Source organism: Plecotus auritus (genome assembly GCF_963455305.1).
Source record: "Plecotus auritus genome assembly, chromosome: 8".
Lineage (NCBI taxonomy): Eukaryota > Metazoa > Chordata > Mammalia > Chiroptera > Vespertilionidae > Plecotus > Plecotus auritus.
This window is the reverse complement of record NC_137782.1, coordinates 5,956,063-6,208,562: the sequence shown is the minus strand read 5'-3', so window position 1 is coordinate 6,208,562 and position 252,500 is coordinate 5,956,063. Positions and strand designations below refer to the sequence as shown.

General features: G+C 46.1%; 1 protein-coding gene across 2 annotated transcripts; it reads left to right on the top strand.

Annotated features, from left to right (window-relative positions):
* Window positions 1-44,177: 44,177 nt before the first annotated feature.
* Window positions 44,178-147,912, top strand: KLHL14 (kelch like family member 14). 2 transcript variants are annotated; one of them, XM_080684212.1, is made up of 9 exons: window positions 44,178-44,287; window positions 46,304-47,293; window positions 75,704-75,825; window positions 124,077-124,166; window positions 130,414-130,492; window positions 139,524-139,714; window positions 139,796-139,954; window positions 143,187-143,344; window positions 145,830-147,912. In XM_080684212.1, the coding sequence occupies exons 2-9, from the start codon at window positions 46,347-46,349 to the stop codon at window positions 145,968-145,970; spliced, it is 1,887 nt and encodes a 628-aa protein (XP_080540338.1). In that variant the 5' UTR covers window positions 44,178-44,287; window positions 46,304-46,346; the 3' UTR covers window positions 145,971-147,912. The 2 variants fall into 2 exon arrangements, with proteins under 2 accessions (XP_080540338.1, XP_080540339.1); XM_080684213.1 differs by having other exon boundaries at window positions 143,187-143,378; window positions 145,830-145,945.
* Window positions 147,913-252,500: the final 104,588 nt, after the last annotated feature.

The window sequence follows — 252,500 nt, the reverse complement described above, 5'->3', positions numbered from 1 at the left end:
TGGAGCTGCCATTCAGGCTGGCTGTGGGGAGTGGATCCCTGTCCCTGAGGGAAGCTGGGTCCGAGGTCACTGCACGAGAAGCAGCATCTCTGGACGCCCCCTCTGGTGTGCGAACCCCTCGCGTTGGGGTGACGGCATGGGCCTCATTCCAGGGGCACCGATTTGACAGCTTGACTCTCAGGGTGAGACCCGACTTCCTTCAGGTCCAAGTTCCTCCCGCTGTTCGGGGTACTGAGGCCGTGTCCTTAAACACCGTCCACTGGAGCCCGGATCTACAGGGACCGCGAAATGACAGCATTTACTGAAACGGTGACTTCTCACGCCTGCTCATGTCCACCCTCGCTCCTCCTCGGTCCCGTCTGCCCACCGCACACAGCTCCACGCAGGGCAGAGGTGAGCGTTATTTTACCCCCGACGGTCCTCCTGTGCCCTCTGCGCACGGTGGGGTCCCCCTCCTCCCTCTGCGCACGGGGGGTCCTCCTCCTCCTCCCTCTGCACACGGGGGTCCTCCTCCTCCTCCCTCTGCACACGGGGGTCCTCCTCCTCCTCCCTCTGCACACGGGGGTCCTCCTCCTCCCTCTGTGCACGTGGGTCCTCCTCCTCCGCCCTCTGCACACAGGGGTCCTCCTCCTCAGCCCTCTGCACACAGGGGTCCTCCTCCTCCTCCCTCTGCACACGGTGGGGTCCTCCTCCTCCCTCTGTGCACGTGGGTCCTCCTCCTCCCTCTGTGCACGTGGGTCCTCCTCCTCCGCCCTCTGCACACAGGGGTCCTCCTCCTCCCTCCCTCTGCACACAGGGGTCCTCCTCCTCCTCCCTCTGCACACAGGGGTCCTCCTCCTCCTCCCTCTGCACACAGGGGTCCTCCTCCTCCCTCTGTGCACGTGGGTCCTCCTCCTCCGCCCTCTGCACACAGGGGTCCTCCTCCTCCCTCCCTCTGCACACAGGGGTCCTCCTCCTCCTCCCTCTGCACACAGGGGTCCTCCTCCTCCTCCCTCTGCACACAGGGGTCCTCCTCCTCCGCCCTCTGCGCACAGGGGTCCTCCTCCTCCCTCCCTCTGCACACAGGGGTCCTCCTCCTCCTCCCTCTGCACACAGGGGTCCTCCTCCTCAGCCCTCTGCACACGGGGGTCCTCCTCCTCCCTCTGTGCACGTGGGTCCTCCTCCTCCGCCCTCTGCGCACGGTGGGGTCCTCCTCCTCCGCCCTCTGCGCACGGTGGGGTCCTCCTCCTCCTCCCTCTGCACACAGGGGTCCTCCTCCTCCTCCCTCTGCACACGGAGGTCCTCCTCCGCCCTCTGCACACAGGGGTCCTCCTCCTCAGCCCTCTGCACACAGGGGTCCTCCTCCTCCTCCCTCTGCACACGGGGGTCCTCCTCCTCCGCCCTCTGCACACAGGGGTCCTCCTCCTCCCTCTGCACACAGGGGTCCTCCTCCTCCGCCCTCTGCACACGGGGGTCCTCCTCCTCCGCCCTCTGCACACGAGGTCCGTCCTCCTCTACACACGGGGGTCCTCCTCCTCCTCCCTCTGCACATGGCGGCGACCACTGCGGCAGGACTTGGTGGAAACAAGCGTCATGGCCAGGCAGGAGCTTCTGGAAGGCTCGCTCAGGGCCCGGGGCCTCTGGAGGCCCTCTCCTCCTAGGATCACTTGTTGACACGCTGCTGCGCCTCCGAAAGGCCCCGCTTATTCTCAAGTAGACCTGAAGTGAGGACTTGAATTTGTAGAATAGTTTTGAAAGCTGACTCTGAGCCTCTGGGTAACTGGAGCAGACCCTGCTGACCCTAAGGGTTGCTGGGCAACAGTTTAGGAAGCTGCTTAGAATTGAGTTGGAGTGCATTGTAAGGGTTGGTTGGTAGCTTCGTTCATTTCAAAATACTCGATTCTCTTCAGGAATAAGTTCCTTTCGTGAATGTGGCACATTGTGAAATAATGTGAGTGGTGTGTGAAAGAAGGGAACCAAATACAATAACAATTCTCAATAAACAGGTTACAGATTTAACAGCAAATTTGCTTTCTGGAGGTCACATAGATGTGCACTGATGAAAAACATTATTAGCGAGAACTGTGTATATTGGAAGTCAGCTATTGCCAGGCACCCCGCAATGACTGGCAGATGTCACGCAGCGGTCCTGGGAAATGGGAATGGGGCTTCCCGGGCCGCTCAGGTGTGTAATACCCCAGCGCAGCCACCGTGTCTACCCACCCTCTCTCAGGGAAAACACAGGGAAAGGTGAGCGGCCTCTCAAGACTGTGGTTCAAAGGCTGTGACTCAGCCCTGAGGGCAAAGTGCAAGAAGGAGGGGAAGGCCCACAATCATATTTTATAAAATAAACTAGAGGCCCAGTACACGAAATTCGTGCACGGGGGTGTGTGTCCCTCAGCCCAGCCTGCACCCTCTCCAATCTGGGATCCCTCGAGGGATGTCCGACTGCCCGTTTAGGCCCGATCCCGGTAGGATTGCCCCTAACCGCTTCTGCCTGCTAGCCTGATCACCCCCTAACCACTCCCCTGCCAGCCTGATTGATTCCTAACTGCTCCCCTGCCAGCCTGTTTGCCCCTAACTGCCCTTCCCTGCAGGCCCGGTCACCCCCAACTTCCCTCCTCTGCCAGCCTGGTCACCCCTAACTGCCCTCCCCGGCAGGCTTGATCGCCCCCAACTGCCCTCCCTTGCAGGCCTGGTCTCTCCCAACTGCCCTCCCCTGCTGGCCTGATTGTTCACAACTGCCCTCCCTTGCAGGCCTGGTCCCTCCCAACTGCCCTCCCCTGCTGGCCATCTTGTGGCGGCCATCTTGTGTCTACATGGGGGCAGTCATCTTTGACCACATGGGAGCAGCCATCTTGTGTGTTGGAGTGATGGTCAACTTGCATATTACTCTTTTATTAGATAGGATAAATGATAGATAGATAGATAGATAGATAGATAGATAGATAGATAGATAGATAAAACTAGGGAAATCTGGTAAGAAAGAAACACCTAAAAGTTTGTGCCAACTTATTTTATGATGAGAGAATTGGGGGGAAACTCAGGATAATTCTCTAGGATTGCATATAGGAAATTAACATCAGCGTTCTTTATCTGGAGAGTTCATATGCTAACCTGCTTTTTTTAAAAGTATATTTTGTTTATTTCTGCATCAACTCCTCCTCCCCTACCCCTCTCATACATTTTAGTAAACATTTTTGTCAATACACAAATAAGAAAAGTACACAGATCGTAAGTGTGCAGTGCAATGAATTTTCACACAATGAGCACACTGCCAGACAGAGAAATAAATACCCCCCCAGCCCAGAGGCCTCCCATGACCTCGCATCCCATCGCCATTCCTCCTCCGAAGGTGACAGTTCTCGCTGGTAGCACAATTGTTAGTTTTGCCTAATTGTTAATTATATATATATTAGAAGCCCGGTGCATGAATTCGTGCACAGGTGGGTCCCTTGACCTGGCTGGATGGGGGCCGATCGGGGCCAGCTGGGGGAAGGGACTGTGGGAGATTGGCCAGCCACAGGAGGTTGGCTGTGGGAGCGCACTGACCACCAGGGGGCAGCTCCCGTGTTGAGTGTCTGCCCCTGGTGGTCAGTGCATCATCATAGCGACCAGTCAATCAGTTATTCGGTTGACCGGTCATAACGGTCGCTTATATATCTACACTAATAAAAGAGAAACATGCAAATTGACCATCCCCCCACTATGCCCACCAGCCAATCAGGAGCGAATATGCAAATTAACCCAACAAAGATGGTGGCAGCCATGGAGCTGGAGCAAGCGGGAGGCTTGGGTTGCCCCCGGTGATGGAGGAAACCAAGCTTCCAGCTGGCCCTGGCCTCCGCTCAAGGAGTGGCTGGGGAAAAAAAAAAAAAAAAAAAAGGAGGGGCTGGGAGCCCTGGCCTCCACTCAGGGAGTGGCTGGGGACCTGGGTCGCCGGGGGGTGTGGCCAGCCTGAAAATGGCCCTCAGCCCCTTACCCAAGCTGGCCACACCCCCATGGGGTGAAGGTCCCTGCTGGGGGGCTTGGCCAGCCTGCAAACAGCCATCAGCCCCTCACCCAGGCTTTCCAGGCACCCCAGCAGGACCCCTCCACCCTGAAGGGGCTGTGGCTAGCCTGAAAAGAGCCCTCAGCCCCTTACCCAGGCTGGCCAGGCACCTCAGTGGGAACCTCCACCCTGAAGGGGGTGAGCCAGCTTGAAAACAGCCCTCAGCCCCTCACCCAGGCCGGCCACACACCCCCAGCAGGGACCCTCACCCCATGGGGGCATGGCCGGCCTACAAACTACCACAGGCCCCTTGCCCAGACCGCCCCACGCCCCACGGGAACCCCCACCCTGATCCAGGATACCCTTCAGGACAAACCAGCCGGCCCCCACCTGTGCACCAGGCCTCTATCTACTAATAAAAAGGGTATTATGCTAATTAGACTGGGAGACCTTCCAGGAGACCTTCTGAACGTTCTTCTGGACAAAGCCATGGTGGCGGGGCTGAGGTAGAGGCGGTTAGAGGCCAAGAGGGGAGGGCAGTTGTGGGTGATTAGGCCAGGATGGGACGGCAGTCGTGGGTGATCAGGCCGGTGGGGGGGGGGGGGGCGCCATTGGGGGTGATCAGGCCGGCGGGGGTGGGGCAGTTGGGGGTGAGCAGACCAGCAGGAGGGCCAATTGGGGGCGAGCGAGCAGGCCGTCAGTGAGGGTGAGGTGGGGGTGATCAGGACAGCGACAGGGGGGCAGTTTGGAGTGAGCAGGCCAGCAGGGGGGCAGTTGGGGGTGAGTAGGCCAGTGGGGAGGGAAGGTGGGGGCAAGTAGGCCAGCAGGGGGGGCAGTTGGGGGCGAGCACACTGGCATGGGGGGCAGTTGGGGGTAATCAGGCTGGCGGGGGGGGCATTTGGGGGCAAGCAGGCCGGCGGTGGGGGGCAATTGGGGGCGAGTAGGCCAGCAGGCAGAGTGGTTAGGGGCAATCAGGCAGGCAGGCAGGTGAGCGGTTAGGAGCCAGCAATCCCGGATTGTGAGAGGGATGTCTGACTGCCAGTTTAGGCCCGATCCCTGTAAACCGGCAGTACGACATCCTTCGAGGGGTCCCAGATTGGAGAGGGTGCAGGCCAGGCTGAGGGACACACACCCCCCCATGCACAAATTTCGTGCACCGGGCCACTAATATAGATTTATAAAATGATAGTAGGTACCCCTTTGTGTCTGACTTCTTTCACTCAACATTTTTTTCTGAGGTTTATTCATGTTATTGCTCAGAGCAGTGGTTTGTTCATTTTCATTAACTGAGGAATTCCATTGTGTGAATGTAGTAGAATCTATCCATCCTATTGTTGACAGACAATTGGGTTGTTACCAGTTTTGAACTGTTGTGGATAATGCTGCTATAAACATACATAGATGTATACATGTATATTTTGGTGAAACTGTGTATGCATTTCTGCTAGCATGGAATTGCTGAGTCACAGGGGTATGCATCTAGTGTTCTGTTTTAGTAGGTACAGTGGTTTTCCAAAGAGGTTGTCCCAATTTACAACCCCATCAGCAGGTTGTGAAAATCCCAGTTGCTCCACCTTTTAATCAGCATTTGGTTTCTCAGTCTTTTCCATTTTAGCCTTTCTAATGAGTAAGTAGTGTTATTCCATAGTAGTTTTAATTTTAATTTTCTTGGTGACTAATGATGCCAGGCACTTTCTCACCTATGTACTGTATTGTCAAAATGGGTACTCACTATTATGAAGTACTTGTTAAAGTTCTTTGCCCATTTGTTTTCTATTGGGTTACCTGTCTTTTTTATTATTGATTCTTAGACTTCACTTATTTATTTTGCATGTAAGTACTTTATTGGTTATATTGCAAATATCTCCTCCATGGCTTAACATTTTACTATGTCAGCGATATGTTTCGATAAATTATAATCTCATGGTTCAGAAATTTTGGAGGGGGAGACAAAATGGCGGCAGAATAGACGGACGTGTCCTGAGCCTTGTCCCAGAGCAAATAGAGGGAGCAGGTGAAATGAGTGGAATCCAGCCCGAATTGGCAAAGGAGGCGCAGCTGGTGAGACAATTTGCAGCCAGAGATCCCCCCGATAAAGGTAAAATCAAAGATCTAGGCAGTAGAGTCTGCCAGACCTCTGTGCCCAGAAGGTCAGGGAGAAACTACACGGCACCAAACTGCGTCCCTGAGGACAGGCAAAGCATCTGACTGAAAGAAAAAAAAAAAAAGGGTCCACGGGACTGCGGGAGGGAGGGGATTTTAGACCTTGGAGTCTGGATTTGGGATCTGAGCTCAAAGGCAGCCCTGAAGAGCTGCCGGACCGCGCAGTGCTGGCAAGAGAGGAACTTGCAGAGCACCCTCTCCAATCCAGGACCCCTTGGGGGAATGTCCTATAAATATTTCTTCTCCGCGTCCTACGTGGCTAGAGAGTGGTACGGTTCCTGAGTAGGGGCGACGGGGGATTGAGAAAATGAAAGAGACAGACACAAATGCAGTAGGGAAAGCTGGGACTGGGTGGGACCACTGTCCTCTGATGGAGAGATGACCCAGAGCCAATACATCGCATCCCCCCGATAAAGGTAAAATCAAAGATCTAGGCAGTAGAATCTGCCAGACCTCTGTGCCCAGAAGGTCAGGGAGAAACTACATGGCGCCAAGCTGCGTCCCTGAGGACAGGCAAAGCATCTGACTGAAAGAAAAAAGAAAAGGGTCCACGGGACTGCGGGAGGTAGTGGATTTTAGACCTTGGAGTCTGGATTTGGGATCTGAGCTCAAAGGCAGCCCTGAAGAGCTGCCGGACCACGCAGTGCCGGCAAGAGAGGAACTTGCAGAGGCGTGGTCCCTCCTCACACTGGGGCCTGCACCTTTCTCCACTGAACCTAGTTCGTAGGACCTTTCAGATACAGACACTTACATGTGGCTCAGGTGCAGAAGAAGGGGTGGGGTTGTGGAATCTGGGGAGAATAGGCAGTGGATGGTCCAGGAGAGGTGGAAGCGAGTCTGGTGCTGAGTCATATCTAAGCTCCGGTCGCCATTTTCTCCTGAGAGATAGCCCCTCCCTCCAGTCTCCAGGCAACCAATATAGCCACACCCAGATCCCACTCTGAATAACACCATGGAATCTGAATACTCCCTGAGGCCATAGGATCTGCCCTAAAGAGAAATCTTTAGAAGCTAGGCACCTCAATTACACAGCTACACTGCCAGGGCCCTTCAGAGTGCTTCACTGTGCCTCGCTGGCAAACTTACTTCCTGTGAGCCGCCACTGGGAGTAAGCACCTATCCACCACAGGTGCAGCAGCGAAAGCTGAGTCTGCCCACCCCATAACTACAGAACTCTGGGCATCACAGTCACACCTTTCCAGAGTGCAGGCCCCCTGAGCCACATCACGCTGAAACACAGTTCCTTGGTGCCACTGTGAGTCCCCACTGGGCATGCATGATTTCAATTAAGGGTGCAAGACAGCAAAAATTGGGATACTCCCCTCCACGGCTGCTGACTTCTAGACACCGCAGTTGTGCCTCTCAAGCTCGCAGGCCTACATCAAGAGAACCCAAATAGCTCAAGTAGGGAGCTACACTAGGTTACCAAGCCCAGGAGAACTGAGAGATTACACCAGTAGCACCATCCCCAAAAGAACCTAGGTAGCAAAGCAATTGGATCTACAATTAAAACATTACAGGAAAACATAGAGAGACAAAAAAGCAACTCCCAAAGGAAAGGAAAAGAAGAATCACCAGAAAGGGAGTTAAGAGAAATTGAGGCTAGCAGCTTAACAGAGAAAGAATTCAGAGTAATGGTTATAAGGATGTTTAAAAGGATGGATGACACACACAACTCAATGACAAATACACACAACTCAATGAGAACTATAAGGAGCTGGATGAGAATGTCACCAACATGAAAAGAAACCAAGAGGCGATGAAGAACAACATAGCTGCAATAAAGAACACATTGGAAGGCTTAAACAGTAGACTAGAAGAGGCTGAGGACCGCATCAGCGAATTAGAAGACAAGGTAGGAAAAAACACACAAACACAGCAGCAACTGGAAAGAAGACTTAAAAAGCAAGAGAAGAGCCTAAGGGAGCTTTGGGACAACACAAAATGAAACAATATTCGAATAATAAGGATACCAGAAGGAGAGGAAGAGAAGCAAGGAATAGAAAACCTGTTTGAAGAAATAATGACAGAAAACTTCCCTGATATTGGCAAGGAAAAAACTATGCAAGTCCAAGAAGCACACAGAGTCCCAAACAAGTATAATCTCATGGTTCAATATTTTGCTTAATGCTTACTGCTTTTTGTATCATGTTTAAGAAATATTTACCATCCCCAATCATGACTATCTTATTTCTGGTTACCTTCAAGAAACTTTGAGAGTCTAGCTTTCCTACTTAAGCCTGCAATCATGCTGAGACTGATTTTTGTTTATAACAAGTTTCTCAGTCTTGACACTCTTGCCATTTTGGACAGATAATTCTTTGTTGTGTGTAACTATCCTGTGCATTGCAGGACGTTTAGCAGTCCCTAACCTGTACCCACTGGATGCCAGTAGCATACACATCCTCAGTCATGACAATAATGTCTCCAGACATTCCTGGATGTCCCCGGGGGTAAGGGACCCAACATCACCCCTATTGAGAACCACTGATTTGGGGTATTAAATGGGGATTAAGATATACCTAGTTGGCCCAGCATTTTTATAGGAAAAGCATGCTTCTCCCACAATCTTCAATGTCACCAATGTCACCAAACCAGAGACCCATATGTTGTCAAGAGAATGTGGAATCCTTTCTAGAGTCTGTTCTGTTGGTTTAAGAGTCTATCTTATGTCAATTCCTCTGTCTCATCATAAAGCTCTGGTAATGAGCTCTTGATGTCTAGCACCATGTGCATTCCAATTCTGTCCTTCATGATTTTTGTTTATTCCTGCATTTTGCATTTTCATATACATTTTAGAATCAACTTATTGATTTCCATACTTCCCCACCCCACCCCCTCAAAAAATCTACTGGAATTTTGACTGAGATTACATAAAATAATAAATCAATTTGGAGAAAATTGACAATTTATTGAGTTTTAATTCTTAACTATAATTTGTCTACCCATTTGAATAAAACTTTCATTTCAATGTTTTATGGTTTTCAGTATGTATTTCTTTCATCTTTCTTTAGATTTAGTTTAAGGTATTTGACTCTGATGATGCTACTGTAAATAATATCTTTTCTTGTATATATCCTTTAAAATTGTTTTTTAACAGTTAGTGTCTATTATATAGGAATACAGCTGATGTTTTATAATGAGCTTGTACTAGTTACCTAGCTAAATTTATTTATTTATTCAAATACTAGATCCTTGAAATATTTTACTTTATGGCACAATATATGTTCAATTTTGGTAGATGTTGTAAATGCACTTAAAAGCATGTACATTTTGCAGTTGTGTTGAGTAGTGTTCTACAGAGGTCAGCCAGGTGAAGAGCATGAAGTGTGTTAGTCAAACTTCACATTTCTTCATGAGGTTTTCTTCATGCTTGCTGTCTTAGTTATTAAAAGAAATGTGTTTTCATCTATTACTATGACTATGGACATGCCAACTCCTTTTAATTCTGTTGAATTGGCTTTATACAGTTTGAGGCTTGCTCTCTGGGGCATTCAAATTTGGAATTCCTATTTCTGCCCGATGAAGTGACCCTCTTTCATGATGACATCTTAGTCCTTTTATCTGAAAGCCCACTTCCTCTGAAGTTAGTGTAATCACTCCAGCTCGCTTTTCTCTTTGGTTGCCAGAGTGTTACAATCACAGTTATTTCAAAGTCCACGTCCTGTGTCCCCATTATCCGACTCACCTGTCAGCCTCCGTTTTGTGTATTGATTTCTCTCGGCTTTCTTGCAACTTGGTGTTGTGTCCTGTTATTTTCCTTCCTGATAATTTGTTGTTGTCGAACAGCAGATGTTGTGAGCGATGGTTTGAAGCTCTGAGTGATGACATTCTCTTGGAGAGATGCTATACATTGGCTTCTGGCAAGCAGTAAGAGCAGGAAGTTTATACTAATCTGAGTTCGGATGGATTTTGAAATGAAGCTGCATTTCTGTTTCGTGGGCTCCTCCCCTTCCCCCACTCATCTCTCCTGATGGAGGGTAGACTTTGGGTCTCAGTGGAAAACTGGCACATTTCCTAGGTCCTGCTTTCTAGTGGGCCCTGCCTGTAACTGTGTTTCCCGGGACCGCAGGACTGCTGACAGTTAACGCAGCTTCCCATCCTCTTAGCGGAAGGTTTCCTCTTGGCTGTTCTACCTCTGAGTTGATACCAGTAAATTAGCCAATGCCACTGCTCTGCGGGACTTTGACTTCTCAAGTTCTGGCTGCCCTCAGAGCCCTGAGCTCTAATTTTCATCTTCCCAGCATCACAAAGCAAAAACTCCACTCAGTTTTCTAGCTCTTAGGCTACCCCGCCTAGGAGTCGGCATATGCATGGAGGGAGAACGTTGCAAGAGATACTGGGACAACCTCCATGCACTTCCTTTCCCTGGATCCATGACCCTTCAGTACTGGCAGCCTTAGTAGCGCTCCCTAACCCTAACCCTAAGCCTAACCCTATCCCTAACCCTGACCCTGACCCTAACCCTAACCCTAACCCTAAGCCTAACCCTAACCCTAACCCTATCCCTGACCCTGACCCTGACCCTGACCCTAACCCTAACCCTAACCCTAACCCTAACCCTATCCCTGACTCTGACCCTGACCCTAACCCTAACCCTGACCCTGCCCCTAATCCTAACCCTAACCCTAACCCTAATTCTAAGCCTAACCCTAACCCTAACCCTATCCCTAACCCTAACCCTAACCCTAAGCCTAACCCTAACCCTAACCTCACACCTCCAATCAGGGGGTTAATACCTCCAGTCAGAGACTTTTGATCTTCTTCCGGTTTCTCTACTGGTACTGACAGAAGGGCTGTTCTAATACAGGATAGTGTCTGAGACAGAAGCACCACTCACACACTTCTAAGTAATATTACTTTAGAAAATTTCACTCTCCCTTAGCTGTGCTATGGTGAGTGGCAATTACAAAAGGATTGTTTGGGATTTTTTTTTTTTTTTTAAAGACTATTGCAGCATACTCCCAAGTCTGGCTAAAGGATGAAGATTTGATTCAAGTGAGAAAACCCTGGAAGGAAACGGCTAAGGGAAACTTAATTGGCAGTGTTTCCGCCATCCCTTTCCATGCAGAGATTTTATTTCTAGAGTGGAACGAGATAGAAAACGTAACGCACACGTGATGCCGCTAATGTGGCAGGTGTGGTTGCTGAGGACTGAAATAGGTAATGCCGTGACAACCCACCTCAGGCAGATCTCCTAAGTCAGAAATGTGAGGCTGGGGGACGGGGGTGGGGGGCGGTACACAGACATGGCATTGTGATGGTGGTGCACAGGGAGACTTTACAGCAAAGAAAAGCAGTTGTGATTTCCAGGATGGTTCTGTAGCTGACCATTTCCCACGCCTGGCCTCTGCCCACCCTCCTTTCACAACGCCTGCCTGTGCAGCCTGCCGCCCTCGGAGGACCCAGCTCCACGCAAGCGCTCAGCCCCCCGGCTCCCCTGGACGCCTGATGCACCTCCCGGTGCTGCCTTTCTGGCACATTGGTCGTCTGACTAACATTGCATTGGGAAGGAATGCTTCTCCCACTCAGAATGAAGTCCCATTGCCGTCGGGGACTGAAATGCTCTCATCGGTGTTTCCCTGACGTGCTTTGTGTGTGTATATATAGCTGTTGGCCAAATGATTATCTTGAAAAGCCCAACTCCAATGAAGGTCTGCATGGCCTTCAGTGTAAATCCAAGTACAAAAATAATTCTCCCCTTGTAGTTGTGGCTAGTTCACTAAACCAGAATGTGAGAGGTATGGAATGAAAATAAAGTGAAGTATAATTGCGCTACAACTGCAGCGTGTGTGTGAGTGCGCGCGTGTGTTGGGAGAAACATCCTTTCCAGCTAACAGTGGACAGCCAATTGTTGGTCATTCGCGCTGACAAATTCATGCTTCATTGGTCATTACCTATGTTTATTTGCATAAAAACAATTCAAGCAAAATCAACAATCATATTGTTTGAGTTCCTACAAGGCAAGACACTGTGTTGTCTATTCTGAGAACATGCAGGGTGGGGCTAAAATAGGTTTACAGTTGTTCGTATGGAAAACAATACAAGTATCAATGAGTAAATAATAACAGAAGAATAAACTCTGTGTTTGCCCAGACTCACACCCGAAAACCGACTTTGGCCCCACCCTGTAGAGTACACCCTGCCTTCGAGAGGGAACGTTCCGAGGTATCAAGACACTGAAAATAAAAATATTGATACAAGAATTTAAAAAAATCGCCATTGAAGGGATGTCACCAAGCGATACATGATTAATCGCCTAATGAATTGTAGAGGCAGCCATCGCTTTAGGAATTGGCCGCGGGGCGAGCGTGTCCTGAGGAGGCGGTGGACGGGGCTGCCCCTTGGGGAAGAACATTTGTGTTCTGCATGGAAAGCCCTGGTGGGCTGGGGGCGGGGCAGCTGCGATCCAACCCCAGCTCCAGTAACCAAGCCCTCTGCCCTGATGCCGCCTGCTTCAAGCTGGAGGAGAGGCCTTTGTCCTAGGCCCACAGAGATTTAGGCTGTGCCGGGGGACTCTGAGTGGGATTTTATGGAAGGTGCGAGATTTTAACAACTTTGAGTACTAGTGTAACTTGCTGGAATTCCAGATGAAAAGTACCACAGGTATGTTTGGGGGCCACTAGGGTGGGGAGACTAAAGTGTTTAGAAGGGGCATAGAAAAAGAAGACCAAGTGAAAATAAAATGAGCAATTTCTGCACCTCTGAGGGTGAAGATATAAGCAGCATTCCCATTGGGGGCCAAGTGTTTGGCCAAAGTACAAGGTCAGCAGCGGATTTGTTTTTTTCAGTGTATGATGGAGCCAGTGCAGACATTGGACTCGGGTTCATGTCCAGTCACTAGCCTACTGGAATTCACAGGATAGGCACCATGCCACACTGAGACTCTCCCTGAGGACTTGAAATCACCTTTTGCCCTTGAACCACCTTAGGAGAAGGTCTTTCCTGAGAGATCACCTTATCCTCCACGGCAGTGGCCCACTTCGGGCAGCTCTACCTCCAGAAGCATGTCAACCTCTTGGTAAATACACCATGGGCTCAAGGCGGCATTCTTTGTCTAGTTGGTTCACAGAGAAAGATTTTGATTCTTTTCTGGAAAGAATCAAATTTATAAAAACAAATATCAATGTGAGGAGATATGTTTTTCTATAAAAAGAAAGCTAGGCAATGAACAGGAAAAAAAAAAGTGGAGGCATTAGAGAAATCAAAGTCGTCCATGTGACGCAATTTCAACCCCCTGACAATGACTGATAGGCCACAGGAATGGAGTCAGATGGAGGCTTGTCACCGAGCGCATTGCAAAAATGTTCCCTCACACAGCTTGTGAAGCAATCAACAGGACCAGGGGCTATTCTGGACTTAGTCCAAGGAAATGAAAGTAGGTGAAATGAATACTGTAACGTGGAAGCTAATAAACCCCTAGGGGAAAGTTATCATAATATCACCAGATTGGAACACACTTCTGAGAATATTTGTGAATGGTAATAGAAGTAGAAAAATATTGGAAATGTGGAATGAGTTAAAAAAAAAAAAGTTGATTGGAATGAACCAGTGTGCACTATAATGGAAAGGTATACAGTGCTGAGAAAGAACATGTCATTTGCTATCCTGAAATTCAATTCTAATAACAGAAGTCAATGTAGTCTCATAAAAATGTAGTAATGGAAATCAAAAACAATGTCCTTATTTAAAAACACTATCAGTTTCGATATAGGATTAGATTCTGAAAATTTAAATGAAGGGGAAAGTCACAAGCAAACTTTAAACATGTATTTAAAGTGTATTTTCAAAGGAAGCTGAATGGAAGAGCAAGGACTGTGCAGTCCGACTGGCCCAACTTCATGACGTTGAGCAAGTCCCTTCTCTCATCCCCTCTATACAAAGGACACAGGAATACCTGCTCTCATGGGACCATTGCCCACAGGAAGTCAGGTCAGTCATGTGAAAGAATTGAGTAGGTGCTTAGTAAACACTGCCTCCACTCCCTTTATCCCCCTTCTGTCCTTGGCCAACAGTGTACCCGAAGTTAGCTCTCCCTTCTCGTGTTCTTCTTCCTTCCACCAAGGTAGTAGTGTCTGCATTGTCTGATGGTCCAGTGGGATGATGGAAGAGTAGAAAGACCTTGAGAAATCACGAGGGAATAAAATATATAAATGAACCACATTATAGGAAGTGCTTTTCCCCATCTGGCAAGCATTGATTAGGGTAGCTGTAAAATATGAAATACATCAGCAGTGGATTGCTTTTTTTTTTCAGTGTATAATGGAGACAACGCATACATTAGATGGGTGAGACCAAATCATTTCTAATTCTCTTTCAACTCCTTTCTTCTGATTCGAGCATGACTAACATGTTCTTACAAATCTGGCTTTTGGCAGTAGGGTTGATGAACCATGGCAGCCTCCTCAGATCTGTGGCCCCTAAAAGGTAGGCAGCACAGCCTTTGGAACATAGAGATGGTCTTCAAAAGCTACCAAAATTGTACATTTTTAACGTGAGAGCTCGGTTCAAGGTTACCAAAGGACATACACAATAAAATCAGGAGGCATCTCTCTAACTGCTGTTTTTACCAAGTTCAGCTTATGCGGTATATTCAAAATATTACTGTATTTCGGTCTTCCCTCTCCCTTTAAAATGTACTCAATGGGGGAAATTGTCCCCTGCCGTTGAATACCCTCTTCAATATCTCCCTTTAGTTGTTTTTACTGTTTAGTAATAGATGATTCTCAATTCACTTGAGGTTCAATAGTCAGATGTCCATTGCTGGTAATTAGTCAAATTCTGAACTTGATTTTGAGTGAAATCCTCTCCTGTCCACTAGCTGGGCCAGTTGGAGACCTGCCTCGCCTATAGGGTAGGCCACGCCGTTGTCTAGTCTGACTCTTCCGCCCCTCCTATTCTACCCATTGGCTGTGGTTTCTTATCACTCCCAGGTAGCAACAAGGGGAGCTAGCAGCAGAAAGGTACGCAGGAAGCTTCTTCATGAGTTGGTGTTGCTATAAGCTGACTTTCTGCTTTCTGCTCTGGGAAGAGGTTTAAGCTGACTCTTTCTCTCATGGAGGCAATAGTAGCTAACTTGGCAAGGCCCCTGCTGGTCACCTCTAGTTTATGCTCCACACTCCCCCCCACCCCCATGCCCACCCCAGCACTGGCCCTGATTCTCAAATTGTCCATCCTATGGAGATTTTTCTCTGCTGGAACCTCGTTGCCTCTTCCACACAAGCTTCTGTGCCAGGACATAAAAGGGCTTCAGGCCATTCCTACATCAGCTCTCTTTCCGGCCCCTGGGTTTTACCGGATTGAACTTGTGGCAAGAGAAGTCACTTTCTGGATGCAGCAGAGACTCACCTCTGCTCAGCTGCTGAACTAGCTCTCCAGCACTTCCGGCTGCTCTTCAATTTCCTGAGCTGAAGGCAGACCCGGTCCATCGGGGCTCAAACCCAGAGGAGGGAGAAGAAGCAGTCCTCGGAGCTGTCCCTTACTCTGAGTGAGGGCAGGTATGTGCCCGGCCCTCCTCCCATAGGGAAAGAGGATGCTGTCACTGCAGCTTTCCTGAGAAATGTCCTCAAATGCTGTCTCTTTCTGTCAACATTTACTCCTCCTCCACTCAGGTCAGTCCTCCCTTATTGTCAAGCTCCACATCTGTGAAGCCTCCTCTTCGTCTGCTTTGAATATGTGCATTTTGATCTAGCTCCTCACGTTGGTGTGCAACATCTATTGCATCATCAAACTTTGCTCAAAACAAATTTTAGCTTCCTATTCCATAAAGCTTCTATGTTGATAAATGAAAATACCCACCATTTTAGTGTTAGAGGAATATTGCACCAAAGTATGGGAAGCTACTCAACTACAACTGAGATACTGAGGCTTCCCTGTATTCATTCATTCATTCATTCATTCATTTTAGTCAATATTTAATTGAACATATATCATATGTAGGTGCCATGCTAGGCTCTGCCACCACAATGGTGATTAAAAAAAGTCATGGTCCCTGATAATGGACTGCACAGTCTGCAAGGAAGGCATCTGTCCCCATATTCATTCTCCCCCCACCCATCTTATTTTTCAAATAGGGACTTTATTAAGCTCTTGTCCTCTCAGTTCAACTTTGAAAACACACAACTTTCTTCAATGTCGGCCTGTATGAGGCAATTCAGTTAACATCTATATGTAAGATAACCAGCTCTTGCCAAAAGAAACTGGAGTATATGATAGGAGGTTGTTGCCTTAAGTCCTTGCCAAGGTTTTGTGTTATTGAAACCTGAAAGTTCACTTAATCAGAAGTACTTCTTGGTGGAGCACCATGGGTCAGTAGGTGAAGCACTGGCATGGAAAGGACTCTGCGAACATGAATTTTAATTTGGTTCTGCCTCTGACTGTGACCTTGATCAAGTCTCCAAACTGGTATCTCAGTTTCCCTGCTGTAAGAGCAGGAGGGGCTTAGAATAAAATTGGTTGAGTCTTGTGCTCTGTTTTCTTAAAAAAACATGTTTTTATTGATTGTTTTTTTTGAGGGATAAGGAGAGAGAGGGAGAGAGAGAGATAGAAACATCAATGAGAGAGAAACATCAACATCAATCGGCTGCCTCCTGCATGTCCCCTACTGGGGACTGAGCCCACAACCTAGACATGTGCCCTAACCAGGAAGTGAACCGGTGACCTCTCGGTGCATGGGTTGACTCTCAACCACGGAGGCACACCGGCTTGGCAGTGCTGTTTTCTTTCCATTTAGAGAAGGCAGGTTAACACCAGAACATCTGCTTTGTGTATATTGAAACTGAGCTACCAAAAAATAAATAAATAAAAGGATTTTCTGGATGCATACCGTGACTAAGAAGCCATTCAAAAGTTGGAACCGAGAGTCTGTAACTCCCCAATCTCTTATCTTGGTAATATTCTTGGCAGTGTTAAACATGAGTTCAGCTTTAGTATTTCTGTTTTTGTTTCTTTCTACTGTCTTTCACAGAAAGGCTCTATCTTCACACCTTCCCATCCTTCAGTGTACAAACTATGATCAGTCAGGGCTTATGGCTGTTGAGAGCTTACTACATGCTGAGTGCTTTAAGCAGATTGTTCTTTTAATTATCAAAACAACCCCTGTAGGGTAATAAACGACTGTTTTACAGATGATAAAACCAAGGCTTAGAGTGGTCAAACATCTCTTCCAAGATCATACAACTAGCAAGTGGAGAAAGCGGAAGTTTTCCCCAAAGCGTCTAACTCCAGAGTCCATATTCTTAGCCACTAACATACTCTGCCTTCCAAAGATGAATAAGATTAGATAGGACCTCCTGTGAAGCAATTCACGGATGAATGGAGGAGAAAGAGTCATAAATAACTGCTATGGCAGTACAGAGAAATATGCAATTAAACTTGTTTAGGGCTGGAGCAAATGGGTATGTGAGAAAGCATTTTAAGGGAGACAATATATGACCTTGAAGGGCAAAGGAGGGGTTACAGAGAGGCATTCCAGAGGCAACCGCATGGGCTAAGATACTGTGCATCTCTAAGATTGATTGGGGGAGGAACTCTGAGCAGTTGATTGTAGCTTGTCGGTGTAGAATTGGCTATGCGTCTACTCTTAGGCCTTTCAATGACTGTACCAAACCTGAATGTGGACATAATAAGACTTCTCAGTACTCTGCCCTCATGCCCAGCTCTGATAGGGTAAGAAGAATCTACAACTGCAAAGATATTGCCAACTTCACCTCAAGCACCAAGTAACTAGCCACACAACCAGTTCCATTGCCCCCCAAGTAAAAGCATAAAATTCGGCGATAACTTTAATTAATCTATAAATGAATGAAATTTGTCTGATTGTGGAGCCAGCAACAGACCAATGGTAGCTTTTAGGACAATGGCCTTCTTGTCCCCAACTTTCAAGTTGACCCCACAATGCATGTGACACCAACATATAGGCAACACAAATGAGTTAGGGTTCAGAAAAGTGTGCAAATAATGCAATTGAAGGTCAGGCAATGGGAAGGAATAAGTAGTAAAAAGGAGAATGCAAGCAGATATAATGGAAAAAGAGAAAATTCCATTAAAAAACTTATCAGCCCTAGCATATTTGACTCAGTGGATAGAGTGTCAGCCCATGGACTGAAGGGTCCCGGGTTCAATTCCAGTCAAGGGCCGTACGCAGTTGCAAGATAGAGAAGGAGTTAGGTTTGCCATCCCTAGACGTCCAGTTTACCTGGTGTTTCAATTCATGTGACTAGATGACCATCTCTGAGCGTAGGTTTCAAAGCATTTTGTGTAGGGGTTTTAAATACATTTCCTTATGAGCTTGTGTTATTGTTACTTGTTAAGCTTAATATAAGCAAAGACTTTTGAAAGCATTTGGGGGAGGAAAATCAATGGAAATAACCAAACTGTTAACTTTGTGGAAATTAATATTTGCATTCTGAAAGGGAAAAGGATAAAATTCCTGAACTTAAAAAATCCAGGTTTGTAGTAATGAGGATCATGATAATAATAATAACATCCACAACTAATAATTTTGCATCTACTATTTTTATTTGCTTTAATTTCTTTATTAAGGTATTACATATTTGTCCTCATCTCCCCCCATTACCTTCCCAACCCCCCCCCACTCATGCCCCCACCCCACTGTTATCCGTGACCACTGGTTAGGCTTATATGCGTGCATACAAGTCCTTTGGTTGATCTCTCCCCCTTACCCCTACCCTCCCCTACCTTCCCTCTGAGGTTTGATGGTCTGATCGTGCATCTACTATTTTTAGATGTTGAATATTTTGCATGCTGAGATGGGTGTCATCCTTATGTTACACTTGAAGAAGCCATGCCTGTTAAGAGGTTAAGTAACGTACACAAGTTCACATAGAGAGTTCACTGTAAGTGCTAAGACTGAATTTCAATACTATATTTACTGCCTAAAATTTAAATGACAGACTTAATCCCTAAGGGATATGTAAACTCAGAAATCCAGATTCACAGACAGCTTCCAAATTCTATATTTTATTGTTCTCACAAAATACTTAATTATTTGCCCTCTCCTTCATCTATTCAAAAAACTGCCTGCTTGTGGTCTCAGGCAGACATGCCCAGCCCTGTAACCACTTCTGGCCCTTCTTCAGAGCATGTGAGGGGCTGAGAGTCACAGGGTCACTCAGCATCAAACTCATGCCTTCCGGTTACATCGTGTGCCTATTATTCAGACCTTTTGAATGGCTCCTAATCCCTTGTTGTTGAGGGGTTTTGACCTGGACTCATGACCCCATGTTGCCAAGCACTTCTTTTTCGCCCCCTGACATTGTGTGTTCGAAATCTTAACCTCAACGTCTGATCCCTATTGCCCATCTCCCTGGATTCTGGTCCTTGTACTTGCTAATCTCTCCCTCCGTTGACCTCTCTGGCATTAATCAATGACCCACCTGCCGGTACCTTTGGTGTCTAACCAAACTCCCCGTCCTGGGCCTCCTGGCTCTATCTCTGGCCCATTGTCCCCCAAACCTTGTTAGGACATGCTTTGATTTTCCAAGAAGCAAAATCAGATTGAAGCTTTCCAAAACACGAGCCTTAGAAATAAACAGATCTGCAAAACCCCAAAACTGAAGATATTGGCATGCTTATCACAAGTCAATTCACAATGATGGCAGTCATGAGTCTGAAGGTGAGCAAGAAGGCAAATAGAAGAAATCAAGCAACTTGAATGGTGTGTATTTACAAACACATAATTGTCCATCTCTAGCTTATCTCCCTTAAATCACAGTCTCTTTGAGAGCAAAGAGTTGAACTTCATTCCATTTTAAACCCTATCTAATGTCCAGTATAATGGCTGGCACTAGTTAACCCTCATAAATATACATTGAATTCATTAATTGATTGACTAGTGCTTAATGAGTTCACCACAAACCTCCAGTTGATCTCTTGGTCCTTAAAGACTATATTTAGCATCTTGATAAGCAAGTAAATAGCATATGTCTACACCCTTTTTGTCAGTTTACTTTCCCTATGCTGTGAGGATTTTAGAAGGCAAGAAAGGACTAAAACGATCTGTCTATGGTCTGGCATTCATCTGCTCTTCCGGAAAAGAAAGGAGAATTAAATAATAAATTAAAGACAGGCAAAGAGAAGAACACTAACCCATATTGTTCAGGCCTATTCACACACACACACACACACACACACACACACACACACACACACATGAACTTTCAAGGTATATCTCTATATGGATAGATTAAAGTGAAGTACAACTCCAGGCAAAATGAAAAGAGAATAAAACATTCTACTCCCAACATCCACCTGGGCACCAATGGAAAATAACGCCAGGACTTTGAAAAGGATGGGAGCAGTCCTGTGGATTTCAAGATGGAAGACTGCCTTCCCTCTGCCTGCACGAGGCCCCGGAACAAAGGAACAAAGAGCTGAGGCCCCCTTCCAGCCAGGAGCCACGTGTGTGTCTGCAGCAGGAAGGTGAGGGGCTGCGAGGAGGGGCTTGGAGAGGCGTGTGTATTGTTCACGGGGCCTTTCAGGCGTGGCCAGGGTGGAATTCCATCTGCTCAGCTCAGCTCAGCTCAGCTCAGTGAGCCGGCTCACTTGCAATGGTTCACTGAGCCATGACACCTGGTAGAAATTAAAGCCAGTGTTTAAAAAAAAACCCCGCTCCATGATCATTTACGAAACGGTGGCATTTATCAGTTTACTTTGTGAAATCCTTGGGTTTCTGCTGTTGCCAGAGCCTCTCTCCCTTGGCAGAAAAACTGTGTCTGTGGCGTTAAAAATGCCACTGAGAAAGAGGACTACCTTTGTGGAGCTCTGTTTTGAACACTGGCTGAATTGGTGCCTGATCTCAGACAAACACAGGAAGTCACAAAGCTTTCGCTCAAGGTTTGCGTCCACCTGACCATGAGCTCTCTCCCCGCAGCAGCTGCGCATGCCCGGCAGGCAGGCTTTGCAGGAGCTTAGCAGATACGCTACCTGAAGGACAGGTAGAATTCCACTCCACTCGCGTGAATGACTTGCTGAGCAATACGGAGCGATTAAGTCTTTCAGGAGCGAGGTGACGGGGAGGGTGCCCCATCTGCCAGCGGCTCAGCGGGGGCGTCTTACAAGTCCGAGTGCTTGCAGAGGCCTTTGCGGGAGGCCCTGTGCTGATCAGCAGTGGTTGCCATCTTAGAGCATCATTTCCGCTCACCCAGAGGAGAAGGAGCGGTGAAATGATACCGTGACGTAGTGATGGATGGTTATTCGCAGTCTATTTTGCATGTTGGGCATGATGAAGGCGAGCCCTTGTAAGACATTCAACCAATGACAGAAGACATTCTCTCTACTTGGAGAAACCCGTCTCAGAGCTGCCTGACCTTTGTCACGGGGTGAAGCAAGCATGCAACCTTTGGGAAGGAAAAAGAGAGAGAGGGAGAGAGAGAGAGATTCCAGAAGGATTTCCACTGCATGCACTGGAGATCTAAGAGAAATGGAAGTAAATCTCCAAGCCAGAAACCTAAGGTAGCAGAAGGGGCAAAAAGGTCCCCTTGATCATGTCTTCATCAGATGCCCCTTGATTTTGTCTTATCCCGCACCATATGCTTCATTTACTCCAAAAAAAAGTAGTCCCAGCATTTTCATCTGCTCAGTCTCAGGAAAGGAAGGGGTTTATAACACAAAACAGATGAGCTACCCCTGAGTCTAAACAATAGCGAGCTCCCCAGTGGAAATAGCGTTTCAGTAAATAAAAAGATTCTGATTTTTTTTTATTTTTATTTTTTTTCCAACAAAGGGAAGAAAACAATTAAAAATTAAGGAGCTGGTTAGTGATACGTTGGCTGTTGTTTTACTTCCTACACATCCCCAGGATCGCCGGCTTCCTTTGCAGCTCAGTTACCACATTACTCATCCCGGGATGCCCTTTTGCACTGTGCTCCTGGCTCTCTCCACTTCTAATCCATATTAGTATCACCGCCACAGGTGGGCAGAGAGACAGTCACCGCAAGGAACCCATCCGATGTGAGCTTTGCTCTCCCGAGCCCACGCAGATTTCTGACAAAATGTCTTCCTCTAGACATTTTGGCTGTTGATTGTTTCTGTCTTGGCCATGACCATCTGCATTTGTCTCGGACTCTAACTCTCTTTAACTGTCCTCATCTTCCATCAGAGAGACTGGACGGCTACTTCTCAGCACACAGTGAGAGAGGACAACAGCATGAGCTGTTCATCTTTAGAGCCCTTGGTATTCTTGGTCTAAGCGCCTTTGAGCCTCGTTTCTCTTTAGTAATCTCCCTCCTTCCCAAGCCGTCTCCTTTCAAACAGTGAACTCTGTTAAGCAAATGAGTTTTTATCAGGTGAAAACCAAGTGATTTAGGAAGCAGGGAATTAGGTTAACTCTGTTCACTTTGCCTAGTCACTTTTTTTTTTTGGGGGGGGGGGGGGAAGGGGGGAGAAAAAAACAATATAAAATGCTTTGCATATTAATCAACCCAATAAAGAATAAACACACAAGAATCTCTGTAGTTAGGCCTGAATTTTTATTAAAATCTATATCAAAAAGACGTACTTCTCTCTAGAAATGAATACGGAAATAAAAAGAGAAAACAAACAAATATACTTTTTTAAAAAAAGTAAGATGCTTCTGTGTACTCTCTATAAAGTACAGATCAGCTATTTGTTTGTGGGTTCGATCTTTGTTTGAAACTGTTTCAGAAGCTAACGTGGGTGGCATTTAGAAAGTCACACCATGATTAAAGATTGCTGGCGTGCTTGATAAAACGAAAAGAAGAAAGAGAGGAAGGTCAGGCCTCACTGACTGCTTGGAATTTCTGGAAGACACACTGACCGTGACCACCGGGAGAATAGAATGGACATTCTATTCTTCCCACTTTTTTAGAAGAAAGCTTTTGATGGTGGGCTGTGTGAGATGCTATGAACAGTTTCAAAACAGGTGAACTCATTCGGGTATGGGGAAGAAGTTAGAAAATGTCCAGTTGCTCCCTGAAAAATGGGTCCATCTGCCCATTCAAAAGGTAACAACTGTCAAAATGTGTGTGCGAATTTCTGAAACAGAACAAGAAAAGAGGCATATATTGGACACCTCCTGTGCTCCAGGAATGTCACATGCTCTCACTGCATCTTCCCTCCACCCTCCCAGGGGGATACAAGTGTCCTCATTTGCTGCCTGAGAAGGTCGATGCTGCATGAGATTAAGTAGATGCCCTCAAGTCACCCGCCCGTAAGTGCGTGGGCGAGAGAGACTCAAACTCAGGCCTCGCTGGCACCCACCCTCCCACCCCACAGACTCCAGGGGCAACTCATGTTGGTGTCACTGACCCCTGCACCCTTCAGCTCGCAGCCCTCCTTTCCCACGGGCTCTCCTTCCAGATCCCAAAGGAATGGATCCTGGGTTTCTTCATTCACAGGAAGGGCCAAATGCTCCAAACCAGCGTCTGGAGGTCCCCCCGTTTCAGCCTGAACCTGAAGGGGTTTTGTGCTAAGAGGAAGCGCTGGCATCTGCAGGGAAAGACGGGAGAGGCTTTCCGACTCCTGGACCCGCTCCTGGTCTGCACAGAGCCTCCGTGCGCGTGTACACCTTTAACCAGGAGTGTGTGCAGTGCGCCGTGCAGAGTTCAGCAGCGTCTTCTGGCTAACTAGCTGACATTTGGGTGCTTAATAAAAATGGACAGAGCCTGGGGGAGTCAATTACAATAGGGGTACTGAGCTAGAACCTCGCTGCGAAGGGAGAGGCAAAACAAAAGAATAAAGTTGGCTGGTGTTGAAGGAAAACGGTAACAGGTGAGCTTCGGCAATGGTCATATTAGTTCACATCATCAGCATTGTCCCTACATGGGGTGCCTCTTCATATTTTAATGTCCATGACCCCACAGCTAGTACATTTTAGACACCACATTTAGTACACACACACACACACACACATATACAACTCTAAAAAAAATCATAAATTCAATATTTATACACCTTTCAAAATTAAAGCAAATTAACCTGATTTGACACTGAAGGGGTATTTTTCATCATCATCTCTCAAGGTCACTTTTTACATCCTGGGGTACCACCGAATCAAAGCACCTCATGCTCCAGTGCTAGGAGAACAAATGTTCTGAGGCGTTTGCCAGAGGGACTTACTTGTAAGAGAGAATCGCTCTCTGTGGATCTTCAGGAAGTCCTCTCAGCACCCCCACCACACCCACAGGGATCCCCATGACCTCCAACACAGCAGTTTTAACCTTGGCCTTCGTGCCCCAGGTGCCAAGATTGTTGAGACTTCCTAAGAGAATGCGAGGGAAATATCAAGATGTTGCCAACAGTAATTTTCACATACTCCACGCCAGTGATTCTCACACCTTTTGATTCAGGAACCTTTTACGCTTTTAAAAAATATTGAGTGCTCCAAAGAGATGTAGTTACATGGATTATACCTACGATATAATGAAAAGGCAGGTATATATTTCACAAAGATATGGATTAGTTTATTTTAAAATGACAAGCATGTTACAAGTTAAAATAAATCACAATATTATGAAAAGTAACTATATTATCCAAAACAAACAAAAATTAGAATTGTGGCATTTTAAAAAATGTGTTTGCAAGGCACTTCAATGTCTGGCTTAGAACTGGATTCTCCTGTCTGCTTCTGCCTTCAGTTTCTTAGGATATGTTGCGCTGGTAGCAGCATTTGAAGAAAATCCACACACAGACATGTAATGAGAAAGAGAGAGTATTTTTGCAGCCATTTTAGATAATGTTGGATTTTTTTATATTATATTAAAATTGGACAAGTGGTCGTTTCCTTTGGATCAGTTATAGAATGGAATATGAAATTTTACTAATTAACGTTCTGTACTCTACTCTGTACACTAAAATCCATTGGTCTACCTTGCATTTTTTATAAATTCTTTACCCATGTATGATTTTGTATCATCAAGCATTAGTATTTAGAAAATATTGCTACACAGAATTATGCAAAGCTTCTATATTGACACATATCATCCTGTATAATAAAAGCCTAATATGCAAATTGACCATCACTCCAACACACAAGATGGCTGCCCCCATGTGGACACAAGATGGCCACCACAAGATGGCCGGCAGGGGAGGGCAGTTGGGGGCGACCAGGCCTGCAGGGGAGGGGAGTTGGGAGGGAACAGGCCTGCAGGGGAGGGCAGTTAGGGGTGACCAGGCCTGCAGGAAAGAGCAGTTGGGGGTGACCAGGCCTGCAGGGGAGTACAGTTGGGAAGGACCAGGCCTGCAGAAGAGGGCAGTTAGGGGTGACCAGGCCTGCAGGGGAGGGTAGTTGGGGGTGACCAGGCTGGCAAGGGAGAGAAGTTAGGAGTGACCAGGCCAGCAGGGGAGGGCAGTTGGGGACAACTAGGCCTGCAAGGGAGGACAGTTAGGGGCGACCAGGCTGGCAGGGGAGGGCAGTTAGGGGTGATTGGGCTGGCAGGGGAGCAGTTAGGCATCGATCAGTCTGGCAGGGGAGTGATTAAGGGGTGATCAGGCTGGCATTCAAAAATGGTTAGGGGCAATCAGGCAGGCAGGCAGGGGAGCGGTTGGGAGCCAGCAGTCCTGGATTGTGAGAGGGCAGTCGGACATCCCTCGAACGGTCCCAGATTGGAGAGGGTGCAGGCTGGGCTGAGGGACACCCCCCATGCAGGAATTTTGTGCACCGGGCCTCTAGTTATGCAATATTTTTTAAAAATCATCTGTTAATAGTACCACCAAGTGTTTACATCATGTTCATGGTGCTAAATGCTAGTTTTCCAAAATTCTGTTTTTCACCAGAAAGTTCAAAGTTTATCCTTGACAGTAAATATCAGATGTTTTTCTTAAAGTTACAAGTTCATCTTGTTCGTTGTCAAGAAAATCTCTGCCACATATCTTAGATATCTCTCCGTCATTCTTTCAGGTCAAGTCATTTTTCACGAAAAAGCAGCTAGTGTAGCTTGCAGCTCGAGCAGTTGTACAAGAACTTTTCCGTGGGACAGCTATTATACTTCGGTGCACTGGACAACGTCCCATTTGTCACCCACAATATTAAACAGAAATGTATTCGAGGTAAAGGGCATCTTTGCTTCATCAAAGATGCCCTAAGTGAAACTGACAATCTTTTTAAACTACAAGTGCACAGCGTTTAGGAATACAATGACTACTCGTTCAGTTTGGTACCACTGCCTTGATTCTTACTAAGGCACCAGCAGTTTTACACCATTGCTTCTCCACCATCAGTGCAAATGTCAACATGGCAAAAAAAAGAAATGCAGGTAATGTCTTTGCTTAGCATAAAAATAGTTTTTACCTCATGGACCCTCAAAGAATTTTAGGCACCCCCAAGGGTCTATGGACCACACTTTAAGTATGACTATTCTATATAAATAATTCCTTCTGCTTGTAACTATAAGAAACTTGGGGAAACTTAGAGCTGCTAGAAGTTCTACATCCTTGCCTTCAGCCTTCTCTGACCAGTTTATCGGTGGTATTGTTTATTAAGTGTGGAAATGATAGTGTGAAGCTTCCTCACAGCGGATGAGTGTGTTTTAGTTAGTGCTTTGTCTGCTGGCTACTTTCACTGGCCTGACTTTAGCCCCATATCCAACAATTATTCAGGTTCTTATAGCTATCTGACTGTCTCTTATGTCCTGCGGAATTGGGTGGCTTAATTGTTCCAGAGCAGATATTGTGTCTTAATTTGTCTTCAAGTTCCTAGCACATGACTCTTTGGAAGTGCTCAGGAAAGACTGAGGACCCATGAATTAGAGGATCCAGGGTGATATTGGTTCTATCATTATTTTATTGCTGCTCGTTCAGGGAAAGTGGTTGATGGTGATGTGGAAATTACCTAAAAACCTAAGGCAGGTCGTTTGGGGCACTGTCACTACCTTCCTTTGTCATCTTTATTTTTTATTTTTCTCTTTAAAAAGTAATTTCCACAGCCATGTTGCTAAGCAGACACGCAGGCTCTCCGACTGTGCCTGCCTAGCTCCTTGTCTTTTAGCATCTGAGAATTTAAGAGCGGCTTCATTTTGAATTGGTAAGAAATTGTATATGGCTTTTCCTCAAACAAATTGATAGAACACCTTGATATGTCCTCAGATTTTGTATGAATCTTTAGTGCACTAACTGAAGAAAACCTTGTAATCAAGCAGGTATAAACTTTCCAATATATGCTTAAAAAGAACATGTCCCCCCTCCCAACTGTCATTATTTCACTTTGTCTTTGGCAAAGAGTAATAGATCAACCAACATTTATATATCCTTTTATGTTTTAAAAATTATGTCATGCACATTCAAAGTAACAAGAACTAGTACATATCAGGGACCTTTTATTTGACAGTTTCTAGTCTGGGAAATCAACACACATACTAGTAGTTCTGTTTGATGGGAACAAAGGTTCTATGAGGCAGGCATTATTATCATGCCCAATTTACAGATGAGGAAGCTGAGGCTCAGTGGCATAAATAAGTTGGTGTTCTAGCTAGTAAATTACAGAGCTGGAATTTGACCTGGTTTTCTAACTCCAAAGCTTGAATCTTTTCCACTAAAGCGTGCTCCTGGAAATTTAATTTTAAGCTATTATTGAAAATACTCCAAATTCCTTATCAGAAGTTTGCTTGAAAATACTGCGGTTTGGGATTTGCTGGTTTGGGAACGCTTGTGAAAAGATTTAGAGTCTTGGGTTTGATGCTATTTTTTTGAGTCTTAGAGCTAAGAAAAAGCATAATCAAACCCTGAAGTATTTGGTTGGGATGACAATCCTGAAATATTAATAAAGGTACTTGATTAATACTTTTAATAAACTGAGCACTTAACTAGGTGCCAGCTTTTTAAGAGGTTTTTTTGCTTTATTTCCCTCATTTTCTAAGACTAGTTTTAATATTTAAGAATATTATTTAAGTCATATTTAATAAACTAACATAGCATAATATTCCAATTTGTATTATTGGTATAATAAAAATGGTTTTAAGAATCATTTAAATCAATTCCTAAATATTATAAATATGTTCTGGAAAAATTCTATTCTCCCACCTAATAGTATTTCACAATGACACAAAAATAATATTGGCCTCATGAGTGGACACAGTAGCTATCTTGGGTTTATGTTTTCTACTCAAATTAAGACAATAAGTTGGTCTCTACAGTGTGTCTGTAAGTCAGTGAGTGTTAACCTTTGTCAAATGTCTTAGTGTCAAACATATAGTTAGGAAATGGAAATGTTTTTCATAAAGTTCTCTCTTCATCTACATGGATTTGGTCTAAAACTCTGTAGATTCATTAGCAAAGAATACTTCAATATTATTCATCTAGGTGTTCATTCACTTAATATGTATCTTATCAAGTATAGTTTCTACTGCCAGAGAACCAGAGATATAACGACAAAGAAAAGAATCCAGCCTGGGCCTGCAACAGTTTGTGTGTATTCTTTTCTCCTGCAATTAAACTGCACTGGCTCAGATGGTGTATTTGAATCCATTGCATCATCAAATGAAATTTTAAATGTGTCAGCACTTTGAAGACTGAAAAAATACCATACAGTGTTGGCTGTTACTATTATTAGTGCTGTTTTAGCACAAATTGAGTCTTCTTATTGCCTGGCCCAGTTATCTGTAGGCTAAATATAGAGGAGATATAAGTAACATAATTAAATGTTCATCAGCCAACATGCAGGAGTCTCTAAGATTTCACGTGAGTGGAAACATGAAGAAATATGAGCCCTTAAGCATTTTTGGTGACTTGATTTGAAGATACTAGACTCACTCTGAAACACTGGTTCTCACACTGGAACCATCACAATCACCCACAAGGCTTGTACAATCACACATTGTTGGGCCCCGGCTCCAGAGTTTCTGATTTAGTGGATCTCAGGTAGGGGCCAAGAACTTGCAACTTTAACAAGTTCTCGGGTGATGCTGATGCTGCTGGTCTGGGGGCCATTCGTGAGGAACCCCTGTTATAACCTAAGATGTTGGAATGTGGCCCTAGCCAGTTTGGCCCAGTGGATAGAGCGTCAACCTGGGGACTGCAGGCTCTGAGTTTCCATTCCAGTCAGGGGCACCTACCAGGTTTTCGGCTCCATCCCAGTAGGGGGAGTGCAGGAGGCAGCCGATCAATGATTCTCTCTCATCATTGATGTTTCTATCTCTCTCCCTCTCCCTTCCTCTCTCTGAAATCGATAAAAATATATTTTTAAAAGATGTTGGAATGTCAAATTTAGTAACAAATTCTTGGTGCAAGTGGAATCTGCAGCCATCCCGTGAATCAACGTATCCATAAAGGCAATCACGTTAAAGGCTCTAACCATGTTGACAGCAGAATGAGGGAGAAGAGGAAAATGGAGGCAAGTCTCTAACAAAGGATGTCCATAACCGAGCCAACGTCAGGGAAGCAAACAGAGAACCTTGCTTTGCCGACTGAAGCTGGCCATCCCCTTATGGGTCATGACAGTGAGGGCTGGAAGTGCTACAAAGCTCACGACTTGATAGCATCAGATCTGGAAACAGAAGAAGTCAAAGCATCAACAGGAGGAAAGAAATGCCACCTTTTCTTCCTCAGGGTAAAAGGAACACTTTAAGGAAGCGTCGCGTCTCTTTACGACGCTGCGCTGCATCCACATGTAACAGTCCTGGCCTTACGTCGGAGAGAGGTGAACTTCATGGAGCGGGGAGGGCACCACTAAGTGATCGACTGCTTTCCCAGATGATCTAGATTCGTGCATGCGCCCCTGTCCTGGGGCTGCTGCTCTCCCTGGGACCCTGTGGCCACTCAGCCACTGCACACCTGTCCCCTCCTATAGACAACAGCTAGGAGCACACATAACCTTTCTGAAATCCTGAGCAGGACCAGGCTCCCCGCCGACTCTTGAACCCACAGAAACACAACGCGGTGGCTGTGAATAGTCTGTCATTGGGCCTGGGGACAGCCGGGTCATCTCACGGGGGAGGCTTTTGCCTGGAGCTAACGCATAAGCCTGAATGGGGTCTGCAGCAGTTGGTGTGGCCGCTCCGCTATGAATCACAGCCACTCCTGTCCCCGTTAAGGGGTTGAACGTGCGGGCTCCGTTGTCTCAGATAAAAGAGATCCGCTCACAGGCAGCCCAGGACCCGTGTGGCGGTTTCATGAAACCATCAGGGACCGGGCCCCCCAGGGTCTCACCCCCCAAGCCCAGGTACCCGCGCGTCCTCCTGGTCCAGGATGCGCCGCTGCGGCTCCAGCGGGTGTAGACACATTCCTGGCGGCAGACTGGGTGAAGGAAGAAGAGGGCTTGCTTCCCCCTCCAGGGGCACATTTCCATGCTCCACACAAAAGCCCCTCTTGAGTCTAGTCATCAGAGGCCTGGGATTGCTAAATGGACAGCAGGGGCTCAGGGGAAAATTAAGGTTTTATTATTAAAGAGAAAGAAAAAGGTGGATATTGAGTGAGCTAATAGTAACTGGCATGAGGTCCAAGACAATTACAATTCTTGTTTTCCACCACAGGAAGCAGTGGGGTGGGGGTGGGGGGGTAACACGCCAACGTTCCCGGTGCGGCTCTGACACGTTGGAGGACAGGAGAGCTCCTCATGTGCTTGTTGAGGTTCAGAATGTTGGCTCCCCAGAGAGTCTAAGTGGGTGCTCTAATGTGGTTACCATGATGTGGGAGGTACCAGAGTTTGAGAAACACTGCTTTACGGGTTCATTACCGTTAGTTAGCCTCTGTCTGCGGCCTCCGGGAATACCATCACTCATCCCTCCCTAACGAACTCTGTCCCGTTCCTCTCTTACTCTCCTGTTCTCTGTGATGAGATCTTGCACACGCTCCCCGAAGAGTTGTCCCGTCAGTGCAGCAAAGCTGGGATGATAATGACAGGTGAGTCACCGCCATGCCACAGCCCCTCCATGGGGCACGGGGTGAAGGTCCTCCCGGGGAGTTCACTTGGGCCCCTGAGTGGAAGAGCGCCAGGCCGGGTCCTGTCCTTCGGTGGCTCCGACGGCCAGAGCAGCCGGATCGGGCGCAGCAGTCAATCTAACCGAGTGACGAACGGCCAAGCAGAGTCCCCGGGGCCTCGTTCCCCAGGCCCTGGCCTGCTTCCTCTTTGACACTCAGGTCGATGTCAGGAGCGGCCCAGGGATTACAGCCGCCCAGGGGTAAATGCCTTTCCGTCGTCCTGCGAAGGTGAAGGTGTCCCAGGCTCGGTGGGAAGCCCCAATTTCCAGCAGCCATCAATCCACCCTGCAGGGTAGCAGCAGGCATATTTATGGCTGCAGTCACTAAAGGGTGAAATAAAGATTCGTTTTCAGTTAGGAACGCAAAGCTTTGGCGATCAATACGAACTCACTGCAGAAATCAATCTAAAAGTTTGGAATTTTTAAGTAAAGATTTACGGGGCTTCCTGGTACAGTTAATTTTCCAAAGGGAGAATAAGCTCAGACGTGCAACATGGTGATCAAATTGAGTCAGCACTAGTTTGTAAACCGACCTTGGTTTATGCACATATCAATTAAGTGCGTAAAGCAATAAAAATGTCCACGATATAGATTGTAAATTTGCCAATAACCAGGTAGAACCAAAACACGCATATAGATTTGCTTGATAAAATTACTGGCGGCTACATTTGCCTATTTGAAATGTAAATAATCAATAGATATTAATAATGAAGTCGTTCGTGCGTTTCCCTCTTCCTGTGCATGTTAAGTGTTTCAGTTATTTCTAGTTAGTTTTGATAGATAAATGCATAGCCCTGTCTTATGAAAGTCTTCGAGAAGGGTATGGAATTGTTCTTGAAAACAGCAGCCACTGTTCGGATGAAAGAGCAAGTGAACTGGAAATACATAGCTTGTTCTGCTCCTCTCGTGTTCATGTCTGATGCATGTATACAATTTATTATGCAATTTCTTGAGATTTGACAGAGTAATTGTCTGGCAAACCATAGCTTTGAAGATTTTCTTCTGTTCCTCTGAAAAGACGGTAGGTATTTTAGGAAGACGGTTTAGTAGATCAGTGTCTCCAAGCTCTCTTTCGCTTGTTATGTGTCTGTAAGTTGTGGGTATTTCAGGAGGAGTGTGAGCCCACGTAGTAAATTCATTTTCTTCAGCAGAGTCAGTGCATGGAAGCCGACAGTACGCTCTAACCTGGGAGATTGCTCAGCTCCCCGTGGGCCCTCCGAGTGGAACTGCGCGGCGTCTTCTCAGCAGAGTCTGTGGGAGAGGAATCAGGAGAGCCTCCAACAGGAAGGGATGCTGGGAGGCAGGCCCGGCCTCCAGGCAGCTCCTGCCCAGGCCGCTGTGATGGGTGATGGACTGGTGTCTCTACACATCTGTTAATGTCACCCATGCATAGTTGTTAGGAGGTAGAACCATCAACCACATCTAAGTGATCTGCAGCTCAGATTCGTTTGCCTCCTGTGGCTGCCAGGAGGTCAGAGATGGACTCTGACCGCCTATTTGCCTTTTCCTTCCATGCACTGCACGCTGCAGAAGAATTTGAATCCTGGGGACTTACGTTGCCCCCCTCTGAAGTATTTATAAAGTAGAGCAAAAATTTTTAGTTGCTTAATGTTGGCATCTGCCAGCTGGTGCCCCGCTCTTGGGAAATGTACATAGCCATCGAGCAAACACGTGTATCTATTTTTAAACAGTAGAATCCACGTGGGTCATAGGAGACAGGCAATAGTTCTTACCCCACTAAAGCTAGTACGTAGGTCCTAAAGCATATACACTCTAAGGATGGGCAAAGTAATTCTTAAGTTTTACAAAGGGCACATAGAATAATTAGATGTGTGTATATCTATATCTGTATGTAAATATGTAATTAGATATGTAATTCATATTTAGGGTGCTGTACAAACAGAAAAAAAAAGCTCTAAGACTCTTACCTCTTTGTTTCAAAGGAGAAGATTCCTGAAATATAAAGGATCTCAGAGGAAATTTATAGTCAGTGCTGCATCTTTGTGCATCAGAAAAATCCACCCACTTTCATGGCTACTTGTTCCAGACTTGATAGGACTCTCAAAGGAGCAACTATGAGGTACGTACAGGGGACAGATACTCCTTCTCTTGTGCCTAAAATTACCAATTTTTAAAAACTAGCAATACCTCACCATTACAAAATCCACACAAAAACACATAATTTTAACTAAATAACTGCCTAAGACACCCCTGTATATTCTATTTTCCCTGAAATGTTGGCCTCATAGTCTTCAATTGTAGAGTGGCAGATTTTGCAATATCATTTTCTAGAGAAAAAAATAGACCACTTAGTCCTTCTAATCTTTCTTCTACCATGATGAATCAAAATGTATTTTTTTATCATTAATGGCTAGAAAATGTCTTTCAACTTCCCAACTTGTATGTGTCTGTAATATAATGTATTTTGGGGAAACTCTCTAAGTTTATTTCATATGCGAGTTATAAGACTTCAAATTTTCTTGTTCAGGGAACCTTCTTAAATTCCCGCATACTCTTCAAGGGCTATTGCAATAGTGTATATGCATGTCAAAATACAACATTCGCTCCAACATTTTCTTATCTTGGTGCCATATGAGTCAGCGTGGGGGGGGGGGCGAGAATCAGAATAGCCTGGTAGTCATTATTTCATTGGGTAGTCACTCTTTCGTTAAGGAACAACTTAATTCTACATGGAAGTAATTGTGAGCACATAAACACATCCTACTGCATCCTACTAACTCAATTCACACCAAATCCTCAATTTCAACTTCCCTTTTGCCATATCGCAGAAATGTTATGGCCCCTCCAACACCATCTTCCATGAGGAATAAGTCAAAGTGGAAACAGAAAGCAATCTGAATTGATGGCAATTAAAATGTCGTATTTGGGGAAATGGTATGCGTTGCTAGTTCGCTTCCCAGAACTCGCGCGAGCCTTCCCAGGGTACTGCACTGGGGTGTGGTTCATCTCTGGTTTCTCGTTCCTAAGTTGGGAGGCCCAACCCCTCTACTTACTTCAAGAGAACTTCAAGCTCTGCATTTATGAACCGGGAGCTCATACCCCATGCCTCAGTCAACATTTTAAAGAAATAGAGATTCAGAATTTGAGAGAGTTAGAGCTAAAAAATACATTACAACCACACAGCTCCCCTCCCCGACTCCATACAATACTTTTGCATTGATTTATTAGTTCATACATTATTTCCACATGTGTGAGCTTTCTTGGCTGTTACATTGCCCCTAAAAAGATAAGCTTTTAAGAATTACTATTAGCCCATTGTGCAGATGAGAAAACTAAGGTTTAGAGACACGGGGCCACTTGTGACAATTTTCTCCAACAAATGATAGAGGTGATCCTCAAATCCACGTTTTTCTATTCCAAATCCCATGTTCTTTCTTCGTATCCTCACTGGACATTGAACTATGAGGTGAACTGTAGCTACAATCATCGCTGGTATAGGAACCTCCGTTGGTCATCAGGATCCGTGACCTATAGGAGGAAGGTCAGGCTAGCGTGGATGCTTTTTCTTACAGCTGCCTCCCACAGGCCTGTGTCTGAGAGCTCCCACTAAGGTTACAGACTCCTGACATCTCTCCTATTGAAAAGATGTTGGCCTTTGAAAAGTCCAATTGAAAAGATGTTGGATTTCAGTAGCGCGTATTCATTTTTCACATATCACACGGGAGCATTTGAAGTATAACCCTATTCAATAGTAAATCTGAAAATCTTTACTAAAGAATGTACTATTCCTCCATTAGAACACCATTTTACATCCTCTGGGTGCGTGGTATATGGGATTTCTCTGTACTGTCTTCTCAATTTTCCTGTAAATCCAAATCCATTCTAAGATAAACAGTTTATTTTAAAAGTACCTCTGTATCTTAGAAAAAGACTCAATAAAATATTATATGAATAATAGTTTCAAAAGAAAATAAACTTGGAAATACTGACCATTACCCATACTGAGGAATACTAACTTTAGAAAACAACAAATACACACATACACACATAAGATTTCGCCTTCAAAATGAAATACTGTACATATTACCTAAAATCATTATACTTGAGTTGCCCCACCCCCAACATCTATAACACACGTTCATTAAATGGGTAAATAGGCATTTACATATATGATTCAACTGACACATTTTATCCACTTTAGAGATGCTATAGAATTTTGTGTTGATAGTAAATACATTTCAGGTTTATGCCAGCAGTTACAATGGAAAACCTTTCTTAAAGGGAAGAATGCTGAAGATGTCCTTCTTACATAGTAGGAATGTTCTTGACATTTTCTCTAGAAAGATTTGGTTTCCTTTGACCACTGTTAAGCTGAGAAAATTAATAAGATAAAACTGGTCAAATATCCTTGCAGATGGGATTTAAGTCTCCACAGAGACCTTAAATCAGTCCTTCTCTTGACCCAGGTTTTTATTCTTTGTTGAGTTCAATAAGATGTTAAGACAAAATACAAAGATTCCAATTCAGATTTATCATATTATGCTAGCAATGGCTGCATGGTACTATTGGATTTTGAGGAAATATATCCATTAGTTAGTCCGTTTACTTTAAAAAAATAAATAAATAACAGCCCTAGCTGGTTTGGCCCAGTGGACAGAGTGTCGGCCTGTGGACTGAAGAATCCCAGGTTCGATTCCAGTCAAGGGCACATGCCCGGGTTGCGGGCTCGATCCCCAGTAGGGGGCGTGCAGAAGGCAGCCAATCAATGATTCTCTCTCATCATTGATGTTTCTATCTCCCTCTCCCTTCCTCTCTGAAATCAGTAAAAAAAATATTTTTAAAAAAATTTTTTAATGACCAACAGAATTTTAAAAGTATTGCTCACCTCGGTCAATCAACACCTAAAATTTATCCAAATTGTCAGACAATACTTCAATAATATCACCATATTAACTCATAGACTTTGAACAACTTGGACAACTTTACTGAAATACCATGAAATATTATAAAACAAATACAAGTAGAAATAGGATTGGGTATACTGGGGTGGAATGGAGAAATAAGGAAGATATGGAAAAGAAAGATTATTATGAAACTTGAAAAATTAGCACTAGTACAAAAAAGCTGGGAGCAAGAATAAATAGATATTTCAAGGTATTAATATCATCTGTAAGGGAAACTGGACCTCAGTCAAGTTGGGGTATCCTTGTAATAATGCCACAACATTTAATGCCTAAGCGTATAGGTATTTGACTAAGAAATTTAGGTCCTTTTTCTCTACTAACTCTAAAGAATTCAATGAGCTATGAATATTCCAACACAACAATACATACCTTCATTTTAAGAATTAGTAAGAGGAAAGAAAAAATATTTCCACAAATTTAAAAAAAAATGAGGGTGGAGATGATCAGAATAATTTGCAAATTGGGATGGTAACTCTTTATGATAAAGATGCATTGTCTTGCTTATAGGGGAATAATTCCATGCCTTTTTTAAATGAACATTCAGAATATGGCATTTCTAACATAAAACAAATACTTTTCCATAAACTTAAACTTTGTGAAAACTTTTGATGCGTATGAAATAATTTATTAATGTAGCTAATGTAATTTCCGCCATACACTCAAAATACTTTCAATTTTTGACTTGTTGTTTGTATCTAACTGCTTTTACAACGATGACTGGGTAATTACTTCTGGCCTCAAGCCCCTGAGCATATTTCAGGAGGAGAAGAATTTTTTTTCTTCTTCTGTTATTGTCTAAACATTCATCTTATTCCACGAGTCACTAGGAAAGTTCCCAATTGTTCTTTGGGGAATATTCATTCTAGTCACTTCTCCTCAATGCAACCCTACACAGCAGTGAAATAAAAGAAATTGCATCTCTCTCAGATTATGGGAAAATTGAGACCTGAAGAAGAAAAATGATTTGTCCAGAGTCACAGATAATGTCAAAGACCGATGCTGAATCACAGCCTCCTCTCTTACCTCCGTCATCGGCATGAAGGCCTACTGCCTAACAGCCAGTTTTCAGAGTCAGACTATATTCTGCAACTTATCGTGAAACTATCATTAGTAACAAAGACCCTTACGTTTTTACAATATCCATTACCTAAGAATGTACCCCAAGATAAAAGAATGATGGTTTTTAAAACTATAGTTAATTTTTTTAAACTATAGGTAAATAAACAACAGAAAATTCCAAAAGAGAAAGTCAAAAATAGTGATATTTTTGTTAAAGTGACCAGTTGCCTCTTGAATAGCATCCTGAATCATTGCAACTCTGAGAAAAGTGATTTCTTTCTTTGTTTTCTCTTTTTTGTTGTTGTCGTTTTGTTAGCCCTCACTTGAGGATATTTTGATTTTTAGAGAGAATGGAAGGGAGAGAGCGAGCAACATTGATGTGAGAGAGAGACATCAATTGGTTGCCTTCACAATGTCCCTGACCAGGGCTGGGAATAGAGCCTGCAATGGTAGTACATGCCCTTGACCCGAATTGAACCTGGGACCCTTCAATCTGCACGCCAGTGCTCTTTCCACTGAGCCAAACTGGCTAGGGTGAAAAGCGATTTCTTTATTCCTGCCTTCCTCCAATATTTATTGAGAACTCTCCAGCTACATATGTTTATTTAATTTTTATTTAACAAATATTTACATGGCACTTGCTATGCATCTGACATTGTCCGAAGCACTTTTACAAATATTTACAAAAATGTAAGCATCATAAAGCCCTGGGAAGTGGGTTCTGTAATTATCTCCATTCTCAGATGAGGAACCTGGGGGGAGAGGGCGCTTGCCCAAGGTCACAGAGCTGAGATTCAAGCACAGGTAGTTCTGCTTCCAGAACCTGTGCTTAGAACCAGGACACTGTGCTACCCTCGTTTAATAGTTTAACTAATATTTCCATAAAAGTAACTGCTCTCTTCAAGTGTTCACAGCACTTTGCTGAATGATGGATGCCATCGGTGAAGGATTTGAGGGAAGCACTCGCTAAGGTCCCATCAAGCTCTTATCTATGTATTGTGAACAATAGTTTATTTCCCAATATAATAAAGATTTATTCCATTTTAGACAGTAGATCAGCATAATCAAGGGACTGAGTAACAGCACTTTGGTCAAATGCCCAATACAGTCTCTTATTGTTAAATACCCACTTGTTCTTTCTGCTGTTATCCTAATAAATTTGAAAATTCACCTTTAATCATCCATCTACATATTTATCTAATAGCAACTATGGGCAAGGTACAGAGTTATGTACCATGGGAGGCTTTACCTCACACAAGGCTCTTTCTCTCCAGAAGCTTATTATCTAGTTAAAATCATAAAATATACTGTATTTCCCTAAATAAGCAACTAATGATGTAAAGCAGTAAGTAATAAGTGTCAAAAGTATTACAGATAATAAGTGCTATAGAGAAGTCAGGGGCCTACATCTTCCTGCTCAAGTAGTTCATGATATAAACCCTTATTAGAACCATGATCACATTGTAGTTATCCAATCACTGGGTCGAATTTACCTGCCTGTCTCTCCTCTGAGAACGTTAGCCCCTTGAGGGCAAGGATGCAGTGTTATTCATAATTGTATCTACAAGGTTTGGCAATTTGTCTGTTATATAATAAATGCTGAGTGAATGAATGAAGTTCACCGACGGCAGGCATTTCTTTTGTGAGCAGCATAGCAGAATACTAGTAGTTAATCTCTGGAGCCAGGCTACATTGGTTTAAATCTCAGTTCTACCTTTGAAAATCTGTGTGGCCCTGAACATTTTAGTAGACTTCTCTGCACTTCATTTTGCTCTTTGGTAAAATTACACAAGCACCGTTCTTTGTCAGCTTATTTTACTATGGAACAACTCACCCTCAAAACAAATGGCTTGAAACAGCAGGCATCTATTTAGCTCAGAGTTCTGTGGGTCAGTAATTCGAACTATGTTGGTTCTCCTGTCGGGGCCGGGCTTATTCAGACATCTGAGTACAGCTATGAGGTCAGCTGGGGAAGGGCTAGTCCGTGTGACATCTCATCTGCCACCAGGCTAACCTGGGCTTCCTCACACAGCAGCTGGCAGGGTTCAAGGAGGGATAGTTGAAGTCGTCACGACCTCTTGAGGCTCAGACTTGGAGTTGACACAAAGCCACTATTGGTACATTCTATTGGTCCAAGCAAGTCACGGACTAGCTCACACAGGTAGGTTGGGGAACTAGACTTTTGATGGGGAACAGCAGCAAAACCATGTTACACTGGGGTGTTTTTCCCAAGAAGGATCATTGACCATACCCTCACATAAGATTAGCAAGAGGACTAAGAAAATAAAACATCTAAAGGCTTTAGACCAGTGTCCACCACACAAGTAAGGAGCTCAGAAAGTATTAACTAGTATTGTTCTGCTCGAGGCTGCCAGGGAAAGTTTCTCAACGGAAACGGAAAGAAATCTTGAGAGATGGGTGGGATTTCTATCTGCAGAGAACCCAGGCCTCTCGTAAAAACACAACAGAAGCACAGGCACTTGGGCGTGAAAGTGGGGTGTGGTTAGAAAACAGCTAACAACAGACTCCCCAGAAGAGCCAGAACCAGATCCCGCGAACCCAGACGTTTGCCATGAAATCAGCGTTGACCTTGGGCAACAGTAAATCACTGGCTTTTGACAAAATGCTAGTCGATAGCACCACTTCTTCTCTTTTATTGTTATTTCAGATTTGTTTGTTCTTCAGTAAGCTCCTTGATGCTGACGGCTTTGTGAGCGCTCTGGTCATGCCCCCCCAAGATTTAAAATAAAACACTAGAAATTAGGAGTTTTGTCTGGTTGGGCCACTCCCTGGATGTGAGGATGCTGTGAGGGCCTTCTTTACTTAAGTTTATTCCATCAGTAAAATGGGATCATGTCTCTCTTTATTCACCCATTTTATTTTATTTTAAAATATATTTTTATTGAATTCAGAGAGGAAGGGAGAGGAAGAGAGAGATAGAAACATCAATGATGAGAGAAATCATTGATTGGCTGCCTCCTGCACGCCCCCTACTGGGGATCGAGCCCGCAACCCGGGTATGTGCCCTTGGCCGGAATCGAACCTGGGATCCTTCAGTCCGCAGGCCGACGCTCTATCCACTGAGCCAAACCAGTTAGGGCAGTGGTCCGCAAACTCATTAGTCAACAGAGCCAAATATCAACAGTACAACGATTGAAATTTCTTTTGAGAGCCAAATTTTTTAAACTTAAACTCCTTCTAACGCCACTTCTTCAAAACAGACTTGCCCAGGCCGTGGTATTTTGTGGAAGAGCCACACTCCAGGGGCCAAAGAGCCGCATGTGGCTCGCGAGCCGCAGTTTGCCGACCACGGAGATAGGGCACATTCACCCATTTTTCACTGTTAACGATCCTAAGGGTGGGGCCACAAAGAGTAGGATTTACTCATGAAAAGAAACCCAGAGGAGGCCAGGCCCTGATGTCTATGCTCCAGTCCCGAGTGGGGAAAAGAAATGTTAAGGTGGCTGCCCTTCCATGGCAGGTAGCAAAACACTGTCGAGCTGCCCTGACGACCATCTCGAGTCCATCCAGGCCAGTGGGATGGTCCTGAGCTCCTGGAGCCACTGACCCGCCTGGGTCCCTGCCACCCCGAAGGCAGAGCAAGCTGCTCAGCAGGTGGCAGCCCTACGTAGACTGCTCAGTGGCAACTGTTTCAGCACCTTGCCACTGTCCACCGTTCAGAGGCAGATTCACCGGTGCGTAATCCTGATCACCCTGCCCACGGAGGAAGGCTGCATGAGTTAGAGGACTACACGGATGTATTTAATTTTTTGTGAGACAATCCTGGCTTCTCTTTGCCACGTGAGAGCCATTCTGCTGCGGGCTCCGGACTAGTTCACGTCCTTCCTGCCATTTTAAAAACGATCGTGGCAGAGAGGCGAGCTGCTTGCCGGCAGTGCTCAGCAGGACAGAGCAAACGCGCAGATGCAATTTCCGTAGACGTGAAACAGCCAAGTAGGATAAAATTCAGACACTTACAATCGCTTGGGCACTAGCATCTGATTCCTGCAAACGGAATCTTCGTAATGGGATTTATTATTGTCAGTAGCGTCAGGTCATGTGTAAGTTCTGCAGTAATTTCGGTCAAAACCAGTGCGAGATGTTGGAGGTGTGAGATTTACGTGACATATATGCTTGTTTACGCACCGATTATGAAGGGATTTTTTTTTTTTTTTTTACTATCAATTTTTGTTTCCATTGCTTTCAACATGGCCATAGCTGTAATTTTTTCCTCCGGAATTTTAAACATCCTCAAATAGTGCAACTTTAGAGTCCAGAACAAACAGACCAGACACTTCATTTCAGCAGCTGTTGGAATTGCAAGGCCCTGGCCCCCTCTCATGCCCTTGAGGTTGTTACATAAGCATTAAAATGATAGGTAGTCAAAGTTTTTGAAATGCGGCTTTTTTATATTACTTGGAAGCAACAAAGATCCTAGTAGTCATAATTAGTGTTCGATAGATCCTACCAGAAAAAAAAAAAGAAATTCAAAACTGAGACATTTTGAAGTCTACAAAACATTCCTAAATTCCTTTACTATAAAATGGAAAGATGGCAATAATTTAAGAGATCAATACTCTCATCCCCCTTTGGATTTACTTCCAATACTTCATTGGAAGCTCATAAAAGATCAACCTCAAAGCATACAATACAAATTGTGCTTTGCATGTGCAAGAATTTGGTGACATTCCTTCCACATACTTGGTAGCTTCAATTACTGATGAACCGGAACCCCCAAAAGGTGCTATATTATAGTTACACGATCTTCCTATTCAAGACCTAAATAAGGGAATTTCAAAAAAGAAAAACAAATCAAAACAAAGAGTGGGGCCCGTAGACTTGGTCCAAACAAAACAAAACAAAAATCCTTTTTTTTTATTTCACCGTATACCCTGAGTGGCCAGATTATGATGATCTCTGAATGCATGATAATCTGGCCACTCAGTGTACATCCTATATAATAAAAGGCTAATATGCAAATTGTCCTCTCGACCAGGAGTTCGACCAGAAGGCAGGCAGGCCAACCGCCCATGTCCCCTCCCCCTGGCCAGGCTGGCCAGACCCCACCCATGCACGAATTCATGCACCGGGCCTCTAATACACACACACACACACACACACACACACACACACACACACACACTGAGTGGCCAGATCATTATGCGTTCAGAGATCATCATAATCTGGCCACTCAGTGTATTGGAGCCTTTCTACTGTCAATATGAATATGAGGATGTAGCATCTCAGCAAGATCTGAATAAAAAAGTCTGACTCTCAGATAATCTAGGACTTCACAGAAAAAGGCCTTTGTGATGGGGAAATACTTCAGAAGGATCGTTTCTGTAAGAGGAAATATCCTATATGCATGTTAAGGTCTACCATTCTCAATGGGGGAATTCCCTATTTCTGAACCAAAGAATCTCAGTTTTCCCCGCCCCTAAGCAGGTGACTTTCCATCGCTCACAAACCAAAGGGGACGGTGAAAAGCCAGCCTTTTGGGGGTGCCCTGATGAGTATTTCAGTAAGTTTACTAATCAGAGCACAGATGAATTAGAAGGAGTTATGCTTATATATTTAATAGCCAACAAAACTCCACTTAACTCATGTCTAGCTGTCTTCCATGTTCACTTTGTTCAAGGGCGGACCTTCCTGTTTCTGCTTTTCTTTCTTTCTTTCTTTTTTGGACCCTCCAACCCCCACTGACAACCAAAATGCAGGGTCATAAATGGAAGGGCGCAATCCATCATGCGGTAAGTCTAGGGAACGTGTCCTCTGCCAAAATGCACATGACTCTCTGGTACAGCCGAGATTCTGGACTCCCCCTGGGGTTCGTTTGGCATGCTAAGCAGGGTCAGAAATGTGAGCTCTCTGTGGTCGACCTTATTTATCAGATGAACTCCAAAGTTGAAAGGTTACCTTTGTGAAATTGCAGCTGAGTTTCCTAGTGCTTGATTCTAGCCCCTGTAAATCAAAGACTCCTAATGGGAAGACAAATCTGACACTAAGATAATCTTCCAACAACAACAACAAAAAAAATGTGCCTTCTGAACCCTTATGTGGGGAACTGACAGCGAAGTTTAGAGATGGTTGTTTAATCACACACAATGATAGAGAAAATATGTTTCCCAACAGTGCAGGGAAACAAATGTGAAGCAAAGGGCTGTCCTCTGTTCTACCAGTTCTGCTTCCCCATCCCCCACCCCCCTTAGGCAAGGGCGAGTGTCTTCAGACTCACACCCCAAATGCGGAGACATTGTCAAGTGGCACCTTGGCACACTTTGAGTCAGGCAGTTTCTGCATTTCATGGTGTGTGTGTGTGGGGGGGGGGGGGGGCGCGAGCAGCTATACCACTATAATGAAATCTGGAGACAACAGCTTACATACAGATACACAAAAAAAGTTTGCATATTGCACAGAGCGCTTGAAGATCATAAATCTATGCATGAGAAAGATGTGGTGGAAATTTTTGGGGGGATTAGAGTTTATTTTTGTCATCTCTGTGAGACAGCTACTCATTCATCCAGATCACAGCTAAGAAAAAAGCTGGTCACAGAAATTAGCAGTTTCAGCTCAGCAGCGAAGTCGCCAGCCTGTGAAGGCAGAGAGAAATTGACTAATTAGCAATGCGCACTAAAACTTGACGGTTCTTTATAGAGAGAGAGAGAGAGAAGAGAGAGGGAGAGGGAGGGAGGGGGGGGGCCCTGCTTTTTCCCCTTCTTTCTTCCAAAGATGTTTGAAATCGCAGTCATTTACGCTCGACAATTTTTACAATAGCCTTGAGCCATAATTTTGCGAGTCTCTCCAGCATCCATCCCCCTGTATGGTCTCTCTCCACCGGCCATGCACGACCGTTTCTCTCCCCAACCGTGGATTTCCTATTACTCTCGTTACGACTCACTGAGCCCCAGGCCCAAGGATAATGATGTGTTGTTTCTTGGTAGCATAATTTGTCACACGTACATTTTTTCTTCTTCTTCTCTTGCAGAAAGCTCTGCACCCTCTCTCTCTCTCCCCCTCTCTCTCTCTCTCTCCCTCTCTCTCTCTCTCCCCCTCTCTCTTTCTCTCTTTTCTCCCTCTCCTACATTTTCTTGCTGTTGCTAATTCATGGTGATCAAATGATGTACGACAAAATAAATTGTAAAGAGTGACGGCCTGGAGTTGGGAGGCAGCCGGGTTTATCCCCTCCCAAGGAGAGAGCAAACCTTTAAAAAGGAAGGACAATTGATTTTTTTTGGGGGGAAGCTTAAGTGAGCCTTGACTTTGCAGCTGGTTGAAAGCAGGTAAGTTCTGGCCTTGTGTCTGCCTGCCTTATGTGTATGTTGTTGTCTTTGGGGTTGTTGGCGGGGGAAGGGGTGGGGAGGGAGTTTTGGGGAGGGGGGTGGGTAGTAGTGTGGCCAACGCTCCTAAAGATGAAAACTATTGCAAGAAATAAGCAGACGAGGGGGGGAGGCGAGGGAGAAGCAGAAGGAAGGGGAACAGGAAAAGATGGGGGGCGGGGGGGGGGGAGACGACGAAGCGGAGAGAGAAGAGAGGTCTGACCGGGTCCACTTAAACACGGAGGTTCTGGGGGACGGTCCAGGGAAGCCAGCGCTTTGGGGGCGAGTGTGAGGGGGGTGCCGCGGGGGGGAGCGAGCTCCAGGGGCTGGGGTCCACCTGGAACGGGATGGCGAAGTGCGTGCCGAGGAGCCCAGTCCGGTTTAAACGGGAAGCCGGCGATCCGGGACCGCGCCAGGCGGGCGCCCTGAGCCGCAGTGGAAGGGGCCGGTCCGGCGGGTCCCGCGGAGCCGGGGCGGAGGCGGCGGAGGCCGATGTCCCCCGCAGGCGGCGCGGGCGGAGGTGGGGAGAGGGTCCCCTTCCGCTCAGCCCTAGAAGGTGCAATTACAGGTTAAGGACCTGGCGTATCGATCCGCCTAGCCTCCCCCCCACCCCCGCCCGCCTCCGCCTGGCTGTGGGAGGCTCAGACTTTTTGCAGAAGTAGTCCCAGGGCCGGGGAAGTGGGGGTCCCCGAGTGTGTGTGTGTGTTGGGGGGGGCGCTGGGGCTGCACCGGGGGGCTCGAAGGGGAGCCGAGGCTGTGGCGCCGAGGGGGGTGGGAGGCAGAGACCCCGCGATAGCAACTGCGCCCCCCGCCCCCCCCTCTTTGCACAGCCCCCGCCCCTCCCCCACACCTGCCTGTTAACTTGAACTTCGCACAGTTGCTGGAGTTAAAGCCCTCGCGCCTGGGGTCCCGGAAGGGGGCCATCGCCCCATGCCTCCCGGTTCTGTCTCTACACCCACCCCAGTCGCCCCGCTTCCTTCCTCCTCCTCCTCCCCCTCCTCCTCCTTCTCCTCCTCCTCCTCCCCCTCCTCCTCCTCCTCCTCCTCGGTGCTGCCCCGCTGGGAAGGGGGACACCCGTCGGAACTTCCGAGCCTTGAACTGCGGGGGGCGGAGGAGGGGAAGGGGTGGGGGGCTGGCGGGGGTCTCCTGCCAGGTGGGGAGGCATCTCTGGGAAATCAGTACAGACGAGCGGCGCCGGGGGAGCCCAGGGTGCGGGGCGGGGAGGCGGCAGGCCGGGAGGGAAGGAGCCGGAATTGAGAGGGCAGCCCCCGCCACTGCGCGTCCGCGAGGAGCCGGTCCCGCCGCGCCGTCCCCGCGCTCCGCTGCACTTTCCCGGGAGAAGAAAGGGCTGGATCTGCGCCCCGGACTATGAGCCCCGGAGTTTCTCGGGGCGGCACGGATCGCCGAAAGGGCTCCCAGCTTTCGGAAGGCGAAGACTCGCCCACCCGCACGCTGGTCGGAGCCCCTTCCCTCCTCCCCCTCCCCCTCCCCCCCTAAACAAAAACAAAAACCGGGGGACCAACTGCGAAACACAGTGCGTCGGGCACACGTTGACCTGGAACCTCCGTCGGTGGCCCCTGCGCCCTGGGGGCACCCTCGGCCCCCACTCCCGGCCTTTCCCCGCGCCCGGCCCGGCATGGACACCAGCCCACGAGGCGTCTCGGCCTCAGCCGCCACTTGGCCGTCGCTGCTGCTGCCGCTGCCCGGAGCCCAGCCGGGGCGGTTGTAGGAAAGTGAGCGGCGAAGTGAGTGGGCGGCGGCCAGGGGAGTGGCAGAGAGCCGACGGGCACCCGGACCCCGGACCGGGACCTTGGGGTGGCGCTCACGGATCCCCCGGGGTCGGGGTCCGAGGCGCACAGGGCAGGAGCCAGGCGGAGCACTGATCGTTGTTTTTCGCCCTCCCCTCCCCTCCCCACCCCGCCACTCTCCACCTCCTCCCCTCCCCGCGCCTCTCCTCCCTCCCCCACCCCTGTCTGCCAGGCTGGAGGAGGGTTTAAAGCCAGGTGCGCCCAGCCCGCTCGCCATGTCCAGATCCGGGGACCGGACCTCCACCTTCGACCCCAGCCACAGCGACAACCTGCTGCACGGCCTCAACCTGCTGTGGAGGAAGCAGCTGTTTTGCGACGTGACCCTGACGGCCCAGGGCCAGCAGTTCCACTGCCACAAGGCCGTGCTGGCCTCCTGCTCGCAGTACTTCCGCTCGCTCTTCTCCAGCCCCCCGCCTCTCGGGGGAGGGGGAGTCGGCCAGGACGGCCTGGGGGCCCCCAAGGACCCGCCGCAGCCGCCGCAGCCGCAGCCGCCACAGCAGCAGCCGCCGCCGCCGCAGGAGGAGCCCGGGACGCCCGCCTCCTCCCCCGACGACAAGCTGCTGACCAGCCCCCGGGCCATCAACAACCTGGTGCTGCAGGGCTGCTCGTCCATCGGGCTGCGCCTGGTGCTCGAGTACCTCTACACGGCCAACGTGACCCTGTCCCTGGACACGGCGGAGGAGGTGCTGTCGGTCAGCAAGATCCTGCACATCCCCCAGGTCACCAAGCTCTGCGTGCAGTTCCTCAACGACCAGATCTCGGTGCAGAACTACAAGCAGGTGTGCCGGATCGCCGCGCTGCACGGCCTGGAGGAGACCAAGAAGCTGGCCAACAAGTACCTGGTGGAGGATGTGCTGCTGCTCAACTTCGAGGAGCTGCGCGCCCTGCTGGACGCGCTGCCGCCGCCCGTGGAGTCGGAGCTGGCGCTCTTCCAGATGTCCGTGCTGTGGCTGGAGCACGACCGCGAGGCCCGCATGCCGCACGCGCCCGACCTCATGAAGCGCCTCCGCTTCGCGCTCATCCCGGCCCCGGAGCTGGTGGAGCGCGTGCAGTCAGTGGACTTCATGCGCAGCGACCCCGTCTGCCAGAAACTGCTGCTCGACGCCATGAACTACCACCTGATGCCCTTCCGGCAGCACTGCCGGCAGAGCCTGGCCAGCAGGTAGGCGACGGCGAAGGGGAGAGCTAAGGGGGGGCGGGGGGGGGACGGGAGAGAGGCGAGAGGCCGCGGGGAGGGGAGGGAAGGGGATAAAGAGGAGGGGAAGCGGGGTGCGCCGGGGCCGGGGGCTCTGGCAGGCTGCAAACAAACGTAAACAAACAATCCAGACGATGGGGAAAGTTGAATGTGGGGTCCCTGGAAGGTCAACAGGGGCGGGCCTGGAACAGCCTCCCCAGGCTCTGGGTGGCCAGGTTCTCAGCACCCCCAGGGCGGGAAAGGTGGGGACTCAGGGACCGAAATTGGCAGGCAGGTGGGGCCCAAGGCCAGGGCAGTTAAAGCGCAGCCTTGGAGCCCTCTCCATCCATCGGGAGGCACTTGAACTCAAATCAAAGTGAGTGGATTCTGCCTTGAGGAGTGCCCTCCCCGGCTTCACCTGCCCTGAGCCACGGGAAGCACCTGCAGCTGGGAGAGGAAGGCTCGCATTCTTCCATCAGACTCTCAAGTGGGTTCCTGGTTTTTAGCGCCCTGGGGTCTGCTCCTTTAGGGGGTGAGAGCCCCCAAGCGCTTGGTCTGTGAGGGTGGCTCCTGGAAATGCAGGCATCACTTGCCCAGGCAAACTTTTCTGTCTTGTGGGAAGCCTTTCCTTGTCACTGTCAAAGGAGAGCAACGCCAGAGGTTTCAGGGTGTCGGTGGATCATGCCCGAGTGGCCCGCATCTCAAAGGGGAGGTAGTTGGAAATGGGGAGGAAGGGGATCATATGGCCCCCGCCAGGTCTGTGTGCCTGCACAGGAGCCACAGAGAGCCTGGGGAGCTATCTGCAATCTGTCCCTGGCGTGTATTGCAAATCGGATTTCACGTCCAAGGGGAGAGAGAAAGGATGCCTTTTTACAGTGCTGCTGAGATTAAAACAAAAAATACTGTAGGATCTGACAGTCGTGTTTTCCTGGCTCCTATTTTAAACCCTTTTTAATGAGCCCAAGACTAGGGATGCTGTCTCTTTTCTCGAAAAGCAGCAGCGGTATCTGTTCAGTTTCCCATGATGAAACATCACGCTCCCAGATGCCAGGCCACCCCAGTCTAATCCTCTGACGTGGTACATCAGGGAACGCGGGCTTCAGACGTCCATCATGGCACTTTCCCATTCACAAGGATGTCCGGAGGAAGGCCTGGGTCCACTCTGTGCAGCCTTGTGGAACTCAGTGTTTTTTCTTCCTGGCCTGGTGTTCTGCCAGACCCAGGTGACTGAAGTTTTAAGAAATGGAAGGTATTCCCTGCGGTTGCGTAGGCAGCCCTGCTGCTCAGGGGAGGCCCGCGGGAGGCATGGGGAACCTTGAAGTTAGGAACCTTGTACGTTGATTTTTCTAGTATTTGTGAGAGATGCGTATATCATCTGGGGTAGCGAGAGATGACAGACAATAACACAAGCAAGAATCCAAACCGCTGTGTGCTTAAGTAGCGAACACAGCATCCACGTGAGAATAAGACGATGAAATAGCCATTTATTTCGTAGGAGTTTTTCACGTGTTTAAAGATCAAAATGGGAAGCTTAGTGTGATGGGCAAGGGTCATCGCACAATGGGCACTGGTGATTAACATTCTATTATTTACGCTTATAACTTCCTGCAGTATACTTAATTTAGCATACATCGCACAGCACAGTTGTAGTCCTGAATATACATGTACCCATGTTTTTAAAAATACGTACTATCTAGTATACATTCAGAAAGCCAGGAGGATAATAAAATTAAGAGTTAACTTGTCCGAAGAGTAATTTTTGGACATGAGCTTTATACATTTGACCCAATAAATAATTTCTCAGGCCCTCCATGCACTTGTACCGAATAAGTATGTCCCAGGAGTCAGTGTTACAAGGGCTGACTTTCAAAATGCAAAATCCATTTCCCACCTTAGTCTGCCTGCAGCACGCCAGCCGGGCCTGCCGGCTCTGTCCTGGTGGATGGCTGAGAGACCAGGCTGCCGGCTCCATGGTGACACGTCCCAGGTTCACTGGGTCATGTCATTGGAAGGATATGTAGTGGTGTCTGACCACCGAATGCTTACAAGTGTCATGGATGCTGCAAGAATCTAATACTTCTGCATAGTGAGAAACTGTATTTTCCTTTCAAAGAGAAAGATACAGAAAATAGTTCATGGGAATCTGTTGTTGATCTCAAAGAAACGTAATTGAGATTCTGTTAACATTATTGCTAACTATAGCATTTTAATTTTAGGGACTAATGGCATTATTCTCATTTTAATTCACACAAAAAAAGAATGCAAGAATAAGCATCAAGTTACTAACTTTAATGTAGAAAATGCTGTGAGTTGCAGCCAATAGCATTATATCAGCCCATTTATTATAGTATCAACATAATATAAAAATGTTCTTTCAGCCTGACGTGTGGGTTAACAGGGAGATAAATGCGTTAAACCATTGTTTTTGCAATGGCATCACTTTTATTGAAGACGGTTGAATGGAAGGGCATCCATTGTATTTATTAGTCTTTGTCCACCTGTAGTTCTTGAAGTCTAAATAGTTCCCCAAATTCAGAGGAGGTGGAAAATGAAAACTGACCAGTCTGTTGGAATAAGAACAAAATAGAATAACTTCAAAGAGAATTTACTTGTTAAGAATATGTTATCTATAGAAAATAGGCCTATTAATATAACAAAATTTAAACATGTTTGTAAATATTAAGTAATTTTGCGTTTTTATTAAGTCTAGAAAAATAAAGCAACCCAAGCATAAAGACTTCATAAATAACCAAATTAACTTTTAATTTTTGCTCTAGAGTCTAGTTGCTTTGTTTTTTGAGTATGTCATTTATGGTCATATTCATATTTTATTTTAGTAAACTAAGCATTTAGGGTAATAAATTCAAAAATAAGAGATTTACTTTCTTATATTCAAATATATACATAACTCATTTAAGACAAGACGTGAGTAGACAAAAATTAAAATTCTTTGAAGTCTTCTTTCTTCATTATTTTGTTTTGTTTTCTTGCAAGGAATCTAAAACTTAAGAAATAAGTTCTTGAAAAGTTTTGGAAAAGTCATTATTAAAGATTTCTAAAGCATAAAAATTTAAGTATAGGGACATGACATGCAATTTTTAGAACATTAAGAAGTAAACAACAGGAGACTTGTAATCTAAGTTTATCTTAAGCAGCCCAAAGTTTCTTTTTTATTTTTTATATTTTAATGCAGAATTTAGTCATTGTCCCAAATAAATCAAATTGGACTGGATTAATTACTTTCTCTCTTGCATTTTCATTGCACCTCCCACAATGGAAGAGTTAAATAAATGCTAACTGAAAGGTGAAGGAATAAGGTTATAGAATTAAAAAGCCTCAGCATCGCACTTCACCAATATCATTCTCAGTGGATGTTACTATTGTACGTGACAGAGGCCATTGAACCTCCTCCAGAAACACCTGTAGTGGAAATGCATTCATGGCAATGATCACATTTTTTAAACATTTGACCACCAGGTGTTACAGTCCCGTGTAGAGTTCTGCATTAGTGTATAGTTTTTAAGATACTATATTTTATAGAAGATAGAAGACCACCCTATAAAGACTTCACTTTCTCCAAAACATAGTTTATTTAAAGATTTCACATAAATCAACGTAAAGATCTAAACATCAGACATACTAATGACCCATTTGCTACAACGACCTGCAATTATTAAAAAGCTGTGAGATTGTCTAACCCACAGTCTGGATTCCTGGCTTGGTGTCCAGGAGGTGCTTCTCTAAACGTGAGACACTGTTTTCTGTTGGCTCTCTTTCTGAGAACTGATCACACCCCTAACAAAACAAGCTAAGCTCGTAACCACGCATTCCCCAAATGGTTCCTCCCCTTTCTACCAATTTGATATGCCCAGATTAGGAGTTGTTAAGTAGTTAGATTTTGTATCAGAATTTACTCAACCATTCAGAATACAATTTGTTTATTATCTGAAACAGGACCATTGATTGCAAAATTATGCCACTGGTTTGGGAGACAAATAGTTACATCCTCCAATCAAAAAGCAATTAGAGGAGATATTAATGCATGTTATTGGCTTAGAGAGTGCATACTGACCAAAGTGGACATGTTCACGTTTTAATTCTTGCTTATATTTTTCCCCACATTTAGAAACATGATGAGGTTTACTTAGGAGCTTAGCTAATTTCTAAGTATCTCCATTTTCTTGGCATAAAAATGCAGTAAAAAAATATGTTTATTTATAGCAGCTATTTCCTACCAGGTTACATGTTAATTTATCTAATGCTCATAATAGCCGTAAGTGATGGGTACCATCATGAGCCTCATTTTATAGATGGGAGACTGATGCACAGAGAAGTTAAGCATTTTGCTGATGGTTGCACAGCTGGTGGGTGGCAGAGCCCACCTGAGTCCAGGTAGTGTGGCCTTGGCGTCTGTGTCTCTTCCTGGGTGTCCTGCTTCTGCCGTGAGCCTCTCTGTGCTAGGATATGATCTGGTGATTGTTCTTAGAGTTTTACATAGACGAGACTTCCTTTTTAAAAAGAAACTTGTGAGGGTTAAATATGAATGTATCTGACTTTAAAAGAAGTTGAGGTATTGTTCTAGGCCTGGGACCTGCATTATTTTTCCCCTGTAAAAGGCCAAATAGTAATTATTTTTGGCTTGTGGGGTCGGGGATGAGGCAAGTTGAAACTACTCCACGCTTCCTTTGTGGCACAAAAACAGCCATGGACAACCCATTAATGAATGGGCGTGGCTGTGTGACAATAACACGTCAGTTGTAGACACGAAATTTCATGTCTCACATGTCATGCACTCTTATTCTCCTTTTGATTTTTTCAACCATTTGTGAGTGTAAAACCATGCTGTGCGTGGGCTGCACGGAAACAGGAGGTAGGCCGGAGGTTCTGTGAGTCACCGCTGGCCAACCCCCGCTCTGGGCCCCTGGGAGCCATCACTGAACAAAGTGGACACAAAATGCTGTCCTTACTCTGGTGGGAAGAGTGGAAAGAGTTCCATTGGTCTTCCTCCCTCCACTCGGAGATAATTCGAGTCTAAATTAATCTACCATGCTAAGTTAAAATTCCACCTTTCCGTACTAAGGCTTAAGAATTTCAATAGTGATTCCAGGGAGGTAAATAGTAATTAATTAAAACAGTGAATGAGGTGCTCATTTTTTTTTTTTTCAAACATAGATGCTTAGATATTGAACCAACTACCATAGATTGGTCACTATTCAGAAGAGGGTTACATGTCATTTCTATGGTATTTTAATAACTTCTAGTTGGAAATTCAGGGACGTTTAACCCACTGCTTCCTGAGATTGACATGCGTATATTCAGCCAACTAATCTAGGCACAGAAGTGAGCACGTGAGCAATTATTTTTCCAAACGCCAACCTGTACGTCCCGCTGCTTGGACCGGAGGGCACGTGTGGTCAGCGCTCCTGACTCTGCGTGAAGGAGCTGTATCCAGTACCGTGTGTCCGTGGCAGCTCCGGCCTCGTCCAAAGTGGGCAGCCTCTGGAGGGACACTTGTGTCGGGGGTTCGGCCTCTGTGTTTATCTCCCCCATTAGGAGACGGTTCTGAGTATTTGTAATCAAAGCACTTCACTCATCTGACCTCAATCCAAACATAGGAGTTCCAGATGAAACGGCGTTGGTCTTAAACACAACTGAGGTCCGCATTTAGGGTCTCGCTCGGTCTAGTGTGAGAGAAGAGCCGACTTCTTCCCCACGGATCCACCCTACTGAGCCAGCAGGTCCACCACACTGAGCCAGCAGGTCCACCCTACTGAGCCAGCAGTTCCCAGGTGAAGGGGCTAAATGAGGAGCTTGCTGAGATTTGTCCCTGTGATACGGACTTACTGGAAAATAGGGTGGGCCAACATATTTTACACAAATCTATAAGAATGAGAACTTTTCGTTTAACCACGAGAACATGGCTGTGGAAGCAACACAAACTAAAACAAAGCCTTGATGCTTGGATTTGAACCCAGAAGCCCCCCGCCCCAGACTTCTATGCACTGAAGTACCAGTGACATCAGCCTTGTTTCCATGGGGACCAGGGAAAGCTATGCACGTGAGGGATCCGTACAGGTGATGAATACAACAGGTAGCAGCCAGAAGGTAGCAACCTGTATGTTTTAATAACATAAAGCAAGATTGTTCTAATTGGAAATTTATGCTGTTCACATTTTGTTTCAAGAAAATCATTTGAACAATTGTTATGCCATACATGTTTATGCCTCCTGTTGTTCATTTAGGATTTCAGAAAATATATGTATTGCAATGTCCTTTCCATTCACTCCCCAGATGGTGCATGATGCATGAATTAGTGCTGTTGAGTGCTTTAAAGCAAACAAACAAACAGAAGCAACAAACACGGTCTGAAATGGGCAGGAGAGTGAGTTAACAGGGAAAGGACGCTCAGCTGTAACAGATGATACAGCGAATATGTCCGTTTTACTGTAAGCAGCAGAAGGGCTTCCACAGTCACCGTTAATATTAGGGACAATAGGTTTAGGACTATTTGCAACATTAAAAGCAGAAAGGTACTAGAGGCGCCTACAATAGGAAAAAAAAAAAACACAATGAAAATAGCAACTATTTGTGATGTGAAGAAAGAAAATAAATCACCGGGAAGTGAAAGAGAAGAAAAACAAGGAGTAAGGAAAATGCAAGAAAACAGGGGAAATCTAACTGTGAAGAGATGTGTCAATGTAGATTCATCAACTGTAGCAGAAGTCCCACTCCCGTGGGCGTGTTGAGGTTATGCCTGGGTGGGAGCAGGGGGTAGATGAGAAATCTCTGTGCTGTGAATCTAAAACTGCTCTAAAAAAATAAAAGCCTTTTAAAAAATAAATTAATATCGTTATAAAAGGAGAGAGAGAGAGAGAGAGAGAGAGAGAGAAGCCATCTGAAAAAGAAAGGAAAAGAAACCAGCAGCAGAAAAGGATGAACAAGGAAATTCTAGAATGTGGAGAGCAGCTGTTCAATATTTGTTGGACAAATAATTACAAATTCAGAAGCATTTAAATCACTGCATTCCCAGCTTATATAACTTACCGAGTTAAGCATGGAGTTCCATTAAAAAGCTAAAAAGTCTGTCCTCAAAAAAAAAAAAAAAAAGTGTTTCCCAAAGAAAAAAGGTCAGTTGTGGTAACTTTACTCCCATAATCTGATTGGGTACAATAATTATATATTTGTAATCTAGGTTCGTCAAGGTGTGTAATAAAAAGCTCTTCGCTGCTGTGCGAAATGCAGGATTTTCAGAAGTGTCAGGGTTCAAAGGGCACAGCCTGTTGTGCCCATGGAGGAGACGGAGGAGATGAAATATTACTGCATTCTTTGTAACAATCTGAATTCCCAGTGGCACTGGAACTGACAGCAGACTGGGAGGCCAGGGGCCCCCCGCCACCTGGGCCAGCTTTGCTGGGCCCGTGACGCCGCCACACCCACCCATTTACCACGGACAGGAAGTTCTGCTATGGAATAGCCCCCAGATTTGTACTGAGCATATGTTACGCCCCAAGCCCCGTGCCAGGTTGTGAGATCCAGAGTTGAATAAGACGGACACATTCCCGACTCCATGCGGTGTACAGTATAAGGAGGAAGAGGAAATAATCACACAGGTGCCAGGTGCTGGGAGACCGGTATGCGGGCTGCAGCCTTGTCCCGTGGCCCAAGAAGACGTTGTCTCCCGAAGAGGGTAAGATGAGTCTTGGAAGATTCCATCTCCAGGGAGGGGGCCCGGGGGGAGACAGAAAGCGTCGCTGAGGGGCCAGCACCTGCGTGAGCATCTACAGGGGTGGGCAAACTTTTTGACTCGAGGGCCACAATGGGTTCTTAAACTGGACCGGAGGCCGGAACAAAAGCATGGATGGAGTGTTTGTGTGAACTAATATAAATTCAAAGTAAAGGAGCGGAGGGGAGAGCAAGAGAACCCCCGCTCTTTCGGCTCCGCGGGCCGGATAGAACAGCCGAACGGGCCGGATCCGGCCCGCGGGCCGTAGTTTGCCCACGGCTGAATTCTAGCAGAAGAGCTCGGTGCCTTCCAGGAGCCCGGAGAAGGTGCCCGTGGCTAGAGATCGCACAGGAAGTGGTGTCCAGATGGCGGAGTAAGCCGTGGGCTCTGCTCAGGATTAGCCAAGCCAGGGGTGCCTTCCCTAGCGTGACCCCAGCGTGTGTCCCACCTGAACTGAGAAAACAGGCAGTGCTGTGGTGGGCACACGGCTGCCTTCGAACCCGTAACCCCACAGGTGTGTTCTCCCTCCACTGTAGCTGAGTCCCACATCAGCAAAATGGGGTCATGATTACAGTTACACACGCCAGCGTCTTGGTAACAGTCAGCTGAGATGAGGAAAAAGCTACGTAAACAGAAAATGCTCTTTGGAACTCAGCGATTATCGGTCCGAGGAGATACGTTAAGCAGCATGTACCTGGATGCATGTCTGCCTATCAGGAAAACTCTTGGACATGTCTGTGGTCCCACAGACGGCACAGAATTCACTGGTCAGGGACCATGAACACAAGGAGAGGTCAAAGGGGCCCCGAAGGTGAGCACAAGGGCATCAGAAGGAAGTGGGGAAATGAGCATTTCCGATGGCTCTCTGCCCTGTATCCCATTTCATCCCTGAGCGGGGAAACGGGGGACTTTTTAGCTACAGAAGTCTTTCAGTGCTTTCTTTCCCTCTTCCTTTTCATCTCATGAACTCGAGCTCAGAGGCCTCCCTTCCTGCCGCTCCCAGAGCCGCCCTCCCGCCCTCCAGGGCCCGGCTCTCCGCTCCCAGGGCGCTGCCTGCCTGCCAGGGCCGGTCCATTGCACCTGCGCAGGGACTGGAACTTCCAGCTCAGCTGGGCCACCGTATGGAGCCTGGCTCACTGGAGGCCGCAGGGAAGTGAACTGGAGAATTACAGGCGGTTTCACTTCCCCGCCTTATGTGCCTTCAGGTGCCTCTGAGACAGGCGAGGCCAGGGAGATGGAGAGGAGGAGGAGGAAGGGAGAAAGCGCCAGCTGAGAGAATGAAAGAAGGAAGAGTCCTTTACAATGGAGAGGCTTTGTTGGAACGTGTGGGTAGATGCGTGTGTGTGTGTCTGCAGTCAGCATGCATAGCGTTGGGTTCTAGCTTGAAATTTTCTGTCCAGTGACTCCTGAGATGTGTGTTTTTTTGTTTGTTTGTTTGTTTTTTTATCAGATAAAGGTCTATTTTGTATGTGAAGATGGGGGTGGGACAGTCAATTTTATGTTCTGGCACTTGCGTGAGGAATCATTGGGTTTGGAAGGGCAATGTTTTGCCCAAAGAGAACATAGTCACATTTATAAATCCTGCTTAGAACAAAGCAGCAGGCCAGGGTCTGCTCCTGGATTTTAGCACCCCTCCAGCTGACCTCACCAGAACATCACGGGCAAAGGAAGAGGGTGAGGAGGGGGGGTGTACGATTGGTGAGGCAGAGAGGGAGACTCGGAAGGGAAAGTGTAATGCTTTACCGATGCACAGTAGGCCCGCAGCACTTTCCATCTCATATGCATCAACAAGGGTTCAGCGAGACTATCAGGGATCCCAGCCAACGCTGGTGTATCATAGAGGCGGAAGTGTGTGCCTCGGAGCACAGACCAATTTGGTGGATTGGTTACTATGACAACTGTACCACTACTGTCAGTGGCAATTCCTGTAGTCTCCCTGCCGTAAGGTTTTCACAAGTGTTCACTCCAAAATGATGTTTGTAGGTAGGCCCTGCAAAGAAAAGCTAGGAAATATAGATATGGATGAGGATAGATGTAGATGTAGATGTAGATGTAGATGTAGATGTAGAGATAGAGGTAGAGATAGAGGTAGAGATAGAGATAGAGATAGAGATAGAGATAGAGATAGAGATATGAATGAGAGATAATATGGCATAACAGGAGGTACAAATAAAAAGATTATGTTATAATGCAAATATCTTAAATAGGTCTATTGCATAGTAGTTAAGACCTAAAAGTCAGACAGATGCAGGTCAAACCCCACCTTGACCACTTATGAACTGGCTTTCGCTTGGTAATTCTCCTGACTTATTTTCAGATTGCTTATCTATAAAACGTACATAATAATACCCACTTCGTTAGGGCACTTCGGACTATTGGGAGAATATGTGTATAACAGAACGTAGTGTCTGGCTGTGAATACTTAATAGCTTTTATTTTTATAGGCGTAGTTCTATTTATATCTAATTGCCTTCCTATTTGCCTGTTAAGACTTCTAATTCCATAGCGTGCGTTCCTCCCGGAGCTGGATTCTCACAGCCTGAGTTCCCTGTGCTGCTCTGAATAGACAGTGTTTCTGCTGACCGTGTCCCTTTTACCACCTTTGTCCGAGCTCCGGAGCTGGGACCAGCCCCACAGCCTGGTCCATCTGCTTGACCTGTCCATGTCAGCAAACGGAAAGGTTAGAGAGACTGTGGTGGATTCATATGAAACATTTCATTGAGATGTAATGTACATATCATTCAGTTCACCCACTTAAAGACTAAAATCCGAGGTTTTAATATATTCACAGAGTTGTGCAGCCATCACCACAATTAATTTTAGACCATTTTACCACCCCCCAAAGGACCCCATACCTGTTAGCAATCAGCCTCCATTCCTCCCACCCCCACTCCCACAGCCTAGGCAATCACTAGTCTACTCTCTGTCTCCATAGACCCATAGATTTGCTTATTCTGGACATTTTATATAAATGGAATCATACAACATGTGGTATTCTGACTGGCTTCTTTCATGTAGCATAATGTTTTCAAAGTCCATCCATGTTGTAGCATGTAGTACGTCATTCCTTTTTATGGCTAAACAGTATTCCATTGTATGGATAGACCACATTTTATTTATTCATCGGTTGATGGACATTTGGGTTGTTTCCACTTTTTGCTATCTACACTAATAAAACAGAAAGATGCAAATTGACTGTACCTTCTCAACGCCCACCAGCCAATCAGGAGTGAGTATGCAAATTAACACCACAAAGATTGTGGGTTAATTTGCATACGCAGGCACAAGCGGCCAGGGGTGGGACACTTGCATCATCATGTACCTCCATCATGTTTGGAGGTTGATGGTGTTTTTATTTGTACCTCCTGTTATGCCATATTATTTCTCATTCATATCTCTGTCTCTATCTCTATCTCTACATCTACATCTACATCTACATCTACATCTACATCTATCATTCACAGCCAGACACTATGTTCTGTTATACACATATTCTCCCAATAGTCCGAAGTGCCCTAACGAAATGGATATTATTATGTACATTTTATAGATAAGCAATCTGAGAATAAGTCAGGAGAATTACCAAGCGCAAGCCAGTTAATAAGTGGTCAAGGTGGGGTTTGACCTGCATCTGTCTGACTTTTAGGTCTTAATTCCACACTGCCCCAGGTGCTCAGGGCCTCTGGGCAGCGTGGGAAGGCGGAAAGGCGGCTCAGGCCGGAGCAAAGGTGGTGCCGGCAGCCAGGGGAAGGAAGGCCCATTCTTGCACGAATCTTCGTGCATCGGGCCTCTAGTTGTAAATAATGCTGCCATGAGCATTCATGAATGTACAAGTTTTTGCATGGACATATGCTTTCATTTCTCTTGGGTATAGACCTAGGAGAGGAGTTGCTGAGTCATGTAGTGTTCGGTTAACACTGAACACAGGTTTGACCTTTTGAGGAACTGACAGGCTATTTTCCAAAGCAGCCACACCATTTGGCATTCTCACCAGCAGTATAAAATGGCTCTCATTTCACCACATCCTCACCAACACTTGCTGTCAGTCTTTTTGACCATAGCCATTCTGATGGGTATGAAGTTAACTCTCATTGTGGTTGGCATTCACTAATGGCTAATGTTGTTGAGAGCATCTCTTCATGTGCTAATTGGCCACTTGTACTTTTTTTAAATGTCTAGTCAAATTCTTTGGTCATTTTTTTTTTTTCTTATTGGGTGGTGAGAGTCGTAAAGCATGTTTAGGAGGGCTTCTTGCGGTTCCCAGATCACAGCTGGCCCATCTTCTGTAGGAATTAGGGATTCTGTTTGACAAAAGTGAAAAGAAAATGCACCCAGATGGACAGTGGAAAACTCTCGGATACTTCTAATTGACACATGTGTCTAGACTTTAAAATCTTGGTGTTCGGTGGTTGATTTTGCTGTTGTGTGTTTTCTTCGTGTGACTGTGTGGGCCTTATGTTGACTTGGGCATGATATTTCTTAAGTGATAGTCTGAACTTGGTTTAGCAAATATTTTACTCAAAGAAAAAATAATCATTACTAAATTTATTTGCTTACATTTTCTCATAGGCACTAAAGGAATTTCTTATTCAAACTATATTTATACAACAATGTTTTTAGGGATATGGGTTAAAATTCTTTGACTGCCAAGAAAGTGATAACTCATAAGATCCACTGCAGAAGAAGAATATGTGTGTGTGTGTGTGTTTTAAAAAGGCAAACCTACAAACCAGACATCCTCAGTTGAAAGAGAATGACAGTTCCTTATGGATCAGCAGGAAACAGCCAGCCTGGGATTGTCAGTGGTGGCTGAGATTCAGCTGAGGGCTTCATTCCTATATCGCCCAGGGGTTCCTGACATGGAAAAGTTAATCACGATAATAACTCGTTCAGTTTCATCTTCCTTTGTTACAGTTTCCTTGCAATTCTTCTTAGCAACAAAAAAATATGCGCAGCTCTTGCTAAGAAATTCCTTTTACCAATCTTAGAAATGGGGCAGGTACCATTACTTTGCTAACAGTTGCTTCGAGTGTGTGGAAATGGAAGAATATTTAGCAAACTTTTTTCCAAGCTTAATGTTTATGTTTCTGGATGGAACAATTTCTATTTTGATTATGACCCTCTTTGAACAATCAAAGTCTGGATTTCCGTTAAAAGATTTATTTTTCTGTTATATAACAAAGATGACTTCAGGCCGCCATCATAGATCTGAGTGAAAAAACGGTAGGAATTTGAACATGGATTTCTTTATCTGGATATTCAAGGGGTCAAAGTGTTATCAAAGGTATCTGATAATTTTATGCCCGGGCGGCGTGGCTCAGTGGTTGAGCATTGACCTATGAACCAGGAGGTCACAGTTTGATTCCCGGTCAGGGCACATGATCAGGTTGTGGGCTCCATCCCCAGTGTGGGGTGTGCAGGAGGCAGCCAATCAATGATTCTCTCTCATCATTGATGGTTTTATCTCTCCCTCTCCCTTGCTCTCTGAAATCAATAAAAATAAGGTATCTGATAATTTTATAGTTTTTAGTATGTACTACCAGTAGAGCCCAAGAAAGCAGATAACCTCTCGAAATTGTGTGTGTGTGTGTGTGTGTGTGTGTGTGTAGAAGGCAAGCATCTTCCTCTTTTGGCGGAAGTCTCGGTCCCATAGAGAAGGTACCTCATTATAGGCAGAATCTCTGGAAGCTAACAAACTTCAACTGTCATTCTTATGTTCAAAATTTGGAAAGCGAGAAAGCAGACAAAGCAAAACTGAAATATTAACCACCACTCACATGCACTCAAATAAATTCAAGGCTTGCACTTTCTCCAGCTGGGAAGCAGCCGCCCTCGCCAGCAGCAAGTGGTACCGTAGAATCCATCCCACAGGGAGTGCACAGAGGTGCCAGGACGGGAGGGGGCCCTCCCAGCCCTCCCCCAACCTCGTCCCACTGCGCCCAGGTACCAGGAAGCAATAGTCTTGTTGACCTGGAAAGAATAACCTCGCCCCAGAAAGATGTTTCTGGAGAATGCTTCACACTTTCTATGACAAGCAAACTTTAGCATCTCGGAGCATAAGAAACACTGAAAATTTCCGGAAGCAGGAAGAGATTTATGGCTGTAGCTTTAGAGACACTAATTAAAGTCTGCCACACAAGCTTATGCAAAACGCTTCTCTCCACGTAGCCGTGTCTGTGCTGACCCCTCCGCTGCCCTTCCTCCACTGGACCATCGCTATCATTAGCGTGTCCCGCAGGTGGACGGTAGCTGGCACCCCACAGCAGGTCCGGAGCCTGCTCCCATAGTCCACGTTCTCATGCCAGCGGCAGCTGGCAGGCTGCTTTAACGTGTAACTGTGTGTAGCGGAAATCAGGCGTCCTGCACGTCCCACCAGAGCAGGCTCCTTCTCAAGGGGCAGTTCCCGAAAGTGGGTGTGAGACTCATTGGCCTTTTTCTGCCCTCCGTCCTCGTCATTTCTGCCCTGTGTTTGTTGTCGGCGGGATCGTTTGGGGAAGGAGGGCTATATCCGTCCGCTGGAGCTGCCATGATGGAATAGCACAGACTGGGAGGCCTGAACCACAGAAACGGGTTTTGTCATCATTCTGGAAGCTAGAAGTCAGAGTGCCACCAGAGTTGGTTTCTCGTGATGCCTTTCTTCCTGGCTTGCAGACAGCCACCTTCCCCCGCTGTCCTCACATGGCCTCGCCTCTGTGTGTTCAGGGAGGGAGGGAGGGAGGAAGAGAGAAAGAGTGACAGAGACAGAGAGAGAGATCCGGTGTCTCTTCCTCTTCTTATTAGGGCTCTATAAATTGGTTTCCGCCTTATAAGACCCCATCCTTATAACCTCATTTAACCTTGATAACCTCCTAGTGGCCCTATCTCCAAACATAGTCAGGGCGGGGGGCTTAAGGCTCCAACATGTGAACTGGGGGGAGACCCAATTCAGTTCATAACAAGGGTCAAGAATAGGACACACGGAATTAGAAAATAAGTAAGGGCAATTAACTGAGACACAAGGAATTAGAAACTAAGTTAGGGAAATTAACTGAGATGTTACTTTTCAACTGGATTTATACAGGCAAACTTATACAGGCAGTTGAGCAATTATCCAAGTCAGCAACATATCAATAGCTCCTCCGGTAACACACAGCTGGAAGAGAAAGAAAGCATAGGGCCTGCTTCCTGGCCCCAGAGAATCGGGCCTAACTCAATTATTCTCTTGAGGATCAACCGTAGAGCTGGTGTGTGTGTGTGTGTGTGTGTGTGTGTGTGTGTGTTAAATAAAATAGATCTTCCCCAGCTCTCCCCCAGAGATTCTATGACCTGTAATGTGTGCCCAGGACCCTGCATATTTAGCTACGTCCCAGGAGGTTTTGCTACCAGTGGTTTTTAAACCACACTTTGAAAATCCTGGGAGTGAACAAACAATGGCTTGTTTCCCAATTTGCTATATCAATAGACGATGGGGGAAAACACTGATAGTGACTTACGGAAAGGTAAGTTTGAAGAAAATGTGTTATAAAATTAAAAGAAATCTGGTTAACTGACATGAAGGAAAAAAAAAAAAAGAGACGTAGGGAAAGTGATTGGAATTTCCAGACTCTAGAGATTTACTTCACGATGATGGAATTTGGGTACCTAGAGAATTTTCAGGACGATTCAAGCCACGCAATATTGGGGTCACAATTCAGCTTCAGAGAATGCAGTAAATTTCCTCCCAATGATGGGTTTCCGCCTGTCAAGGAGCTGATCATGGAAAGGATGCTGTCACGGACTGGCTGAGTGTGTGGGGCTTGGAGGCCTCCGCACGTGTCCTTTGGGGTGGTGGGTATTGGAGGTTATCCGAGACCCTGCAGAGCCCTGGAGCCCAGGTTTCCTTCAGCACTTAGCCCCTCAGGGGTGGTGAAGCAGCAAGGAACAGAGAGAACTAGCTCCCCCCACCCCGCTCCCCGGGAGGGAGAGGAAAAGGGGAGGAGGAGAGCTTCTCATTCCTCCCACAGCAGCAGGGTGTCCCTGAGCAGGATCCCACAAGCCACACCTCATTGTCTCCACCACACGCCCCCCAGCCCTGCCTCAGTCCCTCGTTGCTTATCTACCCCAAGTAAGTAATCTTCCTCATTGATCCTAATCCCAGGATGATGCCATAGACTCCTTCGTCCCCTAAAAACAAACCCTGGCCCATTTAGAAGCTGTCGGCTGAAACGCCCTTTTCTTAAAGGGCACCTATTCCTATTCATTGCTATGAATATTCCCAGAGAAGCCAGGGGTCATAGATCCGGTTACTAACTACCTTTTCTCGCTGTGTCCCTGCACAGCCCCTCCTGCAGTGACTCTCCAACGGGAAACAGCCTGCCTGGCAGGGGCCGGCTGAGTTCCTCAGGACCTGCCTCCCGGTTTCCCCACCAGAATCTCTCCCCGGAGCTAGAGTAATGGATAGATCCGGTCTCTAGGTCATCGGGATGGGAGCTGGCCTGGGTTCCCGTCAGCACAGTCATCCCGAATGGCTGAACTGCTTTCCTGGGAATGTGGCTTTGTAAACATGCATTTTTACTGTTACATCCTAGACACAAGGCAAGTCATTTTGGGGGGATGTGCTCTCCCAGTGGTCGGCAAACTCATTCGTCAACAGAGCCAAATATCAACAGGACAACGATTGAAATTTCTTCTGAGAGCCACATTTTTTAAACTTAAACTTCTTCTAACGACACTTCTTCAAAATAGACTCGCCCAGGCCGTGGTATTTTATGGAAGAGCCACACTCCAGGGGCCAAAGAGCCGCATGTGGCTCGCGAGCCGCAGTTTGCCGACCATGGTGCTATCCTAAACTTGAACTTTCAACATCATCCTGTATTCCTGTCTTTCAGCGTCTTTTCTTGTGCTGCAGGGACCAAGGTTTCCTTAGGTCAGGAAGTCACTCCTCTCTTCCAAGAGCCAGCCAGATGGGAGGCAGAGAGAGAGGAGCCTCGGTAATGAGGCTGGTTCTCAGGGGGCAGCACAGTCTAATAATCGGGCTTTATTGGGAGTTGACATGCAGACATCACTTATGAGTTCATCACTAACATGAGAGGGATGCTGTGTCTCCTCTTGTCACGAGGCGACACGGCTGGGATGGCTCCTTCCGACAGGCTGCGCAGAACCCCTTGACCCTCTTGACCAGGAGAAGGGCGTGCTCCCATCACACAAACAGGACTGGTCCCCGCCAGCTGGGCGGGCAGCGGGCTTACGTGCTCCTGCGCAGGGAGAGCCTGCGTCCCACTTGCAGGAGGATTAGTCCAAGAAGTAATACTCGCCACGCAACTTCCTCCCAGGGACGTGGGGAGGGTTAGAGAGATGCTATTTCCGCTGCAATCTATGCTCATCAGAAGAAAGGCACTGAGTACTAGGTATTAGAATCAGGGATTGTATAGGCAATCAAGCAAAGAAGATATCCAACTGCTGTGTAGTTACTAAAGGAAGTTTTAACCTGGGAGGTGGGGGAGGATAATGCAGTGAGTGTGACGTTGGCTGGATGCCATTGCCCCTCATGAAGCAAAGGACCAGGAATGAAATGTGCAGGGCTTTGTCCAACATAAAGATAGTCCCGTTCTGGCCCTTGAGATTTAGGAGCTAAGTCTTGGGAAAACTTACATGTCATAGATGAAGGCTATTGTGTCATTTCTGTCTCTGCCATCGTTAGCCAGTCTACAGGTTCGGCGTCCAGAGGAATGTAGCAAAAGTGTAGGTGAACTCCATACGTGTGCTGGAGGACACAGTAATACCCAGGAATTAGTACATGTCAGGGGAGACCCTGGTGTGCTATGGGGGTTGGGGCGAAGAGCGAAGGGGTGGGAAGATGGTTAATTACAATTACAACGTGCAAAGCTGCAGTCAATAAAGATGTGGATCTCGTAGTCAAACATGTAAGTGGCAGAGGTGGAATTAACGAGGTTTCCAGAGGTTCAGATTTTAAAATCCTGGTGTATTACAGGGAGCCCTGCACTGTGGTTTACCTCCCACTGGTAGGTTGTGAAACAATTTCAGATGGTACACGAGAAACCATTTTTAAAATTTATTTTAATAGTTAGGTATTACTATATTTTACTGTATTACTAGACTTTAACATGCATTAGAAATAAAACACAATTAACCCAGGAGGCCCACGATTCATAAATAAAATTGCTCAGAACAGTGATTCTCAGGGCAGTTGCCCATGAGAACCACACAGAAAGCTTTTTGCAAAACCCACCAATGATCAGACTCCCCCGACATCGTTAAATCAGGACCTCTGACAGCTGTCCTTATCCTCGATACATTTCATAAAGGTTCTCCCAGGTGACTCTAAAGAGCAGCCAGCAGTGGGAACCACAAGGATGGACTGGGATTAATCTTTTCTAAAGTGAGCAATTTTAAATAAAATATTAAGTAAGTAATATAATACTAGATATGGCAAATACCATGAAGGCCCTCTATCGTGCTAATAACTGAAATGCGGTAAACTTCCCTCTATCAGGGGTAGCTCCCTTTCATCCTCGGGAACAACTCTGAACCTGAAGAACAGAGAGAAAAACAGAGAGATCCGATAAAAACAAGGGGTGTGGTGGTATGGCAACAGCAAGGCTGATTGTTTGGGCTGCTCATGTAGGGATGGAAGACAGAGGGCTTGGGGCAGAGGAAGGGGAGCAGGTTAGATGGGGGTGAGTCAATAGGACTGTCCATTCCCAATATATTGCCCTCTGACTTCTCCACCCTCTAGTTCAGAAATGGACCTTTAAACAGATGGGGCGGTCAGGGGGGAGAGAAGGATGATAACAATCTCCAGTGACATGTTCCTGAATAGTTCCTGGGATGACCAGTGACTTTGACTCTTTTCACCCATTCATTTTTTTATTTTTAATTTATCATTTCTCCGTTCACACAGAAAGCGTTCTCTGAGCACCTATCATGCTGCTTTTAAGTATAGGCAGAATATTTCTCCATGAACATGCCTTGTCCTTATAATATGATCAAACCAATCTTAAAGTTACTTCCATTTTAGAAAAACTAAGTAGTGTATGTGGCTGACCATTCTCCAGTCACAACACAGCCAGACTCAAAGCGGGAGAAGGGATGACTCCGATGTCAGAAGACAAGCAGCCGAGGCTCTCCGTCACTCCCGGGAATCACAGAAGGTTGCGTGGAAAGGCCCCAGGGGGAGTTCCTCTGTGACACGGAGGAAACAAACCCTGTCCTGAGACACGGTAATGGGTGCCCGAGCCCCCTTCCCCCTCTTCTCTCACCTGTTAAATGGGGGTAATGATGCTCTGTGCTTCCCTACCTCAGAGAGGCACTTCAGGGCTGTTTAAAGACTTCCCAGGAAAGCCACTGTGTAATTACCAAGAACAGCTATGATAAAGAAACTCAAACACAACAGCGAGTCAGCTGCAACGGATTCTCAAGGGAGTTTGCTTCTCTGGAAAGTTTTAAGAAAAGGGGAGCGGCTCTCCTCCGGAGCCTTTGGGTACCATTCTGGCTGGGAGTTCAGGGAAGGTTGCCAGCTCTTCATAGTCTCCTCCTGGCTGATCACTCGGGATCTTCTCTGCTTACCTTCCCCCTGGTCGAGGTCAAGGTCGTTTCCATCTGAAGTTCCTCTCTCACGTTTTTTCAGACCTTAGCTCAGAAGCTCTTAAACCTGAAAAGAATCTCAAGTAAGGCATCTATCTATGAAAGAGCAAGAGAGAGAGACAGAGGCAGAGAGAAAACGGAGATTATAAATTGTGGGAACCCCTTTCATGACCCGCGTGGTTCAGGGCCCACTCAGGGTCCGGTTTCTGGAGGAGGCCGCACACTAAAATGAAGAGAGAGACTAGAAAAGAGTTAATTTGGGAAAATGGGGGGCCAGGCGGGAGTCAACCTCTAGTGGGAAGACTACCGCTAGGCTCTGGCCTTGCTATCCCTTTTATTGAGGCTGTGGGATACACCCATTACCCTTAAGCAGCTTTGGGAAACACCCATAGACCTTAAGCAGGTAATAAGCAGATTATCATATCAGTAAGGATTTACATGATTACAAGATGGGGAAGTTGCCTCAGTTACCATTGTCTCAATTAGATAGGGAGTGGTTGGCTCTGACCTTTCAGAGCTTCAAGGTTGACCAGCCTCTTTCTATTAGTGAGACAATGATTGGTTTCCAGCAATAAATGTACATTTTATAAATGGTAGGAGATAGGGAATTCTTTAATCATCTTGAAAAAGGGGATTGAACTCATGGATCACTAATGTTTTGCTGAGATTCATTAGACAAGGTCGGTAGGTAGGTTAGAGGGAGCAGGCGCCCAGATGGCCAGGACAGCCCCTCTAGGACAGCTGGGAGAGCCACCCCCTGAATGGGGCTAATGGAGTTTGGTTGGGATGAAGAGATAGATCAATAAATAGATCAAAGACACATCACAGCGCCAGAATCCACAGGACTGGGCAAAACATGGACTATAGCAAGAAAATGGGAGAAGAGTCGAGATTACCACCATAACACTCGGTGGCTTGGACAGCATAAGGTCCGATGACTTCCGTAACAGAGAGAGATGGCAGTCAAGAGAGGGAATAAGTTGAATTTGTGAATGCGATCTGGGTCAGTACCACTGTAGGAAGTCTAGTGGTTTTATACTTTTGTGAAGCATGTTTATGCAGGGAATAGAGGGTGGGGCAAAAATAGGTTTACCGTTGTTCCCATGGGAAATAATACAATAGTTAATAAGTAATCATACAAGACTAAACTCTGTGTTTTGAGTACTCGCAAGGTAAACCTTTTGCCCCACCCTGTGTCCTGGCTGTTTATAAACGGTGCGACCTATGGGACCTGCAAGGCTGCCGAGCAAAAAAAGAAAATGCCAAAATTCCACAGATTGGTCTTCACATGAGCGATTTGTAAGGTTTATAGTTATCATGTGTCAATTGATTACTATGGTTGACTACCTAAATGGCCCAGATCTGGTAAAGCTCTGATAAATTTGTTACAGAACTCTACAACCGCATGGCCTATGCCCTATGGCAGTGGTCGGCAAACCGGGGCTCACGAGCCACGTGCGGCTCTTTGGCCCCTTGAGTGTGGCTCTTCCACAAAATACCACGTGCGGGCACGCATGTACAGTGCGATTGAAACTTCGTGGCCCATGCGTGGAAGTCGGTTTTCAGCTCTCAAAAGAAATTTCAGTCGTTGTCCTGTTGGTATTTGGCTCTGTTGACTCATGAGTTTGCCGACCCCTGGCCAATGGGAATCCCAGTCCCATCCCCGTTTCTGGGCATCCCTGGGGTTTGCATCTTCCTGGCGGTTCCTGCCTCCCACGTCACTCCTGTACCTCACTGCTGTCCCACCGCATGTGAACTCGCCCATCCCCTCGCTGCTTGTATGAAACACGGAGCCTTCACAGGTTGAGTCAAGTGCACTGGAGTTGGAAAGTCGTGGGGAAGAATCATCACTTCTTCCAGGCTTCGGCCTCTCCCTGCTGGTTACATTGGCAGCCTCGCTTTGTACCTCCCTTCATTATGCAGGGAGGAACCAGCAGCACAATGTGGCTTTTATTTGTTGAAGAAGGTGGTTTTGTTTACAAGTAGCCCATGTATTTTCCCATTACACTTAGATGACTTCATTGAACCCTCAGAACATTCCCACTTTACGGATGAGGCAGCCGAGGCTTCATGAGGTTGAATGCCAGCCCGAAGATATAAATGTCTGAAGCTGCCAAAACCGGTTTGGCTCAGTGGATAGAGCGTCGGCCTGTGGACTGAAAGGTCCCAGGTTCGATTCCGGTCAAGGGCATGTACCTTGGTTGCGGGCACATCCATCCCCAGTAGGAGGTGTGCAGGAGGCAGCTGATCGATGTTTCTCTCTCATCGATGTTTCTAACTCTCTATCCCTCTCCCTTCCTCTCTGTAAAAAATCAATAAAATAAAAAAAAATGTCTAAAGCGGTAGGAAGAGAATTTAAATCCAGGTCTGGCTGACTCTTAACATGAACGTGGCCTTGGAAGGATGGGATGACGATTATCCACCCCGGTTTTCTTGGCCACTTGAAAACTGCTTAGTTTCTTCATCAAATCTTTATAAAGTTTCAAAAAAAGGCCATACGCTCCTGAAGACCAGGTATGGGGGATTTAGAGTAAAAATCTTGGTGTTTGAAGATCATTTCAGAGAGAAAGGGCTAGGATAATTAAACTATCCGAACAATAGAAATACAGTTCTGTTATTTTTAAGTCATAAAACTTGGGTGGGGACAGAGGCCACCTGATTGTCAAACCTGCAATTACACAAATGAATAATGTTGATGGTGGCAGGACCAGGAGGAGGATAGTGGTAACTTAGCCCTGTTATAAATGCTTTACATATATTTTTTCCTTTTATCCTGAAAGTTAAAAAAAAAAAAAAAAAAAAAAAGTATGCCTTAAGTCTGTTGTTATTCCTATTTTACAAATGAGGTCAAAGAGGCTATGTCAAGGTCACTCGGTTCAGAAAAGATGAAGCCAGGCCTCTCCTGGTGTGCGGACAGCCAGGTTATCCTGCTTCAAGGATCGTGGTGTTCTCAGTAGATTTCCCCACCAGGATGGACGTGCCACCACGAACAAGGAGTTTATTTCTCTTGTTCCCACCAATACCTCTGGCGCTTAGCACAGTGCCGGGAATACAGTGGGAGCTTAATAATTGCTAAGGAATAAATGAATGAAAACAAAGTGTCTAAATCAGTAGAGAACGTCAAACATTAAAAATAGTCATGCATTTGATGTCTGAAATTTTTAGGAGAAAGATAGGAAAACCTGGCTTGAAAATACTTGGTTTATAAAAAGAAACGGTATTTGTCGTGAGCTGGAAGAACAGAACCCAGCTCTGCGCTGTGACTGATAAAAGACGATTGGATTTAAAAAAAAAAAAAAAAAAAACCCTTTAAAAATCACATACGTCATATCACATGTCACATTTGTTATATTGTGTGCAGTTCTGTCTGACCTTCGCATGTGTAGAGGGACAGTGATAGTGTAGAGAAACTCAAAGGAGGTGAACTGTATGGTAAGGAAAGCGGAAAGGTTTTCAGAAAAGAAGTGGGGATTTGCAACATGGGAAAGAGAAGGCATATGGCAGCTCCCTCCAGTGTTTGAAGAGCTCCCGTGACACAGGATGGGGACCTGCTCTTTTTCTCTAGCAGTCTTTGGTACATTTTCAGCTCAGCGTAAGGAGAAAAAAAAATCTAACACAATCGTCCAACAGCTTTCTTCAGTGGAGTGGATTTAAAAAAACGAAGGTGTATCTCATTATAAATCTTTAACCGATAAGAATAATTACTTTTGAAAAAAAAAAAAACTTTTAAAAGGATTTTTACATTAAATAGAAAACCAGACCGAGTCTGGCTGTGTGTTAGAATCAACTGGGAGGCTGTGCAACTGTTGATTTTTTTTTTTAATATATTTTATTGATATTTTTTACAGAGGGGAAGGGAGAGGGATAGAGAGTAGAAACATCGATGAGAAAGAAACATCGATCAGCTGCCTCCTGCACACCCCCTACTGGGGATGTGCCCGCAACCAAGGTACATGCCCTTGACCGGAATTGAACCCGGGACCCTTCAGTCCGCAGGCCGACGCTCTATCCACTGAGCCAAACCAGTTTCGGCACAACTGTTGATTTTTAAGGCCCCCATCCCCTTGGATCACAATCTCTGGGAATGGGCCTGAGAATTTCCACTAAGAATCTAAAGGTTGTGATTCCCTCAGGGACCCTGGTGACCAGACTTGGGGGTCACTGAACGAGGTACTACCAAGTTCTCTTCTAAGTCACTGATTCCATGATGCTTAGAACATGGCAGGGTATTTTCTTTAATAAATAAGTGAGAATTGTATAGAGTTTGTGCAATGAATTTAGTCCAAATGTGTATTAGTAGCTCTGAAGTGCCAGCAGGCCACCTGACTTCTTAAATAGCTTGACCCTTTCCTTTCAACCTAGTCAGTGAAAACTTACTTATGTATCACGGAAAGAAAAACTTTACCTGGCTGTTTCCCAATTATTAAGGTTCCAAATCACTGAAATAAAAATAAATGAGACTTTGCTGCATTTAGAAAACCAGTATGATGAAAAATTTGTTTACACCAGGAGGTTTTAGGTCATCCTTCAGTCACTCATCCAGGGAACCGAAGTGCGTGTGCGCACGGGTACGCACACATACATATGCACGCACACACGCGCAGATGTGACACATGGTAAATGTTGGGCAGTTACTGAGCTGGAACAAAGGAAGCCTCAGGCTCCATCTCCTTTTTAACCTTATATTTATCTCTGCAAGAACGCAAATCAAAGGCATCCGAATATTATTATTCATCATGACATACTCAGCTATTTAATTTTATCTAATTCCTTACCTTTTCAATACATTACTTTAGTCAAAGTGGTGCTAAGATGATGAGCAAAAAGAATTATTTTAAAAATATTAATATAGTTGATGAGAACATACTGATTTTGGCTAAATTCTTCCCTATGTGAAGAACTTCTGAAAAGCATGCCGTGTTGCCACATGAAGGAACCCTATTGCAGTGGCCCTATGTTCGTAGATTTTGCCGAGTCTAAAATTAAACCTGCAAGGCTCTGCTGGGATTATTTAGGAAAGAATAATTGAAACCCACTTTAGCAAGTTAATTCAGATGCTTCTAATTTTACTTTTCTAGTTCACGAGGTACCTTTTTTTCATGGTGTTTTCAGACTGAAGTTCACATACATCAAACAAATAGCATGATAATTAGAGTTTTCAGTGTCCAATACACATCATTATTATCTGTCATTATTGTCATTGTCACTTTTATAATTGCGATTGTAAAAAGAATGGTAGCTTCTCTAAAGGAGTTATTCACATGTGTTACCTTCTAGGAGTAATTGAATGGTTGACGTTGCACTTACATCAATGTAAAATAGGTGATGGTTTTCCTCATTTGTTTTGTTCTTAAGAAATGTGGAGTAATCTTTATTAGGTTCCTTTATTTGGATCCAGAAAGGTTCATAGTTTTATGTAATGTCCAAATGCATACTTTCTTGTAACAAGGTTCAAAAGATAGCCAATATAATTAAAGTAATAATTTTCTAAGAACATAATCTAAGAATATAATTATAAGATAACAACTGGGTAATGAAGTCCTCTTAATTAGCTTGTATTTATACACATAAACTCAATAAGAATCTCAGTGAAAAATATTACTTTTCTTTTTTAACTGTTTAATAAGATTCGGCATGTTGAAATAAAGCCCACATTATATTGTCAATAAAAAGACTGGTTAATAATAATTTACTTTAGAGTTTACACAGAATTTTTCAGTTCATTGTTTCATACAGTCTTCATGACAATCCTTTGAGCAGGAAGGCTAGATGTTATTCGTCTACTTAAAGCTAAGAAAACATAGTCTCTAAGAAGCCAAGTAATTTATATGGAGTCCCTCTGATAAATAGCAAAATTAACACAGGAAGTTGGGTCTAAATTAGAAGCTATAGTAAAATAAATTTTAAAGAATAAATTTGAATTTTTAAAAAATGTTTTTATTGATTTTTAGAGAGGAAGAGAGAGGGATAAGGAAATAGAAACATTGATGAGAGAGAAATATTGATCGGCTGCCTCCTGCATGCCCCCCACTAGGGATCAAGCCTGCAAGGGGGGCATTTGCCCTGACTGGGAATCGAACTGGTGACCTCTTAGTTCATGGGTCAACGCTCAACCACTGAACTACACTGGCCGGGCATAAATTTGAATTTTAAAAAGACCTTGGCCCGGTAAAGGGTCTGGACATCGTTTCTGCCTCTTGGTTTGACTATGGGAACTTTCTCACCTCTCTGCAGAATGGAGTTTTAATACCTACCACACCGGGCTGTTTTGAGAGTCTACAGAGAAAACAGTGAGAAAAACACTCAAATGTGTTTTGTCATTTTATGTGTTCCTTCTTCTGAACTATGCTGCTTCTCACATGCTATCCTGTTTTTGGTTTCTATGTGATCACCTTCACAAGGTAGAGTTTTAAACATTAGGGTTAAATAACATCAATATTGGGCGACAAGCTTTAGAACAAAATTCTCCTAGTAAAATGCCATAAGAGAGTGAACGCATGCCGATAGGAAAACAATGCAAAAGACATAGAGTGTGTCTTCCCTCACGAAGAAGGCCACACATAATGCGCTCACAGTCCTGGTTCTCCGCAGACAACACAGCCAGAGGGCAGGTGGGACTTCCCTCACTTACTCCATGCAATTCGCCATCAGCTCCCTGCGGGGCCTGGATGGTTGAGAGATTTATCCCGGTTTGTATAGAGCGTTCCTTGCTGCTAGGCTAGCTAACCCTGCGAATCATGTCATTATTGGTGGGATAGGAGTTAGATGTGCCAACTGTTTGGTGGCTCTCATAATGGTAGTCTCAGTCCAGTTCTTAGAGGACAGATGGTAATGACTTTGGGCAGAGAAGACAAAGACTCTAGATTCTGTCTTCATCTGCAGAGACGGTCCATTGAAGTCAGTGTTGGAAATCGCCAGGGGATTGGTCCAGGGAAGTTGGCCCGATCAATGAATAAAACGACCTTACACACACACTTGAGCCACGCAGTTATCTCCCTTTGTCACTCGTGAGCCACATTTTAAAAGCAGCATGTTAATTTAAATACTAAGATAAGGATTAAATTATATCGCTCTGGTGGCACCACCACTTCATTGAGCCCTTTCCTCCACGTCTAACTGGCAGATATTGGTCCATCTGCCCCCACCTGTGTCTGGCAGCACATACATGTGTCCTGTCACAGTGGCCACAGAATCGTGACTTCCAGTTGAACAGGTCTGTCTACACATGGCAACTGACAGCAACCTAAAAACAATATTTCTTACCATCTTGACTTGTACTCACAGTATAAGCTTATTTGAGCTAAAACTACAATAATAAAAAAAAAGTCTTATTTTAGTTCTGTAACCAGGCATTTAGGAGATTATATGATACATCAGTTATGCATGTATCACTACAAAGTAAATGAGATACTTACTACACTGAGTTTCCTTAACCCCTCTTGACAAACTACCCTAATCGTTGAAACCCTCAAAATATGGAGCTCTTTGCTGTTGAATTCTGTTTTCATCTCCCAACTACCAGTCTCTAAGGGCACAAATCCAAAGCACTTTAAATTCAAAGAAGTTGAGGTATTTTTTGTTTGTGGCAAAATTAACATTGCAGGCTGGTCCTGTGTTAGGCATTCTTCTAGAAGTGTGGCCCCTCCTACCCATGAGTTCCTAATAGGAGTTTCTTCAGAGGTATTTTTCCTACCGAGGCATACGCGATGCATTCGATGGCACCAGAGTTTCACTAAAGGAATTCTCCTGTTCCCTTCCTTCCCTTGGAAACAGCATTAACTGTTTTAAGTTAACTCTCCGAATGTTAGGTTCTTAACCAACAAACAGTGCTTCTCCACAAGGGCATACTTCTCCAAGCGTCCTTGAATCTGAATGACCTGCCAAATACGTAACAATAGAATCAGAGCCACCCTGCGGGTTGGGATCTTATTTAAGAGGAACCCTTTTTTATTTGTTGACTTTTTCCTTCCATCATGGTTGTTCTGTTTCTTTCACAAACACCTGCAGCCTTTCAGGTGAATGCAAAGGTCAATTATATGTAAAGCGCCCGGTAAACCAGCAGGCCCCTTGTAGGGGTCTGAATCCCGTCCCTGCTCCACTGACAAGCGTGCTCAGCCCATTCCTGCTCCCGAGGATGTACATCCATCCATCAGGCCGCGTCCGCCGGCCAGGGTGCCTCTTACGGCTTTTACTGCATATGAGACGTTGGCAGGCCTGCTCTCAGGAACTGCCGGGCAGCCTGGGAATCACAGTCACGGTTAATAGCAGCGAATTGCCAGCTCTTGATGGGTGGGTAGTCACTCCTTTCGGTGGTTGCCCCCTGGGGGAGAAGGTAGAAAAACAGAGGGAGGGAATTAGAGTGACTTTGCACAGCTGAGCAGGTTCATGCCGCTGGAGCAGTGGCAAGCACTGGCAGGGCTCCGCTCTGGGGAGGCCCCAAACAACCTTGCAGTCTCATTTCTACCAATTGGTGCTGCTGTGTCGCCGGCAGTGCCCGGGGATGGGGTGGCAGGCGGGGCAGAGAGGGGAGGGGGAGCTCGGAAGGGGTAAAGGCTCAGCTAAGTTAAACAAATAAGAAGTCCCAATCCTACTGGTTAACCCACCCCCGCAGTGAGCCCTATGCTACTAATTGTACCAAACTTGTATTTTAAGTTCCCCGGGTGATTAAAGAGTTGGCTCACAAACTCTCTGCATAACCTTAATTTTTTCAAGGTTCTTTGAGTGGAGAATGGCTTATAATAATGATTTTGACTAATACGATTTTTGACATGCAACTTTAATGCTTAACCTTAGTACAACTCCAGAGCATTTCATGTGTACTCAGCTGTAAAGAGTGATGATTTAAAGGGATAATATAAGAAAAAGGTCGTTCTAGAATGAACTTCTAACAAATTGCATAAAGGGAGCTTATTATTCCGTGAGTACGGGGATATGCCTCTCTCCTGATCATTTTTCTGCTTGGTTCAAAAAAAAAAAAAAAAATCGTGGAGACACGAATGGGAGAAGAAACAGGAAAAAATGAAATAGATTCTTCTGATGGTTATGATTCCGTTGCCACTCAAAAGGCTGTACAATAATGGGGTTCTTCATCTCCTCTTTTGTTTTGGGTGAAGAATTCGCTCTAACAAGAAAATGCTGCTATTGGTTGGAGGCTTGCCTCCCGGGCCGGACCGCCTTCCCAGCAACCTGGTTCAGTACTACGACGACGAAAAGAAGACTTGGAAAATTCTCACAAGTGAGTGCCCTTCTCTATTTACTTACCCGCCTGTTTATTTCACGTTAGAGCTGTCTGGAGAATTGGAAACCCTGGCTAATCACATTAGACACGTTATTGATTTGTTACCCTTCGGACGTCTGTTTATGTAGCACTGGGGGTTTGGAGTCAAAGACTAAGTTAACACTGCACAGGTGGCCACAGAGGTGGTCGAGGGGGCCTAGGTTAAAACTGGCCTGACACCACCACGAGCATTTGTGTCCCTGTCTGTGCTGAGGCGCAGGGGGAGGTGACCCCGATCTTCCAAAAGAAATTCTTCAGTGACTTTTTGTTCGTCGGGAAGTGAAAGGTTGGCGAATAGCACTAGGAAATTTTCTCACATCGAATTGGTCGTTTTGTCTCAGTCACTGGCATTCCTTTCGCTTTTTAGGCATTTTGCTCATTAATCTTCAGTTTGGGGCCCTGGGTCTTTAGAAAAACACCCGCCTCTGTCGCTCCCCAGTTTCGATGGACAGATATGGTCGCAGCTCAGAGCCAATTACATTGCGGCTTCAAACTTCCACCCACGGTCCTACCCCTCCCCCCTCAAAGGGCGCTTGTGCTTTACAGCAAACCTCTTGCCTTGGGCACTGGGATCTGGAACTTATTGTTAAATCGGTTACGATTCCCAATCTGACTCAGTCATGGAATCAAACTCATCACTTCCGCGTGCAGCAGGCTGTGGGCACAGTCCCTCGTGGGCACAGCGGCCGCACTGGTCAATAAAACCACATTCGAGCTGTCAGCATTGCCCGGAGCTGGGGAGATAAAATAATGAAGGGGCAATTCCGATCCATAAATCAAAGCCGCACATTGAAAACCAACCAAAGGGAAAGGTCGGCTTTGTAGCTGCACGTATCTTTGAAGCAGCTGTATAGTCTATCAGGTTTTTAAAAATCATTTCCTTTTACTGAAAGTTCTTTAAAATGGTAGAAACAGGACAGCGATTTGCCCCCGTAGCAGATGAGGATCAAAGACACACGTGAGGCGGGGCTTGAAATAATGCGTTTCGGAGCCGGCCTCCCCCTCGAGCCTGCAGTGGCCTTGTCCGGGGTCTTCGACGACGGAAGGCTCCCCGACACCCAGCCGCACGATTGCGGTCAAGAAGTGGCGGAATAGCAGCAGCGAGATTAAGGGGAAGAAAGAAAACCAAGAGATGCCTTAAAATGGTGTTTAATCTCTTTTTAAGTCACAAAAACAGTGACTTAACTATGTATAAATGCATGGCCGAAGTCAAGCTAAAGTAAAACTGAATTCATTTTCTAACACTTTGTCAATAGAGAAAGCCACACACAAGGAGACGCGAATACTAGGAGGAGGGGCGAGGAAGGGCTAAGGGGTCTCAAGGAGAGCTGGTAGAGAGACAGGCTGAGGGATGGGGAGGATTCGGCCCTAGCAGTAAATGGCATCTGTTTCCCCATACGTGCCAGGCCAGGTCCAATATGCTATTTGTTTGAAGGCCTTCACTAAAGGCAAAAAGATTCATTAACGTGGTATGAACGGCACCTAAGGAAAGTCTTATGTCCGTTTTGAACCATGTTCTGAGATGGGTGATCACCCAGCTTATTGTCCAAACCGGAACACTTTAGAGCAGGGTGGGGAAACTTCTCCTGCCAAGGGCCATCTGGATATTGATAACATCCCTCGCGGGCCATACAAAACTGTCACCTTAAAAATTAGCCTGCTGCCGAAACCGGTTTGGCTCAGTGGATAGAGTGTCGGCCTGCGGACTGAAAGTTCCCGGGTTCGATTCTGGTCGAGGGCATGTACCTTGGTTGCGGGCACATCCCCAGTGGGAGGTGTGCAGGAGGCAGCTGATCGATGTTTCTCTCTCATCGATGTTTCTAGCTCTCTATCCCTCTTCCTTCCTCTCTGTAAAATATCAATAAAATATATTTTTTAAAAAAAATTAGCCTGCTGTATTTGGTCCAACATTTAATTCACTCACCCCTTGTGCCTTGGTAGGGCCAGACCAAATATAGCCTGCAGGCCGGCCATTCCCCACCCCTGCTTGGAGCATGAAATGGGGCTCTAGTCATTACACTGGGGGAACAGGTATGGACTGGAACACGTAGTCACCCTAATTCAGATATTTTACATTGCCCGACATAACTCTCAACTTAGAGGGATGCACGAAGAAAGTATGAACTTGAATCAGTCACGCCTGGGTTCAAACTCACATCTGTGACCTTTCAGCAAGTCATACCCACATCTTGAGTCATGGGTGTTTCATTAGATCAGGGGTGGGCAAACTTTTTGACTCGAGGGCCACAATGGGTTCTTAAACTGGACCGGAGGGCCGGAACAAAAGCATGGATGGAGTGTTTGTGTGAACTAATATAAATTCAAAGTAAACATCATTACATAAAAGGGTACGGTCTTTTTTTTTTTTATTTCAATAGTTTTATTCATTTCAAACATTTTAACAAGAAGTATGTAAACACTAATTATTTTAATTTGAAACTTCAAAAAATGGAGGAATCATAGCACAATAACATACCTTATATTGAAGATGGCAAAGGCAAAATAAAATTGCCTAACAAAGGAAAGGTACAAAAGCCTTTCAAATTAAACTTAAATATAATAAAATAATTTAAAACTAAAACAAATAGAAAAGAACAAAATGTGTAAACAGTAAATTAAAAATTTTCTTTAGTGCAACTTCCAAATTATGCCCGGGACGTAGATGTAGATGGCAATGTAGACTGGGTTGAAAGGTTTTTGGTCTTTAAAACATCCACTTCAGTGGGAACAGTGTTGTTGGTCTCCTTTTTAGCTAATGCTCTGATCCTGTGCTCTCCAGGGGCGTGTCTCCCTACATCACCCCGATAATGTGTCTCCGCATTCCCAGGGTGATGTCGGGGGCCGCGTCTGCGGGCTTTACAAGGAGCCTCTGGAAGATGGAGAGGTTGTTCCTTCTACTGAATGGGCGGGTATAAATCGGCCCACTCAGAAGAAGGAGCTGCGGCCGTGTTTCCGGACGTTGCCATGTTAACACTGCTGCTGGTGAAGGAGCGGAGGGGAGAGCAAGAGAACCGCTCTTGCGGCTCCGCGGGCTGGATAGAACAGCCGAACGGCCGGATCCGGCCCGCGGGCCGTAGTTTGCCCAGGGCTGCATTAGATCATCACAAGTTGAGTGTTTGTTCCAATAAAACTGTGAGTTTGTAAATCACCCAGCACATAGCAGAACTCGGTGCACTGCAGGAATGTTGCTATTGTTGTAACAGCACCAGCAATATCAGCACGAGGACCCACAGACCCTTCTGCCGTAGAGGCACCACTCGAGCTCCACAGAGAGAGGAGGACACCACACACACACACTCACACACACACACACACACACACACACACACACGCACACGGGCTTCCCTGCTCCAGGGCAGGGAGCGTGTTCTCTATGGTTTTCCTGTGTTGCCTGTAATAACCCGCTAAGGAGTAAAGAGAGCTGAGTACCTGTTGGCTCCACGCGCCAATCTGAAATGGAAGGACACAGACATTCACGTGTGGGGAAGTTCTTCTCATGTGGACAGATTCAAAGATCTTGAACGTTTTCCTAGACTCAGGCACAACCACAGCTTTGAAATAAATGTCTACTCTAGTTAGACTCTTTACTGCCCTGTGACTTCTACTTGAAAAAATAGAGTTTATTGCCTGCTGGGCTGTGACTGCGGGGCCCACGCGAGGGCATATTTTTCAGGTTTGTTGGAGAAATATAGACAGTTTATCTGGGTGATTTCTGCTGTGGGCTCGAGGTTTTTTAAAATTAAGGCATTGTATTTGGCCACGTTGACTACATAGTGAAAGATTTCCACACTCTTTGGACCATCTAGTGATAAATGAAGAAAGGTCTCTCATTGGAATAAGAAAATAGCCCAATTCTCCCCAAATCCAGAGAAGCACTATGTTGGCAGAGCTTCCCGCTGCCTCACCTTTGACCCGGAACAACGGCTTCGCCAGTTGGCAGGGAAGGGAGGGTGGCAACTCATGCCGGAGCCAGTTCCCGGTTTGGGGTCAGCTGAGTGATTGAATGACCGGCTCCATATAAACTAACAAATACGCCAACAAGCAAAACCCCAAATCCCGAGGTGAGCTGCAGCCTCGGAATCTTCGGGTCCTCTGCCCACTTGGCCGGAGCAAGCGTTTCGCAGCCTGTCGCACAGACATGCTCCCTTAGAAAGAGGGGGGGCCCGGCCCCCTGCGGGCGCTGTGCTGTCCACACGCAGCACAGAATGCAAAGGAAGGAAGGCCAGCCATCATTCCTGTCCCTTACGTCTGATCCCATTATGTTACTTACATTCTAGAAACACGATGGTCATAATAAACAGTTAGGTAACCATCAAGAATGGAGTAGAGGGGAATAGAAATGGGAAAAAAAATAGGTCTATATAATATAAAGAAAACAAAACTCAACAGTCAGCTAGCCAGTGGTGTGATCCACCGAACAGCGAGAGAGGGGAGCAATTGCTCACACGGAAAAGACTGCTTTGGTAACGTGCTGGCCCGACTGCCTTTTTGTCCTCCTCTTTGGAAACATCATTTTTAAAAAAATATATATTTTATTGATATTTCACAGAGAGGAAGGGAGAGGGACAGAGAGCTAGAAACATCGATGAGAGAGAAACATCGATCAGCTGCCTCCTTCCCACCTCCCACTGGGGATGTGCCCGCAACCCAGGTACATGCCCTTGACCGGAATCGAACCCGGGACCTTTCAGTCTGCAGGCCGACGCTCTATCCACTGAGCCAAACCGGTTTCGGCAGGAAACATCATTTAATGAAACATTATAAAATTAATCTCAAGAAGAGTGACAGAGCTCCCCAGTCCCTGCCAGAAGAAGCATTGAAAAATAACATGGACAAGGGACTGCGAAGTCCTTTTGTAAGTGAAGGGCTCAGCGGTAACAATGAAATGGGCATTGTTGTCCTCTTGCCTGTTGAGAACAGACGGGAAGTGGAGATGCACTTTCATTCCTTTCTGTTTCACAGGGTGCTTTTCCTGCATTTCTCACTCCTGCACGCAGTCTCCCGTTGCATTCGTAACTTATTAGGAAGCAGTGCAGGAGACATGAATACTAAAACGGCCAGTGCAGAAAGCGCGCCTCCTGCACGTCGCAGGCCCTACCTTCTTGGTGCCAATATCAGGCACAGCCTCCCCGGCTCCTGTGCTCTTTCTGTCCTGTGTTTCTCACGTGGCGAAGTTTCTAGGAAGCCCGAGTGTGGGGGCAGCTTACCTTCCTCCCCAGGAGAACACCGAGGGGCCGTCATTTCGATTTGCTTTCTAAGTGTTTCCCAGGATCTGGCTTCCTTTGTCCTACGTTTCAGACCAGAGACCTTACTTAGTAGGTGCTTCTTGCTTTCTGTGAGCCATGACAGGAAAAGGGATTTCAAAATACAGGTTTACCCTTCCTCGTGCCCAGGATGACTTCCCACTAATAACGTCGGAATGAAAATCGGGAGAGCTGTTAGAAAGGCGTGTCCCTCCCTTTGGCCACTGAAGTTCCCTCCGCTAGAGGTAGGGGAAGTGCCTTTTTTTTTTTTTTTTTTTAAATATATTTCATTGGTTTTTTACAAAGAGGAAGGGAGAGGGATAGAGAGCCAGAAACATTGATGAGAGAGAAACATCAATCAGCTGCCTCCTGCACACCCCCACGGGGGATGTGCCCGCAACCAAGGTACGTGCCCTTGACCGGAATCAAACCCAGGACCCCTGAGTCCACAGGCCGACGCTCTATCCACTGAGCCAAACCGGTCAGGGCGGGAAGTGCCTTTTTTCCCCTCTTCCTTTCCTTTGGTTTGTAACTCTGTCTTCCATGGATGTGCAAGGACTTGGGAACTAGTATTTTTAAGTCATAGAAAATAAAGGGGCCCAGCTGGTGTGACTCAGTGGTTGAGCATCAACTTATGAATTAAGAGGTCACGGGTTCAATTCCTGGTTAGGGCACATGCCCGAGCTGCGAGCTCGATCCCCAGTAGGGGACAGCCAATCAATGATGTCTCTCGCATCGTGGTTTCTATCTCTCTATCCCTCTTCCTTCCTCTCTCTCTAAAAGAATTCAGTAAAAACATTTTTAAGAAGAAAATAAAGGAAACTATTGTTTGGAAGTTCTCTGGGTTGTCTCCTCTAGCCCATGGAGGACCTTTAACTTGATACCTCCATTTAGGAATGGTCCTGGAGCTGGGGGGTCATTGATTGGTTGTAGGAGAGTCACGAAGATCAGAGGCTGGCCCTAGCTGGTTTGGCTCAGAGGATAGAGCATCGGCCTGCAGACAGAAGGGTCCCAGGTTCGATTCTGGCCAAGGGCACATGCCTGGGTTGCGGGCTCGATACCCAGTAGGGGGTGTGCAAGAGGTAGCTGATCAATGATTTTCTGTCATCATTGATGTTTTCATCTCTCTCTCCCTTTCTCTCTGAAATCAATATATATATATGTATATATATGTATATATATCAGAGGCTGGTGCACTCTTCACACTTTTTAAAAAATATACTGTCCATACGTTTTAAAGAAAAAGTACAGGGAAAACAAATCTTACATAAGAGATTGAGCTTCAGTTCCAAAAGCTAAGTATAAGTTTGATTGTATCCAATATCTGAGCAATGGAGAATGTTTTGATTGCTGCTTACTCGGGGAATAATAAACCTACACACTGATACATTCAACTGGACTTCTTTCCTTGGCCCTTCTGTTTCTTGATTTCAGTTCATTTGCTGTTCTTTGAGGATGTATTAGGGGACAAGTCAAGTTCATCAAAAATTAATAATCGTTTCTTAGGATTATTTGTTTAGAAGGAAATAAAAAGTAAGGTTCAATAGAGGTTTTTTATACTTGTGGGTTTCCTTTGCTCATATTATCTTAATTAACAAGAACCAGAACCCACAAATCATTTGATTTCATTTAATTTCTAGGCAGGTGGGTAGAGCCCATAAGTAGTGTATTTCTCATTGCAGGAGAACCTCAGGAAATAGTGAGGAGCTTCCAGAATGACTCTGAACATGCCTGGGCAGGATTCCAACTTATTGACAGACCGCATTCCTTCACATAGCAAACAGTCACTGAATACCCCGTTGTGCTGGAGGGTAGAGCATGCATATGATCATCTCTCTTCTTAGGAACCTATGGAGTCAATTGCCATGCAGTGTGCTAAGGGATAGATGTGGGGGTGGGGGTCATACTATAGGAATACGTAAAAGGGCACCTTACCTGGGAGGGCAGGGAGCTTTCCTAGCAGTGACTTCTGTAAAGCTAAAAGAAATGGCTAGGAATTGTCGAGGCGAAGAAGTGGATGAGAAAGTATTTTAGTAACAGAGACTGATACTAGGAATGCCAAAAGGCAAGAGAGAATTGGTGCCTTCTAGAAACTGAAGTGAAAGTGTACTTCGATAGTCAGAGGTTGGGGAAGTATGTGGTGGGGCTGGAGAGTTAACCAAGAACCATGCATTATGGGACTTTTTAAAGGAAATGTTAGGATCGGTTCAAGGATTAAGAGCGGAGCGCAGAGATTACCCCTCTGCTAGTGAAAACACAGCGATCTAAAGAACTGTGCACAACAGCATGGTAGCTGCTCTCTCTTGGCTCGGACCTTTTTATTTTAGTTTCTGGAGTAATTGTTTCCATGGCTTTGGACAAAGGAAAAGGAGAGAGAATTGTGTTTGGACTTTTTAAGCATGTTAGCATCTAATTTTACCTTCAATGAGCTCAATTCTAATTTGAGATACATGGCTACACACTGCTATATTTCTTGAATTATTTGCCGCTGTGTATTCATGCACCAGTGCTTTAGTGGATTCTTCATAGATTTTTTTTTTTAAATATGTGTGCTGGTCATTCCAAATGCTGTATTTTAAATAAGTTGGTACCTAGAAAAGCCAGTTGACTTTATTTCTGATTTTCATCTCCCTTGAACATAGCAATTTCCCTTTCTCCAAAGGAAAGCATGTGTACAAATAATTGTGATGCCTCCTTTACACACAAGCTGTGGTATTTGCTACTGAGTCTGGTGTGAAGGAGATATGAGTTATATGGGCTGCTTAAATTTGCTTCGTGTCATTCCTAGGCAAATTGCAGACTAAGTCTGGCAAATCATTGAATGTGAGTACTGAAAGATTAAGTGATCTCCTTGCCCAACCCTCTCACTTTACACATTTCATTCATTCAACAAATATAATTGATATATTCTAGGTAGCAGGCATTGTTCTAATTATAGATAATTTAGTGCTGAGTCAAAGCAAATATTATCATACCTCTAATAAGCTCAAAGTTTAGGAGGGAACCAGCATTAATAAACAATCCCAGATAGCAATCCTATATAATAGAGGGCTAATATGCAAATCAGCCAAACGGTGGAATGACCAGTCACTATAACGCGCACTGACCACCAGGGTTTGCCCCCGCTATGGGCCTAAGCCATCAGTCAGACATCCCCCGAGGGCTCCCGGACTGTGAGAGGGTGCCCGCTGAGTGCATGAATTTTGTGTACTGGGCGTCTAGTATATAATAACAAGATGCAATAGTACTCTGAAGAAAGGATACAGAATATACAAGATATTGAAATGGAGGAACCTGCCCTAGTTTAGGAGTCATGGAGAATATCACCAATGACATGCATTTAAGCTGAGAACTTAAGGTTGAGAAGGAGTTAGCCAGGTGCATGTGTCCTGCCTGGGAATTGAACTGTGGATCTCTTGGTTCATGGGTCGCCACTCAACCACGGAGTCGCACCAGCTGGGCAGAAGATTGAATCTTATCATCAGTAGTTTGAGAAAGAAGACATACTTTTGATTCAGCATGAAATTTCTATTTCTGGCATGGAGTTTATGTGTATTAGGATGCGTTAGGTTATGCTATGGTAACAAACAACTCCAAAATCTCAGGGGCTTAAACCAACAAAATATGTATTTCTCCTTCATGTTACATGTCCCAGGCAGGTTGTCAGAGGGCGTCTGTTTGTCAGAGTCATTCAGGGATCCAGGCCTATGGGGCTCCATCTTCACCTGTACTTCACCCATCATGTAACTGGGATAAGGCTGTGTGGCAGCATCTTGCACTGGCAATTAAAAGTGACATTTATCAGTTCTGCTCAGTTACAGGACCACACCCCATTTCAAGGGGGCTGGGAACTATACACTTACCAGGTTCAGGAGGAAGAGAATGCGAGTATTTGGTGGACAACACGACGCGCCTGCCGTAATCTGTCCCACTGGCGGTCAGATGTTCCCTGTCCTCTCCATGCCATGCTCAAAGGACACTCGCTCCTCCTCCAGAGGGGAGCTCATCCCTAATCATTAGGCTCAGTGGCCATCTCGGTTGATGGACCATTATCCCAGTATCAGGTTCATTTGATCTAGAAACAAACTAAAACACATATTACCTCGTCCCCTCACACGTGCTGCACAGTGGCGGGTTGAGGGCAGGATCAGCACAATAAACACTTTAATTTGGAAAGAACATAGCACTTTAGCAATCCCTCCAAATAGACACCTTGAAGAGTGCCCGTGCAAGTTTGATTGGGGCCCTCCGTAGTTCTGTTCATTGTCCTTGGTTCGCCATGGTCCCTGGTTGCACCTTGCAGGAGATCCTTCTTCTGCCATTATCCTCCTTGGCTGTATCTGGAGTGAGCCTGAAACTGTGTTCTTCCTGGGAGTAGAAGGGTTTTTCTAAGAACGTGTCATGTCTGTAGACACTTAGGGGACAATGGTTAAGTCTAATAGTCCAGGCTAGGGAGTCTTTTGGCAGTTAAACCTCTTGCCAAATATATTTCTTAGACTGCTTTTTCCTTTGCTTTCTTGTCCCCATTTTTCTCCCCTCACCCCCTGACATTCTATCTATATATTCACACATCTACCAGGCTTTAGTGAAACAGTTCCCTTTGTACGCTTTTCCCTGAGTTACAAGAGTTTACTGGGCATCTCACCCTTCATTGGAACTTACTTCTAAGATACTCAACACAGTGAAATTACTCTAGCCTGGCCGGTTTGGCTCAGTGGGTAGAGCGTCAGCCTGCGGACTGAGAGGTCCCGGGTTCCATTCCGGTCAAGGGCATGTACCTTGATTGCAGGCACATACCCAGTAGGGGGCGTGCAGGAGGCAGCTGATCGATGTTTCTCTCTCATCGATGTTTCTAACTCTCTATCCCTCTCCCTTCCTCTCTGTACACGATCAATAAAATACATATTAAAAAAAAAAAGAAATTACTCTGAACGCCACCTCTTTAATTTTGTTATTGTCAGTAAGCCGAGTTTTAATTAACCTGTTTTTCTCAAAATTCTTCTCCTTTTGCATATGATACATACAACCAAAATCCTTCCCCCGCTGAGGCTGAAGAACATTGCTTCTCCCAGTGCTGCACACTGCTAGACTTTGGACTCAGTTTCCTTGCAGTCCAGCTTATAAATGAGCCAGTTTTTTGTTGTTGTTTTGTGAGATCATTTTGTTTTTAAGATCTTGCCAAGTGCCGCCAACAGCAGACAATGCACATCACCGTTGTTCTGTTTTGCACCCTCTTCCCTTGGAGGTGGAAGTTCACTAAATAGCTGATTAGCCACCCAAGGAAGAGCACGTCACAGGCCACCAAGTGTTCTCGGTGCCATAATGCGCATCACCATCTTTCCACCCTTGGAATCAGTGTCCTGTCGTCAGCCCCTGGGCTCTCTTGGTACCAGTGCCCGAATGAGTCAGATTAGGCAAAGCTAGGTTACGTTGGCATAGAACAATCACCAAATCTTAGTGGCTTCTATAAGTAAAGATTTATTTCTTACGTATATATATATTTTATTGATTTCAGAGAGGAAGGGAGAGGGAGAGAGAGATAGAAACATCAATGATGAGAGAGAATCATTGATTGGCTGCCTCCTGCGTGCCCCCACTGGGGATTGAGCCTACAACCTGGGCGCATGCCCTGACTGGGAATCGAACCGGTGACCTCTTGGTTCCTGGGTCAACGCTCAACCGCTGAGCTACACCCGGCTGGGCAAAGATGTATTTCTTTTAACGTCACACGTCCATGGTGGGTTAGCTGGGGTCTCTGTTGCACATCTTCTCCTTCCAGTCCTCAGGTTCATGGAAACTCCAGGATCTGGCATGTCATTGTTGCCATGTCATGGGAAAGGGCAATTTCACACTTGCTTGTTGAGCTTCTCCCCTGAATTAACATGCTTCACTGTCAAAAACAAATCCCTTGGCCACACCTCACCGCAAAATGGGTAGAGAAATGCAATCTGCCCCAACTCTCAGAAGGGAGGGCCATCAGAATATTTGTTTAATAGCCCTAATCATTGCATTGCACCCTTATGTTCTGACAAATGTTTGGTTCACTTTTCTTGTCACATGTAAAATATGCTCACTCCTCCAAAGAGCAGTTATTCGTGGAGGAGAGGGCTGGTCCTTACTCGTGGAGAAGGTGAGATGCCTCTACATTAAAGGAAAAGTTTAAAAATGCATTTCAAATATTACTATCATGCATTTGGGGTGGAATTTTTCAAGTTTTGTCTCTCCTCAAATAGTTTAAATATGTCTGAGTTTATGTAATTTCACTGTTTGTTATCCATAAACTATTATACAGCTATAATATGGTTGTGCACATATGTATGTAGATGTAAATTATATAATACACGTAACTCCCATAGAACAGAATACATTTTAACATTTAGAGTCACCTCATTGAAAAGAAATGCAATGACTTTCAAGATGACAGCCAGAAAGTGAACATGTAATGGGGGTAAGTGACTGTGATATGCGAACACCTTCTTCACAATAAAGGCGTGGTGAAGGCCCAGGGCGAACAGGCCCGCTGGGCGTGTTCCCAGGTCCGCGGCGTGCCTGCGGTGGAGTTAGGAACCAACTCTGCTTTTGGGGACACTCTGGCCAGTAGAAATGGTGGCTTGGTTCATCACACACAAAAGTGAGTCCACTCCTGGGGAACGGCCGCTCTCTGACTACACCTTCCTATGTACTAAGTATCTTGCTCTGGATGGACCAAACAGCTATGCTTCCTAGAAGATGCCTTAAGAGCTGGCCCCGTCAGCTGGCCTTGAGGAGGCTTTGGGAAAGGGCAGTGCTGAGCAGACACTTTCTTACTCTCCGTCCGGGTGTCAAGGCAAACCACCGCTTCTTACAGTGTGTGCTAATTATTAATCCTCCCGACACGCTTTCTTTGCTCATTAAGTCCTCATTTCTTTTTTTTAGAACATTACATTGAATTCCAGTTATTTAGCCAGAACAATAACCATTGTGAGCTTCAAAGACCGAAATCTTCCCACATTTTTATGTGGAGAAGGCAAAGCGCTTTCCGAAAACCCCACTGCTAAGGCAATGATGTATCCCTTTCACTTTCATTATATGTTTTTAATCAGAGCGTGACTTCACACTAGACAAAGCGATGCTTTATGCATGGTCTCCCTTGTTTTTGCTAAAATCCTTTGACATGATTAATTTTACTTTAATGCTTTTGTCTTGTTGTAATGGTAAGGATGATGGGTATAAACCAGGCAAAAATACATGCTTTTCTATTATAATGCCTCTGAGCATTAAAAATATCTCAGATGAAAAGGGAAAAAAATCACAGGAGACTGGTCCGACTGGAATTAAATTTCTTGCTACCTGAACACAGAGTACATGAGATTAAGAAAAAATGATTCAGTCATTGTTTTTAGTTTTATTTTTGGTATTTTTTATAGCAATTTATTCATCTGTATGATTAGATCTGAAGAGGAGGAGAGACTGTAGCTCACGGATTTCTTGATCTCATTTGTCGCTTTGTAGCGTTTACCTCCTTCTCTGTATTAAGGGACCAAAGCATTAACCAATTCAATCCGGGGTGTATCTCAACCAGATCAGGGTAAAGCCAGCCACACCTCTCCATGGCGATGCCTGGCATTGGATATAGGTTAGTTTTCAGCTGTTCTCATTTTCAGTCTACAAGGATTGAATGCAATAGCCTTTGTTCAACGGACAGAAAAGCAGTGATGGAGGTGACATGGAGAAGAAAATAATGACCGCTCCACAAGTGAGACCCGCCTTGGGAGCAACTGTCTGCGAGTCAGTTCTCCTCTATCCGCTCTTTCTTTCTCTTTAAATAAATGATGGAGTTGCTTGCCCATATCACCAGAGTAGAAGACCTTCCTTTTGTCTACACAACCTGTCTGTCTGTTTCACTTGCCTCCTAAATAAACCCTATTACCATCAGAAGGTCCCCTAGCACCGCCCAATAGAACCGCGTGCACTGATGGGATGTTCTGTATCTGCACAGCGCCGTGGGCCAGCTGTGGCTTGTAGGGGAGAAGCTGAATTCCTAATTTCATTTCATTTCAATAAATTTACATGTCCATAACCCCCTCTGACAAGTGGCTTCTGATTTAACAGCACAGCTCTACACAGCACAAAGCTGTGTGATGTGTTCACGTTCACTTAGGAGAACTGTCTGCCACCCCAACCCTGCTGCCCTGACCCGGTCCCACGTCAGCCAGGAAGAAAACAGATATAACTAAACCCAGAGAACACGCCATGAGCCCCTCGGAAGGCCTCTCCTAGGTACTAGGGTTTCTCCTTTTGCTTTCTCATTCTCTCCTTCCACAAATCCCCATAGTTTACCTGACGTGTGCATTTTCTGTGGCTGCCCTAACCAAGTAGCAAATGCTTGGTGGCTTAAAACAACAAAAATTTATTCTCTCCCAGCTCTGGAGGCTGGATGTTCAAAACCAACGCGTCAGCAGGGCCACGAGCCCTCCCAAGACCCCGAGGGAGAATGCCTCCTTCATCTCCCTCGCTTCTGTGGACCTCTGGCCACCCTGGGGCTTCCGTGGCTCGGATCTTCATCACTCTCATCCCTGACTTGTCTTCAATGTGTCTGTTTCCAAACCTTCCTCTCGTTTCTGTTACAAAGACATCTGCCATTGGCGTTAGAGCCCACCCTAACCCAACAGGATGTCATCTTAACTTGAGTACATCTGCAAAGATCCTATTTCCAAATAGATTCCCCTTCACGGGTCCTGGGGGTGAGGATTTACACCTATGTCTTTGGGGGACACAATTCAGCTCACTACACCTAGCACACGGGACACACAAAGGGAAGGAACATAATAAAACCAACAGCTATGAGACACTGTGTGAGGCACACATTTGAGGCACTTCCCTTGCGTTTGTTCATTTAATTATTATAACAACCCTCTGTGGTATTGGGGACTATGGTTATTTCTACTCCAGCTGAAGAAACGGAGACACAGAGACATTAAGTAATTTGCTCAAGGTCACACAGATGGTAAACGACAGAGCCAAAATGTGTGCCCAAATGAAGCGCCAGAGCCTGCCACCCTATCTGTGTCTCATGACCGCATTAACAGCGCGCGTATTGTAAGCGGAGTGAAAAGTAGAACAGGACGAGGCAGTCTCCTTCAGCGTTAGATGCAGAACAAATGGAATATTCTCTACACAGATGGAATGTGTTAAGATCTTGCTACGCATGGTTCTTGGTTGGACCTTCAGCTAGCCCCTTTGTTATTCATTGCAGATGAAAGGAAGCGTATTGTATTGGGTTATACGTAGGTGACAATTATTTTAGAATGGGTGTTCTCTCAAATCCTGCCCCTGCTTTCTGTGTGTGCCTCCTCGCTCGCAAAAATCGCAATTGTAAAGTCTGTGGGCCAAGACACGACGTTTTCAAGAGGGGAAAGCTGAGTGTTTACGTCCTCCTGGTCGCCTGTTCTCTCTTGTACTGATGCTGCCAAGGTAACTCCTCTGTCTGTGGTATCCGGGTGAACCTCACACCTCTGTTTCCTGTTCATTCATAAATTCACCTGCCGCTTCTCATTACCATAATCATTGACTTTACCAAACATCACTGGCTGCTCTTGTGTGTGCTTAAACATTTCCTGGGATTCAATTATTTCTTCCACTTTACAGCTTTCATTTTTAAAGTGATGAAGCGTTCTTTTTTTGTCCTTTTTTCTTGTCAAACACCCATCATTTTCCCACCTGAGTGATAATCAAAACAACGTATGTGCAGAGGAATTAAGGAGAAGTCAGTGGTTATCTGCTTTCAGTCTTAGTACTAAATTTGCAGGGTTTGATAGCCTATATTGCGTTTTCCACAAAGACACATAAATAGGTTTCTCCGTGTAATCCAGAAAACAACCCAGGGCGGTTCTCATAATTTATATGTATCTCTAATGTTGGGGTTTCTGCTTTCACGCCTGACCCCAGTGTCTGCCTTAGATTCAAAGCTGAGGAGACACGGGTGCGAGAAGAAACCAGAGGGTGGTGCTAGCGAGCGCTTTAAGAAGATGGAATGACCTTTCTTGACCTTTGGAAAATGTTTAAGTCCCCCACTCTCTATTTTAAAAAGGAAGAAAACAGGAACATAAAGTACATCTCTCTTTAAGAGCAGCTTTTGTTTCTTTAACCCAGTGAAGTTTGGTTGTTTACAGAACGACAGCCAAGGCCTGACTCTATCCAGAGTGAGGGAGGTGAGGGTGAGAGTTCAGAGCCTCTCACAGCTCAGCTAGCTTCATAGAGAGAACCCTTCTCCCAGGCCCCACACAGGTGCACCCCAGCCGGTGCCGTTTAAGCACATGTGACTGTGGATGATGGAAGCCCATTGAAAAGGAGGACGGAACAGTGCAAATCCATGAACGCTGCTGGAAAATAAATAATAGGACGTTTCTTTTTCCTAGAAGCAGCTTAGCACCACCGTCCTCATGCACGTTGCTTCCTTCAGCAGAACTGCCGGGGCAGGGCGTGCACAGAGCAGCCCTCCAAGGTCTCCCGCGCTGGCTCGTTTGCAGAGCGCACTCCGTCCCTCCACAGGGTGCAAGCACAGGAGAATCAGCGTATTTCCCAGCGCAGATAAACTAACAGCACAGGAAAGACCTTTCTCTTGAGAAACATGTGTTAGCGGTAGTTGTCTTCCCAGGAGTCAGCAAACGTTTTTTTGTTAAGAGCCAAGTAGTCAACACTTAGGGCTTTGCGTCCAGGCGGTCCCCATGACAACTCAACTCTACTCTACCACTGTAGCGTGGACAAGAATGGCTTTATTTATTTAAAAAACTTGTTAAAGCTTCATTTCTGGAAGGAGGTGGAGGGCTGGGTCGACCTGTGGTTTTAGGCTGTGGTTTGCCAACCCTTGCACTCTAATCTCAGGGCACATCCATTTTCTTCACAAATCGCACCCTCTGGTAGTAAAACACCACTTACGTTGGTCATCATCCTAACACTTACGACACTGGCTAAGCCCTGTGCAGGTGTTAGCTCATCTAATCCTCACAGCAATCACCAGCTGCAAGTTCTCCGGGAACCCCCGTTTTCGAGAAGAAGGACCGAGGCATAAAGAGCTAAAACAATGCATCCAAGGCCCGGAGGCAGAAGCAAAGCCAAGATTCCAACTCGGGTAGTCTCGCTCCAGGGATCACACACTTCAGTGACGAGCCATACTGATCTCGGGGGTGCTTTGTGACCTGTCCTCTCTGACATGAGACGGGCTCTGTTCTAACGTCAACGCACGCTTTCTCTGCCAGCAGCAAGGAGCAGGCTTCATCCTATCTCCCTTGCTGACTCCCCGCACCCGCCTGCCTGACTCACAGGACACACCCCACAGACACTGTCCACATGGCAGAGCAGGGGTTTGCTGACACGCCTGTCAGGGCCAACAGGCAAGTACGCAAAGGAGCTACCCTTAGCCATGGGGTCCTGCAGGAGGCTAACACTGCTTGTGCTGAGACGGTGTCATCCTTGCAAAGACAGGCCCAGCCCTTAAATGGACGTAGCCCGATTTTTCTGCTTATCCTACTTTTCTGTCTTTGAACTTGGCAGATATCTTTACCATAACCCAGCCTCTCTGCAGACTACGCGTTGCAAAAGAAGTGAGGGAGAAAAAGACAAAGAAGGGGGCTTTTGAGTTTAGCAACACCAAATGGTAATGACGTCTTAAGTGAGTGGTCATTATGTGACCAGCATTGTGTTGAACATGTTACATGCGTCTTATTTAGTGCTTAACAATATCCTATATTGTATTTTAACGCACGTGTAACTACACTGATTTTTAAAACTAAGGCTTAGGGCCCATCTGGTGTGGCTCAGTGGTTGAGCATGGACCTATGAACCAGGAGGTCACGGTTCAATTCCCCATGGGGGCACATGCCCAGGTTGTGGGCTCAATCCCCAGTAGGGGGCATGCAGGAGGCAGCTGATCAACGATTCTCTCTCATCATTAATGTTACTATCTCTCTCTCCCTCTCCCTTCCTCTCTGAAATCAATAAAAATATATTTTTTTTAAACCAAAAACGAAGACTTAGGAAAACTTACAGTTAGTAAATATGTGAGTAAATATTCCAAGGCGTGAGTCTTTGACTCCGAAAGCTAAATGCCGAACCACTGCATGCCCTTGTCTTTATTGAGGTGCTCTCTCCACCTCCGGGGCTTGAGGCTAACACAGATGGAGAACTTCTAGGTAGAGACACTGTCTGTGAACCTTACCGGGCTGATCTCATTAAGGACTCAGAGTCGCAGTGTGAGGTTGAGATCAGTATTATCCCCATTCTGTCGTTAACCAAGGTCAGGAAGTGTTTCCAAACTAGTTTGTGGTGGAGCCAGATGGTAAACCCAAGCAGTTGGCTTCAGCGCCTACCTCTTAAACTTGACATTGTACTGCTTGTATTTGTCACTGCGATTTTCAGGATAAGAGTGGGTGAGCATGGAGGGCTCTCCAGGATAACGGAACCTTACATGTTTGTTTATTGGGTAAATTTTAGCCTCATGACCACACTGGGTAACATCCTTATCTACTCCTTGCAACTTTCCAGTCCATCCTTCACTGGGTCCCCCCGAATAGCCCCGTGAGATAAATAGGTCAGCTATTATGATCTCTTTGACATATGAGGACACTAAAGTTCAGAGCGGTTAAGTGACTTGTCAAGGTCATGCAATAATGGATGAATTTGTGACTCAACGCCGGTGCCTTCGGACCTAATGTAGCTCCGTGTTCTTTCTATTAAGCCGTTGTTCTATGGAACCTTATTAGGAATTCTTTGACCTGTAACTGACGTTATTTGATCTCTTTCTAATATGGTATTTTTTCCCCAACTGGATTATTTAGACGAGTATGCATTAGAAGCTTCCAATTCACCTGAGCCATTTGGAGGCGGGAATAATCAGCTCTTTGTTTCCCTACCACACAGAGGTGAGCACTCACGAGGTGCCACATAAAAGCTGAAGCATATTCAGTGAGCAGCACAGGATTGCTACAGGGACCAGATGACCCTCTTTAATAAGAAAGCGACGTACAGAGATGCGGGCACGGGCTGAGGACACCCCCGGAGCAGTGCACCGCCCTTCCCCATTCCCCAGGGCTGATCACAGTGGCGCTGTTACCACCCCCAGGCCTGGAAGGGGAGGGAGAAGATCCCAGAACCAAAGACAGAGAAGGCGGTTAGGGAGCGAGCCATTTAGTAGGACCTCATTCAAGCAGGAAAGGCGGCCCACACTGACGCAGGAGCGGGAAGCCAGGCCAGGAAATACCTTGACTTTCCTCTCCTTCTGAAACCAGACTCAGCCAGAAGCCCAAGAAAGGGAGCCCCTCGATGTTGTGATTAGTGACACTGGTACCCAGAGAACCGAGCGGGGTCACTGAGGGTAGAGAGTGGATCTGTGGGGCCATCAGCAGATGCCCAGCATTCACCGTTCATGCAGCTGCCTTTTATTAGACACCTCAAATCTATGACTAATGTCAAAATACAGGTACCTCTTCAGTTCTTTGGGAGTGTAGGATCTAGTTTGGCTTACCCGAGCTCCTTGATACCTGACCTATTTTCTATTTTCTATTTTCTGTTTTCTGTTGGGTCCAACTGGCCCACTACCAAGTAAACAAATTGGAGGGGAGGCAGGTAGGAAGGGGACAGTGGCATGATGCCATCAAGCCTGCCCACCAGTTACAAGTCAAGCCTGTATTCAGTCTTATCCTGGACCCACCCCCTCAGTAAGGAATGACCCTGAGTGAATATTGGTTTGACTTTTAAGAATGAATTAACTTTTCTTCTTCCCCATGATTCCCTTGCCAACTGAAGTCCATCTCCATGGCGCAGCATTGTGCTTTGCACGCATTACTGTTACAAAGTGAAAACTAGTAGTCTGGCTTCCCTTTCTCAGAAAACACCAGGGGTTTGTGGTGAGAAGTGAGACCACTGCCTTCCATAGTGTAGATCCATGTCGGTCTCTGGAAGTCCCTTCTCCCCATTTTCCCAGGTTCCTTTTGAGTCGCTCTTTCTCTCTCTCTCTCTTTCTCTCTCTCTCTCTCTCTCTCTCTCTCTCTCTCTCTCTCTCTCTCTCTCTCCCCCTCTCTCTCTGACATTGCTCATTGTACTGCTCCTCATTCCTTCTCTGAATTTCCTACTCAGATTTCCATCTAGTAAATAATCTTAAGTCTCTCTCTCTCTCTCTCTCTCTCTCTCTCTCTCTCTCTCTCTTCTCTCTCTCTCTCTCTCTCTCTCTCTCTCTCTCTCTCTCTCTCTTATCGTCGTTGTTCAGATCACATTAGACTTGAGGCTCTATTTTTGATAAAGAAGAGGCACCAATATCTGAGAGATGGTGTGCTGGTAGTTGGGCTGGGGGTCTCCAGTAAATGCTGAAGGAAAAGCCATTGCTGTGAGGGTCCTATGGGAGAGTCAGCCTGTCTTTTCTTCAAGGTCAGATGGGTATTTGTGGATTTAAATGGGTTGACTTGAGCAAGTGGATTCACTGTGCTTGAGACTATTGGAGAAGGCTTCCTAAAGTTGTGTATGTGTGAGAATTAATTTTTCTAACATTTTTTACCACATAGAGGTCTTCAGATTGGTAACTGAGGAAGGCCAGTCATGTGCAAATGAAGTTTGACTAATTAGCCTTTTAAAAGGAATGTGTCAATGTTGGGGTAAAGCAGGGGTGGGAACCTTTTCCTGCCAAGGGCCATTTGGATATTTATAACATCACTCACAGGCCATACAAAATTATCAACTTAAAAATTAGCCTGCTGTATTTGGTCAAACATTTAATTAACTCAACCCTAACGCCTTGGCAGGGCCAGACGGAATGATTTCTCGGGCCTTAAATGGCCCGCGGGTTGAACGTTCCCCACCCCTGGGGTAGAGGAACCCTTCCCTTGAGGGAACAGAATGCAGGTAAACACGTAAATTTCATGGGAATCAAGCCTGAACAAATGCTCCATGAATGTAGATGTCCATAGCGAATCTTTTTTAATGAGTATTATTCATGTCAATAGAAATCTAGCTTGAACGTCATTTTTTTCTTTTGCTCATTAAAAAAAAAATTATTCCCATTCGGAGGAGCTTACGTCTTATCTCCATAAGCTCTTGTGACATGTGGTGCCCGGGCAGCAGGCTGGCAGACGCCCGCCCCACCCCTCTGCCTCTCCAAGCCGCCCAAGGTGTGTCACTGCAAACTACGAAGAAGCGCCCAGGTCTCCTCTCAGCAGGGTTTGAAAAGTGCGCTTTGCCACTTGTTGTCCCATGCCTGTGAAGGTGATCCAAAGGCCCAGAGGCATGGAGTTGAGGGGAGAACTGTTAGAGTGGCTTAAAAATTGCCAGCCTCGGAGCACTAGCCCACTCCTGGCCCACATGCGAGTCAAGAGCCTTCTCTTTGGAGAACATATTTGGTTCTCAACCGCACTTTTCATCTGGCCACTGTGCCATCTCACCTTTTTCTCCAATGTTCATTTGAGAAGAGCAGTGGGAAGAGGATGATCTTCAAATACTTGTGCTTTCAAGGCAGGAAAACTTGAGGAAGAGGAGAGGGATGATGATGCTGCCCATCTGTGAGGCAGCTTGGTGGGTCTGGTCGTGAAATTATGTGGAACGCATAGTTTTATTTGGCAGTGGTTTCTGATCCAGAGAGAATCCGTTCTGTATATCTAGTATTTCTTATATATCCTTCATCTCAATAAAAGTTGTATTTATCTGGCTAAGTCATCTTCTTACTACAAAATTGTAGCAATGCAGAAACATACTCTCTTGGGTACCCTCCTGGACACCTCATTGGGTACCAGCATCTGGCAGAAGGTTATCCATGGCCCTTGCCTCATCCTGTACACCCTGCAGCATCCATGCAGTTGATGATGGACCACTGATCGGTGCTTCCCTCCCTGACCTCTCTCTTGAAACCTACTACTCTGTATTTCTAATTATCTCCTGATCATCTCCGTTTGGCCTTAAATTTCTTATCTTGCCTTCAAACCCATTGCCTTTGCTCTCTATTCCAGCAAATGGCATCTTCATCCCCCCAGCCTGAGAACCTGAGTGTCATCCCAGACTTGCTCCTGTCCTCTAGGCCCTCTGCATCCTGTCAGCAGTGCTGTCATGATTACCTTCCGTATCCATGTCAATCATTTCTTCATCTCCACTCACACTGTTGATCCCTAGCATAAAATCTCCAGTGAGTCCCCAAACCACACAAGATGAAATCCAGCTTCTCCACACGCTTCTAACGTTGCCTCCCCACGTTCGCTTTTTGCTGTTTCCTTAATTCCACTCCCTTCCCCCATCTTTTCCAAACTACATACATGCAGATCTCTGAAATGTGGTCCCGAAACCTAGGCCATTGCGCATGTACTTTCTTCTGCATGGAATGCTCTTCAATTCTGCCTAATTCCACACTCCATTGTGTAACACTTGCTGGATTCCAAGCTTTGTGCTAGGAAATTGAGATACAAGTAACACGTGGCCCATATTATTAAGGTCTACACACTTTTCCCAGGAAACAGAAATGAATCAGTTCTGTAGAAAGGGACAGGCCAAGATAAAGGTAGGTGCAGGTTGCTAAGGGAGCATGTGGCGTTACACCCACCTGGCCATGAACCTCCTCCTGACCCAGCTCTAACAAAGGCTGGCTGCCTCCCCTGTGTTGTCAGGGTGCCCTCCCCACACTTACTTGGGACGTCTGTCTTTTTGTACTGTAGTTGTGTAAAAGTCTGCCGTCCTATGCTGAAAGCAAGAACAATGTGCCTTAGTTATCTTTATAGCCACTGTGCCAAACGCACGTAATAATTATTGAAGAACTGAATGAGCAGTACCTAAACAACAATAGCAGCTTTGGGAATCTCGGCAATCAATAAACTAACACATCACAGCCAGTTTACCTTCCCATTTCATTTATACAGTGATCAGTGTGGATGAGCGTTACATCAAATTGTTTGATATCTATAATAATGAAAGCATAATATGTTAATTAGACTGGACATCCTTCCAGACGTCCTTCCAGACAAAGCCGGGACTGTGAGGGAAGCCTGGGTCCCAGGTGCCGAAGGGAAGCTGGTGCCGGCAGCTGGGGGAAGGAAGGCCTACTCTTGCACGAATTTCATGCATCGGGCCTCTAGCATGCATATAAAAGGTTATGTACTGAGGTCTCAAAGTTGTTAATGATGAGAAAAATGTCCAATTCATCTTGATCTTTGAATCATGGATTTATGGGATATGGACATACCTTATTTAGAGTCCAAGTTAAAATATTGTGGGCAAGCTTTGAAAATGTATTCTCTCCCATGGACTTTTATGAAATACCTAATATAGTTGCACAAAATAGGTACTAGCTAAATGTCTGTTGAAATAGTGTATTTCCATCAAATTGTAGCATAGCATATTATAAATTTTGATGACACTAGCAGGTTTTATTTTTACAAAATGTTCATGAAATCTCAACTACCAACATTGTGAGTATATCTATATTACTAAAGATACATAAAGATTAAAAACAGGGTGGAGCTTATCATAGTGACTATAAAATATTGAAATTATTTTCAAACTATGATTAGTGCTATAAATTCAAAGACATATGGAATTTAAGATTTGCCTTTCTGAATACTGATAAATTGTGAATACTGATAGAAACCTACCTTCCAAATTCATTTTATGCTCTAAAAATGCTACCCCTCAATCTAATTGGGTTTTTCATTTGTTTGTGGGGGGGGTTTTGGTGCTAGTGCCCATTGATGTTTAGTATCTCCAGGGGTCCTCAAACTTTTTAAACAGGGGGTCAGTTCACTGTCCCTCAGACCGTTGGAGGGCCGGACTATAGTTTAAAAAAAAACTATGAACAAATTCCTATGCGCACTGCGGGCCCGGGATGAGTCGGCTGCTAAGCAGGACAGGCAGCGGCACCCGGCGGGCCGGATAAATGTCCTCGGCGGGCCGCATGTGGCCCGCGGGCCGTAGTTTGAGGACCCCTGATCTAGACCCTCTGTAAATCATTTACATGTTCAGAGCCTTGGTTCTTTTTATTTTCATTCTGGGGAATAATCCTTGCCCGCCTCACAGAAGGTGCATGGGAAAGTCCCTTGTAACCTGGTAAATAACGTACAAACGTGATGAGTTCTTATTATTCCAGGCAGAGAGAGAACAACGTGAACAAAAGTAGAGTGTGACATTGCATCTTAAATTTAGGAAATTGCAACGAGTTGGGGACTGCCAAAAGGTGGGTTGAGATTTATATTTGATTCTATAGCCAGTGGGGAGTCACCAAAAATCTTTGAGCAGGGAAACAACATAATTAAATCTGGGGCTTACAAGCTAATTTAGGGTGAACTGGTAAAGGAGATACTGGCGACAGGGTGACCATGTATTACGTAATCCAGGCAGGGGATAATAGGACCTGATTTACAGCCATGGCTATGAAAATGAGGAAGGAATGGCAAAATGAAAACTCATTTGATAAACGGAATTAAACATCTGGATAGCAGGAGGTAAGGAATAGTCGGGCTTGTTGGCCAACCTGAGCTGATGCCTTTGCTCAAAAGCGGAAACCAAGAAGAAGATGCAAATGTAGAAAAGGATGAGATACATTTAATCTTAAAGATGCCAAGTTGTGGTGTCTATAGGCATTATGTCCTGCCTTGTGCCTGGTCCACTATAGGTGTTCAATAAATATTTGGTGAATGCATCAGTGCGGAATGGAGAATGAAAGACTGGGAGACATTTAAGGGGAATTATTCAGAAAGGATTGGAAAAATATCGGTCTAGAGGAGAAGACGCTAGAAATAGAAATTCTGAAGTCAGCAGGCAAGCAAACAGAGGTCTGTAGAAAGATTAAATGAGAGAGAACTGATTCAACTCTAAGAGAATAAGGTTATGTATACGGCACAGAGTAGGGCTCAATAAATAAATATTTGTTGAATACATGACTGAAGGAATACCATTTTCAGGAGTAGACAAAGAACAGCTGGGCATCTTGTAATAGCCCTTTGTTTTGTCTGAAGTGTTTTATCTGAATCACAGACTAAGTCTGCAATTCATCATCTGGCTCCCAGGAGAAAAGTGAATTATGTGGCCTAAATGTAAGGCAACCACGAGGATTTCTTCTCCTTGTCACTTTCACTTCCATGTGTTTCTTTGTCCAGTTCAATTTACTTACTTAACCCTATCATAAAACTGCAGTTATAACAAATCATTCTTTAAGACAGCCTATACTATGCCCGGATAACATTGCTCAGTGGTTGAGCATCGACCTATGAACCAGGAGGTCACAGTTTGCTTCCTGGTCAGGGCACATGCCCGGGTTGCGGGCTTGATCCCCAGTAGAGGGCGTGCAGGAGGCAGCCAATCAATGATTCTCTCTCATCATTAATGTTTCTATCTCTCTCTCCCTCTCCCTTCCTCTCTAAAATGATATATATATGACTGCCTATACCAGCCGTGGGCAAACTACGGCCCGCGGGCCGGATCCGGCCCGTTCGGCTGTTCTATCCGGCCCGCGGAGCCGAAAGAGCGGAGGGTTCTCTTGCTCTCCCCTCCGCTCCTTTACTTTGAATTTATATTAGTTCACACAAACACTCCATCCATGCTTTTGTTCCGGCCCTCCGGTCCAGTTTAAGAACCCATTGTGGCCCTCGAGTCAAAAAGTTTGCCCACCCCTGGTAAGGACAGGAGCTGATCACACTTTTTCATGTACTCAAAGTGGGCCAAATAGAATAAAAATACTCAGTCCATTCACTTCACTTACTGTCACCCTCAGATACATGTTGCAGGAAAGGTTGGACCACTGCGCAGGCCAATTTGGAGAGAGGACATTTCAACCCCAATCTGATTGGCTCTGCTCTTACAGGCCCACCCTAGATGGACAGATGAGGACATCAGGAAAAATAAGAAAATGTAAATATTATGAAATTAAGGAAAGCTTTCAGGAAACCTAATGTACAAGGTTTATATCTTACAAAGGTAATATTTTGAGAACAAATTTAAAATATATCCTAGGTATAAAACATAATGTGATAAAAACAGCCAATTTTTAAATATTAATTATACAAAGTAAAGGGGTGAGATTGATTGTTAAAATCCAAGGATACTAAGAACTTCACATTTCATAAAATTTTTACCTCATCATTCCGTTCTCTCACAACACACATGCACACAAAGCATTTTTTTCTTTTTCTTCTTCTTTTTTATTTTTTTAGAATTTTTTTCATAGCTGATACTTGATCAGTTTATTTCCACTTACCATTGCCCTTTGACTGTACCCACTCCCTGAAGAATTAAATAACCGAAGGACGGGATGAAGAGAGGTAACAAAGGAAATAATAATCCCAGAATATGTGTGAATGAGACCATTGGTCATTTGCATAATCATGAGTTGATTAGACTTTTAAAATATAGTCATCGTTTATCACTGTAGTCCAAGCAATCTTGTTTCTCAGTTAATAAAAATTTTCCATTAAAATTACTTCTAAATGTCAGTTGAATACAATTCAAAAATTGAGAACATAAAATCAGTGTCTTGTTTTCAGAAGTACTATTAAAGTCTTTTAGTAATTTCACTGACTTTAGATTTTCCAACTAATGATCCACCTATAGACATTTTTTCATCTCATCTTGCATCGCGGACATGAACTTCGGGCAGCTCTTGTTAACTCAAAGGCCCTGACTGGTTTCAATACTATTTTCACCACAAAGGATAATCATATTGATTTGCTACCATCATCTTTGACCAGTAAGAATTCAGAATATTAAACTGCTACTTCAAATGAAGATTTATAATTTATACTAGTGGTCCAGTGCACGAAATTCATGCACGGGAAGGGGGGGGGTCCCTCAGCCCAGCCTGCACCCTCTCCAATCGGGGACCCCTTGGGGGATGTCTGACTGCCGGTTTAGGCCTGATCCCTGTGTGGGATCGGGCTTAAACCGGCATTTGGACATCCCTCTAGCAATCTGGGTCCGCTGGCTCCTAACTTCTCACCTGCCTGCCTGCCTGATCGCCCCTAACTGCCTCTGCCTGCCTGCCTGATCTTGCCCCTAACTGTTCTCCCCTGCTGGCCTGATTGCCCCTAACTGCCTCTGCCTGCCTGATTGCCCCCAACTGCCCTCTCCTGCCAGCCTGATCTCACCCCCAACTGCCCTCCCCTGCTGCCCTGATTGCCCCTAACTGCCTCTGCCTTGGCCCCCATGACTTTGTCTGGAAGGAAGTCAGATGTCTGGAAGATGGCCGGTTGACCTGGCCTAATTAGCATATTACCCTTTTATTAGTATAGATAGGATCTAGGTTAATATGACAAGAAAAAGTAAAAGAAATTGTTGGAACGGCTTAATAAAAAAAGGATCATCCATAGTTTAAATGCATTTGTTATTTATTTGCAAAAATCTGGGAGGGAGGTAAGGAAGAGGACTCTTTATTCTCTCAACTTCTTCAGTAAAACGTTTGCTTCTTCAATGAAAGCAGTTTACCGTTTTAAAAGTGAATTCAATAAAGAGTGAAAGATGTGTTGAAGCTTCTCAATAAAATATCACCCATAGTGAAGTGCCTTTGTATTTGTAAAAACCTAAGAGAGAACCTTAAGGAAAGGAAGAGAACTTTATTTTTCAACTTTTCTAAAATCTTTGCTTCTTAATGCAACTTTCAGTTTAGAAATGTTTGGAATAATTGTTGTGTGGAATTATTCCCTAAAAAGCAAAGAAAACTGGGCATACATGGTATATGGAAATACAGTTTACATTGATGCGTGGATCAAAGTTGCATATAGATAAAAAGAAGCAGTAAATTCTAGTTCATTACATCTCTGCCACAGATAATGTAGATCTTCAAGTTTGTAGAAAATCTGGCCTATTGTAAAACTCTGTCTTTAACAATATTAGCACATCGCTGATCAGTATTTGTCCATCTGAGTTTCTAAAAGAGGAAATAAACTATTGATGTTGCCTTCTGCACTGAAGTATGAAATTCAGAAGAGGGTACCATGGATAACTAAGAATCAGAGATAGATTTTGGTCCAGCTCAAATATTAGGAATTCCTTAGGAATTGAGTAAAGAACATAGTATTGATATTATTCTCCAACTCAGCATTATCTGCATCCAAAAAAAAAAATGAACATCAGAGTTTTAAAGAGGGCCCCCCCCACCCCCCGCAATGTGTGTCTTACTGTTGCAGTTTTCCTCTTTGCTTTTGTTGGCCTTCCTTAGGCGGGAGCCCCATCTCTAAGCCTAGTTCTTGATGCTTTTTTCTGGGGGGCCAGCAAAGGACAGTGTACACCATCTAGTGGCTCAGCTCAGAACTGCAGCTGCCCCAGCAAGGCGCCTTGGAGTAGGATGTGGCCTGGGCCTCTGCAGCCCCAGCAATGAACAGACTCGGTTCTCCCTTCAGCCCTTCTCCACGTGCCTGAGCTGCGCTGAAGTGGTTGCCACGCATTCCAGAGGGAAGGCCTCACAGCACATCGGAGATTCCATCTAGGAGGCTGATTTAAATAGCCCACAGTTAGAACCCCACTTTATCCTGACTACGTGTCTATAATCACTCAGCTTTGATGAGAAGGGTTTAGGTGCCTGCTTCGTACCAGAAGTAATATGACTGCTGTGACAGTTATGCCATGAAGCGAGCAACTACGATGGAAGAGGAAGTAGGTTCCATGTGTGATCATATGGTAAGGGCATTGCTTCTCTACATCGTCATGGACCAGGTCTCTGCCGGGCTGAGAACGCGAGGAGAGCCAGGGGGCTGTCGCTAAGGGTCCCTGAATCCCCCGTTGCTAGGCTCGTCCTCTATAAACTGAATATATGATGTCTTCTATATACATCAGATTCCTAACTACCATTCAGGTGTCATCAGTAAAAGAAAATTACTAAATTATTGGTAGTTTACTTGTTGTATAATGTTCAACTAACAAATATTAGTATATCCCTGTCATCTTGGAATCTGGGAAAATGTATTTATATTATAGATTTGTATGTGAATTATATAAAAAATAGATTTATAAGAAACATAAGGGTCCTGATTTCAGCAGTCCTCTCTTCTAGAAATTTGCTGCAAGATGGTAATCTTTCATATGTTTAAAGATATTTATCTTGGTATTGTTTATCACAGCAATTAATTGGAACCAAACTTGTGTTTGACAATTAGGGATTGTTGAACAAGTTTTAGTTTACCCATAGTAAAAAAAAAAAAAAAAAAAATGGCATACCACTATTTTAAAAAACTAATGAAGATCTGTATTTATTGAAATGAAAGTAGGTTATCACAGCCAAAACCGGTTTGGCTCAGTGGATAGAGCGTCAGCCTGCAGACTGAAAGGTCCCAGGTTCAATTCCGGTCAAGGGCACGTAACTTGGTTGCGGGCACATCCCCAGTAGGAGGTGTGCAGGAGGCAGCTGATCGATGTTTCTCTCTCATCGATGTTTCTAACTCTCTATCCCTCTTCCTTCCTCTCTGTAAAAAATCAATAAAATATTTTTTTTAAAAAAGTAGGTTATCACATATTTACAGGTAAAAAGAACAGGTTAGAAAAGCATATATATTATAATCCATTTTTATATATGTATGTGTGTAGACACAGGAAAAGTCTAAAAGCATATCTTTTATCCTGAGAGGGATAAATAATGTATGTTATCAAGCACACTATAAGAGGGATAAATAATGTATATAATCAAGCACACTATAAGAGGGATAAATAATGTATGTTATCAAGCACACTATAAGAGGGATAAATACTGTATGTTATCAAGCACACTATAAGAGGGATAAATACTGTATGTTATCAAGCACACTATAAGAGGGATAAATACTGTATGTTATCAAGCACACTATAAGAGGGATAAATAATGTATGTTATCAAGCACACTATAGAGAAAGGTGCCTTGTCCCGAGCGAGTGCAAGGATAGAGAGCACTGGCATTGACTTAGGTGGAACGGTGTTTGGAGGGGAAAGCGGGGCTCTGTCTGGGGGCACATGGAGCTGGGGAGCCCACCTGATGCCCAAGTGGACCTGGCAAGTCATGTGGCTGGAAGATCACCCAGGAGGAAGTGTGGGGAGAGGTGAAAAGGGGCAAGCACTTGGGACATGCTGGGTTTACAGACTGAGGAGATGGCTAGCCACCAGCAAGATTGCAGACCAGGGGACAGCCGGGCAGGTGGGAGGAGGGCCCAGGGAGCATGGCCCCCGGAAGGACGCCGGTGAAGGGGAGAGCCCTGGGCGGTGTCAGTGATGGACCCGTGAGTGCACACCGAGAAGTGACATCCTGTTGGGCAACGTGGCCGCCAGCAACAGCTGTGTCAGCGGAAGGAGGAGCTAAAATCCAATTCGAAAGGGTTTAAGTGAAAACGGAGGGGAAATTAGGAATTTTGAGTGGAGACAACTTGTTCAAGGATTATTTATGTGAAAAGAAACAAAGAAACGGGATAGGTAGAAAGAAGAGTATATTGATCCAAGATTTTTTTTTTTAAGGTGGCAATGTAACAGCTTGTTTCTCGGCTGATGGGAGAGATCTGACATGGAGGGGGAAATTAATGATGCAAGATGTTATAACATTTCTGGAAAAAATACCCTTGAGTAGTTGAGAGGAAATGGGACCCAGTACACAAATGGAGGTCTTGACTTTAGAAATAAGCATGGACAGTCATCTGTCCTTGATAACAAAAGGAAACGGAGAAAGGCCAGAATGGCTAGGTATGCCGATGCAGGTAGTCTGGTATGTACATTCGGGGAGCCTGGAGGAGTTCTTTTTTAAAGGTTTCTATTTTCTTCGTGAAATAGGAAACAAGGTTATAAGGTGAAAGTACACCAGAAGAGCAGGTGTTAGAGAGTGGAGAAGAGGATGTAAATGGTCATTTAGCACAGGTAGGAAACTTTCTGTAAAGGTCAAGATAGTGCATATTCTGTCCTTCGCAGGCAGGCCATTGCGTCGGTCACAACCATTCAACTCTGCCCTTGCAGCAAGAAAGCAGCCACGTAGCTCATCCAGCGTGGCTCTGTGGTTGAGCATTGACGTATGGACCAGGAGGTCACGGTTTGATTCCCAGTCAGGGCACATGCCCGGGTCGTGGTCTCGATCCCCAGTGTGGGGCAGGCAGGAGGCAGCCAATCGATGATTCTCTCTCATCATTGACGTTTCTGTCTCCCTCTCCCTCTCCCTTCCTCTCTGAAATCAATAAAAATATATTTTTAAAAAAAGACAGCAGCCACGTAGATGGTGCATACGCTGACGGATGTGACTGTGTGTGTGTGACTATGTTTCAATGGAACTTTATTTACAAAAACAGATGGTGGGCCAGATCTAGTCCACGGGCCATGGTGTGTGAACCCTTGATTTAGAAAAATAGGATAATGAGTGGTGTAGGGAAACACAGTAGTAATTTCAGACAACAATAACATGAATTTCATTCACACGCTATAGCCACATTCCGTTGCATTGGTGCTGACATGGGGCTGGATACAACCAAGATGTGGTTTTGTTGTGCAAGGAGGAAGAATAGAGAAAAGAGCAGGAGAGATGAAGGTGTATGCCAGGAAATTGTTGCAAAGATGGGCACTGAAATCTAAGCTGAGTCACGAGGGGAGTAAGAGCATGAGGGGTGTGGGTATAAGGGAGAGTGAAAGGAGGTTCTAATGGATTCGGACCTTGTTACTAGCCTTTGATGCTCAGATACTTTTTCGGAGGAAAGAGGACTATTCATTAGCTAATTTATTGAAGAGTAAGAGCCAAATAGTGACTGCAATGATGCCACTTCGTTGAGTGACAATGTATAGAGTGGCCGTCCTTGTGTGGGAGAGATGTGATGGGACTCCCCATTTTGTCACCATGAAGGGAAGGAGAATCCAAATTCCAGTAGAAATGGTGTTTGAATGATAGTCTTGTTCACAACAATATCTAGTTTCTGGCTTAGGGGGATGAAACTTACTCCCTCTCTTCTTCCCCTCTATTACATTTTAAATTTTTTTCTTGTCTACTCTCGCTCCTCAAATAATACATATACACATGGGCATTTTTAGTTCATGGTCTTTCTGTTTTTCTTTTGATATCTCCCTCTACCCACCCCACCCCCCACCTTTTTTTTTTTTTTTTTTTTTTCCTCTTAGCCTTTACATGCGTCTATGCTTTTCTGGGGTTGACACTTGATGGTGTTTATATTTTTCACGTTTTCCCCATATGGATCTTTCCTCTTTTGTTGGATTATTGATCTGTAAGATGATGGCTTTTAATTTTAGCCTAAACATGCCCAGGTGATGAAAGAATGTTAGCAAGATCAAAGGACAGGATCTATGCCCTGTTCAGACCATTCATGCTCTACTCCGCTCCTTAAATCTTCAAGGCCTCTCTACCGAGAGCGATAGACTCTTTCGTATTCAGGGACCTCCATGACCTCGTCTCTTGCTATTTTTCCAGCTTTACATCCCATTGCTCCTTAAGCCTTACTTTACTCTCCAGCCCCACAAAGCTGCTAAAGTTTCCCAGCCATCGAGCCTTTGTGCACACAGATGCATTGATGAGAACTCCCTGAGCCCCTCTCCAGCAGTCCATTTCCCACCCTCCCTTCAAGGACCAACACAAATCTACCTGGAGCTATTATTTTCCGAGACAACTAAAAAAAAATTACTCTTCATTTGCCTCATCTTTCTCTGCCCTTTGGACTCCTCTATCACATCATAACCTTCCATCTGCTTTGCATTTTATTTTTGTGTGCATGTAAAATTTCCCCCTTGCTCTGGCTGGTGTGGCTCAGTTGGTTGAGCATTGCCCCATGCACTGAAAGGTTGCCAATTCGATTCCAGGTGAGGGCACATACCTGGATTATGGCTGGATCCCTGGTAGGGGGCATGCAGGAGGCAGTGGATCAGTGTTTCTCTCACATACCAATGTTTCTCTCTCTCTCCCTCTCCTTTCCTCTCCCTCTAAAAAAATTAATAAAAATATATTTTTAGTTTCCTCTATTGGATGTGAGCCACATAGTCAGGCACTATGCTTGTGGTCACCTCTGTTTCATACACAGCACATAGTAGACGTCTAATATATATGAGCTAAAAATGAAATGAAATAACATCCTTCTCATGCAACGTGCATTGTAAGAATCTGAGTTTACACCACTTAAGCATCACCAGTATAACTCTTGAAAATTTTGGGACCTGTGTCACTTCATTCTATCCACATATCCAGATGTGATCATCTTTTGAGAACCGTAAATTCCTACCCCACTAAGCAAAAACTGTGCTTTAAGTTAGTTCTATATCAAATCCATGCCTTAACAATGTCATGCTTTTATTAGTTACTTAGTAATTCACGTGAAGGAAATTGACTTGCTTGGAGATGTTTTGTCCTTTGTAAAATTAAATAATGTAAGAATATTTGGTGGAGGAACTAAAGGGGACAGTGAAAGAATTAACTTTTATAGTTTGTCTGTAATAAGCCTGGTGTTTTGTGTAAGTTATCCAATTTAATTAAATTCTCACAACAAGCCTGTGAGGTGGATATTATAATCCACATCTTACTGATGAAGGAAATCGAGACTTCTAAACTCACACAGTTAACTGATATAAAACGTAGACCTGTATGACACTACACTATCTTCCATTTTAAATGGCAAATTGCACGTAAGTCTCCAATATTGAACCAAGTAGCTAAAACCACATACTTTTTATATTATTGCTTCATTTTAACCAAATTATTTTCTCCATCTGAAATTTCCAAGTATTGGTTACAAGTTACAGAAATCTAACTCAATATTACAAACTATTTTGCCATTAATTTAACAGATATTTATCAGGTGCCTACTGTGTGCAAGACATTTTTCTGAGCACTCGGAGCTCATTGGCGAGCAAGACCATCAATCATACATCTACACAGCTGATATATTAGTACATTGCCTACCTATGTAGCTAATATACTAATATAGAAATAGTTTATAAACAATAGCGACCTGTATAATGATAGGCATCATTAAGTGCCATTTAGAACACCAAAGTGGGGTACAGGAGTGGTGAATGACAGGGGAGGCCTTTTTAAGCAGGATTGCCAGACAGAGTCTCTCTTTCTAGCAGACACCTGAATAAAGTGATGGAGCGAGCCGTGAGCATGCACAAAGGAAGAACGAATGCCGATGGGAATGTGTTGGTGATGTTGGGGAGATGGCGAGGAAGCCCGTGTGGCTGGAGCACCATTGGTGAAGGGACCGTGATGGCAGAGGGGGTGGAGAAGGTGGCCAGCAGCCAGGCCACATGGGCCTTGGAGACGGTTCTGCAAACTCCAGAGTTTATCCGGAGGGTGCCGAGAAGTAAGGAAAGGACAGAAAAGTGGGTGTCGTCATCTGACTTGGGTTTTAGAAGGGTCATTCTGAGCACTCTGTGCAGATTAAGCCCCGGGGGACAAAAGAAAAGCAGAGAGGCTGGCTGTTCAAAGGCTCTTGTAGACATCTGGGACAGAAATGGCATTGATGGGGCCACATAACCAGGGGGCAGGCCATGGCTCAGCAACAAAACGTCAAAGTCCCATCAAGATTCATTCTCCGTAAATCTCCTTGCTCCTTGCTGTGAGCGCCATCTGTGCTCGGACCTGCCTCTCGGGGCCACCAGCAGCTCCGGGCCTGTGCTCCCAAGGGAAGGGGCTGGCTGGGTCATGGCACCATCCTAGGCCAGTCACTGTCGCGTCCAGCACTGGATTGTGGGCCCAGCTTTGTGGGCCAGGAATGGGGTGCTCTAATGACAACAGAATGAGCTTGCACCTTCTGTGTGTTGTTGTTTCAAAGGCAGGCAAAGCCCCCTGGAAGGCAGGGGAAGCCTGTGATGGCTGGGAGACATTGAAGAGGGCAGCTCACTACCTGAACGAGCCAAGCCCCAGTGGCTTCCGCCTCTAGATCTTTGGCACAAAGTTCCTACACCCCATGTTCCGCCTTCCAAATGGTCTCACAAGTGTCTGTATTCGTTTCAACGTGACTGCGCATTTTCTAAGAACGTAAGAAGGGCCATAGCTGCAAGTGCTCTGACCAATGTTCCAGCACCTGCGACAGGACAGTGTTAACCACAGGTGGGGTCCCAGGAGGTTTTCACGTTCCAAGCAGAGGAGGTCTGGAGGCATGCTTCCCAGCTAGAGGTACTCCTCGGGAGTCCAGGGGGAGTCCTGTCATACCTACATACACCCCTACCCTGTCATACCTACACACACCCTACCCTGTCGTACCTACACACACCCTACCCTGTCATACCTACATACACCCCTAACCTGGCATACCTACACATACCCTACCCTGTCGTACCTACACACACCCTACCTGTCATACCTACACACACCCTAACCTGTCATACCTACACACACCCTACCCTGTCATACCTACACACACCCTAACCTGTCATACCTACATACACCCTAACCTGTCATACCTACACACACCCTAACCTGCCATACCTACACACACCCTACCCTGTCATACCTACACACACCCTACCCTGTCATACCTACACACACCCTACCCTGTCATACCTACATACACACTACCCTGTCATACCTACGAACACCCTAACCTGTCATACCTACGTACACCCTACCCTGTCGTACCTACACACACCCTACCCTGTCGTACCTACACACACCCTACCCTGTCGTACCTACACACACCCTACCCTGTCATACCTACACACACCCTACCCTGTCATACCTACACACACCCTACCCTGTCGTACCTATACACACCCCTAACCTGTCGTACCTACACACCCCTACCCTGTCGTACCTACACACACCCCTACCCTGTCGTACCTACACACACCCTACCCTGTCGTACCTACACACACCCTACCCTGTCGTACCTACACACACCTACCCTGTCGTACCTACACACCCTACCCTGTCGTACCTACACACACCCTACCCTGTCGTACCTACACACACCATACCCTGTCGTACCTACACACACCATACCCTGTCGTACCTACACACACCATAACCTGTCGTACCTACACACACCCTATCCTGTCGTACCTACACACACCCTATCCTGTCGTACCTACACACACCCTACCCTGTCATGCCTACACACACCCTGTCATGCCTACATACACCCTACCCTGTCATGCCTACATACACCCTATCCTGTCATGCCTACATACACCCTACCCTGTCATGCCTACATACACCCTACCCTGTCGTACCTACACACACCCTACCCTGTCATACCTACACACACCCTAACCATTTACGGGACGAGCTTCCCGTACGAGCCCATGGCCAGCAGCTTGATTTCCTCCCAGCTCTGACTTTCCAGAACGTGTCTCTGGGTGCCGCAGCTCTCCCTGTGGGCTGTGCCTCGGGAAGTATGTGAAGCAGCCCCACGGTGTCACGTCAAAGTCGTGTTCTCTGAGTACATTGAAGTTTGTGTGTCTCCTGTTGTCCCTGTGAGCACCCCCAGGTTCAGTGATTCGCCAGGAGGACTAAGAGGATCGCATAAAGTGATCCTCACAGCTATGGCTTCTTACAGCAGAACAGGCAAAGGAAACGGGTGGGGAGGGGCCAGATCCCGCAGGAAAGCAGGTGTCTTCTCCCAGGGGAGCCCCACGGGCGCCCCTGTGCCCTCCAGCAGGCACTGGCAACGCCTGTGCATATTGTCACCAGGGAGGCTCATCAGAGGCTCCGGGCCCCAGGTCTCTGCCGAGGCTGGTCAGATAGACACCCTCTGCCATCACATGCCCGAATCCCCCACTCGCATACGGAGAGCAGGGCGGTAACATCCGTCCATTGTGTGTCTCAGCTGGGCACAGACGGCCACGCTTGGATAAGGCGCTGGGAGCGCCCCTGAAACCCGCCTTCCCAGCCTTCAGCAGGGGCCAGCCTGGCCACAGGCCTCTGTGGGGGCGGCAGTCCGGGCCGCTGTGTCCCTCCCCGCACACCATGCGGACCTGAGGGCCGGGGCTGGCCCGCCCCGAGGGGACCAGCCAACGGAGTCTGCCCACCAGGCCAAGGGCGGGAGGAGGGACGGCCAAGGGAGACAGCTCCGGTGGGCTTGGTTGCCTTTCAGGAGGCAGGTGCCCTAGAGCTGACTTGGGGTTCCGAATGGCTTGTTTAGGGCTCCCCGGCGAGCCTCTGGGAAGCCGGCCCGCTGTGCCGTGGGTACCCGCCACGCAGCTTCTGTCGGGGCCAGCTTGACCGGTGCTTAGTCTTCTTGGTGGAGGACCCTTTCATGACAGTCCAGTCAAGCAAGCTTCCCGAGCACCAGCTCAGCCCCAGGCAGGTGCTGGGTGCCCTACCGAACCCCCACACAGCGGCCCGGCTGCCCCAGCCCCAGCCCCAGCCCCCCACACTCCCACTCAGCGCCTGCAGCCTCTTGCTCAGACCTCACGTGCTGCCAAGCCCCAGGAGGCGTGGGAACGTCCACCCGTGTCTGCCTGTCCCCCTCCCCCACCCCCCACCCCCCTCTCTGCCCACCCCTCTCTGCTTTGTCTCTGGGGTGCAGGGTGGAAGGAGGGTTCCTTCTTCTGTGGATAAAAAAAATACCCAGGGCTCCCCCAGTCTCCCACAAACACTCTTTTAAAAGGACCCTACTCACTAATAGTGTTCCATATCATTGTTTATATAGGCTAAACATGTGCACATGTGTGCGTGCATGCGTGTGTGTGTGTGCGCGTGTGTGTGTGTGTCTGTGCGCACGCGCACATACAAATGTCCAATCAATCAGAACCATCTAAGAGCCACTGTCAGCAAGTCGGGCCTGTATGGCCTGGCAGGTACCTTCAGTCTCAGGGTCCCAGCCTAATGTCTAAGACAGGAGAAGTGCCAAATGCTCCTGTGCGTTCATAAATATATTCATAAGTAAGCATCACTTAGCGTTCGACGACCGTCTGTTCTTGCCAGTAAATGACGGCGCCAAGAAAGGAGGGAAGGGACCGTCAGCAGCCATCACACTGCCCTCCGAGTTTCTCCCTCCAGATGTGCACATCGCCCGTTCTCCACGTTTTCCCAGCAACACGGCTCTCAGAACTTCCCCAAGAGGCGGTTGTAGGTGCCCCTTCCCGGCCAGGGCCACTGCCCTGGGCTCCTCTCCTGGGATCACGGGCTGCACTTCCATTTCCCGGGTGTGCTAAAGCCATCGACTCGGATACTCTGCATTGCCCGGCCCGGCTAGTGCTTCCCGGATGAAGCACACACACAGGTACATGTGAACCTACACATGCACACACCATGACATGGCTATGGGAGGAACATGTGACCAATCTTTCTGAACCTTGGCAGTGAAATATCCTTTCAAATTAAGCAAGGGCAGTAGGAGGACAGCAGTGAAGCAACTGCTTCTGGAACCAAGAGGTGGCTGCAGGTGCCGGGAGAGATGGAATTCGAATGGAGGCCCTGGCTTCTGGACTGTCTGAGGGGAGCGAGCTCCCAAGGGAATTTGAGTTGGGGAGTGGGCCAGCCGTAGAAAACAGCCCCTCCCTTTTCCCTGCTCCCACGTTGCTCAAACACATTTTCTCTGGCTTCCACAAAATGGTTAATATCGCAGTGATCTAATTATAAGGTGGAGAATGTTCTGGAAAGGAATCTAATTTGAATCATCAATGTTTATAAAATAATTAAGATAGACACTATCACGAGGGCCTAGCCAGCCTTGGGCAAACTACGGCCCACGGGCCGGATCCGGCTGTTCTATCCGGTTCTCTTGCTCTTCCCTCCGCTCCTTTACTTTGAATTTATATGAGTTCACACAAACACTCCATCCGTGCTTTTGTTCCGGCCCTCCGGTCCAGTTTAAGAACCCATTGCGGCCCTCGAGTCAAAAAGTTTGCCCACCGCCCTGACCAGTGTGGCTCAGTGGATAGAGCGTCGGCCTGGGGACTGAGGGGTCCCGGGTTCGATTCTGGTCAAGGGCATGTACCTTGGTTGCGGGCACATCCCCAGTGGGGATGTGCAGGAGGCAGCTGATCGATGTTTCTCTCTCATCGATGTTTCTAGCTCTCTGTCTCTCTCCCTTCCTCTCTGTAAAAAACCAATAAAATATATTAAAAAAAAAAAAAAAAAGTTTGCCCACCCCTGGTAGCCCAAGCTCTGGCACATAGTAGGAACTCAGTATTCGTTAAGTCCGTGTTTCTTTTACCGACCATGACTTTCGCTGCTGACCTGGAACACACGTTTTTAATCTTATGATTTAGCTTAAGCCTCTCTTTCTCTCGGAAGTTTTAGGGACTCCCCGTCTGGTGCTTCTGGTGCTTGCCCCTATAGCATTGCCTATCCTGCCTGCCGTTCACGGGTCCTCTGTGTTTCTGTGCTGTGAGCTTTGGACTGCAAGAACAGCGCCCAAGTAATCTTTATAGGCTCAGAGCTTAGCACAATAACTAGTAGTTCCTCAAATGCATATTTTTGAATGGAATGAATGAATGAAGAATGAATGAGTTGGTAGACAGATGGTTCTTCAATGTACCTTTTGCTATCTCCTGGGTTATAAAGTGAATAACTAGAGCTTACATTCCCATACCGAGTGTGTGTGATCTATATCAGAATCCACTTCCTAATAAATTCCCATGATGTAGACCTCACCCATTTCCTTCCTCCTTCCCTCAATCAGTTGGAACAACTGTGGGGCCAGCCTCTAAGGGAGTGGAAGCGATTTCACAATCGTTTGTGCTGTCCTTTTGCTCGTTCACCCACAGTTTCCATAGCACTGCCTCCCTGACCTTTGTCAAGGATTTTTATATTCACGAGTTTAGATAACATGTGTTGCTTTACTAGTTTAATCCATTTACAGAGTTGAGTGTTTTTCTAATGAGCCTTGTTAGGTGCAGAACAATGACTAGTACAATCTCTCACTCCCCGCAAAGATGCAACTGGGAAGACGTTGTGTTGGCCCTTAAGCAAGGGAGCATGGAAGCACCCATTAGCATGTTTCATCCGGGTGTCTGCAAACACAACACTTCATAAAACGGGGGAAATGTTTGGAATAGATGGTAGCTTTCATTCCCAGAGACGGTTTTACTTTCCAAAAGTGAAAGTAAAACTATTTTTAATGTCTAAACTAACATTCCAGGAAGTATCCAAAATAAAATAGTTGATATTATAATGACAATCACAATTTAGGGATAGATCAGTGAAAATATCCTAATTAAGATAAAAATAAGTCAGTTTTGCTTTAATAGCGAATAGAAGGGCTAATTTTAAGTCTCCAGAGCCTCACTGGTTGTTAGCTCCCCACCCCATGTAAAGTGCTCAGACTCTACCTGTAAATCAACAAGGACCTATTAAAAAGCTTGACACAAGCAGGCCTCGGATAGTTCCTAATGAAGTATGTCTCAGTCTTTGGAGAACTCACAAATCCCCCTTTGTTTAAAGCTAACATATGTCCTGCATATCGGGTGACATCTACCCTAGAAGCTGAAGAATCCTGATCTAAGGCACACCTTCCTCCCTCTCTCCCCTTTTCTTCCTTCAGTTCCTCCCTCCTGCATATTTCCGGTACCCATCACATGTTCTGCAAATTCCAGAGAAGTGAATTCCAGTCTCCCTTAGCTGGCTAGCATTCACTCATTTGTGCTACTAACACTTACTGTTTCCCTAATATTTCTAATTACTGTGTTGGGTATAAAAGCTAGAGCAGTACATGGGTGTGACCCAGCCGTAGGCCCTGAGCACCATGCTGGGCAGAAAGCTATAGAGATGACACGGTCTGGCCTCAAGGAGCTCACAGATCCTGTAGGGATGCCACCCAGAGACACTGGTTGTTAGCTGTGTCATGACTTGGCAAGTGAATAGTAAAGGCATGCCTCCCGTCCCGTGCTGGACAGAGGGGGGTGACAAAGCAACACGGGCTGTCGGGACACTCTCCCAGAGGCACAGTGTTGAACGAGGACAGAGAGAAGGCTCTCTTGCTTTTCGCACAGCCTGCAAAACATAGCACGTGTGCACGTGTTTGGTTTTTTCAGATTTATGCATCTTGAATTCACGTCCAAGACTTTGTCTCCAGTGGGACTATGGGAACCCGGCCCGTTGTGTGCAGAGCAAGATGGGGACGAGGGAGGAAGTGTTGACAACCTTCGGGTGAATTCAGAGCCTCCCCCAGCTCAGCACTGGAGTCAGACCATGTGAATTTCCTGCGGGATTTAATTTTCCAGATGAACTGTCCATGCTGATCAAGTCATCCCCAATGCACAGCACATTCCCACTTATTAGTAGTTTGCAGAGATCGTACAATCCAAATACGGCAGGAAAAGAGGGACGGAGCCTTTGCTGTAGACGATCAATAATCTCCATCAGGCACTGCCTGCTGCCAGACGTTGGATCGTTTGTCTGTTTCTGTCCGAGCGGCACTGGCCACATCGCTAGACCTTTGCAGGTGGCGGGATTAAACTAATGAGAGCATTTTAAACACTTTTGTTTCTCAATTACACTGACTGTAAAACTGAAAGAAAGTAGTAAAGCAAACAAACAAAGCCTCTCCAATCCCATGGCAAGGAATGCTCATGGAATATTGTTAAAGTGAGGCATCTTTCTTTCAGGTTTCTGTATTTTTTTCAACAGCATGTAATTGCTGTTTAAATTTGCTTCAATGAGTAAATATTTTCACAACTAGGTATTCTAGCAATGCCATGCTTTCAAAAGATCATTTATTTTGCCAGTTAAGATAACTCCACAGGCCGAAACCGGTTTGGCTCAGTGGATAGAGCGTCGGCCTGCGGACTGAGAGGTCCCGGGTTCGATTCCGGTCAAGGGCATGTACCTTGGTTGCGGGCACATCCCCAGTGGGAGGTGTGCAGGAGGCAGCTGATCGATGTTTCTCTCTCATCGATGTTTCTAGCTCTCTATCCCTCTCCTTTCCTCTCTGTAAAATATCAATAAAATATATATTTAAAAAAATAAATAAAAAAAATAAAAAGCTTATAACATTTAAAAAAAAAAAAAAAAGATAACTCCACAGAAAAGCACTTTACAGACAGAAATAATAAAAGGTAGCATAAACTATGATATCAAAGAATAAAAATCCAGCAGAAAAGCAATCTATAAAACGCAGGTGGATTTTATACATATGAAAGGATGCTGGGCCTGTATCATAATTAAATCAACGCCGATTGGAATGTTAACTAGATCCCAGTTGTTCACCTGCCGTATGGGCAAAAAGAGAAGTGTGAAAAGGGGTACAGTGTGATGATATCCATGAAAATGTACCCATCCTTTAGCCCTGATGCTTCACGTGGAGAGATCAATTCTACAGATAAACTCCTGGGGCGGGGTGGGGGTGGGGGGGCGCTATGTAACCAGAACAGCTGTCAGCACGTGTCCCCTTCTCTCCATCCCTAGGCCCCTTCCTGATTCAGCATCCATCGTCTCTCACCCAGACGCCCCCCCTCTGGTCCCCCTCTTTTCCCTCTTCTACCCACAACATCTACATCAGCCAGAGTAATCTTTTTAAACATGAACCAGATGATGTCATTCTACTGCTTCAACCCCCTCCAGTGTCCCCATCAAGCTAAGAATAAGACCCACACGCCTCCCCTGGTTTGTCCACATCCACCTCGCCAGCCTCCGCCCTCCTCCCCACTTCCCCTCCCCGCCTTTGGCCCTCGCCTCTGCCCCAGGCATGGAGGCTTCTCAGGCACACCCAGCTCATTCCCGCTTCAGGATCTCTGCATGGATTCCTTCCCCTTATTTTCTAACGCTGGCTCCTTCTCACCCCTCAAATTCTCCCTTAAGTACCATTCCCCAGTGAGGCCTTCCTGACCACCCCAGCCAGAGTCATATCCAGGCACTCCCTCTCTAACGCCGTGTCCCGTTTTATTTCTTTGTAGATCACGTCACGGCCTGGCTGTGTTCCCATGCGTCCCGTATCTATTTGATTATGTTCTGTCCCCTGTCATGTAAGCACTGTGAGAGTAGGGACACCATCAGCGTAGTTCCGGTATATTCTCAGCAACCACCTAATGAATGTTTGTAAGGTTTGTTGAATGAGTTGATACATGGCATCAGAAGGCATGGAACACACTGCAGGACAGCCGTCACATGGAAGGAACACTGGGGGGCTGTTACAAGAATGTGGTGTGGGTAAGCCAACGTTGTGCTGTGGCCAGGACTGCTCCATTGCACCTGGTCGGCCCTGGGTGTCCCCTGGACCTCATCTCAGACCCCGCTGCTCCTGGTCTTCCTGCTGCTCTTGATTCTCCCTGCACCGGGGCCTCCCGGCCTTTGCATTTCCTGTTCCTGCATCTCCATCCTCCACGGCTCGGTCCCCTCAGTCTTCTACTCAAAAGCCACCCACTCAGAAAGGCCTTCCCTGACCGCTCTCAAAGCCCCTCGCCCTGTCCTTCCCCGCCCTCTGACCCTGCTTTACTTTGCCTGGTACTTGTCCTTTCAAACAGAAGTGCCTGTCCAGTTGTGAACATGTTGCCTATGTGCTTCCCCGGACCGGAACATTCCTTGTTGCTGTTCCTCACAACCTCCCCAGCAGGTAGAACACTGCCTGGCGTAGGGTAAGCCGCTGAAAACAATAGCTGATTGGCGGGGAGAAAATAAATGGATGAATTCTTGAGTGCAAAAAAGCGAGGCCCTAAACATTGTGCCCATTGGACATTGCTGCCATTTGTGTGAAAGGGAATGACTCCTCTGTATACTCTCTCTGGGAGGGAAACCAAGAACACAGTGCCAGCGATGGCCTCGGGGGAAGGATCCGAAAGGCTGCGGCTCAGGAAGGGGGGGGGGGAGACTAATGGGCCCTCCATACCTTATTTCTTATTTTTTTTAATGTATTTTATTGATACTTTACAGAGAGGAAGGGAGAAGGATAGAGAGCTAGAAACATCGATGAGAGACAAACATCGATCAGCTGCCTCCTGCACACCCCCCACTGGGGATGTGCCCGCAACCAAGGTACATGCCCTTGACCGGAATCGAACCCGGGACCCTTCAGTCCGCAGGCCGACGCTCTATCCACTGAGCCAAACCGGTTTCGGCCATACCTTATTTCTTATAAGATTGTATTTTTACCATGAACACTGATTACCTTTTCAAAACAAGGTAGAAGGATGTCACATTTGACAGTTTTGCAAGTTTATGTATGTAAGGCCAAGAGGAAATCAAGGCCCTCGTAAGTGTGACATCGAAGTGATAAATACCCAATCATCCTTTATTTAGCGACTTTATGAAGTTGGCACAGCCAGATGCCCCGCAGTTTGGGTGTTCGTGGACACTCTGTGGTTGTGGAGGGTTCCTGTGACTTTCTTAGGGAGAGGAATGCCTTCCTCAGCTATGACACAGGGAGGGAGTGGGAGTGTCGCTGTCCAGCAGGATAAGGCCTTCAAACACACAAGCCCCTGCCCATTGCAGATGCCAGGCAAAGCTTTGCCTCTGTGCCCGAGTCACGGTGAACCTGCTCACGAGGTTGAAATAGGTGCTCGTGGCTTAAAAATCTGCCGGTGGGCTCTACCCTCCCTTCCCTGGCTTATTTGCTCCCTGTTTTCCTTGCTCCTTCAAGCAAAGGTATCCTACTCTAAGAAAACCCACTATTTGAATACTGGATTTCTAGAAGAACAACAACAAAAAAACAACAAACACTTTAAAGGAGTGCCCACTTGCTTTAATTAGGATTCCTCTAAATATGAAAATAATAGACATTTAAAATATGATCTAACACAAAAAAACGATACGGGAATTTCAGGAACGCCGTCACTGAAGGCACAGGTGCTCGTAATGACTTGCTGGTTGGGCGCACGCACCTATTGAGAGTCGGCGGAGTGAAATGGATAGGAGCGCGGGTTGGGATCCGGATAGCCCTGCGTTTGGGGCCTCCCTGCCATTCGTTAAGCTGAGTGTGACCTTCAACAAGTGTCGTGACCTCTTAAAACCTCCGTATTTCTTAAAGAAGTAAAATGAGTGCGCGATGCCTCCCTTGTAGCTAGCTGTAGTAAATGAAAGATACAGGTAAATACAGGTAAATCAAGTAGAGGTATATTTTATCCTGTATTATATTTTATCATACGTTATAACATCATATGTTATTTCCTTCATTTCTTTTCTGCTTGCCTGAATGGGAGCAAATGAGTGGCAAGAACAAAACATGTTATTATATTTTCAGCAACATAATATAGGTACCTACATATAAACATAAGTGTGTGTGTGTGTGTGTGTGTGTGTGTGTAGATATAGCACCAGCATCGTACCTGTCACGTGGTAAACATTTGGTCAGTGGTGGTCACTGTTGTGAAAAGTAACACAAAATGCTCTCCACAAAGACTAACTTTATGCATGACATTCCGGGCTGTTTTATCGCACTGGTACAAGGAGGAGTAAAAACCTGCGGAACTGATGTTTTCATGGCCTTAAAGTGACGGGGAAACAATTAGCAGGCATATACGTGAACTGTGGCCGAGGTTCAGCTTGGAACAGTTGCTGACATCTGCTGAGTGTGCGGTGACTGGGACTCCACAGAGTAAATGCTGGGACTCAATAGCCTTTCCACGTTTGCTTTAGAGTACCACCTGTTCTTGCTTCCTTCATTCAAAATATCCAATGCAGCCAAAACCGGTTTGGCTCAATGGATAGAGCGTCGGCCTGCGGACTGAAGGGTCCCAGGTTCGATTCCGGTCAAGGGCATGTACCTTGGTTGCGGGCACATCCCCAGTAGGAGGTGTGCAGGAGGCAGCTGATGGTTGTTTCTCTTTCATCGATGTTTCTAGCTCTCTATCCCTCTCCCTTCCTCTCTGTGAAATATCAATAAAATATATTTAAAAATATATATATCCAATGCAAACGTCTCATTTCACTTCCCAGGCTAGAATGGAATTTCCCTCAGAGTGAGAAGAGCAAAAATGATACAAATGGCTCCACATTTAGAGACTAAATGAGTGTATTCCCACAGGTGACCACAGGTTTCTTCTTTTTTCGTTTTCTGGCCTCCCCCCCTCCCCCTTTTCCTTTCAGCACTTGTGGTTTGTTTAATAAAAGTTGAGAATTCTCACAAAGGGCCCCACAGACACGTGTGAGGAGATGCTGAGTCTGATTTGAAAGCGCCTCTCTCCTGCTCCCTTGAGTAAAGTGACCTTTTTAAATGGAGGGAAGTGGGTTTCGATGACAGTCATGATAAATGCGGTCATGTTCACTCAATAAAATAAGGCCCAGTGCATTTGAGGATAAATCAGTGGAATGTACAGCCCCACCTGTCTGTCTCCATCATTCATTTCCACTGTCACTTTCACAGCGGCTGATGGATCACAGTTGCTGTAAAATTAGACAGCCTTTAATCTCATTTCATCCTGATTAGCTTCTCTTTACCCTTTCCCTCTGACTCACTGACTGACACGCTAAAAACGCACACGGGGCCGCCTGTGAGCATGGAGCACAGACTTCTCCTCCAGCACCTGCGCGGGAGGGCGCGGCGAGTGTCCACCTCCAGGGAAGCCGGGGGAGGGTCAGGCCGGTCTTCTTCGTCATTTAAAAGGTGATCAGTAAGTTCAGGGCCTCCTGCCGCTTTGAACAGATGTTTGCCCTTGCTCGCTGCCCTGTGAATTTTCCTTCCCTTCAGCTTCAGTCAGAAACCAGAGAAAGTAGGTCTTTTGCAGAACACCAACATCGGTTTAATACAGATTCCTCTTCTAATGAATTCGGAGCCGTTTACATTCAGAAGAATTTCAAAGAGCTCGTGTGTATTTATAGCCTCGCGATTCATGGTAATAATTCAAAAGAGACAATAATTCAGGAATGGGAATACTGAAATGTTCTGCCAAGAAAGACAGCATACGAGGTTTAAAAACAAGAGTAAAAAAATGTGTCGATAAAGAGGAATACCTTCAAGTAGCCTTTCCATTAGAACTTCAGAGACCTCCTCCCTCCTTTTGAAGGTTTCAGTGGTTAGCCCAGTGCAATTGTTTCATTTGTTTGCATGAAGCATAACAGTAGGGGCTTCAGAATACGTCATCTATTATTTCCTTCACTTAATTTCTGCCTGCCTGAGTGGGAGCAACTGAATGGCAAGAACAGAATACAAGTACGGTTGTATTTTCAGAGACAGTGCTGTCTTATAAAGCTGGCCTTCCGGTTACAAAGAAGAGAACGCCATTTGTATTGCTCATAAGATGTGGTCGTTGAACGGGCCAAAAATTTTAAGTAAATATTGGAAGAGGGGCTGCCATCGGCAAGTTGGTTGTAGCCGGTGGCCTCTGTTTTTCCGCTCATTTCTCCCACGAGCAGATGGCCGTCAAGGCTAGGAGTCTGCGCTGACCGGCTGACACGATGATGAACTGGGGACCATCAGGCTGTTCATGAGACACATAACGCAGGGGTAGCGTCGTTCGTTGTTGGTGTTTTGGAACCATCCTCATAATCCAAACAATGACGAGTTCATTTGAAAAAGAAAAAGGCAAGGATGTTCAAAACCTATCCAATCTTAGTTGCTCAATGAACCCAGCATACACTCTGCTCCAAATGGATTCTAAGAAGCGAAGCTGCAGAGTCTATCTATCTGGTTGAAAGCGTTTCCCAAAGAGATAACCGGGGGTTGAGGGGGGAGGGGAAGGACATTCCCAAGATGACCCCCTGTGTCCTTCGACCTAATGAATGGACCTCCCAAACCAATGGCACACCCAGTCCCTCCCTACATTATCCCCGAAATCAGGGGTTTACATAGCAATGCCTTCTCCCTCGTGGCTGTCAGTTCAAAGAACGACGAATAGTCACAGTAAAAATAAAAACGTGATAAGATAATCAGAACTAGAATCGTGGAGTGAAATGCTTCAACAATCTGGTTTGCTCTTTCAGAAGCTGCATGATAGATTTCAAGGCTTTGCCTAGGAATCCTTTTCACTTGCATACCTTAGCCTGCCTAAGCACATTCTTAAAATAATAATAATAAGAAGAAAAACAAAATAAGATGAGAGAGGTGTGTCCTCCAGAACGGGTAGGGTGTCAGACAGGCACGCTCTCTCTTCCCCTCTCCCCCCCCCCCCCCCCACCCATTGGAGGGAGTGCCAGAGGCAGAGCTGGCCTTGACTCATATTGATTTCCCAGTGCACTGGTTCCTTAAGTGCTCTGCTGATCCGTGTCAGGCAATACGTTCCCTGCCCGAGCGTGCACATCGCCTCCGTCTCTCCTCACCTAGATTTAAGGTGCCCATATGATGAGCCGGACAAGGACATCATTTTACGCCGGGTGTCGCTGGGCCGCACCACCGCGCGTGTCATAACTGATGCTGCGGGCGGTCACATTTACCATGGGAGATGACACCGGCGGAGGTCAACGCCGCGCTGCTGGGGGGGGGGGGGGGGGGAAGGGGCGGGGGGGGGAGCACAGGTGTCCTGTTCTGGTTGCGTGTGTCTCCCAAATGAAAATGTAAATGAGAACCAACCCCGAGGAACCTGGCTTTCACGGGCTCCTGACTACCACCCGCTCCTCGCAGCCCGCACACCGGGGCAGGGAGCCGGGGCGGTGAGCGGGATGAATATTCGCGATGTTCTCACGGGTTTTATCTTTGTTCCAGAAGAGCTCCTAAGCAGAGAGATAGGCAGTGTGCGATTGTGCTGCTAATGACATTGTACAGGAAACTGAGCGTCTGCCTTTGGAGGAGGCATTAAATCAGCAGGACCTTAATTTAAAAACTGAACACTGGATGGAAAGCCGGCCTGCTGGGTGCTGGGGAACAGACAGCCACCCAGCACCCCGAGTGTGTTTACGGGGGGGACCGCCAGCAAACGGAGGGGGGCGGGGCCTCTGCATGGCCCCACGTGTGTGTGCAGGGTTAGCTCCTCCGGGAGGGAGCCCGCCCTGGCCCTGGGGAGCCCCAGTCCCCGCTTCAGAGCCAGAGCCCCACCCGCAGGCAGGGAGGGCTGAAGGGCTGCAAGCAGCGTGACAGGCTGTTCTCGACTCATTTGTGGCCGAACTTTACGTAAAACTCACCCAGAGGGGCCGGGCTTGCCGGCTGGGCGCCCTGCCCAGCTGCTGGCTCTCTCCTTCCCAGGGACTTGGTCTCAGGTTGTCTGCCCTTCGGTGAAAGCACAGACCTAGCGGGCCACGGGCAGGGGTTAGGATGGCACAGGTGACGCACCGTGTTTTCTTCTTCGTTGCAGTCATGCCCTACAACAGCGCCCACCACTGCGTCGTGGAGGTAGAGAACTTCCTGTTCGTGCTGGGCGGAGAGGACCAGTGGAACCCTAACGGTAACTATATGTGTTTTCTATGTTTTTCATATGTTTACTGATGTCAGAGAGGAAGGGAGACGGGGAGAGAGAGAAACATCCATGAGGAGAGAGGATCATGGCTCGGCTGCCTCCTGCAGGCCCCCCGCTGGGGATGGAGCCTGAAACCCCGGCATGTGCCCTGACCGGGAATCGAACCGTGACCTCCTGGTTCAGGGGTCCTCAAACTACGACCCGCGGGCCACATATGGCCCGCCGAGGACATGTATCCGGCCCGCCAGGTGCCGCTGCCTGTCCTGCTTAGCAGCCGACGCGTCCCGGGCCCGCAGTGCGCATAGGAATTTGTTCATAGTTTTTTTTAAAACTATAGTCCGGCCCTCCAACGGTCTGAGGGACAGGGAACTGGCCCCCTGTTTAAAAAGTTTGAGGACCCCTGTCTGGTTCCTGGGTCGGCCACGGAGCCGCACCGGCGGGGCCTGATGGTAACGACTGAACAACGAACGCAGTAGCCGTTGGCCCGCGAGTACGTGCGCCCGGAAGGGCCCTGGGGGCTGCAGCATCCTGACCGTGGGAAGTGAGTGTCTGTGCCGGGGCCGTGCAGGAGCCAGCGAGGTGGGCTGCGGGGAAGGAAGGTCAGGCCTGAGCTGGCAGAGGATGGCCAGCAGGGCACCCCTCGCGGGCTGCCTGGGGGCTCAGCTCTGAGCTGGCGCCGGCCCTCGAGGGATGGGTGCCACGGCCACCGGGCCTCCCCAGAGCAGGGGCCAGCGGCAGCGCTGAGAATCCCCCCACCTCCGCCACGGGCTCCCGTCTCGCAGCGTCATCATGCAGTTTCAGTCACAGCGACGCGAGATCCACTGCACAAAGCCTTCGCTGAGCTTCTTTGCGGCTTCTCTTACTGGAGGCCCGTGGGAGGTGGCCCGCCTTTCGGGGGCTCCCACCACAGCTCGCCCGCCACCCCGCCTGTGGATGTGGGTGCTTCGGACATTCACCGCAGAGAAGTGAAGCCCTTTGACACACTGCCCGAGCCGAACACGAGGGGAACCCCGGGCCTGGCAGAACACGCAACGTCACCCGGGTCTCGGGGAGGGGGAGCTTGCACGCGGAGGAGGAGCTGCGGTGGTACCTTCCGTGTAATAGGGATGCTTATGGCCGAGAAACCACAGAACAGCTTGCAGGTACACATTTTCACTTTAAAACGCCGAACATCCCGATGAAACGACAGAGGCCGCGTATATTTTAGCGCGAATGCTCTTTCAGCATCTGCACCAGGCAGCGTATGGAGAATCGGCACATCTGTTCACGCTGGAATATCTTAAAGGAGCCCCACCGGCCCCCCTCCGGCAGCGTTTCTCTGAAGCGAGGGCCCCTTCTTCCGGAGACCTGCCGTCCTGGTGGCTCGCGGCTTTCCTTGCTGGAAAGGGGACGTTCCTGAGCCTTGAGAGAACAGGAGCAAAAACGATAGGTCACCTCTCCCCTCCAACTTTTCTTTGAAGTGACGGCTTTGATGTTACAAAGGCCCCGCATGCACACAACCCCCTGCAAACGCCCCAATTGCTGCTGAACCCGTCCTTCCTCGCCGGTGATTTCCGCTGAACGGAGCATCTGCAAGGGAACGTGCCTCGCTGTCATCAAGCGTATCTGAGCAAAGATTCTGCGGGACCTTTTCCTTCAAGGCCAGATTAAAGCTGACCGCTGACCAAAGGCATGGCTGCAGGGCCCTGCTTCCGATGGCCGCCCTCTCGGCCCACCCCTTCCCAGGTGAATGGGCCGCTGTCACGACACCAGTCCCCGCGCCACACCTCCGTGTTCACAGAACCCTGTGACCTGCCATTCCTCTGAGACGGACCTTCATCAGCCACACGGGAAACCTGCCCCCGGCTTATCTCCCCCCAGAATGACCCGCAGCAGCTTTCTGTTCCACTTCCACCAAACACACAGCTCAGAGGGTCAGGTGGGCGATGAGGGCAGAGTTTAATGGACATATTCCTGCCTCTGCCTCAGAGAAGCACGGTTTTATCTTTGACTAATTCGGACTCCCACGAGACTGTGCGCGTGGGCCTCACTGACTTGCCTCCCCCGCCCCCGAGAAGAACAGCAGTTTTCTTGGAAGCCCTCCATGAAGATGCTGGGAGCAAAGACTCCAGAAGCATAGCACGGCTTGCCTGTGGGGGCGCCTGTCACCACCCAGCCAGCTCTGTGTGAAGACCCACGTGACATGTTCTTGTCAGACCAAAGTCTTGAGTCACTTTTGAAAGTTATAACTAATGCTATTCGTATGCTTTAAGGTATATCTTTTCTTTCGCTTTAGCTACTCAGAATTGAACTTTAGTGAACCCTTAAGTACTGTATTGTAATTTTACTTTTTAGTCTCGATATGGCAGCTCACTCTCTCTTTTTTAAACCTTGGGGGTCCCTCCTGCAATGCTGGGGCATCCTGTCCCTGACCTGTTTGGCATGTGACGTCATTTGGTGTAGGTCTGGGGAAATGCAGAGGAACCACCGATTGGCTCTCCCATGTAGAGGAGAATCGTTACCCTATGAAGCAAACAGCCCCGTCTCCTGTACCGTTAGGTCAACCTAAATCATTGGCTGAGGCCTTCTCCCAGGTGGGGGCTCAGGACGAGCAGGGAGGGGGCCTGTTCTGCTGAGAGCAGTTCTGCAGAGTGGAAGCAACTGTGGCCATGAGCACCCCACACTCACAGCAGGTGGGAAATGGGTGCACCAGTCTGGTACAGGGATCTGGGCTAGGAACCGAGACATACACTCACCACAATCCCTTCAGTGTTTTCCACGGAGCTCCACGTACCGTCCATCTGGTAAACCACAGCTGACCTTGTTGGCATTGAGAGTCGTATTTATTGAGTACTCATTTTTTGCCAGGAGCTTGGCCAAGCACTCACCTCATCATTTCAAGTAATGCTCCCAACCATGATTGTGGTTCTTCTGGAAGGAGACCTAGCCTGGAGAGGCTGAATAACTTGCACAGACACACCGCTCGCGAGAAGCTGAGCTGATTCAGTGTAGGCCTGTCTGACTCCAGGGCCTCAGTCTTGAAACCACTTCTTTTCTAGTCAACACCTGACTCTTCTCCCAGCCACCCTCTCTAATGGGGACTGGGTTTCTCAACCTTCTCACTCTTCATAGGGTTGGAGGCAGGTAGCAGTTTTTACTTCCTCTTCATTGCCAGTCCCACACCCCGAAGATTCATCCCTTCAAAGGATGTCTTCAGATTATACCACCTGCTGCCTCTTTCTGTGGCAGCTCTGCACTGTTTTCCGGATAATGCCATCTCCTTCACTCAACCCAACCGCTTTTTCACGGTTCGTCATCCCCTTGTGTCTTTATTTCCCTCCGTACTGAGTTTATATTCTATTGTCCATCCCTGTAATCAGGCACACTGGTGCACATACCCGCAACCCTCGTGTCTGCCTCCTTGCTTTATACTTACCCAGTAAAGCCTGGGTCCCAGTTACATCCATTCTGTCCCACCTCTCCCCTGCCCCTGAGCAACTCCATGGGGATATAGACAACCACACAGCCACTCTGGCTCCTAATGCACCGTGCTGACTACTAGCCAGCTCCCCTTTAAATTGTCCTGATCAGTACACTCTCCCACCCTCCAGCTTAACTATTCCACACCTTCTCTCTCAAATGCCTTTCTCCAAAACCTCCCTCCTCACTCAGTGCATAGCTTCTCTTCTTAGTTCAATTGCAATAGAAGCAATCGAGGATAAACATCTGTATCTTGCTCCTGCCAAATCTATGCACATGTCTCTGTGGCTACCCATATATTCTATCTTTTCTCCTATGGTTGTTTCTGCCCCTATCTAAGGCCTGTTCTTCATTCCCTCTTGCTTGCTCAAGAATACTTCCAAACTTAAAAGCACACATAACCAAATAGAAGCTTCTTTAGGCAGTCTATCCTCCAGCTGTAATCATCTTCTTTTTATGGCAGAAATTCTAAAAAGTATTCCCATACCCTCTTCTCCCTGATTTCTCATATTTTAGTCTCCTGGAGGAGTGCCCACTCGGGCTTCCATTCCCACCCGTCCACGGAAGCAGTACTGTGCAGGCCACAACCAGCCTCCCTGTTGTCAAATCGAATGGTTAGTTCTCAGACGCTAACTCCTCATTTTGAAACACTATTTGACATGGCTTCCAAAATACCACACTTTTCCTCCTATCTCTGACAATGTCTTTCCTTTGCTAGTTTTCCTTCTTCTGTCCCAGGGCTAATTCCCAGGATTTGTATTACCTTCCTGTTATACCCTCTGCCTAAAGGCGTTTCCTTCTGTTCGATGACTTTAAATAATATTTCTGGAATAATAATCCCAAAATTTGCACCTACCGCCTCATTTAGCCAGTGGTCTACCAGGTACTTCCACTTTGAGATCCTCTAGGCCTCTCAAGGTCAAGTCCAAAGCAGAACCCATGATTTCTCTCCTCAACCCCCAAACTACTCCTGCTTGTTTTCCCCACCTCAGCAAATCGCATGGCCTTCTGTCCAGTTATTCAGGCTAAAAACCTGACAACCTTCCTTCATTATCTCCTCTTCATCTCAAACTAATAATCAGAAAATTTTATTGGCCATTTCCATACAATAGATCCTAAACCTGACCACACCTCACTGCCTGAACCTTCCTTCAATGGCCTCCTGATGGCTCCGCTGCTTCGAGAGTGGGGCCTCTATAGTCTGTTCTTCATGCAGCAGCCAGAGTCATCTTTGTAAGAGACAAATTAGGCCCTGTTCTTTTTTTTTTTTTTTTTTTTATATATTTTATTGATTTTTTTACAGAGAGGAAGAGAGAGGGATAGAGAGTTAGAAACATCGATGGGAGAGAAACATCGATCAGCTGCCTCCTGCACACCTCCCACTGGGGATGTGCCCGCAACCAAGGTACATGCCCTTGACCGGAATCGAACCTGGGACCTTTCAGTCCGCAGGCCGACGCTCTATCCACTGAGCCAAACCGGTTTCGGCAGGCCCTGTTCTTTGATTGCTCAGCACCCGCCACATGCCTGCCTTTGTTCGTATAACAAAAGGTGCAATCCTACCCTAGTCCATAAAGCTCACTGCTCTGGGCCTTGACACCTCTCCGGCTTCTGTCCCAGTCGCTCCAGCATTCCTGCTGGGTTTGCATTCATGAGCAGCCCAGGAGTTTCTGCTCCATACCCCACGGCCTGAGAGGCTCACGCTGCACATATGTGCATGGCTTGCAAAAGGCATCTGTGACATTCTGTCTAAGCTGGCCTCCCCTCTACCAATCCCTGCCTTCATCTACTTGATAATATAGTCTATATTGGTTTATTCATTTACCAAAACAGGAACTTGGCCTTTTTCCCCCCAATATATCCTCAGAATCTAGAACACATAAGACACATGATAAGTGCTCAATAGATAATTGTGCAATTAGTAATTGGGTTTTGCATACATGCCTATGTGGAAACACATGCATGTACATGCACACGCACACACAGGCACACAGGCACACACATGCACACACATCTCAGATGATTGTCATTTCAGGTGCTACACAGAAAATGGAATACACTCTTTTGCTTCCATCTCTTAGTGACAATCTGTGTGTAAAATAAGAATAATTTTAATACCTCAGAGGCAATGCTGTGCTTCTGAGGCTCAGCAGAGGGGATAAGCTGGTTAACCGGCTCCAAGGACTCATGTTCCCCATTCAGCACGTGTACCTGCGTGAGGTCACAGCAACTGTGCTTCCCTCAAACACACACACACAACGTACACGACACGCATAGATTAAAACTGATTTCCTTAAACCTCCTATTGTGGTGATTGCTACTGTTTCCACAGGGAGAGAGTGGGCTCTCCCACTCCTGGAATTCTGGGGTCACTTTAAAAAAAAAGCTCTAGCCAGAGATATCACACAGGGTAGTCTTGCAACTGATGCTTTATAGGCAATTACTCCATGTTTTTAAAGCATAAAAACACCAAAACCTAGAGTGTTTTACCCTAACTTTGGGATAAAACTGGTTTGACAAACATATTTGCTCTTAGTATGATGGTTGATGTATTTTTATCAGAACTCATTAAAGGGGGGCAGAGAAGGGAGGAAAAGGGAAAAACATTGGTGGTGGCTCGTTTATTCTCCTACTGACTTCACTTCCCAAACCCTGTTAGATGGCCCCTCTAACAGGCATCTATTTGGTAAGCCCGAGAACAGAGCTGGCTTATAAAATACTGTTAAATGTGGAAAACAGCAATGGAATGAATCTAAGTTTCATATGTATTTTACAGGAAAACACAGTACAAATTTTGTCAGTCGCTACGACCCCCGCTTCAATAGCTGGATACAGCTTCCACCCATGCAGGAAAGGTAAGTGATCATTTCTCGTGCTGGAATCCCTGTGCGGCTGCACAGGAAGCCTGGGTGCTGGGAGGTCTGCCCTGAGGAGGCATGCTCCGGGGAACCGGTGAGAGGCAGATGGGGCAACATGCAAACCATGGGCTGGCCGGTGTGGATGAGCTGCCTTGGTAGCTGAAAGGAGGAAAAGAATCAGGGAAGTCAATGACTGACCCTCAATAGGAAGAAAACAATTGTACGGCTGTTCTTCCTTCCCACATTGTACGGCTGTTCTTCCTTCCCACATTGTATGGCTGTTCTTCCTTCCCACATTGTATGGCTGTTCTTCCTTCCCACATTGTATGGCTGTTCTTACTTTCCCACATTGTACGGCTGTTCTTCCTTCCCACATTGTACGGCTGTTCTTCCTTCCCACATTGTACGGCTGTTTTTCCTTCCCATATTGTATGGCTGTTCTTACTTTCCCACATTGTACGGCTGTTCTTCCTTCCCACATTGTACGGCTGTTCTTCCTTCCCACATTGTACGGCTGTTCTTCCTTCCCACATTGTACGGCTGTTCTTCCTTCCCACATTGTACGGCTGTTCTTCCTTCCCACATTGTACGGCTGTTCTCCCTTCCCACATTGTATGGCTGTTCTCCCTTTCCCACATTGTATGGCTGTTCTTCCTTCCCACGTTGTATGGCTGTTCTCCCTTTCCCACGTTGTATGGCTGTTCTTCCTTCCCACATTGTACGGCTGTTCTCCCTTTCCCACATTATATGTCACCATTGGCTTTAGGGCAAGCAGAGCTCCACGCTCACTGGCTATCCCACTCTCCTTGGCTGTGACATATTTAAATCCTAATTGAAATATAAAACATCGTGTTCACAGTGATGTGCGTTTTGATGCTCAGATTTCAGTATTAAACTTTTCAAGTCTCTCTGATTCAAATCCTTCCCATTTGCCTCCTCAGCTATCTTTCCATCCTACATTCAAGAACAGGTCCCTTGTTAGCTTTGAAATAACGAGTTTTGTAAGGCGTCCTCTCATTTTTCCTAGACCGTGTTCATTTCACCCAGGTCTCCTAGTGCCAAAGGTCATGGTGACAGCTACACTTACACCTCCTGGGCTCTCCTGGCTGTTCCTTAGGCATGAGGCCATGTCTCAGTGCGCTGTGCAAGTTCACATGCTAAATTTTCCGCACTTCGTTCTTGTCAAACAGTATCTCCACATCCTCCTGAGCAGATTCCTCAGTCTAACTGTAACCATAATCGACCACCTATTTTCTGGATTGAATTAGTTAAGAAATAATTTCTTATTTTTTTCATGACCCTTCACCTTAACGGTTCCTTTTTTTTAAAAGCATGCAATCAGATTGCACTGAGATCAAATTAGATCCTTAATCATATATTCTCAGTTAAAAAGAAATTTTCAGACCTAGCCGGTTTGGCTCAGTGGATAGAGCATTGGCCTGAGGACCAAAGGATCCCGGGTTCAATTCCGGTCGAGGGCGTGAACCTGGGTTGCAGGCTCCTCCCCAGCCCGGGCCCGGTCAGGGCTCGTGCAGGAGGCAACCCATCGATGTGTTTCTCTCACATCGATATTTCTCTCAGTCATTCCCTCTCTCTTCCACTCTCTCTAAAAATCAATGAACAAATATCCTCGGGTGAGGATTTAAAAAAAAATAAAAGGAATTTTCAGATCGTACCATTCATTCAAAAACGGACATTACTACAGGAAGACGATGAATCTCTGCTATAAAGAAACTTACCCTGTATTCCATGTACACAGAGTAAGACTTTCTTATAGGACACTAAGGGCTGCACACCGAAAATAATGAGGCACGTTATGTTGAAAGGATCGCAGACACGTTTAGGGATGTCTAGTCGAAAGGTACGTCAACCGATGACTCTGAGCCGGTTAACGCCCTGCCATACCGCTCAGCCTGCCCGTCCCTGTGCCGGGGCACATGCTAGTGAAAGCCTCCGGGGGTCTTTCTTCCCGTGTCTCACGTGTGGGGCTTCTCTCCTGGTTGATGTTATCATGGCCACATCACTTCACCCTTTCATCCACACCATTCAAAAAAGTTTCACTGAAGCCACAGTTGAAAAGTGACCATCAGTAACGTATTTGAAATGTCAGCATCTCCCCACCCCGGTCCCCCTCGCTGGGGGCCGTGCACCACGATCGTTAACCTTCACGCCTGGGTTTGGGAGGCATAACTCACGTCGCGGTCAATTATCTCACTGGAGAGCCCCTCGGGATGAGACGTGCGGCTGCAAAAACCTAATTAGTAATTTTTTCAAATGTGCATTGTTTACTTGATCCTCGATAATGACTTCCTCGGAGGCACTCTGGCCTCTCCTGGTGGGGTCCGACTTAGACGATTCTGAGCAGCTCATTGACCTGATAAAAAGGCCCGCCATGGTCCGTCGGCGCCCGGCAGCCGCCGATGACAGGATGGACTGTCTAACGTTTCTCCCCGAGTCATTATGGTACATCATGTCAGGTCCCTGGTAAGAGGGGTTGTTTTTTTTTTTACATTGAGAACAATCAACTCGATAGAGCAAATAAAGAGCTCCTGGCCGAGCGGAGGGGCAAAGGCAGCGCTCACGGATGCCCCGTCAATCTTCCAGCTCCGCGTCTCCTATGGGTTGGCTGACCCAGGCGGCAACCCATAACTGAAAGGGAGACGTTTCTGTCTTCGCTGCCATTCAAAATAGCAAGAATGGGCACTATTCACATGGTCTAATTGGTGATTAAACAAAGAAGGAGAAAACCAGGACGTAGGAGACACAGGCTATAGATCAGAAGAGAATTTCCTTAAACGTTTAAGTGAGTTTATTCGCATTGTACAGATCATGAATCAAACTCACCAGAAGTTTCCCAGGCCACCCCACTCTGTTAGCTGCTACCAAACTGCTAATTATGTTACCAAGCGGGTTGAGAAGAATAGAAACAAGTTGGCAACCACTCCGGGGTAACCCACTCTCTGCCTCACAGAGCTGGCGGGACAGATGCCTAGGCCAGCGTACCTCAGTAGCGCATCCGGTAGAGTATGGTCAAGTGCAGAATACCACCCCAGGTCACCCGGGGCATGTGCACACGGCCTCAGGCTTCCTCCACCACAGGTCCGCTCCTCAACTGCCTGCCTGCCGCCTATGAATTTACTGACGGAAATGATTAAACGAAAATATAAATGTCAATGTCATGCAGATGGGTTGTTTTGATCGCGGATTTAGGATTTGGTTCTCCAGAAAGAAGATGAGGGCAAAAATGAAAACTTGACTCAATAGAAACGCTTTGATGACTTTAAATTTTTTTTATTAAAAATAGGCATTTTAGGTACTATTCTTATGGAGATCTTATTCCCTAGCTAGTGAGGGGAGAGGGGCCAGTTCCACTACCAAAGCTTGAGTAGAGGGTTTGCATACTTGTCATGATTGATGGGAAGAAGAAGAAAAAGCAGTTTGGAGCACAGAAACAAAGCATACGTTTCACCGAGTAAGTGAAATCTAGAAGCAAATACATCAGAAATTTCCCAAATTTAACTATTTGTTTCTGGAAGCCTTACAAGAGACAATATTCTGTTTGAAAATCTATTGTTGCTTTAAGCTGATGATGAAATTCAAAACTGCAAGCTGAGATGAGGTGGTGATTATTCAATCTCAGGCTGTAGATATAAACTGACCGTCCCAAGGGTCAGAAGGACAGGGGAAAAACCAGTATAATATTCAGGATTTGATGCATGTTTATAGACGTTACCGTCGTCCTTTGTAACTTATCTCAACCCTTTGAGCATTAGCTGTGGCGGTGGAGTAAGGGGGATCTTGTAGGGGGGAGAGATGAACAATTTAAAATACACTGTAATCCCATTAAGGAATCTTGAATCATCCTAACTTACTTTTCCAAAAAGAGTCTAAATAGCCCTGACCGGTTTGGCTCAGTGGATAGAGCGTCGGCCTGCGGACTGAAGGGTCCCGGGTTCGATTCCGGTCAAGGGCATGTACCTTGGTTGCGGGCACATCCCCAGTGGGAGGTGTGCAGAAGGCAGCTGATCGATGTTTCTCTCTCATCGATGTTTCTAACTCTCTATCCCTCTCCCTTCCTCTCTGTAAAAAAACAATAAAATATATTTAAAAAAAAAAAAAAAGAGTCTAAATAGCCTCCACAGGTGTGCCCCTAGGTGCAGAGGCAGGGCAGGGAACACGCCCAGGAGACCTGGCCGGGGCAGATTTGCGCCTGGAGCAAACGCTCCGAGTGGCTGACAGGCCCTGACCCGGTGTGTCTGTGACGCGTGTCGTGAAGGCTGACTCTGGCCACGCAAGGGATGGAGTCAGCGACTCGGCGTCTTCGCTGCCAGAAATGCTACAGGAATAGGCACTTTTCGTCAGGAAGGGAAACCTCCTGGGCTGTCTTTTCCCAGTTAGATCCTAACAGTGGCACTGTGTGGATAAAGCCCGGAGTACACATGGAGCATCCAATGAGGAACACGTCGGCTAGAAGAGAGCCGTCCTGGCAGGCTGCTCAGGGCCACAGTGGGGACGGAAGGGGAAGTGTGAACATTGAAATGTAGACGTAGACGATGAAAGGAGATCACGCTCCCAAAGAGGGATCCTCTTCGCATGCTCCACTACCAACGCTTGCATGGAGGGTTTGCATGCTTGTCATGATGGATGGGCATTTTTTCATAGACCAATATACTAGTATAGTGCGTAGAAGAACTCACCACCTTACTGCCCACATAGTCCAAATTACTTTTAAATGGCATCGTAGTGAAATTCCTAATTATTTCAGAGGCTCCAAGACCTGCCACAGGCTCACATGGGAAAGGGACCCTGATCTATCCTGTTTCAATGGTGCAAAGAAATATATCAATGTCTACATTTTTATAGACATGTGTCAGTCTTCTCAATGAATCGTTCTACATGAGGAGGTAAAATCACCGGTAAAATCATCCTGACTTATCCTATTTCGTAAGAGAGCAGTAGAAATCTGGCTAGAGAAATGAAAAGATTCATCTTACAACTAAAACTGTGTACCCTTTGACCAACCACTTCCCCATCTACATGCACTGAATTCTGTAATTGTTTTTAAACCTAATTTTATACTTCAATGGGTTTTTACTCCTCTATCCCAGAAACCCCAATTTTTTTAGGTTTGTGTGCCTGTGAAAATACGATTAAATCTTCCTCCAAAACCTTTCTCCATATTCTTCCCCCAAAATGCACATATGCAAAACACATTTTAGTGCAATTTCGAAAGAGCTTCCTGGACTCCTCAGAAAACACAGCCCAGGTTAACCACTCTTACTTTGTGAAACCTGTCCCGCCTGCTCTTCATTCTCCTTCCCACAGGTTCCTGCCTCCTTTTTGCATCATTGTTGTTTATCCTCCTCCTGAATTTTCCCCAGCACGTATGTGTTTCAAAAGCATCAAGAAAAATATAGAAAAAAAACCAAATATAGCCAAAATACTACTTCGGGACTGTGAGAAATAACCGATCCATATGATCCCACAATCCCACTTCTGCATGTCCGAAGGAACCCAAGTCAGTATCTTGAAGAGCTTTCTGTACTCCCGTGTCATTGTAGCATTATTCACTATAGCCAAGATGTGAGAACAGCCTTGTCTGTCCACAGATACGTGGGTAAAGAAAACATGGTGTATGCATAAAATAGAATATTACTCAGCCATAGAATTGAAGGAAATCCTGCCATTTGAAACGGAAAGTCATTATGCTGAGTGAAAGAAGCCAGATGGAGAAAGACAAACACTGTATGATGTCACTTATATGTGGAATCTTAAAAATGTTGAGCTTAACGGAAACAGACTAGAATGGTGATTGCCCGGGACTAGGGGCAGGGGTGAGGGGGAGTGGTCGGTCAAAGGGTACACAATTTTAGTGGTAAGATGAGTAAGTTCTGAGGATCTGATGTCTGGTGACTATAGTTAATAGTGGGTTATACGCTTGAAATTTGCTAAGAGAGTAGATCTTAAGTGTTCTCATAAAAAAAATGGGGGGTAACTATGTCAGGTGATGGATGTGTTAATTAACTTCATAGTGGAAATCCTTTTACAATGCATGCATGTATTAAACCATCACATTCTACACTTTACATATATTATAATTTTATTTGTCAATTATACTTCAATAAAGCTGGAAATAAAATAAAACTGAATACATCACCATATATAGCATTTATCATACCTATATGATAATAAGTCATCTACACAAATAAAAAATTTAGTTGTCACTTAAAATGTAAGGGTGGGCAAAAGAAGGTTTACAGTTGTGAGAAAGCAAAACAGGATTTATTATATTATTATTTATTTATTAATTATTGTATTGTTTACTTGTATTATCTCTTTTATTATTATTATTTCATATCCTTACTTATGATTTGTCTTTTAGGTAATGATGGCTGGTAATTTAACCAATGAGCAACAAAAGTGGATACTTAAACAATACTGTAAACCTACTTTGGCCCCACCCTTGTGTAATTGAGAAAAATGTATATGCAAATATTTTTAAATTTTATTTTTCAATTACATTTAACATTATTTTGTATTGGTTTCAGGTGTACAGGATAGCAGTTAGGCAATCATATACGTTACAAAGTGTTATCCCCAATATTTCAAGTAACCACCTGCCACCCTACATAGTTATTACAATATTGTTGAGCATATTCCTTATGCTTTACTTTACATCTCGGTGACTATTTTATAACTACCAATTAATACTTCTTAATCCCTTCACCTTTTTCACCCAGTCCCTCAACCCCCCTCACCTCTTACAGCTGTCAGTCTGTTCTCTGAATCTATGAGTGTGTTTCTATTTTGTTTGCTTGATTATTTTGTTCTTTAGATTCCACATATAACTGAATTCACTTGGTATTTGTCTTCCTCTGCCTGACTTATTTCACTTAGCATAATACCTTCTAGGTCCATCCATGCTGCTGCAAATGGTAAGATTTTATTATTTTTTATGGCCAAATAATATTCCATGGTATGTGTACCACAGCTTTTTTATCCACTCATCTATTGATGGGCACTTACTTGGATTGCTTCCAAATCTTGGCTATTGTAAATAATGCTGCAGTAAACATAGGGGTGCATACATCCTTTTAAATTCGTGTTTGGGGTTCCTTCAGACATATACCCAGAGATGGAATCACTGGGTCATAAGGCAGTTCCATTTTTAATTTTTTGAGGAACCTCCACACATCTTGATGGCTGATGTTTAAAAACATATTCAGGTAATATTGACTGATGGGTCCTGAGCATGAACCAAACACTGCGCACTGTAACAAGCATTTTACATGTGTATTTGCAAATAACCCTGTAAGGAAGGCACCATCATCAACTCCATGTTACAGATGAGCAATCTGAGTCTAAGAGGGGTTAAGGAATGTGTCAAAGGCCACACACCCAGTAAATCATAGAGCCAGGCAATCTTATTCCAGAGACCAAACAGCTCATCAAGATGCTACAAAGAGGTTTGGGCTCTTTGTAAACACAACTTGGAAAATCTCCAAACCATATAGGTGTACCTGATAAAAACTTCCTGGGACTTCTCATCTTGCTGTTGACATTGTCCAAGAGGCTTAGCATCAATTTTTATGAAGATCATAATTCATCAAACATAAGTTATACTCTCTGTAAGAGGCTCGGCATTTAACAATTGTACTTTGTCAATATGGGACCACATGTTACCCTTATGAAGATACTAGAGGCCCAGTGCACGAATTTGTGCAAGAGCAGGCCTTCCTTCCCCTGGCTGCCAGCGCCCGCTTCCCTCTGGCACCCGGGACCTGGGCTTCCCTTGCAGCCCCGGCTTCAGAAGGTCATCTGAAAGGACTTCCAGTCTAATTAGCATATTATGCTTTTATTATTATAGATAATTCTAGTAGCATCAATGAGAAAAAGAAGCAAAGGGTCACAGATTTGCATAAGGTTTCAATCTAGTTTTCCTAACCTTTATTCTCCCTCAGCCCTCATATCTTTTTTTTTTAAATATATTTGTATTTATTTCAGAGAGGAAGGGAGAGGAAGAGAAAGGTAGAAGCATCAATGATGAGAGAATCATGGATTGGCTGCCTCCTGCACACCCCTACTGAGGAATGGAGCCCACAGCCCTGGCATGTGCCCTATCTGGGAATCGAACTGTAACCTCCTGGTTCATAGGTTGATGCTCAACCACTGAGCCACACCAAGTGGGCGGTTCTCATAACTTATTAGTTACCAAGTCGTGCATCTTCCTTTAAAATACCTTTTTTGTCACCCCTTTCCATGTCTTCTACTAAAATTCCAATTTACGCCTTTAACACCTCACTCCTGGATTATGGTCTACCTCACATTGGTCTTCTTGTCTCCAATCCTTTTGACACAGCTTGCATCTTATGCTTTTGGTGACATAGTGAGATAATATAATAAAGAGCCTCTCTTGAAAAGAGACTAAAACATATCCCATAGCTTTGTAAGAATCAACACCAAATATTACATAGATGAAATTCCTGCAATGGGTTATATAACAGCAACTTTTCAACACTATATTCAGTTCACAAAAGTTTCTCTATTTGCCGTAGTACTGGATGGGGGGAGAAAAAAAATGATAATTGAAGAAAAATTTTGATGATGTAGTTCTCTTATAAATTGGGAACAATGACCCTTGAAGGACCATAAAGAAAGTGAATGTCAAGATAATTTATTATTGTTATATTATCTACCTCATTTTTCACTTTATCTTACTGAGCTATGATATCCTTCCAGGGTACCAAATACCCCAAACATCAGTGAACACTTTTCCAGTGTATGAAGTAAGATAAAAAGAGCTCAAACAAAGAGTTAGTGAATTGCCCCTCTGCTGTTACTTTAATATCAGAAATGTTAACCGGAATGGGCCATGCATGTGATCACTGGAGAAGGTCTCAGATCTAGAAGGTAGCCGTCTGTGTGATTTCCAAAGGGTGGCAACCCTTTCGGAAGCTGAATACACCTCCTTTCCCCGGCCCACTGGGCTCCTTTTGTGATTTACGGTGGATTGTTGTTTTCATTCCAGAAGAGCCAGTTTCTACGCATGTCGGTTGGACAAACATTTATACGTTATTGGTGGAAGGAATGAAACCGGCTATTTGTCCAGCGTGGAGTGCTATAACCTAGAAACAAACGAATGGCGTTATGTGTCCTCTTTGCCACAGCCTCTGGCAGCTCACGCAGGAGCGGTGCACAATGGGAAAATATACATTTCAGGCGAGTCATTCCCCCACTGTCTGCTACAAGGTTCAGTTCCAAGGCACTTTCTTGACTTGTATGTATATGTTTAATTCACAGGGGGTGTACACAATGGAGAATATGTCCCGTGGCTATATTGCTATGACCCTGTGATGGACGTCTGGGCTCGCAAACAAGATATGAACACAAAACGCGCCATCCACACCTTGGCTGTCATGAATGACCGCTTGTATGCAATTGGAGGAAATCATTTGAAAGGTCTTTTTTAAGAAATCACAATAGCATTTGCATGTCACGTTTCTCGCTAAGGGGGTGTCTCGTTAGATAATCATAGTTAATTTACCAGTACCGTTGGGCAAACATCTATTTTGGCTCCCCTACAGGATAGGATTATTTTTAATTTACCACACATATTAAGGAAATGAATAATAATGTCTACAGAAAATTTAAAAATGAAAGCATTAATAACTGAAAAAGGCACAAACAATTTGTTGTAACAATGAATTCAGTAAAAATAAATTATTCCTTATCAACAAAGTTATAGTAATGGATTTTGACCACAAAATTGTTTTCTCTAGTAATCATAAAAACTTTAGTCAGAGCTGTGCAAAGTAGCTAATATGTGATTTTTCTTAAGGAAAACACGTAGAATTTCATGTCTACATTTAGAATTATCTCTTTTAAGGCCCATCATGATTCTCAAAGTTTTTCTATTTGCGTTTTTTTAAATAAAAGCACCTGCTTAAAGCACAGCATCTTTAGAGCCATGTCTTGGTTCCTCTCTTTCTCCACATGTGTGCATGACTACATATTTTTGTAGTGTATGCGCATATATGTAACTGTATGTGCAGTTATATGACATTGAGCTTGATAGGAAAGCAGAGAGATGAATGCTCTTGAGATTGTTATTAGCTGCTTTGGGCCTCAGTTTCCTCATCTGAAAATGAAGAAACTGGTCTAGTTGGTCTCTAACAACTCCTGAAGCTCTGACCTTCCAGGATCCGTGAAATTGAACTCAATGAGAACGAGGCCATCTGGGTATGGTAGATAAGGCCCATCTGAGCACTTACGTTTCAATTAGATAAACAGCTTTTAAAAAATGCCTTAGACATAGACTTTTTCTATTTTTCTTGATACATATTTGCCCCTAAAGATAATAAAGACCAGACAAGTATAACTTTAATGTAAATATATCCAAGTTCATATTGAATCAGAGTGTCATTTCCTGGTCTCTGCCGCTCATCTTAGAGCTCTCCCAGTGGAGGAGGGTTATATTTACTGCTGCTACTCTCCCCCTTTATTTTTCTCCTTCGCTGGCGCTCCTTCATGTCAGCACATACTCCATGGCCTTTACCTCCACATGTTTTACATTAACTTTGTAGTTGCCTGCATTGAAACATGATTTCTACTAATTTCTTTGCACAAGAATGCCTCTTTTAGGAACTTTTCATATTTATGGTTATACTTGGACAGGAAAGATTTGAGTAATGACAACCTAAGTGAAAAATAGCGCACACACACATCAAATTAGGCTGGCTCAGGGAGGCCTTGTGGCTTAGAGGAAAGGGTGTGGGCGTTGCATCTAAGCTTAGATTTGAATCCCAGTTGTGCACTTACAGCTGTGTAAGTCACTTACCCTTACATCTGTACATGGGATAATAGTGATCCTTTCCTTGGTAGTTGTGAGGATTACAGTCCATGAATTTACTTGGTACAGAGAAGACACACATATTCTCATACGATGCCTCTAGGACCTTAGAACCAGGAATTTGCCCAAATCTTCATTCCCAGTATGTATGCTTCAGAAACTGTCACCAGTTATCTTAATGGTAAAGGAAAGAAAATATACCACAGAGTTGCGGTAAGCACATTACTCTGTTGTTCCCGAATCTATGTGATTTCTTTTATGTAAAAAGTTGGTGGCTTGAAATACTCCGTCAGCCTCTTCAAGAATGAAAACTATTCTACTTTTTGGCCTACCTTGTCAATTAATTTGAAGAGTCCAGTATGTCAGTTTATTTATATTATGTGCATTATAATGGTCAGCTAGCAAATATCCATGCCATACATTTAACTAGGAAAAAAAATCATTAAAGACGTAGTTTTTCAATGACCGTGAAACTTTCACTAGGGATTTGTTGACCGCCTAAATTAAAGGCAGGGATCCAATAGAGTCCCGTAACCTAAGTTGTTCTCTGTGACCTAGTGGTGCCCCAGCCACTGAGAAACTTTTTCAGAAGTGTGGGGAGAAGCCCTTCAGTGGAAGTTAGCCCCCTACTCGAAACCTTGATCCTTAGTAGATATGGAACCGGTTCACATCGTCATGGCTGTTTATAAACATAGGGAGGCTGCCAAAAAGGTAAAATATGCTGAACAACCAATTTTAATTAATTAAACATTTTGAGAAGTTTAAAGATTCATTTAAGAAAAGCAAAATAGCCCAGCCTGTGTGGCTCAGTGGTTGAGCATCAACCTATGAACCAGGAGGTCATGGTTCAATTCCCAGTCAGGGCATATTCCTGGCTTGCAGGCTAGATTCCCAGTAGGGGGCATGCAGGAGGTGGCTGATAAATGGTTCTCTTTCATCATTGATGTCTCTCTCTCTCTCTCTCTCTCTCTCTCTCTCCTCTTCCTTCCTCTCTGAAATCAATAAAAAAATTTTTTAAAAAAAGCAATATAGTTTAGTCTATAAAAGTGAGGGAGTTTAGTCTACAAAACTTTAAAGCCTGTTCACTTAGATTCAAATATCAGTCTGTCTACTTGTGGGTCATGTGACTTACTCAAGTCATTAACTCTGTCCCTCAGTTTCCGCATCTATAAAATGAATATAATGGTATCACTATCTCATAGGATGACTGATGGGATTCATTGAGTTCACTTATAGAAAGTGTATTAATAAGCTAGTTGTTTAGCTTATTAAAGCACTCTATAAAATGCTTACTTTAACTGTTATTATTTTAAGCCTTTTAAAAAAGTTTTAATAAACCATTTCGAATAAAAGCTACCCCCCATATAATCAACCAAGGATATCTAGTCAGGTATTCTTGCTTTCAATTAATCTGGAACACCCAGAGTCGGGTTGTTTGTTTGCTGTCTGTTGGTTTTAGGTCTTTCTGACACTTCTAATTTCACCGGTAAGTGTAAGCATGCATGCCTTCAAGACGCATTATCTGCTTCTGGCTCTAGACCAGTGGTCGGCAAACTCATAAGTCAACAGAGCCAAATATCAACAGTACAACGATTGAAATTTCTTTTGAGAGCCAACTTTTTTAAACTTAAACTTCTTCTAACGCCACTTCTTCAAAATAGACTCGCCCGGGCCGTGGTATTTTGTGGAAGAGCCACACTCAAGGGGCCAAAGAGCCACATGTGGCTCGCGAGCCGCAGTTTGCCGACCACTGCTCTAGACCCTTTCTAAAAAGAAGCCCTGGCCTTCAGGTTGGACCGTGAGCGTCTGTCTTTCGTAATTCCATTCTGCTATGTCCCTCAGGCTTTTCCCACCTCGATGTCATGCTCGTGGAATGCTATGACCCCAAAGGCGACCAGTGGAACATTCTCCAGACCCCTATCTTGGAGGGTCGCAGCGGCCCCGGCTGTGCGGTGCTTGACGACAGCATTTACCTCGTGGGAGGCTACAGCTGGAGCATGGTACGTCCGCACTGAGCTGCTCCTCCTCCTCCTGGTTTGTGTTTACTTACTTGTTTTGCTTTCGCATTCATTTCAGCTTTTTTTAAAAATCTTTATCGTTGAAAGTATTACCCATGTCCCCCTTCTCCCCGCACTGACCTCTTTTAGCCCTTCCTCCCCCACCCCCACCTTCACCACTCTATTGTCTGTGTCCTTGGGTAATGGATATAGTTATGCATAAATGCATACAAGTTCTTTGGTTGTTTCCCTCAAAATGTGTTACCACCCATGCATGTACCTCTTAAGAGTATCATGCTCAAAAAAAAAAAAAACAAAAGAAAAGAAATAATAATAATAATAAAGGGTATCGCGCTTAGATGCAAACAGTAAATTACTTCAGTCATGGAGTCAGTGTGGTTGCGGTAGGGCTGGCTTGCTCTCTGATCAGCTGTGTCATAAATGGGTTAGGTCTCTGGTTCTCCCCTTCCCCATGCTGTTGCATTTCTGTCTTTCCAAGGAAAAGTCAGACTAAAGTGGCTTCATAAATGTTCTGTTGAAATGGTTCGGATAGGAGAGTCTGAAAAGTTCCTGCCCACTAAGGCATGAAAGTGGAAATCAGTTGTTTAATATCCACAGATTCTGGTTAGGATATGTAATTTGCCATTGTGCTCCACTTTCCCCCCTTTATCATTAAGTCTCCAAACGCACCCCAACATTCAGAGTACAGTGGACCCTCATTTAACACACCATCCAACTTCAACATCCATCAACATTTTGCCATACTTACCCCAATTATCCTTCAAAATTGTTTTACTGAAGCAATTTGAAGCAAATTCTAGACATCATATTATTTTATTCTAAATGTGTCAGTATTTATCTTTTTAAAAGTATTCATTTATGTAAACACAGTCCCTATCACACCCAACAAAATCAACAATAATTGCTTTATATCCAAAATAATATTCTCCTATTCATTTTTTAAAAATGTGTTTTTCAAATTGATGAGTTAAAACGAGTCTCACGTGCAGTAGTTGTCAGCTCTTACACATCTCCTACGAAGTGCGACATTGCCTCTCCCCCACTCTTGTTCGATGCCTCTGGCCACTGAAAAAGCCGGGTACATTACATAGGACATCCCGCGTTCTACAGTTGGCTAACGACTGCCTTGTGGCGTCATTTAAAAATCATCTTGTGTCCATATTTCCTATAAACTGGAGGTTAGAGATAAAGGCTTAATGAAATTCAGCTCTTCTTTTAAAAAAAAAATCTGTTATTTATTTTTGGCAAAAACATGTGAGGCTCTATAATTCAACCAACATCACATCAGGTGACACCTAGGGTCTGTGTCTACCATTACTTTTTAAAAGATGACTTTGTATCTTTTTCTATTTATATGTGTTGGTTTTGTAAGATTAATTCGGGGTTGTAGTCATATGAGTTTACTTTTGTTTGCAGCTAACAAGGGAGTTATGTAAAGTTTTGGGGGGAGCCTTAAGAATATATTAGTTATATGGAGGCACGTATGCATTGCCACACATAACTAGAGATCAGTACCTGTGTCTGTTTGCTGGTGCGAATTGCTAGGTGCTGGAGTAGCCAGTTTTGGAACCAGGAGTCACTCTCAGGAAGTGACAGTTAGGTTGGTGGGGAATTTTGTTTGTTGGTTCCCTGCGATACAAAGAAAGCTGCTTCTTTGCCAAAACCGGTTTGGCTCAGTGGATAGAGCGTCAGCCTGTGGACTTAAAGGTCCCAGGTTCGATTCCGGTCAAGGGCACGTAATTTGGTTGCGGGCACATCCCCAGTAGGAGGTGTGCAGGAGGCAGCTGATCGATGTTTCTAACTCTCTATCCCTCTTCTTTCCTCTCTGTAAAAAATCAATAAAATATATTTTTTTTAAAAAAAAAAAAAAGAAAGCTGCTTCGGTCTGGGAATGGAAATGTTATACAAGCACTAACCCCAGAGGCTGACAAAGGGAACAAGCTTTTTGTTTGTTTCCCACGTGGCCTCTTGAAAATAAACCAGTCAGTGTGCGGAGAGATCAGCACACTTTCGCTTGCAGTTCATTTTAACCCGGTTCTGAATCCCAGCGCTAATCCCTTCTACAGCAGTGACATAAAAATGGAAATGTGAGCAACGATCTAAAATCCAATTTACTGTAATCATTTGACTATTTCAGGTGAAATTTTTTAAACTTAACTCAGCAGGATAATTCCTTTTTTTTTTTTTTTTTTTTGGTCAATTATTTTAAGGGATTTGTTGATTATCCAGGATGTTCTAGGTACTTAACTTTTCTTATTAGTTACACACGCATAAAAACCGATTTTAAAAATTTGTCCATCTCCCATTTCCCATTGGATTCAAACAGTGTCAAACCTGCTGCTTTCATGCCGAGGGTTTTAAACGAGAGCAGAGAACTGGTCTTTTCTTGGCGGGGTGGCCGTGACCAGTGAGCTGCCCTGCCAGGTCTCCGAACCCGCGCCCTGAGTGCTCTGTTCTGCCGTTGCAGGGGGCCTACAAGTCGTCCACAATCTGCTACTGTCCAGAGAAAGGCAGCTGGACGGAGCTGGAGGGAGACGTGGCGGAGCCCCTGGCAGGCCCCGCCTGCGCCCCGGTCATCCTGCCCGCCTGCGTCCCTTACAACAAATGACGCCAGGAAGCCCTGGAGTGACAGCGTCCCGCTCTGGGAAACAGCGACAGGTGACCTCTACGACTAGCCGAGGAACAATGCATTCGAACGGTTGCCGATGCTGTACGCGCACCTGCAAGAGAAAAAGACCTCCTGAGCAGATACTGTGTCTGTAACTCGGATCACAACCAACTCCCGGTGGTGACAGACTCTTCCATTTCAGACTGGTTTGAACTTGTCCCAGCTTGACAAACACGCGCCACCCCCCCCCCCCCCGCCACCCCCCGCCGCCCCGTGGATCTGAACTTTCAAAAGGAGAAAGGAAACACACAGACGAGCGCCCGAGAGACCGGCGATCAGTATTGTGCGTTGTAGTCTACCTGCATGTGGTCTTTGTTGACGTTTTGGGGATGTCGTGTTCATGAATGACTCAGAATTGGACCCACTGAAACCCGCGCCCTGCATTACGGGAGTTGCCATTTGATTCCGCATTCCTAACCTGTGGCTCCGTCACAGACTCCATGGCAACACGGTTGTAGAAACTCATGGCAGGTTAAAGAGCAGCACTCCTGTCGCTATAGAACCTGATTTCACATACCTTCTGCCCCTTCCAACCTCGGGGGCGAGAGAGGAGGAGGAGGCTGGCTCTTGTAGCCATTGCTTTCCGCCCTGGAGGCTCCATGCCAGCCAGAGTCATCGTTTCTGTGTCCTCGATTTTGTCTGAAAGATTAAAAGAAAATACACTATGTCACTATTCGGTCCATGGAGTCTTGCTCTTTTTTTTTTTTTTTTTTTTGCAGAATATAAGCAAGTGGTGAACACCCGATATTTGCTCCACATGGTAGGCTTGGCAGGCAAGTCATACAGCATTGTGTTTTCTGTTGGGTAACATATCTGACCCAAGCTTAACCCACGAGGAAAACTGGGAGATAGCTTCCAGGAATTCAGGAGCAAAAAGAAAGAGTAATTTCTGTTATGACAGTCCCAGTTGTCTCTCTGTCCCTAAAACACATGACCTACGAGAGCCACGGGAGCAAACGATCGCTCCTAACAAACCCGTCCCCCTCGTCCGCGCCGTGGCTCTAGAAAGGGCTGTAGATTTGGCTCTAGGAAAGCCCGTGACTCACCCTGGTCATTCCCCCAACCCATCCTACACGTTTGTTACCAGCAGAGGCCCCGAGCTCGGCGAGGTGGGCAGTTGTTCGGTGTGTTCTGGAGCCGGGGAGTTCAGGCCCAGGAGGGCAGGAGGCCAGGAGATGGTCTCAGTGGGGCCAGTCAAACCAACAAAACTGGCAGCAACGTGAGTTTGATGTTCAGTCCCTTCGGATCTGGAAAACATCCGATAGGAGTGAATAAAACCTAAAATATTTTTTGAGTCACCCAGAGATGTCTGTGAGTCCCTCAGCAAATGTGGCATTCGGAACAGCAGCCTGGGAAGCCACGGTGAGCTCTCACTGCGGACACGCCAAGGCGGACAGGTGTCCCGGAATCCGCTGCGTCTCCACGGTCAAGTGCAATCTTCGTTGTTTTTGTATTTATTTGTATGTTCAGATCCAAAGGATCCGTTGTAAAATACATATAAATATATACCCAGTGCAATCAGCCTTCGTTTCCTTTTCCTTGAAAGCATATGAGTATATAGAAAGCAAGAAAAGGTACAGTAATCTGTGGGAAAGTCCCCGCTGACATCCTGAAGAGAACTAGGTCTGCTCCGAACCTTTCGCCGTCACCTGTCACCACCCAGTCTGAATGTCGCAGTTTATACGCGGATATTTGCTTTGCTTACACTTGTTCTTCCTTTATTTTTTATTTCTAACTAAAATAAATAAAAAGCATTTACGAGGACAATAAATAAAGCTTTCTGTACTTCAGAAGGACACAAACTATTAGTGGGAAATGAATAAATAAGTCACAGAGGATGTAAATTTTGTACAGTATTAGAATGTGTAAATTAAGCTTGCTTGGAAGGGGGGAACTTGAAATAAAAACTTTATGTACTAATTCAATTGTCTCTATCTTCCTACTTAGAAAGCCTCTGTATAAATCTCTGCGTTGACTTGTTTAAATGTTTGTAACATCTAAATGCCTACATGTTTTTATTCTGCAGTACACTTTACAAGTTGATTTAGCTTCCCGGCAGTATATTGTCCATACAGTATGGACAATGCTAAAAAAATATGGAATGTGTCAGGAAAATGTTGAGTTAAAAATAATGAGTTGAATCAGATTTTTCCACTGTTCGAGTGTTACAATGAGGCATGACTTACCCAAGATCTAATAACTAAATATTTATAGAAAGTAGTAGAAGCACCATATGTATTAAACAGTACTTGCACACTTTCTGAAAAACAAGGGAACCACACATTCAATTAGCTACATCCTCTAAATATATAGTATTTCATTTTATTTTTTTTTAAATCTGAAGAAGAGGTTGTGCAGGGCAAGGAAAGAGGCTGTGGCAGGCCACAGGGGAAACTGAGGCATGTATCTGCAGGTAGCAGGTGGGCAACCTTCCAGGTAAAGAGTTATGAAGGGTCGGAAGCTACCTCCTGAAGCTTGCAAGCTAGAAAGAATTTACTGCCATGGTGCCCAACCGAATCTACCATTCTTGGGGATCAAACTCCCAGTTCAAGGGTTATTTGATCCTCCAGGTATTCCATGAAAGCAAGCATAGTGGGTTCTGTCTTCTTCCACTGGCCCTTCCCCTCTGCACACTGGCGTACCAGACCCAAAAGAGCCTCTCTCTACGGTAGCCTCCGTTACCATCTCCTTTAGACCCAGTGGTTCCTTTAGGCAGGGCTTCTTCCAAAGGCCCCGAACCCCCCAAAGCTCTAGTGCGGGCCAGATATCAGGAGCAATTAAGTAAATATAATGGTCTTTTTCCTAATCCCAAGCAAACATCTACTTTGAGTTCATAACTAGACTAAACCTGGGAGAGGGTTTAGGCCAGGGGTGGGCAAACTTTTTGACTCGAGGGCCACAATGGGTTCTTAAACTGGACCGGAGGGCCGGAACAAAAGCATGGATGGAGTGTTTGTGTGAACTAATATAAATTCAAAGTAAAGGAGCGGAGGGGAGAGCAAGAGAACCCTCCGCTCTTTCCGCTCCGCGGGCCGGATAGAACAGCCGAACGGGCTGGATCCGGCCCGCGGGCCGTAGTTTGCCCACGGCTGGTTTAGGCAGTCCCTGAGCATAGGGACCCAGGTTTTTTATTAATTAACGAGAGGCCCGATGCACGAAATTCGTGCAAGGGGCTCGACCCTCGCAGCCCCAGCTTCGTCCAGGTCATCTGGCTGTCCGGTCTCATTAGCATATTACACTTTTATTATTATAGATTGTGTCTGTAGACTTAAAGTTATCACCTGCATTTGTTCTCCCCTCTTGGAGCCAAATTTATATTTTCCCAGCTGCTTGGCACATCACTTAAATTGTCAGAATTACCAACATTGTCAGTATCAAGTATTTATTAAACATATCCCAAAGGGCAGCCCATATGCCAGAGTTCTCATTAAACCAGGTTCTCTAGGTCAAAATATTTTTAAAATAAATGAGGAAATGGGCCAAAATAGGATTGCGTTCCCGCAGATAGGGGAGCAGGAAGATCGCGACTAACCAAGTCTGGCTTCCCAGCAGCACCTGACCTAGAGGACGGTGAACTGATAGAAAATAAAATGGCCACAAGCAGCAAAAAGGCCCCCCAAGGACATACCCCAGGAGGATGTTTGCTTTGTGTAGCTTGGCTTGGTAGGGGTGCTCTGGCTAGTGCAATACGCATGGACCAAGTACTAGATGGGGCTTTAGCATCCGTTAAGTCTACAGGCTTGATGCAGTAATGAAAGGTTCAGTTCGAGAGACCCATATAAAAACTGTGCTTCAACACAGGGGTTTAGGAATAAGAAAAAAATATCTACAAACTGAAGCTTGAGTGGCTTATACTATTCTATTTTATTTTATTCTATTCTAGGCTATTGCCTAGCACCTATTAAGGACTCGGCAAATCTCAGTTCTTCATGTTAGCAGGAGTAGTAGTACCTTAGTGTTTTTAACCCACTAATGGTGCTAAAAACAACACCGGGAACTAAAAACACTAAGGTGGTGAGTTGACCTGTAGGACTGTGCACTGCTTGGGCTCTGAAGAATCAGGTCACTTCAGTAAGTGATCCTTCATTGTAATCCCCACTCGTTGTTTACATCTGAAGTCGACCCCTCCTCTGTGACCTTCTAAATCCTCTATCTACAACAAGGATGAGCAGGGGGGCAGGTAAACATTTGGCTGTAGGACAAGGTCATCCTACACTGCTCAAATCTGGAACATTTGGGAACCAATTGAACTAAATTAGGCAAAAGGAATGAAAAGAACAGCATTTAGTTACTAATTCAAAGCTATTATATCAACAACTAGAGGCCCGATGCATGAAGATTCGTGCAAGAAGGGGTCTTCCTTCCCCTGGCTGTGGGCACCACCTTTGCTCTGGCCGGAGCTGCCTTTCCGCTCCAGCCTGGAGCCGCCTTTCCACCTTCCCATGCTGCCCAGAGGCCCAGAGCGGCTGGGGTGGTGCAGAACGCCTGCGTTGTCACCATGGAGATGACGCAAGTGTCCCCGCCCCTGGCCGCTCGGCGCCTGCACATGCAAATTAACCCACCATCTTCGTTGGGTTAACTTGCATACTCACTCCTGATTGGCTGGTGGGCGTCACGAAGGTACGGTCAATTAGCATGTTACTCTTTTATTAGGTAGATATTATATAACACTACGGTAGTAGCCCTGCGCATGAATCCATGCACCAGTAGCTCTCTGCTGGGCCTGGCCGTTGCGTGCCTGCTGCCCAGAGGCTCTCCATGGCCCAGAGGCCCATCCACGGCAGGGCGCGGAACGCTACGGCGATGAAGCAAGCATTTCGCCAGGTCACTCATGCTGCCCACTCTCAGCAGCCACCCCCCACCCGGGACTGGGGGACTCCAGCGGGGCTGAGAGAGGACTGGGCGCCTCCATCTCGTGGCTATGGGTGACGCCATCTTTGTGATGGAGTGATGGTTAATTTGCATATTACCCTTTTATTAGCTAGGATTTCCACTAATGGAATGCTTACTGAGTCAGGCACTATGCTGGGCATTTTATTCATGTTTTCTGTTTACTCTGAATGGCTCTGGAAGTTAAATATTATTCATATTAAAGGTAAGGGCACATGCTCAGAATAGGTAAGCTATTTAGTAAAGTGTAACAGCTGAGAAGTAGCAGATTCATGCCAAGGTGTTAGCCTAAGGTCCTCCTCCAATCACCATACTCCCTCCTGCCCACAAAGAAATTTCTTAAACCAAACACTTGAAATCGTGTAGGAATTCCTAGTAGATTGGCTGCTTTCCCCACATAGGAATAGAATGTGCTGGAGGGAAAAGTGCACACTTAATGCTGATGTGCTCTGGTTAGTGCTATATTGCTGGTGAGGATGAACTGGGAAGCACAGGCGTGGGCAGAACCAGCGGGAGCCTGCTCTGTGACCTTGAGAGGTCCTTTAGTTCCTCTGACGTTAGTTTTGTTGTCTGTATTTGGAGTGATCATCTTTTCTTCAAATGACTATTGTGAAAATCGCATGTAAAGACACTATACCACATAAGCTCTGAAGTAAAATACACATCAGCTATTAGGATGCGATGACCAAGTTCAAGTGTTAGCCTGGCGTGCGAGAGACCTTCAAGTCTGGCCTCAGCCTCACTTTTAAGTCACATTTTCCTTTACTGCTCTGTTCATTAAGCAACGTGCATCCCTGCTTTTCCACATGCACAGCTATGCTTTTCCACTGTGCCCTTTTGCTTGTGCGTATTCTCCACCGGGAATGCCATTTCAGGATCCACATTACCTATTAAGACCCTGCCCTTCAAGGTCCCCGTTCGGACTCCACTGCCTTCATTAAGGCTTCACGATGGCATGTCTCCTGGGATATGTTTCGTCTGACTTCCTATGGCTCACTTCTTTTATCCATTCAATGCTATTTGTCAGATTTTGTGTCTTACCCTCTTACTAGACCCAGGGTTCTTTGAGGGTAGGAATAATGTGCAATATGTCTTGAATAAACCATAAAGCCATGGAATATTTGTTGAATAAAATACTTCATTTAATGTGTAATGTAATCAAATTATAAACATTTTGGGAAATACAGCGGGGGGTGGGGGGCAGGGAGAAAATTACCTTGACTTCACCAACAACACAATAACTTTTACTTTTGTGGGGGTATTTGCACTTTTTGCGTTGTATACAACTGAGTTTATATCTTGGCATCTTCACTTTTTAGCATTTCACAAGTATGTTTCCATGGGACTAGGTGGTCTTTCCAGGAACTGTTAATAATTTCACAGGATGCTGATGCACATTCCAACATTGGCCACTTTAGACTGATGTCCTGGTGTCACTCACAGTCCTCAGAAAGAATTCTTTTATATATTTTTAATTGATTTTTTACAGAGAGGAAGGGAGAGGGATAGAGAGTTAGAAACATCGATGAGAGAGAAACATCAATCAGCTGCCTCCTGCACACCCCCTACTGGGGATGTGCCCACAACCAAGATACATGCCCTTGACCAAAATCGAATCCGGGACCCTTCAGTCCACAGGCTGACGCTCTATCCACTGAGCCAAACCGGTTAGGACTGGACAGCATTCCTATGTGTCCTTTCTGGAAAAAAAAAAGGGAAAAAAAATTCCCTCCCAGCAATTTCCCTCCACAGATCATGTTCTGCCCAACTGCCACTATTGTTTCACCATAACAAACACGTCGAAATACATAAAGAATACATAAAGCTCCTGGCTCTCCAGAATTATGGCGTATTCAGTTCATCTCTGGCCATTTTCCTCATCTCACATTTCTGACGAGAAATGCTCCAACTCCAGGCCCTTCCCGGATAGTTGTGGTGAGTTGTACTTTCCTTGTGAATGGACTTGGACCACCAAGACTCCACTTCGGGCCACATGGTGCTCATAGACTTTGGCAGGAAGTTCTTTCCTTGTCTTACAGTCTTGTCTTAAAAGCAACGCAGACAATTAAAAGCAGCTGGGATGGAATGCCACACTGTCTTCATTTCTTTCCCAACATGATTCGCCAGCGTTAATCCAACTTGCAGGAAAGAAGGAAAAGAAAGAGCTTTAAAGCCAAACAGCCCTGGGGGCTACACGTCTGAGGAGAACATGTAACCCAAATCTCTAGGTAGCCATCCTTAGGGTGGTCATCTCCTCCTCTAAATTCTTAGAATGTTGCCTGTCTATCCTGTTCATATAACACCTCTCATGTTTTATTATATAGACGGTGTTTTACTGTATTTTTATGCCTTGTTTTCACTGATCCCCTTGCTGTAGGATGGACAATGCCTGAAATGTGCTTTTCCCACAATGCTTTGCCCGTTGTGGAACTCAACAAGTGGATATTGGGTTCTAGAGGCATACACAACTACTAGAGTAGCACAGGCATTTCGGACTCAGAATTTTATGCTCAGAACCTTGAAAATGTAAGTTGTACATGGATATTCTCAAAGACAAATCTGACTGCTGCCAATATGACAAACCCTGTCTCTGTGTGCAAGTTAGTTGCCTTTGTTAAATTAACCATGTTTTTCCTATTTAGTGACTGTGAAAACCAGAATTTTAATACAAAAACCCTTGTTCAGTTGTATAAAAGCCCTACTATTATGAAAATCTTGGCCCAGTACATAAATGGGATAGTTGTGAAATCCTGGCCTCCAGCTCAGAAAACATAAATGATGAGGATGAGAATGTAATAAATCTCTTGGTATCCCCAAACAATATCTTCAGTATTATACTGTCAGTCTTTCATTCATTTATTCCTTCCACCTTGGGCAAAGCTATATGATATGCCCTGTTGAGAATATAAATATCCATAAGTCACTGTAATGCAAGGTACAAGGCATAAAGAAATACAAATAAGGTGACGTGGGAGTTCCTGAAATGATGAATTTATGTCTAACTAGGGAATCTGGGAAGGCAGGGCCAGAGAGAGTATACAAGGTCAGTCTTGAAAAATAGGTAGAAAAAAAAATCTACTAATGTTTGTAAGGTAATCTTTGAAAACAAATAACAAACCAGTTTCATATGGAAAACTACTAGGTAAGATATTCTAATCATCTCCAGTTTAGCATATTACATGGTGGTTTAATTGATGAAGAAAATGAAAAAGTGTGAGGGCAAGGACTTTCCATGTTTAGATAGAACAAGGTAAATCTGCAGTAGGACACGGGCATGTCAAAGCTATTGAAGTAATTAGGGTTCGATGAACTAAAGTTCCACAGAGAGAGACAGTGTTTGGAGGTGAGCTGATGATGGCCAGTAACTTTTTTCTCGGGGATATTTCTAAGTCCCGGCCACAAGTTGTCCAACCTTGGCCCATACAGAGGACCTACGCTGTGGGAACCAGAAATTGGCCAACTCTTAGCTGTCACACAGCACTGGAGTGACAAAATGAAAACCTGAGGGGGCCCTACACATGCAGCCACTTTTCCCTGAAGGAAATCTCTGGAGTTCTGGTGTTTTACAGAAAGATGGGGAGCTAGGCCCAAAACTTCTAGAAGGCAAGAAAGCGTTTCCACAATTTCACAGTGCTTCGGAAATTGCCAAGTGGGGAGATCCACTTCAAACACATGGCTGCTCATTTGCAGATTGTAAAGTTGTATGAGTTAGGAGGACAAAGAGTTAACCTGGAAACCACAGAAGGGAAGAAGAGCTGAATCTTCAGACTGGAAGACTGAGAAGACAAAGGCCAGACTCTCAGCCAAAAGCCCAAGAGAACCTGCCCTAGGATGAAGGACAGACCAACAAACGACTGAGAAATACTGAAATGAGCCCCAGCCAGCTCAGTCCCTGGGAATTCAGATAAGCAACGCTCCATCTGCATAACAGAGAAAGGCAGAAACCTCTGATAGCAGATAAGATTATATGGAGCCACTACAGTTCTTTTATACATAAACAGTATATTCAGTCAAAAATTACCAGACAAGAAAAATAACAGAATAAAACAGAGTCGAAATAGGCCCACTGCTGACCCAGAGTTTTGAGTTAGCAAACAAATAACTATGATTGACATGTTAAACTGAAGAAAAAGTAAACAAATAAGTGAAAGATGGAGAGTTGCACCAAAGAATTAGACCTTTGAAAGGTCAAATGGTTATTTTAAAATTTAAAAAGAAAGAATAGGTTAAATTAAGAACTCAATGAATGGAGTTAATAGTAAATTAGACACAGCCAAACACAGGATTGGTAAACTGGAAGAGAAGTTAATAGAAAATAACTAAAAATGAAGCCCAGAGAGAAAGCAAAGTAGAAAAGTGTATACATTAAAGTAAAAGAGACTTCCGGGACATGCTCCAAATGTCTACCATTTGCATCATTATCGTTCCAGAAAGAAAGAAGAGAGATGATGGTAAAGCCATATTCTAAACCAGTGGTCGGCAAACTCATTAGTCAACAGAGCCAAATATCAACAGTACAACGATTGAAGTTTCTTTTGAGAGCCAAATTTTTTAAACTTAAACTTCTTCTAATGCCACTTCTTCAAAATAGACTCGCCCAGGCCGTGGTATTTTGTGGAAGAGCCACACTCAAGGGGTCAAAGAGCCGCATGTCGCTCATGAGCTGCAGTTTGCTGACCACAGTTCTAAACATTATTGGCCAAGAATTTTCCAAAATTGTTAAAGGATATCAACCCACAAATTCAAGAAGCTAAGCAACCCCAAGCTGGATAAAGATAAAATCACGGTATATCATAGTAAAATTCATAAAAACCAAAGACAAAGAATAAAAAGTCTAATTAATTTTAAAGGAACAATTAAACTTTCAACTTAATTTTCAACAGAAATGATGGAAGCCAAAAGACATTATTATAACATTTTAAAGTGCTGAAAGAAAATAAAAGTCAACTCAGAATTTATGTCTAGTGAAAAAATTCTCTGAAATCTGAGAGGTTTTCAAAAAAAAGGATCATAAATAGAAACATTAAAAAAAAAGAAACAGGAGGGAATTAAGAACACAGGAAAAGAATAATATTTAGGTAATGATAAATGAGGAGTATTGACCATACAAGAGGTAATTATGGATTCTTGTACAATTTTAACAATGATATAGCAGAACAATTCAAAAGACAGGAGGGCGGGGTAGAGTTTAAGTGTTCTAAATTTCTATCACTAGTAGGAAAGAGATAAAAGTAAGAATTTGTAATAAGTTAAGGAGGCATATAGTGATCTCTAGGTTAATCATTAAATGGATAATACAAATGTAAAATTAACAAATGAATAAGAAGAAAATAGAATAATAAAAACATTTAATTAATTCAAGAAAAAGCAAGAAAGGAGAGAAAAAGAATACAAAACAGACAAAATAAAAAACAAATAGTAAAATGAGAAATATGAAACAAAATATTCGTAATTTTATTAAAGATAAATGGACTAAATACTCAGAGTCAAAAAATAAGATTGTCAGACTGGTTTGAAAAAAAATCATATGCTTAAAGGAGACAAAATTTAAATATAAGAATAGACATAAAGAAAGCTAACATGCCCTAACCAGTTTGGCTCAGTGGATAGAGCATCAGCCTGTGGACTGAAGGGTCCCATGTTCGAATCTGGTCAAGGGCATGTACCTTGGTTGCGGGCACATCCCTAGTGGGGAGTGTGGAGGAGGCAGCTGATCGATGTTTCTCTCTCATCGATGTTCCTAGCTCTCTATCCCTCTCCCTCTCCTTCTCCCTTCCTCTCTGTAAAAAAATCAGTAAAATATATTTTTAAAAAAGAAGAAAGCTAACATGCTATAATACCATTTGATACAGTACAGAGACAGAATACAGTTCACCAAAATGGGCATGGTTTCTTTCTACATTAAAAGCCTAGCAACTCTGAGTTAGTAGTATTTTGGCATATTAGATGCTGTTTTGCATGTTATATGTTAGTTGTAGATAGTCAATGTTTTAAGAAATAATTTTTTAGAAAAGTTTATTTGACATGAAAGAAAAAAGAGAAAAAAAAGATGATAAATAGGTTAGGTAGATGATAAGTGATTAGATAGATGGATAGATAGATAAATGGAAAATAGATGACAGATAATAGATGATAGATAGATAGTAGATAGATACATAGAAAAATAATCTTGCATATTTATTATAAACTCTCCTAGAATTTATATCTATTGCTTATATTACCTCAGATATCAATTAAACACTCAGATTCAGATCTGACTCTTTAAAATGCCAGCTAAGGCAGACCAGATAGATTGTGTGAGAAGGGAGTAGTTAATGGGAGAGGCAGATAGTGTTAATCAGTTTCAAAGGGCTTGTTCCGTCAAAAAAGATTCCGCTAATCTGCAGGAGCCGAAGTCACAGGCCCTCAGAGCCACATTCTGTGAGCATCAGCGTTCCACACCAGTTACACGTTTCTGAAGGGCCATCAGAGCAAAACTCTGCCCTTAATGTGTAAGCCGACACTGCTGTGACTAAGGCTGCAATTGGACTGGGACAAATCTCTATGATCTTGATATATGAAAATCCAAATGGCTGGTTTCCATAGAAATGAATAAAAACCTCTCCCAATTACTTTATTTGGGATTAATCCACCGCAGCTCCACAAAGCAAATACCTTTGATTAGGCTCAGGAAAGCAACCAATGAAAAATAAACTAAAATTAGCCAATAAGGTGCCGTCACGAACAGAAAATCTTCAGCTAAAACAGGGATTTCGTTAAGGAAACGCCACAGTCCGGAGCAGGAGCTCAGGGATCACACAGGCTGCGTTCAAATCCTGACCAAGCCGCTGCCGACCCCATGACCTGAGGCCGGGCCTGTGGTTTGAATGCTCTTCTACCAAGTTTCCTGCCAGGACGGGAGGTGAGGGGCACAGCGGCCAGGTAGGTCAGGGATCTGCACAGGAGCCCCAGAAACGCTCGCCCCTGCCGGGTGCCGCGGGTGGCCAGGGTGGCCTCGGGACAGTCGCCTGACTCCAGGCCTCACCGAGACGCTGGGGAGGTCGCCAGAGGAGGTGGGCCACGTCCAGGCGGGATCTGGGTGGGCCCGGCATCGGCTTGGAGCAGGCTCTGGCCTCTGGGTCCCTGGCCCCCAGGGCACCCAGGGGAGTGAGCCCTGGCAGCTGGAGCCTCCATCCCGCATGGTGGCCCACCTGGTGCCAAAGACCTGCAACCCCCCCCCCACCCACCGCTACTTCGTCCCCCCCCAGGAGGTCCCAGGTGCTAGGAAGTCAAGAAGGGGTTGACCAGCTGGTCGTTGAGGCCTCCCCCTGTTCTCTTTGACTTCATGTTGGACTTACACGCCCCCACGCGTGACCACCACACCCTCCCACCCCACACCTTTCTCTGCGACACGTCGGTGACATCCCAAATGCCTGGCCGAAGTTAGCTCAGTGCGCACTGGACAGTGAGGGGCGGGCGCTCAGGAGCAGCTCTCCCAGTTTCTGCTCCATCCTCAGGTGTCTGGCTCACGGCTGGCTCTAGATGGCCCACCTGTGAGTTCTGTGTCTCACCCCACTGCTGTCCCTTGCCCGGTGGCCGGCACCCAGTGGTTTTCCCCATCAACCGAGAAGATGCCCAGTCTGGGCAACTGGCCGCCTGGCCGGGGCCACTCCGCCACTGCCCCGTCTGCCCTCAGTCCCGGTCACAGGCTGTCCCACCGCAATCGCATGCTGCTGCCCACTTCAGCCCTGCTGGGACACCAAGGGGGGCGTTTTCCATCCTCTCTGTCTGTCTCCAGGGAGAACCACTCCCCATGGTACATGGCACTTCCTAGTTCTGAGAACTTATCTCCCAGGGGCCACCTTCCCTCGGCTGCTGTCTCCACCCATTTACCTGAAACATTAGTCAGCGGAGGAACCAAGTTTCCCACCTTCCCTTGGACCCAGGAACCACTGCTTGGCCCACATCGGGGGCCAGTGAGGGCAGCGGCCTCAAGCTCTTTACTGTCGGGAAGAGTGGTGGCCTCAGCCCAGCCCGGGGCGGGAAACTGGGTAAAGCCCGCACAGGATCTCTGCGTTATTTCTGACAACCGCGTGCACATCTACAATCACCTTACCCTAAAACACTGAATCTCAAAATCTTAAAGTTTAAGAAAGCCTAAAGTGATGAAGTTTGCCTGGAGTTGACTACATTATGTTTTCTACCATTACATGGAATGAAAGGTAGAAAGATTAGGATGATTTGAACAGAAGAGTCAATTAAAGGCGGGGATGGGGAAGGAGGGGGAGGCGAGAGAGAGAGAGAGAGAGAGAGAGAGAGAGAGAGAGAGAGAGAGAGAGAGGGAGAGAGAGAAGTACCGTAAAGATGTATTGTAATTTAAGGTATTTGCAGGTACATTCATTTGCTCATCTGCCCCGACAGAGCCACGGGCTGTTCTTTGAGTGTCGAGTGCGCCTAGAACTGCGCTGGCCGCACCCCCCGACTGTGCGCTGTCTACTATTCCCGTTTGGTTCTTTAAAGGAAAAAAGCCTGAAGAACTTGGGGCATGGCCAGAGTACTCCATGTCTAAGATTTTACAGGTGTTTTCAGTTTTTGTTTTTTCTTCTTTTTTCAAATTCTTTACAGTTATCTCCCACTCGGGTCTAATTCAACAGTATTTTTTAAAGCAACTCTCTGGTTCTCTCCTAAGGAATCATAAAAATGAAATTACTGCCCCCGCCATCCCTGCCCAGGGGTATTCTCTTACTGCGTTCCAGACCCGCTAGTGCAGGGCTAATCCCAATGGATTTGTAAACTGAGGTGAATATTTAGGTGAGATTATTTGCATTTTTCCTATAAAGTTTGTGTTACTTTGTAATAAAAAAATACGTTGTTGAAAAATAAGTTGTTAATCTCCCTATAATTCAAAAATCAGGTAAATAAGTTCCTGTTTTGTGATAAAAAAAATAAGTTATCAATGTTTCAGTGTTTCTTAGTCCCCTTTCTACCACCACAAAAAAATAAACATCTTGACCAAGGCAATTTTTTTATTCCCCTCATTTCCCACTGCACTCAGTACAATCCTGGACCAACTTCCTCCAGTTTCAGGTAGTATTTAGGCTCAGGAAATACAAATCTTCACCATCAGTAAAAATAAAGTATAACTGGAATTGGGAAATTTGCTGTATACGTTTTACAAAGTAAGTACACTTTTGGAGAACATTCTAAATCCAGCTCTGAGGGTGTGAGATCATTTTGGGCTCTGCTGTCCTGGTGCATATTCCGCTGGTGGAGTCAGTTCATTCATGAAACAACTAACCTGCCAGGTGAGAACATGCCGGCGTTCTCTCTCACTTGGGGAGGGAACCCAGTAGTTGAGGAATTGCTGTCGGTCCTGTTTCATGGTAAGCGGGTTGCCTGTGTTTTGAGAATAGTATTTATGATTACCTTGGACCTTCTGTCCTGCCAAATTCAATCACACCCCTGCACAGCTGTAGAGAGATCTGGTAAGAGAAGTGTGTGTGTGTGTGTGTGTGTGTGTGTGTGTGTGTGTGTGTGAAAGAAACAGAAATATTTTTAAAATGTGTACAACCTGAAGTAAAAACATTGTGCGTTTGTATATGAAAGACTGCTCTCCATGTACATGCTTGCATGCTCACCCTTGTGGAGACGCCTACAGCTTTTGATTGTATTCCAAGCCAAGGAGATAGTAAGTAGATATCACAGACCACGTGATGTACCGGAAAGGACACTGGAGGGGAACTTGGGAGACCACCCACAGGCTCCATCACTGACAATCCAATTTCTACACTTGACTTTGGCTCCCTGCTTAGAGCGCCAGTGGCTGTGCTAGCAAACTACCTGGAGACATTGATTTCTCAGAGGATACTGCACCGGAAAGAGAAACCCGCTGGAAGGGAAACAAGTGCACTCAGGATGAACCCCTCAAGGGAAATTTTTCTGGTAATGGCGCCATTCTGCTCTCAAGTGAGTCACTCTTTGCTTCACTTTATTTTGTACGTGTAATCTCCAAGACGTGATTTTTTAATCTATAATTATCTCACGACGTAATTTAGACCTTCGTATATAGCAGCGAGATATGCCCTACATCAACAGTCTGGTGCTACATTGTTTAGCCGGGGTAGGTCTTCTCATTCCCACTTTTCCAGATCTCTGTTCAGAGCCCAACTTGGCGAGGCAGTGGGGGAAGCAGCCTGCGTGATAACGGTTGTTTCCAATATCCCAGCAAGCCCCCAAGCAGCTGCTGCGTCAGAGGGCTGGAAATACTCATCAGGACTACACTTCTTTCTACCAGAAGAAGTTTAAAGTATCTCATCCTATTTCCCCACGTAAAAGCTAACAGGTAGAAAGAGTGCGATGGTAGGTGTCAGGCAGAGCCGCACGGGGAGGGAGGAGAAGGGGGAAAGGGACCGGAAGAGGTGGAAGAGAAACAGGAAGTAATAAGTGCAGGAAAATGACAGGACCAGGAAGAAGCAAATGTGGACAGAATCAGGACATCCCGTTCTTTAGACATCATGACTATGAGATATAACCCATTGCTTTTCTGTTTGGTCATCTCAATATTTATCCCCACGGTTTATTTCCGGTGTTTAACCATGTGACAGGTGCTCAAAAAGAAAGGAAGGAGAGGAGGGAAGGAAGAAGAAAGCAAAGGAAAGAGGGAGGGAGGGAGGGAGGGATGGAGGGAAAGAGAGAGGGGAAGAGGAAGGGAGGGAGGGAGGGAGGGTGAGAGGGAGGGAGGGGAAGAAAGAAAGAAAATTGGTGATCCATCTTTTCTGTGTTTGGTGGGAGGAGGGCTCTTCTATAGGAAAAAAAAAATCTTATAATCTCCTACCCTCTTCCTCTGGGTCTCCAGATAAACACACTCCAAAAAAGACTGCTCCCCTTATCATTTGTAAATTTCATAATAAACAGAATCTCATGGGAAAGTTTGCCCTTGTTTGAGGTCAGCCTCTTATCAGAGACGTCCAGTCTACTGATGATGTCGTTGCACCTGAATCTTTATTAACCTGTTCCTACTTTGCCTGTGAATCACTTTGGGAAACAAAACCAGCAGCAGGTTCTAAGCCAGCCGTGGGCAAACTACGGCCCGCGGGCCAGATCTGGCCCGTTCGGCTGTTCTATCTGGCCCGCGGAACCAAAAGAGCAGAGGGTTCTCTTGCTCTCCCCTCTGCTCCTTTACTTTGAATTTATATTAGTTCACACAAACACTCCATCCATGCTTTTGTTCCGGCCCTCTGGTCCAGTTTAAGAACCCATTGTGGCCCTCGAGTCAAAAGTTTGCCCACCCCTGTAACTGGCCCAAATATGCAAGTTTGGGGACAACCTTCTCACACCATCCAAAAGTGTCTAACATTGAAATTCCAGCTTCAGTGAAGTGTACGAATGCATATTTTAATTAATGCAAACCATGAGGTCTAGCTATGTGGTGGAAACATTCCCTTTAAAGAGAAAAATAATTGCAGAAGGATACAGGGATTTAACCACACCTACAATTTTCAAAAAATTTATTCCTAATAAATAATGACACTTTACCTGCAAATTAAATTTAATTAGTGACTATGGGAAAACTGTGAATGTATTATGCCAATAAAAAGGAAAAAGTCAAAACATTGAAGGCAATATAATATTAAGGATGTCTTGCAGAATACTACCCATATAAGATTTTAATAGAAGGATTTCTTCTATTTTTAACTCAAACTCTCATCTGAAATTCAGCATAATATTTGTACATAATAGGATGCTGTTTCAAAAGGCATTTGAGTCCAGCAGAAATGTGGATGCCATTAAAAACCCATAGACAATACTTTATAGTAAAAGTAACTCAAAAGATAGAAAAATAAAAGATGCAAATCTGAAGACCAAAAAAAAAGGTTTTCAACAGAAATAAAGACAAACAGATAATGTTATATTGCAGCTATAAGTACCACTCCCCCAAATTTTAGTGACTTAACAGAACAAAAATTTATGTCTCACCCAAACTCCGCTGTGGGTCAAGGTGACCCCCAGGAGTCTCCCTCAGACACTGAGGGAAGACACTGTGAAGCAGTCCACTGATCCAGGTTGACAGGGGCCCCACCCTCCTGCAGCTGAGTCATCCGGAGCATATGATCTCCTGGTTCAATAGAACGAAAAAGAGGATGGAGAATAGCACACCAACATTTACATGCCACCGCCCAATATCCGTCTGTTCACATGTCATTGGCCAAAGCAGATTCCATGGCTCTGTCTTTGGGGATAAGGAAATTTCATCTTTCCTGGGAATGGAGAGGGGATCCAATATATTGGCGAACAAGAACAGTGTCTACCGCAGAGCGTAAGAGCAGGTTGTGGAGAAGAACTCAAGCTTTCTGACTATTTTTAGGATGACTTCAAGCCAGGGATTGCTTCAGGCGTAACCTGACGAGTGGGACTAATGTCTGGAGACAAGGAAATCATCTGCATCTTTTTACCATTCTGCTGTGCCACCTGAATGCTCTCCTCTCTCCATGCGGAACCCTCTCGTACTTCTGTTTCACCTCCACTCTTATTTAAAACATTCACCTGCTCCTGGAAACCAGAATCAATCCTCCTAGACTGGGTAGAGAGCCCTCTTATGTGATTTCATACCATCCTGCAGTCACTCCTCTCTACCAGTGTGTACACATAAAGACAAAATGTTTTGATGCATGTAAAATGCCATGTACTTGACACCTGGTAAATGCTCCCACCTGAAATGCCATCATCATCATCATCATCATCATCATCATCATCATCATGGCACCTGGCACTTGGCATTTATTAATTTAACAGTCTCTCTCACAAGCCTGCGATCCCAAACCCCTGCCTCTTAACTGAGGACACTAACTACACCGGGTCACTCTGCTCCCACTCAGCCCATACCAGCCGTGTCTGCTGACCTGGAACTGAGCCCCTCACAGCCTCTGCTTTTCAATGGTTCCATGCACCCCGTTTTCCACTAACCCCCATGTTTCTTTGTGTTCGCCTTCTTCCGTAGTTCTTCTTGGACTGTTACAGTATGCAGAAGCACTCCGCCTTTTAGTAACACAGACACACATTAGTAAGTGGTTTCGTTTAGATAAATTAAGGAAGAAAATGTTCAGAAATGGTCACTGTCCACTTCCATGTCCATTAGTAAAGTACCGGCTCCTCCCTTCCATCCCAGATAACCTTTTCTCCAACACCCCACATAGCCATCATGTGGTGTGGGTGGTTACACTTCAAATCTGATTTATCTAACATCTTTGCACTTTTATTTTCTACTAATTCCACAAAACTGATTCACTGACAGACATCGGAAATTATTCCATCATTAAATAAGAATTTACGTATATAATATGAATATGCATATGCACTTCTGTACATGTATTATCTCATTCAGCCAGCAATATACCATTTTAAATGTCCTCTTTTAAGAGCTATATTCAAATTAGTGCATCATATGATAAATAACCAACGCCAACTATTAGCTTTACCGGAGAGTGGCGTAAATTCGCCCATTGTTATTATGTACATTTGTATATGCCTTCTTAACATTCATTCCAGAAATAGGTTTATTGAAATATTCTATACATCTGGTTTTCCTGAGAATCGCTTCTGGCTTCTCTGGGGGTCAGGGTGTCTTCTCCCTGTAGGATAAAAACTCTGACCTTCTCATCAGTGCCAGCCATGAATAATTTTACAGCCTCTCCTGTGGGTTATGTGCTTTGGAATTTGCCGTTGGCCTGTGGAAAATTTATTATATTCTGTGAACTTATTACGCATGCTGTAAAACGTGGGAAAGCTATGGTCCCTATCCGGTACCCTCTTCATCCCAACAGCACAAGCAAGCAAATAAAAATCGTGCGTCACAAAGCTCGCTTTCAATTTCCTTCATTTCTTTGGAGGATTATGATGTCATTTTTCAAAAACCATGTCCTGGAGCTCCGGTCTAAGGAGAGCCTGTGGTCATATGAGATTAGAGGATGGTTCACCAAAGAAATGAGTTTTGAGCAAGACCCACTGGAGCAGAATTGGGGCCATACATCAGAAGAAAGGCTGAAATGGAGCTTAGCATAAAAGAACTGTAACACCAGCTTTTTAGGCAGAAGCATTCACTAGATAAAACTCTAATTTTGGAGTAAAGAAATGGTTAAGTGCCTGGTCCTTGCTCTTAGCAGTGATGAAGTCTGTGACCTCGGGCAAATGACTTCACCCCTGCAAACTTCTGTTTCCCAGGGTGTGAAAAGGGTGAACTCTCTGTTCTGTGCTGCTTGCAGGGATGCTGGGAGTGCCTGGAATAAGATACACAGTGAGCATCTGAGATCTCAGTTGTAGGATCCTGAGCACTTTGCTGACACCGCCTGGCAGAGCTGCCAGGATCTTGCACAGGTCCAAGTACTGGGCTTTCCTTGTTCAGCACATGGAGGAGAGCAATGCTCCCTTTGCATCTCACCTACATCCTCTTCCATTCCAGGGAGAGGGCGAACATCCCTGACGCCAATGCAGGGGGTCTGGAAAGAGATGATGAATTCCAGGCATTTGGTGTTGAAATAAAGCATGAAAGTTGGCCTCGCAGGAGAGGGTTAGGCATGGACAAGCAACCCAAGTTTTCAGTCTTTGTACCCAGCATCAAGTCATTCTATCCCAGACTCAGCAACAAAGGCCCCACAAGGAGAGGAAATATCCACACTACAGAAGGTTTGCACTTGCCGTGAGAAGGAAACAGACCATCTTCGCGGGCAGACTCTCCAGGTAGCAGCACTGCCCCCAAGCTCCAGAGCTGTGCTATCTGGCATGGTAGCCACTAGCTATGTGTGTCTATTTAAGTATAAATCAATAAAAATTTAATAAAATTCCATTTTAATTTCTCAATCTTACTAGCAATCTCCACATTTCAATTGCCCAATAGCACTTGTGGTTTGTGGCTACCATTTTGAACAGAAGAGATTCACAGAACATGTCAATCATCATAGAACGTTCTAATGGACAGATGGCTAAGATGTAGTTAAAATTAAGAAATAATTAAAGCACATAATATATTTCCTAAAGGAATAATATTTGTTATTTCTTGCTCTATGGACTATACACAAGTAATGTGGCTGAGGGTATATTTGCTATGCAAGTAAGAAGGAGTAAAACTGTGTAATGGGGATAAATATTGGAAGATCAGGTACTGTATAAAGACAAGTGAGTAGGAAATTAAGAGTGCTGGTATAAGAATCATTTCATTGCCCAATCTAAGGGACCGAGGCCAGGCAAGATCTTAATTGAAGCCAAAATGAGAACAAATGGATTTTGAGAAGTAGGAGTGGTAGAGGGATTTGAGATCTGGATGTTGGTCAGCAATGAATACAGTAGGGGGATAGGGTAGTAGTAAGTAGGGTGGAAAGTGAGTCCAGATCTTGAGTCAGGGGATCTCGAGTGATGTTGAAGTCCAGAATGTCGCCTTGCCCATGGCAGCTGAAATGGAGCTGAAGACCACATTCAGAAACTACAAGACCAGGATTTTGTAAGGGCCATCAACATGGATTGTTCTAACTTTTTGTTATAAATATTTTCAAGCTTATATGAAAGTAGAAAAATAGTACAATGAGCCCTGGCATACTTTTAACCACCCATTGACAATTAATTACTCATGGTCAATTGTATTGATGTGGATTTTAATGTCACCAAGACATTGGAAGGTCTTTGTGTAGACCTTTGTGTAGAAAAGGGAAAGTGAGGTTGGGTAGTAAAAAATGAAAAAGGATGGGACACTCTCCTCCTCATGGTCAACAGTGGCAACTAAGAAGAAGAGGTTAAGATTCGAAAGAGGAGCAGTGAGATGTTCGCTCCTGCAAACGATGGAACGCAGCTAGCACAGCATCTGGCATGTAGTAGAGACTCAATAAATAAGAAGGCAGAGAGACATGGACAGCAGGGGGAGCCAGGAATACCCTATCCTCATGTCCCTGCATCTGCGGGGGATTTAAGCAGCAGGAGACAGACACAATGAAAGAATAACCCCTTTGGGGAAAACTTCAAATTTTAAAATATTTAGGTTGCTGTAATGGATACACTTCTCATCCTATCTAATAAAAGAGTAATATGCAAATTAACCATCACTCCACTACACCCACAAACCATGCCCACAAGCCATGCCCACCAGCCAATCAGGAGAAGTATGCAAATTAACCCAACCAAGATGGCTGCGGCCACAGAGAGAGCAGGAGAGAGGCTTGGGTTTCCCCGGCAATGGAGGAAGCCAAGCTTTCCGCACACTCTGGCCAGCCCAGGCCTGCACTCCAGGCTACAAAGTTTCAATGATAGAAGATACATAAATCCCAACAAAAATGGCGGCAGCCATGGAGCTGGAGAGAGCAGGAGGCTTGAGTTGCCCCTGGTGATGGAGGAAGCCAAACTTCTGAAGCCCTGGCCTGCCTTGGCCTCCGCTTAAAGCTACAAAGTTTCAATTATAGAAGATAAATAAATCCCAACAAAAATGGCGGCAGCCACGGAGCTAGAGAGAGCAGGAGGCTAGGGTTGCCCCCGGCGATGGAGGAAGCCAAGCTTCTGAAGCCCTGGCCTGCCTTGGCCTCTGCTCAATGCTACAAAGTTTCAATTATAGAAGATAAATAAATCCCAACAGAAATGGCTGCTGCCACTGAGCAAGCAGAAGGCTTGGCTCCGCTCCAGGCTACAAAGTTTCAATTGTAGAAGATAAATATACCCCAGATACCAGGGCCTCCGCTTGGGTCGCTGGAGGGTGTGGCCGGCCTGCAAACCACCACAGGCCCCTCACCCAGGCCGCCCCACACCCCAAGAGAACCCCCACCCTGATCCGGAACACCCTTCAGGGCAAACCAGCTGGCCCCCACCTGTGCACCAGGCCTCTATCTTATCTAATAAAAGAGTAATATGCAGATTGACCAACACTCCAACACACAAGATGGCTGCCCCCATGTGGTCAAAGATCCTGCCCCCATGTGGACACAAGATGGCCACCACAAGATGGCCAGCAGGGGAGGGCAGTTGGGGGCGATCAAGCCTGCAGGGGAGGGCAGTTAGGGGTGACCAGGCCGGCAGAGGAGGGAAGTTGGGGGTGACCGGGCCTGCAGGGAAGGGCAGTTGGGGGGGACCCAGGCCTGCAGGGGAGGGCAGTTAGGGGTGACCAGGCCTGTAGGGGAGGGCAGTTAGGGGCAAACAGGCTGGCAGGGGAGTGGTTAGGGGGTGATCAGGCTGGCAGGCAGAAGCGGTTAGGGGCAATCAGGAAGGCAGGCAGGTGAGCAGTTGGGAGCCAGCAGTCCTGGATTGTGAGAGGGATGTCTGAGGGGTCCCAGATTGGAGAGGGTGCAGGCTGGGCTGAGGGACACCCCCCCCCCCGCACGAATTTCCTGCACCAGGCCTCTAGTAGATTATAATCCTAATAACCCAGCCAAGCCACATCACCTTCATAAAATGTTGAGCAAAAACAACTCAGCAGAAAAGTTAGCTCCCTGCTGGTATTTGAAAATAAGATGCAGCTACAAGGACCGGTCTGTGTTCATGTGACTCCAGCTGGCTCCCATCACCCTTTGCGGCCTGTCCTGATGGGACCTTGTCAGCCTCACCTCTGCACTGTGCCCTCGATAAGCACAGGAGCTCTGCCCGGGCCAGGCCCCGCTGCACGCAAGGCCCTGCAAAGCCTCACACCCTCCCACGCTGCCCCCGGTGTGCACTGCAGTGGAATCTGCAAGTGACAGGAGCCCACGGTCTCGTCCACCGCTGCCTTCAAGGTTGGCCTCTTGGGGTGTTCTTTGTCCTGAACATCTAAACGCCCCGCGCAAAAGCACAGCGTTCGTATTCCTGGGTGTTTAGAGCCCAGATCCTAAATGCGTCTTCCTTTTCCCAGAGGAAAGCACACCCAAGCCTCCTGGCACACAGAAGTTCAATGTGTAGGTTTTGTCAGACATTTTCCTGCTGCATTTTCAGTCTGCGAGTCTGTGGAGCCGGTCGGGTGGGTCCCGCTAATACATGTGGTTTACATTAATGCTATTCATGATGCTCATCCCGGCTCCGCGGGAGGCAGCTCGCCATATGGTATTCATGTTCGCGTGTTGCTGAAAAACACTCAGAATCCCCATTTTTAAGAAGAATGCTTCGATTGCGACGTAAATAAGACACATGCCTCTGCATTTGTTCTGGAAAAGGCCGTTTTGAACCGGGGCAAGGCGACAGCAGTGCCCTCAGCATCAGAGGCTGAAATCAAACGCCTTCTGCTGTGATGGGGGGTCGGCTGCGACCTGCAGACCAGGCAGGCGCCTGGGAAGGGGAATCTCTGGTGGGTGAGAGTGTGGCGGCTTCTAGGAGGAGAGCGAGAGATTGAGTGCAAAAAAGGGTGAATTTCCCCAGCACCTTCCTAGCTGAGGACATTGTGCTCATCTCGGGCGGATACCAAGCGATGCGGTAAAGCAGCAAATTAGAAGAATGTAAATTCTTCAGTAGGAATTGCACGCAGGGGAGACATGCCTCCTAATGCTCATATTTGTTTTCATGTAAATAATGTACACTCTTCCTAAAATCAGGCCGGGACAGGCTTGAGTAAGACATCAAAGTCCAAGATGGATCATGTGCTGGACTCCCAGCCAGCAAGGCCCGGTCAGCCTCCCGGCCGGTGTGATTCTTGCAGGCCGAGGCCGGCCTCTGCTCCGCGCTGGGACCCGGCAGGCTCATCTCTTGCTTCCTCTCCTGTTGTTGGTCGGCACGTGTGTTCGTGTGCTCATTCTCTCTTCCTCCCTCTCCCTGACTTCTTATTACACCAAATTGTGTGCTAATTGCTTGAGCGATCCCAGATGATATCATTTCTATTTTAATTGGTGTGACTGCTATTGTTATTCTTTCCCTGTCCCCCCGTTTGTCACCCATTTGTCGCCTGTGCAGGGACCTGGAGATGCCCAGAGCTCTCTCCGAGGTGAATGGGGGTCCCACTTTCCTGCAGACCAGGGCCCATCAGATCATCGGGGTGCATCTTAGTGGCCTGGGTTCTCCCCCACATTCTCTTAAGATCCAGAGACTTAGGACCAGGGCACATATCCCCATCTCCCAGATGTCCTTAATGGGCTTTCCGTGAGCCTCCTCTTCCTTCTCTTACCCCTAAAGGCTTACGGCACATAGGGCCCAGCTCAACAGTTAGCGCCTGCTTGTAACAGGCCTGGCGGTCCCCACTGGAGACGCTGTTCTCTCGGTTGCCTCCTAAGGAAACTAAGGCTACACACTGTGGAGCGCAGTGCACTCACTGTGTGCTGCCTGCTGCTGTGTCCTGGCAATTGGGAAGGCCCCGCCCCAGCTCTTGGGGAGCTCACGGCCGACCGAGGGGCCAGACAAAGGGGTTAGCAGCCGTGGGCAAACTACGGCCCGTGGGCCAGATCCAGCTGTTCTATCTGGTTCTCTTGCTCTCCCCTCCGCTCCTTTACTTTGAATTTATTTTAGTTCACACAAACACTCCATCCATGCTTTTGTTCCGGCCCTCCGGTCCAGTTTAAGAACCCATGGTGGCCCTCGAGTCAAAAAGTTTGCCCACCCCTGCGTTAGAGGGTTTATAGTCCAGTGCTCAGAGGCAGTCAGCACAGGATGGGTTAGATGTCCCAGGAGGTCCCTGGATCACTGATGTCTAAGACAGGATGGATGGGACGAGGAGTAGGTCACAGGAAGAGCTGGGACAGAGCCCCTCGAGCCCAGAAGAAAGGGCAGTGTGTGCGTGCGGGGAGATGCGGGAGAGCCGCCGGGGAGGCCAGCAGAGATGGGACAAAGGAAGCAATGTACTCAGAGACGCTCCAGGACTGTGTTTTTAGGTTGAAGCCTGTGACATCACCTGAACCAGAAATTCCTGACCTAAAAACAGCACTTTCATATGTTACAAGAATAATATTACATTCCTTTGTATTTCCCAGGCGTACTCCCAATACTGCCTTTAAAACTAGGGACTCCCCCATAGACGGGGTTTGTCCGGTAGTTTCATGTGCTGGAGGGAGGGAGGTCAGGTCCTCGCTGAGACCACTCCTCCCCGGCGGTTAAAAATTGAAAGCTCTAATGGAAACTTCCCACCACACGAGGCTCTCGAAACACTTGAGCTGTCTTTATGGCCGATCGACTCCGGAGACTTCCTTTGTTAGAGGAAGGAAGTCAGGAGTGATTTTTCACTGGTGAGATGAGTGGTGATCGAGATGTGGGTATCGACCTGAGCACTGTGCCGCTGAGATGGAGTGAGGACACGCGGTGAGGACCAGCAAGCCGCAGGCCGTGCAGTGAGGGGTGGCGCCTGAGGCTCGCTGCGGACATTGTCCTGGGCCCGGCTGCTGAGTCGGGGTTCTCCTCGTCTGCATCTGGCGAGATGCTGGCTGGATCCTGCAGCTCCATTACTGCCTCTTTGCCTCTAGTGAACCGCTCAGGCGAGGCGCTGGGGAGCACTCGGAGGGGCCCGGGGCCAGGATGCCATCAAGCTTACAGAACAGGTCATATGACTCCTGTGTGTCTCCTGGCTTACTACATACAATCTGCATGTGTATGCCCCAGTCTAAGAGATCTACCTATCCCCTTACCAGCTTTCAGCTGTTGGAAGTTACCAATACTTTCCCCAGAAAGCTTCATGAGACCCATCAGGCCGGCACAGGTCAGTTCCCATCGTTCCTCTAGTACAGCGCCTTGCACAGCCATAGGCACAAAATGGGAAGGCAACGGAACCATTCGTTAAATTAAGGTTTGGGCACAGGCGGAGATGGGTAGGAATACGGTTGCATGTAGGCTAACAAGAGGAAGTGAGAGAGATTTGAGGGAAGGTACTTTCCTTCTCCTACACATTGGAGAGAACAGCCACTGGCTTCTCTGAGGCCCCTGGTGCCATGTCAGAATGAATGCCGGCCCTGAGCAGGCGCACACTGTGGAATTAGAGTCTGGCTTTCATGTTTAAGAATGTTCCATGAATGAGCCGAAACCGGTTTGCTCAGTGGATAGAGCGTCGGCCTGCGGACTGAAGGGTCCCAGGTTTGATTCCGGTCAAGGGCATGTACCTTGGTTGCGGGCACATCCCCAGTGGCGGGTGTGCAGGAGGCAGCTGATCGATGTTTCTCTCTCATCGATGTTTCTAACTCTCTATCCCTCCCCCTTCCTCTCTGTAAAAAAATCAATAAAATATATTTTAAAAATAAATAAATAAATTTTTAAAAAAGAATGTTCCATGAATGGGCCCTCGGGTTCTTATGGTGAAAGAGTTTCCATCGAGAGAAGGACGGTTCAGAGATCTTCCCTTCTAATCCCCTTGGTTAATAGACAGGGAATCAGAGGCCTCGCCGTCTCTCTGATCATCTGACAGTTGGCGCTACCATCGAGGTTTTCTCATTCCTACCGTGTTCATTTCACCAGACGGTGGCCCTCAGACTTGTGTGTGTGCGCATCACAGTCCCCCGGATGGCTTGTTAAAATACAGATGCTGGACTGTCAAATTACAGCGGGAAGGTTGGGGAGAGGTGGGGGAAATAAGAGATCAACCGAAGGACTTATATGCATGCATATAAGTATAACCAACGGATGCAAAACATTGGGGGGTGAGGGCATGAATGGGAGTGGGGTGGCGGGGGGGCAATGGTAAGATATGTACACATATAATACCTTAATAAAAAAAATCAAAAAAATTAATTGTGAAAAAGTAAAATAAAATAAAATACAGATGCTGGGAGCACCCCGAGAATGTCTACAGGTCTGGGTGGGGCCTGAGAACTCGCATTTCAGGTGAGGCTGATGTGGCTGGCCCAAGAACCACACTTTGAGAACCCCTGTACGACTATAGATTCCCTTCTTGCTTTGTGACCATTCCACACGCCACCTTCCAAATATACCGGCTTCTTACAGTCTGGGTCAGCTCCACTTACCTGACCTCCAGCTTCAAGCTGAACGGATGCAGCCGCAGCAGCCCCCCATCTTCTCATGACGCGCAGCTCGAGGCCCTGCATTCTCCTTATAGGTTTAGCAACGTCCCCCTTCAGGGAACTTCCAGGATATGTTTTGTTTTCTTTTCTTCTTGAAACGCAGGGCTTCTGTGAGGAAGAAAAGCAGGTTGAGTTGGGTTCAGATCTGACTGGGTCTGGAAGAGCAGGTCAAGGCTGAAGGCAACCAGTTTGACACAGTTTCGAGGCTTCGACTTCTGCATCCTGAGAAACCACGTGATCCTGGGAAGACCAGGAGGGCTTTCCTCCCTGGAAAGCATGGGGTCCGACTGGAGACTTCAGATCACAGAACGCAGTGATTGCCTCGCCATACGTGTGCTCCCATGTCACTCCCAGGGCCAGGCAGACAAAATAACACCGTCTCCCAGACCCTCCTGATCTACTGAAGGGGAAAGAGAGGGAGACAATCAATTATCTCATGGCGGCAGGTCCTCCAATAACACGGGTTCATTCAACATCGTTTCGTTGTGTTATAGTTGAGATGTCGTAAGAAATGAAGTCTCGTTCATATCCATCAGTCGATTGTGAAATTGGTTGTATCCTATGCATTTCGCTTAAAGTCACAGAAACCATAGACAACAGTAAGTGACATGCACTTCAATCAAAGGTGTTTCTGCACTGGAGTGAGAGGAGCCGAGTTGTGCTTGAGAAGTATTGGGGGGAAGGGAGCGGGGGAAGGAGCTTGAGGGAAGGAGAAGCATGTGGGTTTCATCGCAAGATAGGGATGTTACGTATGCCCACAGGCAAAGGGTCAGGAAGAAACACGGGAGAGAGAACAGTTCCCACCTGGGGAGGGTGTGGCTTGCTGTTACTTCCACATCTCATGCCCTCTGCGGCCCCTCCTTGTGGTCACAGGTGCAGCAGGAGACACCAGGGGTGAAGGAGACAGGGGCTGCTTGAGAGAGATGGTCCCAGGAGAGGCAGGAGGAGGAAGCATCAAGGCATAAGGAGGGGTTACCCGTGGATAAGGGGGGGTGCTCGTCTTTCTCAGAGACCTGAAGACGGAAAGTGTCTCTTTGACATCCCTCATCTCCCTGTTTGACGCCTTGAAAGTCAAGTGCTCAGTGCTCTCCCTCCTTGAATCCCAGATCCACCCCATTCCTGCTGAGTGAACTTGAAGAAATCATCTAACTTCCCTATTTATAAGAGAGAAAGCAACGCCTACTTCAGTAAGACGCGTGAAAATCAAATGAGAGAAGGTAAGTCAGAAACAGTACCTAATGTATACTAGGTGCTCATTAAATAATTTCATTTCTTTCATTCCTGTCTTTTTCCCCCTAGCCCATGAACAGTCTTACCTGTAGGTCCTTCTTTCTCTTCCCTGTGCTTACAGAACACCTTCGGAGTTTAAAAGCCCTCTAAGAAAGCTACATTTTTCTCCAGAAAAGTGCTTTTCAATTTCGCCTACATTTCAGGGAGCTGACTGGCCATTTGAGCCCATCTTTGCGTTTCCTCGGGTGTGGAAGTTCAGTGTTAGAGGAGGAATCTATGAAGCAGCATTTGCCACCCAATCCATTGGGGGCTGGGGGGATGTGTAATTTATATACATTGATGTTTTCATTGTTAGCTTTGCATTGGTCCAATGTATATAATGTTGGTACTGTAGTGCACATATATTTTAAGATAAATATATACTTATTTGGGGTTCTCAAATTGACTAAAGGTCACTCTTCAATTACAACCCACTCCGAGGGACATCAATATTTTAAGCAACCAAAGTAAAAATAATAGAAGACAGTAAGGACATTTCAGAGTGACCGGGACAAGGGAACTGGGGCAGACAGGAAGGAGTCGGGCCTTCCTGGAGGTCTTGGCGGTCATCCCTGAATCACCCCACCCCTGCTTTTGTCTGCGAGGCGAGCCCTAAGAGCAAGGAAGGGAGAGAATGACTGCTATTCTCCGAGCCCACAAAGACAAAGACAGAGGATTTATTGCTGCTCAACACTTCAGGCCTCCCTCGCCCGCCATCACCCACTCCCCCTTGAACAAATGCTACTTGTCCTCGCGATGATGATGACTGCAATGCAGACCAGATCCTCTGATGAATCGAAGCTGATGAAGCACTCCTCTCAAGTCGAGAGACTGCACGATTCCCAGGCGGCCTGATTTATTCCCAGGAAGTGGTGACTTTCCAAGTGGAACTCTGATCCCCGCCAAGCATCCCCTTGGCGCAGGGGTGGAAAGTTAACCCTCAGAGGACAGGTCCCTGGAGCAGGAGCGCAGGGATGGACCCAGGTGCGCACGCAGGTGGCCAAAGGTGCGCACGCAGCAGCTCCCACGGCATCTTCTACACGGCAGCATGTCCCCAGACTCGAATGTGCCTACGAATGTGCTGGAGAGCCTGGGACCAGTTTCCCGGACCCATCTCCAGAGATTGACACGCCCTGGTCAGGGCGGGCCCATGGAAGTGCATTCTGACAGGGTCCCCAGTGATGTGACAGCTGGGCTGTGCGAGGCGGCCATCACCTTCGCCCTCCCAGGGACAGCAGGCACCCTGGTCAGAGTCCCGGACTCCAGACCCCCTCCCTCCCCGCGGGCCTCCCTCCCTCTCTCCCTGTGCTTCCTCCTGCAGCCTCTTTGCCCTGCTGGCTGCTAGAATGAGCTTTGCAAAACCTGAGTAGATCTGTCATCCCTTCCCTCCAATCAAGGTTGGCTGGGAACTGCAGTATCTCTGTGACTAGAACCCAAATGGCTTCACGTGGCGCAGGAAAGCACAGTTAGCAGGCCCCGTTGGTTTTGTGTTCACCCCCAGTCACACCAGTGTGGGGAGCACACACCTTCTCCCCTGACACTGTGAGCGTAGGTAGCTGGACATGAATAAAGGCACGGGAGCCTAATAAGCTGGGAAGCTGAATCCAATACTGGGCCTGCTTCACGAGGACGCTCTACGCCCCGGGTCAGGCAGGAAGGATTGCTAGCCAATCACTGCCAAGGGCAGATGAGAAACAGCAGGGGAATTCTCCACTGGGCACGTGCCCAGGAAAGGCCCAGATGGCACAGGGGGAGGTGCTGCTACTATGAGGCATGTGCGGTAGGAATTAAAGTGGTCACCTTGGGCGGGGGGGGGGGGGTGTCTAGCCTTGGGAGAGGACCGGATTGGATAAGGGACACAAAACCCCCAGATCTAGGAAGTAGATTGCTTAGGGGTGAACCCATCAGAAGCCGGAGAAAGACTGGGAAGTTGATTGGTTAGTGGGAAGGACGCCTGGCCTTCCCCAGCCCGAGATAACATTGCCCAGACTTAACGAACGCCCTCTCTCAGCATCGCTCCCAGGTTCTCTCAGAGCCATGCGGGCCTCGCAGCCACCGGGGGCCCCAGGAGACGCGCTGGCCTGGGCACAGCGCCAGCGGGGTGCCCCCGGGAGCAGCGGTAAGCCAGCGGATGGGCACAGAGACATGGACTGAGCCGAAGGCGCCGAACCTCTGGCCCTGGCCCTATTTCTGGGTCTGGGAGACAAGGCCGAACTTTTCCCGCCGTGGCCGGAAGGAGATGGGGCCTTGGAAACCTGGGGACGGCCTCCCCTTCCACCCAAGTACACCTCCCAGCACGCCGCATCCTCCCTCGCGTGGGTCTCCGCATGCTTTCCGTGGACTCCGTGGAGGGGCTCCGTTTCCACCAGGCACCGGGCTCCCCTCCTTCCTGTGGGGAAACCTGAAGGCGCGCAGGGCCAGGCCAGGTCCCCGCAAGAGGTCAGCTCGGGGACACTCACCCCAAGTGACTCCTGTTCCCCTCCCCTCTGCCCACCACCATGGCACTCACTTAATTCTTTTTCTTCTCTTACTTGCTTTTGATGAAAGGAAAGTACTCCCTTTCCTAATAACAGTGTGGAACAGGCGTCCTCAAACTACGGCCCGCGGGCCACATGCGGCCCGCCGAGGACATGGATCCGGCCCGCCGGGTGCCGCTGCCTGTCCTGCTTAGCAGCCAACTCGTCCCAGGCCCGCAGTGCGCATAGGAATTTGTTCATAGTTGTTTTTTTTTAACTATAGTCCGGCCCTCCCACGGTCTGAGGGACAGTGAACTGGCCCCCTGTTTAAAAAGTCTGAGGACCCCTGGTGTGGAAGATGTGGAGGGAGGAAGAAGGAAAGCATTTCTTAGTCACGCCCTTCGTGGAAGCGAAGCCCTGTGTTTCTCAGGGTGGCTTGTGCTGAGAAGTCCCCGTGCGTGGTGACTTGGTGCTGCTGTCAGAGCCACCCATGCACAGCTTCTCTTGGGTGTTTCCGGTCAGGAGGCATCAGTGACCCCGAATTGGTTATCACCATCCTCTGCGCTGGGGATGGGAGAAGCAGACACTGGGTCTCCGCTGTGAAGAACAAAGACCACTCTGGGCTGCTCCCCGAGTCCCGGCTGCAGACTTCTCTCTGGGTAAGCGCCGCTGAGGGCAGGCCTGGGGGGAGGCTGCAAAAGGCAAACACGCAGCTGGGACAGGGACTCTCCTGGGAAAGCCTGAGGGGGCCTTGCTAGGACATCCTTCTCCAGAAAGCGGGCCAGACCCCTGACATGTCCCTAACTGAGCCCCAGTCCTGCCTCAGAACCTGCCTCCACCATGCTGGGCCCTCTACGGATAACCCCAAACCACAACTTGCAAAAAAAGTTATTCAATTCTTGAGTTTTAGAATTTTCATTTCAAATAAAAATTGTCAATGGGCTTTCTTTAAAAAACACATTTATCTGATTCAGTATCTCAAAAACCTAAGTTTATTGCAGGATTTATTTACGTGTTATTAGAGAAGGCCTGAGATATGAAAACTGGACCTTCCATACACATATGTCTATATATATACACACACACACACACACACACACACACAACACACACAAAACTTAATTTGCTTGGGATGCTAACAGCCTCATGGGTACTGTTACCTTTCAAGAATGGGATGGTTGGCTGCCTTTATGGCCTCATTTAGCATCTCAGAATGGGCACTTCTTTGGTGAGAGGGTTGCTGCATGACTCAGCCCCTTAGTCAATCTGACTAATTAGCATTCTGCCGCCTATTAACAGCATTAAAAACAACAACCAGGACTCTGCCTACTTCTCTGATTTCCAAACAGACCTTTTCAGTGTCAAGGACATTTGTTGCTCCCTGACCTTGATGAACTTTTGGCCTCCTTCATACCCCGAAGAAGCCCTCCTACTACCTTTATTAGAGAAGGCATCGTTTTCAATGGCCTCCTGAATTGTCAGCCTCCCAAATTGTATTTTCAGAAATACAATCCCAAATTAAAATTCTGTGTCAGGAGGAACACATTAACCGAATTGCAACCGTTCTTATGAGCCTCATTTAACTCAGGTGCATAAAGTTGAGAAGGCAAATTTGCATAAAGCTTGTTTTGAGTTTTAATGTTTCTCTTTTCTTGGGGGGTGGGGAGTTTATATATATTCATAACTGTGTAAGGGCTACTGCTAAAAATTAGATAAAAACCACAAAATTGAAATTCAGCATTTGCTCCAGGACAGTGCCGAGAAAGAAGGAGAAAGCCAGCTAAATATTGAGAAAACATAACTGTGTGGATTGCGTGCCATGCAAACTTATCAGGTTTTCTCTTATTCAAAGGAAGAGACTTCAACAGCAAGTGCCTTGAATAAAAGTGGATTCACATTGCCCAGCAATCAAAGCAATGTTTTCAATCTTCTTAAGTCGTTTATTTTCTGTTCTCTTTTGCTGTAAAAATGTGGGGAGAAGTGAGTCACTGCATTATCTCAGGAAAATGTTGACAGTCATGTAGTCATTTGATAAGTATGTTTGTGCCGTTTGTCCTGCTTCTGTGCTGATGATATCACCAAGGTAGACATGCTCTCTGACAATGACCACCATCGGGGGTAGACAGCTACAAAAAGAGTGACAGAATGGAAGTTACTAGATAGGACCAGAGCGAAGAGGAGACCTGTGTGTAGGCAAAAGGGTTGGTCAGGGAATGTGTTCCAGAAGAAATCACTCAGAACGTGGGCCATGGGCCTGACCAGTGTGGCTCAGTGGTTGAGCATTGACCTATGAACTAGGAGGTCATCGTTTGATTCCTGGTCTGGGCATATGCCTGGGTTGTGGGCTCCATCCCAGTGTGGGGTGTACAGGAGGCAGTTGATCATTGATTCTCTCTCATCATTGATGTTTCTATCTCTCTCTCCCTCTCCCTTCCTCTCTGAAATCAATTATTCTATATAATAAAAGCCCAGCGACCGAATGGCAGAACAACTGGAACAACCGCGACAGGCCAACTAGACCCCACCAGTGCATGAATTCGTGCACCGGGCCTCTAGTATATATATATATAAAATAAATTTAAAAAAAAGAAATCAGGCCTGGGTTTTTCCCTCTACTTCCTTTGAGAGCCAGGCAAGCACTTCCTTTATAGGTCTGCAGATTTCCTTCTCCTCTAAGTTACTGAGTAGTGGCTAGGTCTCAGATACTGAACTAAGTATGGTCTATGTGTTTTCTCAATTCTTCTTCCAAGACCGATGTGCAATAGGTTTCAATATTATCCTCTTTGTTATGAGCCGAATTGTGTCACCACAAAATGTGTAAGTGAAGGCCCCCATCCCAGTACCTCACATGGTGACTATTTTTAGAGATGGGGCCTTTAAAGAGGTAATTAAGTTAAAATGGAGTCATTAGTGTGGGCCCTAATTCAATATTTCCGGTGTGTTTATAAGAAGAGGTGACTAGAACACACAGACAGAGGGACGAGCGTGTGAGGACACAGTGAGAAGTGGTCTGCGAGCAAAGGAGCGAGGCCTCAGAAGAAACCAACCCTGCTGATGCCCTGATCTTGGACCTCTAGTCTCCAGAACTGTGAGAACGTACATCGTCTGTGGCATTGTGTCATGGCAGCCCTAGCAATCTAAGACACCATTGTTGTTGTTTTGCAAATAAGGAAATGGAGACTTAGAATTGTTACTGAGTTACACAGAACGTGCCAGAGACAGGATTTGAGATGGGGACTATCTGACTCAGGGCTCCCTTTAAACTCCCAAGCATGACTGCATCCTGGGAGCCCCTGCCTGAACCCCATGGGAATGACCCCCTTTGTGATCACAGCTGCCCATCCCTCCACAATCCCCTTCCTCAGCTTCCCTACCTCATTCAATACGAACTTCCACCTGTGGTGTACTCATTTCTGAGTGGGACCCAGGATCAGAGCCAGTCCCATGGGAGATGAAAAGTAGATACCAAGGCAGTTAAAATAGCAATCCCAGGACCACGTGAATGAGAAATGATAGTGCGGATGACAAAGAAAGCGCTGTCTGCCTCTCCACGCCACACCCCTCTCTCCCTTGCCACTCCGGCCCCTGCAGCCTGGCTTCTATACCCATGGCTAATCTGGAACTGCTCTTGCCAAAGACTCTTAGTACCCAAATCCAATGGACACTATTAGTGTTTATCTCATGTGACATATTTGTACATTTGACATCATCGGCCATGCCCTTCCTTCTTAAAACATGCCTTTTCCCTGGTGTTCTTGGCATGACTCTCTGGTTTTCCTCCTTCTTGCTATTCTTTTTTCAGTCTTCTTTGCTGGTTCCTTTTCTTTATTTGAAATTCCATATTGGCGAAACCTGGATTCTGTTCTCAGTCCATCTCCTTTCTCCCTACATACTCAACCTTGATGATGGTATTCATTCCAGGGATGTAAACCCCCACCTATCACTCCTAAATCTTTATCTCCAGCCCACACCTAGTTTTGAAGCTCTAGGCTCATAGATACAACTCAACAATTTCCCCCAAATCTATTCCTTCTCGATTGCTATTCTTGGTGAATTGTACCCAGTTGCCCAAGCCAAACGCATAGGGTGCATTAGTTTAAGGAGTTTAGGGTTGTGGCATGGGAATCATGGACATCTTCATTTACATTCAAGTTTCATTATCTCTTACTTCATTTCTTTGAGCTTCAGTGTCTTCATCCATAAAAATGAAAGTAATAATAATAACTACCTGAAGAGGCTTTTATGAATATGCAATTCAAGTATCCCCCAAGACCACCCTTGGGTCCCATGGTGAGCTAGAAAAACTCAATCAGTAAATGCACAGTTACCGTGGAAGATACAGGCTGAAGTCAACACACGGAAAAGGACGCAGGGCAGAGTCCAGGGAAGACCAGGCGTGGCGCTTCCAGTAGCCACTCCAGGAGAGTCATGCAGATAGCAAGCACTTCCTTCTCAGCAACAGTGCGTGGGAAACGCAGGCAGTACTGCCAGCAGCCCCCGAGCCTTGGCATCCAGAGTTTTCAATGGGATTTGGTCGCATAGACATGGCTGGCCACTCACATGGCTGACCTTCCTCTCCAGCCTCTTCAGAGGTCAAGTTGATACTGTGTGGCCCAAAGCCCAATAAATCCTATTGTTAGCATATAGACTGTTTGCATGACCCAGGGCCTTTCAGTAAACAAAGCTGTTCTTATCAGGATAGAGGTTACCCACCACCCCCCCCCCCCCCACCCTCGCCGCCACCAAACTGTCCAGGGCCAAATCTTTTACTACACGAAGGATGAAAGAGTTCATGCAGGGAACATGTCTAGCACAGTGCCAAACACATGCCAAGCGCACAGTAAATGTTAGTTGTTGTTAATAGTTTCATTCTGTGTTCTTTCTTCTTTACTTCCCATGTTCAGTCAGTTAACAAGTCCTGCTAACACTACGTCTTCTTTTTCTTAATTATCTTCTCTCCTTTTCATACCACCGACTTTATGTAGAGTGGAGGAAATATCGAAATGATATAATAGGAAAACATGTTTTCACAAAAAGGTGAATTTGGGAAAAAATGCCAAATAAAACATCTCAAAAAGTACTTTTGAAATTAAAAATTCAATGGATGTCATAAACATCATATTAGGGGTTAAACACAGGAAAATTCCATTTTTAATTATATCCTAAATTTTTGCACATTTTAATAAGGAAACATGCAAATGGATCTATTCAGCACTATTTGAAGTAATGAAAAATTAGAATCAATATGAAAGTGTATGAGAAATAATGATGTATTTTTACAATGGAATGCTATTCAGAAGTTAAAATGAATGAACCAGCAGTACAAAGAGTAAGCTACAAAAAAATGAAGTGTTGTGCCATTTATGTAAATTGCTCCAACTCAAAATGTAACGCTCTGCAGTGTATGTTCAATGGGAAAGTGTGGGTCAGAAGACTCCACACCGGCTGTATAATGTCCTTTACCCTACGGGATAAGGGAGTAAAGAATGGGATTGTAAGAGCTTCAACTGCATCAGTTGTTATATCTAAAAAAAACCTTTTTTAAATATATTTTTATTGACAGGAAGAGAGAGGAAGAGAGAGAGAAACAGCAATGATGAGAGGGAATCATTAATTGGCTGCCTCCTGCATGTTGGACTGAACCCACAATCCAGCCTGTGGCCCTTCGGTCTGCAGGCTGATGCTCTATCCACTGAGCCAAACCAGCTAGGGCTAAAAAAAAAAACAAAACTTTTAACTGGGTCAAATACAGCAAACAATCACCATGGATTACTTTCAGTCCTGCAAATGGGTCATGTTCAATATATTGCATAAAATTTCCATATGACCCAACAATTTCCCTCTAGGTATATTCCCAAAGGAACATGTCTAGCACAGTGCCAAACACATGCCAAGCGCACAGTAAATGTTAGGTATATACCCAAAGGAACTGAAAACAGGGACTCAAACAGATGTTTGTGTGCCCATGTTAACAGCAGCATTGTTCACAATAGAAACAACCCAAGTGCCCATCAACTGATGACTAGATAAGCAAAATGTGGGTTATACATACAACAAAATAATATTATTCAGCCTTAAAAAGAAATGAAATACTACTATATGCTACAATATGGATAAACTTGGAAAATTTATGGTCAGTGAATAAGCCAGACACAAAAGGACAAGTATTTTATGAGTCCATTATATGAAATGTCTAGAATAGGAAAACTCATAGAAGCAGTAGGTAGATTAGAGGTTACTGGGGCTGGAGAGAAGGGGAGAATAGGGAGTTAGGGCTAAATGGTTAGTGTTTCCACTTGGGATGATGGGAAAGTTTGGAAATAGTGGTGATGGTTGCCCAACATTGTAAATGGAATAAATGCCATTGAACTGTACACATAAAATGATTAAAACAGCAAATTATGTGTTATACGTATTTTACCACAATTAAAAAAAAATTAATATTGTAATAAAAAACCATTGAACTGTATATTTTAAGTGGGTTAATTATAGGATATGAGAATCATATCTCAATAAAGCCGTTTGAGAGATTTATTGCTAGAAATTGACTTCACACACTTGTGGAGGCTGAGTAGGCAAGTTGGAAATATGTGGGGCGGGCCTTCGGGGAGGGCTGGCTAGAGTACAGGCGGGGGTGAAAGCTGCTATGCAGGGGGTCAGGGTAGAGGGATTCTTCTTCCTCGGGGAAGCATGAGGGGTCAGACCCACCCAGGCTGTATAAAGAAGTCTTCCTTTCTTCAAGTGCCTGACTATACATTCTAGTCACATCTACAAAATGCCTTCACAGCAGCAACACAGGCTTAGCGTGTGACTGAATAACTGGCTGTCCCCTAGCCAAAGCAACATCTAAAATGGACCATCACATCATGGTTTCTAGTAGGGGTGCATCTTCTTCCTGTCCTTGACATTGAAATGCATTCAAAGGCAAGTACTTCAATAGAGTTCAAAAGTATCCAAGAGTACTATTGAAGCATTTTGAAATATATAAATTATTTTTAATGTGTGATATGAAAATTGTTAGTGTAATAATTACTCAGTGGCTTTTAATATCTCCTAACAAAAGATGAGAATAAATGGATTTTTAAGTGTCTGCCATAAAATCTGCATCTACCCTTAAAAATAGTCTGTGAACCAGGCAGTGAGCTTAGATTGAGGATATTAACATTAACTAGAGGCCCAGTGGACAAAATTTGTGCACAGGGTGGGGGGTGGTCCCCCTCAGCCCAGCCTGCACCCTCTCCAATCTGGGACCCATCGGGGGATGTCCGACTGCCGGTTTAGGCCCGATCCCCAGGGATCGGAACTGGCAATCGGACAACCCTCTCACAATCCGGGACCACTGGCTCCTAACTGCTCACCTGCCTGTCTGATCGCCCCCAACTGCCCCCCTGCTGGCCTGGTTCCCCTAACTGCCCCCCCTGCCAGCCTGGTCACCCTCAACTACCCCCCCCCCCCGCTGGCCTGGTCACCTCCAACTTCCCCCCCTGCTGGCCTGGTTGCCCCACGCAGCCTGCTGTTCAGTCATCTGATCATCCCTCACTGCCCCCCCCCCCCCCCCGCCAGCCTGGTCACCCCCAACTTCCCCCCCTGCCGGCCTGGTCGCCTCATGCAGCCTGCTGTTCGGTCGTCCGTCTGGTTGTTTCTGTCGTGACGGCCCCTGGCTTTTTATATATTAGGATAAGGCACAACACCTGGCCTCAGAGAGTTCCCAGTCTCTCCTATTTACAGAGCAATAAGACGCAGTCCTTCCGCAATCACTAGGTGATGGGACCCACGGGCAGGCCGGGTCTGCCCTGCGGCCCACCCTGGCTCAGATGTCTATGAAAATACCCCCCACTCATGGACTTCAGAACCTCAGGTGTCAGAGTACAAGTTGGAAAACAATAAGAAACAAGAACACCTCCTGTTCTTTCAGAAAGATCAGAGCCATTTCTTTGTGGTATAATTCTTTTCATGACAAGCTTCCCAAAGCAAAACTACATCAAAGAAGCAGAAGCTAGACAACAGTTTCTGAGGTGTGAGAAAGCAATGGTCCTAGCACCTGAGATAGCTGATGAATGCCCCCCCCCCTCCACTATTACCCAGTGTATCTGTCCTCATCCCTTCCCCACATTCTTGCTCTGAGCTTCTTTTCCATTCTTCTATATTCTTCTCTTCCTTCTCTCCTGCCTTTGCATGCCTTGGGCCCCTCATTGTGTCCTTGGCTATTGTTAAGCCCCATCATGGCACTCAGAGTTAAAGAGAATGCCACAGGCCATTTCTAAGCTGTTGGTAGAGGGATGAGGAAAAAAAAGGGGGGAAAGAAAAACTCTGTTTAAGATGAAACAGTAAGAAATGGGAAATCTACAGTTTAGTTTTCCTTAAGTTTCATTAACGATGTAATTTTTTAGCAGTGTTCCATAATTATTTCATGTTGATGACGATAATGGACTACCAATGACTTTGTTCTTTTAAGAAGCTTTATTTCATGAAAAGACAACCACTACTACAATGTTGCAGCACATTCTTTTCTACATCTTAGGGGAACTTGTCCCCATTTTTGCTGCCTTCCATTATTGAACGTCTTTTGAAAAAGGAAAATCGATACTGAAACCGTACAGTCTCCACCCTTACCGAACATCAGGCAGCATGCGACCATGCGTGTAAACTTAATTGCGAACAAATAATTCAGAATTCTATGAAAATTAATTTAATTATGCTCTCAATATTCTTCTATTGACGGAACGTGCATGGAACTCCTTTAGGACAATAGCGTGGCTTAGGAAATCTAATTCATATGAGCAAAGGGGTTTGTAGTTGTTTAAATCACTAAATTTCTTATTTCTCTCAAAAAACCATGGTGTCCAAGGGAGTGTTTCCGTGCTGTTTGAGAGGAGAAACTGAGTCAAATATACTATTAAGCCAGTAGGTTCCTCCTGAACATGATAACATGTTCCAGTATCGTCTGCCTTCCAGGCCTCAGGACCTCGGTGCCACGTTGGATGCTGGTAGGCAGCGCACACCCCCAGCACTGTGTGTTCCCTGGCATTTCAGTTGAACCAACACCTGAAGGACCCTCCCAGGTGGATGTCACCAGGCAATTCGTGTCCAAAGTCACATTAATGTTGTCTTCCTGCAGCTGCACCTTGACAGTCTGATAAACAGTGGCCCTGAGAGAGGTGTGAACGTCCACCATTTATCTCAATGGGCTGTTAACTTTGAAGCCTAATTATGATCACTTAAATGCCAACACTGTTAATCATTTCCCTGCTGATCGGTGTACCGGAAACATACAGCCACAGCAACCCGCTCTTCCCGGGCTGCCATGGACTGCTCAAATGGGTACATTCAGCCCTTGAGCGGGCAAAGCACCTAATACTCTGTTGAAAACAAAGAAGAGAAATCGATATCCGTTTTCATTTTATTTGTTGGTTTTTAAACACAAGGATTGAGGGGTTTTTTTTGTGGTCATTTCTTTTTTCTTTTAAATATATTTTATTTATATTTTACAGAGAGGAAGGGAGAGGGATAGAGAGCTAGAAACATCGATGAGAGAGAAACATCTATCAGCTGCCTCCTGCACACCTCCCACTGGGGATGTGCCCGCAACCAAGGTACATGCCCTTGACCGGAATCGAACCCAGGACCCTTCAGTCCGCAGGCCGACGCTCTATCCACTGAGCCAAACCGGTTTCGGCGTGGTCATTTCTTAATGATGGTTGAATCAATATTCGAAAAGTACCAAACAGCCCGGAAAGTTGCCCCACTTCAAACTCACAAGATAACATTAAGTGGGGGAAATACAGAAGTCCTCTACTTATTTCTAGGTTCCAAATGTTTAACTCCATAAATTACATGATAGAGAAACTCAGATCTGTGTTGTTGTCGTTGTTGTTGTTGTTGTTGTTGTTGTTGTTGTTGTTGTTTAAGTTGACTATGATTCAAAGTTGAGTATGATTCAATGTTTTGCAAAAAGTAAGCTGTGGAGGTCGTTACATACCAGGCTATGGGGCGGGACAGTCCGATCTGTTTTGCAGATTTCAACTTAACTTAAATACTAGAATTCTGTGGGCAGGGGAGCCGTACCCAGTACTTCTCTGGATCGCTGCCTGTTCTGATACACTTCACATTTTCTGAGTGACGTTTGGCAGCAGTTCCCTTGCATTGAGCTGGGGCAACTTGAAACAGAACGCCTTTCAAAGGGACTCCACTGGTACCATTAGTCACTGGGGAGCTAGAAGGCACCTTTGGCCACTCCAAAGCTGGGTGCTCCCCAGGCCTACATCCCTACCTCCCCCCCCACCACACACACACACATACACACACACACACACACACACACACACACACACTGCTCCCGCTCAAGAGCTATCTTATATTCTCCAATGATTAAACAATTTCATTGAAGAAATTAAATTACATTTAAATTATTGACATTTAAAAAGACTTCATGTTAATAATATCAAAGAGGAGAAAGAGAAAAGGACATACTTAAAAACCAATTATCCTGACTGAACTCAATCTTCCCATTTGCCTGCAATTCATAAAATGATTCCAGCTGTGTGTCTGTGGGTTTTGCTGCTAGGAGTCCTTCAGTGAATAGTCCCCAAACCAACCCTATGTCTTTCTTGATTCCCCTTAGGAATCTTTACAGTAAACGCTCCTGTTTTTCCTCTTGGAAACCTCAGGATGATCACATGATCAATTAAAAGGCTGTGGTACTATTGTGAGAAGTGCAGGGGGAATGGGCCCGAATCTCCCCTCTGAGTTTTGAAAGTGCTGACTGCAGAGTCCTGAGCCTGGGGGTGCCTCGCATGCCTTCCCCAGCCATAAATTCTTCCTCCCGGCTCTCCTTCCTGAGTGCCTGCTCCCCATCTCGCCTGCGACATCACTGAGCTCTCCTGCCGATAACCACGGGCTCTGATGTGCCCTGGACTCAGGGACAACCTCCTCTTTGTCCCAGGGATTTGGGACATTTTCTGGCAGCACTGGAATTCAGCGTTAATGCAGCCTGACTCCCAGTCCTCCAAGCACCTTGTTCCCGAGTAACTGAGTTTCTGATTCTAAAAGTCCCACGCTCTGGGACCGTCTCTCTTAGGTTCCCCCGCTCCCAAATCCCTTTCCTCGCAGCCTGCCCACCTCCTCAGTTCCTCTTGAACTGGGACCTGTTTTATTTGACAGCTAATCACCAGCTCCTCAAAGGAAACTGCACTTCTCCCCCTGAACTCATGGAAGTGGTGGGAGGTACAGGACTCTAACCTGCTTCCTGCTACCGTCTGAGCTCCACCTACACCCAGCGAATCTGTTCTTGTTTATTGATGTAACCAGTGGGGGGGGGGGAGGGTTTGAATATGTATTTCTATTGATTTCGGAAAAGAAGGGAGAGGGAGGGAGACGTAGAAACATCAATGATGAGAGAGAATCATTGATCAGCTGCCTCCTGCACAACCCGGGCGAGTGCCCTGACCAGGAATCAAACTGTAACCTCCTGGTTCATAGATCAACCTCAACTAATAAGTCACACTGGCCGAGCACCAGTGGCTTCTTCATCACCAAATTCAGTAGACTATCCTTAATTCTCATTTTATTCCACCTTTTCTCCAGTATTTAACATGGTTGAACACTCTTTTATGATCCTCTCTCTCACCATCGAAAATTCAGTGTCTTTCATATAAATACTGGAGGCCCAGTGCATGACATTTGTGCACTGGGGGGGGGGAGCGGGGGATCCCTCAGCCCGGCCTGCGCCCTTCTGCATTCTGGGAGCCCTTGGGGGATGTCTGACTGATGGCTTAGGCCGCTGTGCTCGCCAGCCATCAGCCAGGCTTGTGGCTGAGCGGTGCACCCCATGTGGGAGTGCACTGACCACTGAGGGTCAGCTCCTGCGTTGAGCATATGCCCCCTGATGGTCAGTGTGCATCATAGCAATCGGTCGTTCCACCATTCGGTCAATTTGCATATTACCCTTTTATTTTACAGGATTCTGTTTTGCAGTTAATAGCAACATCTTTCTCCTCAGCACCCATTAAAAATATGAAACTTCCAAAAGTCCCATCCATCCCCTCTGTCCCCAAATTCAACTGCCCCAAATCCTGTTGATTCTGCACCATAAGAGCCTATGTCTCACACTCACCTCTGCCATGGCCTTAGCTCAGGGCTCAGCATCTCTCAGACCTTTGGAGAGACCCCGCCCAGCCTCTCCCTGACTCCTCATCCTCCACCTCCTTGTCAGGGAGAGCTTTCTAAGTCGCAGGTCATGCCAGGGGCAGGTACAGGCGTGTGGATCCTGAAGATCATCCCATTTAGAAGGCCCTCTGTAAAAGGTAGGATTTATCTTTCAAATTTTGCAAAAGCATAGGACCATTAGCACATTGCTCAGGATCTTCCCTGGTCTGATGAAAACATTCGATGGCTCCCTACTAGCGAGGGGGTGGTATTCAAGGTGTTTTATAAACACCTACACTGCAGCTGCATAGCTTCTCACTTCCCTGACATATTCTGCACGCTAGTTCCTTAACGTGGTTACCATTCTCCAAATCAAGAAGCCTTTCATCCCTCAATACCGTTTACAAGCTGCTCTTACATCGTTAATGCTTTTCCTTCTTAACCTGGCCAAATCCTGTGAAACTGTTAAGGAGTGGCCAACTTTAGCCTCATTTGCCTCATTTGTTAAGACTTCCAAGTATGATTTAGTTTTCCTTCTGCTGGACTCATAAAACGTGGTATTTTCCCTACATTCTATCACAACCCCTGGCACTAACAGTTGTTTGAAGTTTGCCTTCATCCTGGATTGTGAGGAAGAGGCCCTGTTTTATTCATCTTAGAATCGTAACACCTGTATAGTGGCTGCCCCATAGAAGACACTTAATGAATGCTTAATGAGTAAATAAGTAATTCTAGGTCTATTGGCTCTTGCTTCAAACGCATGTGCCGCAACCTTTTGCAGCGGGGGTTCAGGATCTGAAGAAGGGGCCAGCACACAAATAAAAACACTAGACAAGAAATATGAATTTAGAAGGCATGGGAGCCAGGTGGAGACCTCTCTCTAGGAGAGGCACACTGAAACTTGGCTTTATCCGCTTTTTATTCAGTTTTAGATACACATCTTGCCCTCAGTAATCACGGCAAACAGGTAGCAGAGAGACCATCTCAAAGTTCAGTAAAGATCAGCAAACATTTACTTTGAGGCTATTATAGCCTTGGGCAAACTACGGCCCGCGGGCTGGATCCAGCTGTTCTATCCGGTTCTCTTGCTCTCCCCTCCGTTCCTTTACTTTGAATTTATATTAGTTCACACAAACACTCCATCCATGCTTTTTTTCCGGCCCTCTGGTCCAGTTTAAGAACCCATTGTGGCCCTCGAGTCAAAAAATTTGCCCACCCCTGGGCTATTAGGTCAGGAAATTGCCTCAAGCCACCACTATCTCAACAAAACAATTGGTGCATAGCTATAGCCCTGCTAATCGTCCAAAGTCCATCAGCCTTCCGCATCCCTTGGTGCACTCATGACAGTATTGGAAAAGTGGTGGCTTCCCACACGCATGGACATCATCCTCTGTTCCGCTTGCTCTTGACTCCTTTCTGAACCCCCCTGACAGAGACCAACTTCCAGAGCAGCCACGCCGGTGTTGAAAGGTCTGATTTGGGGGATGCAAGCAAACTTTAAGTGAGTAGGCAAATTTGCAAATATGAATCCACAAATCATAACGACGGGCTGCGTCTCTGGAGGGCAGAGTTAGGATTGCGTGGGAATTGCAGGAGAGCAGCTCTCAGATTCCTTCCAGAATCGTGTTTCCTCACAATTCCGATGGCCCAGCAGAGAGCAGCCTTGCCTGTGCGCCTATCATCATGCAGGGTCCAGTGGAGGGGCGTGATTTAGACCAACTTGGGAAGAGAATATAGGCCCTGGCAGGAGGCCCCGGGCTATGAGATGAGCTATAATTGAAGAAAGACTTTAAAAAAAAAAAAAGCGCCAAATACAGTTACCGTGTTATTGATCATTCTCTAAAACCAGTCGCTATTCTCTCCTACCCCTGCTAGTGTGCTTCATTCCTGCAAGCTGTCAGATGTTAGAAGCCATGGCAGCGCCAGGAGATGATGGAACAGCGACGAGGAACATGCCGAGAGGTGTTGGCATGGAAGAGTAAGTTCCTCAGTAAATCATCAGAACAGGAAAGACAGAAGGATCGCTGGGAAGAAGTCACTTCCAGAAATACCTCCTCCAAGCGGGAGGCGGGGGGCACCTCTATTGAAATACCTAGTGAGCTGCATTAATAGCAAGCAACCTGTGTCCCTTTGCTTACAAATAAAAAACAAAATGGCACCCCCTGCCCCAAATAAGACCGATGGTGTCATACTCCGGACCTTGAAAGGTGTGCAGCCAGATGTGACGGCTGGGGTTACAATGCATCTCCAGGGCTGGGTAGGGAGGAGAGGCCAGGGTCACCTTCAGATGCCTTCGCCCTTCCAGGCTCTGCCACGAGGCAAAGGCGAGTCCAGGAGCTCCTACTGAGAGCTGCGATTTTTGTGAGCAGAGCCCCATGCAATGGCAGTCAACGCCCCCCTTTCTGCCCTAAGCTGGCCTGTCTCCCTGCAGTGGATGGCGGAGCTTCCCCTGTGGGGCTGGTTCCATTCATTTTATAGATTCTGGGGCAGTCACTCTGGGGGCAGGGCTGGGTTTCTGATTTCTCCCCCCTTTATTCACTCACATCTCTGGGTAAAGAGCCGGCCGCCATGCAGGCCCTGTGAGGTCGAGGATGTTTTCCCCCTGAACCCCAGAAGCTTCGTCCAGCTGCCCTTCCGCAGGGACCTGGGACCCAGCCTTCCGGGGGTAGGGGCCCCTGGACTGTTCAGTTGAGCTTCCAGTCAGTACGTTGCCTTTAAGTTCTGTTTCTTTCTGGAAGTTAGGCTTTCTCTTCCTTGCTTTCAAGCCTAGTCATGTATCGAGAGAAAAATTAATCCAGTATGATTATATATTTAGAGGAGGGACTGGGCAGGCTTCTTGCTCCGGCTCTGTCTGCCATGAGAACAGAAGTCAGCTGACAGTAAGTCCCCCTCAACCCCAAATGTTAATTTTGAAAAATGTCCAACACTCGAAGTAGTTGAACGAATGGGTCCATGACTACCCACAGACTCTGCACCTAGATTCACCAGTTGTTAACGTGCTACCTCATTTCCTCTCCATCTACATTTGTATTTTGCTGAACTAATTGGAGGGTGTAAATATTTCAGCATGCATTCTCATAATCACAAGACTATTATCACAAACTTGGCACTAGTTCCATGTACATACAGTCCACCTTGTAATGCCACAATTATTGCCCAGATATCTTTTATAGCTCTTTGAACATGTGTCCATCTGACTTATGACAAAGTGGCAAAAACAGTTCTATGATGCTGGTGCAATTGCACATCTGTAGGTGAAAAAAATGAACCTGGACCCAAATCTCAGACCTCTACAAAATTAACTTACAGTGCGTAAGTGACTTGAACAGAAAACACGAAACTGTAAAAAAATAATTACAGAAGGATGAAGTCCAAACATTTTGCATTAAAACGCTAAATTACATTTGTTTATTCTCCGCTTAATTCCATAAAAATTTTAAGGCTGCTAACATGATGGGAGAAATTTAATCGTTTTATTTTTTAAAATATATTTTTATTGATTTCAAAGAGGAAGGGAGAGATAGAGAAAGAAACATCAATGATGAGAGAGAATCATTGATTGGCTGTCTCCTGCACGCTCCACACAGGGGCATGTGCCCTGACTGGGAATCGAACCGTGACTTCTGGTTCATAGGTCAATGCTCAACCACTGAGCCACGCTGGCTGGGTGATGGGAGAAATTTTAAAGGCGAGATAGTGTCCCTTAAGCTTTGGGGTATCCTTTGCTGGTAAAAGCTTTCATTTGAAAGCAAATGAGTTTTACAGAGTTCAGCTTTCATTATTTTTTTTAAAGATCTTAGTTTTCTTTCTTCAAAATGTTCAGGCAAATTCTTCAAAATACTGTGCAGCCTCGTATGGATCGTTTTTGGTTTTCGTGAACTTGCATCTTTGGGAGCATCTAGTCCTGAGCAGTGAAATGTTGCCTCTCATCACGAACTCCAGGCCAATCTCGGAACTCATGTCACGGCTGGCCGGCTGGCTCCGAGGGCCCTGCAGGCAGATTGCTTCCCAAGAGCCTGTTCGAGTAGCGGTTCTCCTGGGAAACTCGCTAGCACTCGCAGTCGGGGTGGTAGGAGAAGTAATGGTGAAACTTGTACAGAATCAGTTTAGGATGTGCTTGCTTCACTCCAGCTTTCAAAGCAAAAGGAACCAGATCTTACCAGTTGAGTGCAAAATGCATGTCAATTAACAGGAATATGCTAAGCGATCACAGTTGCTTTTAAAAACCCTTGTGCAGAGCAAGGAAATGTACCAAAAGGCTTATAATTGCATCTTCAATTAAATTTAGAGAGATAGCCGAAACCGGTTTGGCTCAGTGGATAGAGCGTCGGTTGTGGACTGAAGGGTCCTGGGTTCGATTCCGGTCAAGGGCATGTACCTTGGTTGCGGGCACATCCCCAATGGGAGGTGTGCAGGAGGCAGCTGATCGATGTTTCTCTATCATCGATGTTTCTAGCTCTCTATCCCTCTCCCTTCCTCTCTGTAAAATATCAATAAAATATATTTTAAAAAAAAAATTTAGAGAGATAAACATAACGAATTTAAAAAGACAGCGAAGACCAGGGATGTTTCTCTATCTTGGACTTCACGTAGTCAACCAGAGGACTTTGTCACTATGTACCACCAGGCTTCCATACTGCTTGCATAGTCCCAGTGCGATGCTGGAACCTTCCTCTGAGTAGATGCTTCTAAACAAATACATATAGCAGTTTAACTATGATAATCAGGCGCAGTTTTACTAGCAGCTATTTTATATTGATGATCAATGCAAACTGCTGTTTATTTCAAACTAGAGGCCCGGTGCACGACATTTGTGCACTGGGGCGAGGGGGGCGGGGGGGTGTCCCTCAGCATGGCCTGCGCCCTCTCACAGTCCAGGACCCCTCGGGGGATGTCTGCCTGCTGGCTGAGGCCCATTCTCTGTGGGGAGCGGGCCTAAGAGGGCAGTCAGACATCCCCTGAGGGGATCCTTAGTGCTGCTGCAGAGGCAGGAGATGCTACCTCCACTGCCGCTGCGCTCTCCAGCCGTGAGCCCGGCTTCTGGCTGAGCGGCGCTCCCCCTGTGGGAGAGCACTGACCACCAGGGGGCAGCTCCTGCATTAAGCATCTGCCCCCTGGTGGTCAGTGCATGTCATAGCAACTGGTTGTTCTGCCATGCGGTCAATTTGCATATTACGGTTTTATTATAGAGGATTTTACACTTTGATACTTTCCTACACTGGTATATTTTGGCTTCACATACATTTTGGAGATAAAATTCACAGCACCACATTTAAGTTGTGCAAATCTGTCCAGTTGAAGTCAGAGTAAAGATGTGTATTTGATAGGCATTTAAATTAACCTATAAACCAGTGGTGTGTGTGGGTGTGTGTGTATGTGTGTGTTAAGCCAAGAGCAGAAAGGTGAATAATAATAACACCATTTATAAAACTCTGCATTAAGTGTTTGACATTCATCTCATTGAATCTCAAGTTTATCTTCAGTAAGCAAATAGACTTAGAGAGGCAAAATGTCTTGCCCAACAATTTGGGCACATATTGATACAGCCCCTAAAAGGCTGTGTGGAGATTCCAGAGGCCCTAAGCCAGCCCCCTGAGAGCCCCAGACAGGGCAAGCTGACATGCTTTCCAATGGCTATTGTCTATTCTTTGCATGCTCTTTAGGATTATACAGGTCAAAGGGTAATTGGTTCTCAAATGTTCTTATGTAAATATAGCTGGGTCCACGGAGCAAGCAGTGGAAGACCCAATCTTCATCAATATATATCATACAAATCAATTCCCCTGACTGAGCATGAGGGAAGAGGCCAGAGAAATAATCTTGTTTATGGGAAAGCCAATCAATGGACAGAAATCAGAGGTAATTGTCCTCCATCTTTTTTTTTTTTTTTACCAAAATACTTTCCTCAGAATAAGACATATACATTCTGGGCAGGATGGAGTCATTTCCCCTGTGTCAGTTACCTTTGATTCTAGTATAGTTACAGTTATATAACTGCACATGTGCAGAGCGGCGAAAAATGTGAGCAACCCAAACCAGAGGCCTGGTGCATGACATTCCCCCTCGCCCCAGTGCACAAATGTCATGCACCAGGCCTCTAGTTTGAAATAAACAGGCCTCTAGTTTGAAATAAACGCGTCATCCTGAGGTCACATAGGACAACGCGTCCTTGGCACGGCCACAGTTCTTACATTTCTGTGCTTTCGTTGCTGGTTTCAATGTTGAAAATGGCCCCCAAGCACAGTGCTGTCTAGTGCTCCGAAGTGAAAGAAGGCTGTGATTTACCTTAATGGGGAAAACACACATTAGAGAAGCTTTGTTCAAAAATGAGTTACAGTGTTGTTGGTCGGTCATGAGTTCAATGTTTATGACCCAACAATTTCTAGTAAATACGTTGTCTAATAAAATGCACATATAACACAAGGCTATGTGCTGATTGGTTGACAAAAATGTTGTGGCCAGAGGCTCACAGGAACCTAACCCTGTACTTCCCCTAGGAACAGTGGGTCAGTACTCATAAATTCAGTGTTTTGGGCAACTCTAGAACCTAACTGTTGTGGATAATGGGAATCGGCTGTACATCTTTGGGTTGGCACACAGTTCACACAGCAGAGAAAGCAAAGCCCTATTTGTTTTCTCTGATAACATGTGAGTTTCGTTTTTTTAAAGATGGGTAGGAGAAAGGAATAAATACTAGTGAGGAGGAATGGGGGAAATTATGGTTGGAAATAGCCTTTGAATTTTCCAAAGTTCTTATTAAAAACTAGAGGCCTCGCCCTAACCGGTTTGCTCAGTGGATAGAGCGTTGGCCTGCGGACTGAAGGGTCCCAGGTTCGATTCCGGTCAAGGGCATGTACCTTGGTTGTGGGCACGTCCCCAGTGGGGAGGGTGCAGGATGCAGCTGATCGATGTTTCTCTCTCATCGATGTTTCTAACTCTCTATCCCTCTCCCTTCCTCTCTGTAAAAAATCAATAAAATATATTTTTAAAAAAATAGAGGCCTAGCACATGAAATAGTGTGAGGGTAGGGTCCCTAGGCCTAGCCATCTTCTGCCTACTCACCTCCACCCACCCGGTTCCCTGTGGCTCCCATTCACCATGCTGTGATCAGAGCCTGCGGGCTGGGGGGAGGGACCAAGAGGTCAATTCCACCCACTTGCCAGCCAGTCCCCAGTCCCGCCCTGCCACCACCCACCCAGTTCCCTTAGGTTCCCCATTTGCCATGCTGCAATTGGAACTTGTGTGCCGGGGGGAGGGACCAAGAGGTGAGGCAGAATTCCACCCGCTCGCCAGTCACCAGTACCCCCCCCCCGATCCCCCCCCCCCGCCGCCGCCACCTACCCAGTTCCCTGTGGTTCCCCATTCACCATGCTGCGATCAGAGCCTGTGGGCCAGGGGGTGGAGGGAGGGACCGAGAGGTGGTCAATGCCCCTCATAGCAACTGGTCGAGCAGTTGTTCCGGTCATTACGGTCACTGGCCTTTTATTATATAGGATACCAAGGATTTCTCTCAGAGCGGGAGAGTCAGAGAACAATAAGACCAAGGGCATGCCAATAACAACTGTCCTAACAATCAGAGATGATATACTTTTAATTCTGCAAAGTTTTGTTTTTATTGTTTTCATATGTTCTTATTGTTGATAGTATGACAGATATCTCCCATTTCCTTCCTCTTTAGCCCCTTCCACTCATTAGCTGGTCCATTGGCTGTCCAGCCCCACAATGAAGTGGCTCTAAAGCGATAAGGCCATAGTAGATGCTGGGATTTCCAAAGCCCAGTGATCTGATGCTCAGAATAGCCCTGTACACACACACACACACACACACACACACACACACACACACACACACCCTTCAGAGAAATACCTTCCAAATTCTGGAGAAGTTGCTGGGCATCTTGTAAAATTATCCCAGGACACTGTTTTTGCTTACCTGAGGGAGCGGGGTGGGGGAAGAAAAATATTTTTGCAAGATTGCAAATCTGTCCTCAGGTCACGTACAAATAGATAGACCACATGGTTCCCATCTTCCTTCTGTAAACTGGAAACAGAGAAAGCTAGAAAGACAAGTAAAGCCCTTCACTGTATAATTCTGCCCTGAGGCTGCGAGGCAGGCAGCTCACCACACCACTTAGGTCCTGCCCGGGCTGGGACTCGGGGACACAGACGAGGGGTTCAGTCCCAACGCGAACACTGTGTAAGGCAATGCCAGGCTCTGGGGAAGAAGGGAAGAGGCAGGCCCAGGCAGCAAGCATGTTCACTGCGCTTCCATCATGGGGAGAGAGGAAGACATGGACTCCATTCGCAATGAACTGCTGGTTTCAAGAGCAGGCACACAGGAAGGCCTCCCCTCTGCTCCTGGTCTTCCCGGGGCAGCTGAGGATGGGGGCAGCTCACCCTTCTGGAAGAAATACACTTGCTGCTGCTGCTGCTGTCATTAGTACGGTTCTGAGCAGTCTACTTCCTTCACACAGGAAACATGTATTGATTGACTTAGTCACCTGATCAAACCCCTTCCGGATGTCCCAGCGCCATCAGGAAATAACTGGGGGAATGCCCCATTGCATCTGCAGTGCTTCCCCACGTGTCACCAAGAGACGTGAGGTTTGTATGTTACGTAGGAATCCCTCTGAGCCTGCAGGTCTGCCCCTCGCGAGGGGCAGGAGGAGGGAGGGAGGGTGAGCGGCAGGTCACTCACTTTGGCCTTCCTGGCAGAAGGTGGCATTAATCCCGACCACTCTGTCCGATGCCGGAGACTCTCGTGTCTTTACAAAATATTTTTCTATTTCATGGCGCCGGGCAGCACAGCTCCGATACGTCTTCCGCTGTGGCTGCCTTTCACAGCCCGTGCCTTCACGAGGCTTAGATGAGGTTCGGGTGATTCATGGCGCTTAAACTTCCCCGAGCACTTTTTCAATTGGAAACTTCTCCCAAACTGGATGCATCATCAGCGCAGCTGTCCATGCATAAAAGAACTAGAAGCAAAACAATGAGCACCATTTTTTAAAACCTACGCTTAAGCCAAGAAAAACAGTGATATCACAAAATGTTAAAAGGCCTTATTTTTCAGTGTCCGGGAGTCCCTCATGGAGAACGTGGCCCATCTTTGTCTGAGAGCCCCCTTTTCTGGCTTTCTAAATTACCAACCAAAGAAATAGTTGAGATGCAGTTTAGCTTGTTTTCAAGTTATTAACATGATGTATAACGACCTAAGCAATGCCACCTGCTGTATTTATGGAGCACGGATCACCCCTCAACCACATTAATCCTTTTCTCCATTCTTTGGGAAAATGCTTGGAAATTTTTTGTGTATTAGGTGGTTTTCTCATTATTTATATTTTTTGTTAAGTAGGACGATAGTTCTTTAACTTGTTATGATGGAGAAGATGAACCCTAAATCTTACCTAAAATAATTGCCTCTGGTTTCAATCCACAGGTAAGCCCTGGGTAATGGGAAGAGTCCCCCCGTAGGACTCAAGAGAGGCTGGCTTTAGGTCCTCTCAGTGCTGCCTCAGTTTCCCCAAATGTAAAATGGGCACCCCAAACGTTTCCCATCCTGCCCTGGCCGGTGTGACTCGGTTGGGTGTTGTCCTGTGCACCAAGAGGTTGCTGATTCAATTCCTCAGGTTGCAGGCTCTGTCCCCGGTGGGGGACGTGCAGGAGGCAGCCAATAGATGCTCCACTCTCAACATCAATGTTTCTCTCTCTCTCTCTCTCCCTCTCCTTTCCTCTCTCTCTAAAAAGCAATTTATAAAAAGGTTTCCCATCCCAGTGCCAGAGCTATTTATGCTTTCATCTACCAAGCACTTACCGAGCACGGCTGGAAGTCAGGAACAGCAGGGAGGGCCTTGTTAAGAGTCAGTCTTTGCAGGCCTGATGCATCATGAACATGCGTCCCCTTCTCCATCCATAAAATGCCACCCCTTCCCTGTGGTCCCGGGGGGTTCCAGCTTCCAGGAGGCTCTCCTGATTACGGCGCACCTGGGATGAGCCCCGATTTCAGCAGAGGTGTTCATACTCCCATAAAGGGCTTGCCTTGTGTATCCTCAGGAGGAACTGTCACTCGCATGATATAAATTAAAGGGCCACAGACCGTCCCCTGACCCCAAACCATCACTGGCTATCGAAGTAAAGTGCTTACAAATCCACTTTCTTCGCTTGTGAGATTTAGTCCTTTGGGGTATTCCTTTCTAAGCCTTCATCTATAAAATGCCTCAAGAGCTAAGATAGATTGGGGCATTGACTCCTAGAGTACACAAAGGAACCACCAGCAGCATCTTTAGAAATAGCAGGTGCCCCGGAGCGACCTGAGAATACCAATGTCCATAGGGCTCGGGAAGAGGAGTTGGGGGTGGGGTGAGGGTGGGGACAGTAAAGAAAATGACCATCCTCTATAGTTCTATAGTTCTATTTCTGACGCAAAATATGTCCCACTGGAGCCTGGTCAAATGTTTCTGCTTTAGTTAGATTTATCAGTATAAAAGTAGCTACCTGTATATAATTTTTCCAGATTCTTTTCAGTTTGATTATTATGGGGAGCACATATTTATTTCAGTAGGTAGGTAGTTGCTTTATCTTTCAATACTTCTCATAGCAGATCAACCAAAGGACTTGTATGCATGCATATAAGCTTAACCAATGGACACAGACACCAGGGGGGTGAGGGCATGGGTGGAGGGGGGCTGGGGTGGGGGCAATGGGGGGATAAGGACACATATGTAATACCTTAATCAATAAAGAAAAAAAATACTTCTCATAGCTTGTGGCTCACCGATAAAGTAACATTTAACTTTTAGCAAAATCTAGCCGCCATCTTATTTTACTGGGACTGTTTGGTTGGACCAGACCTGTGGAGGATACTTTCATTTTAGAAGGTTTTCCTATCCTTCCCCCTTTGACAATAGGCACAAGTCAAGAGAATTCGTATTGTAATATGCTTTACAGTCTTAGAATATTGGGGAAAGAAGTAACCCTTGACTACAATAAGATGTCATAGTCAAGACAGCCAGATATCCAAAAGCAACCACTTCCTGAATTACCCCTGAAAACATCTTAATTGGGAATGAAGCTATCTATACTAATAAAAGGGTAATATGCTAATTAGACTGGGAGACCTTCCAGGAGACCTTCCAGACGTTCTTCTGGACAAAGCCATGGTGATGGGGTTGAGGTAGAGGTGGTTAGAGGCCAAGAGGGGAGGGCAGTTGTGGGTGATCAGGCCAGGATGGGAGGGCAGTTGTAGATGATCAGGCTGGTGGGGGGCGGGGCCATTGGGGGTAAGCAGACCAGCACGGGGGCCAGTTGGGGGCGAGCAGGCCATCAGTGGGGGTCAGTTGGAGGTGATCAGGACGGGACGGGGGAGCAGTTTGGAGTGAGCAGGCCAGCAGGGGAGCAGTTGGGGGTGAGCAGGCCAGTGGGGAGGGGAGGTGGGGGCAAGCAGGCCAGGAGCGGGGGCAGTTGGGGGTGAGCAGGCTGGCAGGGGAGGCAGTTGGGGGCGAGCTCACTGGCACAGGGGCAGTTGGGGGTGATCAGGCTGGTGGGGGGGGGCATTTGGGGGTGAACAGGTTGGCAGGCGGGGCAGTTGGGGGCAAGCAGGCCGGCAGGCAGAGTGGTTAGGGGCATTCAGTCCAGGATTGCGAGAGGGATGTCCAACTGCCGGTTTAGGCCCGATCCCTGTAAACCGGCAGTAGGACATCCTTCAAGGTGTCCCAGATTGGAGAGGGTGCAGGCCAAGCTGAGGAACACCCCCCCCCCGCCCCGTGCACGAATTTTGTGCACCGGGCCACTAGTAGATAGATAAAGTAGCTATGAAACTTGGCTAAGTCCCTTAACCTATTTGTGTCCAGGTTCCCACTGAGAAATAAGAATCATAACACTTGGGTACTAGAGTTGTACTGAGAGGCCAAAGTGATAACATATGTAAATAAAGTCCCATAAAAACGTAACTTGCTATCCAATTATTATTCAGTCATTAAATATGTATTGAGTGTCTGCTATCCGCCAGGCACACTGAGAGTTCAGTGACAAATAGGACACAGTCCCTACTCGAATGAGCTTTTACTCTAAGAAAAGAAACAAACGGCTTGTTGCAATGCAGCGGATTAAGGGCTGTGGTGAAGGAATCGCACGGGGTTCTCGGGGAGGGGGGGAGGGGGGTAGTTGGATACATGGACAGCAAACCCAGCCTTGGAGAGAGGAGTCGTGAGCAGGAAAAGGTCTGTGAGGACTGAGGTGCAGGGGGGCAATGGGCGTCACAGAGCAAGGTGTGCATCTGATGTCCTGAGGCAAGAGCAAGTGGGGATCCCTGGAGGCCGGCAGTGTGCTAGAGGGGAGCATGGATGGGAGACACACCCGGTGGGGTGTCATGATGATTATTTTTATTTTTATTTTTTTAATATATTTTATTGATATTTTACAGAGAGGAAGGGTGAGGGATAGAGAGTTAGAAACATCAATGAGAGAGAAACATCAATCAGCTGCCTCCTGCACACCTCCTACTGGGGATGTGCCTGCAACCAAGGTACATGCCCTTGACCGGAATCGAACCTGGGACCCTTCAGTCCGCAGGCTGACCCTCTATCCACTGAGCCACACCGGTTTTGGCAACATGATGATTCTTTATGCCCCTTTCATGTGTGACCACATGATAGTGTCCCCTGGTAGGGTTCTAATGAAAAATTTAGAAGGATGACATAGATTTTACACGTTGGGAAATATTAAGGAGCTAGATAAGACAGGATTTGCCCATTCAACAAATATTTATTGAACTTTTTAATTTAAACCAATGAAATTGCTTTTAATTCACAAATTGCATGAATAAGAGAAATCTTTTTTTTTTTCCCCCAGGGATGTTTGTAAGAAAGTAATTTTTTCCTTGGCATTCTTGGAAATTATATTCTTAAGTTCCAATTTGTAAGTTTGTGTTTCCAATATCAGAATCAGTACCCTCATCACAGGCAATCTTGAGTCATCGCGACACCACCTTCTCTTCCTACAGCCAGCACCATCACTAAGGCTTTTACAGGCATAACAACTCAACTCTGTAATAGCTCTCCGGAGACTGCCATTCCAAACTAAACATAAATACACGCCTATTCCTTTTCCATGTTTGAGCTTAGACGGCACTTCTTCCAGGGAGCCTTCTTCGAGTTCTCTCCCATCCCATCTCCGTTAAGAGACTTTCCCAAGTGCTTGCATAGACAGGGGTGGGCAAACTTTTTGACTCGAGGGCCACAATGGGTACTTAAACTGGACTGGAGGGCCGGAACAAAAGCATGGATGGAGTGTTTGTGTGAACTAATATAAATTCAAAGTAAAGGAGCGGAGGGGAGAGCAAGAGAACCCTCCACTCTTTCGGCTCCACGGGCCGGATAGAACAGCCGAACGGGCCAGATCCGGCCCGCGGGCCGTAGTTTGCCCACAGCTGACATAGCCTCTGCCCTTCCTCTATCAGAACTCTTGCCCCCCTGTATGACAGTTGTCCACTGCTCATCTGTCTCACCCACCAGAATGTTGATCCCTGAGGGTCATGGCCATGTAAATAGCATGTTTCTTATTGGTACTCTGCCATATAATTGATAGTCATTGGCTGAGTAACCAATAAACCAAATGAAGAAACAGGTAGGAACTGAGAGAATCATTGTTGATCAATTGCCACTTCACAATTTATGAATACATATTGGGTACCTACTATGTGCCAGGAACAATCACACGGTTGTATTTACTATTTAAAGCAAAAAAAAAAAAAAAATGGCAATCACTTTGTTGTTTTTCTTTTGCCAAAATGAAATGTCGTTACGGGAAATATGCTTTGGTCATTTAAAAGGCTGTTTTTAAATAGTACATAGCAAGTGGCTTCAGTTTCTCAAAGTGGTCATCATTAGAGGCTGAAGAAAAAGTGCTTTGGGAAAAGCATCGATTAAGATAAGATGCAGTAACCCTGCAGGCAAGCGTCCCCAAGGGCACCAGGTAGGGGAGTACAGAGGAGTCACTGACCAAACAAGCTTTTTTTTTTTCTCTTGCAAATTATATCGCCATTAAAGCTTTTTGTTTGCTTGCTTGCTTGCTTTCTTAAGACTCTATTTCTGGCCTCTGTCATTAACAGAGTTTTTGTGAGTTACATGTATGATCAGGATAGTAGACGGATGACTTAGGCCAGTGGTCAGCAAACTGTGGCTCGCGAGCCACATACGGCTCTTTGGCCCCTTGAGTGTGGCTCTTCCACAAAATACCACAGCCTGGGCGAGTCTATTATGAAGAAGTGGCGTTAGAAGAAGTTTAAGTTTAAAAAATTTGGCTCTCAAAAGAAATTTCAGTCGTTGTACTGTTGCTATTTGGCTCTGTTGATGAATGAGTTTGCCGACCGCTGATTGGGCACCACTCTAAGTGCTGTCTAATTGGAGACAATGAGTGTCAAGTGAGGAAACGGCTGAAATAAGCCAGGGCTATGGGACCAACGTGTGGCCGAGTGTCTGCTGGCCGGGGAGCGTGGCTGTGCAGGCAGAGCACAGCACTGGCCAGCAAGGAACTCGGAAGCATAGTCAGGATTAGGAGGATATTTTAAATGACTTGATTCTTGAGCATCTAGGGGGCTGTAAGAAGGGTCTTTGAAAAGGGGGCACTGGGAAAACATGGCTGGACAATGTCCAGGAAGCTACAGAGGACAGGAGAGAGCGCACCCAGGAAGCCACGTGCCCTAGGACAGCCACGGAATCAGAGACTTCTGCCCCAGGAGACACCCGGGATGCTCAGAGTACATCCTGTAGGGCCGTGGCCGGCAAACTCATTCGTCAACAGAGCCAAATATCAACAGCACAACGATTGACATTTCTTCTGAGAGTCAAATTTTTTAAACTTAAACTTTTCTAACGCCACTTCTTCAAAATAGACTCGCCCAGGTCATGGTATTTTGTGGAAGAGCCACACACAAGGGGCCAAAGAGCCACGTGTGGCTCGCGAGCCGCAGTTTGCCGACCACGGCTCTAGGGTAAAGCCTCCCACCCTGGGTTCCCAGAAGCCTGGAGTCACTAAGACACGGGGTCCGGAATCCAGAGGTGATCCAGGTAAGACAATGGGATATGCCCTACCCCCAGGTGTTAACGCTCACGGATGCTGTCAGAAATGCTGAAACACAAATCCACTTAAAAGCACGATGGCGTAGCTGTAACCGGTGTGGTTCAGTGGATAAAGCATCGGCCTGTGGACTGAAGGGTCCCAGGCTGATCGATGTTTCTAACTCTCTATCCCTCTCCCTTCCTCTCTGTAAAATATCAATAAAATACATTTTTTAAAAAAAAAAAAAAAAAGCACGATGGCATATAATACCTTAATAAAAAATAAATAAAATAAAACATAATACACCCCCCCCCCCAAAAAAAAAGAGAAAAAAAGGCCTGATGGACTGCGTCCACAAATGTCGCAGGGCCGTGCCTCTGCTCACAGGGAAAGGAGCCCGGTTGGGTCTGGATGAGGTGGTGGCTGAGGGCCCTGGGGCTGCCTGCAGTGTCTGGGGAGTCGGCTCTGTCCGCCCTGGGCCTCTAGGCGGGAGAGGAGAGGTTCGGAGCAGCCCCGCCCCAAGCCTGAGCGGTTTCTCCCCCGCATCTCCGGGCCGCGCTGCCAGGCCTGCAAGGCGCGGGGCTGGACAGGCAGCCCGCAGCCCCGGACAGCAGCCTGCTCCCTCCGGTGGATGCTCCCCTGGTCTCCTGGCCACGCAGTCGGCCCCGCACCGGCACAAAGGGACCCGGCGCTCAGCGGGCACGGCCGCGCGGGCGGCATCTTTTCGGAAGTGCGTGTCCCCGCGCTTCCCCGCCTCTGGCCTCTGCGGGGAGCAGCCCGCGGCGCCCGCTGCGCACGGGGGCCCCCTGGCGGGGCTGCGGGAGCTCACGCTGAAGCAGCTCCTCCAAAAAAAAATAACAAAGCACCGTAGGTGACCCTCAGGACGTCCTGAGATGCGAGGACATGTTTTCTGTTCAAAGCCCTGCATGCAGCACACACACACACAACCACAAAGCAAGCTCAGGCCATGAGACCGAACAGAGGAATGGCATACGAGCACAGGAGGGAACATGAAATTAAAAAATACAGCGTCCACCTAGGAAGCAGGAGGTCACGCTCCATTCCAGGTCGGGGCACAGGCCCAGGTTGCAGGCTCCCACCCCCGTGGGGGGCGTGCAGGAGGCAGCCGACGGATGATTCTCGCTCATCGTTTATGGTTTTATCTCTCTCTCCCTCCCTCTCTGAGATCAATAAAATAGGAAGGAACTAACGCCTAGGCAGGGGTCCTCAAACTTTTTAAACAGGGGGCCAGTTCCCTGTCCCTCAGACCGTTGGAGGGCCGGACTATAGTTTAAAAAAAAACTATGAACAAATTCCTATGCGCACTGCGGGCCCGGGACGCGTCGGCTGCGAAGCAGGACAGGCAGCGGCACCCAGCGGGCCGGATCCATGTCCTCGGCGGGCAGCACGTGGCCCGCGGGCCGTGGTTTGAGGACGCCTGGCCTAGAGGTTAGGTGAGTTGTCCAAGGACGCACGGCGAGCTAACCAGGTCTTAGCGCTCCACCACATATGGTCCCCCGGTCCCTTCACCCTGCGGCCTGTATTTTCAGCGGCACATAAGCTGGAAGTTCTCTTGTAGGCCGTGTTCACAACCCTTAATGCACAAAGAAGCACCCAGACTCGCGGAAAAGGAGTCCGTGCATGAGGGATGGGGATACCCCTGGTGACCTGAGTCCCCTCTGCCTGTGGCCTCAAAGTGGCACCCATTGTTCCAATCAAGAAATGAAGGGTGTCCCAGTTATGCCCCAGTTCATTGATGATCTGTCTAGACTTCGTGGGACAAACGCAGGTGACCAGGGGTCAGCAATAACGGCCTGTCCCCTGGTTCTTCAGTGTCTAGACAGCTGAGCCGAACCGGAACACAGGACACACAAGACAGAATGAGTATGCAATCACCCAGGGTTTATGTACCTGTTCCTAGTGGGTTCTAGGCTCCAGCAAAGGCCACCCGGCGATGCACCCTGAAGGACAGACGACGGAGACAGAGACAGGCAGGCGGCCGCAGTTGGTTCAGGCTCACACAGCAGAGCCATCAGGGGCTTGTCTCTCGGAGCGACGTGGAGTCCCCCTCTTATCGGGCAGGAGACCTCAACTGAAGACGGTCCCAGGGTTATAGAGACCGTGGTAAGCCACTTGTGTCCTTCTCAGTGTGGGCCAGACGGTGTGCCTTCTGCTGGGAGCAGGGCGTTTACACTTTAAAGGCTCCGAGCTTTTACATCAAGATAGTGGGGTGTTCATTAATTTTGGAAGTTACAGAGTACTGGGGGTTTCCATACAGCAAACATTTCACACAGTAATTATTTCATACATTAGCGGGGTTCCATTATTATAACGCTGGGTCAAGGTGGCGAACCGGCCTAGCAGGTGGGCAGCGCTGGCCCTCCCTGAGCTCAGAAGTCTGCATCGGTTGTCACTAAAAACAAGGGAGGTACTGAACGTGCTTTTAAAAACTGACCGCGTTTCTACAGCGTGACCACACTTGACGTGCACGTAAGCTTCTGCGTTAAATGCTTCAGGTCTTCTTAAGGTAGAAACTAACCCGAATGCGGTCTCTTTTAGCCCCAAAGACTCTGAAAACAGAAATGGCATTTGTTATGAGGGTATCAAAGGCAAATATGTACTGACTCGATTTTGTTAGTCTGAATTTGACAACGTTAAGTTAAAAAAAGGGAACATTTCTGCAGGGCCAATATTTCCTGCTTATGTTTATCACTAAACTACTTTACTTTCTTAAAATGTATTTTTATTGATTTCAGAGAGGAAGGGAGAGAGAGACAGAAACATCAATGATGAGAATCATTGATTGGTTGCCTCCTGCACGCCCCCTACTGGGGATTGAGCCCACAACCCAGGCATGTGCCCTTGACTGGAATTGAACTCGGGACCCTTCAGCCCCCAGGCTGACGCTCTATCCACTGAGCTAAACCAGCCAGGGCACTACTTTACTTTTTAAACCACCTAGCTACCTGGCTGGCCCAGATCCAGCTTCCAAGCCAGCATTTCTGCCTTTTCTGCCATATTTCAGACAGCCTGGCTGTTGCCTTCCTGTTATTTTTTGTAAGGCTGTTTTCACTTCCCGTGCATGTGAACACTACTGTTCATTGGCCATATTTCCCATCTGTCCTCCACAAGAATAGCGTCACCGTGGATTCTGATTCCATGCCCCCCCGCCCCGGCCCCGTGAGGATCTGGCTTCCTGTGGAGCCTCTCCCAGCATGCTTTGGGAAATGTCTCTCGTGTCCTGACATACTGTAGTCAGGTCTCTTTTCATTACAGGGGACAATATCACACCTGTATTTAAGAGCACTGTCTTACATACTTAACATTTGTAAAACGGGTAGATCTCATATTAAATATGTTTACTATAATAAAATAATGTTCTTAGTTGACAAATACAGAGTGGGGAGGAAAGTAGGTTTACAGTTGTGAGCATGCAAAACACAGATTTTATTCTTGTATTATTAGTCATTAACTGTTGTGTTATTTTCCAGACAAATAACTATGATCCTACTTTTGGCCCTCCCTGTATAAAAACTTTCACCCAAATAGGAATTCCATGAGTCACAGGAGCCAGTCTTTTTACCACACAAACTCAATCACTTACACAGTTTCAAACCAAGCCTAAATAATCCTATCTAATAAAGAGGGAATATGCTAATTAACCATCACTCCATCACAAAGATGGCTGCACCCACAGCTGTGGCCAAGTTCCCATAAGGAACCTTAACAAGCAATCAGCAGGGATCTGAGGCTATGCCCTCCCCTGCCCGGTGGGGCTTAACAGGAGACCTCAGGCTGGCAGGGCTTGATGGGGGACCTCAGGCCATGCCCCCCCACCCCAGTCTGGGCTGGGGGACCTCAGGCCACACCCCCCGTCCTGGCGCCAGGCCAGGGGACCTGAGGCTACCTTCCCTGCCCGGCAGGGCTTGACAAGGGTGGGACTAGCCAGATCTGGATCTATCTCAATGAGGGGGGTGCTGGTCGGGTCTGGGTCTCACGTGATTTTGAGGAGCATGTGGGTGGGCGGGGACTTGATTCTGGATCCCGTGGTGTGCCCCAGACTCTGACAGGAGGAAGGTTTTCATATACATTTTATTAATTTTCTTTCATCTCTGACACTTCTATTATAGAGAAAGGGCAAATAGCAATATTAAATTATTTCCTCTAATTAATCCCCTTTTAATGTGCATGAATTTCATGCACTGGGTCACTAGTTCTTAGATAAAAGAGGAAATCAAAACTGAACTGCAATTTATTTAGGTATTAACAAAATAAAACCACTACAGATCCAAACATGTAGGATGGGGACAAAGAGAACAATGTACAGACTTAAATAAATTTAAGAAAATAAGAGTTGAAAATAAATAAATATTCAGTCTAAAAAGTTAGAAAGAGAATCACAAAATAACCCTGAAGAAAGTAAAAGGAAGGAATTAATAGTAAGGAGGTAAATTAATAATATCAACTTTTTTAAAAGTAAGCAATCAAAACTATCAAAAGCGGGTTCTTTGAAAAGAGCAGTTATGTGTGCCTTTTACAAATATATTTGCATTATTAAGGAAAAAAGAAAGAAAGAAGATAGAAGTTAGAAAAGACAATGTGAATAAGAAAGGGTAAATAGATATAAATACAAAGAAAAGTTTAAAATTACCAAGGGAAATGCACAGATACATAAAGAAAATTAGAAAATTTACATAAAAGACACTATTTTTAAAGAAAATACAAACTAACAACTCAAAACGGACCATAAAGCTCAATAGATCAACAAAGGAGAAATGTTAAGTCAGTCACATTTTTATTCCTACAAAATGCAGACGTCTTGGCTGACTTTATAGGTAATTTCTACCGCTGTTTTTATTTTAAAAAACCATAATCCCTATATTATTTAAATTGTTCCAAAGCATAGGAAACTATAAAATAATTAATAAATTATTAATGAATTCTCAAGTATTAATTATTAACAATCATTAATGAAGTATTAACAATAATAGAAGTGTTAACAATATTTGCATTCCACACTTGCTGCACCCCCATATTCCAATGTTTATTCATAAGGAGACAATAGCATCATTATGCAGACGATACAATTACCTGTCTAAAAATATATAAAATAATTAAGTAAACAATTACTAAAATGAGCGACTACGGCTTAATAACGTGTAGAGAGAACGCTGACTTTACCGGTGCCCACCCTCCCACTGGCACACCCACGGGAGCCTCTGAGCCCTGAACTCTCGTCATGAGCTGATTTCATAAATACCGTGTTGACTGCCTACCGGGAGTAGACTCTTTAGGGAAGACATATTAACGATGGACTGATAGTTTGAATTTTTAGTATTAATTACATAACGTTTGCTTTCGTATTAAGAAACAAGTTGTAGATATTTTCAGAATCGTGATCAATGCCGGTTTACGATGCTTGCGGGGAGGTTCCTTTAAGAACATGGGAGATTTTTGTTTGAAATCAGTGAGCTGTCCTGATGTTTCTTATTTGTCTTCTGACCAGTTATGAAAATTGCTTGAAATGTCATTTAAAGACGAAGAACTCAGGCATGCAATGGGTATTGACTTGTATGTTTTTCACTAACATCTGCTGACCTTCTAGGTCAATATGTTTTGAAGTTTACTTAACAAGTCAATAGAATTTATTTTAGTTTAGATTTCAATTGCCAGAATTTCCCCCCTTTTTTTTGTAAATAGAAAACTACTGCCGGACTCTATTGACACAAAGGTTAAAAACCAGTTTCTTTGCAAATTACAAGTACCCTGCAATAGTATAGTTTTTTTTCAAACCAAAGCATATTTCAGATGACCCTTTGTCTTTTGCCCCTTCATCTCATGTGCCCTTATTCCCTTTAAAGAGCTCTAATGTCTGGGAAGCTGTACAAACAATTAAGCTAAATCATTTTATAAGCAGTTCTATGAAATGCAAGACTGGTTTTTTTCTTAAGGTCCAAATGTGTAGCTCAGCTTACATGAGCATATAAGCATATTTTGCTTAAATTACATTTCCATCTGACAATATTAATTTCATCAAAGAAGCTTAGTATAAAATTAATTATAGCTATCATTTATGTTATTTCATCTTCCCTTTTCATTGAAGCTTCAATGAGAATTCATCAACTGAAGGGCATGATTCACATTTTAACAACAATAATAATGGAAATAACCCAAACTACTTTTTTCCCCCCTCCTACTAGAACTCCGTGACTAAAGACTTATCTCTTAATGCCGTTGGAAATGTAATAATATATGGTGAGGATCAGGGGAAATGCTCCCAATGGCTGTAATGAGAGCACATCTAGTCAGATTCTCCTGCTGACAGAGAACATTTCTGTTTCATTGACTTTGGGGAATAACCTCCTGCAATTGTCTGAGAAACAAGTTCCAAGAACAAATCGGAACAACTGTGCAAATTTGAAGACAAGGGTATGTGTTTTTACTCACTCGCCAATTCCAGAACATTCTGCTCTATAAGGAACGTGACCTCCACAGTCCAGCCATCTTCTCCCTGCCCAGGTCCCCAGGCGCCCACTGCTGGCACTGAAGTTGGCCCTTCTAGGTACTGGCCCTGGGGTGCATCCAGGTTGCAGGAAGCAACCGCAGAGCAGGTAAGGATGTCATGAACCTCAGGCATCCAACTAAGGGGAGAGACTCCTCGGAGCAGTGAGCCTTTCTGCGGTGTCCACAGGCCAGGACAGTTGTAAGGAAATCAACTCCACACCCGCAACTCCCAGCCGGGTGTTTTTCTCAAGCTGACCTGCCTGAGGACCCGGGAGGTGGCCCTGGTTCTCCTGCCCCCCGCCTCCCCTCACAGTTGCCCTGCCCTGTGGGGGCTCCACTTCCCGAATGACAGTCTGACCTGGCACCGTTGTGAGTGGAGCTCTGGTGAAAACACTTCCAGGAGCCACAGAACAGGAAGATTCCAAGCATGGATGGAGGCGAGGCCGCCCTCACTCATCATACTCACGAAAGGGACGGGGAGGCAGGCGTGAGGACAGTTTCCTGTGGCCAGTCTCACCTCCTCCACCCCAAGGAGCACTTCTGAGGGAGGGGCAGGGGAAAGCAAGTGTGGGTGGGAGTGGGAGGAGTGCTTCTGGAGCAAGCACAGGCCCGAGTGTCTCGGTTGTATGTTTTTCATGATCCTAAGAGAAGGAAACATTTCCATGGTTGTTTCTATTACATGGCAGTATATCTTTAAGAAAAAGGGACATAGGGGGAATAGGTAAATTGATGTTTTATATTTTCTTATGGTATTTACCCAGGGAGAGGAAGCATTGCATTAACCTTTGTTTTACATTAACCTTCGCATTACATTAGCTGCTGTAAACACATACTCCTTTTTAACCAACCTCTCACTTGTCTGCATTGGCCTATATTCATTTATTCCATAAACTTTAAAGCTGAATTAAAAATAGATTATGTTATAGATGTCTACCGTAAGTCATGCATTTAGGCATAATATTTAATTCATCTCTTAATTTGATGCATCTTTTAATTTAATGTGTCATCTATATACCCTACAATTAATATTGTCCATATAGTTTTTTGTGACAATTTTTACAAAAATATAAACCTATAGTCTTAAAAACATACCATCCTCTTACATGTAGATGTCAGACAAAATGTTTCTAAAGTGTATTGTAGGGTATAATACCTTAAATTCTAGAAAGCCAGTTTCATTTCATTTGCATAGATTCCTCTTTTGTAGATTCAAATCTATTTTAATTATGTCAAATATATAGTTATAAAAGTTATATTTCATCGTGAAATAAAATTAGAATTTATTTATACATGATAATTCTTAAGTATCATAACTTTAAAAACTTTAAGATGACTCCCTAGAGAGTTTGAATTTGGCATTGATATCTAGATCTGTGTTCAGAAATGATGGGTAAATTCCTAAAGTACAAAAGTCCAATTTTACAGAGTTATTTTTTATCCTAATTTTATATAATTCTGGCTCCATAAACAAGAGATCTCTAAGTTAAAAATTAATAGGCACAACTGATAAATTATATTAAAGTCTTTTTAATATACTGCCCAGATCCTTTTGCAAATCAGATAGTTTTCAATTCTTGTCTTTTACAAAATTAATTATTATGAAGTCATCAGATGTGAAATAATTAAAAACATTTTTTACTATAGATTACTATATTCTTTTGGCATGCAACTTAGAACTTCAAATAACTAAGTGCTATTCCTATATCAAAATTATTTCCCTTCTTACCAACTTTGTCAGCAAATTTTTTCAGTACCTACATCTAGATTGAGGGAGAAAGGAAGAGAGGAGAGGTGGGGGGAGGCAGAGTAGGGGAGAGGAAAGGAGAAGGGAGAGGACAGGAGAGAGAGAGACTTGAAGTTGAACTCTGTCATGCTCTAGTGATAAATAATATTCATCTGTAGAGTCATAAACTGATTGGGGGGGGAAGCTTGATCCATCACAATATCAGATGCATTTTCAATGGACTTTCCATTTTACATTTAATAATTGTAAAATTTTATAATACACTAGAGGTCCGGTGCACAGATTCATGCACTGGTGGGGTTCTTCAGCCTGGCCTGCAGGGATCGGGTGGAAATCGGCATTGACAGGCATGCATTCCTCTCCATCCTTGGGCCACTCAAAGGCCCATTCAGATGTCTGTCCTTCAAACCATTTGTGCCTTATTTACTGGTGACATTCACCCATGCATATATTTTTCTCTTTCTCACTGTTACAGAAGTGAGGTATGCCTTCTTGTGCATTAAACTAAAACTAATAGAAAGGTTATATTAAGAATCATTACTTTTGCCCTAAGCAAGTCCATCTCTCATGGGGTCTGGAGTAGACGGAAGTCCTATACTTAAAGAAGAACACTTTGCATGACGTTGCCATTACCACAGGATGGTTTCTTGAGTTTTAGGAATTCTTTTAGGAATGTGGAAGCAATCAAGCTACACTATCTGAAAACCATTGTCTACATACACAGCTGGCTTAAATATTGTTTTTAAAAACCATGACTTTCAATGTGATTTTCATGGAAACTATGAAAAACAATTATCTGAATTTAGCTTTTGGCAAAAAAAAAAAAAAAAAAATCTTTAGCCTTTTAATTTCATTGCTTCTATATCTTTAAAAGTAATTTTAATTTTATGAATTTCAAATTGTCTTTTTAACATGTCATTTTAACAGTGACAATTTTAGAGCAATCAATTTATTCTGTAGTCCATACTATGTCTTACGTTAAGCATCCTACCATCTTAAACACTATTGCTAACTCATTCTGTTTGTTTCTCTCTGGGTATCAGGAGAATAGATTTGTCTAGAAGCCAAGGACACGAAGTAGAGCTGATGGATTTTCAATGATACACGCACAAAGGCCAATCCACATAATAGTATCAAATAGTCAACCTTTAATTCTATTGCTTTGGCCTCTTAGTTTTGAGCAATTCTTCTAACTTTAAAATGACCCTCTTCCCCCTATCATGTGCCCTGAAATCTTGCTCCCTCCCTGTTATAATTGCCTCTTGCAAGAATATTTGAGACTAATTCACATTCGAGTGTAATTGATTGTTTTCAATGTGTGGGCATGGGGATAGAGGCTGTTCCAGTTGAATTGAAAGTTAACCGTTAAGCTAGAAGAATGACTTTTCTACATAAGAATTCCAGATGTGCGCCTGAAAAAAGATGTTTCAGTGGAGAGGACTTTCCCATCCTGAAACTCAACCTGTGTCTTCTAGGCCATTAGCCACGGAGCAGGCGAGTCCACCCTGCATGGGACCCTGGGGCGGCTCTGGGAGAAGAGCCCAGCCTGCATACTTGGTGCCTTCAGCTAGAACTGCAGGCATTTGCCATCACTTTAAGATTTAGAATTGCAAAGGAACATTCATGAGGCTTTCTTTTCTTCTTTTAATTTATTTGGTCACTCCAGAAAAATCTATTGACCACCTACTGTGTGCCCGGATGGATACTAAGTACTATGAATACAGTTGTGAAGAAGAAGTCCATGGCCTTAAAGAAGATAAATCTAATGTGGGGGGAGGGGGGTCAGGGAATGAGCAGCTAAACTACAATACAATAAGAGAAAGGCTTTGTAAATGGGACAGTAGTGGGCTCCGGAAGAATAGAAGAGCTTCTAACCCAGCTGTGGGAGGTCGATGAGGGCGTCCAGAAGGAGGTGATGGCGCGGCCGAGCCCTAAAGGGCCCATCAGGGTGAGCCAGGCAAACAGAGGAAGAAGAATATCCTGAGCAGAGTGGGTGAGCAAAGGCTCTGGGGTTGAGAGTGACCACGTGTCACTTGGAGGACCACTTCCAAAACAATGAGAGAAGACGGCGGGGGGGGGGGGGGGGAGGTCCGGAAAAAGGGGGAGAAGGGAACTGGGAGGGAAATCAAGGTCCCATCCCGGAGGACTTTGTAAGCCACTAACAGAACTTAAATTTAACCCGGAGGCGATGAGAAACAATTGTAGGGTTTTCAACAGAAAAATGACAGAACCAAATATACAATCCCTGAAAGTTTATTCTGGCAGCAGCATGGAGATGAGATTAAAGATGAGCAAGCTGGAGCCGGGAAGCCAGTTAGAAGGCTGCAGCAGTAACGAAGGTCAGTGATACTGAGGCTTGAGCTAAGGCTGCAGCAGTAACGAAGGTCAGTGATACTGAGGCTTGAGCTAAGGTAGAAAGCTGAGGTGCAGGCTAGCCCACGGTGACAGCGTTATCAGGGAGTGGGATCACAGCACTGGTCATCGAGCGGATGGGGTGGTGGTCAGGAAAAGAAGAGTCCAGGGTGACAAAGGAACAAAGGCTGTAGCACCCCTTGATGTGGAAATCCTGAAAAATAAATAGTTGGGTTCAATTTGGGATCCTAAAGAAAGGATGTTGCAGCCCTAGCCGGTTTGGCTCAGTGGATATAGAGTGTCAGCCTGTGGACTAAAGTCCCAGATTCGATTCTGGTCAAGGGCACATGCCAGGATTGCGGGCTCAATCCCCAGTAGGGGGTGTGCGGGAGGTGGCCGATCAATGATTCTCTCTCATCATTGATATTTCTCTCTCTCTCTCTCCCTGAAATCAATAACATATTTTTAAAAAAAAAGAGAGAGAGAGAGAGAAAGGATGCTCTACACATCTGCAGGTACTACTCAACGCCAGGGGGCGCCAATGGCATGGCCTGCAATGAGAATGGCCTCCCATGGAAGGGTCCGCCCAGACTGTCCACACGTCTATGGTGCCCTGGCTGGGGATCAGGAGAGACACTCTCCTTGGAGGTGAAGACTTGAGGGTTATCAGCACCTAAATAGTATTTGAATCTCAAGGGTCGATGAATTCCCCCATCACCACAGAGAGTAAGTAGAATAAGAGCGCCAAGAATCCGAAGAAACTCTGCTATTTACTGAACAACAAAAGGAGAGAAATCCAAAAAACACACTCCAGAAAGAGGATCCAGGGAAAACAGAGAAAGGAAAGAGGGGAAAGGTATTTGCAGTTTAGGTAAATTGCCACCAGGTGGAGTGTGGTCTCTAAATTAGAATCTCTTCTCAGCGTTTAAAATTCCCGCAAATATCCTGACCTGGTCTGATAAGACACTTGCACTTCAATGCTTCCCAAATGAACACATTAGCTTTAGGCCTAAGTTCTAAATCTCTCCCTTAAAAATCAGACACATCATCCTACTCTTCGTTACGTCAAACTCAGACAGTACGTGTTAGGAAGAGAATATTCCCTAAGGTCAGGCAATTCTGATGTCAACCCACAGGTCCAGGCTTAGCTCTCTGACCTTGTCACTTAGACTTGCTCCGCCTCCGTTTCCTCATCTGCAAAATGGTGACTGTGGTGTTGTTCCCCTGTGTTCGGGCAGCAGGCACTCTGTTAATATTCTGTCTTTGACAGGATTGCCACGGTGACAATCATTTTCACGGTAAGAACCTGCTTTTGCAAGAAGCGCCAGAAATTGCAGGCCTCCCGAGCCTGTGGCATCGCCACATCATCCAGAGCCACCAGGAGGCGGTGTTGCCTCTTAGGGGATCCCAGGTCTGGGGGTCCTGGGTGCTAGGCACCGAGTTCTGCTTCCCGAACACCACTTTCCATCGTGTTCGGATCTTACAAAATAACAGTCGCTACCGAGACAACCTGAGCCGCTTGGCATGTGCGTATCAACCACACTATACGTGACCTGAAACAAGACTTAATGGAAAGAGCAACTTAGGTACACATCACAGAACTTCCTGATTCCCTCAAACTGTGTTTAATTATTTCTTCCCTTAATCTAACCTGCGTTTTCATCCCCTCGTATTCATTGCAGTTCATTCTTACGTTGGCAGAAAACCAACAGCCCGTTAACCTTCGAGTGTGGCAATGCCGTCCATGGAGAAAGCGCTGGGTGCTTTTCACCTGCTGGGGGATTGAGTCCCTCGTTAGGAGGCTTCGGCAAGCCGCTGCAGCCCGTGCTCAGAGGAAAATCTTGGCATCTGGATGCCATTTCAGAGCCGGGCCCTCTTCCGCTGCCTGCCTTTGTCCACGCTGAGAAAGAAAACACTCGCAGGCCCTCTGAGCCCCATGACCCTTGACCGCTACCGAAAGCCTGGTTGCCCGAGCGACGCTGGCTCCTGAGCCGGCCCCTGGCTCCGTGCTGGCCACTGCTTTCCCGGCCAGGGTGGAGGGAGGGGTGCTTGGTGACCTGCAGCTGTCCAACAGGTTCTTTTCTTCTTCTCAAACTGTTACACAATTCTGAATGCTAAAACAATAAAAAAATATTTTTAAAAAATATATTTTATTGATTTTTTTTTTTTTTTTACAGAGAGGAAGGGAGAGGGATAGAGAGTTAGAAACCTCCATGAGAGAGAAACATCGATCAGCTGCCTCCTGCACACCCCCACCTGGGGATGTGGCCGCAACCAAGGTCCATGCCCTGGACCGGAATTTTATTTTTCAAAAATAGGGAATTGTTTAAGTGTTGACAGGGATGCAGAGACGTTGGAGCCCCTGTGTACTGTTGGTAGGAATGGAAAATGGCATCGCTGCTATGAAAAATAGTATGAAAGTTACTCAAAAAAATGAATAGATTTACCAAATGATCCAGCAATTCCACCTCAGGGTGTGCACCTGAAGAACTGAAAATGGGCCGCAAAGAGGTACAGCGCACAGCACAGGGCATAGGAGTCGAGCTCTAAACTCATTGCCTCGGCCTGCGTGTCTTCATTCTGAGAAGCCCCTCCAGTCCGGAGCTTCTGTGTGCAGCAGGACAGCCTGCGGATCCCTGATTTCTCAAGGAGTCCGGGGCGGGGCAGTGTTTGTGGCTGTCTGGCCTGGGACTCCGGAGGACACTCTATAACAGCCATGGGCAAACTACGGCCAGCGGGCCGGATCCGGCCCGTTCGGCTGTTCTATCCGGCCCGCGGAGCCGAAAGAGCGGAGGGTTCTCTTGCTCTCCCCTCCGCTCCTTCACCAGCAGCAGTGTTAACATGGCAACGTCGGGAAACACGGCCGCAGCTCCTTCTTCTGAGTGGGCGGGTTTATATCTGCCCATTCAGTAGAAGGAACAACCTCTCCATCTTCCAGAGGCTCCTTGGAATGCCCGCGGACGCGTCCCCCGACATCACCCTGGGAATGCGCAGACACGTTACCGTGGTGATGGAGGGAGACACGCCCCTGGAGAGCACAGGATCAGAGCCTTAGCTAAAAAGGAGACCAACAACACTGTTCCCACTGACGTTGATGTTTTAAAGACCAAAAACCTTTCAACCCAGTCTACATTGCCATCTACATCTACGTCCCGGACATAATTTGGAAGTTGCACTAAAGAAAATGTTTCATTTACTGTTTACACATTTTGTTCTTTTCTGTTTGTTTTAGTTTTAAATTATTTTATTATATTTAAGTTTAATTTGAAAGGCTTTTGTACCTTTCCTTTGTTAGGCAATTTTATTTTGCCTTTGCCATCTTCAATATAAGGTATGTTATTATGCTATGATTCCTCCATTTTTTGAAGTTTCAAATTATAATAATTAGTGTTTACATTCTTCTTGTTAAAATGTTTGAAATGAATAAACCTATTGAAATAAAAATAAAAAGACCATACCCTTTTATGTAATGATGTTTACTTTGAATTTATATTAGTTCACACAAACACTCCATCCATGCTTTTGTTCCGGCCTCCGGTCCAGTTTAAGAACCCATTGTGGCCCTCGAGTCAAAAAGTTTGCCCACCCCTGCTCTATAATGTGCATTAAGCACACTCGGCACCTCCGGGTGAGAGCTCAGGACAGCCTGGAGAAGGGTCTTTGTTGCTTACATGTTATCTGGAAAGCTGAAGTGAGAAACCATGAGCGGTGAACAAAACCCACCTCTGGCCCTCTCTGCGGCTCCTGACTTACGGAACATCCTCCGGCCAGAGGCCCCCCGCACCCTGCTTTCTGGTGGGCATTTGTGTTGGCCGGCGCGTCTTGGTTCCGTTTGTTTGCTCACGGCCCCCAGCTGGGCAGGCCCCCTCTGTCATGTCTCGTCACGTTTGTTGAAAGAACGGGGCCTCTGGTGCAGGGCCTCACCGTGAGGTCTCGGGTTCCCTGGGACATGGAGACTTTTCAGCACCAAGGCGAGCCGAGGGGGGGCGGGCGCCAGCTCCCTCCGACCTGCAAAGCCCCAAGGATGTCCCTGGGGTCCTGGAGGTCAGGTTTCTCTGAACCTGCCACACACCCAGGAGGAGAAGTGCCCTACACGTCAGACCCGCAGCTGCCCCGGTTCTTCCTGAAAGCGTGTCACAAGGGCAAGTTCAATTCCTAACCATCTCCTCTAACGCTCTCCCCTGCGCTTCAGAATCATCTCCACATTCAGGCCTGAAGATCTCTGGGCATTTGGTTTGATGGATGTTTTTTTATCTGGAAAAAATAAAAATAAGTGCTAGTTCTTGTGTGCTAAACTCTCTCCCCCTGTTATCAGAGTTCCAAGTGTTACTATTGCTGTTTGGTTTTGCTTTATTTTATTTTATAGTTATTTATTTATTGCTGCAGAAGCTTTATTGTTTCATGTGGTCCGATGCCTGGGAGAGGGCTTCCATGGGAGAGAATGCCTAGTGGTTCTGGGGAGAGGCTCGGGCAGAAGTCAGACACCAGGGGGGTGCACAGGGGCCCCTCCAAGGCCTGGGATCCACAGGCTCCTGGTCGTGCTTGAGGGGGAGCCTTTCCAAGAGACACTCGCCCAGCCCAGCCTGGGGCCTGCGTGGGGAGGTGAGCCAGGTGTGGCCCATCTTCCCGATCAGTTTCACCTCCTCACCGGGAAGTGGTTCTGCAGGAAGTCACAGAGAGAGTTTAGCATCTTTAAGAGACTCTGCCCTCGGCTTCTTCTCCACCAACTCGGGCCTAAGCCGCCCTCCGGAGCCACGTGGTCGAGGAGGAAACAGAAGCCCCAGCGAGGTGGGTGTGGGGCCGGAGAGGCAGCTGGCCAGGCGGTGAAGGCAGCCTCTGCCTCAGGGAAAAATTCTGACGAATCTGGGCACTCGTGGTTGTGGGTTAGGAGTTCAGGTCAAAGCCCGTGTGGGCTGCTCTTGGAGGCCCAGGATGCCGAGGTGGTTCGGAGCGGGGGCTGGGGAAGAGGTCGGAGGGAGGCCGGAGGCCGGGGGCAGGGGCGTCCCTGGTCCGCTCCGTCCAAACACGGTGGAAGCAAAAGGCAGATCCGGACTGCCCAGGGCACTGCCCACTTTGCTTTATTTTTTTTTTAATTCTTTATTGTTTAAAGTATTACACGAGTCTTCTTTTTCCCCCATTGACCTCTCCCCGGTCCCTCGCGTCCCCCAGCACATGCCTTCACCCCGCTAGTGTCTGTGTCCATGGGTTATGCTCATATGCATGCATACAAGTCCTTTGGCTGCTCTCTTACCCCCTCCCCTCTGAGGCTGGACGGTCTGTTCAATGCTTTATTTTAAAAACACTTCACTTGTAGAAACCCAAGGGAATAAGGAGGAGAGAGTTTATAGTGACCATGAGCCATGACTTCATCCTATATAATAAAACCCTAATATGCAAATCGACCAAATGGCAGAACGACCGGTCCCTATGACGCGCACTGACCACCAGAGGGCAGACGCTCGGCACAGGAGCTGCCCCCTGGTGGCCAGTGTGCTCCCACAGGGTGAGCGCAGCTCAGCCAGAAGCCGGGCTCACAGCTGGTGAGTGCAGTGGCAAGAGCCTCTTCTGCCTCCACGGCAGCACTAAGGACCCCACAGAGAGCGGGCCTAAGCCGGCAGGTGGACATCCCCTGAGGGTCCCGGACGGTGATAGGGTGCCGGCCAGGCTGAGCCCCACCCCCCACCCCCGCCGCAGTGCACCAATGTCGTGCACGGGGCCTCTAGTATAAATGTAAGGTGTTTTGTTTTTAACTTAATTTTCCCAGTAATGTAATAATTCTATAGATGAGGAAAGTGAAGCTCAAAAATAGATGCTGTTTGTTCCAGTAGGAATCGTTTTCCCCATTTTATTAAAAACGGGGGCTCAGAGAGGTTAGGTATTTGCTTAACATCGCGTGGCTTGCTGAGATCAGGATTTACCCCGAGTCTGTCTGTCTCCGCAGCTCTTGCTTGCTGTGGCATCTTTGAGTCCCTAACAGGAACACGTCGATGAGAAGGGTGCCACGATCATTCTCCTTTTATTTATTTATTTTGATATGGTATTTTTCTATTGACTTCAGAAAGGAAGGGAGAGGGAAAGAGAGAAAGAAACATCAATGATGAGAGAGAATCATTAATCGGCTGCCTCCTGCATGCCCCACACTGAGGATCGAACCCGCAACCCAGGCGTGTGCCCTGACCAGGAATCGAACCGTGACCTCCTGGTTCATAGGTTGGCGCTCAACCCCTGAGCCACGCGGGCCGGGCCATTCTCATTGTATAGGTGGGGAAAATACGGTTTAGAGAAATTAAGTAACTTGTCCACAAGTCTATGAAGCGTGCTGAAGAGGACATGGAGACCCAGGCGGTCTGACTTTCTGAACCACTTCATGGACTATCTCCCCAGAAGCACTCCTAAAGAATCTGCTCCAACGAAAACAAGGGAGAAAGGTCCTTAGGTGCGCAAGGTACAAGATGCTAATTTCCGAAAGAGAGAAGCAAAAGCCACTCCGGGACCCCAGGCGTGGCCACGGAACTGGGGCTCCTCCCCAGATACGTGTGCACACCCTCATCGGGCCAGGCCGCTGCCCGCCGTCGTGAGGGCCTGGCGGTGCCAGTTCATAGCGGGGCTGGATCTCCAGGCCTCCTCTGCCCATCGTGAGCAATGGCAGGGACCCCCGAGGGCACCGGGACCCGGGGGCGGTGCTGTCCTGATAGAGGAGATCAGCCACAGCTCAGTTACCTTGGAGCCTCAGACAAAGCAAAAGCAGGTTCCCGTGTAAACTTACACCCTGGGAATGTGCGACCCAATTTCTCTCCGGCTTTGTCTGAGCAATTAAGAGACGAGATAAGGAACTGTGAGAAGAGGTCGTTGCCAAGAAAAAGACAAAGCAGACCTCAGGCAGGAGCCCGAGCGGGCAGCGGGCGAGACAGGTCCTTGTGGGGATGTGTGAGATTGATCCACCACCAGCTCCTGTGCTCCACAACAAGGCCATCCGCCCCGAGGGCCTCCTGGGGAGACGGTGCAACATTTCCTCCCGGTGGGAGGTGAGGAGGCAGAAGAAGAGAGCGCGCCTCATTATGCAAAGGAGCCACTGCCAGTGCCCTTCTGAGAAGATGGGAGGTGAAGGGGGGCCAGGGGCCCATTCATCTCATAACACCCCATTACCAGCAACAGGTGCGCCAGCCCATAAACTCCCCAGAGCCATGGAGACATGGGAGAGCAAGCTCACCAGGCTGCAGGTGGTGTGGCTTCCGGCTAATGAGAGGTATTAATTATACGGGGAAGATGGCAATGCGCTCATAAAATGGGTGTCTGCACCCTCATCATTTAGCATCTCATGCCATGATGATAAAGCAATCATGACAGAATAATAAACAAGCTTCCTATTTATTTCTTTCCCTCGCTGAGAACTAGACTTTGAAAGTCAAATCATAAAGTTGGGAGGAAGTGGGTAAGAGACTTCTCCAATCGTCTGCCCAGGGCAGAGAACGATGTCGGCAGTGGAGAGGGCAAGGAAGAGATCAGATAGATGGATGGGGGGGGGGGGGGGGGGGCGGGAAGACTTCTTTCCTACGATAAACGCTCTCCTAAAGTTAGATGGGAATGAAGGTGGCAATTTCCCCTGGCTGGTAACAGTAGCATTTTGTTGATTTGTTTAAAAATACCCAAACCGGACGGTCAATGTTGATGTTTCTCTCTCATTGGCGTTTCTCTCTATCTCTACCACTCCCTTCCTCTCTCTCTCTAAAAAAAAATCAATAAAAAATGTTTTTTAAAAAACTGCTCAAACTGGGCTGGCCAGTGTGGGCCACTCAGTTGGTTGGAACATTGTCCCATACATGGAAAGGTCACGAATTCCATTCCGGGTCAGGGCACATACCTAGGTTTCAGGTTCGATACCTGGTCTAGGCATGTGCTGGAGGCAATCCATCAATGTTTCTCTCTCTGTGTCTCTCTCTCTCTCTGTCTCTCTCTCTCTCTCTCTCTCTCTCTCTCTCTCTCTCTCTCTCTCTCTTTCTCTCTCTCTCTCAAAGAAAAGAAAATGTCCTTGGGTGAGGATTAAAAAAGAGAGATGTATTAGATGGAATGTGACTTATACCTCCATAAAGCTGTTGCCAAAAGTACACTACATTATTTTTTTAATGCCCAGACCCTTTGGAAGAACAGCTCCTTTAGAGGACCATGGAGGCTGGGTACACGCTGGGAAGGAACAGTGAGGTCGCTGTCACGCACACGCAGCACCTGTCACTCCCAGGATGGCTCAAGGTTCCGCCGTTCACAGGCCCTAGGCCGAGCAGAGCCGCCTGTGGGAGATGGAAAGTGGGCGGGAAGGAGCTGGAAGTGTGGAAACTGCCAGCAAGAGCACGAGGGCAGGAAGAGGTGGGTGGAGGAGCAGGAGGGAGCGTCCGGAGAGAATACAGGGAGCCACACACCCACCGGCACCAGTGCCAAGAGCCGGCCAAGATCCTTATCACGGCAGTTTAGTCAATTGCGCCTCATAAAAACTAAGGGCCATTGGGAAGGAGGATGGGGACCTGGGCAGCCAGGCGTTGCAAAGGCTGACTTACCTGGAGTTCTGAAACAGCCCTCTCCGGAGAGGCCCTGTTTGCTTCACCAGCAGGAACCCCCGAGGGCTGGCCAGGCAGCTGCCTCCCGCCGGCCGCTTCCTCGGCATTTCTCAACCAGAGCCCTGCTCAGCCAGTGTGTTGACAGATGCAGTTTTCAAAACATTGGCACGTCCTCAGTGCTGTGACTCAACTCTCTGTTTGTTTGTTTCTGATGGAGAGGAGGAAGCAAATACTCTTTCCTATTTCAAAGAAAAAAAAAGAAATCATTTGGTTATTGACTCACTCTTGATTGCTCCTGGAGTCCTGGCCCTGGAGACGCAGGCAGGGAGTCACCGCGGGTGCGGATGAGTTATAGTATTGGTGCACAGATCCGGTCTCATCTGGTTCCTCTGGTTAGGGAGGTGAGGGTGAACACTAATCTGGCAAAGGTAGGTGGTGGATGAATGTGGAAAACCCTTCAAGTTAGATCCTCAGGACTTCAGAAATTGTGATAAATCTAACCTAGAGAAAATTCACCTTTCATTTATTTCTTTTAAAAGGCAGGGGAATTAATAAGGTACAGAAGCATTGAAGAAAACACTTTGATCTACCGAAGCCAGCAATGCCTCACTTTGCTCAGGCATCAACCACCACACGCGTCTAAGTTTCAAATGGGCACATTGTAGCCCATATTTCATAAACACGGTCACGAGCTCAGCCAGTGGTGGACTGTTTTTCTTTTTTAAAATTTGGACCATCCATCTTCCATGTATACAGTAAAATAAAAATCAGCTAGGTCGAATTCCTTGTTCATTTAAAAGCATATACTCGAGACTCAGATGCCATATGTGTGTTGCCATGTTCTGAGATTAAATTTGTGTTTAGCTGGAGGTCCCCTCATTCTGGAACCTGGGACACCGTATCGCCAGGAACAAAGTCATTCATTCGGCAGACTCCCAAGTTCCCTGACCTTGGGTGTAGATGACTGCAGGTTAAGACTGCATCGTCCTCTGGAACCCCAGCTTTTCCATTCCCCTGGAGCCGTGGTCGGCAAACTGCGGCTCGCGAGCCACATGCGGCTCTTTGGCCCCTTGAGCGTGGCTCTTCCACAAAATACCACGGCCTGGGCGAGTCTATTTTGAAGAAGTGGCGTTAGAAGGAGTTTAAGTTTAAAAAATGTGGCTCTCCAAAGAAATTTCCATCGTTGTCCTGTTGACATTTGGCTCTGTTGACGAATGAGTTTGCCCACCGCTGCCCCGGAGTATTTCCTCAGTACCAGGTGTCCAGATGAACCAGGGTGATTCTATTTCCTGAGCAGTCCAAGGAACAGCCAGTAGGACAGAGGTGTGGCTCCGTCTTCACATCTTGCATAGATACAAACAGCAAAACCCTCCACACCATTGATAAGGCGTGTCACTCCTCTTCTCTATGGAGTTGCCCAGTCACCCCCTGACCTATTCGATTCTGGAAGGTACATGTGATCAGAAAGCTGCCCCCGAGCTATCCCACACATGGGAGTTCCAGAAGGAGAGCAGAGGTCCTCTCTCTGGCCACCAAGTGTTGCCTTGACTCACTCGGCCAGGTTCGCTGACTCATTTGTTCTCTGAACACTAACCGGGTCCTCCTTCATGGGAATTAGAGAAGAAAGGAGTTAGACTCCCTTGCCCCTGAGGCTGGTGCATCTGGCAGTTCTGGGTTTGGGGAGGAAACGTGAAGCCAGATTTGAATGGAAGCAGACATCACCTAAGACAGTCTGTAAGAAAAGTAGAAAAACAGGTATGCCTATTGCCTATCTTTTTTATTAGGCAGTGAAGTTGAATGAGGAGGGAGAAAAACTCACTCCTCTCTGGGAGTAACTCAGAAAGCCTTCGAGGAGATGGGAGCTGAGAGGGGTTTGCAAAGTTGTTTTCAACTCGAGATCCAGGGGGGGCTGGTGCTTCAGGTGCGAGTCACATGCCGGCAAGGAGACTGACGTGGGAAACTGGAACCATGGGGTGATGTGAAGGCAGGTACCAGATTTAGGTACGAGAAGAGAAATATTAGCAGGCGAGTTTGGAAAAGTAGACTAGACTATTTACTCAGGGACATTTGTCAAGAATCTGTTATGTACTGGATCCCCTACTAAGTCTTGAGGATAAAAATTTACCTAAAGATTTTCTACCCAAAGTGAGCCCCGTCGGCCAGCTGCGTCAGCATCATCGGAGTCTGACTCCAAATGAATAATTTCAGACCCCACGCCACAGCCAGAGAGTCAAAATTTGCGTTTTTAACAAAATCCCCGGTGATTACCGTGCGGTTCAGCTTGAGAACCGCTGGCGTAACATATTGTCCTTATTCAAGGAGCCTACGTTTTACTGGAGAAGATGGACAAGCACACCATTCAATGTGGTGCAGTATAAATGTGGAAGGGAGATGAGAACAAGAACGGGAGATGCTGAGGCAAGCAAATCAGATCAAGGGGAAGGTCGAGAGGGGCGAAAGGAACAGTTGTGCAGCTGTGTCACCAATGGGGCACGAATGTGCCATGGCGCAGGCTGACTACTGAAGACATCTACCAATAAAGAGAAGGAACATTAACGTGTCCTTTACTGCCTGATCCTTCCCCACCACTTCTTGGTACCAGCTACCATCATTTCTTGCCTGCACCATGCAACACCCTAATGCCGGGGTTCTTGTTCCAGCATTAAGAAGGGTTCAGCAATCTGGAGAAAGGCTGTGCGTAGATTAAGTAAGAGTCCAAAGACGAAAGATAATTTTGAAAGGCATTGGAGGTCAGAGGAGCCTAGCTGAAGGAGCTAAGTTCTCCTTGTCTCAGGACCCCTTGCTTTTTATTAACACAAATTGTCCTAAGGCAAGGTGAAGAAATACACTTCAAAGGGTAGGGTTTTGTACAGAAGCATTGTCAGATTGGGGAATTGCCTGTGGCTGTTCAGGTGTTTGGCCAACAGGAGGCAATAACATGTAGATTAAGATGCCCTGAGCTGTCTGGCAGCAAACAATCAATTTAATGCATCCCTTTCAGGTTTGGGGGAAATGCCTTTAGCCATTCCCAACAGGTAACAACATATGTGACTCAGCCCTTGTTGAGTCCCCAAGTTCCATCAACCTTTTGATGAAACTCTTGCAATTCTGACATGCTGGAATTGGCTTCTGGCACCTCTCTACTGGCTGCTGAGCCCCATCCATTCTGCCCCTCACCCCCACCACCACCCAGTGTATCATGCTGCAGCCAGAACTTTTTCAAAACATAAATCTGATTTCATCATCAGATGAAATTCTTCTTTTTAGTGTTTTTTATTGATTCTTGGCGAGAGAGGAAGGGAGAAAAGAAAGGGAAACATCCATGTGAGAAACTGATTGGCTGCCTCTTGCACACCCCGTACTGGGGATCGAGCCCGCAGCCCAAGCATGTGCCCTGACCAGGAATCATACCAACAACCTTTTGGTGCACAGGACAAGGCCCAACCAGCTGAGCACACTGGCCAGGGCTTCACATTCTTGGGTAGCTTCCCAGCGCTTCCCTCCTTCCTATGGTTTGGAAAGCGCTGGGGACTCAGCTCCGGTTGCATCTCCGTCCCCGCACAAATGGACTCCCCCCAACACACACACCCCCAGTGCTCTCCACTCCAACCAACAGGCCTCTTCTTCAGTCTCGTACACTCTTCACACTTCCTCCTACAACAGGCATTTGAACGTGTTGCTGGTGTGGCTCAGAGGTTGAATGTTGACCTATGAACCAGGAGGTCACAGTTTGATTCCTAGGTTGTGGGCTTAGTCGCCAGTGCAGGAGGCAGCCGTTCAATGATTCTCTCTCATCATTGATGTTTCTCTCTCTCTCTCTCTCTCTCTCTCTCTCTCTCTCTCTCTCTCCCTCCCTCCCTCCCTCTCCCTTCCTCTCTGAAATCAATAAAAATACTCTTAAAAAATATTGGTTTTAGGTGTACAACATAGTGAACAGTTCTTGAATAAATGTTGTGACAGCAATTCTTCAGCCATTCAATTACTATTTATTTATCTTCCCCACTGCCTTTGTGGTCTTCAGGGAAGATACAGCAGTGAAGCATACAGACAAAAATCTCTCTCCTTGTGGTGGATGGAAGGAAATGAAAATAAACTAAATAAGCAAATGGTATGGGACATTAGGAAGTGATCATTGCTGTGGCGGGGGGCGGGGGGGTAGGGGCAGAGGGATGTACAGCGGGGAGGAGAACCAGGGCAGGAGCAGGTTGTAAATGGAAGAGTTTGGGCAGAGGAGCCTTTCCCAGCTCCGTCAGCCCCCTGCCGAAGCTGCTTCTAAGCATCAGTTCTGAAACTTTCGTGTGCATCAGAATCCCACAGAGGTTGGCAAAAAGCAATTGCTGGGCTGTCTGCAGTTTCTGATGGAGCAGGTGGGGGTGGGCCCTGAGAACTGCATTTCCCACAGATACCCAGGAGATGCTCATGCTACTGGTCCGGGGATCGTACTTTGAGAACTTCTAACTAAAGCTGAGGTGACTAATTGAAGTTGCTCTTGTTGACTGTTATAACAACCAGTACTCCGGAAGATAGAGCATAATAAGTAATCATCTTAGTTTCTCCTCCAGGAAAAACAATCCTATCGGATTTAATCTTCTAACTGATATCTCTTTCATCAATTCTACTGCTCTTCCCTAAAATCTCTGGGTAAAAAAAAAAAATCCCCTTATGAATGTAGAAATTAAAATTGGGCATCATATATTCATAAGGGCCTAATAGTGAATTAAGTAGAAATAGTCTTCTGCAGCTCTTTCTAATAACCTGATAGTTTACAAATATCCCATTTAAAAATTAGCTTTTTAAATGAAAGCATAATATTACTTAAAAGACCTCGTTGGTCGGAGAAGAAACCTGGGTTCCCCAAGATATGTGATCAGTGCCGGGGGCCCCACCAGGAGGCGAGGGGATCCCAAGGCAGGTGCTGGGCGTGGAGGCCACAGGGGCATAGGCCACCAAGGAGACAGAACTGAACCTCACAGCACCCTGCTTGGCCCTGGAGGATGGCTGGTTAGTCAGAGATGGGTAAGATTCCTCAGGGAAGGAACAACCTAAGACAGGCACAGTCGCAGAGGGGCCATCAGGAGAGAACTTGGGAGTCAACAGAGGTGGGGCACAGACCCTCACCCCCCCAACTTTGCAGGGGCCTGAACCCTCACCCCTTCTGAGGGAGGTCTCCTGCCCCCATGGCTGCTTCGCTTCCCATGCCCAGCTCAGATCGGGACACAGGTGACAGACAGTGACTTGGCCCAGCTCAGATTGGGACCCAGGTAACAGACAGAGACTTGGCCGACAGCAGCTGCCCTCTCACTGCAACAAGACTTGTTTGAGTTGTCTTGTACCCATGGTGTGGGGAAGTGGATTTTTGATATCTAAATCCAGCCTAGCACCAGGAATGCTCAGGGCCTACTCAAGAAGGCAAATAATCCTTCCCACTAATATTTATAAGGTAAAATAAGATGGTTGATAGAGTATTAAATTTGACAGTAAAATAGTAGTCAAGTTCTCAGACTAATTTAAATTGGCTAATTGAAATAAGCGAATATTCTAGAAAAATTAATGGTACTGGACAAAAAGCTGTTCCTAAAGTGTTAAATAAAATTTTTATTGGTAGTTCATCTCATGGTAAAATTGCATAACATGTAATGAACCTAAAACAGTTATATTTTAGTGCAAAAAATTAAAATTTAAAAGCTATCAAGACTACATTATAAAATTTCCAAAAGCCTCCTAATATTTAAATCAAAAAAGGGGGGACAGTAGAAGAATATCATGTAAGGAAAAATATCCTGTAATTACATCTAGAAAATTTTTACTTTACAAAATTAACTTTCATTGGTAATGCTAACAGCAAGACACCCATGAAAAACACACATGGTGTCAAAACAAGCCAAAGGAAAATCGTTTGGGCAAAAAAATGAAAAAGGATCCCAAGTCAAATTTATAGAAAAGATTCCTTTATTAACTTTTGGTCGAGAATATGTTTGTATATTTTCAGAAAACAACTCCAAGACCATGTGGATTCCTGCAACAGAGAGGAATTGATAGGACTGCTCCAGCCATGAAGACAGAAGAGAAACAGTCCAGAGATGGAAGACGCTGACGACGCCTTGCCATACTAGCAGTCAGCAGCTGTGTGTCACTGCAGGTTGCCCAGGACCAAACCAGAGAGGGTCGGACCTGCATTACCACCATTTGTCCACCATCCAGAACTGAAATATCATCGCTGACATGTACACATAAGGAACTGTTTGACATTGAAATTGGGACTCAAAAGAACTGTTGGCCCAGAAAGAAACTCACTACAGACTGATTCATTTGCCTCTCAGCATAACCATTATTGCTGGTCTCATTTTTGGTTCTTATAAGTGTATTTCTAGTATCACATGATCTCACTCATCTAGGGGAAATAATGAACAACATAAACTGATGAACAAAAACAGACCCGGAGACAGGGAAGCATCGATCAGACTGTCAAACCTCAGGGAATGTAGGGGAGGGTGGGGGTAAGGGGGAGAGATCAACCAAAGGACTTGTATGCATGCATATAAGCCTAACCAGTGGTCACGGACAAGGAGGGGGGTGGGGGCATGCGTGGGGAGGGGTTTGGGATGGGAATTGGGGGATGAGCACAAATATATGATACCTTAATCAATAAAGAAATTTTTAAAAAAAAGACCTCGTTGGGCTACTGACTTCATCACGCAAAAGAATTTATTGTTCAGATTTTGTTTCTTTAATAAATACATAAGAGAGGTCAATAGTCAACTTTCCTCTTACCATTCTGCATTAGAACAATTAATTTTTAAAATGTGTGTTCTCAAACCACTTTTTAAAATAAGGGTTAAAAATGGCACAAAAGGAAAGCAAATTTCTTTTTTAACTGATAAACTAAAATGAAACAGGACTCTCGCAGCAACTAATAAAGCATGTCTTTTGACATTTGTAAATTCAGTAGATGCCGCTTTAATACAGTGTGGAAGTGGATATTGGTCTCCAGTTCATTGGTTTTAGTGTGCCCTGGTAAGTATCTGACTTGCATTTTTGTATCTGCCAAGATGCCGGTTCTGACAGGACTCTCTTCAGGCAAAATGTAGTTGGCCTTTCCGCAGTTTTCGCTGACACAGAAAATAAACAATTTCTTGACATCATTTAGGATAATGCTATCTGAATCATAGCAAGTTCAACTCCAAATGAGGTGCACATGTCAAGTCATGTGCAGAAAGGTACAATTTTACCACTGGCTGAATTAGTTCAGGGCATGCACATTTAGCAGCCAGACTAACCGATGCTAGGGGCCTATCTGACTGGAGAAAAATTCCCAAATACATAAAAACAGCCAGCCTTTAATGTCCTCATTTCCACTTGTGTATAGCATTTGACTTTAATCGAATGTATATGCAAGTTGCTTCCTGCAATGTTGAGCATTAACTATAATGCACCCTTATCTAGAAGACGTTTGATGATTTGGGTTGGCCATTAAAATGTTTAAATTGAGCACTTAAGTACAGTCTAGAAAATTATAGTCTCTACATTTGAAATAACCATAAATAAAACGCTCTTTAAATTATTATGGAAGAATAATGCTAAATGAAAAAAGCAGAATACAAAATTGAATCTACTCTGTAATTGCAACTGTGTAAAATTGGTTATGCATGCAAACCAGATTGGGGGGAAAAATGGAAAATGTAAATGACTGATTTGTGCAAGAAATAGATTGGAGAAATGTCCTTTTTTTTAAAAGACACTATACTTCTTATAAAGTTATTTGTACAATTTTCAAAAACATTGAAATTATTTTGGGGAAGAAATTGTTTTCTATTCTTGGATTGAATGCCTTCATATCACTGATGGTAATTTAAATGATCAAGACAGGAAAGGTTGTGTGAGTGTTAGAGAAACAGTTGCTCTCTTCTTTTCTTCAAAGAAATTTATTTTTAAAGCCCATGATGTTAGTGTAGATACGCTAATGCGTGTTCTTGACACTGACATTATTGTTGCCATTCATCACTAATATTTCAATTATCAAAAATACTAGTCTTTCAACCAGAAATAATCATGGAATCGTAATAAAGACAAATGAGCTAAATTACTGATGAAGTTGAAAGTTGCAGTGTTCTGATTACACAGCCAGCAGGAATTGTCGGACTAATTAACTCAGGGTCCAGCGGCCGCTGAACCGCATGCGAGAACTACCCCAATCCAATGCAGGCCATGCCCCGTTGCTTCACGGAGATGGGGATGTGCACTTAGGAGTAATGACCTGATGTCTTTAAAACGCTCAGCTCAGTAAAACCGTCTGTGCCAGGGCTGTTGTCAGCAGATCGGCCAAGTTCTGACCGTCAAGTCCCATCTTCTCCATCCGAAGAGCTGGGGAGGCCAGCATCTCGATGGGACGGCACAGGAGGCCGTGGGAAGGGTCTGTAGTCTCACCAGACGGAGGACGGGCAGAAAGCAGCCACCAGAGGAAGACAATCCAAAACGAAAGCAGCTCAGGGAGGAGCTCCACCCCCCCCCCCCCCCCCCGGAAGAGGAGCGTTCCACAGGGATCCTGCAGCATCACTGAAGTTGGGGGGGATCCTCCAGCATCACCGAAGTTGGAGTTGGAGTGCAGAGATGCGAGAAGGCCCATCTCCCGGGGGTTCGCCTGCTTTGGATATTGGTCCTTCTTCCGTGGCCCCAGTGGACTTAACGGACAGTCCTAAGGTGGACTGCAGGCATTGAGCCCCTTCCAAAGCAGAAGAAAGCAGGGTAGAAAGTAAGGGCTGCCGGCGCCTTCCATGAGTTCCCCCTCCATTGCCATCCTGGACTGAGGATTTGGACTTCTCAGGAGCCTCCCTGGCCCTCCTCCCTCCATGTTTGCCCCTCCCAGTCCTCCCTTCTCACTGATGGGCTTCCCACCATCTACCGCTCGGTGCCTTCCCTCTTGCTGCCTCCATGCCTGCACGGCCCTTTCTCGCCTCCTTCTCTTCATCAATGGCCAGGATTCCTTGGTTGCTCAGGTAGGGTGATTCATTTTTTAGAAATAGTAGGTCTCTTCGTCTGCACGCCGAGGTATGGAGGACAAACACATCCTGTTCATTTTTTTGACAGTCTTCATTACGCTGGTCCTGGCGCAAAGAATGCGCACAAGTAAGAGTTTAACTGAATGAACCGACAACATGATTGTAGGAGAACTTCAACGTATGTCCCACTCCTTCCGTCACACGACACATTTATCAGATGCCTACCAAGTGCTAGGTATGTGAAAAGTCCCTCAAGATGGCCTTTCGCTCTCCAGAGAAGTGCCTTTTTAATGTGAACATTTTGACCTTTGCCGATATTTAGCACGACTGTTTTATTGCAGTTAAAATAAAACTTCAGCGATTCCCCTGCAATCAGCTGTGCATTAGCATGCACTGGCCTAATTAAAAGGCAGGAGCTGTAACAGGAGAAGGGAGATGGGCCATCCAGGGATTACAAAGAAATAAGAACAAAGCCACCCAATAAAGAAGGGACATTCTATACCATAAAGGTCAAGTGAAGACTGTCAAACTCGTTTTTCTACCTGGGCCCCCAGGTATAATGGAAATGCAGCCTTTTAAAAACCACATATAAATATGTTTTCTCTATTTTTTTAAATCCTTTTAAATAATGGAAAACGGAGTCTTTTGTCACAGTGTAGCCATCAAGGAGGCCAAGACCCCAAATGTCTTATCACTGCCTGTATCTTCTCTTTGGGGTTTCTTTAAACATTTGAGACTATTTAGACAGATATGCTCCCATTTTAACCCATAATTTCAGGTTTATCCAAGTAACTTTCAAACCGTAATTAAACTGGGTTTGAAACAAAAGGCTTTAACATTTTATTCATCCTGTGATGTGCTACAAAAGATAATTTTTCCTCCTCCTTTATTAAAATTTTACATGGAACAAAAATCAAATAGTTATATAGTTATTTTTAACACCTATTATTTTCTTAGAAGTAACTAGCCTCCAGAGGCCTGAAATACAAACCAGACCTGCTGTTGCTACAACTTCCCTAATAATTAGTCCTTGGCTCCTCAGTGTGAAATTTATTTTTTCAATGCCAATGATTTTTTTATGGCAACCTTTTATTTAAATAACTAGAGGCCCGGTGCACGAAATTCATGCATGTGTAGGGTCCCTAGATCTGGCTGTTGATCACAGCTGATTGGGGCCTTCCGGATGCCGGCCGGGACCTTCCTTCATTCCATGCCGCCCCCTGGTGGTCAGCACACGTCATAGCGAGCAATCAAACTCTCGGTCTCCCGGTCAAACTCCCGAGGGGACACTTTGCCTATTAGCCTTTTATATATATAGACCAGAGGCCTGGTGCACAAAATTTGTGCACCGGGGGAGGAGGGGTCCTCATCCCAGCCTGCACACTCTCCAATCCGGACCCCCTTGGGGGATGTCCAACTGCCCGATCGGGCCTAAACCGGCAGTCGGACATCCTCTCGCAATCTGGGACCGCTGGCTCCTAACTGCTCACCTGCCTGCCTGCCTGATTGCCCCTAACCACCTCTGCCTTGGCCCCCACACCCGGGACCTGGGCTTCCCTCCCTCCGGCTGGCCGCAGGCACCCGGAACCCCAGGCAGCTTCACCTCGGCTGGCCACAGGCACCTGGGACTCCTGATCACCCCTCACTGCCTCTTCCTAAGCCCCTGCACCCAGGACCCAGGCTTCCCTCCTCTGGCCGGCTGCAGGCAACCGAGACCGGGCTTCCCTCCTTCTGGCTGGCCACAGGCACCCCGGACCTGGGGGGCTTCCCCAGCCTGGCCTGCCCCCTCTCACAGTCCAGGATCCCTCAGGGGATGTCCTACTCATGACTAAGCTGCAGTCTGGCCTCCCTCTGTGGGAGGCGACCGGGCTGATCAGAGGAAGGCACCTCCCCCATCACCCCGCTGCTGCTGCCACTGCCGGCTGCTGCGGCTGCCTGCCCTCAGCCCTCACAGCCACGGCGACTTTGTCCGGAAGGACGTCCGGAAGACGTCTGGTCTAATTAGCATATTACCCTTTTATTAGTATAGATTCCACTCTCAGCTAAGTTTCCTCACCTTAAGTGAGTCCAGGTGTCCAAAGGTTATCTTTATGTGCTTCCTTTCCAGGTTCCTTGAAATTTCAAAGTTATGTGTCAATCCCCAGGCAGGTGGCTTCTTTCCGGATGTGAATCTCGTGTGCTCAGGAAATCCATGTTTCTGCGTCCTTAGCCTCCCTGCGACATCCAGAATCACATCCCACAGCTCGTGTGCTGTGGTGGTTGTGGATGTTCTCTTTTGTTTAATGCGGCACTGGGAATGACTTGCAAAGGAACGAAATAAGGTTTTCATCATTCCATTTCTTTTATTTTTTACTTCCAGATAATTATGGAATAGGAAGTTTTTAACCCGAATCCAGCAGAAATCATTCAAAGAGGGAGGGAAACGTTAGTTGTCTCCCATGGTTGAAGACGCTTGTTACATGAAGGAGGAGTGATGGTTGTCTCTAGAGTTTTCAAGATAGAACCAGGAACTGACAGAATACGTTATAGAAACACATTTCCACTCAGCCTGCTGCAGAGGCAGTAAGTTATTCCCCCCTGGAAGTACTTTCCTTGGGGGATTCTTGGCATGAACAAGTTATTCTGCTGAATGAGTTAATAAATCTGTGTCCATACCAAAACTTCTGTGAGCGAAGGCTAATTACAGCAAAACGGACTCATATGGTTGATTAGAACAAGGACACAGAGACAGGCCACATAGCTCAGTGGTTCAGCATCGACCTATGAACCAGGAGGTCACAGTTCAATTCCAGATCAGGGCGCATGCCCAGGTTGTGGGCTTGATCCCCAGTGGGGGCTATGCAGGAAGGAGCAGTTCAATGATTCTCTCTCATCATTGATGTTTCTCTCTCTCTCTCCCTCTCCCTTCCTCTCTGAAATCAATCAAAATATATATTTTTTTTAAAAGGACAGTGAGAATGAACAACCTGGGTTCCAGTCCCCTCTCTGCTAGAGACAAAGCTGCATGGTGCCACCTGAGCATTTTAACCTCTTCAGGCCTCAGTCTCTTCATCCATAAAATGGCCATGAAACTAGTATCATCGGGTCTTCGTAAAGATGAGATCAGTTAAAATTTGTGAAGTATGCCTGTCAACTCGTGTACAGTATGCCATAAATATAAAGGTGTTTTATATGGATTTCTTCTGTACTCTTTTATTTTTCATTTACTTTTTAAATTTATTGGGGTGACATTGGTTAATAAAATTATATAGATGGATGGACCTGGAGATTATTATGCTAAGTGAAATAAGGCAGTCAGAGAATGACAAACACCATATGATCTCACTTATATGTGGAATCTAATGAACAAAATAAACTGACAAATAAAATAGAAACCCATTAATTGATGCGTGGAACAGACTGACAGCTGGGGAGGGGAGGGAGGGGGATGAAAGAAGGTAAAGAGATTAGCCAAAGAACATATATGCATAACCCACAGACACAGACAATAGTGTGGCGAAGACCAGAGGGAAGGGGAAGCAGGGGCTGGGTGGGGCTAGGCAAAGGGGAGGAAAATGGGGGAATCTGTAATAGTATCAACAATAAAAATAAAATTTAAAATTTTTAAATGATGATAAATGCAAAAAATTTATATAGGTTTCAGGTGTACAGCTATATAATGCATCATCCATAGATTGTATTGCATATACTGTGTTCACCACCCCAAGTCAAGTCTCTTTTCAAGTCTCCAGCATTTATTTTTCCTGTACCGTCTTCTACCTCCCCCGACCCTCTTTTCCTATGGTAATCACCATACTGTTGTTTTGTGTCTGAGTTGTTGTTTTTTGCTTAATCCCTTCACCTTTTTTCACCCAGCCCCCCGAAACCCCCCACTCTCTGACAGCTGTCAGTTTGTTCTCTATCTCTATAAGTGTTGCTATTTTGTTTGTTAATTTTGTTCATAGATTCCACATTTAAGTGAAATCATGTGGTACTTGTCTTTCTCTGACTGGCTTATTTCGCTTAGCATAATACTCTCCAGGCCCATCCATGCTGTCCCCAAAAGTAAGATTTCCTTTTTTCTACAGCCGAGTAGTATTGCATGCATTGTGTAAATTACCACAGCTTTTTTACCCACTCATCTACTGTAAACTGGCCATTGTAAATAACGATGCAATGAACATAGGGGTGCGTATATCCCTTCAGATTGGTGTTTCTGGTGTCCTCAGATATATTCCCAGAAGTGGAATCTCTGGGTCATAAGACAGTTCCATTTTTAATATTTTGAGGAAACTCCACACTGCTTCCCACAGTGGCTGCACTAGTGTGTATTCCTACCAACAGTGCACGAGGGTTCCCTCTTCTCCTCATCCTCGCCAGCACTTGTTTGTTGAGTTATTGATGACAGCCATTTTGGCAGGTGTGAGGTGATATCTCATTGTGGTTTTAATTGACATTTCTCTGGTGGTCAGTGACGCTGAGCATCTTCTCATATGTCTACTTGTCATCCGTATGTCCTCTTTGGAGAAGTGTCTATTCAGGTACTTTGCCCATTTTTTTTTAATTGGATTGTTTGTTTGGGGGGGGGGTGTAAAAGTTCTTTATAATTTTTGGATATTAACCTTTATCAGATGTATCATTGGTGAATATGTTCTCCCATTCCGTGGGTTGCCTTTTCATTTTGTGGATGGTTTTCTTTGCTGTGCAAAAACATTTTTATTTGATGTAGTTGCATTTGTTTATTTTTTTTCTCTTGTTTCCCTTGCCCAAGAAGATATACCAGAAAAAAAATATATTACTAAGAGAAATGTTTGAGATTTTATGGCCTATGTTTTCTTCTGGGACTTTTATGGTTTCAAGTCTCACATTAAGTCTTTAATTCATTCAGAGCTTAATCTTGTGTATGGTGTAAGAACGTGGTCTAGTTTCATTTCTTGCATGTATCTGTCCAATTTTCCCAACACCAGTTATTGAAGAGACTGTTTTTACCCCATTGTGTGTTCTTGCCTCTTTGGTCACATACTAGCTGACCCTAAAGGCCTGGGTTTATTTCTGGCCTCTCTATGTTCCATCAATCTGCATGTCTTGTGGTCTATATGTTTCATGCTGGGACCATGCTATTTTGACTACTGTAGCACAGTAACACTTGCTATGAACCTAGCAATGTGAGTAGGTGTGGCACAGTTAGGAGGGCACTTCAGCAGGTAGAACTGCAAAAACAAAAACACAGAGGTGTAAAAACTGTGTCAAATTAGTGGAACTGAAGTGCAGGATCCGAGATCCAAGATGAAGTGAAAGTCCTATCACGGGGGGACTAGTATATCACGTCAAGGTATTTGGACCATGTTCTACCTAGCTAAGAGCAGCCAGTGCCCCCAAAAGGAAAAAAGGGATCCACTGCTAATTAAGTCTGTGTCGTGGAGAACAGATCCTGTGGAGAAAATAGGTCCTGCATCTGTTTGCCTATTTAAGACGCTTCCAAAGCAAGGCTGCTGATACAAATCACCTACGTGATGGAGGACGCTGCACCATTCCTAATTATTTTAGGGCAATGTCGCTAGTTACACACTAAACTAACACTAATTGAAGTTGGAAGAGGTTCAGAAAGCAATTAAATATTACTTGGAGTAGAATTGAATATGTTGTTCTCTCAATACAGAATTTGTGTTGAATGATTACACTGAGTTTAATTGACATTCCCCCCACCCCCAACCTGAATTCCAGCAAGTAATTCAGTCTCCTTCACTTTTTTTTTTTTCAAATCACATGGAAACAAGAGAAAAGATGCTAATGGAAGTATATTCCCTTACTTAGATCTGCCCTTGCATGAGGGATTTAGACTAAAAGCCCAATTAATCTTATGGTGGAGCTACAAACTCTAAGTCACATCACATGAAATGAGTCATCTGCTTGGCTTCTTTCCTCAGTTTTTGTCCATGATAACACAAGACAGGTAAACGCAGAAGCTTGTTTGGAGAGAAAAATTGAAAAAAGGATTGTTATAAAGAGCTACCGTACACTGTTCCTGTTTTGGGGGGTCCTGTTTGTGTCTTTGGGGTAAAAAGAAGATGGAGAAAATGCCCGCATCCTCTTTGCATCTGCCCACCCACTGTAGGGTTCTGAAATCTCTGTTTAGCGCCAGGGCACAGCATTTGACCCTTAGCTCTAGCTCCTCTGGCTACTAAAACCTGACCGAAACATGAAAGCGATCTACGGCTGCTTTCATCCGTGCATTTTGTGTCATAACTTAGATTAGCAATTGAAACTGACCACCTCACTTTATTTTGGCCTACGTCCGCTATTATTTCCCACCCAGTGTAAAGGCTGTAAAAGCAGCAGACCCGTTTATAAGAATTCACAGGAAATTAATTTGTAGGAAGTCTGCGATGACATGCAAAATTCTACTTGTTTCGCTTTTATAAGTTCTGGAATTGGATACAATTAATTGTTTGCATGTTAAAATAAGTGTGTGGCTTAAAATGCCGACCTGGTCATTTACTTCCTGAGACTTCTGGAGGGTTTGGCTGGAATCGGAGAAGTAGTCATTCCTGCAGGTCTTCGTGTAGAGCGATAATCTGGAAATTTCCAGGAAGATCTGCTCCTTTCTCTGGGAGAGGAGTGAGAGTACACACTTGAAGGAAATGACTGCATTCGAGGGGAGAAGGGAAGATTTTACTGCACAAGCAGGATGGTTTAGATTTGAAGAAGACCGGCCCTAACCGGTTTGGCTCAGTGGATGGAGCATCGGCCTGCAGACTGAAGGGTCCCAGGTTCGATTCCCGTCAAGGGCATGTACCTTGGTTGCGGGCTCATACCCAGTAGGGGGTGTGCAGGAGGCAGCTGATTGATGTTTCTCTCTCATCGATGTTTCTAACTCTCTATCCTGCTCCCTTCCTCTCTGTAAAAAATCAATAAAACACATTAAAAAAAAAAAAAAAAAGAAGAAGAAGAAGACCAGACGCCGAAGAAGAGGCTGACCATAGATGATGAGAAACTCATAGCTCATTTTTAAAAATAGTGAACAGGCATTTAAACCAGCAGTCACAAAGGTCTTATTATGTTTTAGACAAAAACGACCCTTCTGTCCCTTAAAGTTACTGCGTCTATTGAGAGAAGTCAAAGGAACAGGTTTTCAATGATGCGTCACATTTTAACATGAAATTTAACTAATGCTGTGGGAACGGAGATACGTGTGCGGGACAGGCTAGGGGCTGGCGGAGAGGAGATGGCCCTGGAGCTGGTCCTGGAAGAGAAGGAAGAGTCTGCAAAGCCGAGAGAAGACACACCTGTTCGTGTCGAGGACCGCCAATGAGGAAGGTCAAGTTCAGGGTGGCTGGCGGCCCAGCTCCTGGGGGAAAGCGGAATCAGACTAGACCGGCACGTTGCCCTTACAGAGCATGCCAGGGCAGGCCAACATCATTCTGCAGGTGACGGAGGCCATTGCGGGTTTTAGGGAGAGAAGGGATTAGCTACAATCTGCCTTCAGAAACCTCACCCGGCGTATTTAGGGGGTGGGTCAGGAAGCACCTTAGCCAATGATCCGCAATAGTCATAAATGGCACCACCTCAGAATATTCACTGTTAACTGACCACCATGAATGAATGACTCCAACGTTTTAAGACTAGAGGACACCAGGCTTAGACTAATTTTTTAAAGGGACAGGGTTATAAATTAGGAGGCACACACTAATTAGGATCATTCAAGGCGGGGTTCACAAAGTCATGAGCAGGGCACAGGAAGACATAAAGGGCAGCTCAGAGCCCCGGGGGTAGTAACAGTACAGTTGTTACCGCTCCTGGAACTGAAGGATGAGGGGAGAGAGCAGGCACCGGACACTCCAAAGGAGTATTGTGGGAAACAGACCACCTTGAGAGGAGCCATGACCTTGAGAGGAGCCATGACCTTGAGAGGCAAAGTGTATCTGGAACAAGGGTCACAGCCAACGTGAGCCTGAAAAAAGCTGAAAGAATACCTACCTTCACGTCACTATCCTCCCTCCCCCACCCCCAGTCTCCTGCCAGGTTTCCTCATGGGCCAAACCCAATCAGAAACCAGAGGCAAGAAGGGTTTTTGATGAAGTCATTACAGAACTGCCTCTGGGAGCAGAGTCGGGTGGGGCGGTGTGAAAGTGGATCTGGAGGGACAGGTGGGAGATATCAGCACCACACATCTTTCCTTGTCCTTCGGTAGCAACTTGTCTCCTTCGTCCATTTGAAGAACGTATGCCCTCCAGCCACAGTACACATGGGGTCCCTTCAGCTACATCATCATAATAGGATGAAATCGATTTTGTCATGCTGCCATCTGACTTAAAAGGTTAGCCTCTACCAGTGTTTCTCAAATAAGGTAGCAGGGAGAAATGGGAGAAAACAGCTACATAGCACAAGCTAACACTGCTACTTTCTTTCTCTCTCTCTCTCTCTCTCTCTCTCTCTCTCTCTCTCTCTCTTTCTCTCTTTCTCTCTCTCTCTCTTTTTCTCTCTCTCTCTCTCTCTAGTATGTGTGTTCGTGTGTGGTCTAAGCTGGTAGTAGTAATAGTAATAATAATTGCATTCTTTTACTACCTGTTCCATACTCTGCCAGCATCTCAGTTGGATGGATGGGCTTCTTTATCTGATAGGGTGACCCAAACCTTCTTTGTTGTAGGCTACAAGCCTTTGGTGGTCTTGTCTTTATTAAGCTGTCTCAGTTCTCCACTGATAAGGCTACTGAGAAAATGAATACTCAGCAAAAATGAGTGCCTACCCCCTGAAAGTAAATCCTGTGAGTTCCAGACAGAGTCCTCCTGTCCCCTGGTATTGTTGCACCCCAACTTTCTTCCGTAACCAATTTACCAGGCAGCATAGGGTCAAAATCCTATGTGTGAGCTTTCAAGCCCACCCACAGACCATTCCAAAGACTTCATCTGGCAGAATCCTCTCCCTGCACCAGACCTGGTGCCCAGGAGGACGCTGAAGCCTCTGGAGGGAGGTACAGACACGCACTCAGGTCCCCTGTGGGCCGGTCATGCTCCATGTCTGTGCTCCTCCCCCAGGAACCTCCATGCAGAAGCCTCTTTATCAGGACAGATACTGTTCCGGCACCTCTGCTACGACTTCCTTCTCAGGTGGACCCGAACACCTTTTCCTGCTCTGACCCAGTAGTACAGTCAGTACTTTCCCACACTGAGCCCAGCGTGGGAAAGTACTGACTTTGCCCTCTCCTTCCCTCCAGCTCCCCCCACCCCCTCCACCCTAGGAGCCTTTTGTTTCAGCTTCCTCCGCGAGTGGCAGCCCCTCTGTCTGTCCTGATACATCTGACCCTTGTCTGGGACCACTCCATGGGGAAAACGGAACACTGGGAGCTGTCTTCCTTTTCTGCTTAACCTCTTGCTCGCACCATCGTAGCCAGTGGTAAAGGCTTCTTTCTTCAGTTTGGTTCGTTGTCTTCACTGACCACCTTGACACCTGGCAGCTCTCTCTCTGACAATAACAACCTCCTCCCTTATCAACTCAGTGGCACCAGGAGGCTAAAAAAAATAAGGGGGCCGTCTCAGCTTCCAATTCATCCCCTAGCCTTGGCCACGAGAGTAACCTAAAAATCATGACACATGCTGGGGAGAATGGGGAAAATTCGTCCAACTGCTACACCCTCATTTATCTTACCACTTTGGCCCTTGGGAAAATGGATAGATCGGGGCGGATAAGAGTGGACTAGCACAGACTAACCCAAGGGGCAATTCCAGTTTCAGCTCTGCTATGGCATCCGCTAGTGAATGTCTTCCTTTCAAGAGCCATCGGGAAGAAGATTAGAGCAGCTTGGACATCACTGGGATGGGCGAAGGTTACATGGTGGTCTTGTTCTACCGTTCTCCTACCCTTTCCCATGAGATGACCCAAGTAGACCTGGACCATCTGAACATTCCAGAGAACATCACAGGGGTCCCCCATACTGCTGACTCATGTTCATCAGACCCGATGAGCACAAAGCTACCAGAACTCTAGATGGCCTGGAGCAATAGCTAATTTAGTGTCCATGTGACTGGACGGAAAGATGCGCAGGCAGCTAGTGGACCATTATTTCTGGGTGTGCCTGGGAGGCTGTTTTTATAAGAGGTTAGCACTTAAATTGGCAAACCGAGTGCAGCAGATGGCTCTCCCCGATGTTGATTGACATTGTACCATCCATCCATCCATCCATCCATCCATCCATCCATCGAGGACAAGAAGGACAAACAGGCAGAGGAAGGGCAAATTCGTTTTCTCTGCTTGAGCTGAGACCTATCTTCGTCCTGTCCTGGTTTACATCACTTTGTGTCAAGGGACACTTTTTGGCAAAGGAGGTAGGTAGGTCCGTGAGCACATGACCTTGGACTCCCTTTCCCTTATCACATCCATCATTATCCAGAGCCTGCCAGCCTACACGAACATTAGCGTGGCCTCTCAAAGGTGAGGCTAAGGCACCACCTTAGAGATAAGATTCTTTCAGGAGGATGCGATGTTCTTCAGGATGCAGTGAGCACCTCAAACCAATGCCATTATATTATGCTGTCTCCCCGGTAGAAGATGTGGGTGAGGGAGTCAGGGAGCAAACACAGAGGTGGAATCAGGGAGCGAACACAGAGGTGGTCCTGTTCACCATTACTCCGAGTGAGTACGGACTTCGCATCTCGGCAACCTTAGGCTCCGCTATGGTCTGCATGCTGTGCTTCCCCAGAATTCATATGTTCAGATCCTGGTGCCCAGTGTGGTGGTGGGGCTATAGGAGATGACTAGATCATGAGGATGCTCTCATGAATGAGATTAACACCCTTATAAAAGAGACTCCAGAGAGCCCCCTTGCCCATCTTCTGTGAAGATACAAGAAGTCCGTGACCTGAAAGAGAGCCCTCACCCAACCATGCAGGCGCCATAATCTTGAACTTCCAACTTTCTGAAGTACATTTCTGTTGTTTGGAAGTCACCCAGTCGATGGTATTTTGTCAGGGCAGCCCAAACGGACCAAGATAGGCTCCGTGTCTAGAGATTGTGGTTCTCAAAGGGGGTGTGCTTTCATCGGGGTACACATGAAGAGTCCCATTAAATATGAAGCCACTGCTGGCACACGTCACTTTGGGCTCTTTGTGCCAGCAGACCTGTAGGTACAAAATGGGTTAACATACTGGGAAGGATAATTGCCCATGATCATTAGAAGGATATAGAGTTGCTGCTATATAATTTTAGTGTAGAAGAAAATGCTTGTCACTCAGGTGATCCACTGTGCCATGCCTTGCTAACTATTAACGGACAAGTACAGTAACCCCAATCTGATGTCTAATCCACTGTGCAAATGCTAGTAGTAGATCAACTTTGATCAGGATTAGACAAAAGTGGTGAGCTTGTGCACAGCCCCTACCCTGCCACCACAGCCTAGTACACATGTTCTGGGGTGTCTGGAGTAAGATACCAGCTGGCAGTGACATAATGAGTCACCTTGTCCACCTGAGTATGGAGACCCTCTTCCACTCTGAGGGGCCTCTGAGGGGCATACACATGGGACACAAATTCCTTCATTCTCTGTTCATTCCTTGAAGTCCGCCTGCATACCTCTCCCCACGTTCACACCGTGATCAATACCCCGGTAGGCTGCTTTCCAAGTTCCTAAGTGTAAAGGCCTGTTATCAGCTGCTCTTGAGGGACTGTCGAGCTATTTCCCAGGCCATTGCTCCCCCCATGCAAGGTGGGTGACCACATGTCCTGCTCAAAGCCGAGCACCGCTAGTGAGATCGTGGGGCAGCAGCCATCCGGGTCTTCCCGTCACCAGTATACCATGCACGCCCATCCACAACCTGAGCCCACGTCTTTGTCTCTTCTGTTGGCACACCTTAGAGAGGATTGAAGGAGAGGGGAAGCGCTATAGGAGCAAACATCACAGGAGTCTGAGCCACTGGCACTGCCCAGGTAGCCTATTGTGCCTACTGGTCCTCCTTGGATCTGGTTACATATATTCCAGACGTTGGCAAACCAGAGCCCATGGGCCAAATCCAGCCCACCAACGTTTTGCAGCCTGTATTCTTTGCTAAGTATGGTTTTTACATTTTTAAAAGGTTGGGGGGGGGGGGAAACAGAATAAGAATAATATATCATGACACATGAAGTGAAATGAAATTCACATTTCAGTATCCACAAATAAAGTTTTATTGGAACCCAGCCACACTCCTTCATTTGCATATTGCTTATGGCCTCTTTTGAGCCAGAGCAGCAGAGTCGAACAGTTGCAACAGAAACCTTATGGGCCACAAAGCCTAAAATATTTACTATCTGGCCCTTTCGAGATATAATGTGCTGACCCTGATACGTGCTACTTCCATTTTACAATGGAATGCGCTGTGGACATCCAATTTCGTGGCTCAGTGAATCAGAAAGCACAAGTTTGGCAATTTGGACACCCTATGGTCAAGAACTGAATTTGTCCCAGGCCCGGAAGCCAGTCAGGATCTTCTTTGCAATGAGCAGTTGTTGGCAGAAAAGGACAGAGCTTTATTCCAAACTCCAGAGTGTCTGCTGTGACCCTCCTGTTGGAACTTGCCAGATGCTGTGTGGCATCTCCAATCACCATCAACACAGAGAGAAGACCATTGGTTTTGCTTGGTCACAGGGTCCATCTGGCAAGATGGCCAAACTTCAGCCTGAACTGATTCAGACTCTTTCCTGTTTCAGGTCCCACTAAAAACTGTCAGCTTGTGGAGTCACCCCGAAAGTGGGTTGATACAGCATGCCTAACGGTGGTATATGTTGATACAGCATGTCTCAAAAACCCAAAAAGGATTACAAAGCATGAGTGATAAAAGGTACAACAGCTTCCCTCTCACTTTAGGAAGGAGGTCCCACTATGCTTTATTATTATTATTATTATTATTATTATTATTATTATTATTTTAATCCTCACCCAAGGATAGTTTTCCATTGATTTTTAGAGTGGAAGAGAGAGGGAGAGACAGAGAGAAACACTGATGTGAGAGAAACACATCGATTGGTTGCCTCCTGCATGAGCTGTGTGCCCTTGACCAGAATTGAACCCAGGACCCTTTGATCCACTGAGCCAAACCAGCTAGGGCCCATGTGCTTTAGACCATCGGTCCCCTATAAACTTCACTGATACTTTGGCCCTTGAGTTTTCACACAGTTCCTCTCTCACCCTTGGGCAAGCATACGTCTTGTTCCCTCCATAGGTGTTGGTTCCTAATGAACATTTGAAACACCCAGAGCCTTAGAGGGCGCTTCCTGGAGGCCTCGATCTGTGGCCCCTGGAGCAAGATGGGCGATGGCACACCGCTGCCCCTGCTGTGTAAACACAAGCTGTTGCCGAGGTCACCCACTGACGGACATCGAAAAGAAGGTATTTTCACGTGAGGTGCCTCGGGATCTGTTGATTTGCTCCAGTAGAGATACCTCGCCTGGAAGCACAGCCATGCGGGGTCCCATCGTGTGCTTGAGTTGACAACAGTTCGCTGTCCTTTCCCACAGCCTGCCTTGCGCTGCCCCAGCCCACAGGTGAGATACATGCCATGCAGGCGGAATCGCAACCTCAGCATCTCCCAGGTCTTTCATAATGTCACTCACGTCGGAATTGTCTCAGGATGCAACATTGCGTGACATTTTCTATTTTGAGAGGTCAGTTCCAGGGGCTTCCTCTATCCCTCACATAAAAGCCCTCACCCCATGGGTCAGGGAATCAATGTGGGGCTCCTGCCATTTATTATCTATGGCTGCCATATATTCTCAGATTGGGAGGACAGTTACAGAATGGGCCCACAGTCCCACTGGACACACCGTGAAACAAATTGGAACCCAAGCTTTATCATTTAAGTTCCATTAGTCTCCATCTCACAGTTGCATTTTGGGTCTCCAGGGATTAGTGATGAAGTCCTAATTTCTCAGGCTCATGAATGTCTGCTCAAATATTCTCATATTTGGCTGAGGTCTCATTTCTTCCCTTCCATAAGGAGTCTGAATGCAAAGTCCATCATCATCGCTACAGGCCCCCCTGGGTAAGTCCCAGGAGAAAGTTCTTGATCTATATACCTGTGGCTACAGAGCAGAGCTCCTCTTAGACGATTCCTCCTGGGGTCTCTGCATTATGTTGGGCAGAGGACATTGGTAGGTGCCTACAAAGACCTACAACAACCACTCAGGGTAGATTGCTTAGAGTGTTCTGTCTAAATATGTCAAGCAGCATCTGCCTGCTTATTTCATTTCAAGGAACACGTCCTGATCAATCAGCTATTGTAACACATCCCTGCAGCTATGCAATGCTTCCTTCAAAACATTAACATGGATATGATCTATTTCTGTGTTCCTGATTGTGCAATTCTATGCCCAAAGTTAAATTATTGGTAGAAGGAGCAACACTATTTTACTGGGTAGCAGGGGGAAAACAATGGACTGATCTAAGGTCCATTTAGAACTCAACCCAATCTTCTCTTTAGAACTCAACCCAATCTTCTCTTTAGAACTCAACCCAATCTTCTCTTTAGAACTCAACCCAATCTTCTCTTTGGAACTCAACCCAATCTTCTCTTTAGAACTCAACCCAATCTTCTCTTTAGAACTCAACCCAATCTTCTCTTTAGAACTCAACCCAATCTTCTCTTTAGAACTCAACCCAATCTTCTCTTTAGAACTCAACCCAATCTTCTCTTTGGAACTCAACCCAATCTTCTCCAGTGACTATGATGTCCAAGTGGGTGACCATCATAGGCAAGGCAAGGGCACTGCCCAGCTGTCCCCGCCTGCAGGGCGCTCACCCAGACAGGGCTTCTCTCTACCAGAGGGATCTTCCCTCTACAATGCACAGTGCGGGGTTCACTTCAGAATTTGCTCTTACTTTTCTCTCAGGATTTAGAAGATTTTTTTCTGTCATCTTACAATCTGACAGTTAGTATATGCACCTGACCAATTTCTATGTCCTGGCCAGTTTGGCTCAGTCGGTTGGAGTGTCATCCGTACTCCCAAAGGTGGCAAGTTCGATTACTGGTCAGGGCACGTACCTAGGTTTCAGGTTTGATCCCCAGTCAGGGCACATGGGGGAGGCAACCGATCGATGTTTCTGTCTCCCCCTCTCCCTCTCTAAAAAAAAAAAATCAATAAACCTAACCTTGGGTAATATATATATTAAAACTAAAATAAAATAAAAAACAAATTTCTATTCCTGTCATTTAAGCAACTAGCTGATTCCATTTTATTCAGGACTTACCCTTGCAGGCCCAGAGGCCCAGCATTCACTTACCGAGGACTCTGAGAAGGAAAACACTCCCAGCCACATGACTTAAAGGTTGCCTTGGAAATATTTGTCTCCATTTGTCCTCTTGAAAGGCCATGTTTCCTTAACTTTATAGCGTGCTCCTCCCCACTCACTAAATCTGGTCTGCGTCGCTGTTGAGGGCTGCGCGATTGTCTGCTGGCTTCCAGGGGATCTGCTAAGCACCAGGAAAGAGTGCACTTAGCTGCTTTTAGTCCTGAGCAATGGTGTCTCATAAAAGCCTAAAAGGATCAGAGTGGGGCGGAGGAAGGACACAGAAACCTCTGAGAGACCACCACAGGACCTGAGCTTGTTTACGGAGAGTGCGCCAGCAAGAGTGGCTGGCAGCTAATGCTCATAACTGATGTTGCTGTCATTCGAGATGGAGTGTAATAGTATGTATATTTAATGTACAATATCTGCATGAAATTTATGTCACACCCTGCTCCAGTGCCTCTGCAAACTACTGCAAAGAAGATCTTCGGGGGGCGGGGCAGGGGGGAGCCTTTGGCAGTTTCTTTCATGCTCTCTCTAGAGATTCACCTCCATGGCAAAAGTTCATGGTACAACCCCTTCTTGAGTTCAGTAAGAATCTTCAAATACATTTCTAGGTTTAATATATTTTTGTATAAAACTTATTTTCTATAGTTAATTTATTTAGGGCTGTTTCTCCAAAATGGAATTGCTGGGTAGGCACTTAAAGCCACATGGAAAATAGCCAAAGATGTCAGTGAAGATCATACCAATTTACATTCCTCCCAACAAGATGTGAGGAAGCCCATTTCATCAGATGCTTGACACCCAGTCTGTTCTTGCATTCCGCCAGGTTACCAGCATTGAGCAGGAATTGGGGTTCTCACCTTCCTGGCTTCGGGTGGTTCGGAGAGAATAAAATCTGCTGGCGTTGTTACCGAGAAGTAGTGGGGAGCTGAGAAGGCCAGTCGACTTCATCCCGCGTCCTTTGGATCTCTGTGATCTGCCACAGGTTTCAGTTTATTTCACAAACCTTTGTTTATCTCTGCTTATGTACGAGGTTCTGTTTTAGGCGCTTGGAAGCAAAGACTGTTTAACACACATTGTTGTTCTCAAAGCTGTTACAGTTTATAACCAGACTGTTTATCCAAAAAGCATAGAGCAGGAGTTGAAAGCAATCTTTGTGCTGGCCCGTTATCAATAATTCTAGGGAGTGTCTTCTAAGCTACCCCTGCTGTGGATGTGACTTCTAAGGCATCATATTTATTAGCACCTGTCATATGCAAGGCACTAGCTTGGAAGTAAAAACATACACAACGTCAAGTGTGTCCACAGGGAGACAAGTCCGCACGCGTCTCTAGCGTGCCTGCACATCTGGGGAGTGGCGACACGGGCAGCCTTTGTCCTGGACCATCGTTTCGAAGATGTTGGCACAGTGAACAGCCTTAGGAGGCGGAGATACTGTCTCCCTGTGGAGCAGAGGACAGGTTGGAGAAGGCTTAGCCTCAGGAAAGTACCATCTCCTTCTGGGGAACAGGTAGGTCAGCTTTGGTTGGTAAAGGTTTGGCTCCCTAATCTCAGGGTTTCTTCGCTCTAACAAAACCGCTGTGTGCACAGCATCCACCTGGGCCACTCCGAGTGCCCGAGGGACTGGGAGGACCAGAACTGATGCGAACATGAAGTTCATGTCACCTGATGTGCCAAGAGTAACAAATCCTTTCTCTTCCCCTGAGTTAGTCACTGGTCTCTTCCTCCCCCTCACTGTGAAAGGAATCATCATTCCCAGGCCCTCACAGCATGTCATCAGAGCAAGGAAAGTCTTTTCTAATAATAATATCAGCCTGATATCAACTATGCGGCTAGAATCTGTTAAGTGTTGATATTGTCAATAAAGACTCACTTTGTCCCTTCTGGGTGTCTCTGCTTTATCTCCACTCTGACCAGTTGACTGGATAGTTCAATATTGCACTCTTTAAAATATATTTTTATTGATTTCAGAGAGGAAGGGAGAGGGGGAGAGATAAAAACATCAATGATGAGAGAGAGTCATTGATCAGCTGCCACCAGCATGCCCCACACTGGGGATCCAGCCCACAACCTGGGCATGTGTCCTGACCAGGAATGGAACCGTGACCTCCTGGTTCATAGGTCAATGCTCAACCACTGAGCTATGCCGGTCAGGCAATCTTGCACTCTTATTTTAAACTTCTTATTGGCTCCTCATAATTGTCCCTGTGCACTAAACATACCCTTACCCAGACTGGATTCTACAGTTAGATCTGCTTGATGTCCAATGGATTCATGATTCTTTTTGGAGAGTTGTTTTACTCCATGAAGTGAAGTAATAAACAAGTTCTGGGAATTCTGCCTCCTTAATAAATATCTTCTATCTGTCCCTTATTTTTACCTCTGGAAATACAATGTCTACTGCCTCCTACTTGTCTTTTGTCTCTTCAATCGCAACCTCTTCAAATCTCTCTTGTGCACTCTTTCCAAAACTTTTTTTTTTTTCAAAATTCAAACACGACTAACAGATTCCTGCTTAAGACTCCCCAGTGGCTCCCATCACTAATGTCACAGGTCATTTAGTACAAGTCCTTTAAGATCGAGTTCAATTTCTTTCATAGGATGGGTAAATCGCTCCATGACCTAAATCCTGTCTAACCCTCCAGCCTCCTCTCAACCAGACCCTACCTCAAATCTCAAAAGTCCGAAAAGCCAAGCTCATCATGGCTCATCCTGTGCAATATGTTGCTTCTTAACTTCACACTGATCCTTGCACGTTCCTTTCCCCTGGTGTTCATTTCCTAGGCTTCTCCCCGCGTCCTGTCTTGGCAAATTTGTTCTATCGTATGCTTCTCTACTTGTCCATCTTTCCAAAGATGTCTATAATGTTCTCATTCAATTTCTTGCCAAGTAAGAGGCTCCCCTGGTAGTCTCAAAATATCACCACATATGTTTAACCCTTACCACACTGGATTGTAATAATTTCTTGACGGTGTTTCTGGATTTCCCACTAGATTAAGACGTAAGAGCAAGAACTCATCTTTCCAGCCCTATTGGCTTGAATGGTACCTGGCACATAGTATTCAGTAAATATTTATTGAATGAGTAGAGAGATAGATAGATACACGAACAAAGAGTGGGAAGTGAGCTATGAATATTTATACAGCGATTAATCAGAGTACATTTAAAATTTAAATGAATTGAAAAATAGACTATAATATGGTGCTCTTTGGAAAGGGCATAAGTTACCAGGATAGAATCTTCAACAATGGGATAGATTTGGTTGCTGTTCCAATAATCATTATATGTATTTTCTTTTTTTCCTGCTAAAACTCCTAAGTTCGATATGTACTAAATAAATTGAAACATAGTCAATATTTTCAAATTGGTATATTTATTTTTAAAAAATTGATTCTAGAGAGAAAGGAAGGGAAGCATCAATGAGAAAGAAACATTGATTGGCTGCCTCCTGCACGCCCCCTATTGGGGATTGAACCTGCAACCTGGGCATGTGCCCTGACCCGGAATTGAACCAGGACCTCCTGGTTCATAGGTCGACACTCAACCACTGAGTCACATGGGCAGGGCTAGATTCTTTTTAAATGGCATATGCAAAGCATTTATAACACTAGAGTTCAGAAAGTAAAGAGCAAAGTTTATACTAATATTGTATCTCTTTCTCCTTTTTAGTGAATTCATTTCCACTCTTATCCATTCAAAAATATGTGACCAATGACTTGAATCCTTGGAAAAGATTGACAGTACTAAGTTCAGGTGTGACCCTGAAGTACATGGTAAGGAAGGAAAAAGACACTACGGAGAACAGATGATATTTAATGATAAAATATTTTAAAATAGTAGATAGGACTTTAAATGATGGGATTATATGTCTTTTGTTTTCTCATTGGATTTTTCCATATTTTAATAAAAATTTTACAAAATAGACATTATAAAACACCATTTTGGGGAAATTTTAAATGTTTTTGAGATGAGGGGACGGCATTGACTCTTTAAGAAGTGGGATTTAGACCGCGGCTGGTGTGGCCCGTGAACCAGGAAGTCATGGTTCAATTCCTGGTCAGGGCACATGCCTGGGTTTCGGGTTCGATCCCCATTAGGGGGCATACAGGAAACAGCCAAGCAGTGATTCTCTCTCATCATTGATGTTTCTATCTCTCTCTCCCTCTCCCTTCCTCTCTGAAATCAATAAAAACGTGTTTTAGAAGTGGGTTTGAGAGTAAGTAGGCAATGGACTGGAGAAGTTAAGTGTGACCTTCAACGATTCTAAGTAAGTAAACGCTCTTCAGCCTTCATAGACCAGGAGTCTGAATGACGAGTGATCAGGAGGAAACGGCTCACGGTCTGGATGTCAGTCAGGTGTCCAGGAGAGGTGCCCAGCACAACCTCCATCTTCCCCCCCATCGGCCCCCCCACCCCACCCCGATGCAGTCAGGTGTCCAGGAGAGGTGCCCAGCACAACCTCCATCTCTCCCTGCTCCCCGATCGGCCCCCCCACCCCACCCCGATGCAGTCAGGTGTCCAGGGGAGGTGCGCAGCTCAACCACCGTCTTCCTGCGTTCTCTCGCCACTGCTTCCTACCAGGAGGGCAGCCACAGCACACCATGGCCTCTCTCCCGAGGGTCTGTCCGCAGGGAACTGACCGCATGACCCGTCTAGGGAGAGGCTTAGAAACGGAAGCTGCCAGTGTCCCTGACACTAAAGCGCCTTTGAAGCTTCAACTCATCCGAAAGCCAGCAGCACACGTGTGTACACCCTGCAAAGACATTGGACACTAATAACTATTTATTAATATTAGCTATGATTTGGGCACTAATAAGAACAAAATTGTTTTCTACCTGTGCTATCACATAAAATAGATAAATGTATTTTTTTTTTAAATTCTAAATTATGTCACGAACCATAGACTGGTCTAGGTGGGAAGAACGTCAGCTGGTCTACTTCATAAGAACAGATAATAAGTCATGGTGCAATGAGCACAATTAAGTGGGGGGGGGGGGGGCACATACAATGGTAAAACAGGAGGAGTGGCAGCTTCGTGATGGACACAGCATTTCCAGGGATGCCAGGAGGGGGAGCTGGAATAGGAGTTGCACAGCAAGACAAATGCAGTCCCCGCTGAGAGAGCCCCCCTTCACCCGGAGAGCTGCAGGTGTGACTGCTAGCCAGGGGCCCTCAAACTACGGCCCGCGGGCCACATGCGGCCCACCGAGGACATTTATCCGGCCCGCCGGGTGCCGCTGCCTGTCCTGCTTAGCAGCCGACTCATCCCAGGCCCGCAGTGCACATAGGAATTTGTTCATGGTTTTCTTTTTAAACTATAGTCCGGCCCTCCAACGGTCTGAGGGACAGGGACCTGGCCCCCCGTTTAAAAAGTTT

Bases quoted from the DNA above. Each gene is read 5' to 3' on its own strand.
- KLHL14 (XM_080684212.1), top strand. From the start codon at position 46,347: ATGTCCAGATCCGGGGACCGGACCTCCACCTTCGACCCCAGCCACAGC. The intron at 47,294-75,703 runs GTAGGCGACGGC...TTTTGGGTGAAG, and splicing joins CGGCAGAGCCTGGCCAGCAG to AATTCGCTCTAACAAGAAAA. The intron at 130,493-139,523 runs GTAAGTGATCAT...TTTTCATTCCAG, and splicing joins CTTCCACCCATGCAGGAAAG to AAGAGCCAGTTTCTACGCAT.